Here is a 288358-nt window from a genome sequence, read left to right on the forward strand (position 1 = left end):
TATATGTATACACACACACACACACACACACACACACACACACACATATATATTTTTCCCCCTAATTCTGTTCCCTGAGAGGGTCTGGGACTAGCGGCACCCCATAGCAGATTACACCTGGTATTGGTTTCTAAATACCATTTCCACCAAAAAACATCATTGCTCCTTGGAGAAAGGACTGATTCAAGGGCTTAAGAAGGAAAGTACAAGGTGAGCCTGAAATATCTAGTTGTGCCAGGAAAGTGTGGAATGCTCAAATAATAATGGGGACATGTCAAAAGGATACTAGAGTCAGCTTGAGGGGACTCCCACTGGCCAAATCTGGGACAATTTGAACATTAAACTAAATAATAATAACAAAATGTTAGAATCCACTGAATAAAACAGGAATCTATGAGTCATTCTGATGGTAATATGTTAATTAAATGGGGGAAAAAGACTTTCTCAGAAAACGACCCCTGATACGTGTAGAAGGAAGGCTGGAATTAGAAAATGCCAGTAAGTGGCCATCATAGAAATAACTAAGCCACAAAACATCAATGGGCACTAAACACAGTGGGTGAAAATGTGATGAGGTGTAGGATATTTTCAGTCTCAAAGTACTTCCTCGGAAAATACTCATTAATTACAAAAAGAAAAAGAATAATTTTACAGTGGAGAAACCTGACAGACATCACCAAAATCAAAGGATCAAAGTTAACATTATCATTAATGGGACAAATCAATATAATCTTTAAACTGATAGAATGCAATTAAAACATCACTTCTGTTATAATTCCTGACAAAAATATACAACCCAAATCTATCTAATCATGTGGAGTTATCAGACATACCCAATTGAGGAACATTCTATAAAGTATCTGGCCTATAACCTTTTCAGTGTTAAGATCATGAAAGTCAAGGAAAGACCAAGAAATTTTCATACTGAAGGAGAGTAAAGCAACATGAGAACTAAATGTAACATGTGACTCTGGGCTGGATTCTTTTGCTCTAAAGGATATTTTTGGGACAACTGGCAAAACTTGAACGGGTCTGTGGATTACATGGTAATGATGTATCAAATTCTAATTTTCTGATTCCAGTGTCTCTATTTGGTTATCCAGGAGAATGCCCTACTTGGTAGGAATCATACACTAAAGTATTCAGAGCTGATGAGACATTGTGTCATCAACTTACTCTCAAATGGTTGGTGGGGTTTAGAGGTAGTTATTTGTACTGTTCTCCATCTTTAAGTTTGATATGAATTAAAAAATTTTTATATGAATCATTTCGCCCTGGCTGGTGTAGCTCAATTGGTTGAATGTCATCCCATTCACTGAAAGGTTGCCAGTTGGATGCCTGGTCAGAGCACATGCCCAGGTTGTGGTCTAGATCCCCAGTAGGGGTACGTGCAGGAGGCAACTGATCTATGTTTCTCGCTCACATTGATGTTTCTCTTTCTCTCTCCCTCTCCCCTCCTCTCTCTCTAAAAAAATTTTTCCCCAATAAAAACATTTTAAAAAAATGAATCATTTTAAGCATATAGAAATGCATTAAGAATTATAGAGATGTCTGCTCTCACGACTTATATTCAACACCAGAGGCCCGGTGCACGAAATGTGTGCACGGGGGTGGTCCCCCAGCCTGGCCTGTGCCCTCTCACAGTGCGGCAGCCCCTTGATCAATTGCCCCAAAGAGTTAGGCCCCGCCCACCCATCCCGGGCTCTTTGATGGGTTGCCCCAAAGAGGTAGGCTGGAGCTGGGGCTCCCGCCTTTGCTATGAGCATGGGGCCACCTTTGCTATGGGCAAGGAGCCGCGGGAAGCCTGGCGGGAGTGGCCGCCAGGACCCACATCCTCTGCACGAGGCGGCGGGGACTCTCTGTCTTGACCCACCTCCTCCGTGTGTGCATGCGAGACGTTGAAGTTGCCGGACTGGCCTCCTCCACGCCATTTGGAGTGGTGGAACCCCCACGCCTCACCGCGCGACTGCCGGGCCCTGCCTCCACTGCGTGCGTAGCCATCTTGTGACAGCGTGAAGGCATCACGGAATCAGGGCGTGACGACCAACTAGGCCAGTGGTCGGCAAACTCATTAGTCAACAGAGCCAAATATCAATAGTACAACAATTGAAATTTCTTTTGAGAGCCAAATTTTTTAAACTTAAACTATATAGGTAGGTGCATTGTTATTAACTTAATTAGGGTACTTCCAAGCTGGCCTTTGATAAAAACGTCCTCATCTACACTAATAAAAGACAAAGATGCTAATTGACTGTCCCTTCACTGTACCCACCAGCCAATCAGAGCGACTATATGCAAATTAACCCAACCAAGATGGCAGTTAATTTGCATATACCGGCTGGGAGTGAAGACTGAAGACAACATGGAAGCGAAGTGCTGCAGAAGGGAGCAAAGTAGAGGCGGCAGAGACAGGAACAGAGCCAACGCAGCAGAGGCTGGAGGCAGGAGAGAAACTAGCCAGGCGGCGGGGCGGGGCAGGGCAGGGCGGGAGCGAAGCCCACCGAAGTGGGTTTTGCTCCCTTCTCTGCTTTGCTCCAGCCGCAGGAAGCCCTATTCTTGCAGGAATCTTCCTGCAACGGGCCTCTAGTTTTATAATAATAAAGCCACCAACACAAAATAATTACAATTCTTAAATTGATGACAAAAATACCTGTAGGATTTGCAGCTGGTTGGAAAAATACAGGTAACTTTATGCTTCGAGTAGGTATTTTTGTCACCCGCACGTGATTTACGGATGCGACTAGCACTAACCACTGCACAATGAGACTGCTGACTGACTGGCTCACTCAACTCATGCATGAACCACGCGCGCCTCCCCTGCGCTGCATATCCCGCAGCCCTCCTGTGCCGCATCTCCCGTAGCTCGACCGACCGACACCCCCCACTTTTTCTAATGCCACTTCTTCAAAATAGGCTCGCCCAGGCTGAAAACCGACTTCTGCGCATGGGCCATGAAGTTTCAATAGCACTGTATGTGCGCGCCCGTACATGGTATTTTGTGGAAGAGCCACACTCAAGGGGCCACGGTTTGCCGACCACTGAACTAGGCTATTATTAGTATAGATTATACTCAAGATTCTAGTTGGTACAATAAAGAGAAAAAAAATAAAAAACATACATTTTAGAAAGTAAGAAGTAAAACTGCTTTTTTCATAGGTAACATGAGGATTTATATAGAAAATCCTATGAAATCTACAAAAAAAAAATCACTAGAACTAACCAGTAAGTTTAGCAAGGTTACAGGATACAAGATTAACATGCAAAAATCAATTGTATTTATACATATTAGCAAGAACAATTGGGTATTGCCACCGAGCAGATTCTGTAACTGAGTCTTCAAAAAGCCATTCTACTGTTCTACTAAACTAGCCACTTCAGCATGGTGGGGAACATGGTAACACCAGTGAGTTTGATGAGCATGGGCCCACTGTTGCAATTCTTTTGCTATGAAGTGAGTTCCTTGATCAGAAGCAATGATGTGTGGAATACCATAATAGAATTCTTTAAGTCCATTGATCATAGTTTTGGCAGAAGCATTTCCTGCAGAAAAGGAAAATTCACATCCAGGGTGTCTATTCCAGTAGGACCAAAATGCTACCTTTTCCATGCTGGAAGTGGTCAATGTAATCAACCTGCCACCAAGTAGCTGGCTGATTACCCTGGGGAATGGAGCCATATTCGGCACTCGGCAGTGGCCATAGCCACATTAGCTTTGATGAATAGAAGTCCAAGTTGTGAACTCATGCATAACCTCCATCCCTGCCACTCTGGTCACTTTGTTCATGAGCCCATTGGGTGATGACAGGAGTGGCTGGGAAAAGAGGCTGACTGGTATCCACAGAATCGGTTATTCTATCCACTTGATTATTAACATCCTCTGATGAGGTCATCCTTTATTGGGCATTCACAAGTTACACAAATATCTTTATGTTTTTTGCCAATTCACAAATGTCTATATACATCTTCCCCAAGTTTCCTTGTCACCAGTTTTCCACTCATGTTTGTGCCCATCCAGCCAAACTGTTGATCATAAACAAATGGAAAACCAGATATTTCTCCAGCAAAATGAGTGTATTTGGGAACAACAAAGAATTGCAATTCAGGTCATGAGGTGTAATGGCAAATCATGTGCAAGTCCAGAGAACCAAAGGAGAGGAATGCTTTTTTATGGGCTTGGGAGGAGCTGTTGTTAACAAAGAGTCTATTAGAGGAAACTTAAACTCATCCAGAAACACCCTTATAGACATGATTAACTAAATATCTGGGTACTCTATGTCCCAGGCAAGTTAACACATAAAATAAACCACAACAAAAATCAACAAATCGTGTTTCATCAAAATAAAAACCTGTTTTTCAAAAGGCAAGCCACCAAATGAGGGAAAATACCAGATATCTGAAAGTATGTAAACTATTGTAAATAACTCCTAAAACTCAATAAAAAGACAACCCAATTTTTAAAAATCAGTAAGAGGTTTGAGCAAACAATTCATGGAGAAGATGTGTGGATGGCAAATAAACTCTTTTTTAAAATAAATAAATAAATAAATAATGTGCTGCGTAATTAGCATACCTTTTTAAAAAATTCTTTATTTTTTAAAGTTGGGAGAAACCAAGATGGCGGCATAGGTAAACACCAGAAATTGCTGCCTTGCACAACTACTTCAAAAATACAACTAAAAGACAAAACGGACATCATCCAGAACCACAGGAAGGCTGGCTGAGTGGAAATTCTACAACTAGAAGGAAAGAGAAAAGCACACTGAGATTCAGAGGAGGTGCGGTGTGGAAGTAAAGCGCAGAAGTACAGAGGCGCTCGTGGAAAGGGCTGGCAACTGAGGACGTGGTTGTCTTTTTCAATCGGGAAAGAGTCACAAGCTCCCAGCTGCTCTGAACTCCAGTTCCAGGCGAGTCTCTGGGGACCCAGACTCATACAGGGAGAAACTGGACTGTCTGGCAGTGGGCAGAACTTGGAACTCCAGGGTGGCTTTCTCTCAGAGGTGCTTGCAGCAATTACTGAAACACTGAGACTCAGGGCCTCTTAGGGTAGGACTGAGGATCAGTCATAGCTGTTTGCTCCACCCTATTGATCCCCTGAGACCCCGCCCCACCCAAGCTGTGCACAGAGGCTTTTGCATATAAAAGGTCTGGCCCTTTGCAATCTGAAAATTACTTAACAAACTGCAGCTGGGTCAGAGAGACCCAGAACTTCCAAAAGAAGGCCCAGGGCCCCACAGCAGCTTGCATTGCTTCACAGCTGGGCTTCATCTGGGCATCTCCAAACGCCAAACAAAGAAGAGGAATCTGCAGATCTCTCCATAGCTCCTGCTGGGTAGCCTCAGGCAGAGGCTAAATTAGCACCTCCTTAGAGATCCAAGAGCCAGTGTACCCAGTGGTCAGAGTGGGACCATCCAGATTACAACTCCTCAGATCCATAAGGGACACACTCAGGGAACAGACTCAATGAGCACCAAAGCTCCACTGAAGCAAGTCTTGCCTCATAAGGGTGTCTCCAGCACAGAAGTTCTCCCACTGTAGACACAGCTGATTCTCACAGCCAGTTGGCCTGGAGGTCAATTCCTCCCAGTGATACCTAAAACAATCAAGGCTTAACTACAAGACTGTGCACAAAGCCCACAAAGGGGTGCACCAAGAGTGTCCACCTCAGGTAATTGGGGAGGCTGAGCCACTGGGCCCTATAGGACACCTAGCACGCAAAGCCACTCTACCAACACAGGGAAGCATAAAAAATGCAGAGACAAAGAAACAGGTCACAAATTACAGAAATGGAGGAAAGCAAACTACCGGATATAGAGTTCAAACACCACACTTTTAAGGTTTTTCAAGAATTTTCTAGAAACTGCCGATAAATTTAGTAAGACCCTCAATAAGTCTAGTGAGACCACCGATAAATTTAGTGAGACCCTCAAGAAATCTAGTGAGACCCTCGAGGTTATGAAAAAGAACCAACTAGAAATTAAGCATACACTGACTGAAATAAAGACTATTATACAGAGTTCCAACAGCAGACTAGAGGATCGCAAGAATCAAGTCAAAGATTTTAAATACGAAGAAGCAAAAAATACCCAACCGGAAAAACAAAATGAAAAAAGAATCCAAAAATATGAAGATAGTGTAAGGAACTTCTGGGACAACTTCAAAAGTACCAACATCCAAATTATGGGGGTGCCAGAAGAAGAGAGAGAGCAAGATATTGAAAACCTATTTGAAGAAATAATGACAGAAAACTTCCCCTACCTGGTGAAAGAAGTAGACTTACAAGTCCAGGAAGCACAGAGAACACCAAACAAAAGGAATCCAAAGAGGACCACACCAAGACACATCATAATTAAAATGCCAAGAGCAAAAGACAAAGAGAGAATCTTAAAAGCAGCAAGAGAAAGAAAGTCAGTTACCTACAAGGGAGTACCCATACGACTGTCAGCTGACTTCTCAACAGAAACTATGCAGGCCAGAAGGGAGTGGCAAGAAATATTCAAAGTGATGAATGCCAAGAACCTACAACCAAGATTACTTTATCCAGCAAAGCTATCATTCAGAATTGAAGGTCAGATAAAGAGCTTCACAGATAAGAAAAAGCTAAAGGAGTTCATCACCACCAAACCACTATTATATGAAATGCTGAAAGGTATCCTTTAAGAAGAGGAAGAAGAAGAAAAAGGTAAAGATACAAATTATGAACAACAAATACACATTTATCAACAAGTGAATCTGAAAATCAAGTGAATAAATAATCTGATGAACAGAATAAACTGGTGAATATAATAGAATCAGGGGCATAGAAAGGGAGTGGACTGACTATTCTTAGGGTGGAAGGCGGTGTCGGGGGTGCGGGAAGAGACTGGACAAAAATCGTACACCTATGGATGAGGACAGTGGTGGGGTAAGGGCAGAGGGTGGGGTGGGAACCGGGTGGAGGGGAGCTATGGGGGGAAAAAAGAGGAACAACTGTAATAATCTGAACAATAAAGATTTAATTAAAAAAAATAAAGTATTACATATGTCTCCTTTTTCCCCCATTGACCTCTCCCTGGCCCCTCCCACCCCCCACTCCTCCCCCTGGCAAATAAACTCTCGAACAGATGATGAACATCATTAGTCTTTAGAGAAATGAAAATTAAAACTGCATACCTATCAGAGCCAGTGGAACTTTCATACTCTCCTGGTGGAAATGCAAAATGATATATTCACTTTGGGAAACAGTTTGGAAGTTGATTTCAGAGAGGAAGGGAGAGAGAGAGGGAGAGAGAGAGAGAAACATCAGTGATGAGAGAATCATTGATCAGCTGCCTCCTGCACACCCGCTACTGGGGATCTAGCCTGCAACCCGGGCAAACCATGACCTTCTGGTTCATAGGTCAAAGCTCAACCACTTAGCCACACCAGCTGGGCTAGAAGTTTCTTTTTTAAAAAACATTTTTAAAATATATCTTTATTGATTTTAGAGAAGAAGGGAGAGGGAGAGGGAGAGAGAGATAGAAACATCAATGATGAGAGAGAATCTGATTGGTTGCCTCCTGCATGTCTCACAATGAGGATCAAGCACACAACCTGGGCATGTGCCATGACCAGGAATTGAACTGTGACCTCCTGGTTCATAGGTCAACGCTCAACCACTGAGCTATGCTGGTTGGGCTATAAGTTTCTTAATAAAATAAATATAGTAGTTCTTCCCTCATCCACAGGGAAAATGTGTTCCAAGACCACCAGTGGATGCTGAAACTATGGATAGTATCAAACCCTATATTTGGTACTAAGTGACTAATGGTCAGGTAGCATATACAACAAGGATATGCTGGATATATCCTCATGAGTGAACGGAGTGGGACCCCTCAGGATTTCATCATGCTACTCAGGACAGCGCACAATTTAAAACTTATGAATTGTTTATTTCTGGAATTTTCCATTTAATATTTTTGGGCTGCCGGTAAATGAAACCACAGAAAGCAAAACTGTGGATCATGGGGGACAACTATACACATGTAATATATTCAGCAAGTCCACTCCTAGGTATTTCCCAAATGAAAGCATATGTATATAGAAAGATTTATATATAATCTGTGGTAGACCCAAACAATGGAGATCCACTCAGCAGTAAAAAGGAATGAACTACTGATAAATGCACTAATATGAATGAATCTCAAAATAATTATGCTGAGTGAAAGAAGCCAGATTAAAAATAGATGCAAGCCATGGCCTGCTTTCAGCTAGAAGGTTTTAATTTCAACCCATCCTCTGTAGTTGCTTTAGGTGTCTGAGTTTGTAAGGACACTGTGCAGGCCTCCCCTGAGCTTGTCAGGTTTAGTATGTGGCCCCTTTCCCTCCACAATCAGTTTTGAGCAAAACTGACAATTGCCAGGAAGCAAAATCTCAATGAATTGAGAAAATGCTCCAGAGAAGGAGATGTTAGGAGGGTTACATGAAATCCATTGGTAATAGATTAAGGGGGCGGGAGAAAGCAAAGTGAGGAAATCTCTGGGATTGGATAAAAAGGCAAAATAGAGAAGGGCATCCTTCTTTTACATTGGTGGGAATATGATAGTTAATAACACAGAGAGAGGATATTTGGGGAAGAAGATATGAGGGATTCTATCATGTGCAGTTGTACCCTGAAGGGTCTGGAAAAGATTACTCTGACATTTCAAAAGTATGTTACCTTAGATGCAAAAAGACAATAGACAGGTTCTGGCCAGGTAGCTCAGTTGATTAGAGCATCATCCCAATGCACCAAGGTTGCGGGTTTGATCCCCCGTCAGGGCACATACAAGAGTCAACCAATGAGTGCATGAACAAGTGGAACAATAATAAATTGACATGTTTTTTTTCTCTCTCTCTCTCAAGTCAATTTTTTAAAAAAGACAATAGACAGACTTGCTTAGGTAAAGATTGACTTTGTCAAGGAAGCTATAGGCCTAGAATGTGACTACCCACCATGACCTGCTTTTAGTTAGGAAGGTCTGGGGAGCGAGGCTGAACGAGTTCGGGACACACAGATCATACGTGTCCGGTTGCGAAACGTAGGGGGAAAGGAAAAGAAAAAGGAATCCTTACAGGTGCCTGGAGTAGTGGAGACCCAAAAAGTGAAGTAAATATTCTAGGGAATGAGATTATTCCAAAGGAACGCATTTTAAAAACCAAGACAAGATTATACCTGAGTAAAGCTGTTCAAAAGAAAAAAGTGGAGGAAGAACCTGAGGCAGGGTTCTGTCCCTGGTTGTAGTGCCCGTAGGAGGCAGCCTATCTTTCTCTCTCTCTCTCTCTCTCTCTCTCTCTCTCTCTCTCTCTCTCTCGCTTTCAAAATAAACAAATAAATAAATAAATTTTAAAAAGTCAATTAAAAAAGAAAAATGTATTCAGAAAAAGTGTTCCAGAAAGTTCCAAAAGGCATTACACTGAATCCACATGAATGAAGTGATGTGTAGACATACCTTACTGTAACCTATATGCAAATACTATACCATTTTATATAAAGGACTTGAGCATCAGCAAGTCCTTTATATGTATAATTTATTTTGATATCTGCAGGGATCCTGGGACCAATCACCGCTAGAAAATGAGGAATGACTGTATATGTGTCTTTAGCTTTATGATGTATTGTCAAATTGTTCTCCAAAGTAGCTGTTCCAAACATTCCCACTAGCTTTATCCTTGCTAACACTTACTGCACTTACTAGTTTTCATCTGCCAAATGGTGTGAAATGGGATCTCATTATTTTAATTTCCACTTCCTTAATTACTAAAGAGATGGAGCATCTTTTATATGCTTATTATCTGTCTGAGTTTCTTCCTCTATGAATTCCTTTGCACAGCCTTTTTGTTTCTATTATGTTGTTTGTGCTTTATTACTGATTTCTATGAGTTTCTTATAAATTCTACACACTAATCTTTTATGTAGATTGCATATATTTTCTAGTCAGTGGCTTGTCTCTTCACTTTGATTATGGTATCTTTTGATCTATCGGGTTTCAGTATTCTCGGTCTTTTCCTTTATAGCTATGCTTTCTTAGTTTTGTTTAGCAATTCTTCCCTATCCTGTTGTCATAAAAATATTCTCCCACATTTTTTTCTAAAGTAAATTCTGGCTCTGTTACTAACTAGCTATGTAATCTTAGGCAAGTTTCTTAATCTTTCTGGGCCTCAGAGTTCTCATCTGTAAAATGGGGGTGGTAATAATGTCTACTTCATAGAGTTGTTCTTAGAATTATTCATCTGTATCAGGCAGGAACGAAAGGAAATAGATGTCACTCTTAGGATGATCTGAGATGGTTTATTTACAAAGATATAATTGGGTAGAGGGAAGGCACAAGGGATAGTATAATACCCTGAGGGTAATAAGAGCAAAGAAGCTATGGCCAAAGGGAGGAGGAGGGTAGGCAGTAGTTATTGGACAGACTCCACATACAGAGGGTCACCTTGGAGAGATAGTGATCTTAGATCCAGGGACAGGGTAAACCTGAGGCAATTTGGCAGGGAGGAATAAATGCTCCGACTTCACTGTCCTTTTTTCCTCCAGACTTCTACTGGGGTTCTGGATAGGCTGAAACCAGAGGGCAAAGAAGTCCCACTGATGTTGTCCATACTGGATACTGGGAAGAAGGGGAAGAGTGGATCTGGAGGAACAAATGAAAGATATTAGCCATACATTCAACCGGAATTTATTGAGTGCCAACATGATCCAGGTACTGTTCTAGGCACTGAAGATGCAACAATGAACACAGTGGACTAAGTCCTTGACTTTATGAGCTTACATTCTAATGGGAAGAAACAGCAATAATACTAGTAAATATAACATATTAGGTAGTGATGAGTGCTAGTAAAAAAAAAATAAAGCAAGCCCTAACCAGTTTGGATCAATGATTAGAGCATCCACCCTCAGACTGACGGGTCCTGGGTTCTATTCTAGTCAAGGACATGTAGTACTTCTGTTGTAGGCTCAACCAATCAATGTGTCTGACATCGATGTTTCTCTCTCTCTGTCTCTCCCCTCACTTCCACTCCCTCTAAAAAAGAAAATTAATGGAAAAAATATCCTCGGGTGAGGATTAAGAAAAACAAAAAACCCAAAAAGGAAGCAAGCTGTAGCCGGTTTGGCTCAGTGGATAGAGTGTCGGCCTTCGGACTGAAGGGTCCCGGGTTCGATTCCGGTCAAGGGCATGTACCTTGGTTGCGGGCACATCCCCAGTGGAAGGTGTGCAGGAGGCAGCTGATCGATGTTTCTCTCTCATCGATGTTTCTAACTCTCTATCTCTCTTCCTTCCTCTCTGTAACAAATCAATAAAATATATTAAAAAAAAAAAGGAAGCAAGATGAGGAGAGAGTGATGGGACATGAAGTGTAGAGTGGTCAAGGGAGCATGTCAGAGGAGGTGTCCATTGAGCAATGATTTGAAGGAAATAAGAGAATAAGCCATGTGTATACCTGATAGAAAAATGCAAAGGTTTTGAAATAGGACCATGCTTGGCAGTCTGAGAAAAGGAGGTATTAGAAAACAATAAGTGAGGGGAGAGGAGTGGCTTACATCAGGGTGGTAGTATCGAAGGCTGTGATGTGTGGTGGGATCCTGGATATATTTTGAAGGTAGAGGATTTGCTGCCTTTATAGGATTTGCTGATGTGGGATGTTTCAGAAAGACAGACATCAAGGATGACTCTAAAGGATTTGGCTGAAAAACAATTAGAAGGAATGAAATAAGCAAAAAATGATGTAGTAAGAACCCCTCAAAATCCACTTCCATAAAAGAAAGGAGAACAGTGGCAAAATTGTCAGAATCAACCATTTAAAATTTTTGGAACTTAACCAAAGGTTTGCAATAATGAAAAGAGTATGTATGCAAGAAAAAGGACTGAGTCAGGCGGGTGTGGCTCAGTGGTTAAGTGTCAACCTATGAACCAGGAGGTCACAGGTGGGGCACACGCTCGCATTGTAGGCTCGATCCCCCATAGGGGGCATGGAGGAGGCAGCCAATCAATGATTTTCATCATTGATGTTTCTATCTCTTCCTCTCCCTTCCTCTCTCCGAAATAAATAAAAAACATTTTTAAAAAAGAAAGAAAAAGAACTGAATCTCAGTAAGAACAATGAATCATGTGGCATTTTAATTTTCTCCATTCCCATCTTTCCTTCTCCTCAGCTCTATGGTAATCTTGAAAACCCAAACCCTTTAATCATGATGAAAACCAGCAGCGTGACAGCCACTAGAGGGAATAGATTCAGGCTGGAGCTCCTCCAAAGCCCCATTCTCAGAAAATTATCTTTATTTGACCTGTCTGGTGGTTCCCTGGAAGATCCCACTTGTGGCTATCTTTATTTGACCAGACACAGAGCTTGCCTCATGCAAACAGCCTTTTCCCTGAGGGCATTTGTTTAAAACCATGAGAGGCATTTTTTTCAACATTGTAGCTGCCAGTAATGGTAGATAACAGTTGGGGTGAAAAACAGGTTAATAAAAGAAATTTTAAAGGAAAATCTGGGGATTGTGATGTCCATAAGGAACTTTGGAATGTTCTGACATTCCTGAGAACCTAGAAGGCCATGCACATTCATAAAGACCTAAGAAACCCTCTCACCATTGACTAAACTTGAAGCTCTGTACAAGCAGGAAGTTAAGCCTAAAGAAGAGTTATAAACTGTCAGGCTGAGTGTTTAAGGCATGTCCCAATATGTATTCAGAGTCCCTTGGCAAAGACTTATTGGTTTCAGACATTTAAGGAAATATCTGTCCAATAATTAGCCAACCACGAGGCTAATTGAGCAGAGAGTTCAGTGGACACACATGACAATACAGAACTATTTCAGAAAAGCCATTAAATAAACAATCCTTACCAACAATAAACAGCACCAAAATTAAGCCTTAGAGAGGAAGGAGAATCTGATTTTATTCTTGCCACACTATATTATTTTAAATGTCCAATTTTCAATAACAATTTATGAGATATTCAATGAAACAAGAAAATATGGATCGTATCCAGGAAAAAAAAATAGTCAATAGAAACTGTCCCTGAAAAAGGCCAGTTAATGTACTTTTTAGACAAAGAGTTTGAATTAACTACTTAAAATATATTCAAAGGACTAAAAGAAACCAGGTCTAGCCCTAGCTGGTTTGGCTCAGTGAATAGAGCGTCGGCCTGCAGACTGAAGGGTTTCGGGTTTGATTCCTGTCAAGGGCACATGCCCAGGTTTTGGGCTCAATCCCCAGTGGGGGGCATGCAGGAGGCAGCTGATTAATGATTCTCTCTCATTAATGATGTTTCTATCTCTCTCTCTTTCTCCCTTCCTCTCTGAAATTAATAAAAATAAAATATTAAAAAAGGAAACCATGTCTAAAAAACTACATGAAAGAGAATAATGTCTGACCAAATAGAGAAATATTTATTCCTCACATTTATGTTTCTCACTCTCTCCCCTCCTTCCTCTCTCTCAAAAAAAAAAGAAAATCAATAACAAAAAATGAACGGAGCCTCAGAGACCTGTGATATGCCCTCAAGTGTACCACAAAAAGAGAGGAAAAAGATAAATAATATTTGAAGAAATATGGCCTAAAATCTCCAAATTTGATGAAAAACATGAATCTACATATTCAAGAAGAAATTCAAACAGATCCACACTTGCACACATCATAACTTCACTGCCAAATGACAGTGAATCTTGAAAGCAATGAAAGAGAAGTGACTTGTCATGAGTGAGGTATCCTCCATGATTTCTCATTAGAAAAACCATGGAGGCCAAGAGCAGTATGGTAACACATTCAAAGTACTGGAAGAAAGAGATTGTCAACCAAAAATTCTATGTCCAGCAAGCTATTCTTCAAAAATGAAGGCAAGCCCAGCCAGTGTTGCTCAGTGGTTGAGCATTGGCCCATGAACCAGGAGGTTATGGTTCAATTCCTGGTCAGGGCACATGCCTGGGGTATGGACACAATCCCCAGTGTGGGGCATGCAGGAGGCAGCTGATCCATGTTTCTCTCTCATCGTTGTTTGTCTCTCTATCCTTCTACCTTCCTCTCTCTAAAATCAATAAAAATATGTGTTGTTGTTGTTTTTTAAATGAAGGCAAAATAAAGACATTCCCAGATAAACAAAATTGAAAAGAATTCATCACTAACTAACCTGCCCTACAAGAAATACTAAAAAGAGTTCTTCAGGCCACTATAGAAGGACACCAGACAGTAACTATAATCTACATAAGCAAATAAAGAACACCAAAAAAGGTACCTACATAGGTAAATATAAAAGAGAATACAGCCCTAGCCGGTTTGGCTCAGTGGATAGAGTGTCGGCCTACAGACTCAAGGGTCCCAGGTTTGATTCCGGTGAAGGGCATGTACCTTGGTTGCGGGCACATCCCCAGTAAGGAGTGTGCAGGAGGTAGCTGACCGATGTTTCTCTCTCATCGATGTTTTTAACTCTCTATCCCTCTCCCTTCCTCTCTGTAAAAAATCAATAAAATATATTTTTTTTAAAAAGAGAATACAAATGTAATTTTTGTTTGCAACTCTCTTTTTCTCTTAATGTATGTATAAGGACAATTGTATAAAAAAAATTACAAATTTATGTAGATGGGCATGCAGTGTAGAAAGATGTAATATGAATGACAATAACAGCACAAAAGATGAAGGAAATAAAGCTGTATAGGAATAAAGTTTTTTATGCTATTGAAGTTAAGTTGGTATTAATGCAAACTAGATTAACAAAACAAAAAAAGAAAAGAAAAAAATTATCTCACAAACAGGTGCACTCTTGGTGGGATTGCAAATTGATGCAGCAAAAACAGTATGGAGATTCCTCAGAAAATTAAAATTAAAAATGGAACTACAATATGACCCAGCAATCCCACTTCTGGTTATTTATCCAAAAGAAATTCAGAACATTAATGTTCATTGAAGCATTCTTTACAATAGCAAAGATATGGAAGCAGCCTAAGTGTCCACCAATAGATTATTGGATAAAGATTTGATACAGCCCTAACCATTTGGCTCAATAGTTAGAGCCTCGTCCCAAGGACTGACAGGTCGAAGGTTTGATTCCAACCAAGGACACATACCTTGATTGCAGGCTCGATCCTCTCTCTCACATCGATGTTTTCTCTCTGTCTCACCCCCTTCCTTTCACTCTCTCTAAAATTCAATGGAAAAAAAAAATCCTTGGGTGAAGATTAAAAAAAAAATAAATAAAGATGTGGCATATATATGCAACAGAATATTACTCGGCCATGAAAAAAGAATGAAATCTTACCATTTGCAACAGTATAGATGGAGCTAGAGGGTATTGTGCTAAGTGAAATAAGCCAGTGAGAGAAAAACAAATACATGATTTCACATACATGTGGAATCTAAAAAACAGTAAATGAACAAACAAAACAGAAACAAACTCATAGAAACAGAGAATAAACTGATGGTTGCCAGATGGGAGGAGGGTTGTGGGACTGGGTGAAAAAAGAGGAGGGATTAAAAAGTACAAATTGGCAGTTACAAAATAGTCACAGGGATGTAAAGTACAGCATAGCTGATACTGTCAAAAATGTATATATTTAAAAGCCTAACTGTCCATTCAACCGGTAGCTATGATGCACACTGACCACCAGGGATCAGACTGTCTGACCGATAGGTTAGGTTGCTGGCCGTGGGTTAGCTTGCTGCTGGGGCCCTGTTGCCCCGAATCTGGTTCACCCGCACGCTGGACCCAGAGAGGAGGGAGGAAGGAGCCTGATTCCTCGCGGAATTGGCCATGGGCTAGCTTGCTGCAATATTAAAATATTTCTTCTAATTAATTTCCTTTAGATGTGCATGAATCCATGCACTGGGCCACTAGTATTTTAATAATTATGTATGGTGTCAGTTGGGTATTAGACTTACGGGGGATCACTTTGTAAGTTACATAAATGTCTAACCACTATACTGGAACTAATATATTGAATGTCAACTGCAATTGAAAAAATATTTAAGTATCTCATGAGGATCAAAGGCCTAATTATAGGAGCTAAAACTATACAAATCTTAGAAAAAAATCATACCGGTAGGTGTAGATCTTTGTGACCTTGAATTAGGCTGTGGTTTCTTAGATACAACACCAACAACACAAAGGAGAAAAGATAACTTGGATCTTACCAAAATTAAAAATGTTTGTGTTTGGAAATACACTACTAGAAAGTAAAAGGACAACAAACAGAATAGGAGAAAACAGATACAAATCATATATCTGTTAAGAGTCTAGACTATATAAAGGACTCTCACAACTCATTAATAGAAATATAAGTAACCCAGTTACAAAATGAGCAAAGTAATCGAAAGATGTATAAATGACGAATAAGGACATGAAGTGATGTACAACATTATTAGTCACTAGGGAAATATAAATTAAAACTACTGCCCTAGCTGGTTTGCTTAGTAAATAGAGTGTCAAACCTTGATCATTGATTCTGGTCAAGGGCATGTACCTCTGTTGTAGGCTCCATCCCTAGCACTGGCCTTGGTCGGGGCACTGCGGGAGGCAACCAATATATGTGTCTCTTTCACATCGATGTTTCTCTCTCTGTGTGTGTGTGTCTCTCCCCCTCCCTTCCACTCTCTCTGAAAATCAATCGGAAAATATCCTCGGGTGAGGATTAACAAATATAAGTAAATAAATAAATAAAATAAAATAAAATAAAAATAAAAGTTCCCAGCTCAAATAAAGAACTAAAAATTCAACAAAACAAGCAACTCAATAAAAAATGGGGGAAATTAAAAAGAAAAAAAAAACACTAAGATACCATTTCACACCCACTTGAATGGCTAAAATCAGAAAGATGGACAATAAAGTGTTGGTGTGAGGATGTGGAGAAACTGGAACCTTCTAACACTGCTAGTAGTGTCGTAAAATGATGCAGTTGCTTTGAGAAGCAGTTTGGCAGTTTCTCAAAAAGTTAAACATAAACTTACCATATGACTCAGCAATTCCATTCCTCAGTATATACCATGAGAATTGAAAACAATGTTTATATAAAAACTTGTACATGAACGTTCAAAGCAACATTATTCAGAACAGCCCAAAAGTGGGAACAATCCAAATGTCCATCAACTGAGGCCCAAAATTCATGCACTTGGAGAAGGGGGGGTACCTCAGCCAGACCTGCACCCCCTTACAGTCTGGGACCCCTTGGCGGACATCCCTCTCGAAATCAGGGATCCCTCACTCCTTACAGCTCAGCTCGCTGCTCCTTAGCACTGCTGCCGCTGCGCCATCCCTGAGGCCGGCTTCTGGTTGAGAGGCTGCTCCGCCTGTGGGAGTGCACTGACCATCAGGGGGCAGCTCCTGTGTTGAGCATCTGCCCCTGGTGGTCAGTGCACATCATAGCGACCGGTTGTTCTGCCATAAAGGTCGCTTAGGCTTTTGTTATATAGACTAGAGACCTGGTGCACGAGATTCGTGCACTTGCGGGGGTTGTCTCCTCAGCCCAGCCTGTGCCTTCTCATAGTCTGGCACCCCCTCACTCCTTACTGCCTGCCTGCAGCGGAGGTGGGAGAGGCTCATGCCACCACTGCTGTGCTCACCAGCTGTGAGCCTGGCTTCTGGCTGAGCAACACTCCCTCTATGGGAGCACACTGACCACCAGGGGGCAGCTCCTGCATTGAGCATCTGCCCCCTGGTGGTCAGTGCACAACATAGCAACCAGTTGTTCTGCTGTTCAGTCGATTTGCATATTAGGGTTTTATTATATAAGACTAGAGGCCTGGTGCACAAAAATTTGTGCACTGGGGGGGGGGGGGTCCCTCAGCCCGGCCTGTGCCCTCTTGCAGTCTGGGACCCCTCGGGAGATAACGACCTGCTGGCTTAGGCCTGCTCCCGGGTGGCAGAGGGCAGGCCCAATCTCTAGGTGCAGCCCCTGGTCGGGCTCAGAGCAGGGCTGATTAGGGAATTGGGGCGCCACCCCCTGTCATGCTCAGAGCAGGGCGGATTGGGAGGTTGCGATGCCACCCTCAGTCACGCTCAGGGTAGGGCCGATTCGGGGTTTAGGGCACCGCCCCCTGTCACACTCAAGGCAGGGTTGATGGGGAGGTTGCGGCGCCACCCCTTGTCATGCACAGAGCAGGGCCGATCAGGGGGTTGAGGAGCTCCCCGCCCCCCCCCACACCCCCCCACCCCCGTCACACACAGAGTAGGGCCGATAGGGGAGTTGGGGCACCGCCCCCTGTCACATACAGAGCAGGGCCGATGGGGAGGTTATGGCTCTACCCTGTCACACACAGAGCAGGGCTCGTGGGGGGGGGCGGGGGTTGGGGCGCCGCCCCCTGTCACACACAGAGCAGGGCGGATCAGGGGGTTGGGGTGCCACCCCGTCACACACAGACCAGGGCGGATCAGGGGGTTGGGGCACTGTCCCCTGTCACGCTGATCCCGGTGCCGGGAGGCCTCGCGGCTCCGCTGATCCTGGTGTTGGGAGGCATATTACCCTTTTACTATATAGGATAGAGGCCTGGTGCACGGGTGGGGGCCGGCTGGTTTGCCCTGAAGGGTGTCCTGGATCAGGGTGGGGGTCCCCACTGGGGTGCCTGGCCAGCCTGGATGAGGGGATGATGGTTGTTTGCAGCTGGTCACACCCCCTTCAGGGTGGGGGTCCCCACTGGGCTGCCTGGCCAGTCTGGGTGAGGGGCTGAAGGCTGTTTTCAGGCTGGCAGGTGACTGAAGCTCCCAACCACTCCTTTTTTTCTTTTTTTTTAATTCTGGGCCAGCTTTAGCTCTGAGGCTCCAGCTCTTAGGCCTCAGCTGCTGAAAGCAGGTATCTAGTTTGTTTGAGTTCTATAATCGAAACACTGTTTCAACTCCAGCTCTGAGATCCTGGCTGGCTGAAAGCAGGTTTCTGGGGTTTTGTTTAGCTTCTATATTTGTAACAATGTTTCAAACTGCAAGCTCAGAGGCTGGCAGCGGCAGGCGGGGAATGTTGGAGTCCTCTATCACTGAAGCAAGCAAGCCTCATGTTCGCTTCAAGCTGCCTGGCTGCTGGCTGCCATCTTGGCTGGCAGTTAATTTGCATATCACCCTGATTAGCCAATGGGAAGGGTAGCGGATGTATGGCTAATTACCATGTTTCTCTTTTATTAGATAGGATATCTATAACAGACAAATCCACAGAGATAGAAAGTAGACTTGTAGTTGTTAGGAATTGGTGGGGAGTAAATGGAGAGTGACTACTTGTGAGTATCTTCTTTTGGGAGAGATATTCTGGAATTAGATATTGATTTTAGTTTCTTAACTTTGTGAATATACTAAAAATCAATGAATGATCCACTTTTTTTTTTATATTTTATTGATTTTTTACAGAGAGGAAGGGAGAGAGAGATAGAGAGTTAGAAACATCGATGAGAGAGAAACATCGATCAGCTGCCTCCTGCACATCTCCCACTGGGGATATGCCCGCAACCCAGGTACATGCCCTTGACCGGAATCGAACCTGGGACCTTTCAGTCCGCAAGCCGACGCTCCATCCACTGAGCCAAACCGGTTTCGGCAATGATCCACTTTTAAAAGGTGCATTTTATGTTATGTAAATTATATCTCAATTTAAAAAATATAGCTGGAACAATGGAGGTACCTTTTACTAAGATAGGAAAGACTAGGGAACTGTCACATATGGAAGAGAGGAAGAATTTGTTTGGAAATAGTAAGTTGGAAATACTGATTAGACATCCAAGCGGATTTATTAAGTAGGCAGTTGGAGATATTAGTCTGAAGTTTAGGGGACAGATATGGATTGGAGATATAAATTTGGAAAAAAATAATTAATACCTATAAAACAGAATGCTGCCTGGAGCAAGGTAGGACCTATGAACATTAGCTATTATATTTATTTTGTATGTGTAAGAGCCATTTTTCTAACACAACTGTAGAATTCCTTCCTCTCTGATTTGTAATGCCACCTCTGTTATATACAAATCTCTCATTTATACTGAGGGTCTTTTTCTATAATTGCATTCTTTTTAGGAGTAATTGTTTTATGGGAGAGTTAGATTGGAAGCTAAGAGTCCTCTCAACTTTTCTCAGTTCACTTTAAAAGAACATAAATGATTCTATGCTTCTGTGTCACCTTTGCTACCTAGAGAGAAATCACCTGGATTCTTTCTACCTTTCAGAGGGTGCTATGAGGATAGTTGAGATCCTAGGCAGGAGGTTCAGGAAGCTGAGTAGTACTACAAAGCTGCAGAAAGGAAAAGAGATTCTATCCAGTGGTTCTCAACCTTCTGGCCCTTTAAATACAGTTCGTCATGTTGTGATCCAAGCATAAAATTATTTTCGTTGCTACGTCATAACTGTAATGTTGCTACTGTTATGAATCGTCATGTAAATATCTGATATGCAGGATGGTCTTAGGCGATCCCTGTGAAAGGGTCGTTCGACCGCCAAAGGGGTTACTACCTACAGGTTGAGAACCGTTGCATAGGCAATATTTTGAGTCAACTCTCCTTATAATTATAAATAATTTTTTAATTTATTTTTTAAAAAAATATATTTTATTGATTTTTTACAGAGAGGAAGGGAGAGGGATAGAGAGCCAGAAACATCGATGAGAGAGAAGCATCGATCAGCTGCCTCCTGCACGCCCCCCATTGGGGATGTGCCCACAAACAAGGTACATGTCCTTGACCGGAATTGAACCCGGGACCCTTGAGCCCGCAGGCCGACGCTCTATCCACTGAGCCAAAATGGTTCTGGCAATTATAAATATTTTAGAAGTTTTATTTTAAGTTGTGGGAAAAAATACACAACATAAAAATTATCATCTTGGTAACCATATGAGAATCATTTTAATACAGTCTTTGCATTTGATGTCTCACCCAAAATCTCCCCAAGGCTGTCTCCGCATGGTTCAATTCCAACTCCTGGTTCAAACATTTCTTCAAAGAGGCCTTTTCTCAACACCAGGAGTAAAGTTGCTCCCCCACTCCTGGTCTCTTTCTGTCTCATTACCCTGAATCACTCTCCACTAACTGAAATATTTGTATTCTTTTAATATATGTTTTTATTGATTTTTTTTTTTTTGAGAGAGAGGGAGAGAGGGGTTGAGAGAAACATTGATTGGTTGCTTCCATGCATCCCAACAGGGAATCGAACCAGTGTATATGTGACCCTTCAGTGCACAAGAGGATGCTCCAACCAACCGAGCCACACCAGGAAGGGCTTACCTCTTTGTGTTTATTGGCTTATTAACTGTCTCCTCCTCCCCACTAAAATATAAAATATACCAGAGCAGGGACCTGGTCTGTCAGGCTCTTCTCCCCATGCCTAGAACATATGTCCTGTTCTGTATTTGTTATAATACTTGCTGAGTAATAAACAGTGCTTTTCAATTCTCAAACAGTTTCAAATATATTATCTCATTTGATCATTACAACTCTGAGTAAAATGGGATTGCTAACTCAATTGTAAGGAAACTCAGAGATGCACCTCAGCCAAAGGCAGAGGGCTCAATGAGATCGGATCGCTGTGCTGGGGCTTGCTTTTTTCAATATCTTCACTCCAGCTCTAGGGCTAAGGGTATTTTAAACTTCCTTGCCAGTAAGGAAATGAGGACCCTGGAGGATAGTGGGAACAACGTGCACATGTTTTAAAAGTTGCCAGTTCCTGCAGTTGAACCCTTCCCACTGCAACCCGCTCTCCCGGCCCCCCCCCCCCCCCCCCCACACACACACACAGCAGATTATGGCCACAGTCACGCTACTCTACGTGCAAAGAAGAAAATGCAACTCTACCCGACTGTTTGGAACCCCGAATCCCTGTGTACCTGCCTCAGGTTTTTGCTCCACTTTTTTCTTTTGAACAGCTTTATTCAGGTATAATCTTGTCTCGGTTTTTAAAATGCGTTCCTTTGGAATAATCTCATTCCCTAGAATATTTACTTCACTTTTTGGGTCTCCACTACTCCAGGCACCTGCAAGGATTCCTTTTTCTTTTCCTTTCCCCCTACGTTTCGCAACCCGACACGTATGATCTGTGTGTCCCGAACTCGTTCAGCCTCGCTCCCCAGACCTGCCCACTAGAAGCCTGGCCCCTACATCTTCCCGGAGCCCCGCCCCTCGGCCCCTCTCCAATTCAGGCCCTTCGGATCTCGCCCTTCCTCCACCCCCCCACCCCCCCTCTATCTCGCGAGAGATGAGCGCGCCTGGCCGGACGAGAGGAAAGTATCAGCTCCGCTGAGGGGGGGAAGAAGGAGCTGGAGGCAGATTGTGGGACCGAGCGCGGGCGGGCGGGAGGCGCCGGAGCTGCCAGCGGGTGAGTCCTGTTAACATTAACTAGCCCATGATGGGACGAGAGTCTCCCCTTCAACCCTGACCAGTCGCAGTCTCCCAGGCAGGGGTCTCCCCTCCTAGGTGTGTTGGACGGGGGCGCTGAGGCGGTGGCCGGGCCCTGTCTGAGGAAGAGGGTGGGGCATGGGCTAACGCTGGCCAATAAGAGAGAAGGAAGTAAGATTGGCGGCGATAAGCACTAATGGCAGATCCTCTTTACCTTGCGGAGTGCCGCCCCTCTTTCCCTCCTCCCGCCTCCTTCCTTTGGGGGGGAAGGCGGGGCCAGAGGCCTGAAGTGTGGGGAGAACTTGGGGGTAAGTAGCCCCGGGGGGCACAGGGCGTGGCAAGAAGAGGGGAGTTGAATCCCGAGGGATTGGAAGTGTAGTAGTGTAGCCTACGGGAAGGATCCTGGGGTTGGGGTGGAATGGGAGAAAGGGGAGGGGTGCTAAACTGGCTTCTGAAAGAGTGGGGTTAGGGACTTGGCATTGGAAGAAGCTGGAGGTAATAGGCAGAAGGTAGGGATGAGTAGGTGAAAACATGGCAGTAAGTGAGCCTGGAAAGAGAGATAGGGTTTAGTCATTGGAAATGAGAAGCATGGCATTTCGACTGAATTATAAAGAAGAATATCAGGGACATGTATCAGGAAAAGTATAGATTTGGAAAACATTAAGTGAATGAGTTTACGAAGACTTGCATGGTGGTGGGCTTGGTCGCCAAAAGACTGCACTTTGAGAAGGGTATGGGGGACTCCAGAGGTGAAAGGGAGGTGTTTGGAAAGGAGACGGCTGATGTATGCAGGTTCTGAATGTAGGTATCAGAAAAGACTTGGGTACTGTGTTAGGGCTTTTGGTGGGTATGACATCCAGTCTGGTGATCAGCCTGCAAGAACGCTGGATAGGGGTTGAGAAGGATAAGAAGAAAACACTTTCATCACTTCTACTCTGATTTCCTTTTTCCCTCTCTAACTGTTCCCACATTTAATCTCTTCCTAACTCGGGGGTGGGGGCCTGGGACGGAAGCAGTCCAAGTCGGAGTCCCAGAAGGAGTTACTGTTGCTCGAATTGCTTGTTTATGTTCTCTGACGAGGGTGTTTACTACCCAGAGCACCTCCTACCCAAATTCCCATGTTGCTACTTTCCTAACTTTAAAAGTTTGTTTTCCGCCTAGTGGGTGTTTTAGTATTTCTGAAGGTTGTGCCATAAGTGAAGGTTTGTGGGAGTGTGCACAGTTTTCTCCGCAAGCCCACTTGATCCCTATGTTTAAAAACTTTGCAATAAATAGTGTAAGTAATTTCTGTAGAGACATCAGTCTTTATAGGTTTTCTAAGCACAGAGAAATATACTAAACTGAAGTTTGTTTTGTTAAGTATGTCTCACCTACTCATATTCTTTAAGAATTGCTAAATGGATGGTTGCAGTTTTAATTAGCTTATGTGATATATTTTTAAATGGTGTAAATAAAATGGACACATATTTCCGGAAAGTGAAGAATTTCAGTTTCTTCCTTTGTGTCCAGACTCAGAAGCTAAATATATGTCATTATATCTTAGGGCAAGGGTTGGGGAAATCAAACACAATTTATACTTAAACATGGAGGATGTAAGGAAAGTGGAGACTATTACGAAATGTAACATGTCTGTAAGGAAAGAAACTGAAAAGTTTGGCAGCTATACTAAGTAGTCTTACCAGTTCTTAATTCTGTACACAATAATGACAAGCCTTTGCTCTTTGTTTGATAGTTGTGTATTATTTAATGATGAATTGGACTAATATAGCCAATTGGACTAATAACTACTTTATTAATACATATAATTATCTTTTACATTCCTTCTCTTCTCCTTTTACTTTTTTAAAAAAAATATTTTTATTGATTTCAGCGAGGAGGGGAGAGGGAGAGAGAGTTAGAAACATCAGTGATGAGAAAATCATTGATCGGCTGCCTCCTCCTAGGGATTGAGCCCACAACCTGGGCATGTGCCCTTGACTGGAATCGAACCTGAGACTCTTCAGTCCCCAGGCCTACACTCTATCCACTGAGCTAAACCAGCTAAGGTGTCATCTTTTACTTTTAAGAAGCAAATTAATAGCTGAAATACTGTTAAAGCTGTTATGTGAAGAGAAATCAGAGTATGTTGTTTTGTATTAACCTTTGGTTTTCAGCTACCATTTGGAGCTTTTTCTCTTGGCCAGGAAGTCGCCCATACAGCACAGTGAGACCAGTTGATTACTAATCCTTCAGCATTACTTAACAGAATTTGGTTCCAGTATTTCGCATTCAGAACATTACTATTAGAGATTCAGACATTTTCACAGTTTGCCTGGCGATAGCACACAAAAATATCCAACAAAACAGCAAAGCCCCTTGTTTTAGTCTTCCATCCTAGAATTTGTGATGGCTTTGAGTTGGGCACTGTTAAATGCAAGATTTGTTTTTCCCATTTCCCATTAGTGTTAGCAGAAAGTTAGAGAGTGCTCATCCTTAAATTTGTGAATCAAAGGTACCATCCCATGATAGTTCCAGTGTTGTAATTAGTAAGCATTTTTCTTTATTATGGATTTTAAATATTAATGGATATCATTACTGTATCTCCTTTCTTTTTCCTCTCCCTACTTTCAACCCAAAATGGAAATCGTTTTTTTAACAAATTCTTAAGCTACTACTTTGCCTCAAGTAAAGTCCCTGGCTCTGCCTGAACACAGCTGCTCTGAAGTTCTCACAAGTTATTGTTTTGTACATGTCAAGACTGAGTTTTTCCTAGGCTGCAGTAGGAGGGAGTCAATGTCACAGCAGCCTCCTATCCACGTCTGATAAGGAGGAGCCTTCTCCTTGTGAGGAAGTTTGGGGTGGAGCAAATAGCATTGCCATATAAATATCTAATAAAGACAACTCTCTTTGTGGGACTAGTTGGCAGGCTGGAGTATAATTGTCCCTTATTTCTTGATAAACTGAAGTTAAGGTGCAGATGTTTCTTTAAGAAAAACAAATGCAGTATTCATTTAAAAAGAAGCATTAATTTCTTTTGTTGTTGGTTTCTCTGAAAATGGTACTGATTTTAGAGTTCATGAAAAGTTTTCCATTTCTTTAGAAACATGTGAAAGAAAGCAGTTTTAAGTTTCTCATTTTTCAACGGTGCCTTCCTTCCTCTTAACAGACTTATTTTGGGATTAAGTATATTCATGAAATGTGAAAAGGCATCATATTTGGAATGCCTGCAGCATAGTCTTTTACCTTCCGAATGCTATAGGACAAAGATCCCCACTTCACAGATTCCCTGTTCCATTTTGGAACTCTATTTTTAGAACATTCTTTACATTGTGCTGAAGCTCTTTAATTCTGCCATCTCAAGCTACAATAAATAAACCTAATTCTTTGTCAGCATGGCAGTCCTTCAAATATTTGATGACAGTTATGTCTTGTTAGGCTTTTGTTACTGGGATAAATATCCCAAGGTCTTTCAGCTATTCCTTAAATGACATTTTTAATAAAGTTCAGGCTCCTCATGAACTTAGTTGCCTAAGTTTTTAGGGCTTCTTGTCTAGGTCTGAATATAACATCTAAGATATATGATCAGGAAAAGTACAGGGGAGAGTGGCCTCTTTTTAAAATTGAACTCTATACCTCTATTTTTAAAGCCTAAGATCACATTAATTTGTATAATTGATTTTAAAACATATATATATATATATATATATATATATATATATATATATTTATTGATTTCAGAGAGGAAGGGAGAGGGAGAAAGAAATAGAAACATCAATGATGAGAGAGAATCATTGATTGGCTGCCTCCTACATGCTCCCAACTGGGGATTGAGCCAGCAACCTGGGCATATGCTCTGATCTGGAATCAAACCGTGACCTTCTGGTTCATAGGTCGATGCTCAACCACTGAGCCACGCCACCTGAGTGTGTAATTGATTTTTTAAATGTAATTGAAGACTTTACATTGATCCCAGTAACTGTCATCTTGTTGGTTTTGGTTTATTGTTTTAGCTTGATAATGTTATTTAGCCTCTTGGGCATTCCTCATATTTTTGTATCGATAGATAAATGTGATAAACATGACTCCTATGGTATGTGTTTTCTTAATTTATTTTATTTTATTTTTTAAAAATATATTTTATTGATTTTTTACAGAGAGGAAGGGAGAGGGATAGAGAGTCAGAAACATCGATGAGAGAGAAACATTGACCAGCCGCCTCCTGCACACCTCATACTGGGGATGTGCCCGCAACCAAGGCACATGCCCTTGACCAGAATCGAACCTGGGACCTTTCAGTCCGCAGGCCGACGCTCTATCCACTGAGCCAACCGGCTACGGCGTTAATTTATTTTTTATTGTCGACAGTATTACAGATGTCCTAACACCTAAGTTTTTGTTTTAGGGCACTGGTAAAATATATAAGGGTGAAGCAATGCTTTAACATCAGCATACTATCAATAGTTTGATATTAATCCATTAATCAGTCTTTTGGATAAAATTCATTTATGAATCCACCTACTGTTTTATCACCTAACCTGTATTTCTTCTGAAGTAGTAAGAGTTGTCCTGTTGTAATCTAAATATATTCTATTTCTGGGCATATACCTGAGCTTCTTGGCTAGAGACCCTGTTAAAAAAAGAAAATGAAGTTAGACATGAGTTACTATTTTGCCATCTTATGCTAGTGTTTATAGATCACTGCATTACTTGCCAGTTGTTTAAAGCCATCTACTTAATAATTCATTTTATAATCTTCTTGGTAAACAGTATTTCATCAGTCTATAATTTCTGGACTCTACCTTCCCTGCCCCCTATTTTTTTCAAGTATGTTTTCCCCCAATTTCCAAGACTTCTGGTTCTGCTTCCTTTTTTTGTTTAAATTAATATAGAATAATTAGCAGTGTTTCTTTATAATTGTATGCTTTTTGTCATCAGATGAAATTCTGTTTTAGAAACTATTTTAGGACAAAATGCTATTCCCTGAACATTTTAAGTTACATATTAAAGAATTAAACTATTGTCCACATAACAGTTGTATTATGGTTTTCCATAATGTTGACATCTCCAATTTAGACCTAACTTTTCATTTTCTGTTTGGAATAAAAACTTGTACCACCTGTAAAAAATACACATATATACACATACATGTAATTGCCATTTATAATTATATAATTTATTGGTGTGGTGGTCTGTATTTGTCACAGTATGTGCTGTAGGTGAAATGGTACTACAAATAAAATAGCACATCAGAAGACATCTCTAGGGACTAAGACTTTATGTTGGCAGCCATCAACTTTTCTGTGTGTTAATTTTAGACCTGATAGTTGAATTTATGTTTGAGTAATTTAGCTGATAAATGCATTGTTAAAGCACCTTCCTCTTTGGGGGTTTTAATTTTTACTTTCGTTTTTAGAAAATTGCAAATTGTGAGTGTAAGTGTTCATGTGGAATAAAGTAACATGCTGTTAGGGAATGCTTTACATTTTCTTTTGATACCTTCTCATCCATCTGAGATTGTTCAGTTATGAAGACTCCTGGAAAGTAGAGGGATGGACATGATGACCTCTGAAGGTCCTTTCCAGTCCAAACATTCATAAATAGAAGCTCATCTCAGGGAACTTACTATTGAAGAATCAGGAAGAAAAATGGACTGTAAAGAATATAAAATTAAAATGGTTCTACTGACCCAGTGGGAATGGATAAACAAAAAGTAAGGAACATAAATAGCAATAAATAATAACTCTTAAGCCAAAAAACAAAACAAAAAGTCAACACCAACAACAAATATTTTGCATTGGATCGTTTCATGTCTTAAAATATTTTATTATGACATTTTCTCTTTAGAATTTCCCTGGTGGACACTTTCTGTTGAAAGAATGTTGTTTTTCTGTTAAATCATAGTATTTGGCTTCCTTTCCTTCGCTTGTTTGTCCTTTTGTTTAGAAACCTTTAAAATCTGAATATACTCACTGTATGTAATGAAAGAAAATTCAGTTCAGTTTGAAAGTAAACATACTGTATGGTTTCTTTGGAAAGGAAGGATGAAGTGTTACAATTCAGGAAAGGTTTTATGAAAAGATAAATTTACCTAATTTCTAAAACCTTGTAGGCAGACATCTAGGAAAGAGTCCCAACTAAACCAAAGGTGAGTTACTGCATTAGTCTTATGAGGAATATAAGGACACTTATTAGGAAACAAAACTCATTACAAACACATGAATTTAACTTTGTTAGTTTTTTTTCATCTTTGGGTAATTTTAATCCTAAGTGTTCTCATACATTTGAAACCCAACTGTGCAAAAAGTTTCTCTTTTCTATTCAATACTGCACTTATCCTTAATAAATATCAATTTATGAAAGTCTAACAGGAACCAAGATTTAGCTTAAAAAGTCACTTTTGAGCTTGTGGCTTGGGCCTCTGTGGGAACAGTACTGTTTTATCGTAGTCCTACCTTCCCAAAAAATCTAACTTGCTTTCTTTGAGTAGAATTACTTACTAATACCTTATTATATGGTATAGTGCTTCTTTCTGACATAGTGGACAAAGGAATCTTATATGCTAAATTAGCCAAATTTTATTTGGGGCTTAAAATTCATGCAGTAGAAAAATTACTTTTTTTTTTTCCAGATGAAAATAGAACATAACCATTCTTTTTGAAATAGGAATAACCCTGACTATATTATAAAAAGAGGATGATTTATTGACTATAACATATAATTGCTGTAAATGATTTGTGTTGGCATCAAATTTCTTGCTAGTAATGTTTATTTAAGCTTTATCAAACTTGGGTAATACCATGTTGGTTTTCTTTAGCATGGTATTTCTGGTACTAACGTCTTTTTGAGCGCCATTTCCTCTTATTTTTTATATGTTTTAATTTATTTTAAAGAGAGAGGAAGGGAGAGAGAGAGATAGGGAAAAAGAACATTGATGTGAAAAACATTGATCTGCTGCCTCCTGCATCCCTCCCTATTGGGGATCAAACCCACAACTCAGGCATGTGCTCTGACCAGGAATGGAACTGGTGACCTTTTGGTACATGGGACGATGTTCAACCAAATGAGCCACATCAGCCAGGGCTAGCACCATTTTCTTTTCCTTTTTTTTAAGTTTTTTGTTGTTGTTGCTGTTAATCCTCACCCAAGGATATATTTTCCATTTATTTTTAGAGAAAGTGGAAGGGAGGGTAGGGGGGAGAGAAAGTGTGAGAGAGAGAAATATTGTTGTGAGAGACACATTGATTGGTTGCCTTCTACATGTGCCCTGACTGGGCCAGGGATTGAACTTGCATGACACATGACCTTGACTGGGAATTGAACCCATGGCCCTTTGGTGTGTGGCCCCATGCTCTAACCAGAGAGCCACACTGGCCAGGGCTTTTTTTTTTTTAGTTTTGGTCAAGCAGTAGTTTGCTAATATTTATGCATCTGTGTTTGGGACTGTTGAAAGTTAATCAGTGAGCATAGGAATACCTACGTTGCCAGTATGTGGACAGTCTTAGAAAAGATTTTGTTAAATTGATTTTAGAGAGAGAGGAAGGGAAAGGGAGAGAAACATTGATATGAGAGAGAAGCATCAATCAGCTGCCTCCTGCACACTCCTTACTGGGGATCCAGCCCACAACCTGGGCATGTGCCCTGACCAGGAATTGAATCAGCAATCTTTTGGTGCACAGATGATGCCCAACCAACTGAGCCACACTGGCCTGGGCAAGTCCATGAAGATTTCTAGCCTGTCTTTAAAGATTGGTATTTTAAGGTTGATTAGTATTGGTTTATTGCTTTAGGGATCCTACTTTATCTGAAAATGGATAGGAAAAAAACTGAAACACAACATTAGATTTTGACAGCTTACCAATTTCCAGGAATTTTTCTGTTTTTAAAATGCATATTGAGGCCAAACATAGGTATGATGTTCTCTATTTCTAACTCTGCTTTCTGCTGTCACTTTAGCAAGTGGTTGCTTCTTTGTTTTTGCTTTATTAACTTTTCTGAGGATAGTTCAAAAATAGTTCCTTGAATCCTCTAAAAGCCTAGAGAGATAAAAACTACTCAAGTAGTTGGCTGTATGAAGCTGCTTCCAGATAGGTTCTAAACTTTGGCCATGTGTTGCCTAAGTTATGACTCAGCCTAATTCTCACTTCCATCTGCTTTTTGTCATTTGCTACAAAACTATTTGGTCTAGTTAATCTGGGTCCTTTCTTTGAAACCTGTTCCTGCATGTCTGAGCCTGAAATTCAAAATTAATTTCAACCTGCTCTTCGATTGATCAATCCAGGGTACTCTACTGTTTATGTATTTCTTAAAGCAGTGGGTTTCCAACTTCTTTTGGTCCTAGAATCCACCCCTTTTTCTTCTTAAAAATTAATTGAAGACTCCAAAGAATTTTTGTTTATCTTGGTTATATCTATTGATATTTAGTATATCAGAAGTTAAAGTGGACAAATTTTAAAAATAGAAATTTATTTTAAAATAACATAAACAACAATAGTTTCCAAAAGATTTAAGGGAAGAGCTTTAAATCTCTTTAATGTCTGACTTAATAGAAAACAGCAGGATTCTCATATCTGCTTCTGCATTCAGTTTATGATATGTTGTTTTGGTTGAAGTATATGAAGAAACCGTGGGCTCAGACAGATATGTAATAGGAAAAGAAAAGGTTCTTTTCCAGATAATTATAGATAGTCTTTATTTTTTGATACTACACCAAAACTTGAAAAGTGATAATTTGTTAAAGGTTAGATGTGTAAAATGAAAAACTGTATCTGTGAACTTTTGATACTGTGTTAAAGTAAAATGCATTGGACATGCCTGGGTTGCGGATCAATCCCCAGTAGGGGATGTGCAGGAGGCAGCCAATCAGTGATTCTCTCTCATCATTGATGTTTCTATCTCTTTCCTCTCTGAGATCAATAAAAATATATAAAATGTATTGGGCCCGGCAGATGTGGCTCAGTTGATTGAGCATGGACCCATGCACCAAGAGGTCCCAGCTTTGATTCTCAGTCAGGGCACATGCCTGGGTTGCAGATTTGATCCCCAGTAGAGGGATTGGCTGTGCAGGAGGCGGCTGATCTATGTTTTTATCTCTCCCTTCCTCTCTTTCTAAAATCAACAACAACAATAATAAAACATTTAAAATGCATTGGCCTGCCTTGCCCTTTAAGTAGATCTTTAGCCATGTATGATTTAAACACCATGAACGTTCTGAAAGGGATCAACAGGGATCCCTGGAGCTCACTTTGAGAATTATCTTATAGTACCAAACTTGAAAAATACAGCTTCTTACCATACAGAAGGAATATAAGCTCTCTATTTTAGTGCTTCTCAAAGGGTGTCTTGGAAGCCAAAGCCCAGTGAATATAGGAGGCCTAGGAATCTGTTTTTTAATGAGGTGCTAGGTGAATATGCTAAATATTCAGAGCTAGGGTTAATTTTTTAAAAACATCTTTATTTTTTAAAACATATTTTTATTGATTTCAGAGAGGAGGAGAGAGTTAGAAACATCAATGATGGAAGAGAATCATTGATTGGCTGCCTCCTGCACTCTCCTCAGTGGGGATTGAGCTTGCAACCTGGGCATGTACTCTTGACTGGAATTGGACTGGTGACTCTTCAGTCTACAGACCGATGCTCTAGCCACTGAGCCAAACTGGCCAGGGCTAGGGTTAATTTAAATTAACCACATTTTAAGAAAACCTAATTTCTAAATTTTGAAAAATTAAATAATTTAGTAATTGTCACATTATCAAAGTTTTTATTGCCCAACCAGTGTGGCTCAGTGGTTGAGTGTTGACCTGTGAACCAGGAGGTAACTATTCTATTCACAGTCAGGGCTCATGCCTGGATGCTGTTAATAAAAATCCTTATTAACAAAATATACACTCTAACATTTGTCATAATTGGGATATCTTAATTAACCATGTATTTTAATTAATAACAGTATAAATACCAGTAGTTGGCAACTAAGGCCAGATAGTAAATATGTTAGGCTTTGTAGGCATGAGGTCCCTGTTTAAAACTACTAAACTCTGCCACTGTAGCACAAAAGTAGTCATAGACAGCATGCAAAGAATAAATGTGGCTGTATTCCCATAAAATTGTATTTATGAACTCTAAAATTTGAATTTCATGTAATTTCTACATCACAAAATATTCTTTTGATTTTTTTTATGGATATTTATCTTTATTTCTCTAGGTAAATATCCAGTATTTTCTTTTTTTATTGTTTTATTGCTTAAAGTATTACAAAGAGTATTACATATGTCTCCCTTCCCCCACCCCCCCTTGACATTCCCCCGGCCTCCCCTACCCCTCAGTGTCTTGTGTCCATTGGTTATTCTTATATGCATGCATACAAGTCCTTTGGTTGATCTCTTACCACCCCCCCCCAACCCTCCCCAGGCTTCCCACTATAGTTTGACAGTCTGTTCAATGCTGCTCTGCCTCTGTATCTATTTTTGTTCATCAGTTTATAATGGTCTTTATTATCCATAAATGAGTGAGATCATGTAGTATTTTTCCTGGCTTCCAAGGGGCTGTCTCAGCCTCACAGGGGCCGGTGCAGCCTCACAGGGGCCGTCACAGCCTCACAGGGGCCGTCTCAGCCTCTCAGGGGCCGTCTCAGCCTCACAGGGGCCGTCGCAGCCTCACAGCAGCCGTCCCAGCCTCGCAGGAGACGTCTCAGCCTTGCAGGGGCCGTCGCAGCCTCACAGGGGGTGCCGCATCCCACGTTGGGGGTGAAGGTGCGAGTCAGAAGCTCCTCTCGCTGTCTCTCCTGCTGCTCCCTTGTGTATCGCTGATGCTGGAAGTTTCTGAGAGCAGTCTGTAGGTGCTGGGCATCATACTTTAACTGGTCAACACGAAGTTTGGCATTCTGTCTTTTGTTGGGCGGCTCCTTGCTGGACAAAATCTCCAGGCGTTCTTGGTGGCTGAATATCTGGTATGCTTGCTTGGATTTCGTTTTCTACTAAGTGCACAGACTACTTGTCTGCCGTCTCCCAGCGTCCCATTTGAGACTGGATCTGATGGACCTGCTTGTGCGTTTGTTGGTACAGCGGTTCCATGTCGCCGGCCCAGCCGGGTCGGCTCCGGCTTCCTCCGAACCTGATTCTGCTTCTGGAGTGTGTCCCTTATGTATGTGAGGAGTTGACATCTACAGTTTGTTGGGTTAGGCTGCAGAAGCGCAGGTGGTTCCTTATGTGCCACTGGCACAGCTTGGGCGGGGATGTAAATTGAGTAGGGCGGGGTCTCCAGGAATCACCAGGGTGGAGCAAAGAGCAATGGCGTCTCCGCGACTCCTCACCTCTCCGTGACTCTGCATGTCCGTGTCCCCGAGTGCCAGCAAGCAGCTCCACGAGAAAGCCATCCTCGCTCTCCGACCCGCTGCAAGGCCGTCCCACCTCTTCCCGTAGGGGTCTGGGACCTCAGAATCCTGCCCCAAACAAGCTCAGTGGATTCGAGAGTTTGTAACCCCTTCCGATTGAAAAAAAAACCACGCATCCAGTTGCAGTCCGCTTGGCGCGTGACTCCGTACCTCTGTTCTTGGTGCCTCTGTTCATTCTACTCAGTCTCAGTGCTCTTTTTTCTTTCCTTCCAGTTGTAGAGCTTCCACTGGGCCAGCTTTCCCATGGTGCTGAATGATAGCTGTTTGTCTTATACTTGGTAGTTTCAATGTTGTTGTGGGAGGCAGCACGCACAGGTCTGTACCTTACGCCGCCATCTTGGTTCTCCCCTGCCAATCCTTTATTTAGATGATAACTGGATTATTAATTTCCCAGTTATAGTCTAAATCAGTGGTTGCCAACCTTTCGGACCTCATGGACCACAGTGGTCCATGGGCCACCGGTTGGCGACCGCTGGTCTAAATAGAGGGAGCCAGACACAGAACCTAGACACAGAACCTACACAGAACCTAGAGACAAGAACTTCGCTGGAGAGAACATGGCAAAAGATCCTGGACAGAAACTGGCCACAGAACCTAGAGACAGAACCTAGCAAGAGAACCTGGCTACAGAACCTGGATAGAACATGGCAAGAGAACCTGACTAGAACCTGGTGACTGAACCTGGCAAAAGATCCTGGACAGAAACTGGCCACAGAACCTAGAGACAGAACCTAGCGAGAGAACCTGGCTGAAGAACCTAGAGACAGAACCTGGCTACAGAACCTGGCTAGAACATGGCAAGAGAACCTGACTAGAACCTGGTGACTGAACCTGGCTGGAGAACCTTGACAAAACCTGGCTGGAGAACCTAGCAAGAGAACATGGACACAGAACCTGGCTGGAGATCCTAACCAGAACTTTGCCGGAGATCCTGACCAGAACTTGGCTAGAGATCCTGGCTGGGCTGCTGATCAACTGAACGCTGCCTCTGTGTCGTTCCTTCTTCGCTGACTCCGTCCACACCTTTGGGAACCCCTGGACCTGCTGGGGTTGGACCCCAGCATCCCCTAACTTCAGGGGAAAATCCCTACCTGGGGAAACAACCTTTCTCAGAGAGGTGACCTTGGTTAAAACACATAGTGCCAAGAAGGTGTACAACTTTATAGCACGACATCTATATACTCTGTTGTGTGCTCACCACCCAAAGTATAGCCTCCAGCCCTTCATCTTTGAAACAAAAAAATTCAGCTATTCTCTTTCAAACTTCTGAATGGCTTAGACTGAGGAACATCTTCAACTATTTACAAATGTTAGAAAGACTTCTAGGAGTAGATTAGACTTTTCTAAAAAAAAAAAGATAGAGGGAGCCAACCTATCAGTGTTTTTCAATGTTTATTATAGTGAAATGGACTTAATTTTAAAACTATGGGCATTATTTCATTTTCCTAGACCAGTAGTCAACAGAGCCAAATATCAACAGTACAACGATTGAAATTTCTTTTGAGAGCCAAATTTTTTAAACTTAAACTACATAGGTAGGTACATTGTTATTAACTTAACTAGGGTACTCCTAAGCTGGCCTTTGCTAAAAACGTCCTCAATCTGATTGAGGTATGTTCGCTGAGGTCGACCCCTTCCAACTCTCCCATCCACACTCACCGTGTATACTTGTTTTGTCTATCTTTTGTCACCCGCGCACGATTTGCGGACGCGACTAGCACTAACCACTGCACAATGAAACTGCTGACTGGCTCACTCAACTTGTGCATGAATCGCGCGCGCCTACCCCATGCTGCGTATTCCGCAGCCTGCCTGCGTCGCGTCTCCCGTCACGTCACCCGACCGACCGACACTCCCCACTTCTTCTAACGCCACTTCTTCAAAATAGACTTGCCCAGGCCGAAAACCGACTTCTGCGCATGGGCCACGAAGTTTCAATGGCACTGTACATGCGTGCCCGCACGTGGTATTTTGTGGAAGAGCCACACTCAAGGGGGCAAAGAGCCGTGGTTTGCCGACCACTGTCCTAGACAAATGACACTCCAAGAACTTGTAGTCCCTCAAATTAATGTTTCTGACATTCGTTTATATTATAAACATATAGGAGACACCTGTTGTATGTAAACTTTTGGAAATACACAATTCAGTTAGTAGTCAGTCTACAATATGCAAATTGTCATCCAACTTTAAAGAGTTATAAAAAAATGTGGTGTCCATTTTTATATCTTATTTGGGGTATGTGAGAACAGGTAATTTAGGACTCAGGCCAACCTCAACTTCTTGACACATCTTTTGCCTGTTTTTTGTAGCTCTCTGCCTCAGTTTTCAAGTCTTAGCAAAATGCTTTAGCAAAACCCGATATAAAACAATAAGGCTAATTAGTATAAGGTTATAGTAATATATATGCTTTCTGTATAATACTTTTGGTACCATTGATTTACCTACTAATGAAATAATATATGTAAACTGATGTTATGCTAAATAATACAGTGGAAAATGGACCCAGAATTTAGGAACAGATTTCAATTACTAAATAAACTACTCCTAGTAAAACATGAGCTTCCTTTGTTTTCTGGGAGTTCACATAACCTGCATTATGGTCTAACAGTTCTTATGTTTATTGGATTCTTAAGTCAGTTTTTTAAAAAAAACAACACATTGATTTCAGAGAGGAAGGGAGAGAGAGTTATAAACATCAATGATGAGACAAAATCATTGATTGGCTGCCTTCTGCACGCCCCACACTGGGGATTGAGCCCACAACCTGAGCATGTGCCCTTGACCAGAATCAAACCCAGGATCCTTCAGTCCGCAGCCTGATGCTCTATCCACTGAGCCAAACTAGCTAGGGCAGTTTAAGTCAGTTTTCTAGCGGCACTGAGTATTCTATGGTGAATAAGATGTTGAGTTGGCTGAGGTATAGAGAGATAGTTGTTTGTACTCTGCTTAGCAGCAGCTATATTATCTTAGACTTTGAAACTTGGTATCCAAAGTTGTGTTCTTGGAAGAGATTTGTTTGTGTATCATTTCTTTTTAATATCATAAGGTAATGGAGCCCCTAGAGCTTTGATTGGGTGCCTGTCTAAATTTTTTAGGTTGTTTATAGCTGAGCTGAAAGGCATTCAGTACCTGGTAAGCTTGGTAATCAGCTCTCTTTATTCCCTTTGTGGTAGATGGTTGAAGAAATCTCTGTGTTTATAAGTAATACTCGTTGTTAGGGAGCATTCATGGGATTCTGAAAATGGGTCCTTGAAGGCAACAAAGGAATTATCTTGAACTGCTTAATTTACCTTGTGTATCGATACGTTTACATTTCCACCATGTCTATTTCTATATGAAGCTATTCGCTTATAATTTTAGAAAGTTTTTTTTGTAGTCAATTTTGAACTTAATTTGTCATTTGGTTCTGTTACTTTGTAATAGAGAATGAACAACTTTGTACGATTTGTAAATATACTGTTTAGTGCTTTGAAATAGTCTAGCAGAACCCTGGCTGTTGTGTCTACGTTGGTTGGAGTGTCCCCCTGTACACCAAGAGGCGGTGGTTCTATTGGGGCCAGGGCACATTCCCAGGTTGCAGGTGCCCCGGTGAGGAGCATGGTTGGGGTGCCTTCAGGGTACAAACAGGAGTCAACCTATCATTGTTTTACTTTTCCATTATGTTTCTCTTTCTCTCCCTCTCAAAAAAACATATAACAAAAAAAAATTTTAAATGTTATTTAAAACAGTGTAGGAGATATGGGCCTTTTAAAAAAACATATAGACATATGTTTTTAAGTCATGCAGATTGACATTCCTTTTTATTATTAGATTACATTATAATTTTAAAAATTTATTAAAAGCAACCTGTGATCATTGTAGAGACTTTGAAAATACTGAAGTACAAAGAAGAAAATAAAATAATCTGGAATACCATTACCCATTCATAACCATTATTAACATTTAATATTAGTATTCTCTCTTTCTGTGTTTATTATTTTGTTTGCTTTTTTATAGATTTGAAATTTTGGTGCATATGTAATTTTATATCCTGCTTTCTCCTCACTTAGTATATAGCATTTTCTAATGCCATTAAATAGCTTTCAGAAACATTCTTAATTTAAATATAGTCTGTTGTAAGGGAGTATCTTAATTTATATTTATCCCTTCTTAAACATTTAATTTGTTTTATTTTTGTTACAAATATGACTATGATGAACATTTTAATATATAAATAGTCTATGTTTCTGGTTTTAGCTTCAGAATAAAGTCCTGAAAGAAGAATGATTTGTTCAAAGGATATGAGGCATTTTAAGACACTTAATATAAATATTGTCAGATTGCTTTCTAGAATTACTGTCCCAATTTGTACTCCCAAAAGTTGTATATTAAGCTGCCCTTTCTGCTGCATCCTAAATTCGCATTTTTTTACTTGAAAAGATAGTTTAACAACTCTGGACTAGGTTTTGTTTTCAAGGGGCAATTAAGGGTTAACTTTACAGATACCTCCTCCCCATTTTTAACATTCTAACCAAAATTTATAGAGCTTTCTCCATGGTATTTGTATTATAAGAAAAGCACAGAATTGGTTGAATATCTATATATAAAAAGCCAGCCACTGTAATGGCCATAACAACAACCGTAACGACCGGTCGCTATGACGTCCACTGTGGCCAGCGAACCGCCAGATCAGGGGCTGGGGCTGGCTGGCCAACCTTGCAGCCCCTCCCCCTGCTGGCCTGCCCCCGATCGGACTCTCCCATCCTGATCAAGAGCGGGCTGCCAGCCAAACGCCCCTCCCTGCCCCCCAGCCAGCCCTGGCCCCAATCAGCCCACCCCACCACAATAGGCCCGTAGCCCCACCCCATGGCCGGCCCACCCCTGATTGCACCCCCCCCCCCAATAGGGGGTGGGGCTGGGCAGCCAACCTCCTGCAAAACCCCCCCATCCCCCCCCCCTCCCCGCTGGCCATGCCACCAATGGGCCCCCACCACCCTGATTGGCCTGCAGCCCCTCCCCCTGGCCAGCCCCACCCTTGATTGCTCACTCCCACCCCTATAGGGGGCGTGGCCGGCCCACCAACCTCCTGCAGCCGCTCCCCCAACCCGGCCCCACCCCAGATCAGCCCCTCCACCCCATCAAGGGCAGGGCCGACTGGTCAACCACCCATGGCCCCTCCCCCAGGCCGCTGGCCCCCAATCGGCACCCCCCACTCCATTCATGGGTGGGGCTGGCTGGCCCACTGCCCACAGCCCCTCCCCATGGCCAGCCCCACCCCCAATCAGCCTCCCAACCCCAATCAGTGGCAGGGACCTCTGGCCAATCGCCCACAGCCCCTTCCTCCAGCCAGCCCAGCCCTGATAGGGCCCAATCGGGCCAGGCCGGCTGGCCAACTTCCCACCAACTCCTCCTCCTGACAGGCCCAGCCTCGATCTACCCCGATTGGGGCCGGGCTGGCCGGACCCCACCCATGCACGAATTCGTGCACTGGGCCTCTAGTAACATAACATAAAACTTCCTTAGGCACAAAGTAGTTGTAAATATGTTTAAAATGTCTTCTCTATGAATAGCTTTAAATACATAAATACCTGCATAGCAGTTGTATTGTGGTCCCAACAGCTTTCTGCAAAAACTCAAAGTATACTTGAGCAAAGTATACTTGAATATCACTGTTCGAGTAAATAAATAAATATTTATTGAACGTCAACTGTGTTGTAAGAGGAAAGGCTTCCAGGAATTTTAACCTAGATTTCTGTATTCTGTCCCATTCCCCTTTGGTCACAAATAATATAGCCATTTCCTTTTTATTCATGAAACAAAGTAGCCCACTTCTAGTCACTAACATACCACTATTTCATTTCTTTCATAGAATTATTTGTTAGTAATCTAAAATTATTTTATTTGCTTAATATTTGTTTTTTCCTTTTAGACCATAAGCACTATGAGGGTAAAAACCTTGTCTGTCTCATTCACTGTTGAATTCTGGGGCCTAGAGCATATGGCAGGCACTGAAGAAAATATTTAGAGAATTAATGAATTTTAAGCTGAGTTAATTTACTTTTTGGCCTAAAAAGTAAATTGTGGTTATTAGTTTCAAACTTTTTCCTTGTCAGATTTTTTACCAAGACTGTTAACCCCTCTTTTTTGTGCTCTAGTCTATACTCTAGAATTGCTAGCAAAACAATTTGATGAATGACTACAAAGAATCGGAGAAATAGCAAGGGGTCTAATATGTGCACTGATCACCTCTGACTAATTGAACTTATAAATTAAGCCATCATTCTTACTACTTACCTGGCATCTTTCCTGTTAGATGACAACGATTCTTTGCCTGTCCAAATTTTAATGAGGCTCCTAAACCTTCTTTTAGGCCCATCTGTGTATACACTTCCTTGTAAAATCCAGTGGTTTCCTTTGTTTGTTTGTTTTTTAAGTATATTTTTATTGATTTCAGAGAGGAAGGGAGAAGGAGAGAGAGATAGACACATCAGTGATGAGAGAGAATCATTGATCGGCTGCCTCCTACACGCCCCCTACTGGGGATTGAGCTCACAAGCTGGGCATGTGCTCTTGACTGGAATGGAACCTTCAGTTCACAGGCTGAGGCTCTATCCACTGAGCCAAACTGGCTAGGGCGTAAAATCCAGTTTTAGTAAAAACTGCTTCCTCCACCTGGATATCTGATCACCCTCATATCTGATCAGGTTCTTCATCCTCCACCACCCACCAGGTGATGTCTGATCACTCTGGCCTGTCTTCAGCAAGAATCCTGTTAGGTCAATTTAGCCAGAATCTCCCTTCTCCTCTTAGTAATTTTCTATCCATCGACCCCTCGCCCTGGTGCTTGGCTATGCATTCCCACTTGCCCATGCTGTATTTGGAATTGAGGCCAGTTCTTATACTGAGATGTCTTTTCCCCTACTGCAATAATCCTGAATAAAATCTGTTTTACCACATTACTATCCAGTTATGGTTTTCTTTGACATAGATGAGTGATTTTTTTTTTTTTTTTGCAGAGGTCTATTGCCTTTTTATTTTTATGTCCACTTTCCCTTGCACTTAGTAGTTCCTTAGTAATGTTTTCTGAATGAATGAGTGATAGCTAGTCTGAACCCCTTCTAGATTTTCATGAATCTTTGATATTTATGGTACATGTGCCCTTCTCATTTTTTGTACCTAGCAACAGCTGCTTTTTGTTATTAGGAACCTAAGAACAGACCCTTGGGTGTGATTGTATATGGCTTTTATTCCTTACTTAAAGTTGGACCATCTTATTAACATTAGTTGGTTACTAAAGAAATAATCGCCAAAACCGGTTTGGCTCAGTGGATAGAGCGTCGGCCTGCGGACTCAGGGGTCCCGGGTTCGATTCCGGTGAAGGGCATGTACCTGGGTTGCGGGCACATCCCCAGTGGGAGATGTGCAGGAGGCAGCTGATCGATGTTTCTCTCTCATCGATGTTTCTAACTCTCTATCTCTCTCCCTTCCTCTCTGTAAAAAATCAATAAAATATATTTAAAAAAAAAAAAAAGAAAGAAAGAAATAATCACATTATAACCAGGTCCAGAGAACTGACTCTTTGGACCTCAGTGACAGATTCCATTTTTATTTTATTTTTTCATTTTATTATTACTATTTTTTAATCCTCATTCAAGGATATTTTTGCATTGATTTTTAGAGAGAATGGGAGAGAGAGGAAAAGACAAAACTATTGATGTGAGAGAAACACATCGATTGGTTGCCTCCTGTACGAGTCCTGACCAGGGCCCGACCAGGGCCTGCGTGGGGAAGGAGCCTGCAACGCAGATACATGCCCTTGACTGGAATCGAACCCAGTACCCTTCAGTCCTCAGGCGGATGCTGTATCCACTGAGCCAAACCAGCTAGGGCTCCATATTTAATTTATTTTATTTTAAAAATATAAAGGTAGAGAGAGAGATACACATATGCACAATAGAGAGATAATTTTTTAATTTGTACATTGACCATTTTAGGTTATACTTCTGGCTGTGACAAAACTATTTAACATAGATTTTATGAAATTACCCCAGTTATTAAAAATCATTTTCTAAATCTTGGAAATTCTTCAGTTCCCTCCCAGCATTTAGATAACTTTCTATCTTTTGAGCAAATACTAATTTTTATTATTTATGCATTCTGCTGATTCTTGAGTACTTGAGCCTTTTCCTTGGCAGACTTGGCCTCAAGGACAGCCTTTTTATGCATCCTTTTTCCCCCTGTTCCAAGATCTCCACTTCCCTTTGGAGATATCTCTAAATATAGGATGTTCCCCCCAAAATGAATGCACACACTTTGAATAATTATAAAGGCAGCGTTTATTAAAATATATTTCATTTTCAAAATTGAGCTATCAGCTGTTAAAGTGTATATACATTTTTGGGAGGGACACCCTATATATTTCCTTTACCTGCTATTTATTGCTTAGTTCTATAAAGTGCTTGAGTTTCATCCTGAAGATCAAGAAGCATACTATGGATGTGAGTGCCATGGCCAGACACGTGACCTACTTGTCAAACAGTGCAGTTACAAATGAACTGAGTTAAATTCTAGTGAATGGCAACATCATTATTGAATCACCTTTTCTCTCAGTCGGTTTATACTACAGAAATGTGTTGCTTTTTGTTTTTGAGAGGGCATCAGTTTGACCTCGTAACTAGAGGTTTTTTAAAAGTATGAAGTAGAAATAAGCAATGGCATTCATTGTATATAGCAATTGATGCAACAGACTGGGAATGAAGGAGAAATTATTTTTGTTTTGTTATTTAAAAATTTTGTTTTTATTTATTCGTTTTATCACTAATTTTTAATCCTCACCTGAAGACATGCTTTTACTGATTTTAGAAAGAAAGGAAGGGGGAGAGAGAGAGAAACATCAATCAGATGCCTCCTATTCACGCCCCGACTAGGAATGGAACCTACAGCCTAGGCATGTGCTCTGACTAGGAATCAAACCCTTGACCTTTTGGTGTACAAGGTGATGTTCCAACCAACCGAGCCACACTAGCCAAGGCAAAAAAGTAAGTCTTTGTTGATTTGAGAGAGAGAGAGGGAGAGAGAGAAACATTGATGTGAGAGAAATTTGAGAGAGAAACATCGACCCATTGACCATACTGAACCTGCAACCTGGGCATATGCCTTGACAGGGAATCTAACTGATCTACATGGGCCAGGAAAAATTTTTTTTGTTAGCTAGAAATTTCTTAAAGTGGTGAGACATCATTATTGTTGCTAAATATTTAATATTTTTAAAAGACAAATCATTTTAAAGTGAAAAGCAAGAATGATGAAAAAGAAAAGGGGCAAGAGATTGAGAGAATGATTTAAGAGTAATTGTGGGTACTTAAGAAAGAGGGCCTCCTTCCTCCCATTGTGATCGCCCTTTGGTGAAAATGGCAAACAAAAGCCAGCAAATAGGGAAGGAAGCCGGAAATCCTAGTTAGTGACTGTCAGATTAGAATATTTAAGTCATGAAAATGCATGCTTCTGTTACATTTTAATGCTTTCCCTCCCCCCAACTTGTTTTTGCTCCCCTTTAAATTGCTTTAAAAAGTTATGATTTTTCATCTCTATTTCCTAGTAAAGATTCAATTAAATAAAATTTGGAAGGCGTATATTATAATGTGATTGTGCAAAACCAGGTAAATTTTTGAATTTTGTGATTTGGGGGAAACCATTCCAGAATTTATTTCGTTACTTCCTATGCCAATATTGCCTCACTCCTCAGCCAGGACCCTTTTCCTCCTCTAGGTTGAAAACTGAAAAAAACTTAGCCTCAAATAACAAAACTAAGATAAAAATAAGGAAGCTTGTCTGGTCTTTGTATCTCCTCTATTCCTTGTAGTTTTTTACTTCTTGGCTGAAAATATGTTAGAGAACCTTGTTGAAATAAAATCTCATTTTGTGATTATATTCAGAAAGCAGTTTCTGGGATTAGGAAGGGAAATTATCTCCAGCACAGCAGTTGTAGGATTTTTTCCGGAGATAAATTGCTTTTCATAAATACTCTAAATTTTCAGTCATAATGCCCTTGGTCTTTGCATTTATTTACTTTTATTTAGTTGTATTTATTTTTTGTACTATGTTGTAGTTCCAGAAAGTGCTAAAAAATCATCATGTATTTAAAACAAACAGATAAACCAGAAAAATCCCCTTGTCCTGAGGCTGTGTGAAGAAAAATAAAGCTCTCATTTTCCCAGTACCCAATCATCAGCTTGAGCTGGCCTCTCAGGAACACAATTTATTGAAGCAATTTATCCTGGCTAAATGCGATATAAATCTGTGTACACCTACGTACATGCAGGCTCTCTTCCATTACAGCAATAATGCCGCAGCACCAGTTTCTTCATAGTTAGACCCTGTTCCTGTCACACTGAAAGGTGACTAAGAAGCCCTCTCTCTATTTTACGGGCACCCCACAATTTTAAACACTGATTGGTTGTGGAATTACTGATCAGACTACCAGAAATACTGTTTTCCAACCCCAGAGTGAGTCTTCGAGAGTTGAAGAAGCATTGTTACCTAGCTACTCTCTGAGTTTTAAGCATGGTATTCTGATTACCAGATCTAGTCTAGCACTTTCATATTTTATTTTAACGCAGGCCTGACGGAGGTTAACCTGACATTTTGGTTTGTCTCCAAGATAAAAATGTGAAATTTGGTTATAATTCTGAAGGCATATTCAGATTTTAGTTCTTTCTCTTTCACCTTCTTTTGTTCATATTCCTTCATATATCTTTCTCTCTTATAGAAGGATGTTTGAAAATGTCCTTTAAGAGTTTATCCTATAAAGACTGTTTTTATATCCCCACTCCTTTTCCCCCCACCCTTTCAAAGTACGTTTTATCTATTTTTTGTATTTCTAATTTTATTCCTAGGAGAGAGATGAAAAATTTCCCCAGCACATTCATGTTGGAATTATTGTTCTTTGACAAATAATTTCTATCAGCATTGCAAGAGTTAGCTTCAATAATTAAAAAACAACAACAATATAAACCCTGTTAAATTCTTTAGAGAAATAGAGAGGATGGATGGTGATGCCTTTTAGTGCCATTTCTTTATCCCCTGCAGCAGCACACATCTGTTGGCTGCAACCGATCAGCCCAAGAACTCTGACCGAGAGCAGCACAAACAGCCGGAACATATTCACCCAGTAAACCCCCAAAGAGTCGACATTTGTTTTATTGCTGCTTTTAAAAACCTAGCCATAAATAGAATCAGAGGGGGAAGGGCACCGATATTTCTCCATTTGCCACAGACTATTGGTGGGGGGGGGAAGGAGGCTCCCAGTGGGGAAGAAGGTTTTTATTTTTATTTTTTATTAATGAAAATTATTTCCCGTGTAGCCCAATAGGATGGGTGCTTTGTTTTCTTTGGCAATAATCTGGGATAAACGGCCCTTGCCAACCGTCTCCTAGTTTATACACCAGGGAGCCAGATTATAGCCCTGTAAAATGGAGCACCCCTCCTATAATCCCTTAATTAATTAAATGACAAATTTTGGTCTTCTCTAGTTCAGAAATATGGCTTCCGCATCGAGCGTTCAGTGGATTTATTGACATAGGGAACTGCATTGGTTGTAATTCAGCACACTGGAGAAGTGTATTATATACTGTAGCAGAAAGAGGGAAAATCCAGCAAAAGGTTTGAAATTCCTTGACTATTTAGGTCTAAATTTTTCTAATTAAAAGTTTCAATTGAGGCACAGTAAGTAGATCATATGCCACCTGTCTAATGTGTCTCCCCAAAGTAGCCTGTGTTTACAGCTTTGATAGATGGCATTCTTGGAACACCTGTTTCTAGGGTTGATATTTTTGAAGCACTTTTTTTTAAAACTCCAGCATATTTAACATAACTTTTCCCCCTACCTCCTCCTCCTCAGCTCCGCTCTGCTACATGAAATATGGGAGACGACAGACCGTTTGTGTGCAATGCCCCGGGCTGTGGACAGGTACGTTTACAATATACTTTATTGTGAATGTCTCGTTGTGAATCAAAGTGGCTGTTTTATCACTAAGGCAAAGAGTTTAAAGCCGGTATTTTACGTGATCACTGGAGGTAATCAGATCAGAGGATTTGCAGTGTGTAAATTCAAGTTATGAGGAAGTGTAGGCACTCTACTGTAATGAAATCTGCCTTTCTCTCTCTCATATTGTTATTCTACTGGTGTTTGTTTTCCACGGTGTTGAGGAGTACACGTTGCTCTCTCTCCTTTCTAAACCTATCTATCTAAATACAAAGCCAAGTTTTGAAATATCTTCTCCTCAACGTTCATGGATATGAAAGTCAGCTTAATATATTTGGATAGGCAGCTGAGAACGCACCCATTCATTGTTAACCCCAATTTGCCAGAGTCTATTTGGATTTTTTAAATACGAAAAAAAGTTTCTTTTGACTGTTGATTCAGAAAATCATTGTTAGCTGCTATGGCAGATATCTAAGAAAGACAAATCCAACATAGAACCTGAGATTGCATAGCAGTATATAAGCTGCAAGACTTCTCAGCATTTTCCCTGCTGCCATGTTATTGTTTGTGGATGTGTATATCATGTGTCAGATATTTTTCATCATATACTTTTTTAATAAAGTAATTTTTTGAAACTGCCTTTTTCCCCCCATTTTGTACTTTCTTGATTCTTCATCTTATACCTTCCCCTATTTCTGTGTTCCACAAAGGATGAATAAAGGAATACAAAGAAAGTTTTCTCTGTCTTCATAAATTGATTTTATGGACCCTGAAGGGTTGAATTTCTGTTCAGTTAGAAATATGTCATGTGACTGTCCAGTGACACTTACTGGTGGTGTGTGAGATTGCAGAATAGTTCTATTAAACATTGTAAATACTTAGACAAAAAGAAGAGAGAGTTACGTTCCAGAGATTCCTAAGAATTGGAATTTGAGAGGTGGATGAGATGGGGATGGTGACAAGGAATAGGCAGAGGATGATTTCAAATTCCAGTAAATGCTGAAATTTTCAGAAAAGACTGAAAACGCATTGTATTCTGAAGTATTCAGCATTGTAGGGTGTATTTCCTTCCTTGTCAAAGTTTTCAGCTTTATTGTTGACTGCACGTTTTCTCCATGTGGTTTATACTTTTTTTTTTTTTTTTTTCACAATAGAGGCCACTTGGGAATATAGAGTAAGTTTGTTTTACTTTTCAGACATCTGTATTGGAGTACATATCTGAACCTGATTCCTCCAAAATTTTGTGTGAATTTATTGATAAAAGTATTTAATTTGATTCCCATAATTGATACCTGGTACCTTTTCCACTTTTCTTCTTTACTTTAAAAACCTGCATTTTTGGTGAAAATATATATTTTTCTCATACTTACATTTATTTTTCTTCACTTATTATTTAAGCCACTCTACACCTATAATCTCTCTTATATGTAGTGTGCCTAAAACCACCCAGACAAGGACTTAAAGAAATAAAAATGGATGATAAAAATAAAGGAATACATGGGAAAAGCATCTCTTAAGCTCTCTGAGGATGAGAGATCTGAATACTGTTTCTTTAAGCTGTCTCATCAGAAAAGAGTAGCTTTCACTGAAATTTGAGAGCCGGGAGAGGGTTTTTTGTTGTTGTTGTTGTTGTTTTGTGGGGTTGTATTTTTGTTGTTGTTGTTTTTCATTTTGGACTAGAGGTAGGAAATCAGTAGGTACTTTTCACTTTGGTTTCTTATATTGTAGAGTTGTTTACCATAAGCCTTTTTTCTTCCCCTACTTCTCCTTCCTATTTCTGAATTGTTCGTTGGTATTTTGGTTGTTAGGATTAATGATAAACTCTGGCGTAAGTCTTGAAGACTTTCTCCCCTCAGTGGGTGCAGAACTTCGGGAGACTGCTGCCTTCTTTTGGAAGTTGTATGTTTCATAGAAAAAGGATAGAAAGCTGCAACTTAAGACTTTGAAGGTAGCCAGATTTTTTTTACCTTCTTGCATACTAAAACTTTATGGTCAGGTGAAATTGTAGATCTTATATTTTAGTCTTCTTCCAAGTTTTTCCCAATATCTGGTAACAAATACCAGTAACTCTAGAGTGGGATCCCTGCAAGATTTGCTGTTATGTGAAAATCTAGCAGGGAAGATAAATTTGGTACAGTGAACTACCCTTGACCTGTCATCCAACTTCCTTATATACTTTGAAAATGGTTTCATTCTGGAGACACCTGGAGGCCTTTAAGCTATTTATAGATCTCTGTCATTGATTCAAATTCTTTATTCCAGAAATAGTAAAATAATAAAAAGGCTAAGTCCCAGGAAGGATAATAAGGACCATGATAATTTTTGTTAGGGATGGTTTAGAACTTAATGCTATAGAAGTCTCAAAAACCAGTGGCTTTTATCAGACTCTAACTGGTGGTTCTCAACCTTCAGGGGTGGGCAAACTTTTTGACTCGAGGGCCACAATGGGTTCTTAAACTGGACCGGAGGGCCAGAACAAAAGCATGGATGGAGTGTTTGTGTGAACTAATATAAATTCAAAGTAAATATCATTACATAAAAGGGTACGCTCTTTTTTTTTTTTTAGTTTTATTCATTTCAAATGGGCCGGATCCTGCCCGTGGGCCGTAGTTTGCCCACGGCTGTGCCTTTTAAGTACAGTTCCTCATGTTGTGACCCAACCATAAAATTACTTTCATTGCTACTTCATAACTGTAATGTTGCTACTGTTATGAATCGTAATGTAAATATCTGATATGCAGGATGGTCTTAGGCAACCCCTGTGAAAGGGTCGTTCCACCTCCAAAGGGGTCGCGACCCACAGGTTGAGAACCGCTTAGAGGAGAAAAGAATGAAAGCAAATTATAATTCAAGAGACTGGTCCTTAAAAACCAACCAACAAACAAAAACTATAGGAATTTTGCATTATTTTAATATCTGTTGCCTGCCCAGGCTTTACCCCAGGTACCCCCAAACTCAGAAAACATCTTACACTTTAATATTAAGTTAGGAAGGTGAAAGGAAAATTCACCTAAAATAGACTAGTGGATTATACTCTCCACCATATAATCAAAACCACCAGGCTTTCAATGGATACATAAACATGTTTTGGTTGCTAGGTCTTTAATGGCTGTTATTTTTGGATTCTGTTCATGATCCACTTCCCAACAGTAAGTCTGATGTGACACAGCTGAGTTCTAAATATGCTGCCTGTACTTTTTTTTAGAGATGGCTGCTAAAGGTTGTGTTCTCTGCATTCTTATCTGAAAAGACAGGTGATACGGCTTTTCTCTGTTGAGACTCTCTTTCTCTTGAGCCTCATCACCTTCATGAAGAGGAATTCAGGGAAAGCAATATTCCTACTAATACCTCTCTGTGGAATGTGGCAGCAGAGGTAGTTAACAGAGCTGCCTCCAGAGAATGGGTTAGTGTTGTTGAGGCAGCCATGCCCCAGATTCCCTGTGACAAAGGGCTGGTTAAATTTGAGTTGTATGGGTTTATGATGTGATGGTTAAAAGATAGCATATACAGGGTGGGGCAAAAGTAGATTTATAGTTGTTTGTATGGAAAATAATACAATAATAAATTATAATACAAGAATAACCTCTGTGTTTTGCATATCACAACTATAAACCTACTTTTGCCAACCTTTTATTTTAAAAACATTGTGACTATAAAATGGCTTTGCCTGTATGTGACTGTTAAATAATAGAAATATAGTTGGTGGCTGAATCCAGCAAATCTTGTGATTTTTTTAATGCTTTAGGAGGCACTTTTACTTGAAGGTGGATTATAAAGTAGGAAAAATTACTATGTATTGGTCAGAAATCTTGAATTAGAGATATTATTTCATGAGGATGCAATTAGATAACATACCTTTTGGATGCTTTTTGCACAGTTTTTATTTTCAATAGTCAACCAATTCCGTATTTCTATACCTCCTCTCAAGCATAGATAGATACTGTATTACAGTACAAATTATTCATATTTAAGTAGTCTTTCTGGTTATCGTAATCAAGTCACTGAGCAGAAGCTGGTCATATAAGCTTATTACTTAAAATGTCTATTTCCTTAAAAACAGGAACACATTTCCTATGAAGAGATACTGCTTAACGGATAGTATCATCCTATTATTAGTCGTTGAGAAAGGTTTCTGTAATAACTACTCTGTATCAATGCTGTCCTTTTAAGGAAAAATCTTTTGATTGTTTCTCTGTCCAGTGTGACCTTAGGGGCTGTTACTCTTTTTTTTTTTTTTCCCTTCTGAGGATATCTGCTACTAGAGCTTTTCTTCTCCCAGAGGACATTTAGGTACAAGTTGGGGTTCTGTTCATACCTTTCTGAGACATGAAATGTAACTTGCTCATGGAACTCCTGTTTTTCCTTTCTAAGGCCAACAATAGCAGTAGAGCCCTAGTTGTGGTGGGATTGAGGGCAGTTTCTTGTACCTCCTTATCTTGTCATATAGTAGGAATAATGTTTATGATGTTGTAGTCCTGGCTTCACTTGGCATTTAACCAACCTCCAATGCTGTTTATTGCTTCGTATCCTCTGCCTCCATGAACATTATCCCTTAAATCTCTATTGCCTTGTAATATATGAGGCAACAAATAGTTTCTATGATTGGTTAAATGCTGGCATGCTACAAAGGTATATGTTTTACTGCCTGTATAACACAAATCTGTAGAGATTATTCCTATTATCCCAGCCTTCCTATTAAATGGGCCATACAGATACTATGGGACTCTGGATTTTTAATTCTATCCCTTTGGCAAGTTTCCCTATTAACTGGCATTAGCACAAAAGAAAAGCAAGGAAGAATGGGTTGGTGCTGATTACTGAATTTTTTTATATCAAGGGAGCATCGTGAATTGGAGAATAACAAGGGAAGAAATGGCTCTGGTAGGTGAATGCCATTTATGGTGGTATATGCTATCTTTACATGCTTCAACAGGTGAGGGCAGTTTCAGGCAAACAAATAGCCTTTCTTCCTCACCCTCTGCCAAGAGTTTAAAAAAATTCAGAGTTTTATTTAATAATTCATATTTCATTCAATAATTCATCCAGTTCCCATCTGGTAAGAGTGCCTGCATGCTGTCAGGCAGCTGAAAATACACTGCATTATGCACAATTAGGCCAAATGCTAACCTTGTTTTTTGTAATAATATGTTGATTTTGCAATAGCTTTCAGTTCACTCTGAAAATGCTGCAGTTTTATGTAACCTTGTGATGGAAGTAGACCACTGTTATGCATTGTGTTGATAAAATTGGGACTGGGGTAAAAAGAAGTGTAGAGGTTTTACGAACTAGGAATTAAATCCAAGTTTTTAAACGTCAGATCTGGCGCTCTTGACACTTAGTTTTAGAAACATTTAGGTGATTATTTTAGTTTTCCATGTTATATTTTTTATTATATTACTAAAAGCATAGTAGATTAAAAGTATTCTTGTTCCAGTCTGACTCAAAAAAAGCTGTATAAACCTAATTTGAGCTGTACCCAAAAAATTAAGGTAAACTTTTTTCATTTATTCACTTATTTTTCTTGGATATGACTTAATATTTGGAATGAGAGCCCAGAAACTGTTTTCAGAGCATTGCTGTTAGGAAAAAAAATCCTGTATGTTTATATCTCAGTTCTTCCTAAATTAGGAGAGGGATGCTTTCCGACTCCCTTTTTTTACAAACTGCCAAGTTTATAAAGTGCCTTCTGGATCTGAGATCCTGTCCTTTATTAATTCTCATTTGCCACCCCTGAAAAACAACATATGGTTAGGTTGTTGACTTACAAGATATTGTCATTATTGTATAGAATTCTTCATTCTTTTATCAAATACTCTTCCAGCTAATGTGGCAGATAGAATAACAGCCAGTGTGCTCCCACTCTCTGGTTAGTGTGTTTCTTTAATGCAGATTGACTTGCTCAGCAGTTGCATTTTGTCTGTAGCCCTTGTTAGGGCCTGCTCTGTATGTGGATTCATAACACATCTGTGTGTACATCTACAGTGCTGTATAAATAATAATAAGTAATCACCAGATGGCCTATAACTGCTCCTCTGGACCCACTGGGTCTCTTGAAGCCGTTAGGAAAGTCTTCTGGCGTTTTGCTGGGGAAAACTTGTCATAGATTTATTTCAAAAAAAAATTCAAACATACAACTGGTGTTTAGGACCAGATATTGCTGTCTGTGTTGTAAATATTTAACAGGCTTTGTACAATGACAAGTAAAAGCGCCATTACTAACCACACACAGTGGCTGTGGAGCTCTTCTTCCCCCCCGGCCATTTAGAAAGGAAACGGAACGCCGATAAATTGTGCATTATGAATTAAGGTGCAAGAGCTGCTCTTTGGAAGCTCTTTCATAGGAGAAGAAAGAGAGCTTACACATTCTGCTCAAAGGATGTAACTGGGCAAATTTAAGCTTTTTAACCATATGCCAGTGATTTAAAACACGATGCCTCTTTTAAATTAGACTTTTTAATATAAGAAAAGCCCCTTGAGCTGGAGTTTGGTCAGAGCCTGGTTTTTATCTTAATTGAGTCTTTACAACCAAATCATAAAACCCTTTGAAAGGGTTACAGTTGTGTTAGTAAACACTTAGCTAAATTTTTAGACTTGGTTATATCTAAAAATTTCACGTATATTGTTTGCCAATATTGCTTATAAAGCAAAACATCTTTATTTTGTCCTCTTTTTATTCATTTTTTTTGTTAAAAGGGTTGTATATTTTGGGGTTTTGGGGGGGAAAATTTTTTATTCTGGTTTTCGGCTTATGCTTTTCTGTGTTATATTTTGCTATTACTAACCCTTTTGCTCCAGTACCTATTCCAGGGTACTTGGTCACGGTAGTAATGCATGTTTTTAAAAATCAAAATGGAGGTGATTACCTTTAAATTTTAGTGTTTTTAAATCTTTGTTTATCATGACAAAAAGGTTTTAAACAGAAATTGGATATCTTAGGTTTCTAGCCTCGCTTCCTTTTGTATTTTTGAGGGCTGAATCTATTTAACCACAGAGGAACTGTTCTATAAATCATAGCACATGGCTGTTACTTTTGAGTTAGGATGTGTAGAAAGCTTTTCTCTTTCAAAAGCTCATCTTGAAGAAATGACATAAAAATTGTGAGGGATAAATGCTGTTGTTAATAGATTGTTGTAGATAGGTTTCACTTTTTAAATTTTCTCTAACAAAATTATCAAGTTAAGTATAGGGTTTCAAAAAAGAAAGAATTACAGAGAAAAGATGGAAGTGTTGGAGTTTATCTCTTTGTAATAGTGCTTTCGTGTTTTTACTTTGAAATTTCTCTGTGCAGTGAACTGCGTAAGATTATGCTTTGGTAAGAATCTGAACTGTTTGCAATTGTCGTGTGAAAGTACATAGAGAATGAGGACGACTTTGTGAAATTAGCCATTCCCAGTCTGGCACACTATGTGCCCTGTGTGGCTCCTGATTCTGCTGGCAGATTGAAGAGCTGAACCAACTTCTGCTCTAAAGACTAAAATTGCCAGCTATCATTCCAGCATTTAAATCTTGTAGCTCACATAGATGATGTCAGATTTTGAGCAAACATAGTTCTGTCTTTCGATCCCAGGTGGAATTTGCAATTCCCTAGGCTGGAAAGAAAAAGTTCTCCCTTTTTGCCTTTGAAAAACTGGAGTAGCTCTGCAGGGAAAGTCTGCAGAATAAATCTGCAGCCTTGCCGTGTCCTTTGAGTCATTGTTGAACGCTTGAGTGCTCTGTTTGGCATTCAGCAGATTGGCTGTCAGAACCAGAGCTCTGCTTATCAAAGACATGTCTCTGGAAGAACCATTTATGTTATTCCAGAGAGAATCATCCTGTGGCAAAAGGGATGCCCCTCTTTCTTCCCAAGGGTCTAATCTTCTTTTGATACTGGGCAATTATCCCTTGATTTTCCTGAAAAAAATACTTAAGTCTACCATAAAGATTGGCACCAGCACAGGTTGCAGACTTGGTTACAATGACAAACTGATTTCTTGGCCGCAGGGAGGGGCATCAGGGTGACACTCATAATTATAAGTGAGGCTTAGTGGTGATTTTTCTGCTGAGTATCTCAGTGCCTCTTCTAAGTTTGGTTTCTCTTTCTCTAAGGAAGATAGCATTTGCTTTAGTTTTTGCACACCAGTCACTATAAAAATGCTGTGAGAATTGTCCCCCCCCCCCTCACTTCCTCAAGCCTCTTTCTTTGTCTTTAGTTACTGTCTTCTTCAGTTTGTGATCAAATGCTATAATCTAATTTTTTACTTTTTGCCTTCCTCTTGCACAGCTTGCCTTGGCTTGTATTTGCTGCTATTGTACCTGGTAGGGATTATTCACCAGAATTTTCTCTAACTTAAAAAAAAAAAATAGATTCTTTTTAAGATTAATTTTATATTTACAAGAAAAAAAAAGAGTGGGAAGTAAATACTACAGAGTTCCCATATATCCCTATCACTCCACTCCCCCTACCACCAAATCGGGTTTTTTTTGTTTTTTTAAAAATATATTTTATTGATATTTTACAGAGGGGAAGGGAGAGAGATAGAGAGTTAGAAACATCGATGAGAGAGAAACATCGATCAGCTGCCTCCTGCACATCTCCTACTGGGGATGTGCCCGCAACCCAGGTACATGCCCTTGACCAGAATCGAACCTGGGACCTTTCAGTCCACAGGCCAACGCTCTATCCACTGAGCCAAACCGGTTTCGGCCACCAAATCGTTTTTTTACTGTGATACATTTGTTACAACTGATGAGCCAGTATTGATACATTATTATTAACTAAAGCTTACATTAGGGTTCACTGTTTGTATTGTGCATTCTGTGGGTTTGGGCAAATGTATAATAGCATGTATCCATTATTACAGTATGGTACAGAATGGTTTAAGAATTCTTATCTTTTTTCTCCCTCTCCCCAGACCGTGGTAACTCTTGATCTTTTTGCTATCTCTATAGTTAGTCATGCAGTCCTTTAATTTTTTAAAGTTTTAAGCAGATAATCATGTGATTGAGAATAGCTGGAGAAAGAGGGAGAAAAAAATTAGACATGTGAGATCACAGTTCCACAGTCAGTCCCTCTAAAAGTCCAAGAATCTATCCAGAGATTTAGATGGCCACCCTTTCTATCTCTCTGATGTTAAAAGATTTGGCTTGCCTAGTGACAGTTCTTCTGGTTCTAGGTATTCAAAGGACAGGATGAACACTTAATTGGCTGTATTTGGGGTGTCAAGGTATTAGGGCTGGGAAAAGCAAGGGGAAGTAGAGCCCTTTTCATTTGTTAAGTTAAGGACAGTAAAGTCTCTCCTCTGCCATCCCATAGGCAGCCTTATATGTGATTGAAAAAAATCAGTGCAATTTGAAAGTAAACAGGAAAGATTCCCTATCCAGAAATAAACCCTTTTCCTTTTTTTTTTTTTTTTTTTTTTTGCTTACATTTATTTTATACTAGTGTCTCAGTGCATGGATTCGTGCATATTAAAAGGAAATTAATTAGAAGGTGGCTGGCAGGCCGGACAGGCCCTGGAACCAACCTCCTGGGGTCTCTCCGCAGCGGGCCACACCTGGGGCAGTGCTGTGGCTTGAAGGGCATCTGTAGAGTGAGCAGAGTCCCTCTGGAAAGTGGGGTCCCTCTGCCTGGCCTGTGGGGATCGGCAGCTACCAGTCGGAGCGTCTGCCCCCTGGTGGTCATTGTGGTGTCATAGCTACCAGTCGGACTGTCGCTTAGCATTTTATATATAAACTAGAGGCTCGGTGCACAAAAATTTGTGCACTCGGGGCGGGAGGGGGGGTCCCTCAGCCCGGCCTGTGCCCTCTCGCAGTCTGGGACCCCTCAGGGGATGGCCACCTGCTGGCTTAGGCCCACTCCCCGGGTGGTTGGGCCTAAGATGGCAATCAGACATCCCTCTGGCAGCCTGGCAGCCCTTGGGGGATGTCCATTGCCAGCGGGGAGCAGGCCTAAACTGCAGTCGGACATCCTTTGCGCTGCTGAGGAGGCAGGAGAGGCTCCCACCACCAACGCTGTACTGGCAGCCATCAGCCTGGCTTGTGGCTGAGCAGAGCTCCTCCCATGTGAGAGCGCCCTGACCACCAGAGGGCAGCTCCTGCATTGAGCGTCTACCCCCTGGTTGTCTGTGTGTCATAGTGACCAGTCATTCCCAGTCCTTCTGCTGTTAGGGTCAGTTTGCATATTACCCTTTTACTATGTAGGATAGAGGCTTGGTGCATGGCTGGGGGCCGGCTGGTTTGCCTTGAAGGGTGTCCCGGTGGGGGTCCCGCTGGGGTGCCTGGCCAGCCTGGATGAAGGGCTGATGGCTGTTTGCAGCTGGTCACACCCCCTTCAGGGTGGGGGTCCCCACTGGGGTGCCTGCCCAGTCTGGGTGAGGGGCCAAGGGCCGTTTTCAGGCTGGTGAGTGACTAAAGCTCCCAACCTCTCCTTTTTTCCTTTTTTTTTTATTCTGGGATTTATTTACCTTCTATGGCTGTCACTGGAGCTGAGAGCCAGCTTTAGCTCTGAGGCTCGGCTCCAGCTCTGAGACCTCGGCTGCTGAAAGCAGGTATCTGGGTTTGTTTGGCTTCTATAATTGAAACACTGTTGCAGCTCCAGCTCTGAGGCCCGGCTGGCTGAAAGCAGGTTTCGGGGGTTTGTTTAGCTTCTATAATTGCAACATTGTTTCTTAGAGTGCAGCTCAGAGGCCGGCAGCAGCAGGCAGGGAACCTTGGATTCCTCCATCACTGGAGCAAGCAAGCCTCCTGTTTGCTTCAGCTGCCTGGCTGCCGGCCGCCATCTTGGTTGGCAGTTAATTTGCATATTGCCCTGATCAGCCAATGGGAAGCGTGTCAGAGGTATGGTTAATTACCATATTTGTCTATTATTATATAGGACTAGAGGCCTGTTGCACGAAGAGATTCGTGCAATAGGCCTTCCTTTCCCCTGGCTGCTGGCACGGGTTTTCCTCCAGCACCCGGCACCCAGACCTTTGCTCTGGCCAGGCTCCCGCCGGGTCTGGCCCCAGAGCCGTGAGGCTTTGCTGCTCTGCCGGCTTTCATTGCTCTGCTGGTCCGGAGGCCGTGAGGCTTCACTGCTCCGCCAGCCCCGGGGACGGGAGGCTTTCCTGCTCTGCCGGCCCCAGGGCCATGAGGCTTCCCTGCTCCGCTGGCCCCGGGCTGTCAGGCTTCACTCCACCACTTGGAGCCTACGTATGCAAATTAACTGCCATCTTTGTTAGATTAATTTGCATACTCTCCTGATTGGCTGGTTAGTGTAGTGAAGGTATGGTCAATTTACATGTTTGTCTATTATTAGGTAAGATTTTAATTTTTTTATAAATCTTTGTCGTTGAATAAACCCTTGTACTTCTACATTAAATAAAAATTCATGTAAATTAATGTTATTTAGCCCTGGCTAGTTTTGCTCAGTTGATTGGGCATTGTCCTGTGCACCAGAAGGTCACCAGTTCGATTCCTGGTCAGGGCACATTCCCAGGTTGTGGGATTGATCCTCAGTGGGGGCTGTGCAGGAGTCAGCCGATCGATGTTGCTCTCTCACATCGATGATTCCCTCTCTCTCTCTCTCTCTCTTTCTCTCCCTCTCTCTCTCTCTCCCTTTCCCTTCCTTTTTCTCTAAAATCAATAAAAACATTTTTTTTTAAAGTATGGGAGCTATAATTCACTCTTTAGTATAAATTAGTTTAACCACAGATGTAATATTGGCTACATAAAGTTTTCCTTTGGGGTTAGGAGATAATAGATGAGAACTGGCTTAGGTGGAATGGCCCCAAAGCAAAAGACACATGGCAACTTAAGAGAATGTTTTGGGCTATCTCAGCTTCCTTCTACTATAAGCTAGGTGAGAAGTATAAATCTTAAGAGCTTAAGAGCCCCAATAAACACTAGAAGCAACTTAATTCCCTTTGGACAGAAAGAGAGACATTTTCTCCTTTTCTTGCTCTGGAAAATTTAAATTGATAAAATATGGGGAAATGAGAGTGACCTGATTTCTCTAGTTTTAGGATTCAAGTTTCCTATCTACTTAGAATTCAAACTACCTGGTATTGGGTATGGTCTCTTTTCATAGAGATATTGACTCTTTACCTACTAGATTTGGCTACATATGAGAATTTTCTAGTCTTGGCCTTAATACTAATATAATTTTCTTTTTTTTTTAATATATTTTATTGATTTTTCACAGAGAGGAAGGGAGAGAGATAGAGAGTTAGAAACATCGATGAGAGAGGAACATCGATCAGCTGCCTCCTGCACATCTCCCACTGGGGGATGTGCCCGCAACCCAGGTACATGCCCTTGATCGGAATCGAACCTGGGACCTTTCAGTCCGCAAGCCGACGCTCCATCCACTGAGCCAAACCGGTCCCGGCTATAATTTTCTTATTTATTGAATCTAACTGACTCTGAGGTAAGATGAACATTGGCCTAGGAAAGCTCTATACCATGATGTTCAAGATTAACATAATTAGTGCAGACCAACAGCTCATGTATACATACATACGCATACAACTTAGAGGAAATGTTGTGTTTATATAAAGTGCAGGAAAATTATATTCCATCCGGGGATCATATGGGGGGATATGAGAAAGAATAAATTACAAAGAAAATTGTTTAACTTTATCAATGCGATAACAATAACAACAGCAACAATAACAGAAGCTAACTGAGCTCTTATTCTGAACTGTGGAAAAGTGCTTTACTGGTATTGTTTAATCCTAGAAATTCATTGAGGGAGGATAAAATATTATCCCAATTTTGCAGATGAGAAAAGAGGCTCAGGTTAAATAACTTGTACAAGGTCACATAATATTTTGTGATGGAACTGCAGTGCAAACCCAGACAGACTAGTTTCAACTGCTTTCTTATTCTCCATATACACGTAAATATATATATCTAGTATAGAAAAATATGGGTAAGTAGTGGTTTTTTGGTAAATGGGACAAATGCAGTTAGTTAAGATTTGGCTTGCTGCTGATAGAAACCTATAGTTTGCTGCTGATCTAGGCCTGAATGCCATACCAGAGAGAGCTGGATTGACTGCTGAGCTCTGCCTGTACAAAAAGATAAGAATTCTTAAAAGATCTCTCTGCAACAGCCTCAGCCTTAATCTATAATGTTGTTGTTTTTTATCTGCCTGGGAGTGCTACTGAAATGTGAGATAAACAACCATTGTTTTGCAGCAGGGATATGATTTTAAGATGGGAAAGAAAACTAATTCTTTTTAATCCTCACCCATTGATTTTTAGAGTGGAAGGGACGAAGGAAGGAAGAGAGGCGGGTGGGGGGAGGGAGCGAGGGAGGGAGAGAGAGAGAGAGAGAGAGAGAGAGAGAGAGAGAAACATCTATGTGAGAGAGAGACATCAATAGTTTGCCTCCCACATGCATCTGGGACCTGGACTGGAGATCGAACCGATGACCCAGGTACATGCCCTTGACTGGGAATCGAATCTGGGACCCTTCAATTTGTGGGCTGATACTCTAACCACTGAACCACATCAGCCAGGGCAAGGGCAAGGAAACTAATTTTTGGCCAACCAGAAATGTAGAAAACTGGAACCTAAAAATCAGAGTTTCAGCATCCTCCACTAATAGGCCCAAAGAAGCATTGTGGAGTCATCTTTGTGAATTCTAGACTGGGTCACTTCCTGATTCATATTCCCTTCTTCTCCATATTAGTTTTATGCCTGTAAGTTCCCAAATGCAAAGGATGGGATCTGGGTATCTTGCTTTGTGTAGTGCCATGTAGTAGTGCAGCTTTTGTTATAGTGGCTGCTATACTAATTGGTAACAAGAGGAAATATGACTAAAGTGGAATTAGGGTATGATTTGAAGTACTTTAACAGTGTGATGAGATGTATGTTTTACCCAGTGATTGCTAGCTTGTTTATTCGCTGATGTTCTTGACATATGATAGATACATGAAGGGTTTTACTTGTTGAATAATAAAATTATTCTCTACTCACATTTCATATCCTTCCCTTCTTTGACTTCATAGCACTGCCATATATCTGCTCTTTCCTTACAAACTGTGGTGTGCTAATGCAGTGGACATATAGTTTATTATTGGAAGTGAAAGTTTACAACTAAATAGATACATGAAAATATTTATATGAAATGACTTGTGATAAAAATATGTTGAACTACACATAAAGGACCAAAAGAGATTGGAGTCTCATAGTTGATATTTATAGTAAAGGAATTCTTTGTTTGTTTTGTTTGAATGTATTTATCTTTTACTGGAAAGTTGCATATATATATATATATATATATATATATATATATATTCCTTCTTGATTCTGATAATGATTCATTGTATAACTGTGGACTATGTGAAACTAATTCTTCATTCAACTGCAGAAAATATCTGACTATTATCTTTTTTTTTTTACCTCTGACGGTGAAGTCAAATTCTTGGCTTCAGAGCTGAGAATGCTTTTTTGGGCAAGGTCACAAACTACAAAAATAATGACTATAGGTATCCAAAAATCTCATTTGTTTATTTTACTGGATGCTTTGGACAGGCCAGTTAGTTGTATGTATGCATATACTTCTGTGTGTGTGTGTGTGTGTGTGCGTGTGTCCCCTGACAAGAGTTCCTATAAAACTATAAATGCAAAGGGAAAAGGAATTCAAGGCAGCAACCTATCAAACATAGACTACAAACTTGCCTCCTATGAGGTTATTGGACAGACAGTGACAGCTCAATAGGATGGATTATTATTTTTATTTTTTGGTTAATCCTCACCCCAGGATATTTTTTCATTGATTTTTAAGGAGAGTGGAAGAGAGAGGGAAAGACAGAGAGAAACATCAATGTGAGAGAAACATATCGTTTGGTTGCCTCCTGCACAAGCCCTGGCCAGGGCCCGGGGAGGAGCCTGCAACCAAGGTACATGCCTTTGACCTGAATTGAACCCAGGACCCTTTGGTCCACAGGCCAACACTCTTATCCACTGAGCCAAACCGGCTAGGGCTGGATGATTTTTTTTTAAAAGGTCTCTGTTTTGTGTTTTTTTAAAAAAATATATTTTTATTGGTTTCAGAGAGGAAGGGAGAAGGAGAGAGAGAGAGAGAGAGAGGGAGAGAGAGAGAGAGAGAGAGAGAGAGAGAGAGAGAGAGAGAAACATCAATGAGAGAGAATCATAGATTGCTGCCTCCTGCACGCCCCCCCCCCCCCCGCCCCATTGACCGGAATTGAACCTGGAACCCAGGTTCCAGGCCAATGCTCTATCCACTGAGTCAAACCGGCTAGTGCTTAAGGTCTATTTTTTAATACTAAGCCTCAGTTACCTCCGTTTTGTGTCTCTGTTATCAAGCTTGATGACCCTCTCCCCACACAAAAAACCCTTTAACAGGCATCAGTTATATTTGAATCAAGTGAAAAGAGTTGCTAAAATAGTTTTAAAGATCTCAGTTGTGTTGTTTAGGTGGAGTTAGCTGTATATTACCAGAATGGGCAGATAGTATTAGACATCTGTCACTTCTCTGAGCATCACTTTTTTACACAGTGGTAATCTGTGTGCATTCATTTTTTCACTGTATTGTGTTTATAACTTCAGACATTTTAGTTCAGTTCCAAGGTAGTTCTTAGGACTAAGGAAGAGACTATAGTCCACTTAGGCTGAATTGGGAGGGGACAATAAAAGTGGTTACTCTAAAATGTTCTAGGGCCTAGGTTCTAAATATGTGTTTATAAGGCACTATATTAGATTTTTTTTTTAAATTTAGCAATTCCCTCTTAAGTCTTTCCTTTTCTTCTAAGTTTTATGCATAGGTAATTGCAAAAGTGGAAAGGGGAGACTTTATTTCAGCATTCTTGTACTTTATATGCATTTGAAACTACAGCCAGATAGGGCCTTAGGAGGCTTTTACTTTCAGTCATTCACATGGGACAAGAGAGAGAGAGAGAGAGAGAGAGAGAGAGAGAGAGAGAGAGAGGGAAGGGGGAGAGGAGAGAGGGGAGAGGGGAGAGGAGAGAAGAGAGAAGAGAGAAAGAGAGAGAATGAATGTGCATCTTTAGCATCTCTTGGTAGAGCAGTGGTTAAAGGTTCAAACATATTGTACCTTGTTGGCTATTCCCTAGTCCTATGGGAGGCATTTTGCTCCTCCACAGACAGTAATCAGCTTGTCAGAGTCTAATGGCTTTTTGTTTTTTCTTTATCTAGAAAAATGCAGTGGGCTAAGCCTTTCTGGGAAGCAATTTCTTCCTTACCGCATGAACAGAAGGTCATGGATGCTGTCTCAGAAACAAAGGGGAAATGGTGATAGAAAAATCAGCAGCTGGGGCATAATTGGATTGGAGTCTGTCAAAGAGACTCTTGACAATTCTTGCTTGGAAGCTGGACTTTCTGCTATGCTGTGCTTTTCTGTCTTAACATCCTATATAATAAAGAGGTGATATGCAAATTGACCATCACATCCCCACACAAGATGGCTGCCACCCGTGGTCAAAAAATGGCTGCCTCCATTTGGCCACAAGATGGCCAGCAGGGGAGGGCAGTTGTGGGCGATCAGGCCTGCAGGGGAGGGCAGTTGTGGGCGATCAGGCCTGCAGGGGAGGGCAGTAGTGGGCGATTGGGCCTGCAAGGGAGGACAGTTGGGGGCGACCAGGCTGTCAGGGGAGGGCAGTTAGGGGTGACCAGGCCTGCAGGGGAGGGCAGTTGGGGGCAACCAGGCCGGCAGGGGAGGGCAGTTGGGGGCAACCAGGCCAACAGGGGAGGGCAGTTGGGGGCGACCAGGCCTGCAGGGGAGGGCCATTGGGGATGATCAGGCCGGCAGGGGAGGGCTGTTGGGGGCGACCAGGCCAGCAAGGGAAGGCAGTTAGGGGTGACCAGGCCTTCAGGGGAGGGCAGTTGGGGGCGACCAGGCCGGCAGAGAAGGGCAGTTGGGGGCGACCTGGCCGGCAGGGAGGGCAGTTGGGGGCAATTGGGCCAGCAGGGGAGCAGTTAGGCGTTGATCAGGCTGGCAGGGGAGTGGTTAGGGGGTGATCAGGCTGGCAGGCAGAAGCGTTAGGGGCAATCAGGTAGGCAGGCAGGCGAGTGGTTGGGAGCCAGCAATCCCGGATTGTTAGAGGGATGTCCAACTGCCGGTTTAGGCCTGATCCCTGTGGGGTCCCAGATTGGAGAGGGTGCAGGCTGGGCTGAGGGACAAACCCCCCTCCCCCCCCTCCACACACACACACACAGTACACGAATTTCGTGCACCGGGCCTCTAGTTAGATTAATAAGCAGTGAGTACTCTACTTCAGGCTTAATTTTTCAGACTCTTTTTTCTGAGCACTCTATGAACATAAACATACAACAAGTTATTTATTTTTACTTAGTGGTTTTCAATTTTTTAAGAGTATGTTTTCGGAGCTATTTTAGATTCACAGCAAAATTGAAGGGGAAGTACAGATTCCCCATATACACATTCCTTTCTCCCACACATAACATAGCCTCCCCCATTATCAACATCCCCCACCAGAGTGGTATTTGTGTTACAGCCAATGAACCTACACTTATAGGTACATCACAATCACCCAAAGTCCATAGTTTCCCTTAGGGTTTGCTCATGATGTTGCACATTTGATGAGTTTGGACAAAAGTATAATGATATGTATCTTTTATTATATTATCATACAGAGTATTTTAACTGCTCTCAAAATCCTCTGTGCTCCACCTGTTCACCCTGTCCCATTCCTCCCCCGACCCCAGGTAATCTATTGATTGTTTTACTGTCTCCATAGTTTTACCTTTTTCAGAAAGCCATATAGTTGGGGTGATATAGTAAGTAGTCTTTTCAGATTGGCATCTTTCACTTAGTACTATGCACTTAGGGTTCTTCTGTGTCTTTTCATGGCTTGATACCTCTTTTTTTCTTCTTCTTTTTCTTCCTTTTTTCTTAGCACTGAATACTACTTCATTGTCTGGATGTACCACAGTTTATCCATTCACCTACTGAAAGATATCTTGTTTTCTTCCAAGTTTTGGCAATTATGAACAAAACTGCTGTAAATATCCATGTGCAGGTTTTTGTGTCGACATAGTTTTCAACTCCTTGGATAAATACTAAAGAGAACGATTGCTAGATTGTATGGTAAGAGTATGTTTAGTCTGGTAAGAAACTGCCAAACTGTCTTCCGAAGTGACTTTACCATTTTCTATTCCCACCAGCAATTAATGAAAGTTTCTATTGCATCACACCCTCACAAGCATTTGGTGTTGTCAGGGATCTGGATTTTAGTCATTTGAATAGGTGTGTAGTGGTTATGTCGTTTTTGTTTTAATTTGCAGTTCCCTGAGGACATATGATGTGGAGCATCTTTTCATATGCTTAGCTGCCATCTGTATATCTTCTTTGGTGAGGTCTGTCAAAATCTTTGGCCCATTTTTTTTTTCTTATTGTTGAGTTTTAAGAGTTCTTTGTATATTTGATATAACAGCCCTTTATCGATTTATCTTTTGCAAAGATTTTCTCTTGGTGTGTGACTTGCCTTCTCATTCTCTTGACGTTGTCTTTCACAGAGAGGTTTTCGATATATATATTTTTAATTTCTTTATTGGTTAAGGTATTACAAATGTGTCCTCATCCCTCCCATTAACCCCCAACCTCTCCCCGAGGTTTTTAATATTAATAAACTTTAGCATATCAATTATTGCTTTCATGGAGTCAATGCCTTTGGTATTTTTCTCTAAAAAGTCACTGCCAAACCCAAGATTATCTAGGTGTTCTCCTGTGTTATCTTTTAGGAGTTTATAGTTTTGTATTTTAAATGTATGTCTATGACTCATTTAGAATTAATTTTTGTGAAGGTTGTAGGTTAATATCTATATTTAATATTTTTCATGTGGATGTCCAATTGTCCCAGTACTGTTTGTGTGAAAAGATCATGTTTGCTCCTTTGTATTACCTTTCCTCCTTTGTTAAAAATAATTATGTGGGTCTATTTCTGGGCTCTCTTTTCTGTTGCATTAATATTTTTGTTTGTTGTTTCACTAATGCTATCTTGTCTTGATCACTATAGTTTTATGTCTTGAATTGGATAGTGTCAGTCTATCAGCATTATTCTCCTTCAATATTGTGTTGGATATTCTGAGTCTTTGACCTTTCCACATAAAGTTTAGGATCAGTTTGTTAACACCCACAATATTACTTGCTGGGTTTTTTATAGAGATTGCATTGAATCTATAGATCAAGTTAGGGAAGAATTAATATCTTGACAATAAATATTTATTTAGTTCTTTGATTTTGTTCATTAGAGTTTTATAATTTTCTTTGTATAGGTCTTATACATATTTTGTTAGATTTATACCTATGTCTTTCATTTTGGGAGGTGCTAATATAAATGATATATTATTTTTAATTTCATATTCCACTTGTTCATTGCTGGTATACAAGAAAACAGTTGACTTTCGTATATTAACCTTGTACTCTGCAACTTTACTATAATTGCTTATTAATTCCAGGAGTATTTTTTGGGTGGTTTTTTGTTTTGTTTTGTTTTGTTTTCATCTGGATTTTCTAGACAGACAATCACATGATCTGTGAACAAAGTTTTATTTCTTCCTTCCCAAGTTATATACTTTTTATTTCCTTTTTTGTCTTACTGTATTAGCTAGGACATCTAGTACAATGTTGAAAGGGAATAGTGAGAGGGGGAATGGATCATCCTTGCCTTGTTCTTGCTCTTAGTAGGGAAGCTTCAAGTTTCTCATTATTAAGTGTGATGTTAGCTGTAGGTTTTTTGTAGATGTTCTTTATCAAGTTGAGGAAATTCTCCTATATTCTTAGTTTGCTGAGAATTTTTATCATGAGTAGGTATAGGATTTTGTCAAATGCTTTTTTGCATCTGTTGATATGGTGATGTGATTTTTCTTCTTTAGCCTGTTGATGCAATGGATTACATTAATTAATTTTCAAATGTTGAATCAGCCTTGCATACCTAGGATAAATCTCACTTGGTTGTGGTGTATAATTCTTTTTATACATTTTTGGATTTTATTTACTAATATTTTGTTGAGGATTTTCACATCTATGTACATGAGAGATGTTGGTCTGTAGTTCTCTTTTTTGTAATGCCTTTCTCTGTTTTGGTATTGGGGTAATGCTGGCCTCATCCTATATAATAAAGAGGTAATATGCAAATTGACCATCATGCCCTCGCACAAGATGGCCACCCCATGTGGTCATAAGATGGCCACCACAAGATGGCCAGCAGGGGAGGGCAGTTGTGGGCGATCAGGCCTGCAGGGGAGGACAGTTAGGGGCAACCAGGCCAGCAGGGGAGGCAGTTAGGGGCGGCCAGGCTGGCAGGGGAGGGCAGTTGGGGGGGACCAGGCCTGCAGGGGAGGGCAGTTGGGGGCAACCAGGCTGGCAGGGGAGGGCAGTTAGGGGCAACAAGGTCAGCAGCAGAGGGCAGTTGGGGGGGGACCAGGCCTGCAGGGGAGGGCAGTTGGAGGGGACCAGGCCTGCAGGGGAGGGTAGTTGGGGGTGACCAGGCTGGCAGGGGAGGGCAGTTGAGGGCAGTTCGGGGTGAGATCAGGCCAGCAGGGGAGGGCAGTTGGGAACAATTGGGCTGGCAGGGAAGTAGTTAGGAGTTGATCAGGCTGGCAGGAGAGTGGTTAGGGGGTGATCAGGCTGGCAGGCAGAGTAATAAGTAAGAAAGTATTCCCTCTGCTTCTAATCCTTTGGAAGAGATTGTAGAGAATAGGTATAATTTTTTCCTTAAATGTTTGGTATAATTCACCAACCCATTTGGGCCTGGTGCTTTCTGTTTTGGAAGTTGTTTATTGATTCAGTTAATTTACTAGATAGAGGTGTATTCCTCAGAATGTGACCTCATTTGGAAATAGGATCATTGTAGCTGTAATTAGTTATTATGAGGTCATACTGGAGTAAGGTGGGCACCTATGCAATATAACTGGTATCCTTATAAAAACAGGAAATTGAACCATATAAAGATTGGAGTTATTCTGCCACAGCCAAGGAACACCAAAGATTATCAACAAACCACCAGAAACTAGGAGAGAAGCATAGAATACGTCCTTCTGAGGGAACCAGCCCTGCTGATGCCTTGATTTTAGACTTCTAGCCTTCAGAGTTGTGAGACAATAAATTTCTGTTGTGTTTAAGGCACCAGATTTGTGGTACTTTGTCAGGGCAGCTCTAGCAACTAATATAGGAGCCATTATATGTCAGGGCAGCTCTAGCAACTAATATAGGAACCACAGCCTGCCACACTGTGGTTGAAATCTACAACTTGCTGTAGTGAGTTGTTACCAAGAAGTGAAGACTAAGAGTTATCAGAGTCTTAGTTCTTCCCTGATACCCATCAGTCTGCTTAATGGCTTTTATATTTATCCTTGCTCCTTTCCCATATTAACAGATGGGGCTGTTGTAATGTGATATGAAGGTTAATAGGATCCCATTAGTACCTCCTGGTTTGTCTGCATTCTGATGTAATAGGGTGGGAGGTTGTATACAATAAGGATTTTTTATCATTTTAGACCACAATCAAAAATTGAATATGACTCTATTGAAATAATAAAATGGCATTTTTCCCCTTTGTGTATTTTGCCAAATATCTCCAATTTTGAATAAGTCTGGGGGCTGGTTTCCAGAAACTAGCTCATGAATAATTTTCTCAATTCAGTCAGACCTTTATTAGCCTTTGTGAGTTCAATTTAATTTTTAAAAACTTGAGTATCTATAATGTACTAGACATCATACTAGATACTAGTGATAAAAAGATATATAAGACATCAAAGTTATTCCCTGTCTTGTATGGGAGTCAGACACATAACTGCAATTAAATTATAATATGATAAATGTAATAATATAAGTACAGTATTTTCAAATACTGAGAGGGTAGACATAGGGAAACTTTCATGGAGGAAATTATGTTTTAACTGGTTTTGAAAGATAAGGAAAAATTTGCAAGACAGAGAAGGTGGAGAACATTCCACACATAAGAGAATGTCAGACATGAAGAAAGAAACAGCATGGTACATTCAGAGAAATTCTAGGTAGCTTGCTGTAGATGGAGCACAAATTGTGATGGAGAGCAGCAGGAGATGAGGCTGGATTGATTAGCAGGGGCAGTTTCTAGGGAAACTGATGCATCGCTTTAGTATTGGATCACTATGACAGTAAAGAAGCATGTGGATAAGCATTACTGCTAGGCAGCATAGATTCCATTCTTTTCCCCTGCCTACCTGTTGTCCTCTTCAGTGGCCAATATTCTAAAAAATATCTCTTATGACTATAAAGCAAACATCCAAAATTTAAGAAGTTTCCCATTTGCCTGGTTTTATTTCAAAACCTTGCAAGTTAGACACGAAGATAATCAATAAGCTAAATATATCAACAAGTAATGGTAAAAATTTTTTCTGCATTAAATTAAGGTGGCAAGATAGCCATGCCTCTTTTTCTATTTTGTTTGTCAGTTTATTTTGTGCATTAAATTCCACATATAAGAGAGATCACATGATACTTGCCTTTCTCCGACTGGCTTATTTCACTTAGCATAATACGCTCCAGGTCTATTCATGCTGTTGCAAAAGATAAGATTTCCTTCTTTTTAATGACTGAGTAGTATTCCATTGTGTAAATGTACCACTGCTTTTTTATCTACTCATCTACTTGGGCTGTTTCCATATCTTGGCTATTGTAAATAAAGCTGCTATGAGCATACGGTTGCATATATTCTTTCTGATTGATGTTTTGGAATTATTAGGGCATATTCCCACAAGTTGGGTTGCTGGGTCCAAAGGCAATTCTATTTTTAATTTTTTGAGGAAACTTTATACTGTGTCCGCAGTGGCTGCACCAGTCTGTATTCCCATCAAGGGTGCACTAAGTTTCCCTTTTCTCCACATCCTCACCAGCATTTTTTGTTCATTTATTTATTGATGGTAGACATCCTGGCAGGTGTGAGGTGATAACTCATTGTGGTATTGATTTGCATCTCTCTGATGGTTAGTGATATTGAACATTTTTTCATGTGCCTATTGGCCATTTGTATGTCCTCTTTGGAGAAGTGTCTGTTTGGATCCTTTGCACGTTTTTAATTGGTTGTTTGTCTTATTGGTGTTGAGTTGTATAGGTCTTTGTATATTTTGGAAATTGAGCCCTTGTTAGATGTATCATTGGAAAACATGTTCTCCCATACAGTGAGTTCCCTTTCCATTTTGTTGATGGTTTGTTTTGCTGTGCAGAGGCTTTTTAGTTTGATATAGCCCCATTTGCTTGTTTTTTGTTTTTTTCATTTATTTCATTTGCCCTAGGAGACATATAGGCAAGAATATTGCTCTGAGAGATGTCTGAGCACAATGGAATATTATTCAGCCATAAGAAAGAAAGGAAATCCTTCCATTTGCAACAACATGTATGGATCTTGAGGGCATTATGCTAAATGAAATATGGCAGACCCAGATAGATAAATAATGTATGATCTCACTTACACATAAACTCTAAAATAGCCAAAGTCATAGAACCAGAGAACAGAATCATCATTACCAGTGGTTGTGGGTAAGGGAAACATGAACATGTTGGTCAAAGGGTATTGTATTGCATTATATAACTGCCTTTGTTTTATTGTAGTCACTACTAAGTTGGCCTGACTTTTTCTTTCATGAGTCTATCATTTTCAGTTTTTCCTTCTGCATTCCATATTAACATATACTCTGTTAATATAAGAATAGGAACATGTCCATTTTTGTAAAATTTAGCATTTAGTGTGTGAAATGCACTGAACTAAGTGTTTGAGACTTATAATTGAATTGGTTTTGCTAATGATCATATGAAGAGAATACATTTCTTCTTACAACTTGACGAATAAAATAAGCTTTGTGTGTTTAGGCAAATTGCCTAGATTACAGTTCATAATGAAAGTATAGAGATGTAAACTATGTTTAGTCTGAATCAAACACCTATGCACATTAAAATTAAGTAATCATTAAAATAAAGATATTTAATAACCTTTACTAATTTTATTCCCTGGCCCCTAGAAATTATACCATTTTACCACTGAGGTCTCTGACATGAGGGAAAATTAGCTAGCTCCTTGTAGTTACTACTTACGTTTTTCACATGAGGGAAAAACTACATTAGGTAAAGAAAGTGGCGGGGGGGGAGGTCAATTGGGGAAAAAGGGGACATGTAATACTTTAAACAATAAAATAAATAAATACATACATACATACATACATACATACATACATACTGGAAAAAATTAAGGTGGCAAGCCAAATTCAGTACACCCTACCTACAAGCTTCTGGTTTATTTAAGAGACCTGCCAAACCATTTGAGTCTTTTTCTATTTCTTTACCACCCTATAACCTCTTGCTAAGGCTCTGGGCACTTAAGCTTAGATAGCTTGTTTAAAACAACATATTGCTGCAGTTTGGAATTATTTGTGAGTGAGTGAGTGAGTGAGTTTGAAGACTGAGAAATAGATCTTTTTTTTCTTCCCTCCCTCTCTTTTCTTCTCTGCTTCCCTCACTCCAGCCTTTCCAGCTTCAATTTTTATTTTGGCTTAACTATTACAGTACTAAATTGTATAAGCCCTTAAAGTCATTAATAGGCTCTATACTGTGACTTGTGTATGCTCTGCTCTGCTCAGCTCATTGTAAGCATTCAGAATCTCCTGTATTATCAAGAAGTGTTTAGAGCAGAAATGGGGAACCGTTTTTCTGCCAAGGGCCATTTAGATATTTATAATATAACTAGAGGCCCGGTGCACAAAAATCTGTTCACTCGTGGGGGGGCGGCCCCTCAGCCCGGCCTGTGCCCTCTCGCAGTCTGGGACCCCTCTGGGGATGGCCACCTGCTGGCTTAGGCCTGCTCCCCGGAGGATTGGGCCTAAGATGGCAGTAAGACATCCCTCTGGCAGCCCGGCAGCCCTCAGGGGATGTCCACTTGCTAGCAGGGAGCAGACCTAAACTGCAGTCAGACATCCTTAGCGCTGCTGAGGAGGCAGGAGAGGCTCCCACCACCAACGCTGTACTGGCAGCCATCAGCCTGGCTTGTGGCTGAGCAGAGCTCCCCCATGTGGGAGCGACTGACCACCAGAGGGCAGCTCCTGCATTGAGCGTCTGCCCCCTGGTGGTCAGTGTGTGTCATAGTGACCAGTCATTCCCAGTCTTTCTGCTGTTAGGGTCAGTTTGCATATTACCCTTTTACTATATAGGATAGAGGCCTGGTGCATGGGTGGGGGCCGGCTGGTTTGCCTTGAAGGGTGTCCCGGATCAGGGTGGGGTTCCCGCTTGGGTGCCTGGCCAGCCTGGATGAGGGGCTGATGACTGTTTGCAGCTGGTCACACCCCCTTCAGTGTGGGGGTCCCCACTGGGGTGCCTGGCCAGCCTGGATAATGGGCTGATGGCTGTTTTCATGCTGGCCACACCCCCTTTAGGGTGGGGGTCCCCACTGGGGTGCCTGGCCAGTCTGAGTGAGGGGCTGAGGGCCGTTTTCAGGCTGGCCGGGACTGAAGCTCCCAGCCTCCCCTTTTTTTCTTTTCTTTTTTTTTCTGGAATTTATTTACCTTCTGTAATTGAAACATTGTTGCCGTCACTGGTGCTCCCAGCTCTGAGGCCACAGCCTGCTGAAAGCAGGTATCTGGGGTTTGTTTAGCTTCTGTAATTGAAACATTGTTATTTTCGGGCTCAGAGCCAGGCCGCAGCAGGTGGGGAACCTTGGCTTCCTCCATCACTGGAGCAAGCAAGCCTCATGTTCACTTCAGCTGCATGGCTGCCAGCCGCCATCTTTGTTGGCAGTTAATTTGCATATCGCCCTGATTAGCCAATGGGAAGCATAGTGGAGGTATGGTTAATTACCCTTTTTGTCTTTTATTAGATAGGATTTGTGGGCCATACAAAATTATCAACTTAAAAATTAGCCTGCTATATTTGGCCAAACATTTAATTAATTCACCCCAATGCCTTGGCAGGGCTAGACCAAATGATTGTGGCCTGCGGGCTGGACATTCCCCACCCTGGATTAGAGAGTTCTTTGTCCATAATGAAATTTTTAGCAGCCCAATTGAAGAAAACACTGTGTAGTAGATTTGCCTAAATCTAATGGTTAAGGTCCACAGTGTTCACACTGTATCTTTGGCCTTCCCAACCCATATGTGAGATCCAGGGATGGCTTCACTTACTGTGTAGCAAATTAGAAGATAAAAGTGAGTGATATGTTTTTGAAAGGTCTATACCTCATAATCCTATCTAATAAAAGGGTGATATGCAAATTAACCATCCCTCTGTCACAAAGATGGTGGCGCCCATAGGCACAAGATGGCAGCACCTAGTCCTCTCAGCCCCACAGGAGTCCCTCAGTTGCAGGGGGGGGGGGCGGGCGGCCACTGAGAGCGGGCAGCGTGAGCAGCCTTCATCGCCACAACAACACAAGCGTTCCGCCCTGGCCACGGAGGGCCTGGGGGAGTGGGGGGAACACTTGCCTCCTCACCCCAGTGATGAGGCAAGCATTCCACACCCCGCCGCAGATGGGCCTCTGGCCAGGCTGGGGCGTGGAACGCTTGTGTTGTCGCCCCGGCAACAAGGCAAGCTTTCCACGCCTGGCCGTGAGTGAGCCTCTGGGCTGCGGAGAGCCTCTGGGCAGTGGGCGCGGAGGCCTCGCAGAGAGCTACTGGTGCACGGATTTGTGTGCAGGGCTACTAGTATTCTAATAATAGTTTGAAAAGAGAGATGATATTGAAAAATATAAATGGGTAATGTCGGAACTTTTACTGAGTGATAATCACTTTGACCCAAAAAGAATCTTTCCTTGCTTTGTTAAAAACTAGTTATTCCTTTGGGAACTTTAATGGTACCTCAACTAAGTGGCTACATCTGGAAAGCAGAATACTAAAAAATCTACCATTAGAGCAAAAGCAATTAGCTATGTAACTGACCCAGAATCAAGCCCTGCTGAATTGCTATTGGAATCTCTGCTCCAAGGCACTGGTCCTTTAAAGTTTGCTGAGCATTTAATCCATTCAAGAAAGTAGCTGCCATTTTAGGAAAGATAATGAATATTGTTGTTAATTCTTAAGCATAATTCCCAAAGTGGCCTGGAGTTTAACAAAGAGCCAGCCATTCTGTATTGAGGTAGGGGATCAGCCAAAACTAAGGAAAGATGTGGCTCAAACTAAAACTCCGAACCTTAGTGAAGAGTGATCTTTAACTACCTCAGTCTCAAGAGCAACATCATAAGTTGCTTCTCTTTTACTATTTTGGCCTTCCAAAACCCACCAAATAGTATATAACCATTGTTTTTAAGGAACCCTGGGGCAATAGGAAATGAGATAGAGTAATTTATTTGGTATACTATGTGAAAATGAAAATGGAAGTCTGCATTAGGGTACAATTGATAAATACTCATGAAGATATAGAATGAGATACTTCCTTGCATATTTCAGCTTCTGAGTTTCTTAAATAGAAAAAGAGGAAAAATCTATATATCTTGAAAATCATCATTTATTGGTTAGGAATGGTTGCAGCTGCAAGTACCTAACAGTAGCTTTAAACTTTGTGAACTTTATAACAAAAGAAGTCTAGAATTAGGACTCTTTTCCAGAGTTAAGCAAGAGGACCTAGGTTCTTTCTACCTCTCTGCTTCACCACTTTTAACTTTTACCTTTTAGTTTCAAGTTTGTCACCTCACAATCAGAGGGTGAGGAAGAAAAGAGAACGAGTAGCACCAGAGACTTTTCTGCTTTTCCCTTTTCTTTAAAAAATATATTTTTAGTTTATTGATTTTTTGTTTTTTAGAGTGAGGAGAGAGAGTGAAAGAGAAACATCCATTTGTTGTTGCACTTACTTATGCATTCATTGGTTGATTAATGATGTGCCCTGACCAGGGATCAAACCTGCAACCTTGGTGTATCTGGACAACTGAGTAGCTCTACCCAACTGAGCTAATAGGCTAGCACTCTACCTTTCTCTTTTATAAGGAAACAAAAGCTTTTCCAGAGTTACAGTCTTCTACTGCCATTGGATTTCTGTGTCTCATTGACCTGAACTTTTTGAGAGGTTTAGTCTTAGCAGCGTGGGAGGCTGGGAAACGAATATCTGGCTTTTTTTTTTTTTTTTTTTTTTGCCTTTATAGTAGAAGACAAACAAGGGAGAAGAGTTGGGAATGAGGATGGGTTCAGAAACCAATGGTGCCTTCATCAAACCTATTGCCTCTTCCCTTTCTCTGTCCTTCCCCCAAGTAATCTAGCAAGTAAGACAACAGTCTTCAGGACCAGAGAGGCCTGATAAGCCAAGCCATACAGATTTCCAGTTTCAAAGTAATTGGACACAGAATTTAGTTTATGGCCTTACTGAAAAAAGTCACAAGAGAATATTATTAAAAAGAAATAAACGGATTCTGGGAAGATGGTAGAATAGGAGGTACAAGGAATCTGTCTTCCCATCAGACAATAATTGCACTGGCAGGATCTGTCTGATATAACTGTTGTGGGACCGTGGAGTCTATTGAAAGCTTGTAACTTTCAGGGTAAGAATTAGAGGAAAATTGTGGCTAATTTTAGTAGATTTCAGGAGAAGTTAGACATCCCCATTCTCTGTCAGGCCATTGTGTATATGTTCTTGGAGCAACTTGGAGGATGGGGTCATTTTTGCCTTTCCTCTGAATATCAGAGATCTGTGTTCTGATTGCTGATTGTTGCTTTTTTTTTTTTTAATTAAATCTTTATTGTTCAGATTATTACATTTGTTCCTCTTTTTTCCCCCCATAACTCCCCTCCTCCCAGTTCCCGCCCCACCATCCGCCCTCACTCCCCACCCACTGTCCTCATCCATAGGTGCACGATTTTTGTCCAGTCTCTTCCCGCATCTCCCACACCCCTTTCCCCCCCAAGAATAGTCAGTCCATTCCCTTTCTATGTCCCTGATTCTATTATAATCACCAGTTCATTCTGTTCATCGGATTATTTATTCACTTGATTCTTAGATTCACTTGTTGATAGATGCATATTTGTTGTTCATAATTTGCATCTTTACCTTTTTCTTCCTCTTCCTCTTCTTAAAGGATACCTTTCAGCATTTCATATAATCCTGGTTTGGTGGTGATGAACTCCTTTAGCTTTTCCTTATCTGTGAAGCTCTTTATCTGACCTTCAATTCTGAATGATAGCTTTGCTGGATAAAGTAATCTTGGTTGTAGGTTCTTGGTATTCATCACTTTGAATATTTCTTGCCACTCCCTTCTGGCCTGCAAAGTTTCTGTTGAGAAATCAGCTGACAGTCGTCGTATGGGTATTCCCTTGTAGGTAACTGAGTTTCTTTCTCTTGCTGTTTTTAAGATCCTCTCTTTATCTTTTGCTCTTGGCATTTTAATTATGATGTGTCTTGGTGTGGTCCTCTTTGGATTTCTTTTGTTTGGGGTTCTCTGCGCTTCTTGGACCTGTAAGTCCATTTCTTTCACCAGGTGAGGGAAGTTTTCTGTCATTATTTCTTCAAATAGGTTTTCAATATCTTGCTCTCTCTCATCTTCTGGCACCCCTATAATTCTGATGTTGGTACGCCTGAAGCTGTCCCAGAGGCTCCTTACACTATCCTCGCATTTTTGGATTCTTTTTTCATTTTGCTTTTCCGGTTGGGTGTTTTTTGCTTCCTCGCATTTCAAATCATTGACTTGATTCTTGCGCTCCTCTGTTCTGCTGTCGGGAGTCTGTATAATATTCTTTATTTCAGTCAGTGTATGCTTAATTTCTAGTTGGTTCCCCAATATAACATCGAGGGTCTCATTAGTTTTCTTGTAGATCTCATTAAGTTTATCGGCGGCTTCTAAACAGTTCTTGAGAGACCTTAAAAGTGTGGTTCTGAACTCTAGATCTTCCATTGACAATTTTGTCCTGTTTCTTTGTCTCCGCATTTTGTTATGCTTCCTTGGTGCACCCCCTAGTGGTCTTTGTTCGTGGTCTTATAGTTAAATCTTGATTGTTGTAGCTAATTCCAGGGAGGGTTTGACCTCCAGGCCAAGTGGCTATGAGAATCAGCTGTGTCTGCAGTGAGAGAACTTCTGTCCTCTAGGGAGGTGCTAATCTAGCCTTTGCCTGAGGCTATCCGGGAAATGCCTCTGTGCAGGGCTTGGGCGGGGTGGGTCGCACAGGATCAATAGGGTGGGCCGGAGAGAGCAGTTATGGCGGCTCTCAGTCCTGTCCCCAGGGGCTCTGCCTCTCTGAGTCCCAGCAATGGCTGCAAACCTTGGAGAGAAAGCTGCACTCGCTCTGACTGAAGCCAGACAGTCCGGCTTCTCCCGTTTGAGTCTGGGTCCCTAAAGACTCGCCTGTATCTGGAGCTCAGAGTCTGCGACTCCCTCCCGATTGAAAACGCCAACCGCGCCCTCCGCCGCCAGCCCGCTCCACGCACTCCGCACCTCAGAATTTGACTTCAGCACTGCGCCTCCTCTGAGTGTCCGTATGCGTTTCTCTTTCCTCCTAGTTGTAGGACTTCCACTCAGCCAGCGTTCCAGTGGTTTTGGGTGATGTCCGTTCCGTCTTTTAGTTTCACTTTTGAAGTAGTTGTTCAAAGCAGCAAACTCCTGCGTTAACCTATGCCGCCATCTTGGTTCTCCTGATTGTTGCTTCTGATCACAGAGGTGTAGACAAAGAGGTTGTTAGCCATTTTGTGGCACCTCCCTGCATTGTTATAAGCCCCTCTGGCTGATGTGACTTCTAGGACATTTAAAGCACCTTTACCCTTTTTCCCCTTTATTTTTAACTATTTCTCCTTTTAGGAGCCAGACATTAAAGACTAGGATATTAAAAAACAATTGCAGCCCTAACCGGTTTGGCTCAGTTGATAGCGCGTCGGCCTGCGGACTGAGCAGTCCCAGGTTCGATTCTGGCTAAGGGCATGTACCTTGGTGGTGGGCACATTCCCAGTGGAAGGTGTGCAGGAGGCAGCTGATCGATGTTTCTCTCTCATCGATGTTTCTAACTCTCTATCATTCTCCCTTCCTCTCTGTAAAAAAATCAATAAAATATATTTAAAAAAAAACAAAACAATTGCATATCTGGGGAAAATTAGAAAGTGACTGTGCATGCCTAGGGAAAGGCTCAGTAAAGACCTTATAAGACATTGAGTGTACACATCAGGCTGAACCTTGGCACACAGGTTACCCTAAACAATGAAAAAACACAAAAACAATTACAAAAACCAGCAAACCCTGGGAAAGGGGTGGAATCTGATTTTCAGAGTTACAACTTTATTAGAGTCAAATGTCCAGTGTTCAGCAAAAAAATCACAAGGCATATAAAGAAAGAGCAAAGTATGACCCATTCAAAGGAAAAAAATAAACTGTTGTGCAAAAGACCTGATGGCAGATCTATTAGACAAAGACTTTAAAAAAACTGTCTTAAAGATGCTCAAAGAACTAAAGGAAGATGTGCAGAAAGTCAAGAAAACAGTATGTAAACAAAACAGAAATATCAAGGAAATAGAAAACCGAAAAAGAAATCCTGCAGCTGAAAAGCACAATAACTAAAATAAGAAATTCACTAGAAAGATTCAGAGCAGATTTGATCAGGGAGAAGAAAGAATCAGTGAACTTGAAGGTAGGAGAATGGAAATAATTGAGAGCAAGAAACAGAAAATAAAAATCATTGGAGGCCAGAAGACTGAGGGCCAATATATGCAGTCCTAAAAGAAAAAACTGTCAACCAAGAATCCTCTATCCAGCTCAACTGGCACGGCTCAGTGGTTGAGCATCGACTTATGAACCAGGTCACAGTTTGATTCCTGATCAGAGCACATGCCTGGGTTGTGGGCTTAATCCTTAGTGTGGGGCATGTAGGAGGCAGCCGATCAGTGCTTCTCTCTCATCATTGATGTTTCTCTTTCTCCCTCTCCCTTCCTCTCAAATCAGTTAAATATATCTTATATAATAAAGAGGTAATATGCAAATTGACCATCACTCCAACACACAAGATGGCCGCCCCCATGTGGACACAAGATGGCCACCACAAGATGGCCGGCAGGGGAGGGCAGTTGTGGGTGATCAGGCCAGCAGGGGGGGGTAGTTGGGAGGGACCAGGCCTGCAGGGGAAGGGCAGTTATGGGCAACCGGGCCAGCAGAGGAGGGCAGTTGGGGGTGATCGGGCCTGCAGGGGAGGGCAGTTGGGGGCGACCAGGCCTGCAGGGGAGGGCAGTTGGGCGGGCCCAGGCTGGCAGGGGAGGGCAGTTAGAGGTGACCAGGCCAGCAAGGGAGGGCAGTTAGGGGCAATCAGGCTGGCGGGGGAGCAGTTAGGCATTGATCAGGCTGGCAGGGGAGTGGTTAGAGGTTGATCAGGATGGCAGGCAGAAGCGGTTAGGGCAGCGGTTCTCAACCTGTGGGTCACGACCCCTTTGGCAGTCAAATGACCCTTTCACAGGGGTCGCCTAAGACCATCCTGCATATTCAGATATTTACATTACGATTCATAACAGTAGCAACATTACAGTTATGAAGTAGCAACGAAAATAATTTTATGGTTGGGTTCAACATAAGGAACTGTATTTAAAGGGCCAGAAGGTTGAGAACCACTGGGTTAGGGGCAATCATGCAGGCAGGCAGGTGAGCAGTTGGGAGCCAGCAGTCCTGGATTGTGAGAAGGATATCCGACTGCCCATTTAGGCTTGATCCCACTGCCTAAACGGGCAGTCAGACATCCCTCAAGGGGTCCCAAATTGGAGAGGGTGCAAGCTGGGCTGAGGGACACACCCCCTACCCCCATGGATGAATTTCGTGCACTGGGCCGCTAATATATATATATATTTTAAAAAGAATCCTCTATCCAGCAAAACTGCCCTTCAAACGTGAGGGAGTAATTAGGACATTCCTAGGTATACAGAGGCTGAAAGAGTTTATGATCACTAGACCTGCCCTGCAAGAATTGCTCGAGGGAGTCCTGAAAGGTAAAATGAAAGGATACTAGGAAGTAAACTCAGAGCTATAGGGAGAAATCAAAATCTCAAGAAAGGTAAATATGTGGGAAATTATAAAGCTAGAATTATTGTAATAATGGTTTGTAACTGCACTTTCTGCTTTTTACAGGATTTAAAAGACTAATACTTTTTTGTTGTTTTTAATCCTCACCTGAGGATATTTTTCCATTGATCTTTTAGAGAGAGTGGAAGAGAGAGGGAAAGACAGAGAGAAACATCAATGTGAGTGAAGCACATTGATTGGTTGCCTCCTGCACACACCCCTACCAGGGCCTGGGAAGGAGCCAGCAACCAAAATAACTTGCCCTTGACCGGAATCGAACCCGGGGACCCTTTGGTCCACAGGCCGACACTACCCACTAAGTTAAACTGGCTAGGGCAAAAGACTAATACTTTTAAAGAAAAAAATTATTAATGCATAAACTAATATTATTGTAACTTTATTTCTTCTTTTTTTTTTTTTTTGTTAATCCTCACCCAAGGATATATTTTTCCATTGATTTTATTTTTAGAGAGAGTGGAAGGGAGGGGAGAGACAGAGAGAGAAACATCAATGTGAGAGAGACACATCAATTGGTTGCCTCCCGCATATACTCTGACCAGTGCCAGCGATCGAGCCTGCAACCGAGGTACATGCCCTTGACCAGAATCGAACCTGTGGCCCTTCAGTCTGCAGGTCAACACTCTAACCACTGAACCTAGTTACAGCTAGGGCTAATATTACTGTAACTTTAATTTGTAACTCCAAATCTTTTCTTCATAATTTAAGAGCCTAATGTATTTAAAAGAATTATTAGTTAATATTTTGGGGCCTACAGTGTATAAAGATGTAATTTTGTGACATTAGCAACCAAAAGGAATGGGTTGAGAACTGTAAAGGAGCACTTTTTGCATTTATTGAAGTTAAACTGGTATAAAGTCAAATTAGAGTATTATAACTTTAGGTTGTTAAATGTAATTCCATGGGTAATCACAAAGAAAGCAACTATAGAATATACACAAAAGGAAATGAGAAATTTAAGCATTTCTTTAAAAAAATCAACTAAAAAGGAAGACAGTAATGAGAGACAAAAAAGCTATAGATCATATAGAAGACAAAGAGCACAATGACAGTCGTCCTCCTTATTAGTACTTACTTTATTTTTTTTAAATATATTTTATTGATTTTTAGAGAGGAAGGGAGAGGGAGAGAGAGATAGAAACATCAATGATGAGAGAGAATCATTGATTGGCTGCCTCCTGCACACCCCCTACCAAGGATCGAGCCCGCAACCCAGGCATGTGCCCTTGGCCGGAATGGAACCTGGGACCCTTCAGTCCGCAGGCCGACGCTCTATCCATTGAGCCAAACCAGCCAGGGCAGTACTTACTTTAAAAGCAAATGGGGGGGTGCACCAAGGAAGCATAACAAAATGCGGAGACAAAGAAACAGGACAAAATTGTCAATGGAAGATATAGAGTTCAGAACCACACTTTTAAGGTCTCTCAAGAACTGTTTAGAAGCCGCCGATAAACTTAATGAGATCTACAAGAAAACTAATGAGACCCTCGATCGTATATTGGGGAACCAACTAGAAATTAAACATACACGGACTGAAATAACGAATATTATACAGACTCCCGACAGCAGACCAGAGGAGCGCAAGAATCAAGTCAATGATTTGAAATGCGAGGAAGCAAAAAACACCCAACCGGAAAAGCAAAATGAAAAAAGAATCCAAAAATGCGAGGATAGTGTAAGGAGCCTCTGGGACAGCTTCAAGCGAACCAACATCAGAATTATAGGGGTGCCAGAAGATGAGAGAGAGCAAGATATTGAAAACCTATTTGAAGAAATAATGACAGAAAACTTCCCCCACCTGGTGAAAGAAATGGACTTACAGGTCCAAGAAGCGCGGAGAACCCCAAACAAAAGGAATCCAAAGAGGACCACACCAAGACACATCATAATTAAAATGCCAAGAGCAAAAGATAAAGAGAGGATCTTAAAAACAGCAAGAGAAAGAAACTCAGTTACCTACAAGGGAATACCCATACGACGACTGTCAGCTGATTTCTCAACAGAAACTTTGCAGGCCAGAAGGGAGTGGCAAGAAATATTCAAAGTGATGAATACCAAGAACCTACAACCAAGATTACTTTATCCAGCAAAGCTATCATTAAGAATTGAAGGTCAGATAAAGTGCTTCACAGATAAGGAAAAGCTAAAGGAGTTCATCACCACCAAACCAGGATTATATGAAATGCTGAAAGGTATCCTTTAAGAAGAGGAAGAGGAAGAAAAAGGTAAAGATGCAAATTATGAACAACAAATATGCATCTATCAACAAGTGAATCTAAGAATCAAGTGAATAAATAATCTGATGAACAGAATGAACTGTTGATTATAATAGAATCAGGGACATAGAAAGGGAATGGACTGACTATTCTTGGGGGGGAAAGGGGTGTGGGAGATGCAGGAAGAGACTGGACAAAAATCGTGCACCTATGGATGAGGACAGTGGGTGGGGAGTGAGGGCGGAGGGTGGGGTGGGAACTGGGAGGAGGGGAGTTATGGGGGAAAAAAAGAGGAACAAATGTAATAATCTGAACAATAAAGATTTAATTAAAAGAAAAAAAAAAAAAAGCAAATGGATTAAACTCTTCCATCAAAAGACAGAGATTGGTGAAATGGATAAAAACGTTATCTAACTATATGATGTCTCCAAGAGACTCACTTGAGATCCAAACACACAAACAGGTTGAAAGTGAACAGATGCCAAAGATGTCCCATGCAAATGGTTACCAAAAGAGAGCAGTGGTAGGTATAATTATAGCAGAATAAATAGATCTTTGATCAAAATAAGTTATAAGAGACAAAGAGGACATTATCCTATACCAGTGGTCAGCAAACTCATTAGTCAACAGAGCCAAATATCAACAGTACAACAATTGAAATTTCTTTTGAGAGCCAAATTTTTTAAACTTAAACTATATAGGTAGGTACATTGTTAAGAACTTAGTTAGGGTACTCCTAAGGCAGTGATGGCGAACCTTTTGAGCTTGGTGTGTCAGCATTTTGAAAAACCCTAACTTAACTCTGGTGCCGTGTCACATATAGAAATTTTTTGATATTTGCAACCATAGTAAAACAAAGATTTATATTTTTGATATTTATTTGATATATTTAAATGCCATTTAACAAAGAAAAATCAACCAAAAAAATGAGTTCGCCTGTCACCTCTGACACACATGTCATATGTTCGCCATCACTGTCCTAAGGCTTAGGAAGAGCTACACTCAAGGGGCCAAAGAGCTGCATGTGGCTCGCGAGCCGCAGTTTGCCGACCACAGTTCTATACAATAAAAGGCTAATATGCAAATCAACCGAACAGCTGAACAACCAGTTGCTATGATGCACACTGACCACCACCAGGGGGCAGGCACTCAACGCAGGAGCTGCCCCCTGATGATCAGTGCGCTCCCACAGGGGGAGCGCCACTCAGCCAGAAGCCCTGAGCCGGGCTCATGGCTGGTGAGTGCGGTAGTGGCAGGAGCCTCTCTGCCTCCATGGCAGCACTAAGGATGTTGGACATCTTCCGAGGGCTCCCAGACTGTGAGAGGGCACAGGCCGGGCTGAGTGACGCCCCCACCCTGAGTGCACAAATTTTGTGCAACAGGCCTCTAGTATATTAATAAAAGTTTCAATATAGCTAAAGGATATAACAATTATACACATTTACATACCTGATGATAAACTGTCAAAATATATGAAGCAGAAACTGACAGAATTGAAGGGAGAAATAGACATTAATAGTTGAAGAATTCAATACTTTGCTCACAATAATGGATAGAAAGACCAGACAGAAAATAAGGAAATAGAAGACTTAACACAATAAACCAACTTGATCTGACAGGCATATATAGAACACTGTGACCAACAACAATAGCATACACTTTCTTCTCAAGTGCACAGGGGACATTTTCAGGAGTACATCATATTCTAGGCCATAAATTAAGTCTTAATAGGTTTTATTTTTATTTCTTTAATGATAGCATTTTTTATTATTTTTTAATACTAAGTCTTTATTGTTGAGAGTATTACAGATGTCCCTCTTTTTTCCCTCTAGTCCCTCCCCCCACCCAGTTCCCACCCCACCCCAGGCCTTCACCACCCTATTGTCTGTGTCCATAGGTAATGTATACATGCATATAAGATATGTGGTTAATCTCTTCCCGCTCCCCCTCCCCCTTCCCTCTCAGAGTCGTCAGTCTGTGCCATGTTTCTGTGCCTCTGATTCTATTTTATTCAGTATATTTTGTTCATTAGATTTCTTGTTCATTTATTTTGATTTTTAGACTCAATTGATAGATATATATTTATTGCCATTTTATTGTTCATCTTCTCCTCCCCCTCCTCCTCCTTCTTCCTCTTCCTCTTCTTAAAGAATACCCTTCAACATTTCATGTAATACTAGTTTGGTGGTGATGAACTCATTTATTTTTTTCTTGTCTGTGAAGCTCTTTATCTGACCTTCAATTCTAAATAATAGCTTTGCTGGGTAGAGTAATCTTGGTTGTAGGTCCTTGCTATTCATCACTTTGAATGGAGAAAGGACAGTTTTTTCAACAAATGGGAAAACTGGATTTCCACATGCAAAAGAATGAAGTTGGACTCTTCTTAACAGCATATATAAAAATTAATTCAAAATGAATCAAGAATTTAAATGTAAGACCTAAAACAATAAAACTCTTAGAAGAAAACGTAGAACAAAGCTTCATGACATTGGATTTGGCAGTGATTTCTTGAATATGACACCAAAGGTGCAGGTAAGAAAAGAAAAAATAGACCAATTGAACTTCATTAAAATTTTAAAATTTTTTGCATTAAAAGACAGAGTAAAAAGACAGCCCAGAGAATGAGAAAAAATATTTGGAAGTCTATATCTGATAAGTCATTAGCATCCAGAATATATGGAGAACATTTAAAACTCAACAACAAAAAAACAACCTAATTCAAAAATTGGCAAAGTATACATTTCTTCAAAGAAAAATATACAGATGTCCAATAAGTATATGAAAAGATGCTCAACCTCACTAATCATTAGGGAAATGCACATCAGAATACAATGAGATATCACTTTACACCGATTATGATTACTATCTATGATAATATGCAAATCGACCGCACAGCCAAACAGCGGAACAGCTGTCCAGACGACCACGCTATGACACCCACTGGCACCAGGCCAGCCAAGGTGGGTGCAATGCGATTAGTCAGGGGTCCGGCCATTGCCCCATGATCGCCCCAAAGAGGGAGGCCCAGGCCACTGACCAGTGGGCTGTAGTGGGTGGACAGGGCCTCACTCTGCGAGGGCGATCCATCACGGAGCCCCGGCCGGGGGGGCAGGGCCTACCTCTTTGGGGCGATGGATCGCAGACTCCCAAGATCCATCGCCCCAAAGAGGGAGGCCCAGGCTACCCAGCAGCGGTGCTGCAGCAGGTGGGTGGGGCCTCCCTCTGTGGGGCAGTTGATCACGGGGCTCCCGGATTGTGAGAGGGTACAGGCCAGGCTGAGGGACACCACCCCCCACACCCGTGCACAAATTTCGTGTACTGGGCCTCTAGTTATTAAGAAAAGAAAATAAGTGGTGCGCTTGCACCCTGACGGGGGGCGCCGTCACCCTTCAGCTCCTCGCTCCCTCGCTGAGCTGTTGGAAGGGGCCCAAGTGGGCGCTTGAAGGTGTCAAGGTAGAGGACCACCTTGACCTCATTGTCTCAAAGCCACAGGGAAAATGTTGGAAAATTCACCGTTGACATTGCCAGAAAGAGCGATTTATGGCTTTGTTCTTTTCTTAAGCTTCCAATTTGGCTTCATCCTGTATCTTGTGTGGACTTTTGTTCCTAAATTTTGGCTTAATGCTTTAATGTTGACTTATTGGCCTCAAAAGTATTGGGCAGTTGCATTGCCTGTCTACCTCCTCATTACTATAGTAATCAGGTATGTACTCTTATTTGGAGTAAACATGATGAGGTACCTCGCTACTCACCTCCATTCATATAGTCACATATAACTATGCTAAAAATCAGCAGCAAAAGAAATACCAGGAAGAGGCCATGCTAACATTAAGAGATATTCCGAGGAGAAACCAACATGGCGTCATAGGTAATCACCTATACTTGCTGCCTCTCACAACCACATCGAAATTACAACTAAAGGGCAAAACAACTACCACCCAGAACCACAGGAAAGCTGGCTGAGTGGAAGTTCCACAACTAGAGAGGTGAAGAAAGGTCATTGAGACTAGTAAGAGGTGTGGAGGCGCAGAAAGTACTGGCACCTGGATGTGCTGTTCTTTAAACCGGGAGGAAGATACAAGCTCCCACTTGCTCTGAACTTCAGTTCCGGGTGAGACTCTGGGGGACCCAGACACATATGGGTAGAAACTGGACTGTCTGGCATCAGGACAGGAACGCGAAGGCGGCTTACTCTTAGAGGTGCTCCCAGCGAGCATTGTTCCTGCACGGGTACTCAGGACGTGGAGAACCAGGGACTTCTCCAGTTCAGGGCAGCCATTGCTGTTTGCTCTGCCCTGGTGATTCCCAGAGACCCCGCTCCACCCAATTTACAACCCCACCCAAGCTGTGCGCATCAGCTTTTGCATATGAATGGCCTGTCCTTTCACCTAAAACAAATGGCAGCAGGCTCTTGTATCTCTAAGGAGGTGCTATTATTTTTTAATACTAAGTCTTTATTGTTGAGAGGGGGACATTTGTAATGTAAAATGTATACTTTGCCAATTTTTTAATGAGGTTTTTTTTTGTTGTTGAGTTTTAAATGTTCTCCATATATTCTGGATGCTAATGCCTTATCAGATATAGACTTCCAAATATTTTTTCTCATTCTCTGGGCTGTCTTTTTACTTTGTCTTTTAATGCAAAAAATTTTAAAATTTTAATTCCAAAAAAGGGCCACTACCTGGCAGCAGCAGCGGCCTTGCTTCACAGCTGGGCCTCGTCTGGGCACTTCCAAACCCATACAAAGAGGAGGAATCTGCAGATATCTCTGTAGCTCTTGCTGGGTGGCCCCAGACAGTGGCTGACCTTGCACCTCCTTGGAGATCCAAGAGCCAGTGTACCGAGTGGTCAGAGTGAGACCATAATGGATTACAACTCTTCTCATCCATAAGAGACACACTCAAGGGGCAGACTCAGTGAGCACCAAAGCCCTACTGAAGCAAGTCCTGCCCCATAAGGATGTCTCCTGCGCAATAGATCTTACAGTGTAGACACAGCTGGTCATCACAGCCAATTGGCCTGGAGGTCAAATCCTCCCAGTGATACCAACAGCAATCAAGGATTAACTACAACAAGACTGTGCAAACAGCCCACAAAGGGGTGCACCAAGAGTATCCACCTCAGGTGACTGGGGAGGCTGAGCCATTGGGTCCTATAGGACACCAACCATACAAGGCCACTCTATCAACTCAAGGAGACTTAGCAGCTACCCAGTACATAGAAACAAACACAGGGAAGCAGCCAAAATACGGAGACAAAGAAACAAGTCACAAATGAAAGAAATGGATGAAAGCAGAATACTGGATATAGAGTTCAAAACCACAGTTATAAGGTTACTCAAGAATCTTCTAGAAACCTCCGAGAAATTTAGTGAGACCCTCAAGGATATGAAAAAGGACCAATCAGAAATTAAGCATACTCTGACAGAAATAAAGAATAATATACAGGGAGAAAACCAAGATGGCGGCATAGGTAAACACCAGAAATTGCTGCCTCACACGACCACTTGAAAAATACAACTAAAAGACAAAACGGACATCATCCAGAACCACAGGAAGGCTGGCTGAGTGGAAATTCTACAACTAGAAGGAAAGAGAAAAGCACACTGAGACTCAGAGAGGTGAGGAAGTAAAGTGCAGAGGTACGGAAGCACACATGGAAAGGGCTGGCAGCTGAGGACAGGGTTGTCTTTTTCAATCGGGAGGGAGTCTCAAGCTCCCGACTGCTCTGACCTCCAGTTCCAGGTGAGTCTCTGGGGACCCAGACTCATACGGGAAGAAACTGGACTGTCTGGCATCGGTTGGAACTCGAGGGCAGCTTTCTCTCAGAGGTGCTTGCAGTGATTACTGGTACACTGAGACTCGGGGCCTTTTAGGGTAGGACTGAGGATCAGCCATAGCTGTTTGCTCCACCCTGTTGATTCCCTGAGACCCTGCCCCACCCAAGCTGTGTGCAGAGGCTTTTGCATATGAAAGGCCTGGCCCTTTGCAATCTGAAAATTACTTAACAAACTGCAGCTGGGTCAGAGAGACCCAGAACTTCCAAAAGAAGGCCCAGGGCCCCACAGCAGCTTGCATTGCTTCACAGCTGGGCCTCATCTGGGCACCTCCAAACCCCAAACAAAGAAGAGGAATCTGCAGATCTCTCCATCACTCGTGCTGGGTAGCCTCAGGCAGAGGCTAAATTAGCACCTCCTTAGAGATCCAAGAGCCAGTGTACCCAGTGGTCAGAGTGGGACCATCCAGATTACAACTCCTCAGATCCATAAGGGACACACTCAGGGGGCAGACTCAGTGAGCACCAAAGCCCCACTGAAGCAAGTCTTGCCCCACAAGGGTGTCTCCAGCACAGAAGTTCTCCCACTGTAGACACAGCTGATTCTCACAGCCAATTGGCCTGGAGGTCAATTCCTCCCAGTGATACCTAAAACAATCAAGACTTAACTACAACAAGACTGTGCACAAAGCCCACAAAGGGGTTCACCAAGAGTGTCCACCTCAGTTAATTGGGGAGGCTGAGCCACTGGGCCCTATCGGACACCTAGTACAGAAAGCCACTCTGTCAACACAGGGAAGCAGCCAAACTGCAGAGACAAAGAAACAGGTCACAAATGACAGAAATGGAGGAAAGCAAACTACTGGATATAGAGTTCAAAACCACACTTATAAGATTTTTCAAGAATTTTCTAGAAACTGCCGATAAACTTAATGAGACCTACAAGAAATCTAATGAGACCCTCGAAGTTGTGATAAAGGACCAACTAGAAATTAAGCATACACTGACTGAAATAAAGAATATTATACAGAGTTCCAACAGCAGACTAGAGGATCCCAAGAATCAAATCAAAGATTTTAAATACGAAGAAGCAAAAAACACCCAAACGGAAAAACAAAAAGAAAAAAGAATCCAAAAATGTGAAGATAGTGTAAGGAGCCTCTGGGACAACTTCAAGCATACCAACATCTGAATTATGAGGGTGCCAGAAGAAGAGAGAGAGCAAGATATTGAAAACCTATTTGAAGAAATAATGACAGGAAACTTCCCCTACCTGGTGAAAGACATAGACTTACAAGTCTAGGAAGCGCAGAGAACCCCAAACAAAAGGAATCCAAAGAGGACCACACCAAGACACATCATAATTAAAATGCCAAGAGCAAAAGACAAAGAGAGAATCTTAAGAGCAGCAAGAGAAAAACAGTTAGTTACCTACAAGGGAGTACCCATATGACTGTCAGCTGATTTCTCAACAGAAACTATGCAGGCCAGAGGGAGTGGCAAGAAATATACAAAGTGATGAATAGCAAGAACCTACAACCAAGATTACTCTACCCAGCAAAGCTATCATTCAAAATTGAAGGTCAGATAAAGAGCTTCACAGACAAGAAAAAAATAAATGAGTTCATCACCACCAAACCAGTATTATATGAAATGCTGAAGGGTATTCTCTAAGAAGAGGAAGAAAAAGGTAAAGATAAAAATTATGAACAAAGTGACAAATACATATCTATCAACAAGTGAATCTAAAAATTAAGTGAATAAAAAATCTGAAGAACAGAATAAACTGGTGAATATAATAAAATCAGAGGCATAGAAAGGGAGTCGACTGACAGTTCTCGGTGGGGGGATGAGGGTGTAGGGGGTGCGGGAAGAGATTGGACAAAAATCTTACACCTATTCATGAGGACAATGGCGGGGGGGGGGTGTAAGGGCATGGGACAGGGTGGGAACCAGGTGGAGGGGAGCTATGGGGGAGAAAAAGAGGAACAGCTGTAATAATCTGAACATTAAAGATTTTTTTTTAAAAAAGAGAGATATTCCTATTAGCGAAGTAAATCAGATGTTCTTTCTGACTGCCAGAGAACCTTACACCAAAAACTGAATTGCATATACAGTACCATCAAACATTTATTACAAGTTTTGGCATAATAATTTTGAACATAATTATCTCTCTTGTTAATACCCAGTATGAAATATTTTTGAAAAATGTAAGTTGAACTTCTCTTAGATTAAGCTTCATTAATATTATAACAGTTCTCAAATATTAGTTACTAGTGGACAGAATACTTATCAAATATTTTTAGAAAAAGAAAAGAAAAGTTTAGTGAGGATGTAGAGAAATTGGAACCTTTACATGCTGTTGGTGGTAGTATAAAATGGTACAACCAATGTGGAAAACAGTATGGCAGCTCCTCAAAAAATTAAAAATAGAATTGCCATATGATCCAGCAATTTCACTTCTGAGTATACAATATATGGAACCAAAAGTATTGAAAGCAGGGTCTCAAGAGATATTTGTACACCCATATTTATAGCAGCATTATTGACAATATCTAAAACCTGAGTGTCCATTGACTAATGAATAAATAAACAAAATGTTGTAAATATATACAAGACATAGTGTTCATACTTTAAAAGGGTTGGGAATTCTGCCCTAGCCGGTTTGGCTCAGTGGATAGAGTGTCAGCCTGTGGACCAAAGGGTCCCAGGTTCAATTCTGGTCAAGGACACGTACCTCGGTTGCAGGCTTCTCTCCAACCCGGGTCTTGGTTGGGGCTCATGCAGGAGGCAACCAATTGATGTGTTTCTCTCACATCAATATTTCTCTCTGTCTTTCCCTCTCTCTTCCACTCTCTCTAAAAATCAATGGAAAAATATCCTCGGGTGCGGATTAAAAAAATGAATATAAAAAGGTTGGAAATTCTTCTGTATTCTACAACAGGGTGACCCTTGAAGACATGCAAAGTGAAATAAGTCACAAAAGACAAATACATTATGACTTCACGTATTTGAGGTACTTAGAGTAGTCAGAATTATTAGCTCAGAAAGTATAGGCCTTGGCTAAGTTGGTTAGAGCATTGTCCTGATAAGCCAAAGTTGCGGGTTTGATCCTGGTCAAGGCACATGCAAGAATCAACCAATGAATACATAAATAAATGGAACAACAATTCAATGTGTTTCTCTCTGTCTACCTTTCCCAGCACCGCCCTCCCCCTTTCCCTTCCTCCTTCTAAAAAATCAATTAAAAATAAAAAAGAAAGTATAATGGTGGCTGCCAGGGGGATCGGGGTTATTGTTTAATGGCTGTAGAGTTTTAGTTTTACAAGATGAACATTGTTATGGGAATGGATGGTGGTGATGGTTACACAATGTAAATGTATTTAATACCACTGACCTGTACACTTAAAAATGATTATGATGGTGCCCGGCCGGTATGGCTCAGTGTTTGAATTTGACCTATGAACCAAGAGGTCATGGTTCGATTCCCAGTCAGGGCACATGCCAGGATTTCGGGCTCAATTCGCAGTGGGGGATATGTGGGAGGCAGCCGATCAATGATTCTCTCTCATCATTGATGTTTCTTCCCTTCCTCTCTGAAATCAGTAAAAAAATATTTTTAAATGGTTATGATAGTAAATTTCTGTTTTGTGTATTCTTCCCCAATAAAAAATTAAAAGAGAAAGAGAAGAGAAGAAAGATTTGTACTTACTGCTTTACTATGATACTAGGCAATCCCATAGAGGAAATTTAGATGACCAGGACTTTGGCTAATTGCATTGAAACCTAAAGTAAGATTGTATTTCTCAGTCCCATCAAGTAATAAGCAAGATTTAAAAACAAAATACCTAACCTTTCCCAACTTAAACTGATAAGAAATTATATTTTCTATCCTTTTTCCTACACTTCCCAATTTCTTAGAGTTGGCCTATATTACCTTTGGAGTTCAGTTGCCTGTTTGCTGTAATTTATTGGGCACCTGCAATTTACTTGGCACTACCTGTGGGGCTCATGATTTTTCACATTTGTCATAAATAAGAGGAGGGAACAAGGAACCAAAATAAAAATGAGTGATCAGGTGCGACTGGGTGTTTAATACTTCTGCTACTTAGAATAGTCGTATCATTGGTCTGAATGATGTAGAATAATGCATTGATATTAATCTCAGGTTATAATGATGAAGAACCAGCAATTCAAGGTTGCCTATGGTTCTATTATTCTTTTCTTACCCCTTTCTCCATGTTTATTGACATGATTGTAATAAACCTTTTTCCCTTGTCAGGTACTGTGGAGTAAGCTTTTTAAAATGAGGACTCAATTCTTGACACAGCTTGACTCCTGTGGGTTGCTGATATTCTGCCCTATAAAATTCAAGTAATTTGGATCCTAAAAGAAAATGTTTAAAATTATGTAGTTAAAATTACTACTAGTAGTTTGGGGAGTGAAGAAGGAAAAGGTTGCTATTTATGAATTGACATTTTTTATACAGAGTATTTTAGTTTGTAAGAGAATAAAGTTCAATGATGGAATCAGATACCCGAAGAAAATAAATTGACCCACAAGACATGGCACGGGTGTCCTTTCACGCACAACGGTATAACGCCAGCATACAGAAATTGTCCTTGGTGCCTTTCTTTAATAAAGGAAATCTGCTATCTAATCAAAAAGGAGGAAGGATATACTAATTCTCACTTACTAGTACTTACATAATGAAATACACTTTAGAAATGGAGATGTGCCCTGGCTGGTTTGGCTCAGTGGATAAAGTGTTGGCCTTCAGACTGAAGGGTCCTGGGTTCGATTCCAGTGAAGGGCACATGCCCAGGTCATGGGCTCAATCTCCAGTAGGGGTGTGCAGGGGGCAGCCAATCAGTTATTCTCTCTCATCATTGATGTTTCTATCTCTCTCACCCTCTCCCTTCCTCTCTGAAATTAATAAAAAATCATTTTTAAAAAGCAGTTGGATTTCAGCGGGGCCTTGGATTTGGATAAACTGAGGGAGATGGGAAGACATGTATGAGAATAGGGAGATTGTGTGGAGGCACAAAATTGAAAATAAGTAGACTTTGCATATCAGTAGAGATCCTGACTTGAATAGAAAGCATTAGTGGAAAAATAGGAGAAAATAAAGTCACAAAAATAAAAGAAGACCAGAAAATTATGTATTTTACATTCCTTTAAAATCTTTGGTAATGATTTTTTGGGGGTATTTTATTTGTTTCATTGAGATATTGTAGACATAAAACATGTAAGTTTATTGTGAAATGATTACCACAGTAAGTTAGTTAAACCTCCAATCTGAAGCATAATTACTATTTGTGTGTGTGTGTGTGTGGTAATAACATTTAAAAATTTCTTTTAACAACTTTCAAGCATATAATACAGTATTACTAATTTTAGATACCATGCTGTACATTAGATCCCCAAACTTATTCATCATATAGCTGGAAGTTGGTGCCCTTTGATCATCTACCTGTTTTCCCAACCCCAAGCCCCTGTCTTTGGGAATGATTTTAAACCTCTCCTACTCAGATTCAAGAAATTCTTCCTATTGATTTCATTTCATTTCGTTTTGTTTTTAATTTATCTTTATTGTTGAAAGTATTGCAGATGGCCCCTTTTTATCCCCCCTTAACACCCTCCACCCTTCTCTAGCTCCCTCCAAAGCCCCTCCCTGCACTATTGTCTTCCCCTTGATTTTAAATTCTCATTGCTGCCTTTTCCCCCCTTTCTTTTTAAAATTTTTATTTAATTTAGTTTTTTTTTTTTAAATATATTTTATTGATTTTTTACAGAGAGGAAGGGAGAGAGATAGAGAGCCAGAAACATCGATGAGAGAGAAACATCGTTCAGCTGCCTCCTGCACATCTCCCACTGGGGATGTGCCCACAACCCAGGTACATGCCCTTGACCGGAATCGAACCTGGGACCCTTGAGTCCGCAGGCCGACACTCCATCCACTGAGCCAAACCGGCTTCGGCTTAATTTAGTTTTTAAAAGATTTTAAATTGATTTTTAGAGAGAAGGAGGGAGAGAGAGAGAAAAATCTCCATGCGAGAGTGGACATCAATTGACTGCTTCCTGCACATCTCCTACTGGGGATTGAGCCTGAAACTTGGGCAAGTGCCCTGACTGGGAATCGAACCAGCAACCTTTCAGTGTATGGGATGACACCCAAACAACTGAACCACACCAGCCATGGCTATTTTTAATTTTTTTCAATTACCGTTTACATTCAGTATTATTTTGTATTAGTTTCAGGTGTATAGTATAGTGGTTAGACAATTACATACTTCACAATGTGTTCCTTCTGGTATTTCCAGTACCTACCTGACACGATGCAGTTATTATAATACTAGAGGCCCTGCTCACAAAATTCATGTGTGGGTACGGTCCCTAGGCCTGGCCTGCGATCAGGGCCATCTTCCCCAGCTGCCCACAGCTGGCCCCACCACCCACCCCCAGTTCCCCATTCGCCATTGGTTGATCAGTGCCTAGCAGCCAGAAGAAGTGGCCAAGAGGTTAGCTGTACCACCCGCTCGCCGCCCCCACTGCAGGTGGCCATCAGGTGATCGGAGCCTGGCAGCTGGGGAAAGGGACCAAGAGATGGTCAGTGCACCTCATAGTGACTGATCCAGCGGTCGTTCTAGTCCAGCCGTGGGCAAACTACGGCCTGCGGGCCGGATCTGGCCCGTTTGAAATGAATAAAACTAAAAAAAAAAAAGACCATACCCTTTTATGTAATGATGTTTACTTTGAATTTATATTAGTTCACACAAACATTCCATCCATGCTTTTGATCCAGCCCTCCAGTCCAGTTTAAGAACCCATTGTGGCCCTCGAGTCAAAAAGTTTGCCCACCCCTGTTCTAGTCGTTCTGCCGTTAGAGTCAATTTGCATATTATCCTTTTATTATATAGGATAGAGGCCAGGTGCACAGGTGGGGGCTGGCTGGCCTGCCCTGAAGAGGGCCCCAGATGGGGGTGGGGGAGTCTCCACTGAGGGGTAGGGCCGCCTGGGGCAAGAGGCCCTGGGGTTTGCAGGCTGGCCCTGCCCCTAATCAGGGTGGGGGTCCCTGCTGGGGGTGGGGCCAGCCTGGGCAAGGGCCCATGGGTGGTTTGCAGGCTGGCCACACCCCCGGCTTTGTCAGGAAGGATGTCCAGTCTATCTGGTCTAATTAGTATATTACCCTTTTATTAGTATAGATTATGTACTATATTTCCTATGCTGTATTTTACATCCCTGATGACTGTTTTGTAACTATTTTTTTAAATAGATTTCTTTATTGATTTCAGAGAGGAAGGGAGAAGGAGAGAGATAGAAACATCAATGATGAGAGAGAATCATTGATTGGCTGCCTCCTGCACACCCCACACTGGGGATGGAGCCTGCAACCCAGGCATGTGCCCTTGGCCAGAATCGAACCTGGGCCCCTTCAGTCACAGGCCGATGCTCTATCCACTGAGCCAAGCCAGCTAGAGCTGTTTTGTAACTGTTAATTTGTACTTCTTGACCCCTTCAACTTTATTTGAATACCCAGCCCTGCAATCCACCTCCCCTTTGGCAGCCATCAGTCTGTTCTCTGTAGCAAGTCTATTTCTGTTTTGTTTGTTGTATAGTGTTGTTTAGATTCCACTATAAGTGAAATCATATGGTATTTGTCTTTTTCTAACTGATATTTCACTCACCATAATACCCTCTATGTCTATCATGCTCTCACAAATGGTAAGGTTTTATTCTTTTTCTGGCCGAATAATATTCCTCATATATATGTACCACAGGTTTTTTTATCCACTCATCCATTTATGGGCATTTGGGTTGCTTCCATAGCTTGCCTATTGTAAGTAATGCTGCAGTGAATATAGGGGTGCCTATATTATTTTAAATTGGTGTTTTAGGTTTCTTCATGTATAAAAACTCAGAAGTGGAATTGCTGGGTCATAAGGCAGTTCCATTTCTTTTTTCTTTGTTTTGTTTTTTTGTTTTGTTTTGTTTTTCTTTTTTAAGGCAGTTTCATTTTTAATTTTTTGAGGAGTAATGGTGGCACCAATCTGCATTCCCACCAACAATGCTCAGGGGTTCCCTTTTCATAACATTCTGCCAACACTTGTTGATTTATTGATAATAGCCATTCTGATAGTTGTGAATTGATATCTCATTGTGGTTTTCATTTGCATTTCTCTGATGATTAGTGACGTTGAGCATCCTTTTATATGTCCGTTGGCCATCTGTATGTCCCCTTTGGAGAAGTGTCTATCCAGGTCCTTTGTCCATTTTTTAATTGAATTGTATTTTTGATGTTGAGTTATGTGAGTTCTTTATAAATTTTGGGTATTAACCCCTTATCAGATGTATCATTGGCAAATATGTTCTCCCATTCAATGGGTTGTCTTTTCATTCTGTTGATGGGTTTCTTTTGCTGTGAAAAAACTTTTTAGTTTGATGTTGTCCCGTTTATTTTTTTCTTTTGCTTTCCTTGCCCAGGATATATATTACTAAGAGAAATGTCAGAGTTTATACTCCCTATTAGAGGCCTGGTGCACGAATTCATGCACCAGTGTGGTCCCTCGGCCTGGCCTGTGGGATTGGGCCAAAACCGGCTCTCTGACATCCCCTGAGGGGTCCCAGATTGCGAGAGGGCACAGGTCAGGCCAAGGGGCCCCACCAGTGCACGATCGGGGCCGGGGAGGGACATGGGAAGTTGGCCAGCCAGGGAGGGTTTACGGGAAGGCTCCAGGGTATGTCTGGCCTGTCTCGCTCAGTCCCAATTGGCCGGACCCCAGCAGCAAGCTAACCTACCGGTTGGAGCATCTTCCCCCTGGTGGTCAGTGCACGTCATAGCGAGCAGTTGAGCTGCCTTAACATATCATTAGCATATTACACTTTGATTGGTTGAACGGACAACCAGACACTTAGCATATTAGGCTTTTATTATATAGGATGTTTTCTTGTAGGAGTTTTATGGTTTTGAGTCTTAACATTTAAGTCTTTTATCCATTTTGAGTTTATTCTTTGTGTGTGTTTTTGTGTGTTTTTTTTGCTAATCCTCACCCAAGGATATTTTTTCCATTGATCTTTTTTAGAGAGAGTGGATGGGAAGGGATAGAGGGGAAAAGAGAGACATTGATGTGAGAGAGACACATAGATTGATTGCAACCAAGGTACCCACCCTTGACCAGGAATTGAACCCATGACCCTTTGGTGTGCAGGCTGATGCTCTGACCACTGAGCCATGCCAACCAGGGCAGGCTCGCTATTCTGTTCCATTGATCTATATGTCTGTTTTTGTGTGTATGTTTTTAATATGTTTTTATTTATTGTGGTGAGAGAGGAATGGAGAGGGAGAGATAGAAACATCAATGAGAGAGAAACATCAACATTGATCAGCTGCTTGATCAGCTGCCTCCTGCACGCTCCCTACTAGGCATGGAGCCCACAACTTGGGCATGAGCCCTGACTGGAAATTGAACCCATGACGACCTCTTTCTTGGTACATGGATCAAGCTCAACTACTGAGCCACACTGGCCAGGCTTATATGTCTGTTTTTATGCCAGTACCATGCTGGGTATTGTTTTTTTAAAGAATCAGATTCATACTTAACTAACATTTATTGAGTAATTACTAGGTGCCTGCTATGTGTTATGTCTTATCACATGCCATTAGTTTTTTAAAAGTATATTTTTATTGATTTCAGAAAGGAAGGGAGATTAAGAGAGAGATAGAAACATCAATGATAAGAGAAAATCATTGATCGGCTGCCTCCTGCACATCCCCTACTGGGGATTGAGCCCACAACCTGGGCATGTGTCCTGACCAGGAATCAAACCATGACCTCCTGGTTCATAGTTCAACATTCAGCCACTGAGCTACCCTATGCTGTTTTGATTACTATGGCCTTGTTAGCAAGATTATTCCAACTTTGTTCTTATTAAGATTGCTGTTAAGTGAGTTATGCTAGTTGACATTTACTTATTCAGCAAATATTCATCAGGGTCTTTTGTGGTTCTGTATAAGTGTTTGGATTATTTGTTCTAGTTCTGTGAAGTATGCCATTGGTATTTTGATAGGAATTTTGTTGAATCTATAGATTGCTTTGGGTAGTGTGGACATTTTAATAATGTTAATTCTTTCCGTTCATGAGCATGGTATATGCTTCCATTTATTTGTGTCTTCAGTTTCTTTCTTCAGTTTCTTATAATTGTCAGAGTATAGGTCTTTTACATCCTTGGTTAAATTTATTCCTAGGTATTTTATTTTACTTAACTTTTTATACAGTTTTAAATGGATTTTTTTTTTTTTTTTTTTTAGTTTTCCTTTCTGATAGTTAACCTTTTGCTGCCATTTTGACCTTTTCTTATTGTCTTAATTTTTGAAACTCTATTTGTTTCTTATTCTAAACTCCTTTTATTAGGGCATTCTTGGTCTTAACTGGGCCTAGCCTTTAATTCCATAGGAAAGAGCTGGTAATTAAAATTAACCAACTCTCCTTTTGGATATGGACGATGAAAATTCTCCCACCTTTGTGCACATGGACAATGGCTTTTTAAGTTGAGGGTACTTGGTAGCACTTTAGTGAGTTATGCTAGTTGACATTTACTTATTCAGCAAATATTTATTAAGCACCTCCTGTTCTAGGTGCTTGGGATCTTCTACGAATAAACAAATGAGGATCCTTGCTCTTGGGGAGCGTATATGCTACCAGATGACTTTGCTCTTAGACCAACTACCATATAATGTCTCTGCTCTCAAACTTCCTTCCTTTTACAGTGGATTAATTTAGTCCGCTACTGGAATCTTCTCTTTAAGATACTCAAACAGTCACCCCAAACAGAAAGTTCCTCAATCCATAGACGAAAGAATTTACCTTAGATTCAGTGGGTGGGTTTTCCCCCTCCCTTTAGTTTGTCCTCCTTCATCCCCTGACAACATTTTCTTCAGAGTATTTTGGGAAGAAGTTTCCTGTGCTTGTTTTTCCTCTATAAATTACCTTGCTCACACATGCAGCCTATGAGCTGTTACTGCTGTGGTTGTATTTATTTGTTGAACAGTTCTGTACTTTGAAATGATTCATTCAAGAGCCATGAAGCATTCAAAGCAGGATGTGACTCATTTAATAAACAGCATCTTGAAGTAGGGAGCAGGAGCCTAGGATTGACTATGGTACAGATGAAAGTCATGTTGGCTTTGAGGTGTGGGTATTTAGCCTCTTCCCTTCTTCTCCCTTCCCCTACTTCCCCAAACATAAATGAAACCTTGCATTGGGAATAGAAGCACTGCAGTGACGGGGCAAAGCCTATCAAGACTTTTGCAGGTCTCTCAGTTTCTTCTTCAGAATTTATGATCAATTGAAGTGATTAAATAATGTTAGAGAAAGGTCGGTTATTCTTTCTGCCCTGCTCATCAACAGTATCACTATGCTAGAGCTTGCTCCCCATACTTTCTCTCCAGCTTTTTCATACTATTTTCCTTCATCAAAATGTGCCACAAAGTACTTGATACTGTAATAAAAGAAAGCTATTCTGTCCGTGAAGCCCTGCCAAACCCAGAAACTGTAGAGAAGGGGGGATAGTTAGGTTTCAGCATAAATGACTTTTCAGTCTATCACGAATGTAAGTTCAGTTCCTTGTATTGTTCCCTAATAGTTTAGGCATTCCATGCTCATTTCCTGATAGCTAAAGAGCCCTGATTTGTCTCCTTCCCCAGTCTACTCTTCTAAAACACGGAGAGGGACTTGAAGTAATCACAGGTCAGGATATAAGAGCATTTTTAAATATGAGGCAAATCCACATGGAAAATGGACGTGTGGTGGCCAAAAACAACATTTCAGGAATGAATTTGGCTAAGGGTTGAGTGCTTATTGCACAGAAATTTCATTGGTCACAATACTTTACCAAGGATTTAGCTTGAAACGGTTACATTTCTAATGTCCATATGCTTGTCCTTGGCTCAAAGTCAACAGACAAAAATTTAGCTTTAGTTTGGCCTGAGTTGTCATGTGCCCCTGAGCCTTCCCTTCAGTACTGGTTAGTGCTGCTATTTCAAAAAGCTTCTCGGAGACTAGTATTAACAGGATTAGGAAAAGAACTCTCCCTAAACATTAAATTATTTTACAAAGAAAAACTAACTTTTACTACAATACCTGTCTACCTTGAGATTAAAAAAGGGAAAACTAGCTGACTATATGCTGTATGCCAGATATTACATTAAGTGTTTAAAATAATTATTTCATTTAAAAGCTTAAAAAAGAAGGGTATGAGGGAGCCTTCTGGGGGTGCCTGAAATATTTCATATCTTCTTTTTTCTTGAAGAGACCAATAATTATTTTATTAACTTCACTTATTGTTTATATTTCTAAAACCTTGGGTTCCTGAAATATAATAAACTGTTATAACTAGTACAAATCGGAGGACATGAGAGATCTTTTTATTATTATTATTATTATTGTATAGTTGGCATACAGCATGTTAATTTCAGCTCTACAACGTAATGATTCCATATCTATAGACCTTATGAAGTGATTACCATGACAATTCTAATTACCTTCTGTCACCATACAAAGTTATCATGATACTAGAGGCCTGGTGTACAAAAATTCGTGCATTCGGGGGGGTCTCTCAGCCCAGCCTGCACCCTCTCACAGTCCGGGACCCCTCGGGGGATGTCCACCCACGGGGAGCGGGCCTAACTCATTAGTCAGACATCCTTAGCACTGCCATGGAGGCAGGAGAGGCTCCCGCCACTGCCACTGCCACTGCGCTGGCCAGCCATGAGCCGGCTTCTGGCTGAGCAACGCTCCCCCTGTGGAAGTGCCCTGAGCACCAGGGGGCAACTCCTGCATTGAGCATCTGCCCCCTGGTGGTCAGTGTGCATCATAGCGACTAGTCGTTCCCAGTTGTTCTGCTGTTAGGGTCAATTTGCATATTACCCTTTTATTATACAGGATTATTAACTATTCCCTGTACTGTATACTACATCCCCATGACTTACTTATTTGTACCTCTTGATCCCCTTCACTATTTTTGCCCATCCCTCTGCTCTCTTTCATATTTTGATCTGGGTTCTGATTACCCAGGAATCTATATATATAAAAGCCAAGTGACCGAATGACCGGCCACTATGATGCGCACTGCGGCCGGCCAGTCAACCTCCTGCAGCCCCTCCCCCCCCCGTCGGCCAGCCCGATTGGGGCGAGCTGGCCGGACCCCACCCGTACACGAATTCATGCACTGGACCTCTAGTATACTTATATAAAATTTTGTTGATGCCCTAACCAGTTTGACTCAGTGGATAGAGCATTGGCCTGCGGACTCAAGGGTCCCAGGTTCAATTCCAGTCAAAGGCATGTACCTTGGTTGCAGGCACATCCCCAGTAGGGAGTGTGCAGGAGGCAGCTGACCAATGTTTCTCTCTCATTGATGTTTCTAACTCTCTATTCCTCTCCCTTCCTCTCTGTAAAAAAATCAATAAAATATAAAAAAAAATTAAAAATCTTAAGACTTTATTCATTGAGATGTATTCCTGATTTACAGTTCTTACCATCCTTGTTCTTCAAGCCATTCCTAACTTTTTTAAAAAATATTTTTTTATTGATTTCAGAGAGAACGGAGAGAGATAGAAACATCAGTGATGAGAGAGAATCATTGATCAGCTGCCTTCTGCACGCCCCCAACTGGGGTTTGAGCCCACAATCTGGGCATATGCCCCTGACTGGAATCGAACCTGCAACCCTTCAGTCTGCAGTCTCATGCTCTGTCCACTGAGCCAAACCAGCTAGAGCCATTCCTAACTCTTTACTTAACTCTGTTCATTTAGTCAGTTTGCTGGTAGGTAGGATTCCAGATTCTTCTATCACAGAAGGACGAATGAAAATGAAACTTCCTAGAAATGGAAGGTGGTTTGACTAAAGATCTGCCATGGAGAGTTGTTTTTGTTGTTGTTGTTATTTGTTAATCCTCACCCAAGGATATTTCTTTCTATTGATTTTTTTTTTAATCCTAATCTGAGGATATATTTCCCATTGATTTTAAGAGAGAGTAGAAGGTGGGGGAGGTAAGGAGAGAGTGAGAGAGAGAGAAAATTGATGTGGAGAGACTCATCGATCAATTGCCTTCCACATGTGCCCCGGCCAGGGCCGGGGATCAAACATGCATGTGACATTAACCCATGTGATAATGTCACAAGCATGTAAGATTTTCTGCATAACCTCCCCCGTGACATACCAGCACTCCCATGATATGAAGGAAGACAAAATACTCATTTTGTGTAAGCTGAGAGTGATACTGTCTACTATTTTCATAGCATTTATGTTAAAATTGTGTGTTCCTGGATTTATCAGTGATCTATAAAAGTACATTTTAAACATTTTTTAAAAAATGTGCAATCCAGGTACATGCCCTTCACTGGGAATCAAACCTGTGACCCTTCAGTGCGCAGGCCAACTCTCTAACCACTGAGCACACTGGCCAGGGCATGCCATGGAAAATCCTATCTAATAAAGAGGGAATATGCTAATTGACCCTCATGCTGTCGCAAAGATGGTGGCGCCCACAGCCAATAAAGAGGGAATATGCTAATTGACTACCCTGTCCTCAAAAATGGCAGCATCCACAGCCAATAAGGAGGAAATATGTTAATTGACTGCCCCGTCCTCAAAGATGGCAGCGCCCACAGCCAATAAGGAGGAAATATGTTAATTGAATGCCCCGCCCCCAAATATGGCAGCACCACAGCCACAAGATGGTGGCACCCAGTCCGCTCAGCCCTGCCAGGGCGGCAGGTGCACAGCAAGGCCAGGCCTGCCTCCGGGGACCCCCAGTCCCCTCAGCGCCCCAGCCACCCAGGGCCATCCCAAGGCGCAGGCAAGCCTTGGATGGCATCTGCGCAGCCGCCCAGGGCCGCCCGAGGCTCAGGTAAGCAGGGCCAGCCAAGGCTTGTGCTGCCGGCAATGGCAACAGCAGAGGTGTGATGGGGCATCGCCGTCCCCTGATCATCGAGTCACCTCCCGCCCCTGAGGGTTCCCGGACTGTGAGAGGGGGCAGGCCAGGCTGAGGGACCCCAACTCCAGTGCATGAATTTTCATGCACCGGGACTCTAGTTGTTAATAAGAAACTATACTTTCCCTGCTCTGGCTCAGTTGGTTGGGTGTCATCCTATGCAGCAAGAGGTTGTTGGTTCAATTCCCTGACAGCAGTTTAATTTCCTGTTGGTGCATGTCTGTGTTGTGGTCTCAATCCTCAGTGTGGGGCATGCAGGAGGCAGCCTATGGTCTTGCACTCTCGCTTTGATGTTTCTCTCTCCCCCTCTCCCTTCCTCTCTCTCCAAAAATAAATAAACTGTTTTTTTAAAAAAATATATACTTTCCCTGTCCATTCTGCAACTAACACCAAGTTTTCAGATTGACTTTCTCATAGTCCTGATATTTTATTTTATGCTTAACATTTCTTAAACTAAGAAAATCTCTTTTCTCACTAATTTTTTTCTCCATTGGGGTGTGAAAATCTGAAGTAGCCAAAGTTGTTTTGATTTACTTCTTCTGTTTTATCTCTTTGTTACTAACAAGGCAGTACATGAGAATTTCATTTACTCTGTTCTTCTCCCACTTATAGTGCCTTCTGTCTCCATCTTCCTAATTTCCCTAAGTATTTGCAGATCTTGTAATACATCAGCCATTTTATAAAGTGAGGTTGGAAGTTTTCTGCCTGTTTTTTTCTTTCCAAGATTCAGATCCAAAAACATGTGTTGGCAGTTTGGCGAGGATAACGAAAAAACAGCCTTTTTTGTTGTTGTTTCTTTCTTCCTTTCCCTGTTACCCTGTAGTAGGGTTTCTCAACAGAGACACAATTGATATTTTGAGTCAGATAATTTGTTTTGGTGAGCTGTCCTATGCATTGTAGAATATTTATCAGTATCCCAGGCCTCTACCCTCTAGAAATCAGTAGTATCTCCCTACTTGTGACAAGCAAAAATGTCCCCAACCATTGCCAAATGTCCCCTGGGGGTGAAGTTGCCCCTGGTTGAGAGCTAGTGCCATCCTATATAATAAAAGGCTAATATGCAAATCGACCGAACGGCAGAACGACCAGTTGCTGTGATGCGCACTGACCACCAGGGGGCAGGTGCTCAACGCAGGAGCTGCCCCCTGGTGATCAGTGTGCTCCCACAGGGGGAGCGCTGCTCAGCCAGAAGCCAGGCTCGCCAGTGGTCTCACAGCTGGCGAGCTCAGTGGCGGTGGAGGGAACCTCTCCCATTTCCACAGCAGCGCTTAGGACCCCTCAGGAGATTTCTGCTAAGGGGCCCGGACTGCAAGAGGTCACAGGTTTCGTCTGTGGGACACCCACTCCCCCCCCCTCCAAGAGCACGGATGTCGTGCACCGGGCCTCTAGTATAATATAAATAGCATTTAGGGAAAATGAGATTAGGGGGAAAGATTCAAGATTGGCATAAAATTAAAATTCCTATCAGATCTCTGAGCATATTATTTAGATCAGAGCTGTTCAAAAGAAGTAAAATGCAAGCCACATATGCAATTTTAAATTTTCTAGAAGCCACATTAAAAAGTAGAAGTAAGCCCTAGCCGGTTTGGCTCAGTGGATAGAGCATTGGCAGGTGGACCCAAAGGGTCCCAGGTTCGATTCCAATCAAGGGCACATACCTTGGTAGCAGGCTCCTCCCTGGCCTGGGCCCTGTTCGGGGCCCATGCAAAGCAACCAATCTATGTGTTTCTCTCACATCAATATTTCTCTCTATCTTCCCCTCTCTCTTCCACTCCCTCTAAAAATCAATGGAAACATATCCTCAGGTGAGGATTAACAAACAAAAAATTCTATTCTTGTGTTACTATATAAATCTTCTCTCAAGGCATATAAACTGCCTTCTCCTGATTCTGTGTGACTCAAATTCTTCAGTCCTCATTTTGAATGATGCCCATCTTCTGTGTCTTGGAAATTTCTACACATTTACTGAAAATTATCATTGTTTGCTCTACAACCAGAATTCCCTGAGTGGTTCTTTGCCAAAACCTTAGTCATAGGTAAAACCAAACAACAAAGGAAGACCCATTAACAAGGGTATTAACAAATGGGACAGCTAGATTTTTAAATAGCCAATAATTCAAAAAGGAAATTTTGGGGAGAGGTCCTCCACTCATTTTAATTCAACAGAATAATCTATATTTTAAAAAACCAAAATTTTCATCACCTAATAATTTTAGGTATTTTGAGAATTTGCTTACAGAGGGATAGTTTCCTAGGCATGCAGTTCAAGACTAATCTAGAGAATAATTAAGAATGAACTCTTAATACATGAGAGGGAATATAAGGAACAATGGAATAATGGCCAAATTGACATTCACTTTGATAAAAAGCTTTATTTTATATATGTGTGTGTGTGTGTGTGTGTGTGTGTGTGTGTGTGTATACATATATATATAGAGAGAGAGAGAGAGATTTTAGAGAGGAAGGGAGAGGGATTGAGAGATAGCAACATCAATGATGAGAGAGAATCATTGATTGGCTGCCTCTCGCATGTTCCCCACTGGGGATCGAGTCCGCAACCCAGGCATGTGCCCTTGGTCAGAATCGAACCTGGGACCCTTCAGTCCACAGGCCAATGCTCTATCCACTGAGCCAAACCGGATAGGGCGATAAAAAGCTTAAGTAAGCTTTTATTCTCCACCTCCTATTCTAGCCATACAAGAATTGTGTTAGAAATATCAGAGAGCCCTGGCAGAATAGCTCAACCGGTTAGAGCAACATCCAGATACCCCAAGATTGTAGGTTCGATTCCCAGTCAGGGCACATACAAGAATGAACCAATAAATGCATAAATAAGTGTAACAACACATCAGTGTTTCTCTTTCTCTCTATTTCTGTCTCTCTAAAGTAGATTTTTTAAAAAATTAAATAGAAAGAAATAGAGAGAGAGATGACTGAAGCCCTGCCTTGTAAAATTCAGCCCATTTGGCTCCTCTTCCTCTGAAGTACACCACCTGCTATAATCAGGGATTCTTAACTTCTCCGGTGTCATGACCCCCTTTGGGAGTTTGGTGAAGCCCATGAACCCCTTCTCAAAATCATGTTTTAAAATTAATAAAGTATAATACATAGGATTACAAAGGAAACCAATTATTTTGAAATACAGTTGTCAAAAAAGTTTTTTTTAATATTTTATAATGTAATATATATGCTTTTTTATTAATCCATTACAGTAAATAGCAAGTTCTAATGGTAGTTCTGGTGACTATCATAATTTCAAAGTGTTAAAGGACATTTTGAGATTTTTAATAGCTGTAATGTGATATGAAAATATGTGTGATTGCTATTATGACTTAGGCATGTTGGATTTCAGTTACAGTTTAGTGAGAATTAAGATGGAATTTTTTTTCCTATCCATTTTCAGTTATCAAACCCTCTGAGATTCTAATGGTGGGAGTTCTCTTCGGCCACTTTTAGTTCTCTTCAGCCCCAACTTTTGATTTGGGAAAAAATAAATAGCTCATTAGGGAAAAGGATGTCATAGAAGGGAGCGAGAGTGCAGCAAAGAGGAACAAGAGCTCGAGGACAAACAAAACGAGTCAGGACTGTGCAGCAAAGTTGTAACAGAAGGGGAGTTGCTTTTTTAAATATTAAACAATCCTAACCAGAGCAAAGCCTGATGGAGGTTTAAAATCTTTCTCTCGGCTCAGTTTTGAGCAAACTATGTTTCTGATAATAGAAAAATACTTTCTGTTTGAAAGTTAGTCTTCTAGATTCTAGAACATTGTGCAGAATTTTCCAAGCTACCTACATGAAATTTTCTTGAAGAATTTATAAACATACTTTTGAAAAAGATTGTTGCAACATTTCCAGTGCATTTTGAAAATTTATACCCCTGTCTAATTCACTACTATTCTTTTCCCTCCAAAATGATGCTTTTTCTCCATTGTAGACTAGATTCTCCTCATTTCCTTTTACCAACCACTTGGCAGTCTCAGTGACTTGTTTAACCAACAAATATCATACTCCTGGGTAACAGACTGTTATGCCTTCCCTTCTCACCCTACCCCATCCTTTCTTCCTTAAGGAAAAAGCTGTGCTGGAAAAAGTTCTTGCCTAGGGTTAACCAACTAGTAGAGAACATGAAAGCTCTTGGCTAAATTTCCCCACACTTGATTCACTGGAAACCACTAAGACATTCTTCTTTTGACTATTTTACTTCTTAGTTCTTCATCCTTTTATTTTTTTTTATTTTTTTTTGTAGAGAGAGAGGAAGGGGAAGGGAGGGAGTGAGGGAGGGAGAGAGAGAGAGAGAGAGAGAGAGAGAGAGAGAGAGAGAGAGAGAGAGAGAGAGACACCAATGTTAGAGAGAAACATTGATCGGCTGCCTCCTGCACATCCCCTACTGGGGATTGAGCCTGAAACCAGGCACGTGCCCTGACTGGGAATCGAACCAGTGACCTCTTGGTGCATGGGACAATGCTCAACCAACTGAGCCACACCGGCCTGGGCCTTCATACTTTTAATTGAAATTTCCCTTTGTCCTTCAGGCCTGTGGACTTTAGGTCTTAAGCTGGCTTTAGTTGTGACAGGGGCTCAGAGAAAATTTGGGGTAAGCTACTTTCAGGTAAAATAAAGGAACTTAAACAGTTTAGTAATGCTTACTTGACTTGATAGTAGCCGGAATGGGGCCAACTCCTCTCTGTTTAGTTTACAAGCAAGAAGAGCTGTGAGGGCTCTGGTCGAGTAGCTCAGTTGGTTAGGGTCCTGATATGCCAAGATTGCAGGTTTGATCCCTAGTCAGGGCACATACAAGAATCAACCAATGAATGCATTCATAAGTGGAACAACAAAAATTGATATTTCTCCCTATATAGTTATCCTTTCCTCTCTTTCTCTAAAATCAATTTAAAGAAGAAGAGCTGTGGAAAAGAGGGCTAAAGGTATAGTGTTTGGTGGGAAATAATATTTCATGAAGCGAGTAAAAAGAGGGAACTAACCAATCGTTTTTTTTAGAAACAAAAAGATAAGTAGAAGCATTTTTCAGAGCCTAGCTGGTGAAGGAACTGTGAAAAACTGCAGTGTCCACGCTGTTATGTGTTGTAGGTGTGTTTTAATGAAGGGACATGGCCAGCCAGCCTCAACAGGAATGTTGAGGGTATCAGTCTTTTGAATTACTGCTGTTCATCTGTTCTCTTCACCTCCCCCTTTTAAAGAACAGGTCCGAGCATAAATTATTGTCCAGTAACCCTGTCTTATTTAGTCATAAACTGAGGCAGACCTAGCCTCACCTTTTCATTGTCCTTTCACCCAAACCCCTAAATAAATAAAATCTCTACACCATCTTCTTTTCCCTTCCCCTCATCTTGCCTGCTGGCTTCTCCCTACCCTAACAAAAAAAATTCTGCTTGCATTTTTATTCTGCCATTCCATAGCCAGCAGCACAGTACTGGCCCCTTTATGGCTCATGGAGCCCAGGCGGGCTGCCCAACGAGGGGAGACAGCATTTGGCCAATGGGGCTGGTGTGTGCCATTACCGCTGGCCATTGGGCCTCCGTCCTCTACAGCTCCATCCTGACTCATTAAAACCCTGAGCCAAATAGCTGGGCAGGCTCCTGCTGCAGCATTGTGGGGGCCAGGAAGTTAAATGGTTCTCCTAATCCTGCATAATTTATCTCCCTGTTAGCCCCCGCATAAATAGTCCATTTCAGCCCTACCATGGAGAGCTTAATTCTGAACTTCCTATTTTTGTGATGACCAGTGAGTGCCCAGCCTTTCCCTTCTCTCTTTATTATTATTATTAAAAATTATTTTCCCCTTGTTCACTATGAGTTTGCCTTAATGTGTGGGTTTTTTTTTTTTTTTTCATTTGAAGCCTCCTGCCTGGATCCCACTTTAGCAACAATCTGTCCATTTCTCTCATTTGGACCTAATATTACAGAGCAGTTGGTGCTACACTCTTCCCCTTCCTCTCTCCTCCCAGCTTATAGTGCCTCTTTTTCTCCTCCCTATTTTCTCTTTTTAAATCTATCACCTCTCCTTTCCTATCACTTCCAGTTTTTTCCTCCTTCCCATTCCCTGTTCAAATCCCTCTTTCCAGCAACCAACCTTATCACAGGATGTTTGGTAGGACGTTTTAAAAGGGCACTGAAGTGTTGTTTTTTTTACACATCTCCATTTCTGTTTCGTTTCAGAGATTTACAAACGAGGACCACCTGGCAGTTCATAAACACAAGCATGAGATGACATTGAAATTTGGCCCGGCCCGAACTGACTCAGTCATCATTGCAGGTACTTTTTACCCCAGAAGCCGCGTGCCTTGGTATCACCAGACAGTTAAGATTAATACCAGGGACCAGATGTACTGGGAGCTGTACGCCCCTTCTCCCATTAAGAACCCTATGTGATCTGCATTAATCAGGAAAAAGGAACACTAAAAGCTCCCAAGTTTCTGTTGTGCCCTCTGCTCTCTATTTTTAATACAAGATTGGGTTCTTTGGTTTTTGAGGGTAGGTGTGTTAAGGTTTTATCTTAGCTTTTTTCAGTCTATTTCCTCCTTGCCTTCTTTTTATTAAGACTTTGGAAGATTTATCGATAGAAGGCGCCTTTGACACTTCTCCCTACCCTATGAAGGGGTGAACAGGCAGGGAAGCCGCCTCGCCTGGCTGCTTCTCATCCACTGGGTGTCAAGTTTTCCCCAAGCAGGCAGATTGTCAGTTCGTAAATTCAGCTTCCCTTGTGAACCCAGACACCACTGAGGGCACATTTCCAAAGTTCAAACAAGACATTTGTCAGTGGGACTTTTCTGTGCCAGTTTGGGTGACCTGGAACCTCTCACTGGTTGTTTCAGTTTGTCTTGCTTACATATGCCATCTCTAGGGACCGTTCTCAGCAACCTCTCTCAAACCCTGCAGCAGCAGTTCTGTCGTGCCGTTTTCAACTAGTGGGCTTTTTCTTTCAATACCATGAGGGGGTTCTGAGTTAGCCTGAGGTAAGCAAGCTTACCTCAGTGTTTAACCTCTCTCCATGCTTCTATACATGAAGAAAGGGATTTGCCCTTACAGATCTCCTATTTTTTATTGACTGAATATCTACTTTGCTAGGAGCTTGTAATTCCTGAAAAAGGACATGAGTGGATATCATTAATGATCCTTAAGAAAGCTCAGGGGAGCCCTGGCTGGATAGCTCAGTTGGTTAGAACGTTGTCCCAATATGCCAAAGTTTCGGGTTTGATCCCCAGTCAGGGCACTTACAAGAAGCAACCAATGAATGCATACATAAGTGGAACAACAAATTGATGTTTCTCTCTCTCTCTCTCTCATCAATAAATAAAAATGTAAATTTAGCCGAAACCGGTTTGGCTCAGTGGATAGAGCATCGGCCTGTGGACTGAAAGGTTCCAGGTTCGATTCCGGTCTAGGGTATGTACCCGGGTTGCGGGCACATCCCCAGTGGGAGATGTGCAGGAGGCAGCTGATCGATGTTTCTCTCTCATTGATGTTTCTGACTCTCTGTCTCTCTTCCTTCCTCTCTGTAAAAAATCAATGAGGAATATTTGAAAAAAAAAATGTAAATTTAAAAAAGAAGAAAGCTAGTGGAGGTTTTAGAGGAAAGAGTAACTATAGGATTTAACATATGTTCAGGTAACATATTTAAATTTATTAAGTCAGGTCATGTATTCACGAAAATAATTTTAGTATTTGTAGTCTAATATAAGTGAATAATACAAACAATAAAAATACTAAGAGAATTAATATTAAATGGAATTAATCATAGACAGATTATGAAAGAGGTGAATTTGAGGCAAGGCTATCAGGGTGGAGAGGTTATTAGGAATGGTGTAAAGGCTATGCTGAGTCTCTAGGAGTGGTGAGAAATTGATACTGGACAGTCCCAAGGAGAGAAAGGGATTTCTGTTATTTTTTGCATGCTGTTCTGGAATGCTCATCCCATTGCACATAACTTCAGCTGTCCTTTCTAGGCTGCTAATTCTCATATCTGTCCATTATGACCTGGTGTCTCACATGTATTCCAACCCCTGATTGAACACTTGACCGGCTGGCTTTCTGTCATTCAAATCTTCATGTCAACGACCAAATTTATCTTTGTCCCCTAAACCAACTTCTTTTCCTTTGTTATTCAGTGATGATATTCTCAAAATTTTGAGTCGTTTCATTTTTCTCTTCAGATTCTCTCTGTTCTGTTCCGTCCTGCTCTCCCTGCCACCACCCTCATTATGCTTGAATTCCTCCATAGTCTCCAACTGGTCTCTCTCTCCTTGACTACTCTCTTTTTATAATCTATCTTCATTCTATTGAAAAGCCAATCTTCCTTAAATTCTTCTCCTCCATGCAAAATCTATCATTATTTTCCCATTTTCTCTTACTTGAAGGCTATTCATACTTGGATTTTCAGACCTTCTATAACCTAGCCCCATGGTACCTGCCCAACTTTATATACAACTTATGTACCTAACATGATTATCCTTTGACCTAGACCTACCTTTTTCTCCTCATCTATACATGGTGCCCGTGTCCTGCCTCTCTCTCTGCCTTCATCCACCTTACCATCTAAAGCCATTCTTTAAGGCCCAACTCAAGTTGTGCTTCTAGAAACCTCCTAACTACTCTCTCATTAATTTATCTTTATTTAATTTCTGCAATAATTTTATTCTCTACTGCACATGATTTTTGTATACTATGATGTTATTTATGTATAATTGTTTTATTTCCTCATCTAGAAAGCATTCTCTTATTCTCTAGGGCAAGAGCCATGTTTTATATTTGGGCAAAACTCCTATGTTCCTATTTCTCTTCACCCCCAGATTTCTACACAAATGTATGCATGTAGCACCAAAAGTGAAAAAGTATTCAGTAAACACTTGTTGATTGCTTCAGAATTATCAGAGCAGGTTAAGGGTTTTCTTATACATTTTCTTATACATTGTTCAGAAATGGAAGAAGTTTGTATGAGCCTCAGATCAGAGATCCAAAGGCCCTCTTCTGCCATAGCCATACCCTTAGCTGCCCCATCCTGGTTCACTTGAGTGGTAATTTTTTGTGTGTCCTTACTGAAGTGCTCTCTGAGCCTAAAGGATGATATTACCTCTACTCACCCGGGGATGGAGGGAAAGTGGCTTTATCGTTGGCCAACCAAAGCTGCCAGAGAAGCTTTTAAAACTATTTTGGGAGGTAGTGGTAACTTTCCCAAACACTCTGATTCAGAAGAGGTTTTGTTTAAAATTTTTTAAAATTATGTTGTTTCCATGGAATATCCCACTGGATTATTCCCAATTGATCATGCTAGAAGGAGCAATTTTAATACCAGGTGTCACTCCTTAAAATATTATTTAAACATTGTTCTATTTCTATCATTCAACCTAGTGGTTTGGGGTCTGAGATGAATCCATGAGGTAACTATCATGTCAAGGAAAACCATCTAAAAGAGTTAGGATCAGGGAACAAGATTCAGCTGACCTACGAGAAAAACTAGAAAAACAGAATGGGGAGAGAGAAGTTCAGATCTAAAATTCATGTTGCTTGGCCCTAGCTGGTTTTGCTCAGTGGATAGAGCGTTGGCCTGCGGACTGAAGGGTTCGGGATCGATTCTGGTCAAAGGCACATGCCTGGGTTGCAGGCTCGATCCCTAGTAGGGAGTTTGCAGGAGGCAGCCGATCAATAATTCTCTCATCATTGATATTTCTATCTCTCTCTCCCTCTCCCTTCCTCTTTGAAATCAATAAAAATATATTTTTAAAAAAAACAGTAGGTTTAAACATTTTTTTAAAATAAAAAATAAAACTCAGGTTGCTGGAAAAGTTGCCATGGGTTACGGAGAGCCTTCCTCTTCGTAGAGAGGGTTAGAGAGGCACTGTGTTGAGGAAAGATTTGTGCAGCCCCTAGGAGGATATTTTGGCTGGCAAATCTAAATCCAAATATCCTGGTTTCTGGAATTTGCTCTGGGCCGAGGTTTCTGTTCTATTGTTTGCAGTTTCCTTTTCTAGCTCATGATCTTGCTGTCTTGTTCCCTAGCCCCTAGATCTGCCTAGAATGCCTTCAGAACATAGCAGACCCTTACCTCAGTGACCACTGAAAGGCAGTGCACCATTTCTAATTTTGTAGCGTTAGCAAACAAACTCAACCACCTGAGCCTCGGTTTCTCCTCCTCATCAGATGTTAACATTCATCTGCTTATAACTGCTCAGTTCAGACCTCGCAGGGAGTAAGTTTAAAGAGAAAATGTCGCTTAGCTATACTTGATTTTCAAATCTGGAGGTTTCACAAACTCCACCTGGGTGGGTGGTTTGGTTTTGTTTGCGGGTGAGGGAGGTAAAACCAGCCTCTGGGAGAAAGGTGGTTACAGGGATAGTCACACAACCAAACATTGTTCTGTCTTCCCTCTGCTGGCCTTGAGGCAACACAGCACAGACACCCTCTGCTGGCCTAGCACCAGCCTTCACCTACTGGAGATCCATAAAAGCAGATTTGCCCTAACACCGAGACTCTCTCCAAATAGAAGAATAAAACGTGCTCTCTACATACTCTCAAGTTTTAATTTTAGGTCAGAACTAAAATTGAATTTCCTTTCTTTTCATGTCTACAGATCAAACTCCTACTCCAACTAGATTCCTGAAGAACTGTGAGGAGGTGGGGCTTTTCAATGAACTAGCTAGCTCCTTTGAACATGAATTCAAGAAAGCTGCAGATGAGGATGAGAAAAAGGTAAGAGGCGGGACTTATACTGAAAAACTGGTGGTGTTTGAATCTAGGCTATTCTCATTGTGCCCTGGGATAATTTGTTTAATTGGTTAAAGCACAAAATTACAGGTTTGGTTCTATAGAAACGGAGAATACCCACTAATCCTAGTCAGCCACCCACGTCTTTTGGGGGTCCAGACAATGGATCAATGCAAGTCTGTCTTCATGCCAGTTTCAGGGGCCTCCAACCTGCTCAAGTTGGTTATGTGGTCACCCAGTTATTTGATGGATTTTACCTGCTTATTCAGGTAGTGAATCTCAATGAAGTCAAACAAATGAAGGTCATTTTTTGTCAGTGGCCAGTTTGTGCAATTCCAGTAGTGACTAATTCACTCTTTTTTCCCAGTGTAATGCACACACCATTGCATTCTGCCCAAACTTCCAGTCACCGAGATCTGGTTTCTTGATACCCTGAAGGACGATTCGGCCACCTAGTTGATTCTGCAACTTCATCAGTTTCTCAGCATGTTCCCTCTCCTCGTGAGATTGGTGAAGAAAATATTTGGCAAAGTTCTCCAAAGCCACATCATCACAGTCAAAGTAGAAAGACGTGGACAGATGGGTTTAGGAAGCATAGAGCTGCAGGCTGATCTGGCAGTCGATGGAGGCCTCCAAGTCCAGGTGGCAGTTCTAGCGCCTGGAAGGTGGGCAGGGTCCTCATGGTGGGTGGCTGAGGAAAGGCAGATGTGTGGCATTGGAGCAGTGGGGGGGGGGGCCTTGGGGCAGTCACAGGGCGCTGTGAGGAGGTAGTGGAACGCTGGATCTGGGCGGCTGGCTGGGTTGGGGGTCAGTACAGGTTCTGTCCAAGCACTGTTGAAGCAGGAGCCACAGCAAGTCTCGGCGAAGACTGTTCTGCCTGTTTTCCTTTTTATGTATGGGTTGATTTGAGAAAGAGAGAGGGGTGAGAGAGAGAGAGAGACAGAGAGACAGAGAGACATCGATTTGTTGTCCCACTTTTTTATGTATTCATTGGTTGATTCTTATATGTGCCCTAACTGGTGTCAAACCTGCAACCTTGGCTATCAGGATGACACTCTAACCAACTGTTTTCTTTTCTTTTCTTTTTTAAACTTTTTTTTAAAATATATTTTATTGATTTTTTACAGAGAGGAAGGGAGAGAGATAGAGAGTTAGAAACATCGATGAGAGAGAATCATCGATCAGCTGCCTCCTGCACATCTCCTACTGGGGATATGCCCGCAACCCAGGTACATGCCCTTGACCGGAATCGAACCTGGGACCTCTCAGTCCGCAGGCCGACGCTCTATCCACTGAGCCAAACCGGTTTCGGCCCAACTGTTTTCTTAAAGAAGGATGTTCTTACTGCTTTCCAGAGGAGATCAACCAGAATGGTTGAAAGAACTAGAAATTATGTCACTTTGGGAATATTTACAGTAATAGAGGAAGTTTTGCTTGGAAAGAGAAGACAATGTGAACAAAAGTTCAGTCTTAAATATTTGAAGAGTTTTCATGTAAAAGGGTTAAATTCATTTTGTATGGCTCAGAGGTAGAAGTATGGCCAGCAGGTGGAAGCTGTCACTGAGTGCATTGAATTATATGTAGATCGTTTAGTGTAGATAACTGTGGAAAGGATTAAAATGCTGGAATACCATCGCATCTTCAGGTGCTGTGATTCTGATTTTAGACTTTATATTCCAAATCTCTAGAGAATCCTTCAATTTGGAAGACCAGAGGAAATAGTTCAGGAAACTGAGTCAAATAAAAATACTTCCCATGGTATAGGGATTTCAGGGAAAAGGTCAAAATTTATTCTACTTTAGAATTGAAATTCTGGATTATTGGTCACTTTAAAATCAGGTATGTGTTCCCTAATAATTCAGAAAAATCCAATATATGATCTCAGAACATGTACACATTAACCACATGTATGCTCCACAATTGCATGACAAAGAAAGACATGAAATCCCATCAGAATACAGCAAAGCCAGAATATAAGAAAAAATGTCCAGGAAAGCTGTTGTCTTCTGAGAGGGAATTGTACATGATTTTTCCATTCAGCTTAAATTGTACCAGTAAGAATGCAAGATAAAGTGTCCATATCACTGGAAGTCTTTATAAATTCCATACCTTTCTATGAGTTTCTTCTCATGCTGACTCCCTCAAACTAAAAGAAGGCAGGGCAATTCAGTGGCATGTATTTGTAGTTCTACTTTCAAAAGGCAGAACTAACCTTCTCATTATTCTTTTTCTTTGGAGACACAGGTCTCTCTTTTTAAAAAAATATGTTTTTATTGACTTTAGAGAGAGGAAGGAAGAGGGAGAGAGAGATAGAAACATTGATGAGAAAGAAACATCGATTGGCTGCCTCCTACACGCCCTCTACTGGAGATCGACCCCACAACCTGGGCATGTGCCCTGATCAGGAATCGAATCTGCAACCTCGTGGTGCATGGACGACGCTCAACCAACTGAGCCACACTGACAGGGCAGTCTCTCATTTTTCAGTTGTTTCATCCTGTGTGGTATAATTTCTCCCTCTCCCAAAACAAAGAAATCAATCAATTGAGCAAGCTGAATTACAAAAAAGAAAGAAAGAAAAAGGAAATACGTCAAATTTTTTCCTCCAGGATGTGAGGGATTTTAAACCAAACTCATTATAGGCAAATTCAAGAAAATTAGCCTCCCATGAAAAGTTTAAGGTCTTTTCCATTGCCATTTTTGCTCTGTTGACACTTCTGAGAAGCCTTTCATAGTTGGTCAGGCCTTTACTCATTATCTCTCGGTGTTTCTTCCTGCCTGTCTTCACCTCGCCTTGATGAGAAGCACAGATTCAATGTAAGATTATCTCCAGGGAAAAAAAAAAGATTATCTCCAGGAGTGTTTTATGAGCCCACAACTTTCCTGAACCACAGCTTTTCTAGGATGTGCCCCAGAGGGATTTTAAACCTGTGGTTGAGAGGCCTCTCCTTCCCACCACCCTCTGGTTTCAGGGATCCCAGGATTAGCTCAGTGGGCCTGATAACTTAGAAATGTAGAAAAAATTAAGGCAGAAGTGAAACCATCTTTGCTATTGCTCACCTCCATCATATTGGAGAAAAAGAACCATTATCACCTTCTCTAATGTGGTAGACACAAGACTATCTTCATTTTGCTCAACTACCAAGAACATTTTTAGGGATTAAGGTAGCAAAGGAAGAGTTAGAAACAAACTCCTCTTTCGCCAAGAATTCTAGGATTTAGGAAGACTAGAACAAAGGATTGACGTAGTCATAAAACTGAACTGCAGTGCCATCGGGTCATGCCCCTGTCATGGTGCAGTGTCAGGGCCATCATCTCGGAATGTTTCTTTTCCCTGCAAAGCCACTTATGGCTCCACAGTTCTGTGAGGTGGTGGCGCCAATGCTAGGAATGTACTCTCTTTTATTTCCGGTTTTCTCCAGTCCTACTCCTAGGACCAACCTCCCATTTCTTTCTCGGATCAAGTGATCAGCTTTTCCTTTCCCCGTTACCCTGAAGTTCTGTCTTCCTAACTTTCAGCTTCTAGCACCAGACTTGGGGGTAAAATCACCATCAAACATGGGGCATACCCTAGGAAAGGTCTTTCTTATGTTGTTTTCAGTACTTTAATCATCAATTTGTCTTTATTTGCTTTTGATAATTGGGTAATCTATCATCTGGTTGGCAGAAAAAGTGTTCACAATTCTCCAGTGGCCAATTGAGCTGGTTGGGAAAAGGCAGGCACTGGATTCAGGAATCATTTTACTTTCCTGAAAAATAATATCATAATACTTGGATGGATTTAAATCACATCTTTTTTTTCCTTTCAGGGTCTTTATAAGCATTGTGAGTATTTTTTTCCCTTTCAGAATCTTTCTAAGTATTCACCCATGGTGAAGCAGGTGTTATTTCCATTTCATAGTTAGGGAAGCAGAAGCCCTGAGAAGTTGAATGGATTTGGCCAAAGTTGTACATAAAACCTTGGCTTCACATTTCTTTGACTTGCAGTTTGGCATTTTGACCAAGGACTAAACTTCTTAGAAGTTTATTCCCTCATCTTTTAACTGGGAAGATACAGCTTCAACTTGAAGGGAATCGTGGGGTTAAACTCTGCGCATTTCTCTCTTAGCAGGCGGCTGCGGGGCCCCTTGACATGTCTCTGCCTTCCACACCGGACGTTAAAATCAAAGAAGAGGGGCCAGTAGAGGTGGACTCATCCCCACCTGACAGCCCCGCCTCCAGCCCCTGCTCCCCGGTGCTCAAGGACAAGGTGAAATTCCCTATCGGAAGTCATCCCATATGTTAACTAATAGATTACATTTTGATTCATAGTTGTATAGTGTGTGATACAGGAAGATGGGATATATTCAAATAAATGTTAATTGTTCAGAAGATTTATATAAATTACACCTACTCTGTGACCCAGCAGTTCTACTTTTAAGTCAGTGTGGAAAAGAAATTAGTGTGTATGTCCACCCAAAGAAGTGTATGAGAAGGTTCATAACAGTTTTATTGATAATAGTAAAAAAGCTAGAAGAAGTCCATCAACAAGAAAATGAACAAAGTGTAGTATGTTTATAAAATGGAATACTACATGGCATTAAAAAAGAATAAGCTAATGATATACACAGCAATAAGGATGAATTTCACAAATGTTATATTGAACAATAGCAAAAAAAATCATACACAGAAGCACATACTATAATTTTATTTACATCAGATTCAAGAAAAGGCAAAATTATTTGATGGTGATAGAACTCAGAATAATGTTTAACCTCTTGTGGGGAAAGGTATGGATTGGGAAGGGATGCATGAGAACCTTCCAGGGTGCTAGAAATGGGCTCTGTCTTGGTTTTACATATGTAAAAAGTCATTTAGTTGTACCTTAGTCAGTGCACTTTACTGTATTTATGTAGTACTTTAATTAATAAGTGAAAAAGAAAATCACTTAGTTTATAAACTGGACATTAAACAATTTTTTAAAAAGTCTTCCCAGAGGTAAGTCTTCTAGTGACTTACAGGGAGTGTCTACTAAGATTCTGAATATTTTTTAAAGGAAACATTTTAAGAAGAAGTATTTTTTATACATTTATTGAAATATAGTACATGTACAGAAAAGTACATAAATTGTAAGTATACAGCTCACTGAATTTTCACAAAGTTTACAGACTTTGTAACTAGTGCCCAGGTATTATCAGAACCTCAGAAGCCCCCTCATGCCTCCTTCCAATCTCTATTGTTCTACCAGCAGTTATTAATTTTAATATCCACTTTGAATAATGCATCTATAGCTCATTTTACTTCCCTCCAAACTTGGTTTGATAACTTCTAAAACCGTTCCCTCCATAAACATTACAACGCCACTTCCTCCATCCCAGCTCCCCCGCCCGCAAAAAAAAAATTACAACCTTCCCCTCTCTCCTTTTCATCAGCAGCCAGGTCCTAGAAGCTGTCTGGAGATGTTTTATAGCCAGTGTGGCCACTGGTAACCCAAGATCCTAACAGTGGGAAGCAGTTTGTTTTATTACAATCTGATCATTATTTAAACTTCCATAGCCCTTTTTTAAAGAAGATAATTGGGTTGCCTTATCACCAGTCTTATACCTGTACCTGCCTTTTCCTGTTAGAGATCACAGGACATAAAGTTTAGAGTGACAGTATCAAGTTTAGAAATAACAGTATCTAGATTGTGAAAAGTTATAAAAATTTTTAGAATTTATATGATACTACAATGCTTCTACAGAGATTTCGAGTGATTTTTCAACTCTCATCTCATTCATATGGGCATCATCCCTGATGAAAGGGGGATAGCCAAAAGGTCTTAACAGCATTTTTACTGAATGGGTGAGTGAGGTATGGTCCATGACCCTGGAACAACATGACATGCTCTAATGCTCTTTCCAATAAATTTGTGCTAGATTTTACCAGCTACTTATTTCTCTATAAACGGCCCCTGGAAGCACTTTGTGATCTGTTGGTCTCTTCCCCCCCAGGAAATTGCCCCCAAGCCTATTGTGATATCTACCCCAACGCCTACCATTGTACGCCCTGGCTCCCTGCCTCTCCACCTGGGCTATGATCCACTTCACCCGACCCTTCCCTCCCCAACCTCTGTCATCACACAGGCTCCACCATCCAACAGGCAACTGGGGTAAGTAAAGAGCAGAGAGAAATCATGAAGCCTGAATTTTTTTCTACTTTGTAAAATTATTTGATAAAACAGGGACTGTTTGAACACTCAAAGAAAATGAGTCACTATGATTGTCTCTCAAAATAAATAGATTCCTCTCCCTTTGAGTAGACCAGCAAGTATTTATTTGAGGATAATACTTCATTAGTTTGGAGGCTTAATACTTCTTTGATCTAAAAGGAGAATCCTTAAAACTTTAGGAAGTTCATCATAATGATGGAGGTCGCACAGGAAACTATATAAGTTCTTGACCTGACTCAGTAGATGTTTACTGAATGAGGGACTGAAACACATTGTCATCTTTTTTTTAGTGTTTTTTAGTGTTTCCCTCAGTTCCAGTTAGGATTCTTGGTCTTTGCTACCTCTAATTTTGTTTGTCTATTTATCTTCACTCATGGCACAGCCTGTACAGATTTCATAGTAGGATGACTTGACATCCTATCCCTAGGTACCCATTGAGTTAAGAGGTTACTGTCAGAATTCAGCCTTCTGAAGCTTTATTGTTCTGTGGACCCACTAGGAAAAATACAAAGAGACATCTTTTTGGATCGGGTAAAGCAAAATGTGGAAAGGAACAAGAGAAACTCATTCATATTTGGCTATCATATGGCATAATTCACCTTTGCAAAATAACTTTGGTCCAAGTCTCCCTCATCTAAGGCAAGACAGAATTTATACATGGCAGTGATAGGGAGTTTATTTAATTATTCAAAACTCTTTTTAAAAAATTATTTTTATTGATTTCAGAGAGGGAGAGAGAAATAGAAACATCAATGATGAGAGAGAATTGATCTGCTGCCTCCTGCACAACCCCCACTGGAGTTGGAGCCTGCAACCCAGGCATGTGCCCTGACCGGGAATTGAACCATGACCTCCGGGTTCATAAGTCAGTGCTCAACCACTGAGCCACACTGGTTGGGCAAGACTCTTTTTTTCAAATATGCTTTTGTTGATTTTAGAGAGAGAAGAAGGGAGAGGGAAAGAGAGAGAAACATCAATTTGAGAGGAACATCGATTGTTTGCCTCCCATATGCACTCCAACCAGGATTGAACCCACAACTTGGGCATGTGCCCTGATCAGGAATCAAACCAGCGACCTTTCAGTGCCCAGGATGATGCAACCAACTGAGCCACACTGGCCAGGGCAGTTAGTTGTTCAAAACTCTTAATAGGATTTGCTTCCCATCTATTTGAGTTCAGTGGTATTTGCATAATTTGCAAAGTGTAAAGATCTTGTAGCATTCCCTGCTTTTTCCACCTTCATGAGGGTGTCAAGATTATACAATGTTGCCGTTTAGCTTCCCTAACTAGAGAAGACTGGAAAATCTGCCATAATATAGAATAAAGATCCATAGGCAAAAAGGTCTGTATTATGAGCATTTCACTTCATGTGTCCTCTAGGTCTCCCACTGGCTCCCTTCCTCTCGTCATGCATCTTGCTAACGGGCAGACCATGCCTGTGCTGCCAGGGCCTCCAGTACAGATGCCTTCTGTTATATCGGTAAGCTCTGCAGTTGGGACAGCCAGCCCTACCAACACACAAACCCTCCCTTCCACCTGAATGCTCTTAAACACATGAGCCCCAGGGAAAAGTGGGCTCTGGTCTGTATTAGTGGAGCACAGAAGCCTGCCCAAACGCTTCACTAACCTATGCCAATCCAGTACTATGGAACACTAGACAAAGACTCATCTGGACAATTGGCTCCTCGTCTAGGAATTGATCTTGCCAGCCTGCTGATTGGTTGCTTTCACTTGGCTCTTAGCACCTTCCAAATTGCCCACCACTTTCCTCAATATAGCCCCAGCCCTTCCCATAGAAGTTGTCATAGCATTGGAAGATTAGATTCAGTGCGATGGGGGGAGGTATTTCCCAGGAGCCCTGTATCCCTGTATGCCCTATGGGCAGGTTGCACAGAACAGGCCCTAATGTGCCAATCTAAAAATCACTGCATTTTGGGAAGCTGTTGCCCCACCAATACTATTATGTTCCCTTCTGGTTTTTCTTCCTTCTCTTGATCCAGCTGGCCAGACCTGTGTCTATGGTGCCCAACATTCCTGGTATCCCTGGCCCACCAGTTAACAGCAGTGGCTCCATTTCTCCCTCTGGCCACCCCATGCCATCAGAAGCCAAGATGGTGAGTATATTCCAGCCTGGGGCAACATTGGCTCTTTCTAAGAGAAGTGGTATCAGCCTAGGTTTTTCAAGTGAGCCAAGCAAGGGAACCTTCTGGGACTTGGCAAAGCTAAAGATACCCTGTTGTGAGGTCTGTAGGAAAAGAGACCCTGATTTAGGACTTCCATCTCCTCCCTTCCACCTTTAGAGCCTGGTACGTAGACCATGGCAGTGAAGAGGCAGCACAGATTGTTTGGAGAGGAACAGTTGCAGTTTCAGTTCCAGGGTGACAGATGGAGAGTGGATGAGTGGGCAGGAGAGCTGGCCAAGAGGTGAATAGCTGTGTAACCAGCACCTGGCCAGGTTCCAGGAGAGAGCTTTCATCTGGACTCTATTGCTTCAGCCACCCCCACCCTCCAACTGTGCCCAGGATGATAGCCAGGGAATAGAGAGGCATTTTAGGGATCCAGGTGCACACTCTCTCCCCCCCCCCCCGCCCCATTTTCTTTTATTTCCTCTGCTAAGGGAAAATTGTTGCGGAAATTTTAACTATCTGTAAGTCAGTAATAAAATCCAAGCCCATTCTTCCCACCCTCGATAGAATCTCACCCTTGACAACCTTTTTTTTTTCTTATCTTTTTCCACAGAGACTAAAAGCCACCCTAACCAACCAAGTCTCCTCAATCAATGGTGGTTGTGGAATGGTGGTGGGTACTGCCAGCACCATGGTGACAGCCCGCCCTGAGCAGAGCCAGATCCTCATCCAGCACCCTGATGCCCCTTCCCCTGCCCAGCCACAGGTCAGTTGGGCCCTTAGCTGGGGGAACCAGCTATGTCACCATTGCTTTTTATGTCCTATGTTTTTCAATGAGCAGAAAATTTAGAGAAGAAGAGATTTCAGCTTTCTGGGCACCTTCCTGTGCTTTGATTCTTGTTGACAATTTGACAGCAGTAAAAAGCACCATTCTTTATTCACTCTTGTGTTATACTTACATGTAAGCAAACAAGATAATGCAGAACTGTCACAGAGGAGGTCTTAATTTTTGGTGTTATCTATATGAGAATGGTGTATGTGTATCAGACAAAGGAGATTCTCCTAATCTCTTTCCCATCTATTGTCTTTAAAAACAAATCTACCTGAGCAATGACGAAGTGGCTCGAGAGTTTGTGAAGCTCAAATCAGAGCCTCTTTCCATGGAGGAGGGGACCTGAGCACCTGAGCTCCTGTGCCAACCAGATGGCACCAGTTCCACAAATCAGGGCCAGTGAGAGTTACTATGTAGCCAGCTCAGGGCCTCATAGTTAAGAGATTGACTCCTTCAGTTAAAGAAATTTAAAGAAAATTTTGGGGTGGTGGGAGTTTGGTTTCCCACAGAAAGGGTCATGAATCCCTGACCAGTAGGTCTGTGGTGCTAGGGTGTTACTGCATAGGGAGATTTTCCATAAAGAGAGAGAGACAGACATTTCTGAGAGTGTCAGCCATTCTTGGTAGACATACCTCCAACCCACACCCCATGCCTCCCCCTCTCCATACTACACCTTATCCAGTTGGACCAGCCATTAGAAGGTACTCCCCCATGTACCAGCCATTAGAAGGTACTCCCCCATGTGCCAGTCATTAGAAGGTACTCCCCCATGTACCAGCCATTAGAAGGTACTCCCCCATGTGCCAGTCATTAGAAGGTTCTCCCCCATGTGCCAGTCATTAGAACATACCCCCCCCATGTACCAGTCATTAGAAGGTACTCTCCCATGTACCAGTCATTAGAAGGTACTCTCCCATGTACCAGTCATTAGAAGGTACTCCCCGGTGTACCAGTCATTAGAAGGTACTCCCCTGGATTGAAGTATAGTCAGGGCAGGAGCACACAGAATAGAAGTCACACTGTCCCTTGAGCAGAATCCACTGATTTTGTGTGCCTCCAGTGAGAAAAAGGCCTTGGAACTGAACAAGATACCTCTAAAAATGAGCTCTGTTAATCCCTTACCCAGTTTATATCTGTCATGAGCAGAAGCAGGCTCATATGGTGCTTCAGAGCCTTGAGCAGAATATTCTTTGGAACCCAAGTACCAGAGGTAGGAAGGGAAGTGATGCTTCAGGACATGAGGGGCTGTTCTTATGTGTATGCATCTGAGGGCTAGTTGAAGGATCTGGGAGAGAGGACTATATTTTCTTCTTGGCTAGGCTCCGAACAGAGCCAAAATTTTTTGGAAATTAGTCTAGAAGGAATCCTCCTCACTTACGGCCACTGCCTTCTGGCTGTCCTCTCCTTGTAGCATGAATCTAGCCTTTGACCTCACTCCCTTTCATTCAGTCAGTTATGTCCCCCTCGCAGATGTTCAGCCCCCTGGAAGAAACTTGGTCTATGATCCCTCTATACAGGCTGGATGGAGGAGGGCCTCAACACTCCCTGGGCGGTTAGAGACAAACTCTTTCGAGGGGTCACGTAGACTTCCCAGGCCTTTGCTCAGAGAATTGACATGGTCCTTTAATATCCTTGGTAGCAGCTTCCTGGACTTTCTGAGGACTCTGCGTTGTCCACATCTCTGTTGGTCATTATATTAAACAAGAAACTAAGCATATTTGCTGTTAATTATTGTATGTGCCATTGTTATAGGAGATTGTTGGCTAGTCTGCGATAAATTATCTTATAGCAAAAAAAAACAAACAAAAAAACAAACCCCACCTTACTTGATTATATTTTATAGCAAAAATCAAATAGTAATATATTAATATGTGATGTCACAGTATTAAGATGGCTCAGTAAACAAACACAAAAATTCAACTTTTCCTTATCAATTTAATCCCTTAAGACAGGGCAGTCCCATTTAGATGCCCCGTTCTTTTCTCAAGGAGGCCTCAGTTTTAGTAAATTTCTTTGAAAACCAAATAGGCCTCAATTTAGTATTATCTGTACTAGACAGGTGACAACAATCTGAGATCGGTTTCTACAGTTGCATTCTTTGCCCAGCCCCTTTTCCTGATGTCACCACCTGCTTCATCATTTACCACCACATGTCCTAACATGTAATGTAGGATATTTCATTACAATGTAATATATTCACATACATACACACAAAGAGGTAGAACCTGGTATAGCTAACACCAGGTTTAATTCCTTTCATATGCTGCTTTAAAGCTTCATTGGAGTTTTCCTGTTGGAAGCTAAGCCTGCCCACCCTCATGTACCCGCTTCCGATGCCAGTCCTTGGAGATGGCAGAGCAGTAACCTCTTGCCTGAGTTGTGCTGCTTTGCCTCTTGAGGAAATTATACGACCTCCTTTTTAGTCACCACGGATTCCTTTCCTTCTCGTTCTTCCCTCTCTCTTGGGCTGTTGTTTCACATCCATTCCCTGCATGAGCTATGAGTTGCCTGTGAGAGAATAGGAACCTATCCTTTCCTTTTCCCCATCCTTGGTAAAGCGTCAACCTTTACATGTGGTTCAGTGAGCTCAGGGCAGAGAAGAAATTTTGAATTTCAAAAGAATTAGTGTAAATTTCCCTAGGTGTAGTGAGAAGCATTGATCTAAGGCTTCTAGCTCATTAAATTAAATTTGAAATTTCCTCCCCATTTTTTCTTTTGGGAGCGATATTAGTCTGAATAAATAAAATTATCTCTCGATTATCTTAATGAAGAACATGATTCAGTAGGGCCTGAAGTGGAGTTAAGATTCTATTTTTTTATAAGTTCATGCTTATTCTCATACAACGAATGTAAGCTCTAGTATTGGGAAACTAATATAGATATTCTTTAATAGCAACAGATCTAGAACATATTTACTTTTGGTGGCGTTTTACATTATATAGTTTGTTTTATGCAGATGGTTTACCTCTCTACATTTTTATTTTTGCCGCTGTTATAAAATTGGTCTTAACAGAAAGGAAGATGATCCAAAAGTCAAGGGACATCAGCCTGAAGTTTGAAGACAAAAGACAATCCTATATCACCAATTTATAAAGGGATTAAAAATGCTCTTATGTTTAAAAAAGAACGAACAGGATGGGGGGAGGGTTGATGAGGATTGTGAATAAAAAGAATATACTAATCCATAGTTCTCCATAATAGTCTAATTCTCACTAGGAGTAAAATCTTGTCTTCTTTTCTGAAACTTGTAGCATTCAGTAGTTTGTATATATTGCTTGTCCAAATCAGTGATTTGCAAACTTTTTATTCCAGTCTTGCTAAAAGTTCCCGATATCCTCCTTTATGCTTTCCTTCCCTAACAGATTCCCTATTCCTAAGAAACAAAAAGTGATCCTAGTTTCATTTTGTCTGTCTGTCTCAGAAATAATCAGTTTCCAACTGAACTCTGGTTGTCTACGTATGGGACTTGAGAAGACTGGAAGGAAATGGGAGACAGAATGAGGAACAATTACAAAAGAGAAGCTAAGGGTATACATAGTGATGAGACTTGCTGTGGTTACAGAGATTGATACATCCCTTTACCGGGTCTTACTAATATACCCAACACCAGGTTCAATTCCTTTCAAGTAACTCCTCTTCCTTCTTGGGCAACAGGTTTCACCAGCCCAGCCCACGCCTAGTACAGGAGGGCGCCGGCGGCGCACAGTGGATGAAGATCCGGATGAGCGGCGGCAGCGCTTTCTGGAGCGCAACCGGGCTGCTGCCTCGCGCTGCCGTCAGAAGCGGAAGCTGTGGGTGTCCTCCCTAGAGAAGAAGGCAGAGGAACTCACTTCTCAGAACATTCAGCTGAGTGTGAGTGGGTCCTCGGTGGTTGTTGAGATTGTTGAGCCTTGAAAGTGGTGTTGAATCAGAAAAAAGTGGGACAATATAACAGAAGATGGTAATTATTTAAGTTAGGACAGATACAGAAGCTGTTCCAGGAAGAATGCAGAAAGAATTCTTACTGTCAGAGTTGAAATCTCTTCCCCAGGGAGTGGAAAAGACATCATCAATGGCCAAATCTGCTACTGGAATGATTTATTCATAGACCCATTTGGATGAAGGGAATTAGATTAAGCACCCCAGGATGCTCTTTTAAGTCATCAGTAAACTCTGACTGGGGTCACGGAATACCCAAAGGGAAATGCATTTGCCCCAGATAATGCAGCTTAATAAAAGAAAGAAAAAGCCACACAAGCAAAAATAGAACAATTATAATCCATACGTTTTCTTGAATATTATTTTTCCTTCTTCTGGTTATTTAAAGTATTTCCTTACAATGTAATATATTCACATACATACACACAAACGGGTAGAATGAAAACACAGAGTCAAGCCCTGGCTGGTGTCCTCAATGGTTAGAGCATCACCCCTACTCCACCCCACCTCTGAGCACCTAAGGGTCACGGGTTCAACTCCCAGTCAAGAGAACATACCTGGATCATAGGTTCGATCTCTGGCCCCCACAGTTGGGGTGCTGCTGGAGGCAACCAATTGATGTGTCTCTATTTCACACAGATGTTTCTCTCTTTCTCCTCCTCCCCCTCCCTTCTACTTTCTCTGAAAATCAATGGAAAAAATCCTCGGGTGAGGATTAACAACAACAAAAAAACCCCACAAAATCCCTCTTCAGCATGCCTTTCCAGACTCATTCTTTTCCCTGTAGGTAAGTTTGATGTGCACCTACCAGACACTTTTTTTAGAGAGAATGAGAGAAAGAAAGAAACATCAATTTGTTATTCCACTTATTTATGCATTCGCTGGTTGATTCTTGTATGTGTTCTGACCAGGAATTGAACCCACAACCTTGGTGTATCGCGATAATGCTCTAACCAACTGAGCTACCCAACCATGGTCCAGACATATATGTATTTCTAAATATTGTCTTCATTTATAGTTTTGTAGGGGAGTCAGGGAGGGATTGTGTGTGGTTTTTTTGTTGTTTTTTTAAATATATTTTCTTGATATTTTACAGAGAGGAAAGGAGAGGGATAGAGAGTTAGAAACATCCATGAGAGAGAAACACGAATCAGCTGCCTCCTGCACCCCCCTACTGGGGATGTGCCCACAACCAAGGTATATGCCCCTGACCGGAATCGAACCTGGGACCCTTCAGCCCACAGGCCGACGCTCTAGCCACTGAGCCAAACTGGTCAGGGCATATGTTTTTTAAAATAGCTGTATAGTAGTACACTCTATAGTGTGGTTACATTACAAGGTGTGGATATTTGTAATGTTTCTAACTTTTTTTTTTTTTTAATATTTTTTATTGATTTCAGAGAGGGAGAGAGAGAGAGGGAGAGAGATAGAAACATCCATGATGAGAGAGAATCATGGATGGGCTGCCTCCTGCACGCCCCACACTGGGGATCGAGCCTGCAACCCAGGCATGTGCCCTGACCGGGAATCGAACCCTGACCTCCTGGTTCCTAGGTCGACGCTCAAGCACTGAGCCACGCCGGCCGGGCAATGTTTCTAACTTTTTGCTAGAACAGCAGTGCTGCAGTGAACACTGTATGCACTTGAGTAGGTAGTTCTGTTAAATAGATTCATGGAAGTCGGCTTTCTTAGTCAAAGGACATATGCATTATTAGTTTTGGTATAATCATGTTTATCCTGTATAGGTGTAATTTTTCTATTGTAAATCCCTACCTTACACTGTAAGCAGCTCCTGTCATTGAACTCATGATTCTACTGGCCCTGGGCTAGCTGAAGCCTTGCTGGGTCAGAAGTCTCCAGATTTGGAAGAGAAAATCAAGGCAGCATTCTGTCGTCACTTTGAGAGATGGTCACTGGGGGTTAAAGAGTGAAGGATGGATTTTCTTGATACTGTTTTCTTCCCTCCCTCCTCAGAATGAAGTCACATTACTACGCAATGAGGTGGCTCAGTTGAAACAGCTGCTGTTAGCTCATAAAGATTGTCCAGTCACTGCACTACAGAAAAAGACCCAAGGCTATTTAGGTGAGTGGCTTACAACCTAAGCAAGGTCAGAATGTACTGAGTGTCTCAAATGTTTATAATTTTACTAGAGGCCCAGTGCACGAATTCATGCACCAGTGGGGTCCCTTGGCCTGGCCTGCAGGACTGGGCGGAAACCAGCTCTCCAACATCCCCTGAGGGGTCCCAGATTGCATGAAGGGTCAGGCCAGGATGAGGGACCCCACCGGTGCACAATCAGGGCTGGGAGGGACGCAGGAGGTTAGCCAGCTGGGGAAGGACTGCAGGAGGCTCCAGGGCATGTCTGGCCCCTCTCGCTCAGTCCCAATCGTCCAGACCCCAGCAGCAAGCTAACCTACTGATTAGAGCAGGGGTCCTCAAACTTTTAAAACAGGGGCCAGTTTACTGTCCCTCAGACCGTTGGAGGGCTGGACTATAGTTTAAAAAAAAACTATGAACAAATTCCTATGCACACTGCACATATCTTATTTTGAAGTAAAAAAACAAAACGGGAACAAATACAATATTTGTATTTGCATGTGGCCCGCGGGCCGTAGTTTGAGGACCCCTGGATTACAGTGTCTGCCCCTTGGTGGTCAGTGCACATCATAGCGAGTGGTTGAGCAGCCTTAGAATATCATTAGCATATTATGCTTTGATTGGTTGAATGGACGACTGGACACTTTGCACATTAGGCTTTTATTATATAGGATAACTCTATTCTCAATGTTCTGGGGGGTCCAGACTGATGAGGGAGCAGCCTTTGTGGAGCAACCAGTATTGTGGGGGGAAAATTTTTTTTAGAACGTAGAACTTTCCTAATTAACCATCACAGATAAAGGGTGACTATGTTTATTGGGAACCTAATTTGTGTTAGGCACTCTATCTTTCTAGTTATCTCTTTTTTCTTTTTTTTATTTCAGAGAGGAAGGGAGAGGGAGAGAGAGAGAGAAAGATCAATGATGAGAGAGAATCATTGATTGGCTACCTCCTGCACCCCCCCTAGTGGGGATCAAGCCTGTAACCCAGGCCTGTGCCCTTGACCAGAATCAAACCCTTTAGTCCCCAGGCTGACGCTCTATTCACTGAGCCAAACCGGCTAGGACATCATTGATGTTTCTATCTCTCCCTCTCCCTTCCTCTCTCTGAAATCAATAAAAACGTATTTTTAAAAATTTTTAAATAGTAAATGCTTGGAAGAAAAAAATAAACATGACGAGAAATACGCAGTGTTGGCAGCAGGGTTGAAATTTTAGATAAGGTGGCTTTTAGGGTTTTTTTTGTTTGGTTGGTTTTGTTTTTTTGTTTTTTATGAAGTAGCTTTTGAATGAAGACCTTAAGGAAGTGAGGGAGCTAGCCATGCACTTATGTGGGAGAAAAGTACTGCAGGAAGAAGAGCAAAGACAACGATCCAAAGTGGGAGCTTGCCTGGCACATTGTAGGAACATCAAGGAGGCTGTGTGGCTGTATTGGAGAGAATGGGCCAGGAGACTAGTTGGAGATGAGATAGGGAAGGTAAAGGGAGTATCTTTGTGTGGGGCCTTGTCAGACATGGTGAGGACCTCAGCCTTTACCCTGCACTGGGACCATCAGAGGGTTCTCAGCAGAGCTGTGAAATGACTGATCTGACTCACATTTGGACAGGATCACTCTGTCAGTGCAGGGGTGCAAGGGCAGAAGCAGGCAGTCCACTCGGGAGGCTATTGCAATTTGCACAAGAGTTGTTGGAGCCTTGGACCAAGATGGTGGAAGTGAAAGTGGTGAGAAGGAGTTGAATTCAGGATATTTTGAATTTAGAGTGACAGGGTTTGATGATGGGCCAAATGGGACAGTATATATGAGAACAAGAAGAATAAAAATTACACCAAAGTTTTTGGCCCAAGCAACTGCAAGAATGTATTTGCCATTAATTGAAATAGGGGAAAGTGTAGGAGGAAATGAATTGGGAAGTATATTTGGAGCTCAGTTTTGGACAAGGTGAGTTTAAGAAGCCTGTCAGTCTTTTTGTTTGTTTGTTTTTGTTAATATTCACCAAGGATATTTTTCCCATTGATTTTTTTTTTTTTTTTTTTTTAGAGAAAATGGAAAGGAGGGAGAGAGGGAAGAAGAGAGAGAGAAAGAGAGAAACATCAGTGTGAGAGAGACACATCGATTGGTTGCCTCCTGCACACACCCCGATCAAGCCCACAACATGGGCATGTGCTCTAATTGGGAATCAAACCACCACCTCCCAGTACATGGGACGAGGCTCAACCAGCTGAGCCACACGAGCTGGGCAGAAGCCTATTTGTTTTGAAGGTGGAGTCAAGCAGACAGCTGGTTACATGGGCCTGCAGTGCAGAGGAAAGTCTGCAGGATATGACGATGGGAGTCAGCAGCGTATAGTTAGGTTTTTTTAAAATACATTTTTATTGATTTTAGAGAGGAAAGGGAGAGAGAGATGGAAACATCAGTGATGAGATAGAATCATTGATTGGCTGCCTCCTGCGTGATTGGGGATCAAGCCTCCCACCTGGGCATGTGCCCTGACCAGGAATCAAACCGTAACCTCCTGATTCATAGGTCGATGCTCAACCCCTGAGCCGCCGTGGCCGGGCTAGTCAGTGTTTAATGCCATGAAACTGGATGAAATCCTGTTGTCAAGGGAGAGCCCGTAGGTAGGAAAAGAGAAGTCCCAGGGCTCAGCCCCGGCTACTACAACATCTGAGGTCAGAGAGATGAGAAGGAGCCCGCAGAAGTGACAGAATGAGCAGCTTAGAAGGCAGGAGGGAAACCAGCTGAGTAGCCGAGTGTAGTGTTCTGTAAACCGAGCTTAAGTGTTTTACAGTGTGTGATCAACCATTTCAGAAACTTCATGAGCTAAAGCAGGGTGGGGAATGTCGGGCCCACAAAATCATTTGGTCTGGCCCTGCCAAGGCATTACAGGTAAGTTAATTAAGTGTTTGGGACCAACGATAGCAGACTAATTTTTTTGTTATTGTTGTTGTTAATCCTCACCCGAGAATATTTTTCCGTTGATTCTTAGAGAGATGGAGGGGAGGGGGAGAGACAGAAAGAGAGAAACATCAATGTGAGAGACACATCAATTGATTGCCTCCTCCATGCACCCCGACCAGGGCCAGGGATCCTGCAACCAAGGTACGTGCCCTTGACCTGACTCGAACCCGGGACCCTTCGGTCCACAGGCCAACACTCTATTCACTGAGCCAAACCAGCTAGGGCAGCAGACTAATAAAATAAGTTGCATAGGCCCTGACTGGTTTGGCTCAGTGGCTAGAGCGTCGGCCTGCGGACTGAAGGGTCCCAGGTTCGATTCCAGTCAGGGGCATGTACCTTGGTTGTGGGCACATCCCCGGTGGGGGGTGTGCTGGAGGCAGCTGATAGATGTTTCTCTCTCATCTGTGTTTCTAGCTCTCTATCCCTCTCCTTTCCTCTCTGTAAAAATCAATAAAAATATATTTTTAAAAAAAAAAGTTGCATAGGAACAATTTTAAAGTCCAAAGAGACACCAACTTTGTTTTAAGGCTGCAGTAGCTGATACAGCATCTCTTTGCTACCTTCAGCCTTCTCTGTGGACCACAGCGATACATTCAGAAGCCCGTTAGCCAACACAGGAGTTTTTGAACACTTTCCCATTGTTTCTTCACCTGCTCATTGCCTGTCATGCCTGTGGCCTGCAGTATAACATTTAAGATGCAAAGTAAAAATCCACAGGGTTTAATGAAAAACCCCACCCCAAACAAACACGGGCAGCAGACTGATTTTTAAGCTGATAACTTTGTATGGCTCTCGAATGATGTTATAAATATCCAGGTGGCCCTTGGCAGAAAGGAAGACGGGGGCTGAGTATCTATCGGTGTGAAATCTATATACAGTAAGTTTTCTACTCAGTCCCTACAAGAACTCTGACATGTAGTCATTCCATTAAACTACTTATTTGTTACAACAAAAAGGAATGTAGTTCCTGCTTTATGATGTAGACATTATAGTAGGTATTTAACACAATACAAATGAGACACTGTCTCTACCTCTGAGAGATTCAGGGCTATGAGGAGATAAACATGTCAACCTGTTAGTAGGGTAAGCACAGATATCCCTGTTAAGAAAGCCCTTAGACTGGGAGCTTCCTAAGGACAGGGCTACCGTTTTATTCTTTATGTACCCCAGTGCCTGGCATGGACGATGCTCAGTAAATATGTGATGAATAAATGAATGTGTGCTCTGACAGCACAAGCAGTGAGATAGTTACTTTCCTGAGTGCAACAAAGAAGGCTTCACAGATTCTAAAAGAAGACTCAGGCATTCTTCAGGTCAAAAGTAGACTGACTATTGGAAGTTTTCCCTCATTCCATACATCTCTATTTAAGCAGCCGTCGAGGCTGTCTGCCATTTAAGAAAGCTCCTTGACTGAGGAGCAACATGGAGTTATCAGTATGCAGTTCAGATATTTGTGTTTAGTGAAATGTTATTGTTACATTAGGTGGAGTGGCGTAACTCATCGTAAATATTTTAAATCGGTAATACCTAGCTAAGTAATAGCTTGGAGGGTAAACTCTTTGGGGTTTGTTGTATTAAGTGAACCTTGGCCAAGGACTAATTATTTATGACATTATTTGATTGTAGTTTGATATTTATTAGGCTTACCTATAGTGCAATACATGCTAAAGGAATATAAAAAAGAACGGAATGATTCAGTTCCTGTGCGAATTAATCAGAAAGGATACCTAAAAATAAAGCTATTTTAAATCACCTTTAATCCTGGCTGGGTTGTTCAGTGGTTAGAGCATTAACCCATGCACAAAGCATCCCAGCTTCAGCTCCTGGTCAAGGGCACGTACCTGGTCCTGGTGTGTGCAGGAGACAACCAATTAATGTGTCTCTCTCGCATCAATGTTTCACTCTCTCTCCCTTCCACTCTCTCTAAAAAAAACCAATGGAAAAAGTATCCTCGGGTGAGAAATAACAACAACAACAAAAATCACCTTTAAAAACATGACTAAGAAGACTGTTCCAGTAGGGCCGTGGTCAGCAAACCGAGGCTCGCGAGCCACATGCGGCTCTTTGGCCCCTTGAGCGTGGCTCTTCCACAAAATACCACGTGCGGGCGCGTGCGGACAGTGCGACTGAAACTTCGTGGCCCATGCGCAGAAGTTGGTATTTTGTGGAAGAGCCGCACTCAAGGGGCCAAAGAGCCGCATCTGGCTTGCGAGCCATGGTTTGCCCAGCCGCAGTTTGCCGACCACTGCGGTAGGGTAATGAACTGCATACAGAGACCTAGAAGCCAGACAGTGTAATTAGCATGTTGGGGATTCGCTTTATTGGAACAGGTAGGTTAGCTTGTTTAGTTTTTATTTCCCCTCTCACGGCTTACTGCTTCCTAGCTCATTCATAGCTTAGAAGCCAAGATTCTGGGAAGTTTCTCCCCAATCAAAAAAAAGATAGGCTTCCTTTTCCTTTGGCCTGCTTTAGAATTGTGGCAAAAGGTAGTCTCGCCTGTTTCCCCATTCTGTCTTCTAACCACTTGCTCTCTGCTGTTTGCCCTCCTTCCCTGCAGAAAGCCCCAAGGAAAGCTCGGAGCCGACGGGTTCTCCAGCCCCCGTGATCCAGCACAGCTCAGCCACCGCGCCCAGCAACGGTCTCAGCGTTCGCTCTGCAGCTGAGGCCGTGGCCACCTCAGTCCTCACGCAGATGGCCAGCCAAAGGACAGACCTGAGCATGCCGATGCAGTCGCATGTGATTATGACTCCACAGTCCCAGTCTGCGGGCAGATGATGCCTCCCCTGGTGGAGAGGCCCCCAGCCAGAGCTCGCCCATTCAAGAGCCAAGAAATGTCATCTTATCCCCTCCCAGCTGTCCTGGACATGGCAGTATGGGGAGGGGACTGTGTGTTGTGAGTAAAGGACAGATGTGGGGCTTTTCTCTTCAGCCACATGGTTGTGTACGTTGACACCTGTACTAGGAGCCTCCCAGCCCCAGAGCCACATAGATCATCCCCTAAGCGGGGGTTTCTGATGTCCTCACAGCCAAAGGCCCTTCCAGATGGTCTGAACAGTCAGTCGCCCTGCCCACGCACCTGTGCTTCTCTCTGTTAACACTAACCCTTGCACTTCCAGGTTTCAGGTTTCCCAGTTTCCTCTCTTCCCAATAAGCCATAACTGTTACCTTCTTGTTCCTTAGCAGCATGTCACTACCTGCTAGAGAGAGCCAGAATTGATGGAGTATCACCTGCTAACCCATCTCCAGCGCCCTCATGGACTCAGGACATTGTGTCCCAGTAGCTGCTTATATCCCTTTTTACTCATCCAAAAGTCTAGTCAAAATACTCACTTAAGGAGATTGTAAAGTTACCTTTGATGTATGAAGTAGCAATATTTTTTCCAGCTCTTCCATAAACTTTAGCCCTTCTCCCTGTCTTCTACCAAAACAAACAAAAACCAAAAAAAGGAAAAAGAAACAAAACCCCAAGAGTTCTAGTCCTTTTTAATCTACTCCCAGAGCCATTTGGATGCCACATTTTGTCTCTTGAGCTTTCCCAGTCTAGTGGTGGGCTCTTTTCTACTTCCCACTAAGCCTTGCAGTCTCACCTGGTGGCCTTATTAGATATGGCTTGGTAGTGAAAAGGGGAAGAGCCAGGATCTGACTGGCTGACTCCTCCCCTCCCTGCTCCATCCTTCAGTCTAATCATCAGGTCAGGCAGGAAATCTTGTTCCCTCAGGTCAATGGAGGGATTCTTTGTGTTGTACAAGAGTTGTCTGACCAAAGCATACATATTCCTTTTGGTCAGCTTTCCGCTTCTGCCTCTCCCTCTTCGTTCTCCTGTCCACGTTAATGCCTCTCTCTTCCACGGCTGGTTCAGGTGCAGCCCAGGGAGGCTGTCCCTCACTTTCCCCCGTCCCAGCCTCACACGTCTGTCTTCTTCTCCGAGCTAGGGTTCACAAGTGTCCCACGCCCCCTGGACCTCCCGTCTTTCTCTTTCAGCTCGTAGCCTGGCCACTAGTCTCTCTTCGGCTCTTTTCTGCTTTTTGCCCCCTGGATGCAGTGCTTCTCCATAGGCCAACCCCAGCACTCAGGCATCATAGCCAGGGTCCTGGGAGGGCTTCTGAGTACAAGGTTGGATGGGGGAGGTTGGGGGGGGGGGGGCGGAGGCAGGCGCAGGTACAGTACTGATCTCAGCACAAGAACCCTGCTTGTTGAAAGGTCCAGCCTGCCTGGGAAATTGGTGACTATTGCTCTCAGCCGTTCTCACTTTGAAAAGTTGGGTTACAGAGGAAGAAATTCATCCCTCTGGTCTCTCTTTCTTCCCCATGAAGACTTCTCATCTTCCTTTGGCTCTGAACTATGCAATTTCTACCAGGGCCATAGGAAGCAATCCAAAGCCAGGGGCCTGTGGATAGGTATGTCAGCTTTAGTAGCTCTTCAGTATGAAACCCTTCCAATTGTCCCAGAGCCACCTTCTGCCATCTGCCAAAGCCAAGAATGTCCTTTTCTCCATCTCTCTACCTCCATCTTAAACACACATACAGATAACTCCCAACTTCCTTTGTTATTTTGTCTTCCAAAATTGGCTGGCATAGGGGAACGAGGAAATGTTCTAAGCTACAAGATTGCCATCTCCTCAGTGATAAACTGGTGAGCCAGTCAGGTGACATGTTCTGCTGCATTGTTTTTAATTTCCCCTTTCAGAGCCGGTGCTGAACAAGCCACACCTGGTGAAGAGAAAGGAGAGAAACGTGGTTTTCTCACCCTCTACCACCCGGGACCCAGCAGGAACAGCCCCTGAGGTGACTCAGATTAGCAAATGGCATGGCAGATGGTCAGGATGCAGGTTTCCGCCTCCGGGGACTCCACTCGCCTGTAAAATTCACAGCCGTAACTCGTGCTCAGGGCTCTCAGACGCTGCTCCCAGACTCGTCTGCTTTAGTTTGTTTCAGTTTTTTATTCTATTGATTTCCCACCAGCAGCCTTGCCCTTAAGCTTGACTGAGTTTATGGCTCCTAAGGAGCCTTCGTAAGACCTTTCACTATTTTCTTCCCCTTCAGTCAAGTGTGTTTCAAGTGAAGAATCTCACACAGGCCCTGCCTCGCTGCTGGGCGCTGGAGGAGGCTGTCCTGCCATCTGCCCCTGCGTAGGATGGCTCATTTACGTAGAGGGTCTCAGCTCGTTCCTTAATTAACCCCATGTCTAATCTCATTTTCATCGGTGGGAAGTTAGCACTGGGGACTCATAGGAGGGGCACTGACAGACCCTCAGCAGAAAAGCAGCAGTGACGAGGAAGGGGCAGGACAAGCCTCCAGACAGCTCTTCGGTTGGTCCTCGGTCTCACTACGGAGACAGAGCAATTGCTTACCGGGAAGCCTCTCTTACATCAAGGGGAATGTTACCGGCCTTGTCCTTGCTGCCAGCCATGTGGCCACTCTTCCCTGCTCTTTGCCTTCCAGACTCATCTGGACCAGAACCAAACATCATGGAGGGTGTTACTTAGCCCTTTTTGGTTGCCTAGGGAGCCAAGGGGAGACACTCCTGAAAGGAGCTGGGGTGTGGGCCCTAGGACTCTTCCACGAGAACGCAGACCAGGCCTCTTACTTTACTCCAGAGACATAGCTGCTAGACACGCAAGGCCAGAAGCAGGGGTGGGGGCGTCCGGCACGCAGGCCATTGAAGGCCCATGGAATCGTTTGGTCTGGACTTGGCAAGGCATTAGGGGTGAGTTAATTAAATGTTTAACCAGATATAGATGGCTAAGTTAATAATTTTTATCACCCTTGAATGATGTTATACATATCCAAATGGCCCTTGGTAGGAAAAAGGTTCCCCACCCCTGACCTAGAGCAAGGGGCCAGAACCGGGTGTGGTGTGCAGGCTTCTGCCCATTTCCTTGAAAGCATGCTTAGAGCTGAAAAGCCTGAGAAGCTTCCCCACAGCTAGGCGAGACGGAAAGGGCAGGCACTTCTTTACTGACTCTCCCCCTGTTGGTTGTGTAACCCAGATCTGGCTTCCTTCAGCTTCTACTCCTCTTCTTGGCCCTAAGACTAGACCATCTACTCTCAGTGGTGGTAAAAGAGGTGACCTAACCGAACCTCATCTTGTTGCCATCCTGTGCCTGTTGTGCTGTTCTTGGCTCCTTTCCTGATTCCCTGCCCTCCAGCACCACTCCTAGGCGGGGTGCTGCGTCATAGCCAGGCCTGTTTACAGCCTGCCCACCAGGCAGACACAAGGTATTCTCCTCCGGCTTCTGAGGCCCGTGTCCCACACTGAGAGGCTCCATTAAAGGTGCTACCCTGAGACAGCTCTCCCCCCAAAAGCTCTCCCTTTCAGAACTTCCTTTCCATCCCCACGTCATTATTTCCCGTTAGTATTGTACATTGTATACACAGGAAGGAAAAGTATTGTTTTTTATTTCATAACCAGTCTGTTTAGAATCCAGTCCTTCTAGCTATATCACATATGCCTTTGTTGATGTGCTCTTTATGCTTTCTGTAGACTTTTGTTTGACAGGGGCGGAGGGAGGAATAAGATAAGTGAGGATCCTCAACCTCCCACACCTTAATCTCCCCTCAGCGTACAGAACTGATTCTGTTTCTGTTTACAACACACACGTGCACACAGACACAAATCCCCTCCCAGGGTGCTGACCCAGCTGGAATGAGCATAGGTGGCTGCTGGCCACCATTCCCACTTTGTACCACTTCATCTCTTTTTGGGAAAAGAATGAGGAAAGGCTGGGAGAGTAGGGAAGGTTAAGGCAGCTTATGTCCTTTGTAGAGGCAGGTTTGTGTTGTAGCTGGTAGGGCTGGCTTTAATGGGGGCTGGTAGCACAGAGATCTCACCGGCATCAGCTGCTGCTGGAGAGTGAGGTTGTAGCTGTAAGAAATGGCTATGAGCACTGGTTTCACTGCCTTTCCCTCCGGGCGATGGTTCTCAGCACATGGGCCAGGGCAAGCAGCACCAGCGTCTGGGAACTTGTGAGAAATGCACATTTGGGCCCCACCCCTGACCTGCTGAATCAGAAACCCTGGGGATGGGCTCTAACAAGCACTCCGAGTGGTTCTTATCACACTGAAGTCTGAGAACCGCCCCCAGAGCAAGCTCGGAAGTTCTTGGAGGAGGTCAAGACTATGAGTACCATCCTCTGCCTTAGCACGAACATTTCCTCCAGTCCTCCTCTTCACCCCCATTAAAACAACAACCACATCATTCATCTTGAAATCCAGGTTTGTCTTCATCCTACTTATCCCTAAACCCTGTCCTGCATCGGTCTGGGCAGGTGTTGTCCCATATTCCCTTGCAGACTGGTCACTCCACACTCTGTTACAGGAAGGACCAGCTGGAATTTAGCTGTTCAGTTCTCACACACACATACCCCTTCAGGCAGGGAGACGAGCCTCCGGCCCCAGCAGCAGATGCTGCAGCCTCCTGCTATAGTATCTGTTGAAAAGAAAGCAGTGTGTATCTATGGTTATATCTCTGCTCATCTGTATATCTTTGACATGTAGCAAAACCTCTCCATCTCATCAAGGAACTCCACTGGGGGTCTGAGGCTCCCCAGTGGTGGTCTTTGACAGGTGGGAGCATGCAGTGCTACAGGCTATTTTGTTACAAAACCATGGTCTCCCTTTCCCCTCCACCCCATCCAGCATGACCCCTGTGAGCAGGCTCACAATCCCCCGGGACGGGCTGAGACAGAGTCTTCGCTCCGTTCTCCCTCCCCGTCCCTTCTTCCCTTCCCCTTGCCACTCCGCAGCTACCCCAGCCAGGCCTCCCCCTCTCCCTTGCCCTGACATATATTGTGCCTTATTTATGCTGCAAATATAACATTAAACTCTCGAGAGAACCACTGTTATGTCTGATGTTTCGATCCTCTGATCTACAAGTCCCACTCACTTCCTGGGGACTCATTGGGCTTTCACGTCTGATCTTCCTCACTTTCCCATTTCTTAAAACAGAAGGAGCTGGGATTCTTACCCTTCCTTTTTACGCAGTGAAAACACAGTCTAGAGAAGGTGGTGGCTTATATAAATACATAACACAACCGAAGGCAGGGCTCAGATCTGTGCACTGCCCTGGGGGCAAGGGCCCAGAGCATCATGGGAGCACTCACTAGAGGAGGTGTGTGCTTTATGTGGATGGAGGATGAGATGGTGTTTGAAAAGCAAGTGTCCTCTCACCTTTCAGTGTTTTGTACCCACCCCCCACCCCCAACAATTTTTTTAAAACAACAAAAATAAGCCCTATCTTCAAGAAGTTTACAACATGACGGTGGAATGCACAGAGACCAGAAGAGAACCTTTCTATGATTGTATAAATTCTATGGGCACTGGAGGGGCCGGCGTTGGTTAGAGAGCAGGTAAGAGAGTTCTCAAGAAAAACAGGTAGCACTGGCCAGTGTGGCTCAGTTGGTTGAGTATCTTCTCATGCACCAAGAGGTCGCCGGTTCGATTCCTGGTCAGGGCACATGCCCGGGTTGTGGGTGTGGGCTTGCAGTGAGGGGGGTGCAGGAGACAGCCGATCAGCGTTTTCTCTCTCTAAAATCAGTAAAAACATATTAAAGAAAAAGAAAAGAAAGAACAAGAGATAATGCCTAGGAACCATATGGAGTATGGAGGTGTAGGGCAGTCACTACTAATTGGATCGGTGTATTCCTTAGTAACTATCACAAGCGCGGAGAGTGAGCCAGGCTGAAGAACTTGACCAGGAGATGGCAGGTGTCTCTGGGTTTCCCAATAGGAGAGAAATTTTCTAAGAAACTGTGGCTGATGTCGGGATTAATTGACACAAACAGGGAGACTGAGTCTCCTAACTTACAAGTAGGAAAGGCAGTCGTGGTCTTCATTGTGTTGTGATCAGGAACACATGGAGGGCCAGAGAAGGGTCAGAGAGGAAGTTGCCGAAAGCCAGATCCTGAAGCCAAGATGAAGAGGTTTGGGAGGGTTGGGATGAGACTCTGAAGGCAGGGCAGTTTCCCATGAGAGCAGAATCAACCCATTCCAACTACTAACCACAGGAGACCAGTCACCTCCATCCTGAACATCGGAAGCCAGCTAGATCAGCTCATTTCTTGTAGCCTCAGCTCAGATAGTGGTGTGCTTGGTGATCAGAGAACTAGAGGGGACGCAGCAGGGTGGTAAACATTGAGTGCCTGCTCTGTGCTAAATGGAGAGCTAGATGCTTTGCATCACTTATTGTTCATAGCAATCTCTTGATAATAGGAGTAGTCGCCTCATTTTATTGATGATGAAGTGAGGTTAAGGTTAAGACACTTCCCCAAGGCACACAGTGAAGTGCCAAGAGCTGGGATTAAAATTGAATTCCGTCGGACCCCAGACCTGCTCTTTGTAGTGCTCCCCACACTCTGCTCTGGACTTCTTTGGGGCCAGATCCATTTCCCACAGAAGAACCATCTACCTATGGTCTTAATTCTCCCCTTTAAGAAGTGGTGGAACTGCAAGATGCAGTGCTGAATGCCAGGTTCCGTGCTTGGGACCAGCGTGAGACAAGCTCACAGAAAGGTCCCCTAGCTTAGGCTGCGTTCATAGAAACGTAGTGTCTAGAGCATCCAGATCAAAACCTGATCTAATCTACCTGCCCAAAGGACATGTTGGTTTACAAATGCCTTACTTAAAGAGAGACGCCTCCCCTTGAACAAAAAAAGACTATAGAGTAGAAGAATGAAATGTCTTCAAACCTGTGAAAGGCTTGCATACGTGAAAGAATGGAGAGATGATCTGTGAGAATTAAGAGGCAAAACTAAGACCCTCTGGTGGAGGCCACAAGGAGACGGAAACCAGCTCAGTGCAAGGACACAGCTGCGAAGACCCAGGAGATGGTAAGTTCCCGGGACTCGGGTGTGTCAGCTCCTCACAGCCAGCGTTCTGAGGACGCTTGCTCTGTCAGATCCTCTACTGGATGGACGACCAGAAGTGGCTCAGATAATGCTCGTCCTAGGAAGCAGTTCTTCATGTCGCCGTGTTCTGGGTGAAGAAACTGCCGGTCAGAGGTAGACAGCTGCCAAGGCCGGGCACAGGCTCCTTACATCATGGCACCTCTCCAGGATGGGACATTACTATTAGGGGGGAGGTGGGGGGGATCCTAGGATCGGAAGGGAAAGGGCACCAGGTGACTTGAAGGACCCCTTCCTGAGAAGCAGGTATTTCCCAAGGCTGGATTCTAGTCTCGCGCCCCAGTAGGTCAGAGCCAGGCGGAGGCGGGGTGACTAGAGCGAAGTGGACAAAATCATAGTCCAGCCCCTGGATTCTGCCCCTGCCTGTCTGGAACTCCACAGAATCAGGGCCCTAGGCACCTCCATCCACCTGGTCCTTCAAAGAGCTCTAGTCCAGAAAAGGAAATGGCTGGGCCTGACAATGTGGAGCTGTGGCCACAGGGTGGCAGCAGTGCCTCAGCTGCGGGGATGGCTCCCGAGCGCCAGGTGAGGCAGGTCCTAAGCAAGCAGTTGCCCTCTAGTGAGGAGGGGGTCCATCTACAAAGATTTGAAGCAATCCCCACTCTGTGAGCTCCCCACTTTCGTTTTGTTCCCTTCTGCATCTCATTTTCCTATCCACAGGCAAATCTCAGAGTAGTGGCTCTAAGAGGCACATATGCAGGGGTGTGGATGGGCTGGGTGACCCTGGCTGCAGCCATGAGGGGAGGGACCCTGGCTGGGTCATCCCGGCCACCTCTGACCCTAACTCTTCTCCCCACTCCCTCTGTTCCAGGACACAATACCTAGCCCTTCCTGACAGGGCTTTATTTATGCTTTTATTCTACAAGTTAGAAGAGAGGAGGAGGTGATCAATTGGAGCTCTCCAACCTGTTGAGGGATTGGGGGTTCTTAAAGGCCCCCCAGGGCCTGGCGCTGACAAAGCATCTGCAATTAATGATGCTTCTCAAGCTCTGGAGACAGGATTTATGCATCTAATAAAGTCTGTAATTCCAGGCTTAGGGGCTAGGGCCGGAGGCTGAGAGCAGGAAGTCCCGGAGGGGCCATGGGAGGGGATCTCAGGGGCTCTTAATGGAGCCGTGCATTTCCATTGCCTGCTCTAGATTCCCCCTCCAGCTGCGGTGGGGGTGGCGGGCAGGGGGACAGCAGGTATAAGAGGCAGATGTGGCCGGAGGAAGGCAGATGACAGCATGGATTCCAGGCAGGCAGCAGTGCTTCTGCTGGTGCTGCTTTTAATAACAGACTGGGGCCACGCTGAAGGACCAGGGGGCCAGGGTGGAGATCACGTCTTCGTGGTAAGTTAGCTCCCCTCCCCACGTCACTTTTCCTCTCTACCTCAGCATGGGACTTGTGGCCAGGGTCTTCCTTTGAAGAAATGGCTACTCAGCCTCCTACAACTTGTCACTGGAAGCCACTCCTTCCCCTACTGACCTGAATGTCCAGTCTTTGCCCGTATTCCCTGCTGGATGTGCCTGTGCCACAGGAGGAAGACACCGGACCCCGCACGCCACAGGATGCCGAGGCCCCTGCGTCACTCTTACTCTCCCTGCTCCAGGCCATGCAGAGACCCGGCCGGAGCCCCGCTTTCCCGTTTCAGCCCCAAAGGTGAGTCTGAGAGGGACACAGGCAAGGCAGGGGCCAGGGGAGGGTCAAGGGAGGGGGCTAGAGAAGGGACTGGAAGGACCTACAGCTGAAGACGGATCTCTCCTAAGGTTTGGCAGAAATACCCAGGGCTCCAGGAGCAACGACCGGCTGATTACCCGAGCTGGGGAGGGGCTGAGCGCCCCGTTCTGGAGTCTGGCTGCCCCTCAGCGCTTTGGGAAGAAGTGACATTCATCTCTTGATCCATCTGCATGCAAAGCCCACACCCAAAGTGCCATGTATCCCCCCCCCCTCCCCAAATAAAGCTGCCTGGCTTCTAAATCAGGTGTCTGTGTCTAAGACTTGATGGGGCTGGGCGGGAGCCCATGGCAAGAACCACAGTCCATCTCCACCAAACTCTCCAGAAACACAGGTGATGGGGTTCCCAGAAGTCACTGCCCCCAGCCTCCCGCCACCAGAAAAGCAAGCACGGGGACATGTGCGGAACAAGGTGGGGAGGCAAAGGGGAGGTGATCTGGCACGAAACTGCCATCAACCACTCAGGGAAACAGGAAGATCAGGGTGTAAGGTTCCGAGGAGCAGCACATTTATTCTGGGCTCTAGGGGGCAGTCCGGTGTCATTCCCCTCCATCACCACCAGTAGCATGAGGACGGATCCTGGGCCACTGAGGCACTGTGGTCCCTGGCTCCTGGGCCCATGCCCTCCTCGGCCTGCGGGGAGGCAGTCTGTGTCAGAGGTAGAGATGGCACCTCCAGAGGGTACCCGAGCTGGGCAGAGGCCTGGGCCGAGAGCAAGAAGAGCAGGGAGCGAGGCTGTATGTCCATGAGTCCAGCTGGAGCTTTACTTGCTGCCCGCCATGATCTTGAGGTACTGCAGGGCACGGCGAGCAGCCTCGCCACGAGCTGCCTCCCTGGTGGCTGCAGAGCCGTGACACACGGTGATCGGCTGTGTGGACAGCTCCACCAGGCACTGGCAGAGCCCACTCAGGCTCAACTCCTCTGGAGACCAAGAGAGAGGAGGAGGCAGTGTTGGGTGGCGAGGCAGCACCGGGGGTGGGGGGCTGTGATCCGTGCCACCATCATGCCCTCCCCCCACTCCTTATACCCATGTGTACTTGCTCTGGTCCAGTCCCCACCATCCCCCGGCCCCCCAACTAGCCATACCAATATCCAGGTAGCTGACATGGAAGGCCTGCTCCTCAGACAGCTCGCTGAGGACACTGCAGCAGGCAGGGCCCAGGGCACCTAAGGAGCCCAGGGAGCAGCTGCGGAGGGACAGGATCTTCTCTCCCACTGAATTGCGCAGAGAATCCCAGGTGCAGCCTGGGCCCCGGTTCCGAAGTCCATCCAGGCGGGAGCCCACACCCTGATGAGATGAAAACAGTGAGAAAGATGCAGCACTGGACTGGGAGGCCCTGGCATTTAAGAGACATTTAATGTCCCAGGAGAGAATAGCCCAAAGAATGGTACCTCCAGCCTGCCTCCCCTCAGTCAATTCCCGTTTGACCCCCTCTCCCTATCAGACCCTGGACTGGACGGCCAAGCTGCCTTCCTCATCGCAGGAACAAAAGCCTACAGGCCCCTGGCCTGCACCAGCTCCCCTAGGGCACTCACCAGGTGGGCCTACCGCTGAAGCTGAACGGGAACCCCAAGAATCCTGGCTCCCGTAGGAAAATGGACAGAAGCAGGCCTGGGACCCAGAAGGCTCACTCCCAGTCACAGAGCTGAGTCCCCAGGGCCCTGGCCTGGCAGGGGGCCCCCAGCCACTCACAATGGAGAAGTGATCGTCGTCAGGCTCTGCCTCAGTCCCGTCCCGGGCGTCCAGAGGCACCGTGTGCACGCGCAGCAGCATTTTGGCGGCCGCGTTCCGCTTTGCCAGCTTCTTGGAAGTGCCACTGCCTGCGTGTGGGGAGAGGGTTACGGATGACAACTCCCAACAGACTCAGTGCTTCCACCAGGCTCAAATCTGGGTGGAGGGTCCCCTAAAGAGATACCGATTAGAAAGGGGAGCTCAGGACCTGCCTGGCACCTAAGAATCTGGTTGGCCAGAGAGGGGGGAAGACAGGGCGCAAGGAAGAAGCTCAGGGGAAGGAGCTAAGCTGGGGTCTCAGCCAAAAGCGCGGGGCTGTAGCAGAGAGAAGCCAGGCGCCGCCTGTGGCCAGGACTGGAGTGTTGGGGGACAGGAGCTGCAAGAACGCCCTTCTGCCCAGTTACCAATCTCAACGAAGCGCTCCACTCTGCAGGTCATGGTGAACTCTTTGCGGTGGGCTGGCCCGGACTCCTGAGTCACCGTGTACTCAGGCAACCGCCAGCCCTTCTGCACCACCAGCTCCTTGGAAGGGAGAAATATGGGTGGACAGGCCGAGTGAGAAGAGTCCAAACATCCTTTCCCTCCTACCCTAGGAGCCTCAGATTACAGACTAGAAGAGGAATAAATGGGGTGAAAAAAAGCCCTCAGGAAGGGCAAACGCCCCCCAAAACCTTCCCTCAGGGCCCCTGGTGCAAGGGAGGACGGGCATGCACAGGAAATGAGGAGGGGGCACACCTGCAGAGCACCAACAGGGTTGCACTCAGACTGCTGAGGGGAGACAGCGGGCTGCACCTCCATGGGGGGGCTCCTGAAGGAAAAGGGGTCCAGGGCCAAAGCTGAGGGGCTAGTTTCTCCTGCTGCAGCCCAGGAGTCCTCAGCCTCGTTTCGGTTCCCCCCACTCCAACTTCCAGCCTCCTTCCTCCCCGCTCCCCTGCAAGTGAGGCCTCCTCCAGGTCCCAGGCCCACTTCAATTTCCTGGAACATGCGATCATCACCTCGCCAGGACAGTGGGAGAGGGGCTGTCTATCCAGACCCTGGAGGCACCGGATGGGGCTCAAACACAGGATGATCATGGGGCCTGCAAGACCCTTAACATGGGTCAAACATCACCCACAGGGCCATTTCAAATCACTGGTGACCGCCTGTCCCAAGAGCTGACCAGCTGGTGCAAATTCTTCGAACTCTGGTCCCCAACTACTCCAGCCTGTTTACTCTCAGACTTCCTCAGGCCTGACCAGCCGGGGCCAAGGGCTGGGGGCCAGGGGCCAGGGGCCAGGACCCATTCCTCCCCCCTCAGGCAGTCAGAAGACACAAGATACCTGGCTGGGAGAGCAGATGGAACAGGAGTAGCAGCCGCTGCAGCAGTGAAAACCGGACCGTCCTCAGGCAGTGAAGAGTCTAAGGGAGAAAAAGAACTTCCCGAGGGGAAGGGAGCCTCTGCTTCACACCCTTGTGGGGCGGGGACAGGGAAAGGGCGGGGGACCCAGGTCCTCCTGACCCGCTCATCCCCTAAGAAACTCCTTCCCGTTCGAGTCAAAGACTCAGGGAAGCTCAACCACCAGCTCTTCCTCCTGGGATCCTTTGCTTGCCAAACACGGGATCAAAAAGACTGAGGAAAGGAGAAAGAGGGTCTCTCTACCCAAGAACGACAGGAGCAAAAAAATCCAACCTCAGTGCAGAAGAGGGAAGGATATCTTGCTAGACAGAGAAGGCAACTCCCTCCAGCCTCAGCCTCCCCCCCTCTCCCTCCTTAGCCTGAACCCCAAACCACAGCCACAATCCCTCAGTGGAGCTGGCCATTCCCCCCTGGAAGCGCCCTGCTCAGGTCCAGAGGAAACTCAGGAAGAGAAGGTCAAGGTGGCTGAGTGTCACCAGGTCAGGCCTGCTGGGCAAAGGGGCTGACGCAGGGGCCTGGGTTCCTGGCAGGGCCTCTAGGATGCCTCAGCTGTTCCTCCCTCACCTGCTGTCCTCCAGGGCCGGCTCCAGCATGCTCCCCCCTTTGAGGTGTTTGAGGGCCACCTCAGCTGCCTTGTGCTTGGCTGCCTTCTTGCTGGGGCCCTGACCTGAGAGAGGGGGCGTGGGCAATACTGGAGGTCACTGGAAGAGAAACCAGCATCCCACAGCCTCTCTCCTCACAGCTACAGCGAGGCAACCAAGCTCCTTCTCACTGACCTCCCCCTGTCCAAGGCTGGAAGTGTTCTGGGAGCTCCCCAAATCAAGCCATGCCAGGCAGAGTGGTCCTGAGCTCAGACACCCTGGTGGAGATTCTTTCTCTGCCTTACTTTCCTTTGGGAAGCACTTTCTCTCAGTAAATAGAAATGGCTGGGAAAATAGAAATAAGGTAGGTTCTAGCGTCAAAGCCTGGCTCTGACTTCCTAAGAATGGGACCTTGCACCAGTCACTGAATCCCTCTGAGCCTCTCTCCTCCTAGTCAACACGAGGGAATTACCACCTACATCACTGGATTAGACTAAACAGGAATGGAATTAAGCACCTGCTGCAGAGCCCAGCACAGCTGACACTCACTCCCCAAACTTCGCTGAGATTTCGGTCTATCTCCTTTTCCTCTGGGATGCTGACGACCGGCCAGATCACTGTGGCAATCTTGCTTGCTCCTCTAACTCTCCCAAGTCCTACCCACCTCCTCACAGACCTGTGCGCCCCATCCAGTCAGTGGCTTTTCCCCCTGCAACCGCCCCCTCCCTCACTGCTCTTGGAGGACTGTGAAGAGACTCCAAGAAATAAAGCCAGTGGGGCCCGTGAATGAACACCCCAGCGAGGCTGGCCCACGCCGTCCTCACCAGTGCAGCTGGTGTCGCCAACGGTGACCCGAAAGGTGAAATTAGGCTGGTGGGCTTGGCCCTCGGCTTTGAGAAGGTCGTACACGGGCGTCTTCCCTATTCTGGTCCCATACTCCTGCAGAAGGCTGATCGGGGTCTTGCCTGGGTTGGCTGCCAGCATTTGCTCTATACTGGGGGGAGGGGCACAGACCCTCATCACACCTCCCCTCTCTGCACCCACCTGGCCAAGCACGGCTATATCAGACCCAGGCACACTATGGGGGTCACAAGGTCCAGGGGACCCCAGGCAGTACAGCAGTCACAGGCTAGGTTCAGTGTGTAGAGGTGCAGGCTGGGAAAGCAGGGTCCACTGCCCTAGGGCAAGCGGGGAATGCACTGTTCCTGTCTCAGTTAAGGCGGGGGGATCCTGTACCCGAGTGCAGGTTAGAAGTGCATGTCCCCTAACACAGTGCGGCCAAGACCCCAGTTACCCACCAAATGCACTGAATGTCGGGGGCATGAAGCCCAATGCCCCAGTGCAGTCTGGGAACCGGACCAGCCCCAAACTATTTGGAGCTGGAGGCAGTGGCCACCGCTCGGGTGAATGCCGGGAACCACGGCCCACTACCCCAGTGCTTGCCGGGAACAACCCTCAGGCCAGGTGCATGCTGGGGCCGCGCCGCTACCCCTCCGCACAGCGCCACGCTCTTCGCCCTGCAGTGATGGATGCAAGGCCGCTCACCTGAGCAGCCCGCAGCCCGTGGTAGTGCCGGAGCCCTGCTCCTCTTCACTCATTCCCTCCTCCGTCCCCGCGGGCGCCACCGTGACTTCTGCCTCCACGCGCCCCAATACACCGCCGACAGGCTAGGGCCGGGGCCAAGCCCGGAGTCGCGGCCGGTCGGGCCCGCCGTGGGGCATTCTGGGATATGGAGTCCCCCCGCCCACCCGACTCTATGAGTCTCCATCAGCAGGGGAGCTATCCGTCCCACAACCCTCCGCGTGGTCCGCCCTCGCAGGCAGCACCGCCTTCTGGGAGGAGCGGACCCCTACACCGCCGCTCCCCGGGATGAGGGTGGGTTGTTTGTTTTAAATACTATCCCGCCTCCTTCCTTCCGCGCCTCCTCTCCCCTGGCTGCGGGCGGGGGTGGGAGGGAGGCTCTGGGCATGCGCAGTAGCCCCGTGGAAGCGGCGGGGCGGGCGGTAGGGCTGACTCCAGCGGGGGCGGTGCGGGGGGCAAGGCTTCGAGCGCTCAGAAAACTACCGAACCCAGGAGCTCGCGTGTCACGTTTGTCGCAGCTGGAGGGGCAGGGTCCAGCCTGCAGGAGAAGCTTCCGGCGCAATTGGTTATTCCCGACTGCGCTTACTTGCTCTTGGTGTGTTGCGATTGGTTACTTCCCCCGAGGGGCAGGGACAAGGAAAAAGTCGGTCCCCTTGACCCCGCCTCTTTCTGGAAGAAAGGTTGTGATTGGCTCGTGGTGAGACTGCTGTCGGGTCTGACTGTCCGCGGTCGGCGACGGGAGGCCTGACCTGGGCGCGGAGAGCACCGTCCTCTGCCTCCGAGTGCAAGTTCGGCTCAGACAGTTCGCCCTGGGCGCTCAGCCCAGGCCCCTGGCGTCCGGGCCTTCGTCTCACAGAACCTGCTTCCTTCCCCGGTTGTCCTTTACCTCTCTCCCCATTGAACTCTGCCCCGCAGCCTGTCGGTGTCCGTTTCTCTTCTAAAGCTCTTTTAGAGTGAACCTTTCTGTGGCTGTGCCCGAGTTCACCCTAGTGAGCCTTGCTGTGGCGGCCAGGAGACCCCTCCGGAGCCTGAGAATCAAGGGCACGACGGGATTGGAAGGACGAAAGCACGTGCTGGTCTCGTCTCCTCGGCCGTGGGTCTCGGGTCTCAGTTGAGAGCAAGAGAAAATTTTGGCCTCTTAAAACCGACTGATCTGGCTTTCCGAGGTCCAGTCCCTCCTTCCCAAAGTCTCACAACCACTGAACTGAAAGGTGAAGGAAAACCTTGTGACCTTGCAGAGAAAGAGATCACGAAAAATACCCGATTCTAATGAGTGTTCTGAGCAGGGGTCAGGGAAGAGAAGACTGAGCCCGGGGGGGGGGGGGGGCGGGGGTCCAGGAGAATCTGGGAATATTGGGGGGTCATCCAGGAACACGGAAGGGGGAGGGAACTGAGCTGCGTGGATTCCCATTGGCTGGAGCTGGAGTGACAATTAGGGGAAGGAAAGCTGGCAAAATTGGTATGACTGGGGGAGCAACGCTAGTGTGCAGGGTGGGGTGCTGTCCCCTCAGGGGCTGCAGCCTCAGGGTACAGGAGGGAGTTTATGACTAGTCTTGGGGGGCGCCTATGGGATCGGCATAAGGCCCGCGGTGGGAGCGCCCGCGGGAGGCGAGGGGCCCAGACAGACCGGGGACGGGCCTGGAGCGCGCCGGTGGCGGCAGCGGGCGCCTTTAAGAGGCCGGCGGCTCCAGCGTAGCATCCCCCGCTCAGGGCGTGTCCGTCCCGGGGGGCCCGGGGCCGGGGCCTGGGCAGGAGCGGGAGTTCAAGCGGAGTGGGGACGGGGCGAGGGGTTGGGGGGTGGGGGGAGAAATCTGGGGCTGACACCCGGGCACCGCGCGAGCATCGCCTCTGAAGGCGCCCCGGGTCCGGTCGAGGGCAGCGGGGGGAGGAGAGGAGGAGGAGGAGGAGGAGGCGGGAGCAGCATCCGGAGCCGAGCTGCAGCAGCGCCGCCTTTTGTGCTGCGGCCGCGGAGCCCCCGAGGTGAGAGCCGGGCCGAGTCGTGGGGGGTCGGGGGAGGGGGCAGGGATGGGTCCGGGTCCTGGGGTCCGGGGAGCGAGGGAGGGTCGGGATGCAGATGTGGCGGGTGGGGGAGGGTGCCGCGCGGATGCTGAGGTTGTGGGAATGGAGGAGCCTTAGACCTGGACCCGACGCCTGTGGGGACGGGAAGGAGGGGAACGGAGCGGAGGGACGCTGCGGCCCAGCTTGGAGATGAAGGGCCTCCAAGCTTGTGTGGGGTGGGGGTGGGGTGCGGTGGGGGAACCGACTTAAGACAGCGGGCAAGAGACCATCCACCTCTCCTCCCACTCTTCCTCAAGGAGGAGGAGGAGGAGTTTTGGCCCTTGAGAGAGGAGAGGAAGGATGGACAAGGCCTCGTGCCCGCGGACCCCTACTGCCTCCCCCCAAACACACACACGCCTCGCAGGCTGCACCTGGGGGTGCAGGCAGCGAGCACCTGTTCCCGGAGGCCCAGGCAATGGTCTCCTTCCCCGTCCACGGTGAAGCCCTCAGCCCCTCCAGCTGTGGCAGTCACCTTCTCCGTCCAGCTGTTGCATCCTCCCCTCCCCCATTCATATGTGGTTTTCTCCCTCTGTCCTTCCATCTCCTCTGGTTTTCTAACCCATTTCCCAAGCCCAGGCCTTTCGTGAACCCCCTCCTCCCTTTTACCCACACACTCCTCGGCTTAAAAATACATACGAATCCTTTCCACAGAGTTGAGACTCCCCATAATCATGGCCTTGGCTGAGGGGAGGGAAGGGAAGGGGTCAGAGGCTTTCTAGATAGTGGAAGGAAATGGTGGGGCGACCCTTAGAATTTAGGGAGTAGTCCTACCTTTTCACTCCATGACCTGTTCCCTCTTGGGAGGAGAGTGAGTGCCCTGAGGTCTCCCCCACCCGAGTTATCTCAGGACAGTCAGTGCCTCCCACTAAACAACTGCAACTCCCTCCCAACTTTCAGGATCAACCCCATGGCTCTGGGAACTCTGATTTTCAGCCAGAGTGTCATTCACACCAAGGAAAGGCCAGCAGAAAGGACTCAGGAAGGAAAGGACCAGGTGTGCCCTGGGCCTTCCTACGCAGACACCAAAGTTCCTCTGAGCTGGTGGAGCCTACTCCTTTCTGTCTCACACTTAGAGTGGCAAACGCAGCTTCCCTCCCCAGCTGCCACTCACCCACTCACACTGGGGACGGGGGATTCTGGGAGACCCACCCCCGGACACGGGAAAATGCACAACTAAATATCCATCCCCTCATTAGACCCAGTTATGAGCAGAGGAGGCAAGAAGTTTAAGTAAGGAAGTGGCTCAGGACTTCCTGGGCGTCCTTACAACTGAGGGTGCCAGAACCCCTCTAAAAACCAACTGCTGTTCCCCAGTCCTTCTCAGGAAGTGATGGAAGTGATGCTGTGGTCATCGGCTTTGCCAGGAAAAAGACTCTAAATTCTAGCACCCTCCACCCAGGACTCACCTAATGGAAAAATGGCTCCCTGTGTGCAGTCCTGCCTGGGCTGGGGGGAAATCAGGGACTAGGGATCCACCCTTCAGAAGCCCCTGCTGGGGGAGCAAAGTGTGAAGACGCCAGCAGGGGACCCAGGGGCTTCGTGAGGGGTTGCCCACAGAGACTGGTCTCTCTGCTTCATCTGCTCCCAGGACTAGGGTCGTGTGTGTTGGGGGAAGGTGCTGAGGAAGCAGGGACTCTATTGCAGAAGAGACCAAAGATCTCCCAGAATAAAGAGTCCTTGTCCTTTCTTCTTTCCTTGCTCCCCTTTATCTCCCCTCCTGCTTGTCCATGTCCCTTGCCCCTTTCCATTGGCACCCTGCCTACTGCTTCTTGTTTTGTGGAAGAGAGAAAGGGAAAGAAATGATGGGAATTACATGAATAAAGCCCCTACTAATGCTTGTCAGGCACTTTTCACATGGCTAATGCTTACAGGGGGCTTGCTGGGTGCCAGGGACTGGGCCAGGAACTTTATTCAATAATACAACAGGACTAAGAGGTAGTGTTATTATCATCATCTTTATTTTAGGCATGAGGAAACTAAAACTTAAGTAATCTGTTTGAAGTGAAAAGGTTGGTTTGTGGCTAGAGCTGGGCCAGAGCCCGTGTTCTTACCCAGCGCTTAGATGTGGCATACCACTGTGTGCCAGAGGCTCCACTGCCCCATTTAGGCATGAAGGAACCGATGTCTGTTAAGAAGCCTCATATTCCAGGTTGCCCAAATGATCAGAAGCAGAGACAGGATGTCAACCCGGCCTCCCTGACTCTCAGGGCATCCACTCTCGCTCTACTGCACACCGTCCCAAGCTAGGTGACAGAAACGGACAACACTCTGTCCTTTTCATCTCCTCTTTAAAAATAGGTTTTTAAATTTCTTACTTTAAAGCAATTTAAAGTCATTACTGAAATACTAGACAATATAGATAAGCCACAAGAAGAAAAACACCCACAATTCCACCTACCTAGAAAATGGTACACTGGTACCTATCCCTCAAGCTCTTTTAAAATGCACATTCAGCCCTAGCAGGTTTGGCTCAGTGGATAGAGCGCTGGCCTGCGGACTGAAGGGTCCCAGGTTCAATTCTGGCCAAGGGCACATGCCTGGGTTGCGGGCTTGATCCCCAATAGGGGGTGTGCAGGAGGCAGCCGATCAATGATTCTCATCATTGATGTTTCTATCTCTCTATCCCTCTCCCTTCCTCTCAGCTCAGGAACTATTTGTTAAAATACTCTGAACTTCCTCCTCCACATTCCTCTGAGGTCCTGAGCAGGAAAGGCCCTCTGTGAGCCCCATGGCCCATCATATCTTGCTCCTACCCTGTCCTTCCCCTCAGACTTTAAAGGGCAGGGTTGAGGGGTGATCCTAGACCACATTGGCCAGGGGGTGAGGATGGGGTGCAGAGAATTAGCCTTCCTTCTCAGACCAGAGGAGGAAGTATGGCAGGATTTGCAGAGGAAGGACAAAGGATCTGGTAGAGACTAGCACACACTGCCGCCTGGAACCTGGAACTGAGATTTGCCTTGGGGAAGTAGAAGGGTGGAGACCAAGTCAGACAGAAAGACATGGCCTTTCCAGAATTCACAAAGAAAGACCTGGTGTCCAGCCGACCAGGAAGACAGGCCAGGGACTGTGTTCAGAGCATTCCTACACCGTTTCACTTAACCCTCCCCACCCCATGAGGTACCGTTGGGAGCCTTGGAGAGGTTACATTTCTTAAACTAACTTTTGGCAAAACTGAGGTTCTACTTCTGCTCTATCCACATCCCAAGCTGGCTTTGTTTCCCCCACTTCTCAGCACCTTCACTGCCGGAGATGTGGTGGCCACTAGGGTGCTCGGGCTTGGCCTGTACGAGGCTGAGGGCCTGGATTTCGTTTTCTCCAAGGTCTCAGGAGAAGGCACGTCCCCCTCATGAGGGCACTGAGAAAAGCTGTAGTTCTTTTTGTCTGAGAAGAACCCTGGGGCCAGGACCATGGATTCTGTAAGATACAAAACAACAAGCGGCAGCCAAATGACCAGAAGGCATGGCCAGAAGGGGTCGGTCCTCCTCTAAGGCAGTGGTTCTCAACCTTTCCCAGGGGTCGCCTAAGACCATCCTGCATATCAGATATTTACATTACGATTCATCACAGTAGCAACATTACAGTTATGAAGTAGCAACGAAAATAATTTTATGGTTGGGTCACAACATGAGGAACTGTATTTAAAGGGCCAGAAGGTTGAGAACCACTGCAAGGTTCTCAAAGCCTGCAGAGGTGAAACTAACATTCCAGTCTTGGGTCTCCTTTCCCCATGAAGGCCTCCCTTCCCACCCCGCTCAAGAAAGAAGGGGAATCTTCCTCCTCTTCCTGAGTGCCAAGTGAAGGCCAGAACAAGTGGCTCGTGCTCAGGGTGAACACCCAAGATCTAGACAGATGGCCTGGCCTCTCAACAGAGCCTCCAAGACGCCAGATAAGCAGCTTGGCGTTGAGATTATGCTGTTTGGAGGAACCAAGAAAGAATTCAAAGGGTTTCCTTGCCACAGGCCTCCAGCATCTCAGGCTGGAGAACCTCGGGGGAAAAATTAAAAGGGAAAGAGGGTATTCCCTGCCTTCACCCAACTTATACAGCCTCCTGAAGAGGAACTCTAGGAACCAGCACCAAAGCAGAGAATCTAGTAGCTGAAACTGGGTGTCAGGGTATCCAAAAAGCCTCTTACCCTGGAAGATGTATAGCTTAGGGACCACTGTCCCCTCACCCAATCTGGAACAGAGTTCTGCACAGTAAGCACTTGATAAATATTGTGGACAGGTGACTGACAGATATCTATCCACTCCTGTCACATCCCTGCCCTTTCCCAATGCTCTGCATAATTGATGTCTGGGGAGACAGCTCCCCTCCCCGAGGTGACCAAATGTCTGGGCCAGGGGTTCCTAGCCATGTCCTCCCAAAGCCCTGGCTCCAAGGCCCAGCTGGTGTGTGTGTGGGGGGCGGGGGGGTAGTGGGGCACAGCTGGCAGGTCAGAGAAAGGAAACAGAGAGGGGGGCGGTGCTGCTAGAGAGAAATCTCCCATTTACTACAGCTCCCTGGAGCTTCACCCCTTCAGGTCAATCTGGAAGAGTAGTCATTAGCCTGAGAACAGGGCGAGGGTGGATTGAGCCTGGGTAGATTCCCTCCCTTTCCCTTAGTCCCATCTTTTTCTTCAGCTGCTCCCACTGCCCTACAAGACAAACAGGTGAAATGGCTTCTCCCTCTCTCCCCAGCTGCTGGCCCTGGATACCAGCGGGTCTCTGGGGAAGTCTGGGGAACTGGAGGGAGGCTGAGCTTCATGTCACCCTCTCTCTGCCTGAACCTCTTAGTTGCCAAACGCCAAATGAAGGCTGAACATTTCCTTTTAAAAGCCAGGTGTTGTGCCTACTCAAGGCTCAGCGTCTAAACAGAAAACGAATCATCCTGTTCTTCAGTCAGTCCCTTCTGCTCTCCTTTTTCTCATTGTCTTCTCTGCTTTTCAAAATCAGTTTTTCAATCCATTCTTCTCAGGTTTGCCTCTCCCTGACTTCACGCTGTTCCGGTCTCTGGACCTCTCACCTTGTCCCTCCCGCTCTGGCTGTGCCTGCTGTCCTTTCTGTGTTGCTTCTCCCTTCCTCCCGACTTCCTGCTTTCTCTGTGACACTCACCCCCCTGCCAGACTAAGTCCACTCTCCAGCATCAGTCTCCCTCTGCTTGCGCCGAAGATCTGCATGAGGGGCAGAGGGAGGCAGGGCAGGTGAGGGGCCCCGAGGCGGCCGGCGGCTGCACGTGGGCCGGCCCGGGTCGGGGGCGGGGCGAGGCGCAGCCCCACCCCCGCGTCGCTGCTCACGTGACTCAGGGCTAATCTGGTCCCGGTGACTTCACGCGCCGCCTCGGGCCTAGTCGTCATGGTTACGCCGCAGCGCCCAGCGCTTTCCTCAACCTGCTGTGTCCCCTCCCCTTCCCGACCCGGACCCCCTCCTCCCGCTGCTGGGCCTCCGCCCGCAGCCACGCGCCACGTGACGACCGGGAAGGGGGGTGGGGGGGCTGTAACCCCTTCCTCTCCGTCTCGTTTGGGCTTCTAGCGGGCCAGCAAGTGGTCCTGGCTCCTCTCGATCGCCCACCCCGCCGTCCCGCCCTGCTGGCCTGACAGGGAGCTCCCGCCTGTCTGATCAGGGGTTCGGAAGGGAAGCCCCGCTTGTGGGCGCTGGTGGCAGCCCTCAGAGCCTCCAGGCCCAGCGGTTCTCAACCTGTGGGTCGTGACCCCTTTGGTGGTCGAACCACCCTTTCACAGGGGTCGCCTAAGACCATCCTGCATATCAGATATTTACATTACGATTCATAACAGTAGCAACATCCTATATAATAAAAGGCTAAAATGCAAATTGTCCCCTTGACTGGGAGTTCGACCACAAGTTCAACCAGTGGGCAGGGCCGGCCAGCCAGCCACCCACGGCCCCTGCCCTCGGCTGGTCCAGCCCGATCAGTCTGATCAGGGCAGGCCAGCTGGACCCCACCCATGTACAAATTCGTGCACCGGGCCTCTAGTTATAGCTATAAAGTAGCAATGAAAATAATTTTATGGTTGGGTCACAACACGAGGAACTGTATTTAAAGGGCCAGAAGGTTGAGAACCACTGCTCCAAGGGGAATTCTGCGGCGCACTGGCCTGTGTTTGTCATTTGCATTGTAGTGTACATCTAACCCGTTGAAGGCGCTCATCTCCTGGGATATGTTGGGGATTCAGAGGCTGGACCTGACTGTGATTTCAGCTCTCTGCACCTGCTTCCTCAGGAATATAAAGGGGCCAGTGGTAATATTTCCTTCGCTGGGTGGTTCTGAGGAGTGATAGGTAGTGTAGGTGCGAAGGGTAGTAAGACATTCCTCTGGGGTGAGTAGAACAGTGGCCCCATCTTACTGAGCACCTGGTGCTGTTTGAGGCCCCGGGATCGATCCCATGCGAAATCATAGCTCTCAGAGGAGCCAGGCGCCCTATCACATGCGGCCTGAGTAATGGGAGCCATGACAGAGGCACAGGGGACTGTGCACAGCAGCAGGGACAGGGAGGAAGACTTCCAGGATGAAGTGAGATGGGAGAGCAAGAGATCCGGCTCGAGAGCACACCTGGGGACCAATTCGGAGCCTCTTCCTAGCTAAGCTTCTTGGGCAGGTTAATAATACCTCTGTCAAATGGGCAAAGGATGCTACCGTAGAGCTTTGAGCATTAAGTGAGCTAATGTGTCTATGACAGAGGCTGACATATATAGTAAGCCTTCCATGAGAGTAAGCCATTCTCAACTCAGTTGTGTATGGCCTGGGTGGGTACCAATAGCAGTGGGAGATGAGGCTGGGCAGGGGCCAGAGCTCAGAGGTAAGGCAGGTGGACCAAATGCAGTGGATCATACTAAAGGCTTTGAAGCAGAAGAGGGGTTGCTAGCCAACTTTTAGTTTTGAGCATTGTCTGATACACCCAAAAACGTTTTGACTTCAGTTCCTGGTCAGGGCACATACCTGGGTTTTCAGCTCAATCCCCCATCGGGTGGGTACAGAAGGCAAACCGATCAATGTTTCTCTCTCCCTCTTCTTCCCTTCCTCTCGCTCTCTCAAATCAGTAAATATATCCTCGGGTGAGGATTTAAAAGAGAAATAAGTTATTTTAAAGGCTGGTGGAGAATGGGCGGGGGTGGGGAGGGGGCGGCGGCTTTGGAAGAACTTGGAAACCATTTAAGAGGCAGTTGTCCTGGGTCAAGTGACACAGCTAATAAAGCCTGAATTAAGTAGTAAAGTGGGAGTAAAGAAGAAAGAATAGAATGGCATTGGGTCAGAACTTTTTAAACGTGTCAGGTACAAGAATCATCTGAGGTGCTTATTCTATACACAGATTCTGGGCCCACCACACACCCACTGAAAAAGGCTTTGAGAGATGCCAGACGTCCATGTTGATCTGCGTCATTATCTAGTGCAGTGATGGCGAACCTATGAACTCATTTTTCTGGTTGATTTTTCTTTGTTAAATGGCATTTAAATATATAAAATAAATATCAAAAATACACATCTTTGTTTTACTATGGTTGCAAATACCAAAAAATTTCTATATGTGACACGGCACCAGAGTTAAGTTAGGGTTTTTCAAAATGCTGACACGTTCAAAAGGTTCGCCATCACTGATTCTAGTGAGCTCTCTCTCTGTGTAGATTCCTGACATCCCTCTCCTGATGGGACTCAGGTTCTGGTGCAGGGGGTTAAGGAACAATAAGAGGATTGCTGTCCTCAGGAACCCTCATATCACAGGATTTGGTACTGGATGTGGAAGGAGACGGGCGACTGGAATGACCCCCTGTGTCAAGCCCTGGACAAGTTTGGTACAGGGTGCAGAACTGGTAGCTAGTTTACCCTTTGTACAGTTGGAGAAACTGAGACTCAAATACAGCTTGCCTGAAGTCACACAGCCAGTAAGTGGCAGAAGCAAGGCCAGGATTCAGAGTTCTTAATGATTGCTTTTTAAGTCGCATCCAGCTATGGATTGGGACATATCTTCATTGTCTAGAAAGCTGGGTCTTGGTTTGGGGATCTGGGAATGAGGCCGTGGAGAAAGAGGAGACAGGGTTTACTCTAACTGACCCCTGGGGGGAGAAGCTGGACTGATGGGGGTGAGGCTAAGCAGGATGAAGCAGTAGGCGACAACTTGTCCTGACACAGCTTCTGCACCCCCATTGAATGGTCCTGCCTTGTTCCCCAACTGTGCTGGGGAGATAGTGGAGGTGATTGGCTACTGCCTTCACTTACCTGGGAGAAGCCCAGGTGTGTATCTCTGAGCACCCTCATGGGAGACCAGATGTGAGCTCTGAGCCTCAGGATACTCTCACCCGAGTTTAGTGTTCCTGCTACCGTCTCAGCTGCATCGTGTGTAAGTACATGAGCGTGAGGCCCAGAAATGTCACCTGAGAGTGCCTGAGTGGCACTGAGTGTTATTATCACTGTCACCTTTGTGTGCTTCAGTGCAAGGGCCCTAGGTGTGTTACTTTTAGGTGCCTAAGGTTGAGACTCAAAAGGTATATATATCTGAGACCCTTACATGACGTGTGTGTGTGCATGTGAGCCTCAAGTGAAAGAAATATGTGCTCCTAAGGCAAATTACAGTAATCTTACAGGGAGAAGGGACTATGTTACCATAATACTTGAACTTGAGATATATTTTACCAGGATCTGAGCAGGGCTGTTACCTGTGTCTACGTGAGAATGATACTCAGGTATGTTACCTGTATACCTGAGTATCATTCTCAGACTTGTGTTACTAATAGACACTTTAGTGGAAGCCTGTGTATCAGGTTGCCTAAGATGGGTCCCAGGTGAAACTTGTGAAGGGGGATGGGTACCTGAAGGTGAGACTCAAATGTTATTTCCAGTAGGAAGCCCAGCTCCCCAACTTGTGCCCGTGACTGGAGTGAGCATTCTGAGCGGACGCGCCTGTGCTTTGACCATTTCTCCCTCCTTTGTTCCCATAGGGCCCATCGCTCACCGCCACATTGGGGCCTAGAGGCCATGGCCTGCCTCCATGAGACCCGCACACCCTCCCCTTCCTTTGGGGGTTTCGTGTCCACCCTCAGCGAGGCGTCCATGCGCAAGCTGGACCCAGACACTTCTGACTGCACCCCTGAGAAAGACCTGACGCCTACCCAGTGTGTACTTCGAGATGTAGTGCCACTGGGCGGGCAGGGCGGGGGTGGACCCAGCCCCTCCCCAGGTGGAGAGCCACCTCCTGAGCCTTTTGCCAACAGTGTCCTGCAGCTACATGAGCAGGATGCAGGAGGCCCAGGGGGAGCCGCTGGGTCCCCTGAGAGTCGGGTGCCCAGAGTTCGAGCAGATGAGGTGCGGCTGCAGTGCCAGAGCGGCAGTGGCTTCCTGGAAGGCCTCTTTGGCTGCCTGCGCCCTGTCTGGACCATGATCGGCAAAGCCTACTCCACGGAGCACAAGCAGCAGCAGGAAGGTAGGCTTTGTCCACTTTGTCCTCCGGGGCTCTCCCCCCGTTTCCCTGAGCTTGCGATCTGTTGGACAATCCCAGCTAACTCACCTGTTGACCCTCTCTCCTGAGCTTGGCCCAAGCTCCTTATCCATCCATCAGCTACTGACTTCCCAGCTTTTTTTTAGGCCACCCATTTATGCCTTCCCTGTCCCCCCAAACCTAGTCGTCTTGACCTATTTTGGCTACTTTTTTGCCTCACCCTTCTTGAGTCATTTCAGCTAATCCAATCCTCTCCCCTGTGCCTATCACAAGGCCCTGAGGGTGGCTCTCTCTGAACCTTGTGGCACTGTGCCTCCTGTCCACAGACCTTTGGGAGGTGCCCTTTGAGGAAATCCTGGATCTGCAGTGGGTGGGCTCAGGGGCCCAGGGTGCTGTCTTCCTGGGGCGTTTCCATGGGGAAGAGGTGGCTGTGAAGAAGGTACGGGACCTGAAGGAGACTGACATCAAGCACCTGCGAAAGCTAAAGCACCCCAACATCATCACTTTCAAGTAAGGTTCAGGGCAGGGGTTGGGGATACTATGCTGAGGGCAGGGACCTACTTGGGCGGCAAGGATCTACTCCACCCTGTTTATTTACTTTTAAAAAATATTTTTATAAATTTTTTTTAATCCTCCTGAGGATATATTTTTATTGATATGAGAGGGAGAGAAATATCAATGTAAGAGAGAAACAGCTGTCGGTTGCTTCCTGGATGTGGCCTGACCGGGGATTGAACCCACAACCCAGGTATGTCTCCCAACCCAGAATCGAACCTGCGACCCTTTGGTGCACAGGACGCTCCAATCGACTGAGCTACACTGGCCGGGGCTATCCTACCCTTTTATTTATTTTTTAATGATTTTTATTGATTTCAGAGAGGAAGGGAGATAGAAACATCAATTATCAGAATCATTGATTGACTGCCACCTGCATGCCCCCTACTAGGGATCAAGCCTGCAACATGGGCATGTGCCCTGACCGGGAATCGAACCCTAACCTCCTGGTTCATGGGTTGACGCTCAACCACTGACCCCCACCAGCCGAGCTACCCTACCCTTTTTATTTATATTTTATTTTTTTAAATATATCTTTATTGATTTGAGAGAGGGAGAGGGAGAGGTAGAAACATCAATGATGAGAATCACTGATCGGCTGCCTCCTGCACGCCCCTCATTGGGAACTGAGTTGGCAACCTGGGCATGTGCCCCTGACTGGAATCAAACCTGGGACCCTTCAGTCCACAGGCTGATGCTCTTATCCACTGAACCAAACCAGCTAGGACTACCATACCCTTATTTTTTTATAAATATATTTTTATTGATTTCAGAGAGGAAGGGAGAGGGAGAAACACCAATGATGAGAATCACTGGTCGGCTGCCTCCTGCACGCCCCCTACTGAGGATCAAGCCCACAACCCAGGCATATGCCCTTGACTGGAATCGAACCCGGGACCCTTCAGTCCACAGGCTACTCTATCCACTGAGCCAAACCAGCTAGGGTTACCCTACCCTTTTTAAAGGAGACACCCAAATGACATGGGTGGGAATGGGGTTCCAGGTATACTGGGCTGGTTCACACTACTGTTTGGCCCCCAGGGGTGTGTGCACCCAGGCTCCCTGCTACTGTATCCTCATGGAGTTCTGCGCCCAGGGCCAGCTGTATGAGGTACTGCGGGCTGGCCGCCCTGTCACCCCTTCCTTGCTGGTTGACTGGTCCATGGGCATCGCTGGTGGCATGAACTACCTGCACCTGCACAAGATTATCCATAGAGACCTCAAGTCCCCCAAGTGAGTAAGCAAGCAAGCAGGGAGACACTGATGTGCATGTTCTCCTGCAGATAACCCCACCCACATCAGTGTAGCCATCTCCCTGCTTCCAGACCCTGTCCTATGTCCATGTGGCCATTTCAGAAACCCCTCCCAGGGACAGTCCTATCTCAGGAGGGTTGTGGTGAGCCCCCTACCTCTGGGTGTCCCAAATGATTTAACAGAAAAGTAGAGTTGCTGCACTGGATGAGGTGTGTGGAGGGGCCTAAACCCCAGCTGACTGCACTCTTTACCAGCATGCTAATCACATACGACGATGTGGTGAAGATCTCCGATTTTGGCACTTCCAAGGAGTTGAGTGACAAGAGCACCAAGATGTCCTTTGCAGGAACAGTAGCCTGGATGGCCCCTGAAGTAATTCGTAACGAGCCTGTGTCTGAGAAGGTCGACATCTGGTGAGGGCCAGGCTGAGGAATGAAAATAGCAGGTGGCCAAAATAGGGAGTGTGGGAGGGAGGAGGGTTTCCCGGGCCTGAGTGCAAGTGAGATGTGTTGGTAGCAAGCAGGTCCTTTGGAGGGATCACCTCCCAAGTGATGTCCCCTCTAATCCCCAGGTCCTTTGGCGTGGTGCTATGGGAACTCCTGACTGGTGAGATTCCCTACAAAGATGTAGATTCCTCAGCTATCATCTGGGGTGTGGGAAGCAACAGTCTCCATCTGCCTGTGCCCTCCAGCTGCCCAGATGGCTTCAAAATCCTGCTTCGCCAGTGCTGGTAAGAGTGGCCTGGCAAAGCTGGGAAGCTAAGGGGTATTGCTGATGGTTAGCCAGCACGTAGAATCCAGGCATTCAGGCCTAGAATCCTGAACAGGGAAAAGGGGACAGCATTGCCATAGATGGCTCTTGAAGACCCCAGGATTCAGACCATGAATCCAGGGGACTACAATGAGAGGTGGTTGATCAGTAATCTGCATGCGTGCATTCGATTCAAAGCCACACAGGCTTTCTGTGACCATGGGCAAGCACTACAATTCTTAGCACACAGAAGGGAAGAGCCCTAGTCCCTTATTTGGAACCTAGACCCCAAAGGAAGGTTGAACATTTCTAATCTTTGGTTAAACATTTCCCAAAGTGTGTTTCTTTTAATGGAGTCATTAGGGAAAAGGTTTTGACAAGCAAGTTGAAAATGAATAGGTTTGCTTACTGCAGAATTTTGATATGCTAACAGATAACAGACTAGGGAATTCTTTTATCAGAGTACATTCTAGGATTGGATTCACTAGGACACTGAGAAAGGATGCCCTAATTCCTTTCTGCTCCTCCCTCAAATTCTTTTCTCTAATGCAACTCCATTCCCTCCAGGAACAGCAAACCACGAAATCGTCCCTCATTCCGACAGATCCTGCTCCATCTAGACATTGCCTCAGCAGATGTCCTTTCCACACCCCAGGAGACTTATTTTAAGTCCCAGGTGTGCTGTGGGTAGGAAAATGAACACCTCACCTCCCTCTCTTTGAGGGGAGGCTGGGAAGGGTTGATTGGGTTGGAATAAATGTGCTTTGGGGGGCTGAGACCTGGTGTTGGTCAATCATGTACTTCACTCCCATGTTCCTCACCCCTCATTATTTCTCCACCTCCAGGCAGAGTGGCGTGAAGAGGTAAAGCTGCATTTTGAAAAAATTAAGTCAGAAGGGACATGTCTGCACCGCCTAGAAGAGGAGCTGGTGATGAGGAGGAGGGAGGAGCTCCGGTGTGTGCCTGTGTTTGGAAAGGGGATTTCAGCAACAGCAGGGACCGTGGACCAGTTCCCAGGGACTGGGATCAATTATGGCACCCGGTGAAGCCAGCTAACCTCAGGGACCCTTCTGCTCATTTCAGACATGCCTTGGACATCAGGGAACACTATGAACGGAAGCTGGAGAGAGCCAACAACCTGTACATGGAACTTAATGCCCTTATGTTGCAACTGGAACTTAAGGAGCGGGAGCTCCTCAGGTAACCATACGGCCCTTATGCAACCCTAATCCCACTTTCATGAAGCTGTGCCTGACTCAGATGCTACTAAGCCTGGGTCCCCCTTCCTGGTCACATGCCCAACTCAAGTGGTGTGTGTCTTTAGGAGGGAACAAGCTTTAGAGCGGAGGTGCCCAGGTCTGCTGAAGTCACACCCTTCGCGGGGCCTCCTGCATGGGAACACAATGGAGAAGCTCATCAAGAAGAGGAATGTTCCACAGAAGCTGTCACCCCACAGCAAAAGGTAAGACCAGAGTTAAGTGCTGAGGTTCAAAATTGGCAAGAGGGATGCAGAAGCAGGGAGTAGGAGTCAAGGACGCCAGGAAGACTGGTACTGTACTTAGAAAGGGGAGAGAAGTGCTTTGTGTACTGCCCAAGGTTAGGGCAGGCTTTCAGTTGATAAATTTGTTAATCTCAAACTTGTCCTTCCCCTCTCCCACCAGGCCAGATATCCTCAAGACTGAGTCTTTGCTACCAAAACTAGATGCAGCCCTGAGTGGGGTGGGTCTTCCTGGGTGTCCTAAGGGTCCCCCCTCACCAGGACGGAATCGCCGTGGCAAGACCCGTCATCGCAAAGCCAGCGCCAAGGGCAGCTGTGGGGACCTGCCTGGGCTTCGTGCAGCTGTGCCACCCCATGAACCTGGGGGACCAGGAAGCCCAGGGGTGCTAGGAGGGGGACCCTCAGCTTGGGAAGCCTGCCCTCCAGCCCTCCGTGGGCTCCATCATGACCTCCTGCTACGAAAGATGTCCTCTTCATCCCCAGATCTGCTGTCAGCAGCACTGGGAGCCCGAGGCCGGGGGGCCACAGGGGGAACTGGGGATCCTGGCTCACCACCTCCAGCCCGGGGTGACACCCCCCCAAGTGAGGGCTCAGCACCTGGCTCCACCAGCCCGGATTCACCTGGGGGAGCCAAAGGGGAGCCACCTCCACCAGTAGGGCCTGGTGATGGCGTGGGGCTGCTGGGAACTGGAAGGGAAGGGACAGCGGGACGGGGAGGAAGCCGGGCTGGGTCCCAGCACTTGACCCCAGCTGCACTACTGTACAGGGCTGCTGTCACCAGAAGTCAGGTAAAGTATGAGGGTTCTTAAGTTCGTTTTCTCCCTGGGGTCCAAATCCATGAACTCACCTCCCACACTAGGCTCTTGATCGTAAGCCATTCCCTCCTTAATGCTTTATAATTATGTTCCCCTTCCCTGGGCCCATTACCTCTTCCCACTTTTGACCAGTCTATTTGTCTCTCCTACAGAAACGTGGCATATCATCAGAGGAAGAGGAAGGGGAAGTAGACAGTGAAGTAGAGCTGACATCAAGCCACAGGTAAGTGATGGAGCACAAGTAATGACATTCTTTTGCTTCCTGAGCTGCAAGAAGTGCAGTCAAACTATAGGTGTCTTGCTGACCTATAGGTGGCCTCAGGGCCTGAACATGCGCCAGTCACTATCTACCTTCAGCTCAGAGAATCCATCAGATGGGGAGGAAGGCACAGCTAGTGAGCCGTCCCCCAGTGGCACACCTGATGTTGGCAGTACCAACACTGATGAGCGGCCAGATGAACGGTCTGATGACATGTGCTCCCAGGGATCAGAAATCCCACTAGACCAACCTGCTTCAGAGGTGGTTACAGGCCCTGAACCCTCCTTGCCCATCCAGCACCAGGACCTACTCAGGGGAGAGCAGGTGAGTAACAGAAACAGCCAGTACTGGGCAGGGAAGAGATACCTGGTCATTTGAGAGCTATTGGGGAGATAGATGCAGAGGCCACAAGATAGGTTTTTTGCATTTTAGTCACTCTAACTGAACCTGTTTTCACCAATATTAAAGAGCAGTATCCACATGGTGGAATGAAGCCTATAGTGTGGCAATAGGCTTGCTTACACAGTAACTAGAAATTGCAGCCAGGGAGGAATCCTGAAATTAGGAGTCTCATGCCTTGCCGAATGGCCTGAGCAACAAAATCTGGGGGCAGTGAAAAGCAGTAAGTTGCTGGCTATTATAACAGACTTCAGTGAGGGATCCTAAAGGAATCTACAATACAAGGGATTCTGAGCCTCACACCTCCTTGCATGTCTACTTTTCACAGGGCCCTCCCAATTCCGAGGACTCGGACTGTGACAGCACTGAACTGGACAACCCCAACAGTGGCGAAGCCTTGCAGCCCCCAGCCTCCCTCCCTCCATGAAAGCCACTCTTGTTCTTGTACATAGGAATATTTATATAAATAATATATATATGCGCCACATAATCAACAGAGAAAGACAGGGCTATCCCAGCCTTAAGTCAGGCTCAAGAGACTGACCCCCTGACCAATTCACCTAACTGGCAGCTGTGGAAATGAAGAACAAGGACTGCCCTAGATCTGTGGCTCAGGGCAAACCGGCCCCTCCCTGCTTGGCCCGGTTATGTTCAACAAGCAGTCAGGCAGCAGCAAAGCCCAACTTGCCTCCTATGGTCCTCTACCCCCCCCCCACCCCACCCCCCCCATACCAGGGAGAAGGAAAGGGAGCCACTTAACTGCACTTTTTTGTTTTCCATTTACTGTTTACACATTTTGCACCTGGGAGGAGGGAGGCTAAGGCTGGGTCCTCCCTCCTGAGGTTTCTCAGGTGCAATGTAACCAATTTCTTTGTCTCTTCATTTCTCTGCCCAAGCCCTGGCTTAGGGTCTAGGGGGGAGGTTAGAAGATTGTACAAGCATGTGATGGCTCAGGCTGAAGAACTGGGGTTTTAAGTCCCTGCTTTTATCTTGGTGCCTGATTGGGGTGGAAACTGTCCTATTGTAACCCCTGTGAAAAACCTTGAAATATAACCACTCCATGCAGGCCCAGCTGTCGAGGGTTTTCTTGGTGAATGAACGAGGTAGCATACATGATCAAGTAGGAGCCTTGGGCTCCAGACATTATCTGAGGACTGTGGATAAATTACTTCCTCCTTTTATGCTCTTCTCTCTAAATGAACATCACTTAAAGCTCCAACCTTCTAAACTTGTCTGCATAAATGGGAGCAGCTAACTCTAAAGGATGTTAGAAGGCAGATCTTAAAATACTCCATCTGAATATGGAGAAGGACTGTAAATGAACAGTTATTAAAAACAAGGTACTGATGTTTTTTATCTTGGACAAAGGAATAGACATTCCTAGCAACCTGAATCCGAGTCAGACACACTTCCAACTGCTTCCAGGTGTATGCATGTGCATCCTTTCCCACACCCCAACCCCTAGTTGACTGCCTATTTTTTACAGATAAATCCTAGGAAAATGTAACCCCCAACCTTTGAAATCAAGGGCACAGCCAGCTTGCTATTGCTACTAGGTCACCTTTCAACGCAGGCTCAAGAGAATATCCAATGAAGGGCTACTGAAATAAGAATGGAGTGGTAAAACAGAAGGAAACATCTTAACTGGAATAAAGGCTTATATTCAAAACCCAAGCAGGGTCCTTGTCCTTTGAGGGATAAAAGGTGCAAAAATAACAGCAAGACAACAGGAATAAAACCCACATGAATCACTGTGGCATCCAGTTTCTATTCACAAAGAAAAAACTCCAGTCCATCTTTTAATTTTTTTGAAAAATTCCTGACATTACAGAACTAAACTGAAATGTATTAATATTCCACTCTTACATTTCCATGACAAACAAACAAAAATTCATGAGCCAAAAAAAAACACCAAAAAAAAAAAAAAAACAGGGAGAAGCTTATAAAACTAAATATGGATCTCAGCATTAACAGCTGAACAGAGAAAGGAATTAAAACGCTTTAATTAAAAAATCACGAGTGGATGATAAAGTGTGTAGAAACTGAAAATTTACAAACTATTTAAAACCTGGAATCGCTGACTGTTCAGAAACTACACAGATGGATCATGGGTGGTGGTGAACAGCAGAAAGGGATTATGGATGAATCTGCATTGTTCTAGCTGCTCCCCATGCCACCCGTCTCCGAAGAAAGCCTGTAACACAAAACAAGAACTCAAAGTTAGTTTTTTTAATGCCCAGCTGCACCTCAACTCCAAATGTTTCAACCTGATTGGTTGGTGAACTGTGAAGTAGAGTTTACGTGAAACAATCAGTGGTTCAGTAGCAAGGTTTTTTGAATCAGCAAGTACCATGTGCCTGTAACCCCTGCAATCGAAGAAACTTCATGAGGGGAAATTACCTCAGAATCAAACGAAACTGAGAAGGCTGGGTTACCAAGGGTGGGCGTCCCTCAAACTATGTTCCCCCGGAACCTTTGTAGGAGATGTTAACCACTTTATAGAAGTACACCGTGACAGTAGGTGTATCTTCTTCAAGTCACAAATCACGGAAGCAATGGTTCTTTACTGCCGAGCTTATTTCCAATCCTCCTAAAATACTGACAGAATTTAGGAAACATTTACCTGAAAGTAGCCTCACAAAGCTAGTCTGAAACAGCTTTTTAATCTAGAACAGTCCTGGGTTTCTCTACAATAAAGGCCATTATTAACTATTAAGAGATAATGAAGTTTCAAATGCTAAGAGATGTCAAACAGGTAACAAGTATAGTAAGGACCAAGAATTATACTCAAGCTATAGTTTTTATGGTTTTCAGAACTTAAAGGTAGAAGCCAAAATAATTTGTTTCAGCAACTCCCTAGAAGCTCCCAAATCTGTGGTCTTAAGATAAACATACCGGGCTATAATGCCTGTTTGAAAACATCATTTGAAGCCCTGGAGTCCAATTTTGAGCTTTGAAGGAAAGGTATGTAGGCATTTGGCCTGCTTCACTGTTATTAGGTAGCCAGCAAGACTTAGTTTCCATTTAAAAGAGAACTAAATCTTACAACTGAAATTTCAGTTCATAAATTTATTTCACAGACTTTAAAATGACTTGTTTAAGTCAAGGGAGCATGAATATTTTCCCATCTGTATCTCTTCTACCACAATGAAAGCCCAACAAGCTGGCCAGCTGGCTAGAGAGGCAAGAAAAACCAAGGCCAAGATAAATGGGTCTTTCAACTACGAATTAGTATTTTAGTCAGAAATTGTTATTTCTACCTGGGTATAAAGGAGAATATTGTGTTCTTAAAGAGAGTAGATCCTTGACAATGCCAAAATGGGATATCTAGAATAATGTAAACAAAAGGCCCTGAATGAAAATTTAGGGGGGGAATTGCTGGAAACAGTTTAGATCTAGGACCTAAAAGAAATTAAATTGGTGCAAGAAGGTGGTGGCACTATGTCACCAAAGAGTTTAAAAAGAACTGTTCATGCACACAGCCTGAGCAGGATTGGAAGAGGGAGCAGGTATAATGGAGAAAAGGAATAGGAAAACCCAACAAAAATATTGTTAAGGACTCTATGTGACGGTAGTCAGCCCCTTAAAACATCTGGATTCCTTCCTAGCAATCTTTCTTTAGGAAGAACTCATTAGGTGAAGAGGCCTTCTAATCAAGAACTAGATAAAATAAAACCAGGTACCTGGGTGGAGATGATTATCAGCAAGATTAAGTCCAAACTACAGAAAGAGCTTACCTAAGGGAGAACTGGACTACATGATAAAGGAGCAGCTATACCAACCAACAAGAAAAAGTCTATGTGGACAATTAACTAATGTTTGCCCCTCCCATCCCATGCAGACTTGGGGGACATGTAAAATGAATTCATAGGCCCAATCTGGGATTGAGGGCCACACCACTAATGTAATATATTGCAATACTCATGAGCAATTTGTTTTAACACTATAACATAAACCAAAGGACCCTGCCCGGTATGCCTGAAAGGTTAGAGCAGTGGTTCTCAACCTTCCTAATGCCTCGACCCTTTAATACAGTTCCTCATGTTGTGGTGACCCCCAATTTCACTTTTACAAATTGAACATAATTAAAGCATAGTGATTAATCACAAAAACAATATGTAATTATATGTGTTTCCCGATGGTCTTAGGCGACCCCTGTGAAAGGGTCGTTCGACCCCCAAAGTGGTCGCAACCCACAGGTTGAGAACCGCTGGTTAAGAGCATCAGCCTACACACCAGAGGGTCTCAGGTTCAATTCCTGGTCAAGAGCATGTACCTGGGTTGCAGGTACGATTCCTGCCCCCAGTCAGGCACTTGTGGGAGGCAACTAAGCAATGTCACATCAATGCTTCTCTCTACCCCCTTCCTTCCATTCTCTAGAATCAATGGGAAAAGTCTAATCCCCGAGGAGTGAGGATTAAAGCAAAAACAAAGGGAATGTGGGAAAAGGTCATTAGGGAAAAAAACCTCTACACTAGTGCTTTGGGAAGAGCATTATACTTTCATTAGCCCTGCGATTTGTAATCAGGTAGAATGTAATCCTAACAGATGGCTTAAGCCACTATACCCACATTATTTCTACCCTTTTATGGAGAGAGAACTATGGTCCTGGGTAAGAAAAATAATAAGGCTTCAGGGAGATTAAGTGCATTTTTAGTTGTTAGTTTAGTCATCCCTGTGATTTGCAGATTTAAGTTTTCTTAGGGCCTCTATTTTTTTTAACCTGATAAATGAGTAGATTGATGAATTACAACTGATATTAATGGTTCCTTCCAAATTTAAGTCTATAATTCTCTACACATGATAAATTAAGGAGGTTGGTGGGGAGACAGAAGGGTATAAGCAAGGAATAGAAAAAAAGATAAAGTCTAGTAAATTAGGGGCGATTTAGGATGACTGGACACAATCCTATCAAATTTGGGGAGATGTCACAGGTTGGTTGTTTAAGATTTACCCAATGTCATAGGAAGAGGACTAATGCTAATTCAGAGGAATGCAGACATGCTGGCAAACTTTTGAGACTTAAACTTGCCTCCCCATTCTTGGTAAAGAAATAACTTCTTTGAGTAACCACTTATCAGCAGAAACAAGCCTGGGATGGACACCCCTGTTACTTGCTGCTTTGGGCAAGGTAAGGGATCTGAGAAATCAGAGAAAATAATCTTCACTAAGTAAACTTTTTGTCAATTATGGAAGACCCTCTGGATTTAATCTGCCACAGGCCCATCTCCCTTTGTGAGGAATGACAAAGGATTACAAAATTAACCAGGGATACAAAGAGGTCCGGTCAGTTTTATAGACTCCCTAGTCAAGCCACAACTCACAAATTCCCACCCCTTTACACTTCACAGCACACAGTCAACTAAGGTTCTTACTGTGGCAACTTTATTATAGCTAGAAACACAAATCTGGCCAAGGCCAGCTGGTAACTTAACCATTAAATAATAATAATAAAAAGATTAACGGAGAAGCTTTTATTCATTAACACAGAGCCTAACACATTGTTATATTGCAAGGCAGAATAAAGCTACAAAAAAGTAACAGAATGAGAAAGCAAGAACTGTGGCTCTAGATAAAATATTCAACAAATCAGACTCAGAAACAGGCACTCAGCTGAAATGGCCTAAACCTACACACCGTTACCATTGCCCCCACCCCCACCCAGTTATCCCCCAAATAGTAAAAAGGAAATGTCACAAGCTCACAATTGTTTGATTCTCACCAATGTTAACAAAGGAAAACAAAGTGAACCAAGAATTACTTGAGGGAGTGCCTCAAGATATGCAATCAGTAGGGGGAGAATCTCTGTTTCTCGCCTTTCAGTTTGTTAGTTACACATGGCACGGCAGAGGTGGTGGTGGTGGTAGCTGAAGCCCCGGTACCCTTAGCAGCAGACACAACATTTAGAGCCAGGAGAGGGATGGGTTTCATGCCAAGCAGACTGGAGACACAAGGGGCGGTCGGAAGAGGGTTGGGGAGGCTGGAGGGTGCGTCGGAGGTCCCCGCTGTGGCGAGCGAGGGGGTGGTGGTGGAGGAGGAAGAAGAAGAAGGGGTGGAGGGTTGAGAGAGGTTGATGCTGAGGTGATCAGGGATCGTGACGGAGGCTGCCTGGGAGGAGGGTTTAGCGTTTTCTAAACTGTAACAGAGGAAAAAAGGAACAAAAAAAACCGGGTGGGTGGAAGGGAAGACCACAAAAGGGAAAAAGTACAGGACAAAAACCGCTTCAGTTATCAGTGTTTCTGGTTGCAAATTAGGAAGACCTAACACCAACTTGTGACAAGCTGTCTCCCTTTTACCTTGTATCCCACCCTCTAAAACTGTATACCTGCCAAATTTCATTCCACAGTGCTATTTAAAATTGCTATGGTGAAGAAAACGCTCATAGACTGAAAAAAGAAATACATTTCCATGTATGACATATTGATCCAACCCAGGTCAGAAAGGAATGACTTCAAGTAGAAAATGAAAGCACTCTATCTCTAAACAAGAAACAAATGTTTCAGCCACCAATCACTTGTGAAGCCTTGGGATATTTACACACAGAATTAAAAAAAAAAATTACCCTGTAATTAATATGAAATTTTGCTTCCATCTCCATTGCAAACTAACCAATATATTAGGATGGACAGGGGAAAGAGACCAAAGTAGGTCAATGACTAATTTCAAACCTGAAAGAATGTAGCATTTTCAAAGAAAAATGCTGAGAACAGAAGCATAGATAAGAACTAAGGAAGCTTCATTTCTGGTGAGGGGTTATGATGGTGGTGGGGGGAGCTATTTGTTTTGTGATTGACCATATTTGCAATACAGACCTTACAGAACTGGAAGAAATTCAAGCACTGCCAAAAAATTTATGTTCAGAAAGTAAAAATACTGTTTCTATTCCTAAAATAACTCCAAATGACAGTAATGACCTGCAATTCCCAAATGACTACACATGTCTAAGTCAGAACTTCTTCAGTCTGTCTGGAAAACCCAATCCAAAGGATGAACTCTTCAAGGGCAAGGAGGCTCCTCTTAAGACTCCATTTTGTCTATGCAAGTCCAGGACAGCTGCAATCCATAAAGGAGGGGATAAAGGAACCCAGATTGCCAGAATCAGGCCAGAAACGCTCACAAACCATTACTGAAAGCATAGAAATATTTCTTGCCTAGTATTAACAAACACCAGTGTGTTTTTTGCATTCAATTGGGCTAAGATGAGAAAATGAAGACTGAACGTTGTGCACACAGAGTCCTTGCTTTGATGTTAACTCAAGCTTCAAGAGGTTTTGACCGAAATCCATAGCCTAAACGGTTTTATTAAATAGGATGATCATGAAGAGGAACTAAACCAGGAAACTAAGTTCTGCTTCCTTACAATGTAGCCACTGACCTAATATAGGGGGTCAAGCAAGAAGGTTGCATTTCAACACTATCTGACAATATTCATGGCAAGCCTACCAAAAGAAAATAACTTCCAGCTTCCAAGAACAGCTTCCACTTAACCATCCCCAAGTAAAAACAAGAGGACAAAACCTTTGTCAACAGCTTCTGTGAAAAGCTTACTACCATTTGAGTCTGAACATTAAGAATTTGATGTGCTTGGTAGCTGAAGAAAAAAGCAGACCCTAACATAGAGAAGTCTTTTCCACCTGAAGATTAGTAAATACCTCACGACATAAAAAGACTAAAGGGGGGCGGGCGGGGGACCAGAACCACTACTGAGGAACTGATGAATTCTTAACCAGGGAATAAAGACCATGGAATAATACATGTTAGTGTAAGCATGACAACAATATAAAATTCATACTTATGAATCCCTTTGTCTTGCACTAAGATTCAAAATTAGAATGCACAGAGACCAAATAGTTATAGAGGTAAAAGCAACTAGACAAAGGCTACATAAAATGGATGGCTAAGCTTCTTGGGAAATGGGCTAACACTGGTTTGAAAATGTTAGTAAGCGATGAAAATGTGACATAAGCACTAATGCTGAAAAAGCAAGAAATATTTTTTTAATGCCTTGTAGGATGCCCACTGAACTATAAACAGTCCTGCTACAATCACGTATTTAGTAACATTAGCTAGCTTTGGATAAGGAAACTACAATCTTGGGAAGTCATTATTGAATGAGATGGTGGGGGAAATTATTTCTGAAATATTCCAAAACCTGTGCCTCCGCTTTCCCACAAGCTCTGAACAATGAAACTCATTTGTGATTTGAGAAAAATTCATGTTTTCAGAATAAAAGGTAATAGCTACCCCCAAGAAACTGCCTTGCTGTCACATTACCTCATTATCCTTATTTCAATTAAGGGTACTTTGAAGCCTAAACCCAATCAGTGAAAGAAACATTGGGCTATATGACATGTACAGCAAAGTCCCACATTTGAGTCTAAGTATGGGTGGCTCCAGCCAGAGCACCTGACCTATTGCTAAAGACACAGTCCCCAACCTTTCCACTCCCCAAACCATGAAGTCAAATCCGAGCATTCTATCCTCCCCCCTTCAACCTCATGCAAACTTACTACAATCTGATTCCTTTTTCTGCTACACTAAAAATGGATGAAAACAGGGCTAGACTTAAACTTCTCCCCCATCTCCATCTATCCCCACTCCCATCCCCCAATTAATCCCTCATTTAATAATACATTTTAGCTTTCCCCAACACACACATTACTTGTGTGTTGACATCACTAAGACAAAAAAGGCAGGGAGCTCTTACCTGACATTGATTAGATATTGAGCCAGGCTAATGCTGGCAGCAGATCCAGTGATGGTAACCTGCCTATCAGTAGATCCTTCCACTGGGTTCGCAATTTTGATCTGCGCCCCAGACATCTGACGGATCTCATTGATTTTGGCGCCTTGACGCCCGATTATGCAGCCAATCAGCTTTAGGGAGAAAAACAAGAATGCACACCAAATTAGGAATAGCATGGCTAGGTCCAAGAATTTCATCCCACCCCTCCAGCCTTCTATAACTTGGGTCCATGAACAAGGCAATGGAAACTACTACTATCTGCATCCTACACACTCCACTCATATACTCCAGACTGAGTTACAGATTGTGCTCAACTCTTGCCTATTCTTTTTGTCAGAGCCAACTGAGCCTCCTGACTCCAACATAACCAACTGAGCATAGCTCATTTTCTGAGTAAATCCAAAGACAAAATAAAACAGAGCCAAAATAACAAACCTAATTTATCAAAATAAACCTGGAAATAAAGGTAAAGGTATCTTTGGGTTTTTGGGCAACATAGATATCTAAAACTCATCCTGCCAGGATTAACCACTTTACTATGGATTTTGGCTAATTTCTAATGTTTTTACCTTGAGAAAAAGTAAAAAATTGGTCTATATTTGCATTGTCCAGTACTGTAGATACCAATAAAATGTGATTATTGAACACATCAAGTGTGGTGTGGCTAGCGAGATTGAAAAATTGAATTTGTTTTGTTATTCTTAATTTAAATAGCCACATGTGGTTAGTGAGTACCATATTAAATAGCACAGATAAAACATCCAAAGACCACTGCTTTAAGAATAAGGCTTCAGATTCTACAAGAAACAAAGGCAAACAAGAATTTCTACTTGAGATAAGAAGGTTCTCTCTGCTTCATGAATACCCAACAAGTGTTACCAATTTTCTCCATCTATTTTTATTCAGAATTCTAGATACTATAAACTTTTTAATTTGGTATCTAAAGCAATTTTCTTTCCCTAGGCCTTGAAAGTGGCTAAGACTTCTATTCTTTAAAGCCAATTCTCTTATTTTCATCCCATGCAACCAAACTAACTATACTTACATCATTTGGAATGGTGAGTTCATGAGAAGTAGTCTGAGCAGATGCATCCAAACCTGCTAAAAGACAGAAGAGAGCAAGAAAATTCAATGTGCAGCATATAAACCCCAACTGATTTGCACATTAACCTAACAGAAGGAAACAAACTGGAAACCCAGCATTGGCTGTTGGGATTCATCACTAACTTAGAAACCTCAAAGAGTAAAGAGGGGTAGATGGGTATAGAAATAATTCTGGAAAGATTCCTCTGTACACTCAGGAGAGCTGATTTCATACCATTTCCTGCAAAGCCCAGCCTATTAGGGTGTAAGGGGATGGAAGCAAGGGGAAAGTGAGTGTGGTATCCTTAAACAGGACCAAAATCTAACCAAGTCAGTCCTTCTGCACTTCTCCCTTTTTCTTAGAATTTCCTGCTGTTGTGTTCCAATTTTATCTCACCTGATGCTCACTAGCACCAGTGCCAATATCATGCCTGTTATTGGTACCATGGACTCTTGGCACACATGCAGAGTTGCTTTAAATATACCTGTATCAGATTAACAGTGCCTCCCCCCACCAACCACACACAATCTTAACCTACATTTGAAGGTCAGAGAGAATGGCAGTCAGGTGAGGGAAGTTCATTTCTCCAGATTTATTCCCTGTCTTTTGCTCAATTGCTCATTAATTTTTTCTGGTTTTTATTGTTTTCCAAAGAAAAAGAAAAAGAATCTAATCAGCAAACACTCTTAACCATCTATAATGGCACCTGGACTGGACCAGGGCAGCTAGCTAAGTCTCAAGGCTAGCCCTACTCTCAACTGTGGTTGCTAAATTCAATACTTTTAGAAGGGGGTTGGCCAGATCCATCAAGGGACCCTCAGGGGCACCAGGCCCACCCTTTTGCTCTCTCAAGTTCTTTCTGCCATGTGTATGTTGCTGGTATGTCATGGGCAGTGAAACAAGACTCCCACCAGTTTATTAATATAACAGTAGAATACTACAGATTTTTTTTTTAATCATTACCCCAATAGCCTTTCACCTCTGGAGAGCTGGATTCAATGCCTGTTAAGATACAAGTGAAAATGAGTTTGGTGGTCTCATCCTAACCCTATCGGACAAGTTATTCCTTATACAAAAAAAAAGCCCAAAACAAAACAAAACAAAAACAAAAAAACACTACACAATTTGGCACAAATGGTTTGTTGTCTCTACCCAGGTCTGTGAAAGCTGGTGGAAAGAAAGGGGGTGCCAATCAGATCAAAAGGGCAGCAACGAGAATGGGTTAGAGGAAACGTCAGCCTACCCTTTGCCTGACAAGCATCCCCTGACTTCACCCCAAACCTTCCAGGGCCTTTTTTTTTTCTTTTAGAATAACTCATCCCATACGAAAACCAAGTTAAACACATTACCTCCTTTGGTTTAGCCACAGAAGATAGTCAAGTTTAAACCAGCAGGATGCTGGGTAACGAAGTTTGTCTTAAACAGATGTCAAACTGAGACCTTGGGGCTGGCCTCTGTCTTGCACTACACCTTACAAAAATAAACACTGAGGTATCCATACCACTGAATCCGGTGTTGCCATGCGTCATGGGAAAATGAGACTGTTGCATTGCCAACTGGTGCAGCTTGGTCAACTGCAGGGAGGAAACAGGAGAGGTTGGCATTAGAAGAGTAACAGAGCCAGGGTTCAAGAGCATTCAAATTTGAAAAAGCAGAGCTCCTGATGATCCCCCAAAGTTGTCTCTACTACTCCAATTACAACAGAGGGTAAAGATGGGGCTTACCCTCTGGGGATAGACAGAATATGAAGGGTTAGAACAGGAATCAGTACAAGAAAATGAATGCCATTCTGGGTGTGTGAAAAGAAAAGCAGCAGCACCCACCCAACAACCATCCCCTTGTAGGCTATTTAATGAAGGTGTTTGCAGCCATTGCCAAAGTTGCCTCAGGGACAAGCACAGACAGGCTGGGTAAATAAACTGTGCAGTGGTGCTAGGGAAAACACACCATGCAGGGTTCTGTCAGTATTGGGTAAAGGGAAGGAGATGGGGGGTAGGGGGGAGGAAAGAGACTGAAGGAGGAGAGAGATTAAAGATGATACCAAATGGGTTTTAGTCCCTCCCCGACTATTAGTTTTTATAGCTATTTTTCTTCATGTATATAAACTGTCTTGGTTGTTGTAAAATAATCCCTCTTCAAGTATACTTCCTCTTCTGGGCCCTAACACTAACCAAGAGCCAAACTCGAACTTCCCTAGCCTAATGCTCAGCACCTAAAAGGGTTAGTAAGGATAAAGGAAAAGTGCAGAAAGAAATATCTTTAAACAAAAGTCTGATTATCAACACTTTTTAAATAGGAATTTTTAGTGGCAAGGAAGGTTCCATTGAGCTGAATACTCAAATATTCAGCTTCCTATCCCTCCCTGTATAAATAAGCCCCTTTCCCACCCCTCCGGATGCTTTTAAAATTACTATCTCAAATTGAGGAATATCCAAAGACAAAACCATCTCCCACCCCAACCCCAATTGAAGGCTCCATACAGAGATGCACAGTCCACTGTTAATTTAAATTATGCCCAGAAATAGACAGAATACCATGGAACATTTCCCTTTTAGACAGAGTAATCTGGAACAGGCAGGAAAGTAGAAACTAATATTCTGCTAATCATAATTTCCAGGGATTAAATGTCAAAAGTGCGGCAAACAGGGTGCCATTATACCCTGATTAAGGATTATTTAAGGGTTGAAATATGGGATTCATCTTATGAGGAAAACAACTTAATATTGCAATTTTTTTAAGACCCAACTCACTTCTGCCTACATGGAGAAGAAAGGAATGAGACAATTTTGGATGGGAGAGGGAGCTTTTCAAAAGAAGAAGTGAAAACAAAACTTACATCTGGCTGTGGAATGGCATACTGTCCTTGAATGGTATAGGCCTACAAAAGGAGGAAAACAGTTCCTATTAAAAAACCAATCACGGACAGCCACCCAGTTGGGAGAAAAAGACATTTCAACTAGCCAGGAAGCCAGAGTTGAACTAGAGAATGGGGAGGCCAAGATTGAGGCAGTAAATGGTATCTCACAAATACAGTCAGACCCAAGTTGGCCTTCTTTGAACCCTAAATATGACTTATTCTGGGAAGCCTTTAAAGGGAGCCATAGCCATGTTCCCTGCAATCAAAGGCAAAATACACATCAGTTCCTAAATGAAAATATGAGGAGTGGGATTAAGCAATGCCTGGATTGACAAGCCCCCCTTTTTCTCCCTATGTACAAGACAGCCTGGGAGGAAAATGATCTCTTCCCTCAAACCACCCACCCCCTCTACCAACCACGGTGTTGTGAATGATTTGTTTGCACAAACCTACATGGCATGTTTTGAAACACTTCCCTTTCCCTATTTTATTTTTCTCTACATCTGCCTAAAGACCTTTAAATGCACTGGAAGCTAGCTTAGTCCCTAAGTACTAGGGAGCTGACCACAGAACACACACACACAAAAAATCACTGTGTTCTAAGTCCTGCCTTCTCCCACCTCCCCTCAATAAAAGGCACTTGCAGCTCCCACTACACCCTCCTCCCCCCACACCATAACCTCAGAAAAAGGAGCTGGGACTTCAGGGCAATGGGGTTGGGAACAAGGAGTAGGAAGGGCAGGGAAGGAAGGAGTGGCTGGCTAAAAGGATATGAGATTTCTCACATCAGTGGCCAGTACCCCCAAAAGTGCACCCAGGTAGGGGTGGGAAGGTGAAAACGGGGAAGGAGTGGGATATAGGGAAGAGGGGTTGAACAAAAAGAAAAAAAAAAGAGAGTTGGTGTTACCATCTGGTGGGCTACGCGGCCTGTGTGAAATGAGGTGTGGGGGGGGTCAGTCCAGGTCCCCGTGGACAGGTGGTGTCCACAGCACAAAAATCACCAGCGTCACTGGCCCCCCGCGTGTTGGCAGTCTCGGCTGAGGCGGAAGGATTGAGTGAGCCTTGGAGACTGAACATCCCCTCTCACCTCTAGAGGTGGTCCCTCCAGGTCAGGGTTGAGGCACATGGACGGGGTGGTGTGGGGAAAGCTCGCACTGTCGCTGCCTGTGCTGTACCTGTCCTGTGGATAAATAGAGGATTTCAGTCTCCAGGGCTGTCAATCCGGCACCTTGTCACCAGCATGAAATTCACATAAAAAAAGTTGTTTAATTTTTTTCCTTTTCCTTTAAAAAGTAGCTCACAACACAATTTGAAACGAGCTGCAATCAGTCGATTAAAAAAAAAAAGTTACCTAGAGGCAGGTTTCACACTGCACAATTGGGCTATTTTCAGTAAGAATAAAGGGGTAAGGCAACAGAGCTGATGCCAGCTCCTGGTCAGTGAGGGATTAAGTTAAACCCCTATAGAGCCCACTTTATCACAAAGGAACAAAAGACACAGGTCCATCTGTGGGACATTGCATGAACTGGTCCATTAAAAAAACTCATGGGAATAATCCATGACAGGGCCACTTGTGGGAGAAACTGCAAGCTTTTAGAGGGTGGTCAACTGAATAAAGGAGGAGGGAGGGGAAGCAAATAGGAAAGAAAGGGAAAGTGGGTAAGGAAGGGAAGAAAAGGGAAATGAAGTAAGAATTGTAAACAGAAAGGATTGCTGTGGCACAGCATGGGACTCTTTATAAAGGGGAGTAGTAGAATCCAGAAGAGTAGGAACCTGGAGTTCCTGGGGAGAAGGGAAAAAACTCCTAAAGCTAAAACTTGCTACACTGACTCTGGCTGGGCCTTTGCTTATCCTGCCCCTAACCAAACTGACTGAAAGCCCTTTGATCAAACCAGTTTGTACAAGGCTAGTGCTAAAAGCAAGGTACTAAATTGTTTCAAGTAACACTGTGACATGATTAACTTGTGAAAAAAAATCCAGAACTACATGACAAACTAAGTTCCCCAAAACTTGGTCAATTTTATGCCAACTCAACAGAATATGAACGAGACAGATTTCAAGTTTATGCTTCCCCAGTTTAAATACAAGATGGGACTAAATAATTGTGCTTGCAAACAGGACAGCCCCAAGGGGGTAAAGATATTTTGAGTAAAGCACTTGTTTAAGGCAGGTACCAAAATGAAGATCACTATTCCAACCTGAATCCCAGTATTTTAAAAACTGACCTACCTACTCCTCAAATACTAACCAACAAAGCATGAAACTACCATGGTGATCACTGCTTGTGTCATAAAAATCTAACTTCATAATAAACCATCCATGTGCCAAGGATCAAGTGTTTAGGTGAGTGAAGGAGTAGAAGCCCAAGGGGCTGCTTTAGTGTTCTTACTCAAACACCAAAGGTCAACATCACCACTGCCCAACATGCTCTCCCCCTTCTATTCTTGCACACTGAATCATTACCCCAGCTGATTGTTATATGCCATGTGGGTTCAAACCAGTGTTTATGAGGTTAAGAACCTGGGGGACAATACACTGGAGTTTGGGAGTGAAGGGATAGGAGTAGGGGAGGTGAGGTGGGGGGAAGGGAAGTTTGTAGGACACTCAAGTTCTGGACCCCCAATTTTGAGAATACCATCCAGAATCTCCTTCAGAGGTCCAACTCTTTGCTACCTTTATTCAGACCTCTGAAGAATACCCCATACATAAAATAAATATGGACGGGCTGGGGATAGGTAGGATAGTGATATTGAAGCAATTTAACCCTTTCTTCTAAGCCAACCCACCTTAAATTACCAAGTAAATGACCTCTTCGAGTGCCTACAAAACTCCCATTGCCTACTAAAAATTAAATAGGGCTTGGCATTCACAGCTTTCTCCAGTACAAAAATACAAATAAATAAAACTAAAAGCAGGTCAAACTATGGCCAGAGTACAGGTTTCAGCAAGCATGCAGAGTGGCCTGATGTGCTGCTGGCAAAGTTGACATTTCAAATATAAACCTAATTCTCATCTAGCCCAGCAATAAGAATTTTCTTACCTGACCACCTGCAAAGATGACTGGTGAACTGGACGGCTTGGGCCGGTACGGGATGGTCACGCCCTTCGGGGGGGACTGGGAGAGAGTCAGAGGGGAAAAAAACAAAAAGAGATAAGGTTTCAAAGCTGCTTCAGCTGTGTGGCTTAAGCTCACACAGGTTAGTTAAATAGAAAACTGTATTTCCATCCCCTCACCTACCAACGTTGTCTTTGGCTAGATCTAATCTGAAATCATCTGCAGTTATTTGCCTTTAAAGTAGTAAGATGGTCCGTGGACTACACAGCTCACACTAATTCTCATCAAGGCAGATTCCCCCTGTAATAATTTAGGCATTATTTCCATGTTTTCAAATAAGCCTAACGAATATGAAAAACCTCTATGTGTACATATGTACATTTTAGTTGGAGACTTTTTAGTATAATACAGACATGGTCCAGAAATAGTCCAAAGGCTCAATATTTTTCTACTTGGAAATTCTACTTTCCTTTGTTGCCAAGATGGGTCCAACTCCACATAACAATTCTAAAAAGGCTCACTGTCTCGTAATTTTGCTATTCTTGCTTTAATCAAATAACACATACCAGGACCTTATGTCAGTCATAAGCACTATTTTATTTTTTCTATACAACTACCACTTTGAATATAATCCTGCCACAAAACACAGAAATTTAAATGTTTCAAAGTTGAATGTAGCAAAAATTCTGTAATCCAAGAGGCAGCTTAAATTAGAATCTCAGAAACCCAGATCCATCTTTTATCCACTCAGTCCAAGTAGTGAATCTTCCCCTACCAACCCCACTAGAATTGCTATAACCCGAAAGATCACAGCTACTTAGCAGTTTCTATTTTTTGCTCAGACTATAAGAAAAGCCAAAGCTGGGGAAAGGAAAATATGAACTCAGGGATCTTCTTCCCCACCCCCATTGGAGGCTTCTAAGAGCCTCACCTAATTCTAGTCTTACTAAATATAAATTAGGCTGTCTCCCCTAGAATCACCCTCCCCCCATCCTCAGCATGAGCCTGAGGGCTTACCTCCAACATGACCACGCAGATCTGTTTCACACACTCAATGATGGATTGCGGAATGCCAGCAATAGTGATGGCCCGCTCAGTTGAGTTGGGGAGCATATCCCCTGCCACCTGGACTTGAGCTCCTGTACTCTGGGGTAAAAAGAAATTTAAAAATCAGAGAAAAACAGTTCATACTTACTCTTCCAATACCTCCCAGTAGCAACTTTAGAATCTAAAGATCAATAGACACTTACCCCACCCTTACCCTTTTTGACTTCCCTTTCCACTCCTCCCTTATTCCAGTTAGGACTGTTTAATCAGTTATAAATAAATTAGCCTTTGAAAGCCAAGAATAAACCTGAATAACAGTCTAAATTTAACCTGCTCTCAAGAAAAAGGCCCTTCTAGACAGTTTCCTTTCAGCTAATGTTAACTGTGGGCCATCAAACAAAATCCCTACAAATCTCACCCATCTTTCATTCGTATTAATCAAATATTTATATTAAGCCCATTTTATGTGCCAGGCACCGTTCCAGGTGCTAAGAATACATGAATGAACAAAAGCAAAATCCCAGCTTTCTCCTGTTATTTACAATATTGAGGCTCCCAAAAACTCCAACTAGTTTTCTTTTAGGAGTCATTCAAATTTCATTCCAACATACAATTTGGTAATTCCCAGATATAGTTAAAAGCTTCCATAATTCAGTGTAACTTCCACAATTTAAGAGAGCAAGATTACCACTACATCCCAATATACCTTCCAATATACTTTCCCATTTTCCCCTCCCTATTTAGAAATTTGGCCAAGGAAAATATTTGCTACTATTATATATCAAATTGTAAACTCTTTAGACATAAAAGAATTATGCAGATTCATGGAAAAGTTGTCAAATTAATAGAAAGATCAATTGTACAATACTTTTCAACCCAATATAATCAAACTATAATCTTCTAGGACTATTTCTTTAATAATAATCTTCACCTCAACAAATGCTAACTTTTCCTAGTCATACTTAAAGCTAATAGGAAAAGCCGCATTTAGAATACTTAACAATTCAAAAAGGAGCACAAAAGCTACCAACCTCTCTTATTTCCTTGATCTTGCAACCACCTTTCCCAATGAGAGAGCCACACTGACTAGCAGGCACCACCAGCCGCAGGGTGACTGGGGGTCTACTGGCAGCTGTGCTATTGGTCATAGAGCTGCTGATGTCCTACAAGAAGAAATTAGTCAGAACACCAAAATATAACAAGTTTCTTTTTTAAGGAAGTTTTTAAAAATGTGTTTTTATTGATTTCAGAGAGGGAGGGGGAGATAGAAACACTAATGATGAATCAATCAATCATTTGCCTCCTGCACACCCCCTATTGGGGATCAAGCCTGCAACCTGGGCACATGCCCTGACCCCCTGACCAGGAATAGAACTGTGACCTCCTAATTCAAACTGAGCCACACCAGCCGGACAGAATATAACAAGTTTTAAGCAGATCCCTTGGAACCCATAAATGCCATAAAAGAACCACTTACCCTTAAATAAAGGACATATTATATATATCACGATCCACCATCAACAAATGCCCAAAAATGTCCCTTCAAAATAACTATTTCTGAAAAGATAAAAACACCTACAAACTTCCTCAGAATTAGCCCTATATTTATTCATTCACCCTGGGGAAAGGAAATGTTCTTGGTAGAGGAAGAAAAACAATTATTAGTTTTGGAAATTAAAGAGTTATTAGAGGCCAAAGGAAATCAAGATTGACGTCACGTTAAATAAAATATTGAAGTGAAGTCTTAATCGGTTTGGCTCAGTGGATAGAGCATCGGTCTGCGGACTGAAATGTCCCAGGTTCGTTTCCAGCCAAGGGCATGTACCTTGGTTGCGGGCACATCCCCAGTAGGAGGTGTGCAGGAGGCAGCTGATCGATGTTTCTCTCTCATCGATGTTTCTAACTCTCTATCCCTCGCCCTTCCTCTCTGTAAAAAAATCAATAAAAAATATATATATTTTTAAAAATATTAAGGTGAAACAATGCAACCCCAAATTCAAATAACCAATTCTGTCCTCTTAGAAACCTAGAAAGATTAAATAGTATACTTCTATATACCATTGTTTTAATTTCTTGGTAATGTTACCATTGTACAAGTAATGAAATTGAGCTTGAGTACTTGTCCCAATCACATCTATAAAGCTGTAGATTTAAAATTATAAAATCTATTGGCCCCAAAGCCCAGTTTTCCCCATAACAATGCTGCATTCAAAAATTCATGGTTTTAATCTATTTAGCCTTTTGAAAATTAACTAGTTTAAATATCACTACCCAGCCCTAACCTTTATATAGTAGCTAGACCTGGGAATTGCTTAAATATAAATATTAAAGTCAAGGACATGTTTCTTAGTTGGTTCAATTACGAACAGATTTTCTGAATGTTTTTTAAGCCACAAGTTCTGGATTAGCAGGGTCTTGTAGGTCAAAAGGTTAACATTTCTGATCTTGGCAAGGATAAGATTTCAGCCACCATTAAGTATCCAAGGACCAATCAAGCAGCAGCCAGAAGCTCTCCTCTGCCTGTGGTGTCAATTAGAGATTAGCAGTATTACGGCAGAAGGGAGAGGAAGCCAAGACTTAAGACCTAAGGTGGCCGAAACCGGTTTGGCTCAGTGGATAGAGCGTCGGCCTGCGGACTGAAGGGTCCCGGGTTCGATTCCGGTCAAGGGCATGTACCTGGGTTGCGCGCATATCCCCAGTGGGAGATGTGCAGGAGGCAGCTGATCGATGTTTCTCTCTCATCGATGTTTCTAGCTCTCTATTTCTCTCCCTTCCTCTCTGTGAAAAATCAATAAAATATATTAAAAAAAAAAAAAAGACCTAAGGTGATGGTTAATGGCTGCTCAGTGAGGTGGCTTGGTGAACAACAAAAAACTTCCTTCTGCCAAAAAGCTTGAAATCAATATTTTGCTTCTGATAACCTATAAAACATTCCCTCCCTCCTAGCTCCGACACAAATTATCAGATTATACTTTTTTTTAAAAGTATAACTAAACCCCGTGCTGGAAGATATTCGTATTTATAAGGTATATTAGTGTTCAGCAGGACCATTAATTAAAAGCACATTAATCTAATTCACTCAACTATGAATTGAGGACAAAGTTTACCAGTGCAGTGGTGGCATACCTTAAAAACCATTGGTCAATAAGTAAAAATAAAAGATGCTTTTTTAACACAATTATTTTACAGGGAGTCCCTGGTAATAGTCTAACTATTTGTTTTAATACTCAAGTGACTTATTTTCTAAACAACCAAATTTTGGGAATGCTGAAGGGGAGCAAAGAGCCCATCTACAGATTTTTATCATCGTCTGTCCTGAAAATTAAAAACTCCTTTGAAAATCAATAAGGTATCTAGAAGCAATTATAAATGAAAAAAAATGAGAATGAGGGAGGCGGGAGAACAACAAACCTCTTCCAGTTTGTCAATGATCATAGCGAAGGCTTTGAAGATGGCATTAGTGGGTCCAGCCAAAGTGATAATTCTCTCAGGACAATTCCCTTCTGAGATGTTGATACGTGCACCACTCTGGATAAGAAACAGAAACATGAGGTTAAATAGACAAAATATCTAGCATATGTAGATACAGAGACCTCCTAAATAAGATGGGCAAGGAGCTGCCTATATACATGATCCTGATACTAGGTAACGTCAGCATCACTGCAAATACTGTTCTATGTTTGTCCTCAAACAGACTATAGAAATTGCCTTAAGCTCTCGCCCTTGTAGCTCAGTTGGTTAGAGCGCCAAAGTTGTGGGTTTGATCCCCGGTCAGGGCACATACAAGAAGCAACCAATGAATGCATAAATAAGTGAAACAACAAATCAATGTTTCTCTCTAAAAATTAATAAATTTAAAGAAAAGTTGCCTTAAGTCATGAATGAATTAAGACGTGCTAGAAATACATTTCCCAGCATACTATCTGTGACCACAAAGCCAAAAAAATATTAACTTCTTGCGACCTTCCTCCTCCTAAGCTCTCCTTAAACAGAATTTTTGCTTTTAAGTTTTTAACTTCCCAAGGTAACAATTCCCCAAATCCCCCCCATAACTCACCTCCTCACGCATCTTCTTAACTGATTCTCCTTTCTGTAAGAGGAAAAATCAAGAGTGACTTAAACTGCTATTTCAACCCAGACTGACTAAATAGTAATTAGAGTGGAAGTGAAACTATCTTACCTTTCCGATGATACTGCCAACTTCCTGCAATGGAGAAAACTAGTGTCAAATACAAGGAAACTCGAAGTGCTCGTTATCATGAAAAGAAATTTTTAACTGTCCAAAGTAATGAAAAAACTAAGAATTATTGGAAAGGGGAGTGGGTGGGATTATTCTTTTCTTTGCTCAAAATGTTAAGTGAAGCTCTCAATAAGGAATAATACTGCAGGAGTGATTAAGTGCTGTGTGTTAAATATAAGTTATTTTAAAATAAACAAAAAACACATCATCCACCCTTAAAGTTTCCCAAAATTGCAGGGACAATCTACCTATCACAAGCTATAGCAATCTCTATGAGAAAAATCTTATCCAGGTATGACATAGTCTTTGGCTCTAGGCTCTAGTTAAGCCTTTCCTGCTCAGTGAAGCTTCCCAGAGAAGTCTGTCCATTTTCCCACTACACTCTCATCTACTCTGCTAGAGAAGAGTGCTTAAAGCCAGACACCCTACAGTGCTAATCTGATGAGCTCCAAGACACATGCCCTCTCTTCCTGGCCCCTCCCCTAGCAGTTACTAGGGCCCAATTTCCCAAGCTGGTGCATACCTTTCCATGCATAAGTAGCCGGATGGTGAGAGTGACGTTTAATCCACCTTCAATCACACCGGTGTCCATGTCGAGCAGTATTCTGGGGAGCTGGACTTTGAGTGGTCAAGTCTTTGGTCACTGGTGGGGGGGAGGGAGGGTGAAAGCCAAGAACTGAAATACAAACATGACCAAATGAGAGGAGGAAAACAATAGAATATTTCCCTGTTATTTTCACCACTATTAATGTTTTCAAACTGACTCTTCTTTAAATGACAGCCTTTCATTTGGCAGGTTTGTATATACCCAGCAAAACTGCAGTAACGACCCCCATTAACAGCTCAGGTTCTATTAAATATGGAAAGCGACTTTGTCATCTCTCACTAATGGTCGGGTTTCTGCTGACTCTCAGGATGAGGAAGATTCCTTCAATTGGCAATGGTTCTAAGGGGAACTGCTGAACGTGCACCAGTCGTCCTTCACCAGAATTAAACTTCAATAGGATACAAAAACACTTGGAAATTATGAGGGCAAACCTCAAACTAACCAACTACAACAGAGAGGGCAAGTGACCTTCTGCTACCCTGTTAGGGAGCAGCTCAGGCTAAAGGCTAAAGAGGACACATGTAAATTTTCTTATTAGTAGCAATTTCTAGGTAAATTGAAATGAATCTATCATTAAAAGTTTGTGTTGATAAATGACACCAAATAATTTTCAAAGATTTACATGAACAACCTCACTGAAAAAGGCATCATCTGAAACGCTCTCCATGTAGGCTGATGTTCCACATTCCCCCCTATAGAAAATGGCTCAATACATTAAGTATAGCCTTCTCCCAACCCAAGTTGATAGTCATTCACATCTGAAAATTTCTTTGTTTTTGTGTATTAACCTTTGTTACCATTCAGTCTTTATTCAAGTCTCTCAAATTTTCTTGCAATCAATCAAAATAAAACTGGTACTGCTAAAAATTTATTGTGTAGTTGTTTTGAACAACAATGAGCCTTTCCTACTGAGGAAGCCCTTTCCCCATCTATCCTCTATTTCTTAGCATTTGTTTTAGAACATTGACTATGTGAAGATTTGTTTTGGATATACCTTTGCCTACAATACTGCCTTAGGACCTAAAATTAAAGTGGCAACTTTAAAAAGACTCTCTCCAAAGTTGTTAAATTTCTCCAATGACATTTCTAGTACCCCTCCCTTCAAAACTGAACAAGGATCTCTTACAATTAGTTTTTTCTTCACAAAACTAGCCACCGTTTTAACTTTGCTCTACACAAAGCCCTTACCCTAGTACTTGTGTTTAAGTGGCTGCCAGACCATTCTGTATATGGCAAGCTGCCCCAGAGTGTGCCTGCCCCAGAGTGTGATTATTTAAAAGATGGGCTTTGCATCCCCAAAGCACTCTTCACCCATTTTCAGAATAATTAATTGCTGGCAAAATCCCAGAGTTCAACAATTTTTAATCATGGAAAAACAAAAGTGCGGGGGGGGGGGGGGGGGAGAGACGACGGGGGACGGACGGGCCAGACTTCGGTCCACAGGAATGACTTTTTTTTAAATAAAGCTATTTTAACAAATTGACGGTTTAATTCCTTATCCCCACTCAAAGGGAGCACTTTACAAAAACAATAAAGCAAGTTTGAAAGGGCAAGAAAACTGAAAACCTATTTGAAGCCATTTCTTGAGGTAAGGCACAAAGGTGCATTTCTAATTCCAAATCATCCAAAAAAATCTCTCCTGACTAGGTCAATAGAAGTACACAATCCCAGCAATCCAGCTGTTAATCCGGCAGTCCATTACCCCTTCTATAAATAGCTCGGTCTGGGTCTATATCGACAGGCATTTTGTAATTTCAAAATTCGTTACCCCGAGAGAACGTCCTGAATAACTCGGTAACTGGGAGGGCCCGTCTACCCTTTCTTTAACTCCGCAGCCCCCCTCCCCTTGGCCATCCTAGCATTTTCCACTTAAAAAATGCCCCCCCTCCCATCCCTCGACTAGACTAAGAGGAAAAAATAAACGGTTCTGTCGTGGGGGGGCGCTGCGACCCAGGGGGAGGGGCCGAACTAGCAGCGCTTCTTCGCGTGGCTGCGCCAGCGCCTGACCCCCGCGGGGAGCCGCGCTCACCCGCCCGGCCAGCAAGCCGGCCATCGCCTCCCCTCACCCCCCTCAACCAACAAATCCACCGCTGCCCCCCCAACCGCGCGCGCGCCCTCCTTAACTCCTGCGCAGCCGTCACCGGGAAAAGGCGGGGGGAGGGGGGCAGGCCTTCACGAGGCCTACTAGGCCGCGCAGGAGCCAGGACCTCGCGTGAATGGCCGACCTGGCTGAGTGAGGGAGTAGGCGCTCACGCGAGACTACGCGAGGCCGGGGCTCGTGACGAGGACTGGAGCCCGCTAAGAAAGATGGCAAGAAGTGAAATAGTGCTATAGCCGGGGGCGGAGGGAGAATTTTGAAGCTTACCTGCAGGCGCGAGGCGACTGAGGGGAAAAGGGGAGCGGGCGGGAAGGGGAAGGGCGGGAGGCCGGGGGCGGAACAATAGGGGCGGGCGGGAAGGCGAGGGGGGCCCCGCGGGCGGGCGGAGGAGGAAGGGGGGGGTGGAGGAGGAAGGGGGAAAGAGACCCCGGGGCGGGTGGAGGGCGGCGGAGGGCGGGCGGGCGGGCGGAGGGCGGGCGGGCGGGAGAGGGCGCAGGCTGCGGCTGCTCCGGCTGCTGCCTCTGCTGGTCTGGGAGGGGGACGGGGCGGAGCGGCCCGCTTTCAACCCCGCGCACCCTCCGACCCCGGAAGCGCTAACCGCCCGGGGGCCGGCGAGGCGACTGCGTCGTCCAAACCTTCCCCACGCAACATGGGAAGGCCTCCCAATATCCTAGAGCGGCTCCGTGGACAGCGTCAGCACCAGAGAGACAACAGCTGATAGTACATGGCGAAGTCTACGATAGAGCGGCAGCATAGGGGCAAGGAGGAAACTAGTGTAGTGGCCTCTAGTGGCCTAATTGGAAAGTCCAGGCGTAAATGCGGAGAGTTGACAGTGGACGTGGATAAAGGGAAAAAGAGATGGCTGAGGACATCCATCCGAGATGAGAAGAATTGGGGAAAACTCGGTAATCTAGAATAACACTCAAAAACAGAAAGAGAAAAAAACGAATTTGCCACATTGGAGGTAACTTTTACACCACCTCCTTATTCTGAAAATTGCTAACTGAAAGGAAAGATTTAAGCATTTACCCTCTCTTCTTAGAACTGTAGCCCTAGCTGGTTTGGCTCAGTAGATAGAGCGTTGGCCTGCGGATTGAAGGGTCCCAGGTTTGATTCCTGTCAAAGGCACATGCCCAGGTTGCCAGCTCAATCCCCAGTAGGGGTTGTGCAGGAGGCATCCAATCTGTGATTCTCTCTCATTGATGTTTCTATCACTCTCTCCCTCCCTTTCTGAAATCAATAAAAAATAATTATTTTTTAAAAAACTGTAATTCATTCTTAGTCAATAAGGGAAAACTTTTTTTTTTTAATATATTTTATTGATTTTTTACAGAGAGGAAGGAAGAGGGATAGGGAGTTAGAAACATCGATGAGAGAGAAACATCTATCAGCTGCCTCCTGCACACTCCCCACTGGGGATGTGCCCACAACCAACGTACATGCCCTTGACTGGAATCGAACCCGGGACCCTTGAGTCCGCAGGCCGACGCTCTATCCACTGAGCCAAACCGGTCAGGGCAAGGGAAAACTTTTAAAAAAGACATCTACCTAATAAATGTAGAAGAAATAAAAGGCTTAGAAAATCACCATTCATTCTGCAACCCAAAATGAAATAATTGATTCAGGCAAGTGTTATAAATCACCAAAACTTTAAGCAAAATGTTGTTAGGGAACAGGATATTATCACGGTGCCAAATATCACCACACAAATTATTTGCAAATCGTACAGGGGAAAAAAAAAAAGATAACTTAAAATGGAGTGACCTGCCTGGCCAGTGTGGCTCAGTGGTTGAGCATCAACCCATGAACCAGGTCATGGGTTCTATTCCTAGTCAGGGGTGTACAGGAGGCAGCCAATCAATGATTCTCTCTCATCGTTGATGTTTCTATCCCTCTCTCCGAAATCAATTAAAAAAAAATTTTAAAAAAAGAATGAACTGATAGTCAACATCTTACCCAAGTGATCAAACATTGCATCACTTATAACAGGACAATTTTGACATTATTTGGTCTATTAAGTATTTTTCTCAAAGTGTTTAATCTTTTTTTATTTTATTTTTATTTAATTGTTTTAATATATTTTATTGATTTTTTACAGAGAGGAAGGGAGATAGAGAGCCAGAAACATCGATGAGAGAGAAACATCCATCAGTTGCCTCCTGCACATCTCCTACTGGAGATGTGCTCGCAAGCAAGGCACATGCCCTTGACCGGAATTGAATCTGAGACCCCTCAGTCCGCAGGCCGACGCTCTATCCACTGAGCCAAACCGGTTTCGGCAAGTGTTTAATCTTAATCTCATCAAGCCTTTACACCTAACTTACAGTTTATAGGATATTTACATGGGCTAAAGAAACAGGTTAAACATATCACACTATAAAGAGGTAACCAGCCAATCCAGAATGCTGGACATTCTCTAAGACAACTAGCCTGGTTTCTTCAAAAAGGCATTACAATAGAACAACGGAGGAGCAAAAGGAGGGGAGAAGAATGAAAAAATTAAAAGGCAATAATAATCTAATGTAATGTGTAGTCTTGTTTGGATTCTGGTTTTTAAAAAATTCCTATCTAGGATATTTTGGAGACAATTGAGGAAATTCAAACATGAACTGAATATTTGCTAATATAAGGAAGTATTGTTAACTTTCTTAAGTGCAATAATGGAATTTTGGTTATGTAGGAGAAATACTAGTTAAGAGGTACATGATGAAATATTTAAGGGTGAAGAGTCATGGTGGATGCAACAGATTTTCAAGTGCTTCACATAGTATATCCATAAAGAAAATATGGTAAAATGTTAGCAATTGTTGAGTGTAGGTGGTAGGTTATGGGTGATCATTGTACTGTTTAAACTTTTTTATATTTTCTTTATTTCAGAGAAGAAGGGAGAGGGAGAGAGCTAGAAACATCAATCATGAGAGAGAATCATTGATTGGCTGCCTCCTGCATGCCCCAACTGAGGACTGGGCCCACAACCCAGGCATGTACCCTGACCAAGAATCGAACTGTGACCTCCTGGTTCATAGGTTGATGCTCAACCACTGACACATGCTGGCCGGGCTGTTTTAAACTTTTAAAAAATAATTTTCATTGATAAAAATTGGGAAAAATACGATGTGGAATGGAACAAGATTGGCTAAACATTGATAATTACTGAAGGGAAATTATATATAGGAGTCCATTAAACTGCTTTCTCTACCCTTGTAAATTTCCACATTAAAACTTTTTTTTAGCCCTAGCTGGTTTGGCTCAGTGAACAGAGTATTGGCCTGCAGAATCAGGGGTTCCGGGTTCAATTCACATGCCCAGGTTTCAGGCTCGATCCCCAGTGGGGGGCGTGTAGGAGGCAGCCGATCAATGATTCTCTCTCATCATTGATGTTTCTATCTCTCTCCTCCCTCTCCCTTCCTCTCTGAAATCAATAAAAATATATTTTAAAAAAACAAAAAACTTTGTTTAAAAAAACAGGAGCCCTGAAAGGAAATAAGACAATATAAGGAGAAATGAAAGAGACATCACATACAAGGTTATTATTGAACCTTGTTCAATTCCTTTGGGTGTTGGTTCTGGCCTTAATATTAGTCAAGTTTTATTGGGCAAACCCAATTCAGTAGAGTCATCTGAAAAAGGGATAGTTTCCTGAAATGGAAATAAGGCTTGGGGACGCCAGTGCCTTTCCTCCCACCCACTCCACTCCCACCTCCCACCCCCAAATGAGGGAGTGGACATTAGGATCAAAGTGAAATAGAATTAAAGAAGTCTAAAAGAAAAACAGCAATAAAGTTTTTTTGGCAAAGGTGCCAGCAGACCCTGGACGACGGTTGAATGATTACTCAGACACAACAGTTGCTGTGAAAAAGAGGGCTAAGGGACGGCCTGGCTAAAGGAACCAGGCAGCCTCAATTGCCTGCCTCGTTAGGCTTTTATTGCAGTTTGATATAAAGTTTATCTTTTAGATACAATCGGTAGGATGAGTAATCTTGGGAAGACACATGTGTTTGCATTGTCCTCTAGGCAAGGGCACCCAAAGATTGGGCATAAGGATTCCAGTAAACACCTGGGGATCTGCACGTGCACAGACTTGTTTGGAAAGGTCAAGGAATAATTAGGGGTGCCGCTTTCAACACTCCCCTAAGTTGGAGTTCCAATAAACAGAGCAGGCGGCTTTCCGCACACTTCCCTTTTCTCAGAATGTCCTCCTTACAAACTTTCCAACCAAATCTCATGCTCCCCCAAATCTCATGCTCCCCCACATCTCCCCCTTTTTTGTTTTGCTGGGTATAGAAGACGGAGGGCTGTGGTGAACTTGACGCCTGGGAATGTTGGGTTCTACGAGGCTTGTTCACTGTTGAGTTCTGATTCTACAGACTATAAGAAAAACAAAAAGAATTACAATGAAGGCAATAGTTAGTCCGATCAGGTGCCAATTGATTCCAGGAAACCATTTGGTAGGGTCTATCCAGTTTAAATGCCCCTTTACTGCATTCCAAGCAGTAGTTTGTTGTTTGTACTCATTAATAGCAAGTAGGGAGTCTTTATTTGTTTTTGTAAAGCATTCACTTCTTCAGTAAGATTGTCATGAAATACTCCCCACAAATGCTCTTAATGTCAACCTACTGATGGTGACTGCTGTTCCATTTTAAGAGGGTGACACATATGTGCTTATGTTCCCAACTGCAATTAAGTATTTGTCTGTATGCTAAGGTGTCCTGTCTTTTCCCCAAATATTCAATGGCTGCTTCTACAGCCTGTAACCTAGCCAAAATTTTTCTACCTATGTGCTGCTGCATAGTAAATTCTTTAGTTACATTCTTGGCCATACTGTCTACAAACGTGGCAGTCTACACAGACTCAGAAAGGCCCACCACAGCTACGCTGGCAGTAGTAAGAATAACAATAGCCAAGATAATGGCTGTTATGAGCATCCCCAAAAATCTTTTAAGCCTCAAATGACTTAATGCTTCCTAAAATTTCAATGGATGATGAACCTTGCCACTCCCTAGTAAGGTTAATGGGTATTAAGACCTCAGCCTGTCTCCTTAATATTATAATGGTGTTTATATTCAATGAGGTGACATTTTGATTGGTAATACTGGATGAATAGTAGGCCCTTTTTCCTACCTGTATTAGAAAATAATTATTGTTAAGTAATTTGTAAGCTGGGACCCATGAGAGATACATAAGGATGTGTGGTACATACCAAACTACTATCTGAATGATATTTTGAAAAGGTCCTAGTATAATTATTGGACTTCTGTTGATAATCCCTGTCCCATAAGTTCAGTGGATGGAAAACATGTCCTAATCTCCATAAGGTTTCCTGAACCAGAAAATCTTGTAGTTGAGGGCGAGGGGAACCAAACCTCCTTCTGTCCATGCAAGGGGGGGATTCTAGCTGACCCCACCAAAGTGCCATTGGAGGTACGGTTGGACTAAAATATTAGTATGATTAGCTTGCAGGTGACCATGTGGGCCCCAGTCTACAATACAATGGTCTCCTAGCTGATAATAATGAGGCTGTTCCCCTCAGCAGACTTCCCAATGTAAGGCCTCCAAGGAGGGATCCCACTTCTTATTTTGCTTACATGGAGGCAGTGGTGGAGCTGTAGCACAGGTATGCCTGCCCTTGGCTAGACTTCCTGCTGAGAGGAAGATAAACTGGGCCCTTGCTTGTCCTTCCTTGGGGATAATATGTAACCAGATCTGATTATGAGCCTTTAAACAATATTGGGGTGTAGAGGAAGTAGTAACACAAAGGGATAAGAGGTTAGAGTGGAAGGTAGTATTAGGGGGCACTGGGGTCCAATGTGTCCCATTTTCAAGACTGCCTATAGGTGACAAGTCCACGCTCCTAGGAAGGAGACAGGGAAAGGGGTGTCTCCCAGTGAGGGATATAAAGAAAGGTAGGTCTATAACATGGACCCAATACATGGTGGCTGATGCTGGTCCAAAGCCAAATAAGAATACTAAACCATACCGCACAAGAGTTGAGATGAATCAAAGCAGTCATAGCAAGAAAGAGGTTATCTGGCGTGAGTGGAAAGGAAGTACGCTGCAACAGGTCCTCAGCCTCTTTCATCAGCTTCTTTATCATTCCCCAGGATATTTCGGGGACCGTCCGGGTTCGGCGAATGCGCAACGTTCGGTTCTGTGGAGTCCCTGAGCCAGAATTCTTCATTTCTGGAAGAGTATTGGCCCCGTGCAATGCCACGGCAGGGTTTGATCCAGCGTGCTGTAATCCACAGCAGCCCTGTGGGGGTAGAAATACATGCATATCCCTCCCCATGTTAATAATTCATTGGGTCCCATTCAGTTATTAGTGTCCACATCTCGCCACAAGACTTGTGGTTTCTAAGGTGGGGCTATTGAGGGTTAAAAATGATTATTCAGATTCAAAAACATTAAAGGTAAGGACTGCTTTAGATAGTAGTATAGCAGGTTCCTTGAGTCCCATATTCCCTCTTTATTGTTTTACTAGCATAACCTTCAGGGTAGCATGGGCGCGTTCAATGACGGCCTGCCCTTGTGGATTGTAAGGAATTCCTATAGAATGCTGGATGAACCAAGTTCTGCAAAAAGCAGTGAAGCCCTGGCTGCTATAAGCAGGCCCATTATCTTGATTAATATAGCTACAATTGGAAACAGGTCTTATTGAATTCATGCAAAGAAACGTATTGCCACTTATTAAGAATTGCCAAATACTGGAGGGACAGGTAGGGCTTAAAATGCAAACCCTGAAAAAAAAAAAAAAAATGCAAACCCTGGAAGGATTGTCAAATTTATTTTGCCAAAAAATCATATTTCAAAGTGTATTAGACACAAACATAGGCTAGCAAACTTCAATTCCCATGGTTAATAGATGGCCTTTAAAAAAAAATTTACCTGATTAATATAACATATAACAATTTCAATAATTTATAGAACTTTTGCTTCCTGGGTAAAAAAAACAGGACAGATCTTTTTCCTTTTAACAGACTAGAAAAGGACTCTCCAAAATAAGGTTTATTTTCTAATTTCATTTGTCCTTGGGTGAGGTCAGCAAATGACACTAAGTGGATTTCTGCTGTCTCCCTGAGTATATTGATATAAGCTATTTACCCTCTGGTTAGGGAGGCAAAATGCAAATCATTTACTCTTAGGTGTCCTTGGTTTAGGGAAGGTAGGATTTACTAGATAGCTTCAAATTGCTGTTTAACCATTTCAATTCCCTTATTCTACTTGTCCTGGCTTACTGGTCTGTGTTATTTATATAATTTCCTTTCAACATTTCTCTTTATAAACAGTCTACTTTCACAAACCTTTCTACAACTTCCACAAACCTTTCTTCAGAAACCTTACAACTTTCAGAAATAACCAGCTCTAGAAACCACTTTCTTTCTCCTTCAAAATGCATCTCCATGCCTCATCCTTCTATTACATCAAAAACATACCTTCTTTCCAATTAGTTAGAATTCTTAACCCTTAAAAAACTTCATTTTTAGGTGACATATAAGTAATTAACATTCCACAGATTAGCAATACATTCACATTTTAATAGATATTTCAAATAAAAAACAACTTATTAACAGATTCAAATCCATCCTCTAGATTCTCCATACGAAGCAAATTCAGATTAATATTTCAAAATACCTCGATATTTAATAATTTTTACTATTTAATCCAGCAAACTCCAAAGTTTTAAGTTACCAAACACTTTGGAAAACTATGTTTAGGCATATATAATTACCACTGAAAAAGCTTTATCATATACCCTTCATTTCAGTTATATTTATTTTGCCTTAACAACTTTGAGATTTTAAAGCCAATTATTATTAGCCAAGGCATTTTCTTGGCAAATTTTGTAACAGGGATAACTCAGTGGCTTTAATGTTAAAGTAATAATTTTTTTTTTTTACAAAAATCGGAGTGGCCCCCAAACTGCTATTTCTGCAGCCTGCTGGAGGGCACTTCTACAGGTCTAATCATCTTAGGAAAAAGACTTGGGGGGTTTAAATGATTATTGCCCATACTTTTTCTCTCTGAGTAGACTAACAACATGAAATCTTATAAGAAGAGATCTTAAAAACAGGAACAGCCAAAACCGGTTTGGCTCAGTGGATAGAGCGTTGGCCTGCGGACTGAAGGGTCCCAGGTTCGATTCCGGTCAAGGGCATGTACCTGGGTTGCAGGCATATCCCCAGTAGGAGATGTGCAGGAGGCAGCTGATCGATGTTTCTCTCTCATCGATGTTTCTGACTCTCTATCTCTCTCCCTTCCTCTCTGTAAAAAATCAATAAAATATATTTAAAAAAATAAAAATAAAAAATAAAAACAGGAACAAACAAAAAAAAAACCCCTATAGTAAATAGATGAGTACTCATAAAAGGGTGGATTGGGACATTAGCCTTAGAATCTTCAAACTAAGTCCCTCAATGATAAGAAAGCAAGCAAAGAACATCAATCAGTAACCAAGTTACATTACAGATAGACAAGAACTTCTACTAAGAGTTTCTAGTGGCTGATGCCTTGAGAGGGAGAGCAAGAAGAATCCCCAAGATTAAGAATTCTTGGCAGCTGCTGGGAAGTTCCTGCAATCCCTGCCATGTGTTCAGCCTGCCACAAGTAGCTGGGGCCCCTAGCAAAGTGAAATATGCCCCATCTTTAAACAAATTAAACCAAACAACAAAGACACATAAAGCAACAATTAACAGATGCTTATATGATATTTAGAGGCATGCATAACACACAGACAAGACTTAATAAGTCAGAATTCTTTTCATAGATCTTTCAGAAGATATTTTAAAGTACCTGGGACTCACAGCCTGAATGAGGCCCAGAGGGCTCCCAGGTGAGGTCGCCAGTGAACACCCATAAACAGCCTGTTGTTCACAGATCTCATCATATTCTGTTCTGTGTAATAAATACTGACTGGCATCCAGAGTTGTTTTAGCCAAATCTGCCAGTCCCAAGGTGTCTATGGTAATTTTCTGACAAGGCATTAAGGAGTCCTTTTGTAAATGGACTGCTAGCCTCATTTTCTCTAATACTTTTCCTTATTTCTTTAAAAGTATTAAAGAAGAGTGGTTTGCCGTAACCGGTTTGGGTCAGTGGATAGAGCATCGGCCTGCAGACTGAAAGGTCCCAGGTTTGATTCCGGTCAAGGACATGTACCTTGGTTGCGGGCACATCTCTAGTGGGAGGTGTGCAGGAGGCAGCTGATCGATGTTTCTCTCTCATCGATGTTTCTAGCTCTCTATCTCGCTCCCTTCCTCTCTGTAAAAAATCAATAAAATATATATTAAAAAAAAAAAAAAGAAGAAGAGTGGTTCATGTATCTGATTACCTAGCTGATCTTGTATAACTGGGCAGGCCAAAGCTCTTCTTCTAACATAGCTTGCCTGACACATGATCCCTTAACTGAGGATCTAGTTGATGAGCCTTCTCACACCAGAGGCAGAGGATTGGGGGCCTTAGGTATTACAGGCTTGACAGGCTCTACTTCAGGAGGAGGGGGCAGTGATAAATCCTCCTGGCGTTCTGTAGGCTTTTGATCCTCAATATGAAGTGGGCATAGTGCAGCTCGAACAAGAGCCCACATAGTTAAAGATGACAAGGGCACTCGTTTTCCCTGGGCCTGATTTCTCTTTAAATTCCTACCTACTTGTTCCCAGAGATCAAGGTCTAATGTTCCAGCATTAGGAAAACAAGGACTATAAATTATAACAGTTTGCAACAGGCTCTTTAATTGTTCTTCTATAAATGAGGCACCATTTGCTTTTAATTACTTTTTAAATTTTTTGTATGTGATGAAATTTTCACTTCTACTTTTTTTTAAAAAATAACTTTTTAGGTAACAAAGAGATCTGTTATTCGGTGGACAGTCGTTGTCCTATTGTGAAACCTTAGCTGAAAAACATTTCCCTCAAACTTAGATATCCCAAGTGGGCTCCAATTACTTACTGCGCAGTTACTTTCGTTTCCTTCCTCTTTGTTTTCAAGGGCTCCGCACATCTCGTTGCATTCCTTCATCTTCACACCGGGTACCACATTACCAGGGCTGGTCAGCAGACCCTGAACGACGGATGAATGATTACTCCGACACAACAGTTGCTGTGAAAAAGAGGGCTAAGGGACAGCCTGGCTAAAGGAACCAAGCAGCTTCGATTGCCTGCCTTGTTAGGATTTTATTGCAGTTTGATATAGAGTTTATCTTTAGTTACAATCAGTAGGGTGAGTAATCTTGGAAGGACACATGTTTGCAGTGTCCTCTAGGCAAGGGCACCCGAAGATTAGGCATAAGGATTCCAGTAAACGCCTGGGGGTCTGCACATGCACAGACTTGTTTGGAAAGGTCAAGGAAAAATTAGGGGTGCCGCCTTCGACACTCCCCTAAGTCTCCCTTAAGTCAGAATTCCGATAAACAGGGTAGGTGGCCTTCCACATACTTCCCTTTTCTCAGAATGTCCTCCTTACAAACTTTCCAAGTCTCATGCTTCCCCACACAAAGGCAAGAGGCAGACCAAATATTGAAAGGGAGGAAACAAATTAGAACAATGTTAAGACACCCAGAAAAAGACAAAATAAGGAGCAGGCTTGCTGTAAGGCCTGGGCTAAAGGTCAGATTAATCTCAAGACTTTACAATTGGGTCATTTATAACCCAGGGGTTCTGAGAGCCAGTGTGACAGGGAGTGGCTAGCCATCAAATTCTAATGTACAGGACAAAACAGATAAGATTAAAAATTGATAAAATGGCCGAAGCCGGTTTGGCTCAGTGGACAGAGGGTCGGCCTGCGGACTGAAAGGTCCCAGGTTCGATTCCGGTCAAGGGCATGTGCCTGGGTTGCGGGCACATCCCCAGTAGGAGATGTGCAGGAGGCGGCTGATCGATGTTTCTCTCCCATCAATGTTTCTGACTCTCTATCTCTCTCCCTTCCTCTCTGTAAAAAATCAATGAAATATATTTTTTAAAAAAATCAATAAAATGATACCATCCTCTAACCGTAACATGGCTACTATTGGGACTGGCCGACAATTGTAACCAGCTTTGAAAGAGAAAGATGGGATGCACCTAGTCATAATAGCTAATAATTTCATGAATCACCAAATTCTTCTCAGAAGAGGAACCAAGTTAGTCAAGAGAATGAACCTGCCTTAGGGCCACAAAGCAACCTGATATAGGGAGATGATTCCAAAGGCAGCAAAATAAAGATTCATCCCAAAGCTGAAGTGTCAATTTGTATTTTAGATCTCAAGGATTTCCTATCCTTTCCCATTCTCAAATGTGTGAAATCTTGCTATAGCTTCTAGTAAGAGAAGAATGGCATGGACACAGGGTAGTAAGGGCATACAATAAAAACATTTGAGAACTATCATCTTGAGAGTCTTTTTTTTTTTTTTAATTGATTTCTTACAGAGAGGAAGGGAGAGAGATAGAGAGTTAGAAACATCGATGAGAGAGAAACATCGATCAGCTGCCTCCTGCACATCTCCTACTGGGGATGTGCCCGCAACCCAGGTACATGCCCTTGACTGGAATCGAACCTGAGACCTTTCAGTCCGCAGGCCGATGCTCTATCCACTGAGCCAAACCGGTTTTGGCAAGAGAGTCTTAAACTGATGTACAAAACAGAGGGCACAAACCAATGCTCTCAGGAGCCAGCCAAGTATTGTAATTGGGAGAAGCTGGCCTAAAAAAAAAGGTAACAAGAAGCTGAAAAGGCAATGAGAAGACTGAAAAGTACAAGACCTATCTATAAGGAATCACCACTACTCAGGGCCATATTTGTCTTTAGAAATGTGGGCCCAGCTCCCTCGGACGGAGTGTCCCTTCCAGCTCGCTCCCGGCTCGCCAGGCCCCCGAACGCTCCCCGCCTCACACGCACCCTCGTCCTCCCGCATTTGTGCACTGGTGCAGCGGGCCGTGGGAGCATCGGGGCATTTCCGCCGCCGAGCTGCGACCCGCGCAGCGTCGGCAGTTGAGGAGGTACCATGGCCCATGGCCCATGGCCCATGGCCGGGACGACGCAGCGGGGAGGCGAACGGGAGTGAGGCGATAAGCCAGAGGGGGCGGTGCGGGGCTGGTGTAGCCTCTTGTGCATTCCCTGGCCAGCCCGGCTCCGGACATGCATCTGCATCAGGTCCTCACCGGTGCTGTCGACCTTGGAGACAACTGCTACTCCGTGGGCAGCGTCCGGGATGTCCCTTTCACGGATTTGGGATATTTGAAAGATGACTTAAGAAATTATAATCAGGAGAGGAGAACCAAGATGGCGGCATAAGGTACAGACCTGTGTGTGATGCCGCCCACAACATCATCGAGACTACCAACTATAAAACAAACAGTTATCATTCAGAACCATGGGAAAGCTGGCCCAGTGGAAGCTCTACAACTGGAAGGAAAGAAAGGAGAGCATTGAGACTGAGTAGGTTGTGTGGAGGCTCCAAGAACAGAGGTACGGAGTCGCGCGCCAGGTGGGCTGCAACTTGATGCACGTTTTTTTTCAATCGGAAGGGGATGCAGACTCTCAAATCCACTGAGCTTGTTTGGGGCAGGACCTGAGGTCCCAGACCCCTATGGGGAGAGGCAGGACAGCCTTGCAACAGGCCGGGGAGCAAGAGTGGCTGTCTCGCGGAGCTGCTCGCTGGCACTCGGGTACGTGAGACGCTGAGTCTCGGAGAGGTGAGGAGACTCGGAGACGCCATTGCCCTTGGCCCCGCCCTGGTGATTTGCCAAGAACAGTGGTGCGGAGTTGCGCGCCAGGCTGGCTGCAACTGGATGCGTGTTTTTTTTCAATCAGAAGGGGATGCAGACTCTCAAAATCCACTGAGCTTGTTTGGGGAGGGTTCCTGAGATTCCAGACCCCTACGGGGAGAGGCGGGACGGCCTTGCAACAGGCCGGAGAGCTAGAGTGGCTGTCTCGCGGAGCTGCTCGCTGGCACTCGGGGACGCGAGATGCGGAGTTGCGGAGAGGCGAGGAGTGGCGGAGATGCCATTGCCCCTTGCTCTGGTGATTCCCGGGGACCCTGCCCTACTCAATTTACATCCCCACCCAAGCTGTGCTAGTGGCACAAAGAGAACCACCAGCGCTTTTGCAGCCCAGCCCAGCCCAGCAGAAAGCAGATTTCAACTCCTCGCATACATAAGGAATACACTCAAGAAGCAGAATCAGGTTCAGAGGAAGCCAGAGTCGGACCCGCCTGGGCCGGCGACGTGGAACCGCTGTACCAGCAAACGCACAGGCAGGTCCTCCAGATCCAGTCTCACATGGGACACGGGAAGACGGCAGACAGGCAGTCTGTGCAGTTGGTAGAAAACGAAATCCAAGCAGGCATACCAGATATTCAGCCACCAGGAACGCCTGGAGATTTTGTCCAGCAAGAAGCCACCCAATAAAGGACAGAATGCCAAACTTCATGTTGCTGAGACAGCCCATGTGAGGCCGAGGCGGCCCCCGAGGGGCTGGGACGGCCCCTGTGAGGCTGGGACGGCCCCGGTGGGGGTGGGACGGCCCCGGTGGGGTTGAGACAGCCCCAGTGAGGCTGAAACAGCCCTGGTGAGGTTGAAAATGGGGCCGGTGAGGCTGAGACAGCCCCGGTGAGGCTGAGACGGCCTCGGTGGGGTTGAAACGGCCCCAGTGAGGTTGAAACGGCCCCGGTGAGGTTGAGACAGCCCTGGTGAGGCTGGGACGGCCCCGGTGAGGTTGAGACAGCCCTGGTGAGGTTGAATCAGACCCGGTGAGGCTGAAACAGCCCCAGTGAGGTTGAGAGGTCGAGGCGGCCCCTGTGAAGCTGAGGCGGCCCTTGTGAGGCTGAGATGGCCCCTTGAGGCTGGGACGGCCCCTGTGAGACTGAGACGGCCCCTGGGAAGTTGAGAAAAATACCACATGAGCTCACTCATTTATGGATAATAAGGACCATTATAGACTGATGAACAAAAATGGATACAGAGGCAGAGCAGCATTGAGCAGACCGTCAAACTACAGTGGGAACCCTGGGGAGTGTTGGTGGGGGTAGGAGATCAACTGAAGGACTTATATGCATGCATATGAGAATAACTAATGGACACAAGACACTGGGGGGTGGGGGAAGCCGGGGGAATGTTGGGGGGGGGGGGCGGAGGAGACATGTGTAATACTCTTGGTAATACTTTAAGAAATAAAAAAAGAAATTAAAAAGAAAAAAAAAAAGAAATGTGGGCCCACAAGCTAGTTTCCAGCTTGAAATCTGAGCCTTTGTTGAAAATGGCTGATATTTAATGCAGAGTGGTCCCTCAAAAAAAAAGGAGTCTCATAGTCAGATATAGCCATGGGCATCCAATTCTGAATCTCTGGCAAAGATACATGTACCAAAATGTTCACTGCAGCAGATTAAGTGTATAGTAACACTAGAAACAATAAAACATTCCAGCAATAAAAGAGTGGTTGAATAAATTAAATGCTGTTAAAACAATCAATGTTATCTACATAAAATATACACACACATACATAGACACCGAAATGGAATAAACTCCTAGATATGTAATTAAATGAGAAAATGTTAGGTTCAAAAAAGGACCTGTACTATGCTCCCATCCTACATAATAAGGGAAACATGCAAATTAGCCATCCCTCTGCTACGCTCAAGCCATGCCCACCAGCCCATCAGAGTGACTATGCAAATTAACCCAACAAAGATGGCAGTTAACTTGCATACGCAGGTGTCAGGTGGCCCAGGAAGTGATGGCGCCTGCGGCCGCGGGCTCCCAAGGCTTTTGCCAGTTGGGGAGGCGAGGCGCCCACGCCTAGCCACGCCTGTGGGCTCCCCAGACTTTCGCCGGTTGGGGAGGCGAGGCCGCCTGCACCTAGCTACACCCGCGGGCTGCCAGGACCTTCGCCAGCCCCAGGAGGCGAGGCCATAGCCACGCCCACAGGCTCCCGGGACTTTCACCAGTTGGGGAGGTGAGGCGCCCACGTCTAGCCATGCCTGTGGGCTCCCCGAGACTTTCGCCGGTCGGGGAGGTGAGGTGCCTGAGCCTAGCCACGCCTGTGGGCTCCCGAGACTTTTGCCAGTCAGGGAGGCAAGGTGGCCCCTGCCTAGCCACACCCGCGGGCTCCCAGGACCTTCACCAGCCCCAGGAGGCGAGGCCATAGCCATGCCTACAGGCTGCGGGGGACTTTTGCCGGGTTGGGGAGGCAAGACTGCCTGCGCCTAGCCACGCCCATGGGCTCCCGGGACCTTGCCAGCGGAGAGCAGGAGGTTTGGAGGACTTGGCAGAGCAGGAGACCGCTGGACATAGAACAGAGCGAGAGAGAGGGCGGCTTAGAAGGTGCAGCTCCGTCACCCCAGCTTCCTCATCACAGCTGTGGAAACTGACAGCAGGGAGGAGGAAGTCCCACCCCCACAGAATCAGCCAGAATCAGCCATTGGTCAGATAGCCAGGACTCTCATTCACCTGCATCTCAGATCGTGACAGTAGAGAGGTGGGACTATGTCTAAAGAACAACTGTTGATACAACGTCGCTCTGCAGCCGAAAGATGCTGCCGTTATCGACAGAAAGTGTCTGCAGAGCAGTGTGCGTCTGATCTTGAAAGAAGGCGGCGCCTGCGACAGGATGTATCTGAACACCAGCTACTAGAAAAACGTCGCTCTGATGCTGAAAAACACCGGTGTTATCGACAGAAAATGTCTAAAGACCAACGTGCATTTCAAGTTGAAAGAGGGTGGTGGCAATAACAGAATATGTCTAGAGAACTGTCATCAACAAGTACTACCAATACCGGTAAGAACTGCCTTCTCACCGAAAATGGAGTACATGAGGATGCAATCCTCAAACATAGTTGTGGTGGGATGACTGTTCGATGTGAATTTTACCTATCACTAAATTTCTCTGATGAAAAACCATCCAATGGGAAATTTACTCGATGCTGTAGCAAAGGGAAAGTCTGTCCAAATGATATACATTTTCCATATTACCTGGCGTATTTAAAAAGATTAATGACAAATGAAGATTCTGACAGGAAAAATTTCATGGAAAATATTTGTTCCCTAAATAGTTCTTTTGCTTTTGCTTCCATGGGTGCAAATATTGCATCGCCATCAGGATATGGGTCATACTGTTTTAGAATACACGGACAAGTTTATTACCGTACTGGAACTTTACATCCTTCGGATGGTGTTTCTCAGAAGTTTGCTCAACTCTCTATTTTGGATACAGCCGAAGCTACAAGTAAAGGATTAGCAATGCCAGAAAACCAGGGCTGCTCAGAAAGACTCATGATCAACATCAACAACCTCATGCATGAAGTAAGTGAATTAACAAAAGCATACAAGATGCTACATGAGGTAGAAAAGGAAGCCCAATCTGAAGTAGCAGCAAAAGGTATTGCTCCCACAGAAGTAACAATGACAATTAAATATGATCATAACAGTGATCCGGGTAAATATAATTCTCCCCGTGTAACCGAGGTTGCTGTCATATTCAGAAATGAAGATGGAGAACCTCCTTTTGAAAGGGACTTGCTCATTCATTGTAAACCAGATCCCAATAATCCAAATGCCACTAAAATGAAACAAATCAATATCCTGTTTCCTACATTAGATGTAATGACATATCCTATTCTTTTCCCACATGGTGAAAAAAGCTGGGGAACAGATATTGCATTAAGACTCAGAGACAACAGTGTAATCGACAATAATACTAGACAAAATGTAAGGACACGAGTCACACAAATGCAGTATTATGGATTTCATCTCTCTGTGCGGGATACGTTCAATCCTATTTTAACTGCAGGAAAATTAACAGTTTATCGTGGATTCATATTCAAAAATGGAGGCCAATCGGATAAATTTCATCAAAGCAAACCAATTTAAGTTGAGAGTTGAAAAATATAGTGGTTTGATGGATTATCTCAAATCTAGATCTGAAAATGACAATGTGCCGATTGGTAAAATGATAATACTTCATCATCTTCTGAGGGTAGTCCCAGAAATATGCAGCAGCAATATCAGCATGCTATGGCAATTGTAACGAAGTATGGCAAACCCAATTTATTCGTAACCGTGACATGCAACCCCAAATGGGCAGATATTACAAACAATTTAAAAAGCTGGCAAAAAGTTGTAAACAGACCTGACTTGGTACCCAGAGTTTTTAGTATTAAGCTGAATGCTCTTTTAAATGATATCTGTAAATTCCATTTATTTGGCAAAGTAATAGCTAAAATTCATGTCATTGAATTTAGAAACACAGACTGCCTCACGCTCACATACTATTGATATTAGTGAGTCCCAATTACATTCCTCTAATTAATTCCCTTTCAATGTGCATAAATTTCGTGCACTGGGCTACTAGTTTATATATATAAAAGCCTAAGTGACCAAATGACAGAACAACAGAACAACCAGTCGCTATGATGCGCACTGACCACCAGGGGGCAGACGCTCAATGCAAGAGGCTCCCTCTGGTGGTCAGTGCGCTCCCACAGCCAACCTCCCATGGTCCCTGCCCCAGCTGGCCGGCCCCAATCTGGGCAAGAAGGCCCTGATGGCCCTGATCACCAGTCAGGCCTAGGAACCCCACCCATGCATGAATTCGTGCACCGGGCCTCTAGTGTGATATAAACTGGGAGAGGGGCAATAGAAACAAAATAAAAATGGTGGGGTTGGGGTGGGGATTTAACTATTCAGAATAGCTCTGGAAGTTTACAAAAGAATCTGGTAGTCCTGGTTACCTTTACTGAGGAAGCTGAGAATCTGAGATGAGAAGAACTTTACTTTTTATTAAACATCCTATTAAAAAGGTTACAATTTTCTCCCAAGTACATGTATTATTTCAGCTCTTAAGAAGTTAATAAATTTTTGAGAAACAATAGTAACAAAACAACAGCAGCAAGGTGCTCTGTATATGGCCTAGAAGGGCCAGGAAGGGGAGATGTGTTCTCCACAATTAGAAGTAAAGAAAATCAGCCCTGGCTGGGTAGCTCAGTTGGCTGGAGCATTGTTTCATACACCAAAAGGTTACAGGTTCGATTCCCAGTCAGAGTACATACCTAGGTTGCATGTTCAATCCCTGGTGGGGGCATATATGGGAGGTACAATATTTCTCTCTCACATCAATATTTCTCTCTCTCTGAAATCAATAAAAATATATCCTCAAGTGCGTATTAAAAAGAAAGGAAGTGGAAAAAATCAGATTTTCTCACTCATTTCTTTGTATTTCCCCCTCTTGCCCTTCTCATTGTCTGTCCTTATTTCTGATTTGTCAACATATTTCTCTTCACCTCATAATGCTCCTATGACCACATCTCCCTTTGCCTCAAAAAAGAACTGATGAGCCAAAACTGGTCTGGCTCAGTGGATAGAGCGTCGGCCTGCGGACTGGGGGGTCCCGGGTTCGATTCCGGTTGGGGGCATGTGCCTGGGTTGCGGGCACACCCCCACTGTGCAGGAGGCGGCTGGTCGATGTTTCTCTCTCATCGATGTTTCTGACTCTCTATCTCTCTCTCTTCCTCTCTGTAAAAAATCAATAAAATATATTTTAAAAAAAAAAGAAAAAAGAAAAAAAAGAACTGATGAATAAATGAAAATAGAGAGTGAATGGAAAGAAACATTTGAATGGTCCCCAAATCCAAGACACTTGAAAAGCAGGTCTTGGCCTAGTATTTCCTAATAAAATTAGAATTTAGCTCTAAAATATAGGAAGACCTCAGGAATTTATTTCATACTAGAGGCCCAATTCACAAAATTCGTGAATGGGTAGGGTCCCTAGGCCTGGCCGGCGATCAGGGCCGATCTGTAGGGTGACTGGTGGGGTGATTGGGACTCCCCTCCCCCGCAGCTGGCACCCACCTTGGCTGGCCTGGGGCCTGCAGGCTGGGGGCAGCTCCTGCATTGAGCATGTGTCCCCTAGTGGTCAGTGCATGTCATAGCGACCAGTCAGTCCAATGGTCATTCTGCCGTTCAGTCCATTTGCATATTAGGCTTTTATTATATAGGATAACCTGCCCCAGGGACAAGTCATAGATGTAATACTGCCAACTAAAAACAATCCCTCCCTGTTCTTCAAACCCCTCACTCAATCCCAAAACCCTGTGGACCACACCTCAGAAACATCACTCAAGTCCACTCCCTTCTCTAGCCCTACCTCCCCCATTCCGGGCTCTTGAATGGGAACTCAGCCTCAGGAACTTCTGAGCTTTCATCCTATACCTTTTTACAACTCTGGCCTCTGTAAAGCTTTTTCTTCTGCCATTGGGTTAAGAGCACAGACTTGAGCCGCTCTGCCTGATTTTGAATCCTGACAAATTTTCTTCATCTACAAAATGGGAATAATATTACTTAACTTACAGAGTCACTGTGAAGATCACACATTATAAATGTAAAGCACTCAGTGCGTGGCATATACTAGTAATAAGTAATCAGCGTTAGTTGATATTACTTACCAACTGAAAAACTATCATCCTGAGGCCCAGGCCAGACCTAGCTCGTTTTCCCAGTGGCCCTGTTACTCCTTCCTTTCTTCCCCCACTGTTTGATCCCTGTCTCCGTTGTGGTCATTTTTACTGTGCTATAACCTATTCACATACTCACGTCTGTCTGCTCCATTAGGTCTTGCAGGTTATAAAGGGGAGGGACTCTTATCCACCTCTGTAGCTTCAGCACCCAGAATACAATATTTCCTCAATAAACAATTTTCCAGAAAATCATTCTGGGATACCTGATTCCAAAATATACTATGGAGCTTTCTGAATATGCATCTAAGCACATTCCCTTCCCAGCTCCTCTCTGCCATTCACCTGGTAAATCTCATTTTTCCCACTTATATTTTTCACACTCAAGGCGCAAGAGGGATTTGAAAAGTTGTAATGTCACTTTTCCTGTGAAGTCTTCTTTTTATCACAATCACTTTTTTTATTTTATGGTAAGTATATTAGTTTTCTATTGCTACTGTAACATATTACCACACATTTTGTGGCTTACACCACCACAAATTTATTCACTTACAATTCTGGAAGTTAGAAGTCTGAAATGAGTGTTATGGGAATAAAATCAAAGTTAGAAGGGTCAGTTCCTTCTGGAGACTAGAATAGAATCTGTTTCCCTGCCTTTTCCATCTTTGCATTTCTTTGCTGTCAGCATTCCTTTGCTGTTGGCCTCATTCCATCTTCAAAGCCAGCAATGGCCTATCTAGTCTCTCTCACATCATATCCCTCTGATCCGTGAAGTCATCCTTGATCCCTCCTTCTCTTCCTAGTTATTTCTAGGTTTATTTCCTTCTGGCATTTTGTAGCATCTGTCTTTATTAATGAACTAGAGGCCCAGTGAATGAATTTGTGCATGGGGGGGTCTGGCCGGCCTGGCCGGTAGGCGTAGAATGAGGAATGAGGAGTACAGGCCGCAGGCGGAAGGCTGACTACCCCCAGATGGGGTGAGGGGGCCTATCAGGGGCTGGGCTTGCCAGGGGAGGGGCCAAGGGCGTTCGCCATCTGGCCCCGCCCCCACCAGGGTGTTGGGGGCTAACAGGGGCCTGGATCAGGCTGATTGACTGCTGCACATCATAGCCACCCCTCATTTCACCGTTCTGGTCGCTGGGCTTTTATATATAGAGATTATCTTAGATGTCTTTTTCCTCTACTCAACAGATCTTTGAGAACCTGATGTGTAGTACTGTGCATGGCACAGAGTGAACCAGTGGCCCTCAATTCTAGCTGCGCATCAGAATCAAACAGTTTCTTTAAAATACTGACTTATAGAATCCCATCCTTAAAGAGTCATATTCAATAGATTTGGGGCAAAGTCCTAAATTACTTTCTGATAGGTAATGGGCAACCAGGGCTGAGAACCTCTGTAGCAGATACGAAAACTTATGCCAAAGACCTATACCCATTCATTAAAAAGAAGACATAAATATTCATTCCACCAAGCCTGAACCAATTTTGAAGGTTCCTCCCACTTAAGAAACATAGAGATAGTATGGTCTCTTGTTCACTAATGCTCTGGTTCCTTACTATAAAACTGATACACTTTATTTTTTTTAAATATATTTTTATTGATTTCCGAAAAGAAGGGAGAGGGAGAGATAGAAACATCAATGAGAGAGAATCACTGATTGGAAGCTTCCTGCACACCCCCCACTGAGGATTGAGCCCGAAACCTGGCATGTGCCCTTAACTGGAATCAAACAGAGGACCCTTCAGTCCATAGGCTGACACTCTATCCACTGAGCCAAACCAGCCAGGGCAAACTGATAACACTTTAAAGCGACTGTGGAAGGGCAGCAAAAGTAGTGGAATGTACTAGGCCCAACCAAGGTAATGGCACAGGTGTGCAGAGACCAGGACAAACAGCTTTATTTGGATTGAGAGTTGGAGAATGTGGGGAGGACCTGAAAATAGCATACTGAACTAAAGAATAGAGATTAAATTCCAAAATGGCAGTCAGAACTCATCAACAAATGGACTCTACTTCCCAGCAGCCTTGCAGTTAGTGCAATCAATTAAAGGTCTGCAGGGAAATGTATTTGCCATTAAATTGGCCGAGCATGCCACAAGTAAAAAAAAAAAAAAAAAAAAGTAGTTTGTTTTCTCCCACAATTGAGTTTCCACAAAACCTCCCCAACTACAAATATTACAAAAGAAAGTTAAAAATCACATTTTCTAGATCTTTATTCTTATTTTCAGCATTTAGCTCAAAGGTTTCACCGTCTTCAAAAAATAGTTCTTAAACCTCTTCAGTTAAAAGTTCTATCCAAGCACTGTGAAGATGGCCTTTGCTAGCCCATGGCAATTCTTTTACCATTTCCCCTAAGCAGTTAGGGCTGAACAGCAGAGTGAGTCTCGGATTGGGGTGGAGGGGTAGGGGGGCACAGTGGCTAATTTTCCCCAGTGCAAGATGGCATTGAAGCTTGATGGGAGAGCAGAACTGCAGAGACTTGAAGGTAGGGTCCAGACCCTGTATTCAGTCAGAGTCACTGCTGGAAGAGGAGGAGGAGGAGTGCTGCAAGGGGAAAGGGGAAAGGAGATAGCATCCAATCCAAATGACATTTGATCACTCCATGGGACATTCTTTGAGTCCTTACCCTGCCACTCAGGTACATAAGAAGGTCAGGAGTTTTAAACTAGATTGCCCCTTAAATCGCAAAAGCAAGGATTTCCTTAAGCAGTGAGGATATAGGAATGGATTAAACCATCCTAATTCATTGTACAGAATTTAACATACTTCATATAGAGCAAGTTTTCCAACCTTCTTTACCAAAGCCAATGCAAGGAATAAATTATAGGCACAAGCTAGGGAATAGCTGCTTCCTTATAAATGCTCATTGATTAGCTGCATGGAAAGTTCCTAGAGCAGTGGTTCTCAACCTTCCTAATGTCGCGACCCTTTAATACAGTTCCTCATGCTGTGGTGACCCCCCAACCATAAAATTATTTTTGTTGCTACTTCATAACTGTAATTTTGCTACTGTTATGAATCATAATGTAAATATCTGATATGCAGGATGTATTTTCATTGTTACAAATTGAACATAATTAAAGCATAGTGATTAATCACAAAAACAATATGTAATTATATATGTTTTCCGATGGTCTTAGGCGACCTCTGTGAAAGGGTCGTTCGACCCCCAAAGGGGTCGCAACCTGCAGGTTGGCGACACACAGGTTGAGAACCACTGTTCTAGAGACTATGAATCTAAGAAAAGTGAATAGAAACAACAGCTGTGTGTGCATTTATATCTCTACTTTTTCCTAATTGGGAGAAAGTGAAGAAAGTGGGATTGAAAGTCGGGAGACTCCTAGTCGAGGTACTTTACACTCATACTCCCATCAACAACTGTCATTGAAAACATTTTGAACCCTGGCCGGCTAACTCAGTTGGTTAGAGCATCATCCCAATATGCCAAAGTTACAGGCTCAATCCCCCGCCTTGGTTGGGGCATGTGTGGGAGGCAACCAATCGATATCTCTCTCTAACATCAATGCTTCTCTCTGTCTCTCCCCCTCCCTTCCACTCTCTCTAAAAATCAATGGAAAAATATCCTCAGGTGAGAATTAACAAAAAAGTATATACACACACACATATTGATTTCAGAGAGAGAGAGAGAGAAGCATCAATAATAAGAGAATCATTGATTGCATGGCCAAAGTGGGGACTGAGCCCACAACCCAGGCATGGGCCTAGGCCCCCTGCCAGGGAATCAAACCATGACCTCCTGGTTCATAGATCGATGCTCAACCACTGAGCAATACTGGCCAGGCTAAAAGATTTTGTTGTTGTTAGTCCTCACCCAAGGGTATCTTTGGTGAAGGGAGCAGGAGAGACAGGGAGAAAGAGAAACATCTATATGAGAGAGACACATCGATTGGTTCCCCCAAACAGGGCTGCGAATCAAGCCGGCACCTGAGATATGTGCCCTATACTGGAATCAAACCCACGATCCTTCAGTCCGAGGGCCAACACTCAATCCACTGAGCCAAACAGGCTAGGGCTAAAAGATTATTTTTTAAAAAAACACAATTTTGGAGTCTCTCCAGGGTAATTTATTCCCCATTCAATCTCACCTTTTCTTCTCCTCAAACTTCTACAAAAAATCCAGAACCAGGAATTAGTGCCCAAAGCCATAAGGAAATAAATACTAAGCAGTAAAATGTTAATTAAGGCCTCCTCAAGATCCAGGTTGATTCAATCCTTGCAGAGTTGTCCAGAGAACTATTTTTACCCTTGCTAATTAACACTCCTCTAGAGCAGTGGTTCTCAACCTTGGCTGCACATTAGAATCACCTGGGAATCTTTTTAAAATCCTTATTTCTGGGCCTCATCCTCCGGAAATTCTGTTTCTTTGTTACTAATGTTGTGGCCCCACCCCATAACAAAGAAACAGAATTTCCGGAGGATAAGGCCCAGAAATCAGGATTTTAAAAAGATTCCCAGGTGATTCTAATGTGCAGCCAAGGTTGAGAACCACTGGTCTAGAATGAGGATACTTACTTAGCCTTAGGGCTGAGCATAAAACTTAGGTTTTGAGGCTGAGAATCACTAGTCCTCAATTTCCCCACTGTGTGGGCAGGGCAAAAAGGCCTATGTAATTAACACAACACCCTGAAGGAGAGAAAGGAACTCCAGGAACTAGGGCCAGATTATTATTTATTAATTATAATATAAGACTGTTTTGTCAAAAGACTGACCCTACTGCCCTGGTGGGTGTGCTCAATTGGTTGGAGTGTTGTCCCGTATACGGAAAAGGTTGTGGGTTTGATTCCCCGGTCGGTCAGGGCACGTATGGAAGGCAATACTCTCTCTCACCACCACCCCTCTCAAATCAGTAAGCATATCCTCCGGTGAGGATTTAAAAAAAAAGCTCACCCTGTTAACGGACATTTGACCACCTCAGTGGGTATGTACAATTAAAATCGCATCGGGGAGTGAGGGAGGGGTTCAAAAATTCAGGGAGAGAGAAAAGCAGACAAGAAAGGCTTTTGATTCTGAGATCCATTCTAAGGCTCAGCCTAGCCCAGCGATGGCGAACCTTTTGAGCTCAGCCTGTCAGCATTTTGAAAAACCCTAACTTAACTCTGGTCACATATAGAAATTTTTTTGATATTTGCAACCATAGGAAACAAAGATTTATATTTTTGATATTTATTTTATATATTTAAATGCCATTTAACAAAGAAAAATCAACCAAAAAAATGAGTTCGCATGTCACCTCTGACACGCATGTCATAGGTTCGCCATCACTGGCCTAGCCCCTCACCTGTAGAAAGCCCAATTGGCTTAATATTTCTTTTCAAAATTATCAGATTCTTCCCAGTGGGAATCCTATTTAATAAAAGGCTAATATGCAAATATCCCCTGGACTGGGAGTTCAACCAGGGGGCGGGGCCAGTGGGGGGGGGGCAACCACTCGCGGCCCCTTCCCTGGCAGGCCCTACCCCACCCCCTACCGCCCCTCCACCCCATGGGGCAGGCTGGCCAGACCCCACCCATGCACGAAGTCGTGCACTGGGCCTCTAGTCCTTTATAAAAAGGAAGAACCATCACCAGAGCAACACAATCACTGCCCCATGTCCTCAGACTGTGAATCCCCCTCAGTCACCCCTTTACTTGCCTAGTCTCTCTGAGGGGGCAACCCTTCCTAGCCAAGCTCCAGAGGGCACTGACCTTGCCATGCTTATGGTGCGCCTGCGACTTTTTTTGAGCTTTCTTCATTTTCTTCCGAATCTTCTTGTCCGTCACCATTCCTGGTGCTACCATGCCAGGAGCCAAGGGATTAATAGGAGGCATGCCAGGGGCAGGTGGTGGATATGGAGGGGGATAGGGGCCTGATGGTTGGTATCCTGGATATGCTGGTGGTGGCACAGGATAAGGGGGTCCGACTGGGGGGAAAGCTGGATTCCCCTGGGGAGCTCCTGGGGGAGTGGGAAAGGGGCCAAGGGGAGTAGGAAACGGGCCCGGAGGAAAGGCAGGATTGACAGGCGGTGGATGGGCAGGATTGGAACCTCCAGGGTACCCGACATTAGGGGGATATGGATTTGGCCCTGGCTGCCCTGGTGGAAGAAGCAAAGAAGAAATTAAGATTAGGATTACCCGATCAACCAAAGGATTTGTATACATGCATATATGCCTAACCAATGGACACAGACAACAGGGGGTGTGAGGGTATGAGTGGGGGGATAGGGGGCAATGGGGGAAAAAGGACACATATGTAATACCTGAATCAATAAAGCAAAAAAATTAAAAATAAAAGATTTGGATTACCCAGGGCCTCCGACAACAAATAACAAAAAGGCAGGAATTCAGTTTCCCACTCAATACTTACAGGGAAATGGAAAAGTGAGGAAGGAGAACGGAAGGTAAGGAAAACAAATCCAAGTAGAAGAGATAAAAGGTCACGTCCCTCTCCCGCTGGGAAGAGAGGGGGGTGGAGAACCCGAAGGAAAGACAAGGGCATGGGTCAGCCATAGTCTAGGGGGACTTGGCCTTTGCAGATGAGGGGAGAGGTGGAAGGAAAACACAGAGACGTCCTGTTGTGGGGCCCATTTGGAAAGGGGTTGGGGTGGGGAAGAGAGCACCCCAAACACCTACCGGCACTGGGATTCCACATGGTCAGGTGTTCGCTACAGCCTGAGGAGAAAGAAGGCAAAAAGCTGACCGCCCGGAGGCGGGAGGGGATTTAGGGACCGCGCCCCACCCCAAAGCCTCCAGCTCTCCAGTGGGCTCCGACAACCACCATGACCCCCACCTAACACGTGTTTCTTCCACTGTTCCTTCGCCCTCAACACCCATTTTATTCCTAGTCCCCCAACCACGGGAAGCCAGCTCCCAGGGCAGCTCCGCCGTCCACTACCTCGGTCCACAGCGGGAGGTCTCCACCTCCGCGAACTTCGCAATCCCCATCACTCAGCTCCCTTTCTGTGTCCGTGACTTTAACCACCCACAGATTCAAGAAGTATTTTAAACAACTTCACCACCATCCCCCCCGCGGGGACAGGGACAGCACCCCCACCCAGGCTAAGAGAAGGACCCTCCTCCAGGCCAAACCTGGAAGGGGTAAGCGAAACCAGGAAGGTGGCTCAGAAAAGATCCTCCAATGCTTACATATGTAGACCCACACCCTTGCCCATTAAGGAGAGCACATGGAGACCCTGGCTCCCAGCTGCGAAGGGACCCCTGACCCAGGAGCGGGAAAGGGAGAAAACCGGGGAACCCAGAGGCGCCGTCACCTTCCCAACACCTGGGCTCGGCTGGTCCTTCTCAGGCTCCGCTCTCACTTCCTCTCTCACTTCCTGGTCACGCCCCCGCCGCTTCCGCTCCGGCACCCGCCTCTGCTACCACCTAATTGGTAATTATGTGGTCGTTCGGCGTTGTGATTGGAGAATGTGCCCGTCAATTACTCTAGTCCCCGCCAGGCTAGACGGCTGCGGTTGCAATAGGGGCGGAGCCGGGCACTCTCAGGGCGAGGCGGGCGGGGCGGACATTCCTAGGTGTGGGGCTGGGAGAGGTTGGTCCCGAGGGGGAGAAGCCGGTTTCTGGGCACAGCCCCTAAGATACGAAGAAGAAATTCAGCACCTGCCCCCTGAGCTTCTCGTCCGGGGGGTGCAACACCTTATAATGTGAATGCGGTACCCTGTGGTATATGCAGAGCGCTTAGGGACGAGGGGGAAGCGCTGAGTCTCAGCGCCAGCCTCAATATTGCCACCTCCCTCTTAGTTGCCGTGGGAAGTAAAGAAACGTTGTTGCCGGAAATAGTGAGATGTCCTCATCTCTCCTAGGATGCCCCATCTCCATTGCATAGCTCCGCCATCTGTCAAATTGCAGAAACTAGAAGCCACCCAGGCTAAGTGAAGGACCCTCTTCCAGGTGAAATCAGGAAAGTGGCTCAGGAAAGATCCTCAAATACTTTATGTGTACACACCCACTCCCAGCTCTCTAGGTAAACACTAGATTTGGTGAAATATTCCCATTTTATCATAGAATCATAGAATTACAGGGTTGAAAATGACAGAGAATCATGCTTTCAACTTCCTGAGAATATTAAATAAATAAACTTTCGAAGAGTTCATAGTTAGGAGAGCCAAGATGATAATCTCGGTTTTTTGGCTTCTATGTTAGTGATGCCTTCAATGCAACACATTACAATACACCCACTCAAAAATACTGCAAATAAACATTGTAATGCTTACCACAACCCTCCCCTTGTTCCTTGTATTTATGGCCTCTCTGACGTTTTGGAGATGGACATAGTTGTTGTTTTGGGTTTTTTTTAATAAGCTTTATTTTTTTAGAACAGTTTTAGGTTAATAGAAAAATTGATACAGAGCTTTTATATTCCCCACACCCAGTTCTCCTATTATTAACATCTTACATTCGTATGTTATGTTTGTTACCAGAATGAATCAACATTGACTTATGATTGTTAACTTTATTCAGATCTCTTATGTTTTTACCCAAAGTCCTTTTTCTGTTCCAGGATATCACATTCCATTTAGTCACCATGTCTCCTTAGGCTCCTCATCATTGTGATAGTTTCTCAGGTTTTCTTTACTTATGATGATCTTGATACTTTTGAGGAGTGCTGAATGGGTATTTTATAAAATGTCCCTCTATTGGGATTTGTTTGTTTTTCTTGTGATTGTAGGTTTATTTTTATTTAACATAACCCTATGCTTGCCAGCATAGATCTATATATTCTTTTCATATGACATTACCATTTCTAATAATTTATGGCATTTTCATAAACATCTTTTTTTTATGTTATTGATTTTTCACAGAGAGGAAGGGAGAGAGATAGAGAGAGTTAGAAACATTGATGAGAGAGAAACATCGATCAGCTGCCTCCTGCACATCCCCCACCGGGGATGTGCCCGCAACCCAGGTACATGCCCTTGACCGGAATTGAACCCGGGACCTCTCAGTCCGCAGGCTGACGCTCTATCCACTGAGCCAAACCGGTTTCGGCCATAAACATCGTATTTAATGATGAAAATTCCTGCTCTGTTACTTAAGGTCTGTGTGACCTTAGACATATTCCTAAACTTCTCTGAATCCTTGGTTTCCTCCTTTGTAAATGATGCTCATAGGATTGTCACGAAACAAGCAAGTAGACTATTGTGCAGAGGCAAAATACAATGCAGTTATGTTTAAAGATTGTTTACAGTGGTGTTTAACCTAGATTGGGAGAAAAAGAGGCAGCCAAGCGGTAATTTCAGTAGTTGAGGCTGCCAGACCTAGGAGGGAGGAAAGGGGGATGGTAGCCAGCAGCTGGCCCTGCCCATACAACCTCAATGGGTAAGATGAGCTGGGGCCTCAGGAAGGGACAAAAATATCTTCCTTATTGGGATCTTCTAGGACCAAGAGAAACTTGGCGTCCTTGAGAGTCAAGGAAGAAGAAAAGGCAGCCCTGTTGTTGAGGGGAAGGCAGGAGCTTGGATTTTGATGTGTTTAGTTTCATGTGGTGGCTGCCTATCCAAGAGGTGATGTCTTGGAGAGATTTAGAGACCTGGGTTTGAAGGAAGGTGAAATCTCAGGGCCTGAGAGTAGATGGGCTCTCCAGAGGCTAATCCTGGAACTCTAGAACAACCAAGCTAGAAAGGGGCTAGAATAATCTCAATGCTCAATCACAACTGCTACCATTTACAAAGTGTTTACTAAGGCCAGGAGCTGTGTAAGATGTGTCACCTTTTTTTCACCCTGAATTGACCCTGAAAAGCAGGGTTAAGTGTTTTTCTCCACACTTCACACAAGATAAAACTGAGATTCCAAGGGTGAAGAAACTTGCCCGAGGGCATAGAGTTAGTTGGTCACTGAGCAGGAAGCAATCCTGTGGGAGTGAAATCAGGACTCCCGCACTGTCCTGGGATTGGACAGAAAGGCTTCCAACCCCTTACAGAGCAAAGAAGGAACCTGAGCCCTAGAAAGAGGAAGTAACTTGCCCAAGGGCACTTGGAGAGTTAGAAACCGGGCCAGGGTTATACACTAGACAGGCACTTGTAACTGGACTGGCCTTGAGGGGTACCCATTATTAAAGATGCCCGGGTTGGAAAAGAAAAGCCAGTAGAGAAAACATAAAAAAAGAAATGAAGGAAGAAGTTCTCAGCATGGCTCCCAAAGCCTTGCCTACAGTTCTCCACGTCACCTTTTCTCTTTTCCCCCCACCCCCTCCCCCCACCACACACACACACACACACACACACACACACACACACACACACACTTTTGCTACTCAGGTTACCTGTAGTTTCGTTCTGCACCTCATGATACACCTCACTGGGCAGGAATGTCTTACTGCCCCCAACACTCCTGGAAAATTCCTGCTCATTCAAGACCCAGCTCAAGCATCCTGTGCTGTGAGGCCTTCCTACTCAGGCCTCACCAGAGAACACCCCCTCCCAGGACACTGTACAGGATCCCAACAGAGTGAGTTGTGGATCTCCGAGCACCTTCCGAGCAGCAAGTTCATGGCTTCATCCCTCTTTCCCCAGTGCCCTTCATGGTATCCCACCAAATAAAGGCTTGTTGAGGAGAAGGAAAAGAAGAGCGCCAGGAGGAGCCCAGGATCATAAGAAGGGAGGATGCCCTAAGGGTGTGGAGTCAGGAAAGCTGACTTTATCTCTTTCCTGTGCACACCTACCCTCCGTCACTGGTCAGAATTATAGTGGACTGGATACCCACAGAAGGGTCCAAGCATTTGGCAAGCGGGAAAGGCAGTAGTGAGGGAGAGCAAACAGGCATATGATCACCGTGTCTAGTTTGCGCATACATCGATTACACATAAACTGCATAGTTACACATGAGAAATAGTATTGGTAGGTTGAGAATCCTGAAACAAGGGCCTTGCTCAACGCTGAAGTGACAGATTCTCAGCCGAGGCCTACAAGGGAGAAGGGTGGGGAGGAGTCGAGAGACAGTCTTCTGCGCAGAGAGGCGGGAAGCTATGTGAACAGCGCTCTGGGAAGAGGTGGGCCTCCTGAGGATGGGCCAGGGCAGCCAGGCGCTGCTGTACACACTCAGCTGTCAGCCGTGCTTCCGGGTCTGCATCCCAACAGTCCTCTAGGATCTCTCTAAGAACACCAGGGTCCTGGGAATAAGGACCAAGAGGCAGGCTTGACCCCAGGACCCTGAGTCGGTCATTAAAAGATGTCCACCACCCTCCCTTGCCCCTCCCTGAAATCCAGCCCTCTGCATCTTGTTGCCTGAGACAGGTTCTCTGGGTGCCTTCCAAAGGGCCCACCTTTTCCTCTGAGGAGCTAATTCTGGTTATGGCTTAACATGTTGATGAGAAACTGCTCTCCTTCCTTTCAGGCAAACAGGGGCTTCTGCAAACAGTCTCCGGGCCTCTGTTATCTAACACAGCAAATACTTGGGCAGTGGAAATTTTAGGCCAGGTATTTCAGACCAGGTAGCAGGAAAGGGGTTTCCTGTTAAAACTCTTTGTGCAGACCACTAACATTTCATTCTTAGGCTACTGCTTTAACCTTTTATACCCAGAACTGGCTTTATCGGGTCATGTTAGAAACACAGATGTGTAGGACAGAACGAGGAATGATTGGATTGAAGGTTGGACGCCAGTGTACCGGGAGAGAAGCCATCTTGGGGACAGTGCTCAGGGCAGGAGCAAAGCCAAGGAGGACTTCCTGAAGCAGGGGGCTGCAGAACAAGGCTAACGGATGGGGAGAAGAGAGACAGACTGAGCAAGGGGGAGGTGTGAGCCTCAGGAGTGAGCTGTGTGAGACGTATGGTGGGAGAGGATGAACTGAAATACAGAGAAAGTTTGCCCAGCTTCAGCTGAACATGGCGCAGGAGTGGTGGAGAAGAAAGGATGGAAGGAGTAGAGGGACTGGTCCTGGCAGACAAGCCCTTGAAGCCTGTGCCCAGACTCTCCAGGTCCCGAGCCCACCAGCCAGTGGCTTCTTACTGTGGCAAAGCAGCACCAAGTGGGTGGGATGTAAGGGCGCCTTCTCTCCGCCACTGCCAAGGTCCATAGCTCACAGGTGGTGGGGGTGCTGCCCAGTTCTGCCTCATAGGCCAGTTGGAAGGGTGGTGGTCTGCTGTCTGCGGGAAAGCACAAAGGATTACGTGTCAGCTAGCGCTGGGCGTGCCTTCCTTGTGGAAAGACCAAGGGGGAGAAGGCCAGGGCTTCCTGGGTCAGGAGGCAGGTGGATCTGGAATGGATGGGTCCACTGGGGACGGGAGGGGACTGTTGCACCCATCCTTACCAGGCCACAGATCCGGGCAGCGGCTCAGGATCTCCCACAGGAGCAGAGCCAGAGAATAAACATCGGCACGCCGGAGGGCCGTGCCCCAGTCCTGTAGGTCCAGAGTCTTGTCCAGGAGCTCCGGGGCCATGTACCTCTGGGTACCAGCCTGGAGAGAAAGGCGTGGAGGACCAAGAATCATCTCCTTGATAGCCTTCACCACAACACTGGTCCATGCAACATCCCCCAACTACAGACTCAGCAATGTCCCAAACGCTGCAGGCGCTGCTGCACTGTTGCTATAGCAATGGGCACATCTTCAGCAGCAGCAGCACCATTATCATAGGCCTCATCCTTATCCAGGGTACTTACCTCCATGATGGCAGCTGGGCCTTGGGGTCGAGTAGGGACCCAGGTGGGGGGCGGAGTGAGGCCAGGTAGCACCAAGGCGAGGCCCAGGTCTCCAATGGCACATGACCCATCCTCCCTAATGAGCACATTCTGGCTGCTCAGATCTCGGTGGGCAATACCTGGTTTATATTGGCCTGTGGGAGAAGCCAAGGTTGAAGGGGCATGGATCTTCTTCCTTCCCCTTTTGGCCCAATCCTTCCCCTCCAAGCTAAGGGAGAATCAGAAACAGTAGTGTGGCTCCTGATTCCCATGGCTTCTTGCTCGCAGCTCACCCACCATCCTGCCAGCGCTCCTCATGGAGAAATGCCAAGCCCTGTGCCAGGGACAGTGCCATCCGCAGGGAACGTCCCCAGTCACTGGTGTGCTGGGTCAAGTAGTGGCACAGGGAACCCTGGGAGAAGTACAGAGAAGAGGGGGACACACAAAGCTGGAGGTGGCTGACCCACCCCAGAAGAGAGGTCAATTGACAGACATCCCCCTGCATCTCTCAGCAGACCAACACACTGACACATTTAGGGCAAGATAACAGGCAATAGAGGAGTGAGAATGCGCATAGTCAGACTGACAGGAAAAATAGTAACTCTAGTCCAAGGGTCCTGAGCACTAACTGTGGGCCAGGGAATCCTCACAACAACTCTAGGAGGAAGGTACTCCTGTCACTCCTGTTTTTCAGATGAGGAGCTTGACAGAGAGCTGACTAAGCTTGCTGGAAGTCACTTGGTGAAAGAGAAGTGGAGCTTGAACCCAAGCAGTCTGACTCTAGTGTCACTCACAATTAACCACCTTAGACTGCCTCAGAGGACTTTGGACAAAGGCAGAAAAAGGAGAGACAGGATGAGCTAGGCCCAGGCACCCCTCATGAACCACCTGGCTTGAGGTGTCAAGCCTGTGTGGTAGAACTGACCAGTGAATAGATCTGTTGGGTAGGAGAGTGGCAGTTGGGAAGCAAGGGAAAATTGTTGGGAAGGAGCAAGAGTCCTGCATTTGAGCCCGGCCAGCGTTGCTCAGTGGTTGAGCATCTTCCCATGCACTAAGAGGTCACCAGTTTGATCCCTGCTGGGTGGCAGGCAGGAGGCAGCTGATGGATGCTTCTCTCTCATCAATGTTTCTATCTCTCTCTCTAAAATCAATAAAAACTTATTTTAAAAAAGGAGTTCTGCATTTGACCAACATTGAGCACTTTCAGTGTGCCAGGAAAGTTAAACAAATAAACAAAACCAAAACAGCAGTGATTTTTGAGCTGAGCAGTGAGGCACATGGTGAAAAAGGAGACTTTCCAGAATTCAAGATTTCAGAGGTGGAGGAGCTATGGGTGCTGATAAACTCTCAAGTCCTTAGTTAGGCCCACAAGGCCAAGTATGGTCTGGTCCTTGCTACCTCTCCCTCTTCATCCTTATTGCTCATGGTCTGCCCCTTGAGTCACGTCTCCTTATTCTTCTCTTGTAAGTAGCATGGCCCTGTCTTTCAACACCTAATACAGTTGACATTTTAAACTTATTTTTGTGTTTATTTGACCCACTTCTGTCTCCCCTACTACTCCATAAAATCTGTAAAGGCAGGGAGGGACTCGGAGTGTTTGTCCTAGCTCTCAGGACAGTGCCTGACACACAATTCATAAATATTTATTGAATGAATATATGAATAAATTTAAAGGGCTATGCCTCAAGGTATTTCTTTTAAAAAATATATGTTTTTTAACCGATTTCAGAGAAGAAAGGGGAGGGAGAGAGGGATAGAAATATCAATGATGAAAGAGAATCACTGATGGGCTGCCTCCTGCAATACCCCTACTGGGGATCGAGCCCACTACCTGCACATCTGCACATATGCCCTGACCAGGAATTGAACTGTGACCTCCTGGTTCATGGGCTGATGTTCAACCACTGAGCAATACAGGCCGGGCGTGTGTGTGTGTGTGTGTGTGTGTGTGTGTGTGTGTTGTTTGTTCGTTTGTTTATTTTGGTTTTTTAATTGATTTCAGAGAGGAAGGGAGAGGGAAAGATAGAAACATCAATGATGAGAGAGAATCACCTCCTGCACACCCCCTACTGGAGATCAAGCCTGTAACCCGGGCATGTGCCCTTGACTGGAATCGAACCAGGGACCCTTCAATCCTCAGGCCAACACTCTATCCACTGAGCCAAACCAGCTAGGGCTTTTGTGTGTTTTTTTAATTACTCACCCAAGGATATTCCTTCCATTGATTTTCAGAGAGAGTGGAAGAGAGGGAGGGAGGGAGGGAGGGAGGGAGTGAGGGAGGGAGAGAGAGAGAGAGAGGGAACCATCGATGTGAAAGAGACACATTGTTTGCTTTCCACATGTGCCCCAATGGCGCAGGAATCCAACCTGCAACCCAGATATGTGCCCTTGACTGGGAATCAAACCCGAGACCTTTCAGTTTGCAGATTGACATTCTAACCACTGAGAAACACTGGCCAGGGCTCAAGATATTTTAAAAATATATATTTTTATTGATTTTAGAGAGGAAGGGAGAGGGAGAGAGAGATAGAAACATCAATGATGAGAGAGAATCCTTAATTGACTGCCTCCTGCACACCTCATACTGGGGATTGAGACCACAACCAGGGTATATGCCCTTGACTGGAATTGAACATGGTGTTCTATCCACTGAGCAAAACCAGTAGGGCTCAAGATATTTATTTATTTATTTATTTATTTATTTATTTATTTATTCTTTATTTTTGGTTAATTCTCACCCAAGGATATTTTCCAATGATTTTTTTAGAGAGTGGAAGGGAGGGGGAGAGACACAGAGAGAGAAACATTGATGTGAGAGATACACATTGATTAGTTGCTTCCCGCAAGTGCCCCAACCCTGGGCCAGGATTGAGCCTACAACCGAAGTACATGCCCTTGATCAGAATTGAACCTGAGACCCTTCTGTCCATGAGCCGATGCTCTAAATACTGAGCCAGACCAGCTAGAGCTCAAGGTCTTTCTTTAACAATGATTTTCTTTAAGGTACAGAATATAGCCAGTACCGGTTTAGCTCAGTGGATAAAGCTTCGGCCTGCGGACTCAAGGGTCCCGGGTTCGATTCCGGTCAAGGGCATGTACCTTGGTTGCGGGCACATCCCCAGTGGGGGGCGTGCAGGAGGCAGCTGATCCATGTTTCTCTCTCATGGATGTTTCTGGCTCTCTATCCCTCTCCCTTCCTCTCTGTAAGAAATCAATAAAATATATATATATTTTTTTAAAAAAGGTACAGAATATAAATTATTTTGATTTTTCCCTTTCCTTAGCTATTTTATGGGTTAAAAGTATTAGCAGGTATTTCATGTGTGATAGAAAAAAAAATATGAAAAATAATTTTTAATGTTTTAGAGAACAGGAAATCTAAAGCAGAAGAAGAAGCATGGACAGGGCCCAGCTGACATCCAGCTCCCCCCACCCCCATCTCCATCCCCATTCACACAGGCAAACACGCACATGTACATTTCTTGGTCCTCACCTTGGGGTGCAGTTCCAATACCAGCAGGGGCCCACAGAGCAGGGGCCCAGGTCCCCCCCTGCTGGCAGTGATAAAGCGGACAATGTGGTCGTGCTGCAGGCCTGGCAGTTCATACAATGCTCTCTCAGCTCGGAACTGGGCCATAGCCCTCAGGGGGAAGGTCTTGATGGCTACCAACTCGCCTTGCAGCTGCCCAGCCCACACCACTGCGTGACCTCCTTCCCGGATTACCTGGTGGGATACGGTGTTGGGTGTGGACGAGGCTTCCCCCCCAGCACACCCTCTGGGAGTACTTAGAGGACACCTTCCTCCCGCCCTGGGCACCTGGGAGAAGCACAGCTCAGGCAGCTCAGGCAGCTCCGCACTCCAGTCCCTGCCTGCGTCTGGCTCTGGCTCTGGCTCTGGCGCTGGCCCACCTCTCACTCTGCAGGCCTTTCTCTGTAGCAGGGCTGGGGTAGAAAGAGCCTTAGAGTCAGAGAGCATGGGAATGGAGACTGGGAAGGGGGCTTTGTGGGAGGTAGTGGGAGTCAGGCTGTAGAGATCTCAGAACCAGAGGGTCAAGGAAGCCTGGAGAAGGGTCAGAGCTTTGGGGCAGTGTCTTGGGGTCACAAGTGAGGGATGGGGCAGATTAATACCCAAGATGATGCTGCCCAGCAGCAGCAGGAGGAGAAACAGCCCCAGCAGCACCAGCGCCATCCAGATGGACTCGCCTAGGCATTAAGGCAAGAATGCAGGCTGGATAACCCCTGCCCCAAATCTACTCTCTGCTCCTCTCCCCTCCTCAGAAATCTTGTTTCTCCACCCACCCTCACCCTGGTCACAAGCCCTGTTATCTCACAGTCACCAGGGCAACCAATTTTCAAGGCCAGAAGGAGTGAAGCTTGGGACGGGGGTAGGGTGAGAACTGGCCCTGGTTCTACCTCTCCTAACCTGGGCCCCAGCCTCCACCCAGGTTCAGCACCCCAGGGGTTACCTGAGATGGCCGGGGGACCCTGGGAACCAGGAGTCCCAGGGCTCCCCAGAGGAGGCAGGTGGCTGTAATTGGCATTGCAGAAGTCAGTGCCACAGGAGCAGGTGAAGAGAGTGGAGCTGGGACTGGGCTGAGCTCGGGGGCTTGGGTCACATCGCGGGGACTCACAGCCTGGCTCATCACTGTCTCGGCATCCTGATAGGGTAGGATTAGGAAAAGAGGAGAGAAAGGGATTAAGAAAGAGAAGAAGAAAAAGAAAGAGAGATGGAGAGCGAGAGAAAGAGCATAATGAAGTCTGGGGAGAGAGAGGATAAATCCCTTCTCAGAGGCATCCCTTCCATCTGATAAGGGCTTTTCTTTTCCCGCCACACATTCCATTTTTCCTCCTCTCCCTCAGTTGCCACCCCCACCGCAGGATGTACCTGTCTCCCGCCCTACCTATCACCTGCCATATATTTTGCCATTCACCTTGCATCTCCACCTGTGCCTGGTCTTGGGTCAGGTTCCAGATCCCAAAGCAGCAGTGGCTGTAGAGGCAGCGGATAACCCTGGGGGGCCCTGGTCCTGCATCTAGCAGCTTCCCCAGTGTCTTTGTGCTTCCCCGCACTCCAGGGGCCTCAAAGAACACACAGGTCCGCCTGCTTGGGGGTGCTGTGGCCCAGGGTGGGAGGGGAGGTTTAAGAGAGTGAATGCAGGGGCAAAAACAGCAGCCAAAAGGAGAGACAAAACATGTTTCCTATCCCAGGGCCAGCATGGTAAAGCCATAGGAGGAAACAGTGTCAGCAGAGGCCTGGAACCTGACCCCCACCATGGGGACACATGGCTCTACCCGTCACCCTCACTCACCCACCCCACTCACCACTCTTCCAAAGGGGTGGCTGCTGCTTCAAATGCTCCTTTCCTCAGTGGGTGAATGGAAGGATCCTGCCCCTCCCCATAGACACTTACCTTGCACAGCTTTGGGAAGCAGTGCCCAAAGCCCCAGAGTACCCAGCATCATTTTGAAGGAGGCAGCAGACCTGCCCCTGGCCAGAGCTTCCTTCAGATACAGGGCCCTGGGGCTTCTGATCCCTCAGTCCCCTACTCCGCCCTCCTCCCTCTTTCCAGTCTCTGTGGGGGAGATGGCTGCTGTGGGGGAGAGGATGGATGTGGGGAAAAGCAAGGAGAGGGAGGAGCAGAGAACCAATCCCATATCCTCCTCTATTCAGCCACCTCCTCTTTTCTCTGCAAGTGGGAGGAGGGGGCCTTGGAGGCCCAGCTGAGAACCCAGTGATGCTTAACTTCAAACCTCTGCCCTTTGCTGACCCTGGGAAAAAATTACAGGATCCTGTTAGCTAAGAAACCAAAGTGAGGTCAAGTGCACAAAGCCGTTCAGCTATGCCCAAGATCCCTTCTAACCCTTATCTAACCCTTTTTAGGTCTAAGTCCATAACTCCCTGAGCAGAGAGAGACTTCACAGCCCATACTAGAGTTTACCTCATTTTCCAAATTCAAGAATCAGAAATCAGTTATATAAAATTTCTTGGATTTAAAAAAAATCACATTGAAAATGGTATCATGGTAAACTTTATGTTGCCAGAATTTTAAAAATCACTTTGAGTCACACACTGAACCAATCACTATTAATGAGAACGTAACAAACTTCTATTGAGCACCTATGTGCTAGGACACAGGTAGGGTTATGCATTTATAATCACCTCATCTAATTCTCCCATTAAATTATTTGTTATTATTTTTTAAAATTATTATTATCTTCACTTTATAGGTAAGAAAGCTGAATTCAGGTAACTTGCCCAAGATGATTTGAACCTAGGTAAGTCTGACTCCAAAGCCCAGGCCCAAAAGAAGAAGAAAGAAAAAAGAGCCCAGGTCCTAGTCTTTGCATTATGCCTGAAAACAAGTACAAAACACAGCAATAAAAATATTTCCATTTAGTACAGCACTTGAATATTTGAATTTGGATGGTTGAGAGAAAAATACACCACTACCTGCCAGCAGGCCACTAACTAGAAAGGGAAGGTACAGTTCAAACTATAACCACCAGAGGTCAGCAGATATAGGAGAAACGTGGGTGCAGGGAGGGGCCAGCAACAGCCTCTTCTGATGATTGATGCCCATGGTACACTTCTATATCAATTTTTTTAAAAGTATTTATTGATTTGAGAGAGGGAGAGAAACATCAATTTGTTGTTCCACTTATTTATGCATTCCTTGGTTGATATTTTTTAAATGTTTTTATTTTTTAGTATATATATATATGTCTTTAAATGATATATTTATACATACATACATAGGGTTATTACACAAATACACATATATATGCATAATATATATATAAACACAAAATTGTCTTTTTTTTTGGAGTTGTCATTTTATTTGATGGCATCTAGAAACATCCTTATCGTGCACATAGACTTCAAATTTTGTTTTTTGTCAATTATGTTTGCAATTTATGTTTTTTGTGCTTATGTTCATGTTTTAAGTAGGCAATTTATTTTCTACTCTTTATTGATTAAAGCATTACATATGTCTCCCTTTTCCTCCATTGACCTCTCCCCAGCCACTCCTAACCCCCAGCAAATGCTCTCACCCCCCTAGTGTCTGTGTCCATTGGTTATGCTTATATGCATGCATACACATCCTTTAGTTGATCTCTTACCTCCCACCCCCACCCCTGCCTTTCCTCTGAAATATGATCGTCTGTTGGAAGTATTTCTGTCTCTGGATCTATTTTTGTTCATCAGTTTATGTTGTTCATTATATTCCATAAATGAGTGAGCTCATGTGATATTTATCTTTCTCCGACTGGCTTATTTCGCTTAGCATAATGCTCTCCATGTCATCCATGCTGTTACAAATGGTAAGAGTTCCTTCTTTTTATAGCAGCATAGTATTCCACTGTGTAGATGTACCAGTTTTTTAATCCACTCATCTGCTGATGGGCACTTAGACTGTTTCCAAATCTCAGCTACTGTAAGTTGTGCTGCTATGAACATAGGGGTGCATATATCCTTTCTGATTGGTATTTCTGATTTCTTGGGATATATTCCTAGAAGTGGGATCACTGGGTCAAATGGGAGTTCCATTTTTAATTTTTTGAGGAAACTCCATACTGTTTTCCACAGTGGCTTCACCAGACTGCATTCCCAGCAGCAGTGCACGAGGGTTTCTTTTTCTCCACATCCTTTCTTTATTGATTTTTTAGAGAGAAAAGAAGTGAGAAGGTTAGAGAGATAGAAACTTCAATGAGAGAGAAATATCATCAATGGGTTGCCTCCTGCATGCCCCCCATAGGGGATCGAGCCCACAACCTGGGCATATGCCCTGATCAGAAATCAAATTGGTGGCCTCTGGGTTCCTGGGTGGATGCCCAACCACTGAGCTACACCAGCTGGGCTGATTCTTTGTGTCCTGACCTTGGTGTATCAGAACGATGCTCTATCCAACTGAACTACCCACCCAGGGCCATCTCCTATATCTGTTAAGCTGCAGGGACTGTAAAAATATGAAAGGAGAGCACAGGGTGTGTAGAGGGAATGTCAGCATGGAGATGGAAGGGAAAAACTATAGCTTGTGCTGCAACAGCAAGACAATGGCTCAGAAACAGCAGTAATCATTTCCACAGGTGTGAGTAGCTGGCTCCCACAGGAATTAGAGAGAGAGGGGATCAGTTCCCTTCTTCTCTAGCTACTAGCCTTCTGTCCCCCTGGTGGCTGTCTAGAAACACTTTCTGCCTTAGACAAGGGGGGAAGGTCTGAGTATTGATTCTTTGATTCTTGAACCTTTCTTTGGGAACCTGAATGAAAGGAGAGTAAAAGCTCCAGTAGTTGTGAAGCCAAAGCTAGAGTAATGATGAGGGCTGGAGGTAGATGGACAGTTGCCCATCCCTTTTTGGGAGTTTGCAGGACCCTGTCTGTGAGATGACTAGACTGTACTTAGTTACAGCTATCTTCCTTCACCAGCTTCCAGATCAGATAAGTCCTGGGTAGGAGGGATGATGGGGAGGAGTTGAAGGTCAAATAACTTCTTGTTTCTGGAGTGTCTCATGAGACTATCTCTGCCAGAGGGGAGTGAGGTAAGGATCAGGCAGGAAGATGGAATCTCCTCACCCAAAGCCTTGGATAACTACTTGTCTCAAAGACAAACATTCCAGTGGGGTTTATGGGAAATATACCTGCTCTGGGCAGAGTTTAGAGTTGAGATGGTGATAGAAGGAGTGAAAATCTGAGAGGTAAGGGATTAGGAAGGTCCTGAGAAAGGATCTCAGCATAGGAACAAAGGCTTCCTGGATAAACATAATCAGAATCCCCTGATTAAAGTCTGCAGAGGCCCAATAATTGACCTTTGACCCCACTGACTACAAGGCTAAAGCACGTTTATTCATTCAACTCAGAAAATATATATTAGGTCCCAGTCTTAAGGTATTTCATTAGGTGCTGGGCCTGCAATGATATGTGATTCCTGCCTTTCAAGAACTCATAGTCTAGCCTGGTCAGTCATTGAGCTTGGACCCATGAACCAAGAGGTCACTGGTTTGATTCCTGGCCAGGGCCACATGATAGATGTTTCTCTCTTATCAATGTTTCTACCTCTCTCTCCCTCTCCCTTCCTCTCTCTCTAAAATAAATAAATAAATAAATAAATAAATAAATAAATAAATAAATAAATACACATTTTAAAAATCTTCTTAAACAAACAAAAAATTAAATAATAAGATTCTAAATAAGCAGAAAGATCAAATAAGCTAATTCTGTCCAGGGCATAAAAGACAGGGGAAGAAAGGTGCCCAGAGGGTTTCACAGAAAAAGAAATCTTTAAATTGTCTCAAAAGTAAACACACTGAAAATAACTAAAAGGAAGGTGATTGCTATAGGCAAAGGGAATTACAAGAATGCACACAAAGAAAAAACAGGAAAAAAGCCCTAACTGGTTTGGCTCAGTGGATAGAGTGTCAGCCTGCGGACTGAAAGGTCCCAGGTTCGATTTTGGTCAAAGGGCATGTACGTTGGTTGTGGGCACATCCCCAGTAGGAGATGTGCAGGAGGCAGCTGATCGATGTTTCTCCCATCGATGTTTCTAACTCTCTATCCCTCTCCCTTCCTCTCTGTAAAAAATTAATAAAATATATTTTTTTAAAAAACAGGTTAAAAAAAAGGATACACACAAAGAGGTATGAACACAAAGTGTATGCATTGGGGGAAGAGGGTGTGAGCAGGAGAAAGGTATAAGAGATATAAAATCACCCTAGAGATAGACTGAGACCAGATTGGAAAGGTTTTCTATTCTGTATCAAGGAGCTTAGACTTTTCCATGCCCTAACCGGTTTGGCTCAGTGGATAGAGCTTTGGCCTGTGGACTCAAGGGTCCCAGGTTCGATTCCGGTCAAGGGCATGTACCTTGGTTGGGGGCACATCCCAGTGGGGAGTGTGCAGGAGGCGGCTGATCGATGTTTCTCTCTCATCGATGTTTCTAGCTCTCTATCCCTCTCCCTTCCTCTCTGTAAAAAATCAATAAAACATATTTAAAAAATAAATAAATAAAAGGAGCTTAGACTTTTCCTGAGAGCAAAGGATTTTAGGCAAGGGTCTGGTAGCAATGTGGAAGATGGATGACTGGGGTTCAGGGAAACTACAAGCAAGGTCAGATACAAGACCTAAGAGTAGCCACAGTAAGTACCAGGACAGTGGAAATTTAAAAAAAAGAGAGAGAGAGAGAGAGATGCATTGTATTGGACAGGATTGGTAATGAAATGAATGCTGGGAGATAAGATGATCCTGAGAGTTCAAGTATAAAGGCTCAAGGGGTAGTAATACTGTTAAGTGAGATAGAGAACACAAGGGTTATTTCCCCTTCTTACACGTTGAATTTGAGTTCTCTCTGGATCCAGATGAGTATGTTCAGTAAGCAGGCTGACAGGTTGAGGGAAAATTTAGGGCTTAAGATTTGGGAGTCACCAACCTAGATTTAATAACTAAAGAGTAGCCCTAGCCGGTTTGCCTCAGTGGATAGAGCGTCAGCCTATGGACTAAAGGGCCCCTGTTTGATTCTGGTCAGGGACGTAGGCCCAGGTTGCAGGCTCAATCCCCAGTAGTGGGCGTGCAGGAGGCAGCTGATCAATGAGTCTCCCTCATCATTGATGTTTCTCTCTCTCTCTCTCCCCCTTCCTCTCTGAAATTAAAAAAAAAAAAAAAAAAAAGAGTGGATGTAACTTGCTTATGGGGGTGAAAGTAGAGTACAGAAAAGACACATGAGAGGGAAACACCAACATTCAAGGGACAGACGAAATGCCTATGAAGGAGACTAAAAATAGTCAGAAAGGCTAATGGAGAACCAGGAGAGTATCAGTTTCACATTCCATGGGAAGAAAGCTCTAAGATGCATGTAGCTGCAGCGAGGTCTGAGGCTAATGACTGAAAGACCACTGGAGCTGCAACCAGGTAGAGGATGCTTGTAAGAAAGAATTTGGTAAACGATGGGTACTGAACTAAGTGCCCTGAGGGGTGAATAAGAGGAAAATTGAGTATAAAGTATTTTCAATAACTTTGGAAATGAAAAGAACTAGATCAGTAGTAGCTTGAAGAGGAAGTAGAGGTTTACAAAATGGAGGGAGGGAAGGGATTTTAACATGCTGATAGGCTGACAAAAGAGAACCCAGACAAGACGGAAAACAAAGAAAAATTTAAGAAAATGAGCACAGGTGACAGGGTTGAGCTTGCAAAGGAAAAATATTTTTCCTAAGAAATTGGTGAATACATCAATGTTTATAGGGAGGGATAGGAGAGAGAAGTTTGAGGAAATTCATGCTTCTGTTTTCTCCATGAAATAGGAAGCAAATCATCTGCTGAAAAACAGGGTCAGGCTTGGGAAACTTGAAATTAATAGCATGTCTCCCTCACCAGGCTACGAAGTACTTGGTGGCCTGTCTTATTTCATTTATATTCAGCCTAACTTAATGTAAAGCACATAGTAAGGGCTCAATGTTTATTGAATCAATAGGTGGCACTATTATTATAGGTCCATTTAAGGCTGCAAAACCAAAACCAAAACAAACAAAAAACAACCTCCCCTCACCCACCCCCCCCCCCCCATAAAGTCAAATGTTAAAATGTCATATTGCTGTTATATTTCCATAAGAAAATCAAATGGCTGAGTTTACCCATGGCTAAGTGATTGACAAAGCAGATAGAGTCAAATGCACCAGATAATTGAGAATGTTGGTAGTCATAGTATAAACAATTGATCAAGGATTCTTACATAGGAAGGAAAGTGAAGCTGTAGGCTGATGGAAAACTGGAAAGGCTGTCAAAATAATGTCAATTTCAGTTTCAGATGGGTTCACAATCCAGATTCAATTATGTTAGAAACAGGCTGGTATTAACTGAATGTAAAATATGTTAAGGCTAGACCTCGGTTCCCAAACACAATTCTACGATAAAAAGAACCTGGCTGGTGTGGCTGTTGGTTGAGTGATGATATCCTATGCAGCAATTAAAGGTTGCTGGTTAGGGCACATACCCATGTTGTGGGTTTGATTCCTGGTTGGGGTGCCTATCGGAGGCAACTGATCTCATATTGATGTGTTTGTTTGTTTTCCCTCTCTCTCTCTCTCTCTCTCCCTCCCTCCCTCCCTCCCTCTCTAAAATCAATAAAAACGTGTTTTAAAAAATGTTTAAAAGAAAAAGGCTCCTTGGATAAATGGCTGATTCTAGGGCTGGGACAGGGAGAAGACAAAATGAGCCTGAAGCATTGTATCAGAAAGCAAGAAAGGGCTCAAAAAAAATATAAATAAATAAAAGGATGTAGACATATCCAAGGGACATAGGAGCCAACCTGAAAGAGCTGGCAATGGCCAAAGCTGGGACAATTTTAGCAACAAAATAATGTAGTGTTGGACTATAACAAACTATAAATTTACCCAATATTTCATTAAACCCAAGTATAAAAAAATGAGTGCATATAATAGAGGAGACAGTTTCCTCACAGAATCCCAAAAACGCTATGTAGATAGTACATAGAGGAAGCTTAATTCCCATTAAAGGTGGGGTAGACTTATTGACTTGCCTACAAATAGGGACACTAGATAAATCTTGTCAAACACTACCTTAACAAGTGATGAAGGTTAGCATTAGTAATGTCATGTGGTTATCACATACCCCTTGACAAGATGTGATGAGAAGGGCATTTCACCTTATGGTATTTTTTCCAAAAACCCATAAGCTCAGTCAAATAATGAGAAAAACATCAAATTCAAATTTGGGGATATTCTACAGGACACCTGGGCAATAATCCCAAAGACTGTCCTGGTTATGAAAAACAAAAACTGTGACAGACTAGAGATTAGGTAAATATATCAACTAAATCCAGTGTGGTATCCTGGAATGGGTCCTGAAACAGAAAGAGGACATTAATGGAAAAACTAGTGAAATCTAGAGGTTTAGCTAATGTAATGTATCAATGTCAGCTTCTTAGTTTTAACAATGTTCCATGATGTTAACAATGGGAACTCTTTGTATATCTCTGCAACCTTCTTTTAAATTTAAAAGTATTCCAGCCAAAACCGGTTTGGCTCAGTGGATAGAGCGTCGGCCTGCGGACTGAAAGGTCCCAGGTTCGATTCAGATCAAGGGCATGTACCTGGGTTGCGGGCACATTTCCAGTGGGGGGTGTGCAGGAGGCAGCTGATCGATGTTTCTCTCTCATCGATGTTTCTGACTCTCTATCTCTCTCCCTTCCTCTTTGTAAAAAATCAATAAAATATATTAAAAAAAATAAAAAAGTATTCCAAAATAAAGAACTTATTAAACAAGAGTTGGTGCTGCCTGTTCCTTGTGGACCTCCACATTTCTATTAAGTCATGGCATACTGACCTGCTCATGACAGTTTACCTGGAAGTTAAGTGCAGGGCAACTGTGCATGTATGGGAATACAAAAGTGTAGCTGGAAGTCTTCGTTGGGTTCAGTATATTAAGTTATGGCTACATACTCCCCATTCCCAACCCTCTTAACACACCAGAGACATGCCTTTTTTATTAAAAAAAAACCAAAACTTTTAATTGGTTTACAAAGGAGCTACAGACTACATTGAAACTAATCTTTGTACAAAAAGGCCAAAAAAAAAAAAAAAAAAAAAAGCCCCCAAAACACCCAGAGACAAAAGGTAGGAGACACAAGATAGATACAAAAGAGCAGGAAGAAACTGAAAGACAAGAGATTAGCATCATACATACCGAATGGGTGGGGGTTGGGAGAGAACAAGATGAAAGAGCATTTAAAAGTATTTCCCCACACAGCTCTGGTGATAATCTAATTAGAACCAACAACCAACACAACATGAAATCATTAGGTTTAAAAAGGCAACAGTGGTAGGAAGACTGGTTATCACCAGTGTTGAAACTTGTTTTAGGCACCAGAGACTGGAGCAACGCCCCTCTCCTCCCCCGCCCCCGCCCCACTCCCCCAAGGATGGCAGATTCAGGAAGAGGAGGCAGGCTCTCAGGCAGCTGCCATTGGTGTGTGTAGAAGGGGAATCCTCAGGTCAATCTCAGCGTATTTTCCCCAAGTCTTTGAACCCTGGATTTCAGATGAGAGCTATGGGATGCCATTGGGAGAAAGGGGTGATCAGAAATATGAGGACCTGTCCTTGTCCCCACTGTTCAAGAGCAATCCTGGGAAAGTGGAGGACTGAGCAGACAAAGTCCATTCCCCTGTGGAAAAGGCACAGTGTCATTCCTGAAGGTGAGGCAGAGAAAAACACACCCCAGGGGAGATAGCAACAGTTGTCACTACCTGCAGTCCCAGCTTAATCCCACTTATGTATTTTTTTCCTGATACTGAAGGAGTTGAGGGACAATCACACCTCTTCTCCCTTAGCAGACACAAGGAAAGGCTGGAATTGATGAGGAAAGGGGAAAATGGGACAAAAACACTAATTTCTCTCAAATGAACTTTGTGGAGGAAACCTTTTTGAGTTTGGGAAGTCAAAGTGGAGAAGACCTCGGAAGGAACGAATCCAGGGACGGCCCTTTTTTTCCTTTCCCAGCCTTCAAATTGAGGCAAGCAAGCCAAATCTAAGAGAGGGAGTAGGAATTTAAGCTTAAGGCTGCTTTATGTCCTCCTGGGGGCTGGTGTTTAGGGAAGGCAGACAAAGAAAAGAAACAGGTCAACCTCAAAGCTGGTCTGCTCATCCTCCTAGAAGAGGTCTGTAGCCCAGGAGGAGAGCCAAGAGAGGCACCAGAGAGCAAAGGCTCCCAAACAAAAGTAAAGCAACCTGCCCATATTTTATCAGCAGTTTTCCAGGATTGGAGAAGTGCCATGTCCTCCTCCCTTTCCCCAAATCTACTGCTACCACCTTTCATCCTTGCACATAAGTTACTGGCTCTCTTCTAAGGGAGATGAAACTCTGAGATTTCACATTTCTCCCTCCCAACTCCAATAACCTACCCAGCTTTGAATAGGGGTAAGGAGAGGTATGCAAAGGGCACCTCATTTGAGGCAGCTAGACTATCCTCATTTCCTTGGTACCTAGATCTCCAAAACTCGTTTGATCTGATCCCAAGGTCCAAAAGGCATCAGGGTACTTACAATTGAATGAAAACTTTAAGCAAGTAGCACCAGGGCTCCCCCAAAGCATAACAGGGGCTTGATTAATACCCTCAGAAGAACCCCTCAAAAAGTATATAAATTTATTGCGTCCTAGCAAAGATCTGCAGCTTCCAGTATTCACACAATGTGAAGATATTAATACAAAATATATTCTGAAAGTCAAACATCTGCAGTTCATAGTGCTTTCTCAGATTTGTTAAAAAAATACAATGCTGTTTCCTATATAGGATATACAAAAGCAAAAAATATATATATGTATATAGTAGAAATAAACCAATCAGCCATAGTAATTTACAGCTTTTGTCTCTAACCCTCCCCCAATCATAATCTTTACCCCACACTGCAGTCTATACTTTCTGGGATAAAAGGTTCTATTTATCCTGAACCAGGCTGAGAAATATCCATTTAATTTCATGCTGTACAGCACCTACAAACATGGTGCCAGCTGGGAGGTCCCTGCAGGAAGATGGGTTGTCACTGCTCTGGGTAAAAAGTGAGACAAATAAATGATAAGCAGATGAAAGTGAATGGGCAACCTGAAAGGACAAGGGAATGAGTGCTACAATGTTTCCGCTCCTTTGGGTACGCCCTACCCTGCACAGTTTGGTCATTTAAAAAAAATAAAAAAGAAACTCATGTAAAATTTTTAGAATCAATATGCCTGTCAGTCACATTTATTTCTGCTGGCCAAAAGTTCAGGGAAAGGGATTTTCAACAATAAGCTCCTGACTCAAGGAATGTAGGCTCCCAATTTCCTGTGGAAAAGACTGAGTGGCTCACTGCTGCTGGGCGACAAAAGCAGAAGCTGCTCCAGTTGTGGGGCCACACAAGATACTGGATCTGGAGCTTCCTTGGTGAGAATAGGGCAATTGGAAAGAACTGGATGTAAATTCACTCATAGTAATGCTAACGAAAGTGGGGAGGGTAAACCAACATTCTATTCCAGAGAGAAACTTCATCAAAATAATGTTCTGAAAGCTTGTATTTCTCAGCTTCATTAAGCTAGTTTGTCTCTAATAATGTCTTACTGGGGAAGATTCCATTTCTTGAAATGCTCTAGTAAAATACTGCAAACTCCAGTGAGTTGTCCTGCCCCTTTCCTCCAAAAGATGCCTATGTACATGATTACAGACATAAAATAACAGGTTCTGAGTTCTACCTTTCAAGGAATAAAGGGTAGGACATGTGGTTGGGCATGGATAACTTTTACTTTAGTATTAACAAAATCTGACCTGGGGAAAGTTCCTTGCAATGGTTCCTGAGTGTTAATAACAGTATTAAGTCTTCAGAAAAAGAACCAAATGGAGTGAACTATTGTTTACAATATTAACAGTTATTGTATTTCAGGTTAAACAATAACACAAACTTACCCAAACCCTAATTCAGATAGATTTTATAAAAATATATAGTGGAATCATAGCATCATCTATTTGTAGTCAAGGTAAAAATATTTATGAAAGGAACTAAGATTCTGCTATAGATGGTTTCTCTTTCAAACACAAAAAATAGTATCTTCTTTTTTAAAAGTGCAGTAGAATATCCCCCATTCATAATTGTAACTAATTTATTAGCATAAGCAAAGAAATGACCTCAGGAACATACCCAGGTTTTAAAATAGATTTCTAGGTAATGGGCCTGAAAGGCATTTTGATCTGAATTTGATTTATTTTCCAACAATTTTAAATATAATTTCTCATCTGTGTGTAGATATATACAGGCACAAACACACATTCACACATGGTCATACATAAACATTTCACTATCAGATCAGGGTAATTTTTATTGCCGGTCTCTTAGTAATGGCGAACAGAAAACCTATCCCCAACCTAACAGATTACACACATACACACAGCCATTTCCACACTTCCTCACAGTGAAAAGCCCTCTGACAAGATACCAGAAGGTCAAGAGAGACGATGTTTTAATGGCTGGGCCTTGAGGACAACTCTGGTTGCATTTAAATCTCAGTACCAAATGCACTGAGTTCCCTGCCGCTATAATTTTTGGATCAGTCTCTTCAGGAATCAGGCCATGAAGAAAACAGGATAATTTCTCCCAATCTCTCCTATAAACCACAGTGGTAAGACAAGATTTATTTTTGTTCTGGGCTATCATTCCCATGATCATGTGCTTCCTTTTCCCTTAGGAACCACCCAAGGAAGAGTTAAGGGAAAAGATCAAAGAACCACTGCCTTGCCACTAGTACATGCTCTGGAGTTCTGCAGAATGGAAACCTGGAACAGATTCATTGCCTGATGCTCCTTAATAACATAATGAAAAAGAAACTACTGGGGATGTTCAAATGAGGAAGTATACTTCCTTTCAGAATGTGAACTCAGAAGTTTATGTGAAATCAAAGCTTAGAGCCACCTTGGAAGACAGCTATACAAAGTCCAAATACTCCCCTAACTTCTGAACTGGACTACTATGAGTCACTTCCAACTTCTGAGCACATCATTTTCCTATTAAAATCCCCCACCTATTATCTGACCATCTTTTGATAGTTTATATAAACTAATCCCAAATTATAACCCTCAAAGGGTCTCTTGAACAATTACATAGAAATACTTCTGATTCTTGATGCTGAGAGCAGCTGATAGAGAGGTGCCTTTGACTCTTCAGCACCAAGAGGGTACCTGCGTCAGTAGTATTTTGAACACTCTCTCCACAGTTACTTCAAGCATCATCCTGGGCTTCAAGGTTTCTCTATTCTGCTGCTGGGACTAATGACTTTAAAAGATTCACAGAAGTGCCTCATCCAGGAATCACTACCAAAAACATGAAATGATCAGGTGAGAGAAAGGGAGACAGAAAGGATTGAGCCCAGAAAGGAGTGCAAGAAGCTGATCCCAAATAAAAAAACAAAATTAAGGAAAAACATTATGTATGTATATATAAACTAAAAGCAGAGCATATGGATGCTTCATCTACATGGGAAGCCAAGACAACATCTATAAAAGCTTAATGTGTCACAAGGCTCAGCCATAAGAAATAAGGCAATATAAAAAAAATGACCAAGGTATTTTGGTCACAGAATGGTCTCTTTCCTCCTCCCAGCCAACCCCTGCAAATGCTTCTCTATATATCTTTTATATATATATATATATAATATAGAATCTGCTTTTTTGTTAAAAAGTATTTCAATGATCATATATATTTATCAAGGCATGATGGCTTTAGGAAAGGGGGGAAATCCATCATGAGGGAGTTGAGAAGGGAAACACAGGACAGGGAGGTTGGGGTAAGAAATGTAAGAAACTGGGGTCAAACAAATGCTCATCAAACGGTGGCACCCACAGAATTTTCACTGTTTCCCACTTCAAGGAGGTCCTGATGATATAGGTGAGTGCCAGGACCCCATCTCTTCTCTTGTATCCCCTCCCCCAATTCTTCCCACCACCATGCATTTTAATGCCTCATGGCTCTCTCTCCCACATGTCTCTTGGACCCATGCTACCTTGCATCCCAGGGTTAATGGGTATAGCCCATATGTCTCTGGCCCTGGGTGCCTGATCTCAGAAGCCATTGCCACTGATATTAATGGACTGAAGATCTGCCACCTGCATGACATTGATGCCACTGTTGGCAAGACGGGCAATACCCTCTGGACAGATGGCCTCCATAGCTACCATATTGGTGGTAATAAGGGCCGAAGAAGTGGCAGCACCACTGCCTTCTGAACCAGCCCCACTGTCCAGGGGCAAAGTGCCCACACTCAGGGCTACGCCTGTGCCTCCCTTCTTATTCTGATGGGTCTTGATATGCTTTGACAGGTGGTCACTCCTCATGAAGCGCTTGGGACACTCAGGGCAGGCAAATTTCTTCTCACCTAAGTAAAAAAGAGAAAGAATATCAGAAATGAACATCTCAGGATGTAGGGGGTACCTTGTCCAATTACTGCTTTCAAACTTTATAAGCCATACTATTAGGCCAATTTTAGAAGGTGAAAAAAGAAAGAAAAATCTAATGAGTATCTTTTGCTTTTTGGAGGAAGAAAAACAGGTAAGGGTTGGGGAATAGCAGTTCCTGGCCATACATTTTCTTCACACCACAAACCCAAGAAGGAGAAAGTGTCTATGCCCTGAATTCCCAGCGTAAGTCCCAAATTTCATTTTTCCTGGACAAACTCAATTGCCCATCCCCTGAACCTGCCCTGTGGGGAAGCGATACAGTGACTGGCTTAAGCCAATCATGGCCCATTCCTGGAGGTGGGAGTAGGATTAATCCTGCCCAAACCAGGTAATTACGAATAGAGACAGAGGGATTGTTTTCAAAGGAAACTTGGCTTTCTGGTACCAAGGAAGAGAGGAATAAATGAAAAACAAAAAAAGAAGAAAGGGATGGAGAGAGGGAAGGAGGTTGATATTCAGAAAGGAAGGATTGAGCAAAAATGTCTGGCAGGACTGAGACTAAAAAGAGTAATTGGATCCTCCGAAATTCCACTCAACTAGCTCCTTCCTTCTCTTTAAAAAAATTTTATTATTTTTAAAATGTGTGGGTTTTTTATTGATTTCAGAGAGGAAGACAGAAACATCAATGAGAGCAATCATGTAGTCATCATAGAGATGACTACACACCCCACCACCAGGGATTCAGGAATGCAACCCAGCCCTGGCCACTGTTTCTCTGTGGTTAGAGCGTCAGCCCCTGCACTGAAGGGTCACAGGTTTGATTCCTGGTCAAGGGCATGTACCTGTGTTTCAGATTCCTCCCTGCTCCCAGTCAGGACGAGTACAAGAGGCAATTAGTCAATGTGTCTCTATCAACATTGGTGTTTTGTTTTTTTTTTGCTCCCTCTCTCCCTCCCGCTCTCTCTGAAAGCAATGGGGAAAAAAAATCCTCAGGTGAGAATTAAAAAAAAAAAAGGAAGAAAGAGACTGCAACCCAGGCATGTACCCTGATGGGGAATCGAACTGGCAACTTCTTGGTGCTAGGGATGAGATGCTCAACCAACTGAGCCACACCAGCTGGGCAGCTCCTTCCTTCCTTCCTTTTTTTATAATATATTTTTATCAACTTCAGAGAGGAAAGGAGAGGGAGAGAAAGAGAGAAACATCAATGATGAGAGAGAAGCAACGATCAGCTGCCTCCTGCATGCCCCCCACTGGGGATCGAGCCCACAACCGAGGCATGTGCCCTTGACCAGAATCAAACCGGGGACTTTTCAGTCCACAGGCCAATGCTCCATCCACTGAGCCAAACTAGCCAGGGCTCCTTCCTTCTTAAAGGTTTTCCAGATTAACTCCAATTCCATTTGTGATCCATACATTTAGTTTCAATCGTAAATTGCTCAGTATTTTTAGTTATTTCATAGGTACATTTTGTGCCTTTCCATTCTGGTCTATTACTATTTCTTTCTTCTCCAGGCTCCTACTCACCTGTGTGTGTGCGTTTGTGCCTCTGCAGCTCATCCGAACGCGTGAAGCGTTTCCCACAGTATGACCAGGTACACATGAATGGCCTCTCGCCTGTGTGCCAGCGCAAGTGTGCCCGTAGGTGTGAGGTCTTGCCATATACTTTGCCACAGCCTTGAATGTGGCAAATGTGCTGTTTCTTTTTGCCAGGATCCCCAGAGCCCCTGTAAGTGAGAACACAAAGTATTCATCATTCATTCTAGAGATAAAAATGAAAGCACCACAAAGTGTCAACAATAATTACCCAACCCATTCAAAACTAACTAGAACTTTTTTTTAAAATGGCTTCTCTTTAGTATCAAAATATAAATCTTTAGTTGATTCTGGTTCTTAATACCCAAAATTCAAGCTGTAGGTTTCCTCTCTACCAGACATTTGCTCTTTTCTGCTTTCCTGTTCCTTAATCCAATTTTGTTGTTTGAAGAAATAATCATTCTCACAGTGATTTGTGAAGTCTGTGGGGCATTTTTTTTTTTTTTTTTGAAAGAAGTTTAAATCTCAATACGAGCATTTTCCACAGGAACTACTGTGAATGTGGGGGTATTTTTTGCTAGGAATGTATTTATAAGCAAAGGGTTTCTCCATTTAAGCACCTGGTTAAGGAAAATATTTTACACCTGTAGAGCTTTTTCCTAAAATAAAGAACCAAATGGTGAAGATTAACAGCTGAAAAGCTGAAGCAATATCAGGGAGTTCAGTGGAAGAGAAAGATGGACTGAATAGAAGTTAAAGAGGGGAATAAGAATCCTAACTAATTCAAGGCTTGTAAAAAAAATTATTCCCTGTATGGAGCAGATCCTAAGCTCCTCTAAGGAATCAGCTCTGAAATGTTTTTGCAAACCAATTTGTTCCATGTGTAATCCATTAGTGGGCATTGGGGAGATTTCCAAGAGGGACTTTTCTTTGGTTTTAACAACACATATTAGCAGAAGGGGGAAAAAAACGTAATAAAAACTAGAGGCCCAGTGCATGAAATTCGTGCACAGGTAGGGTTCCTAGGCCTGGCTGGCAATCAGGGCCTTCTGGCTGCTGGCCAGGGCCTCCCTTTGTTTCACACCGCCCCCTGGTGGTCAGCGCACATCATAGTGAGTGATTGAACTCCCGGTCGAACTCCCAAGGGGACAATGTGCATATTAGGCCTTTATATATATAATACATAAGAGAAGATAAAGTTACTCTTAGGTGGAAATCTGAGAGGTTCCTTCAAAAATTTAAATCCACTTTAAGCTTTGTTAAAGGCAAACACTATTGTACTCAGTGCTTTTTTTTTTTTTAGTAATCCTCACCAGTGGATTTTTTCCCCCATTGTTTCTAAAGGGGGGGGAGGGAGGACAAACATCAATGTGAGAGAGACACATCGATTGGTTGCCTCTCAAACACACCCCAACTGGGACCCAGGTACATGCCCTTGACTGGGAATCAAACCCACAACCTTATGGTGTGCAGACTAACATTCTAACCACTGAGAAACATCAGTGTGGGCATACTCAGTGCTTTAATTCAGGTTTTTCCTGTAATGTAGTGTTAACCTACAAATAACTCAGATTATTTTTGTTTTGGTACTTTTCTTACTTTTGTGCTTATTTTTATTGGGACAAAACTTTTGGGTTTTTTTGTTAATCCTCTCCCAAGGGTATTTTTTTCATCACTGATTTTTTAGAGACAGTGGAAGGGAGGGGGAGAGACAGAGAAACACTGCTTGGTTGCCTCCCGCCCCCACCCCAACCAAGGCTGGGATTGAGAGCCTGCAACTGAGGTACATGCCCTTGACTGGAACTGAACCTGCGACCATTCAGTCCGCAGAATGATGCTCTAACCACTGAGCAACTAGCTAGGCTGGGACAAAATTTTAACAGATTTTCTTTTTCAAAGGCATTTATTTTTTCTTAAATATATTTTATTGATTTTTTACAGAGAGGAAGAGAGAGAGATAGTTAGAAACATTGATGAGAGAGAAACACCAATCAGCTGCCTCCTGCACACCCCCTACTGGGGATGTGCCTGCAACCAAGGTACATGCCCTTGACTAGAATTGAACCTGGGACCCTTCAGTCTGCAGGCTGAAGCTCTATCCACTGAGTCAAACTGGTCAGGGCTCAAAGGCATTTAATCAGCTATGTAACTTTCTATTCTCTCAAAAGTAGTGACTTGCCCAGCTGGAGTGGCTCAGTTGGTCGAGTGTCATCTCACGAACCAAAAGATCACCAGTTCGATTCCTGGTCAGGGCACACGCCCAGGCTGGGGATGAAGCCTGCAGCCTGGGCGTGTGTAAGAGGCAGAGGAACCATGTTTCTCTCATGGATGTTTCTCTCTCTCTCCCCCCTCCTTCCTCTCTCTCTAAAATCAATAAAACATATATATATATAAAAAAAGCAATGACTTGAAAGAAAAAAATAGAACTTGGAACTCTCCAGAGATAATACTGAACAGTATTACTAATGAGAAAACCGTCAGCACTTTATTCTGCAGAACATGTTAGGGTCCCTGATGGAAGAATTTTCTATCTGGACTAAGCCATTTTTGTTTATTTTGAAGGAAAATAAGACTCTGGAAAACTCTTATTCTCACAAGCCATTGTAAAAACACATTAGTGTAGCTTTTTCATTTCTTTGCAAGGCTCTTTTACAAAGCAACCTTGTTAAAACCATCTCAATATAGACATATGGTAACAATCATTAGACCAGCTGGCTCCATCTGATTTCCTTATCTCTAAGAGAAAGCAGGCGCCTATTAAGGCCCAAGGTCTTAGAGTCAATAAAAGGATCAGAGCTGGAAACAAGATCTATAATATGACCTAATCAAATGTATTGTGTTATCTCTCATCCCTCTGCAACACTGCCAAGTCTTAAACGTTTAAAAAAAAAAAAATCAACCTCTTATCTCCAAATCCATTCACTACTCTTAAGATACTGGCTTAGTCAGCTTACCTTCCTTCACTATCTTTACAGTAGGGGCAGGTGCATGCTTCCCGCCGGGTCCTCCGACCAGCTTGGGGTTGGGGATCTGGGCTATTCTCTCCTTCCTCTCCTCCTGCTGTGTCATCATGTATTCCATCACCACCGGCCCCATGGAGGCCAAGCTGAGCTCCATGATCACCTGAAATTAAGAGTAAGAAAGGGTCAAAGTGGGAAATAGGTCATCACAGCTGCAAGCATCTCAGTGACTACATTTTTTATAGCACCATTTCTTCACAGCTTTGAAGTCACATTCACTGACATCACCCATATTTGAAATCTCAAGAGTTACTGAAAATACAAAGAGCCACCTTGGCCGGCAATGGTTAGAGCACTGGGCCTCATACCAGAGGGTCTCAAGTTCGATTCCTAGTCAAGGGCATATACCTAGGTTGCAGGTTTGATCCCTGGCCCGAGTTGGAATATGTGTGGGAGGCAACCAATCGATGTTTCTTTCTCTCTCCCTACCATCCTCCTTCCCTCCTTCCACTCTCTCTAAAAATCAATGGAAAAAATATCCTTGGGTGAGGATTAAAAACAAAAACAAAAAAAGAAAGAAAGAAAGAAAATACAAAGGGCCAATTAAATTTATGAAAGCATAGTCAATCTCACTCAATTTTTAAAATGCAACTCTATACTGGACTTTTGTAAATTTTCACCAGATTACAAATAGTTAAAACTCTAATAATGCACAGCATCAGCAAGGGTATGGGGAAATAGGCATTTTTATATATAGGTAGTGAAAAATAGAACAACCTTTTTGAAGGCCAACTTGGCAATATTAAAATTTTAAATGCACACCATCAAAGTAATTCCACTTTGAACCAGCAATGTCCTATGGAATACAAATATATGACAATAGGGTTTTGTGTAACAGGAAAAAACTGGAAACAATCAAAATGTACATCACTGAGGCACTAAATAAATTATAACCTTATGCAATGGACTACTATACATTCATTAAAAGAATGAGATAAAGGTATATACTGTTACAGAAAGATGTCCAATAAATCTCTTATTCATTCCCTGAGTTAAACTACTATGGAGGCAATCAAATAGTACTGACTAAAAATAAGACTTTAAGGTATTCCAAACTAGAAATCATACAAAACCTAAGAGGCAAAACTTCCTCAAATGAGCAGAAAATTGTGCTGAATATTCAGCATGGAATAGTAGCTATATATTGTAAGTTTTGACACAATGGGGAGAAGGAAGAGCTAGCTATACCCTCAGGAAAGTTTTTTAAAAAATATATATTTTATTGATCTTTTACAGAGAGGAAGAGAGAGGGATAGTTAGAAACATCTATGAGAGAGAAACATCAATCAGCTGCCTCCTGCACCCCCCCCCACTGGGGATGTGCCCGCAACCAAGGTACATGCCCTTGACCGGAATTGAACCTGGGACCTTTCAGTCCGCAGGCCAATGCCATATCCACTGAGCCAAACAGGAAAGTTCTGATGTGAGATTGGATCCTTTTCAGAATGCTAGAAAAAGGAAGAAAATATAAAGCATACATACATTCTATTATGTCTTTTGATGTCATTTGCTTTTAAAGATAAAAAGTGAATGAAATCACTAATTTTTGTCCTCAATAAATTAAAATAGATAATCACAAAGCTCTAGGCCAGTGTTTTTCAAACTTGTAAAACCTGAAACCCAGCTCGGCCAGCATGGAGCATCAACCTATGAAACAGGAGGTCACCATTCAATTCCCAGTCAGGGCATATGCCAGCGTGGGGCATGCAGGAGGCAGCCCATCAATGATTCTCTCTCATCATTGATATTTCTATCTCTTTCTCCTTCTCCCTTCCTCTTTGAAATCAATAAAAATATATTTTCAAAAACAAAACAAACCTGCAACCCAAAGTAAAAAATACATTTTACACTGTGACCTAGTACATATAACTGAAACAAAAGTTTCACACACAATGCTTACCTTTATGATAAACAATGTAAAATTTTCTAGACTCTACTTCGTTTTTTTCCCCCCTTAGTACTGTTGATTTTATGGGTTGATTACAATTGACATTTTCAAAAACTGCTCTAGGCCAGTGGATAAACATAAGGTTTTAGAGGAGCAGATAGCATTCTTCTCAGGTTTTCTTTTTTTAAATATATTTTATTGATTTTTTACAGAGAGGAAGGGAGAGAGATAGAGAGTTAGAAACATCGATGAGAGAGAAACATCGATCAGCTGCCTCCTGCACATCTCCTACTGGGGATGTGCCTGCAACTCAGGTACATGTCCTTGACCGGAATCGAACCTGGGACCTTTCAGTCCGCAGGCCGACACTCTATCCACTGAGCCAAACCGGTTTCGGCTCTTCTCAGGTTTTCAAACATCTACTATGAATAAGTAAGTATTCACCTACGAAAGCACCTTGTAAGTTAATGACTCTATCCATATTTAAGATTTCTATAAATGGAGTGTTGAATTAGCCTGCTTTGTTTTACCTATTCTATAAAGAAGGGAGTAAGTGTGGTAGATCAAACTCACCATCTAAAATCTAGGCTCTTGACTGTATTCCTGTACCTAATCTCTACTCTTCCCAGTTCATAAACTTACTTTTGAGTTACTATGCCTAATAACAAGCTCTTTTTGTGCTTTCCTGCTCACTCTACCACTTCTAAGTACTAGCCTATGGTATCAAAATAAATTTAACTAAAATGTTTTGAGAATTTCATAATATTGGTAGAGCTAAAACTAGATATTACTAGAATACAGGGTTAAGAACAGGTTCTGAAGTAAATATGAGTTCCTGCACCACGATTTGATTAGCTTTTAACAGTGAACAAGTGACTTCTCATATTATTAATCTCAAAGTTATCATGAAAAAGAAATGAAATAAATATAAGGTGCTTAGTGTAATATCTGTCACATAACAAACATTCAACACATTGTAGTTAACATTAGCAAAATGTCTTGTGGGAAAATCATACCATGAGAAATCATGGAATAAAATATATAGAGCCCTTTGAGACAACATGGATGGACCCAGAGATTATTATGCTAAGTGAAATAAGCCAGTCAAAGAAAGACAAATATTGCATGATGTCACTTATCTGTAGAATCTAATGAACAGAATAAACTGACCAACAAAATAAGTCTAGAGGCATGAAGGCATGGAACAAACTGACATATTGGGGCGTGGGGGGTGGGAAGAGATAAACCAAAGAACTTACAGCCCATGGACACAGACAATAGTGTGGTGAAGGCCTGTGTGTGTGTGTGTGTGTGTGTGTGTGTGCAAGGGCTGGGTGGAGAGGGGCAAAGCGGGTGGGGACATCTGTAATACTGTCAACAATAGAAAAAAATTTTTTTTAAAGGAAAAGATATACAACAGTATTTTTTTAATCAACCTGCTTTAAAAACTGTGTTACTGATTAGAAACTGTCCCTAGTGGGGATGGAGAATTTATCCTTTGACATTAGCTCAAATAGCTCAGCAGATAAGGCTAGTTAGCAGCTAGTTAGTATCACCAAAAATTATCTACCAAAATTTACCTTCAGAAGAGAAATTTATGAAACTGTAGATCCAGCTATCTATCTACAACAGGTCTTTAGAATCAAGATAAGACAAAACTGTGGTTAGACCTGAAACTAATACAAAATAATACTGAATGTAAACTATAATTTAATTTTAAAACAAACAAGAAAAAGCATGGTGCTGATAAATCATTTTCTTGATCTATTTTCCAAACTAACCTAAGTCCATTAAATTTAGAGATGCAATTCATTAACCCCCAAAGGTTTCCCCTGTCCAAATCAACTGGGAAGAGGCAAACCTTTCTCCATTTTATTGAAACACTAGAGGCCCGGTGCACAAAATTCATGCAGAGGGGTGGGGGTGGGGAGGGGTCCCTCAGCCTGGGCTGTGTTCTCTCAGTCTGGGAGCCCTCGGGGGATGTCCGACTGCCACAGAGGCAAGAAAGGCTCCTGCCACTGCTGCTGCGCTCGCCAGCTGTGAGCCCACCTTCTGGCTGAGCGGCACTCCTCCTGTGGGAGCATATTGACCACCAGGGGGGCAGCTCCTGTGTTGAGCATCTGCCCCCTGGTGGTCAGTGCACATCATAGCAACCAGTCGTTCCGCCATTTGGTCTATTTGCATATTAGGGTTTTATTATCCTAGCTAATAATAGACAAACATGGTAACTGACCGTGCCTTCACTAAGCCTACCATGGGCTAATCAGGGCAATATGCAAATTAACCGCCAGCAAAGATGGCGGCTAATTTGCATACATAGGCGTGAAGAGGCGGAGTGAAGACTGAAGGCGGCTCCAGCCGGACCAGCGAAGAAGACTGAAGGCGGCTCTGGCCAGAGCGAAGGTCTGGGTCCCGGGTGCCAGAGGAAAACCGGTGCAGGCAGCCAGAAGGGAAAGCCTACTGCACGAATCTCTTCGTGCAACAGGCCTCTAGTATAGGATAAGAATGTTAACTCAGAACAGGGCATAATTAAATAAAGAGAGAAACAAAGAAATACTTAAGAGATATTAGGATTCCTTAAAACCATTATGTTTAACGGTAATCAGTTTGGCTCAGTGGATACAGCATCAGCCTGGGGACTGACAGGTCCCGGGTCCAATTCTGGTCAAGGGCACATGTCCAAATTGTGGGCTCAATCCCCTGTAGGGGGCAGCCAATCAATGATTTTCTCTCATCATTGATGTTTCTCTCTCTCCCTCTCCCTCTCCCAAATCGATAAAAATATATTTAAAAAGCCCCAAAACCCCATGTTTAACCCTTTTTCAACAGTGGTTGAGTATTGACCCATGAACCAAGAGGTCACAGGTTCAATTGCTGGTCAGGACACATGCCCAGGTTGCGGACTCGATCCCCTAGGGCAAGCATGTCAAACTCTTGGATCACAAGGAATATTTTTGCAGCCCAGCCAATATAACCGTATGTAAGAAACGTTTTAATAAAAATTTCGTAACTTGCCCAGCTGGCGAGGCTCAGTAGTTGAGCATCGACCTAGGAACCAGGAGGTCATGGTTCATCCTGGTCAGGGCACATGTCTGGTTGCTGGCTCGATCTCCAGTAGGGGGCGTGCAGGAGGCAGCCCATTAATGATTCTCTCTCATCACTGATGTTTCCATCTCTCCCTTTCTCTCTGAAATCAATAAAATATATTCTAAAAAAATTTCATAACTTAATTTTTACACTATCCTGTTATACGTAATTATTATTAACAAACTACAACGCTCACTAATGACTGATTACTATAATCGTGTTGCATTCATTTCCCTTACATGCCTTATGCACAGGTGCACCATTTCTCTCCACTAATACTAGAAGCAAGTATTTTAGCAGCCAATTGCCACATGTTAGTCTTGTACTGACTTGTTTGGTGTGCACAACAGGAAATATTTTGCTTTTGGAGAACAAGAAAAATGTGTTTATTTGCATTACACGTATTAATCTGTGCAGTTATTCAGTGTCTGGTAAGTTCATGCTCAAGAAAAAATATTAATTTTTATTAAAATGTTCTATTATTTTATGTTAATGATTACTCATTTATTTCAGCCCTTTGTATTTAGCATGTCTCTATAGAAATAAATCTACTTTTCTATGAAAACTGAAGCTTTTGTTTTTTTGCGGCCCACAGAAACTTAAACCTTGTTTATTTGGCCTGTGTTAGCCTTTGAGTTTGACATGCTTGTTCTAGACCAGCCGTGGGCAAACTACGGCCCACGGGCCGGATCCGGCCCGTTTGAAATGAATAAAACTAAAAAAAAAAAGACCGTACCCTTTTATGTAATGATGTTTACTTTGAATTTATATTAGTTCACACAAACACTCCATCCATGCTTTTGTTCCGGCCCTCCGGTCCAGTTTAAGAACCCATTGTGGCCCTCGAGTCAAAAAGTTTGCCCACCCCTGTATCTAGACAATGTTATCTGTAGTACTAAGACTTTAAGGGAGCTAAATAAAATGAAGTTTGCTAAAAGTTTGACACTTCACATTTTGATACGTGGGACAAATTTCCTGACTGTTAACACTTACAAACAGCATCAAATTCCTTTGCAAGCAAACCAATGATTAAAACCAAAATAGTCCATGGAATAAACATTTTCAATACCAAAAAGTACAGGAAGTAAAGATTCCTATTTTATGCAACCCCTATTTCATATGCCTATTTTTTAAGTTGAAATGCCTACTTCTTAAGTTTGTATGATAAGGCACAAGTAGATTTTATTGCAATAAAATTTTTTTAAACTTAAGCCCAAGCTGGTATGGCTCAGTTGGTTGAGCGTCATCCCTTGGACCAAGAAGTTGCTGGTTTGCTTCCCAGTCAGGGCACATGCGCTGGTTGTGGGCACGATCCCCAGTAGGGGCATGCAGGAGGCAGTTAATCAATATTTCTCTCTCACATCTATGTGTGTGTCTCTCTCCCTCTCCCTTCCTCTCTCTCTTTCTCCCTCTATAATTAATAAAAACATTTGTTTTTTTAAATTTAAGACTTAAGTCAATTAGTTGTCAGAATGTTTTCAGGAATAAATCAAAGAACCATCAGTAATTAAGTCTAGACATGATGCTATGTGAGTGCTTTTATTAAGACAGCTATGGGGGAAGAAAAAAAAGACAGCTCTGACCAGGCATTTGACTAAAAGTTTAATTACCACTACACCAAGATGCTTTTGAATAAGCTAGAGATAAGAATATCCACTGTCTGGGATGACAAGACAACTGTCATTTTCTAAGGCTCAAAGGTGTCATTTAATTAATTTCAAAATGGGAAATGCTTGCCGGCAACAAGCCATCTTTGCTTTCATTGGTCTTTTACGTATGAATAATTAAAACAAGGAGATAAGCAATTACCAGTCACTAAGAATGATTTACCTTTAAAAAGCATGTTCAAACACACTGTAAATTTCAACAATTTTCCTTGTGCAATCCTAAGCAGCAATAATTCCTGTTTCAAGTCTCAACCCTTGAGGTCTATTTTAAGCATCTTACTTTACAAATATTCAAGATTTAAATCAGGGGTCCTCAAACTTTTTAAGCAGGGGGCCAGTTCACTGTCCCTCAGACCGTTGGAGGGCTGGACTATAGTTTTAAAAAAAAACTATGAACAAATTTCTATGCACACTGCACATATCTTATTTTGAAGTAAAAAAACAAAACGGGAACAAATACAATATTTGTATTTGCATGTGGCCCACGGGCCGTAGTTTGAGGACCCCTGATTTAAATAATATAAAAGCAGCTGGATCAGCTACAATAGTATTAATAATCTTGCACCACTAGGTTCAGAAGTTTGGAAATATTGTAAGAAAACTAATCAGAAAAGCTTAAAATGTAATTCTGACTAAAAACATAGTATGAAATGTGACTTTTAAAATATATATATATATGTATTTTTATTGATTTCAGAGAGGAAAGGTGAAGGAGAGACAGAAACATCAATGATGAGAGAGAATCATTGATCAGCTGCCTCCTGCACTCCCCACGCTGGGGATTGAGCCCATGCCCTGACTGGGAATGGACCATGACCTCTTGGTTCACAGGTTGATGCTCAACCACTGAGCCACAACGGTTGGGCTAAAAATGTGAATATAAAAAATATATTTGTTTATAGAAACTAAAAGCAAAGTTTCAAAAAATTACTGTATCTCCTCAAAAAATTAAAAAGAGCCCTAGCTGGTTTGGCTTAGTAGATAGATCATCAGCCTAGGGACTGAAGAGGTCCGGGTTCAATTCTGGTCAAAGGCACATACCCAGGTTGTGGGCTCGATCCCCAGTAGGGGGTGTGCAGGAGGCAGCTGATCAATGATTCTCTCTCATCACTGATGTTTCTATCTCTCTCTCCCTCTCCCTTCCTCTCTGAAATCAATAAAAAATATATTTAAAAAAATTAAAAACAGAATTGGCATAAAATCCAGCAATTCTATTTCTGGTTATATATCCAAAATAATTGAAAGTGGTATCTCAAAGGGATATTCATACCTAGGTTCACAGCAGCGCTATCCATAATAAACAAGAGGTTCGAGAAACAGCCCAAATGTGGACAGGTGGGTAAAGAAAATATTGTAAATGCATACAATGGGATATTATTCAGCCTTGAAAAGGAAGAAAATCCTGTCACATGCTTTAATATGTATGAACTTTGAGGACATTATGCTCAGTTGAATAAGCTAGTCACAATATTCTGTGATTCTACTTATATGACATACGTAGTCAAATCCATAGAACAGAAAGTAGAGTAACAGTAGCAAAAGTTGAGGAGAAGAAAATGAGGACTTTAATGGGTATAGCATTTCCATTTTGTTTTGTTACTCCTTACTTGAGAATATTTTTTCCATTGATTTTTAAAGAGAGAGGAAGGGAGGGGTAGAGTCAGAAACATTGATGTGAGAGAGAGATATCAATTGGCTGCCTCCCACATGCGTCCCGACCAGGGTCGGGAATCAAGCCTGCAACAGAAGTACATGCCCTTAACTGGAATCAAACCTGAGATCCTGCAGTTGGCAGGCTGACACTCTAACCACTGAGCAAACTGGCCAGGGAGCATTTCAGTTTTGTAAGATGAAAAAGTTCTGGAAATCTATTGCATAACAATGTGAGTGTACACTACTTACCACCAAGAAACTGTACACTTGAAATGGTTACAGTGTGTTTTTTACCACAATCCTATCTAATAAAGAGGGAATATGCTAATTGACCCTCATGTTGTCACAAAGATGGCGGCTCCCACAACCAATAAGGAGAGAATATGCTAATTGACTGCCACGCCCTCAAAGATGGCAGGACCCACAGCCACAAGATGGCAGCACCCAGTCCCCTCAGCCCCACCGGGGCGCCTGCCTCCGGAGTCCCCCAGTCCTCTCAGCCCCCCAGTCACCCAGGGCCGGCCAGCCCAAGGCACAGACAAGCCTTGGATAGCGAATGCCCAACCACCCAGGGCCGCCTGAGGCTCAGGTAACCAGAGCTGGCTGAGGCTTGCGCTGCCAGCAGTGGCAGCAGCAGAGGTGTGATGGGGGCGTTGCCTTCCCCTGATCACTGGGTTGCCTCCCACCCCTGAGGACTCCCGGGCTGTGAGAGGTGGCCACTGGAATGAGGGACCCCCCTCCAGTGCATGAATTTTCATGTACCAGGCCTCTGATTATTTAGCCCAGCTGGTGTGGCTGTGATTAAGCGTCGACCTATAAACCAGGAAGTCACAGTTTGATTCCAGTCAGGGCACATGCCTAGGTTGCAAGCTTGATCCCAGTGCAGGGTGTGCAGGAGGCAGCCAACCAATGATTCTCTGTCATCATTAATGTTTCTATCTCTCTCTCCCTCTCCCTTCCTGTCTGAAATCAATAAAAATATTTTTTTTTAAAGTAATCCTAGCCCTAACTGGTTTGGCTCAGTGGATAGAGTGTCAGCCTGTGGACTCAAGGGTCCCCGGTTCAATTCTGGTCAAGGGCATGTACCTTGGTTGCAGGCACATCCCCAGTAGGGAGTGTGCAGGAGGCAGCTGATCGATGTTTCTCTCTCATCGATGTTTCTAACTCTCTCTCTCTCTCCCTTCCTCTCTGTAAAAAATCAATAAAATATATTTTTTAAAAAAGTAATCCTAATAAAACCCTAATATGCAAATCAACTGAACGGTGAAACGACTGGTGGAACAACCAGTTGCTATGACACACAATGATCACCAAGAGACAGATGCTCAACGCAGTAGCTGCCTCCAGCCTGTAGGTCCTGACCCGTGGCGGCATGCCCCCCAAAGGGAGGTGACCGACAGCGGTGGCAGAGGGCGGTGCCAGGGCCAGGCCAGCCAAGGCAGGTGCGAGCAGGGGCCCCAACTAGCCCCACCAGTCACCCAAGAGATCAGCCCTGATCTTTGACCAGGCCTAAGGACCCTGCCCATTCACGAATTTTGTGCACCGGGCCTCTAGTCTACACTAATAAAAGAGAAACATGCAAACAGATGTCACTCCACTATGCCCACCAGCCAATCGGATGAGTATGCAAATGAACCCAACAAAGATGGCGGTTAATTTGCACATGCAGGTGCGGAGTGAAGGCTGAAGGCTCTGGCTGGACTGAAGACTGAAGACTGAAAAGGCTTGGCTTCTCCGCTGCGGCCAGACCAAAGGCCTGGGTCCCGGGTGCCAGAAGAAAACCGGTGCCGGCAGCCAGGGGAAGACCTATTTCATGAATCACTTCATGCATCGGGCCTCTAGTCTATATATAAAAGCCTAAAAGACCCTAAGACCAGAACCTATGACATGCACTGGCCACCAGGGGGCAGATGCTCAGCACAGGAGCTGCCCTCTGGTAGTCAGTGCGCTCCCACAGTGGAAGCACCGCTCAGCTGACAGACCCGTGCTGGCAGTCCACTGGCCCAGTGGCTGCCACTCCCTCAGTAGTCCTACACCTACAGACCAGCGACACCAGCACGATCCTAACAGTGCCTCTGGCATCCTGGAAGTTGGCCTCAGGCACTGCGGCCGCTTCCCTTCCCTAGACACTCCACAAGGAAGAAAGGATATAAAAGCGGCCACCAGGTGGCTCCCGACAACCGGCGCAAATATCACCTGGACAGATCTGGATCCCGGTCCAGGCCAGCAAGGTTGTCCCATCGCCCACCAGGAGAGCCGATTGCATCCCGGTCACCCTCCCTCAGGACCCCACTTGTGCACGAATTCGTGCACCAGGCCTGTAGTAATTTAATAACTAAAATTCTTCATATTTGTTCATTTTAAACAATCTCCCCCCCAATATGTAAATGCTAGGGATTTAACAGAACAAAACACCATTAAGTAAATCATAATATTTATGTAATTTTCTTCCCTCTTTCCCATGCATCTACTTTTACAAACATGAGCCAAAATTTTAAGTAAAAGGATAAACAGTTAAAAAAAAAATTTAAAGACCCTGGCCGGTTAGGCTTAGTGAATAGAGCATTGGCCTACAGACTGGAGGGTCCTGGGTTCGATTCCAGTCGAGGGGACATTGCTCAGGTTGCTGGCTCAATCCCCAGTAGGGAGCATGCAGGAGGCGGCCAATCAATGATTCTCTCTCATTGCTGATGTTTCTATCTCTCCCTTCCTCTCTGAAATCAATAAAAATATATATTTAAATATATGTATATTAAAAAAAACCATACCAGCCCTAACCGGTTTGGCTCAGTGGATAGAGCGTCAGCCTGCGGACTCAAGGGTCCCAGGTTCGATGCCGGTCAAGGGCATGTACCTTGGTTGCGGGCACATCCCCGGAAGCAGCTGATCGATGTTTCTCTCTCTCATCGATGTTTCTAACTCTCTATCCCTCTCCCTTCCTCTCTGTAAAAAATCAATAAAATATATTAAAAACAAAACAAACACCAAACCAAAGAAATTTCTTCATAATTTGGAAAATTAGGTTTCAGGGTTATGGGCTTTTTACTTTTCTTTTTAAAATATATTTTTATTTATTTCAGAGAGGAAGGGGAAGGAAGAGAGAGACAAACATTAATGATGAGAGGGAATCATTGATTGGCTGCCTCCTGCATGCCCCACACTGGAGTTCGAACCTGCAATCCAGGTTATGTGCCCCTGATCAGAATCAAACCTGGGACCCTTCAGTACGCAGGCCAATGCTCTATCCACTGAGCCAAACCAACTAGGGCATGGGCTTTTTACTTTTACCTTCTTTAAGACAAATGGTCTGTATAAAATTAATACTCTTTCTTTCTTGAGTGCAAGAAACTGCCAAAGAATTCTAAGCAGAGTACTTTCAGATACATCATCAGTAACCATATAGAACCTGGACAAAACTGGGCCCTACAATAGTCTTTTTTTTTTTTTATAGATTTCAGAGAGGAAGGGAAAAGAGAGAGAAACATCAATGTGAGAGAGAGTCATTGATTGGCTGCCTTTTGCACAGCCCCTACCAGGGATCAAGCCTGCAACCAGAGCATGTACCCTGACCAGGAATCGAAAGGTGGTGACCTCCTGGTTAATAGGCCAACACTCAAAAACTGAACAGGGCATAGATTTTAAAAGGGTTGTTAAACCATATCCACAACAGAAATGAAGGAGGTAAGGAAAGGAAGGTCCTGACAGGGAAGTTACAGAATAACATGAAAAAACAATAGATGGAGAGCAATAAGGAGATCAGATTTGCTATAAAAATGTTTCAAGCAGGTGGGTGGGGAAAAAAAAATGTTTCAAGCATATCAGGGAGGAAAATAAGAACTGTCAAAAAAATCTTTCTAATTGTCAAAAGGGGGGGAGGATAATTCCCACACTCCCAATATGACACGCTGACCCTTATGTGTTCAAAGACTGATTATGTCTTTGATTTCTCTTTTGCCATTTTGTTCCTCCCTTCATTATCATTGATTATTTATACTTTACTTAGAGATTAAATAAATTCAAATTAATTCATCTGGTTAAAACAAATTCAAACTCATAACAAAGTTTATAAAGAAGTTGTTGATTAACCATGCCTTTTGCTTCTTTTTTTCCAATTATCTGTCTTAGGCTATAAATGTCAATAACACCTCAAAACTGAAAGAAGGGGGGGGGGATCAAGTCTATTCTTCTACTTGATAGAAGTGGAGTAGAAAGGATCTTGAAGTAAACAAAAAAATGTGTCACTAAATTTTGTCAGTAGCCTTTGGCAAGTCATTGAATCTTTCTACACCATTAACATGTTAAGCGCCCAGCCTGTGTTTTTTTTAATATATATATATATATTTTTATTGATTTTTTACAGAGAGGAAGGGAGAGGGATAGAGTTAGAAACATCGATGGGAGAGAAACATCAATCAGCTGCCTCCTGGACACCTCCCTGGGGATGTGCCCGCAACCAAGGTACATGCCCTTGACCTGAATTGAACCTGGGACCTTTCAGTCCGCAGGCCGACGCTATCCACTGAGCAAAACCAGCTAGGGCAATGCCCAGCCTGTTTTGTCTTCCGGATGGAAAGTATAGTGTCAGTCACCACTGACTGGGCACTTAACATGTTAAGTCTGAATGAAGGTACTGGAAGGGATGAAGGTTTCCAGATCTAGCAACTGTCAGTTTAACTGCTATTACCATGGCTAGTCTGGTTTAATTTTATTAGGTTTGCAAAGAGCTGTAATTTTTAAGCAATCAAAACAGGGTCAATTCAATGAAGAACTTACTGAATAATTTTAAAAGATCTAGCTCAATAGCATTTAACCTTAGGTTATTAGCAACAAACATTTGCTTGCCTATGAAAACCATTTAAAATAATTTTCCAGAGATGTATACACTTCTAACTTAATTCTCTCATTTCTTAAAGGGCAAGTCTTTGTCGTGACCTAGTTATATTTTAACTCCTTCTTGAAATTGTTAAATTATTTTTTATTTCATACACAGATACATCATGAGAAGGAGGATTCTGTGTAAATTAGATAGGCACATCCAAACTTGCTGAACAAGAAATACTGCCTAGTTCCCATAAACCATTCAGAGTTTTAAAAACATTAGAGCAAAAGTACAAATTCAAATTACAGCTCAGATTTGCAACCAATTCTGAAAAATACTCTTTCTACAGAAAATTTTTCAGGTCTTTTAAGGAGAACAACTCTAAAAAACCTAGGATAGTATTAACAATACAGTCATAGTTGAGCAAATAAGTTTTAAAATAATCCTTCTACACAACGGGGCCTGTATGTTAAATGCTAGAGAAAGGAACAGTACTATTGTGACACACCTTCTGCAAGAAATATGAAAAATATGCTTGTTTTTCAATTAAATAGTAAAGTGAAAAATTTCAACTATTATGTAGTGTTTACACACACAATACAAAGCATTAGTTACAAAAAGCATTACTTATATAAAGCTTTTCTACAGATGTTCATCTTACATTTTACAACATTTTCAAAGCCAACAAAACAATTAAAAGCAAGAAATGACCAGAACTAATTATTAGTGGTAACATTTACATACTACTTTACAAAGTGGAACAATTAAAAGGAAAGGGCGATTGAGAATTGAACAGATACTAAAGTTTTCTCAAACACTAGGCACTCTTGTGCTCTTGTTATTTAATTAAGATCTAAAATGGCCACATTACACAACGCAGTATGATTTAACAATGACGTCATTTACTGAAAGCCACTGGAATAAATAAATAGGAGCAACAGAAAAGGTCTGAAGACGGTCTTCTCAGTCTTTTCAGATCAAGAACCTAAGTTTTAAGGACCTTTTCTACTTAAAATCATTTAAAAAGTACTAACATCACCATAAGAAACAAATATATTTGATAAAGAAAGCAAATGAGCAAATGATGCAGAAACATTTGGTATATTTGATAAAGTGTATTATTTTAAAATAGAAAATTCTCTTGTATGACCTTTTGCACTAGAACAATTCTCAACACATTTAAATCATCTAAATCTACTTATCACTAATGTTCAGATGCACCAGGCTAAAATACAGGTTTTTAACAAATTAGGTCTCAGCAATCTGACCCCAAGCTTAGTGACACTATTGGCAAACCAATTCTAGTATCACGTTCAACTTAACTTCTAAGAGAAGACATTTTCCTGACCCCGATAAAACCGAACAGATGTGAATTTTTTTTATTTTTAGTGCTTGAAATTTGCTTCTTCAGTGAATTATAGCCATCAAAGAAGAATGTTCTATTCTCCTGCCAAAGCCCTGCACTCTTTATTAGGCAGAACTCCCACGAAGTCACCCAAACTCAGTCTTTCAAAGCCAGCCCCTACTCAACCTGGGGTAAGAGTTTTCAGGTCTCAGCAGTTATTGGGGGAAAAAACCTGAAGCTTTAAACTGGGGAAAAAAAAAAAAAAAAAAGATCTATGAGTATGACTACAAAATGAGAGGAAAGAGTGTTGAGGAAAAAAAGAAAAAGCTGCTAACTTTTAAAATAAAACAAAAACTAAGCCCATCAATCATTTCACTGTCTGGAAACTAAACTTAGTTTACTGGGTGGTCCCTTCCTCACTACCACTCACCAGGGGCAGGGCCATGAAAAACACAGAAATAAAGAAGTGGCTGGTTTGTTTCTAAGTTTGTGCCTTTGCCTGTGTATTCAGCAAACAGAAGTAAACAAGAGTAGAAGTCAACAGGAGAGCTTAGAAATGTTTTAAAAGATTCTTTTATTTTTTAATAATAAATGTAAACAGACCAAGGGAACACCATGGAAGCTTTAGTCTTTCACAACCATGCTGTCTATCTACCTATTCTATTCTACTACATCACACTGCCAAGAGCTTGAGTTTTTCTAGTAAAATAACTATATACCAGAAAAGGTAAAATGAGACACTGCAGCTTCTAGGCAACAGCTGAACAGCACTAAGCTTCAAGGAAGTAATTTTATTATCTTTCATTAAGAACGAAGTCAGATCAGTTGAAGAGAAAAAAATGTTGCACAAGTATGACTAACCAGAAAGGAGGAAACTGTATCTTCAGAAACCACTATTAATGAAGCAAAGAACTTCGATTCTCACAAAATGGCCTTTCAGTGCCTCATCTCATTAGTGAATGTCAAGCTCTGCTATCTTACAAAAAGGCATGCATTTTCTTGAGCTCAAAGAACATCTATAACAGCTAGGTAGCCCTATCCTATGACATATTAAATGGCAGACTTCCCCAGAGCATGATTTAGCAATGAGTGCCTCATAACTACTCCTTAGAGCTTAAGTTATAAACCTTTAAGAAATTGCAGGGATCCAAATTATTATTAATGGGAACAATCCTACAGCTTTGCTTTCCTTTGAAGAGTAAACTACTGGATACAACGTCAGAACAAAGAGAAAACAAACGTGCTAATGTAGATTATCCAGAAAGTATCTAATTTTCCAGGCTGTTAGTTTCAGTTTTTTATTAAACTTTCCTCATAATTTTTAGCCTACAAAACACTTGCCAACTCTAGAGCATTAAATTCCAAAGAAGCAAAGCTACACATTTTTAACAATCTAAAGGATTTCTCAAGTCCAGACTTAAAACTAACAGATAATGAAATGCCTAGGAGAACTAACCACAAGCCCAACCTCTGGCTGTAGTCTCATCACTTAAAAGAGCTTTTTAGTATCTCAATGTCCTCATCGAGAAAATAAAGTAATTTACAGATGATTTCTTAGGTCCCTTCCAACTGTAACTTTCTAGTGTAAGATCACTAAGAAAATTACTGTCTTGATAATGCTCAAAATGTAGTCATTGTAAATACACCATAAGAATGTAAAAAAGTTAGGGAACTTGACCCCCCAACCCAGATTTTCCAAACCTTCAGAAGGCAGGAAATATGGCTGGCTGCCTATTCGTTATTCTCACTTATATAAAAACCAGTCTAAATGGTATAACCTGCTATAATAGAAGTAAGCATTTCATATACCTACATATATTCCAATAGAACTAGGAGTTCAATGGCAATAAACAATTCCCCATAATTTTTATATATCGTGCCAGAATGTATATGTATCCTTTTATCATGCTTTAGTAAAGATTAGCTACCTTGTGATGGAATTTAAAATGATACATTCTAAGTAGACTGTAAACTTTTTAAATAGATATGATTTAAATTTCAAAATTAACCAATTTGAAATTCACTTAGTTCAAAGTAAATGACTGAATATTGTGGTCAACTGATTCAATACACATTCCAATATATATACCTCTTCTCTAAAAGACTATATATATACCTCTTCCCTAAAGACTATTTTTCCCTTCAATATTCTCCTTATTCCTGATTCCTCTCCACCTCCCCACTTCATTCCAGGCCTCACTCCCTTTCTCTCCCACACACTATTCCTTCCTCAATCACATACTATTTTCATAGCAGTCTTAAGAAGTGGTTCTCTTATCTAGGAAGTATCAGAATCATCTACGAAGCTTATTAAAAATATACATTAGTGCAAGGGCAAGTGGATGGCCTCTACTTTTAAGGCAACTAGGAGTTAAAAAATAATTAAACCTTGAGTAACCAGCTTGCTCAGGGCAGAACATCCTGATTAACTAAAGATTAACCAGAGAACTTATTGTGTTGAAAAAAATCCTTCTGGAACCCATTAGGTCACTTTTCCCCTCACTTAGGAGTTACAGTTCTTCATGAGAAATATCTGATGATTTAATAACTGTCCTATAAATAAGTCGAGTTTATAATCAATTTTTATCCTACACAAGAGTGGACCCCAAAAGCTAAATAAAACCATCAAGCTAAGAATGATTTTATATTTTTTTAAAGGGTTGTAAAAAACAAACCAAAAAAATGTGATAGTAGATAGAGCACCGGCCTGTGGACTGAAGCGTTTGGGGTTCAATTCTGGTCAAGGACATATGCCCAGGTTGCGGGCTCGATCCCCACTAGGGGGCTTGCATGAGGCAGCTGATCAATGGTTCTCTCTCATCACTGACATTTCTAGCTCTCTCTCCTTCTCCCTTCCTCTCTGAAATCAATAAAAATATTTTTTTAAAAAAAGACCATATAGAGCCCTAAAATAAACACTATTACTAGGTCTAAAATAAGTACTATCAAGCCCTTTACAGAAAATGTTTGCAGATCCTTGTTCTGTAGTACTAAAGGCACTGGAGGTACAGATTCCAGGGTCATTGCCCAGAAATGCTCCTTTCTCATCAGATTAACTGGGGGGAAAATTTTCCGTTAAATCAGTTCCAAATAGAATCATTGCTATTTCTCTGACTTGCCTAAATGATTAGCCCTTAAGAAAGTTACTCCCTTCTTTGGAATCAACAGTTTCAGCTGAGGTGCTAGTTAAATGTGCAACTAAATGCAAAAAATTAGAAGCCTTACCTGGGGCATTTGCTATAGTCAAGGGCAGGCTTGGAAGCTGGTGCACCTGGATTCCCGAAGCACCCAAAGCACTGAGGTTAATAGTCTGGAGACCAGGCATGGAGGATAGTTGAGCAGCATTCACAGTGACTGTGCCCGCAGGAATAGAGGCAGCTGAGGCTATGGGTGTAAGGGTGGTATTGCTGCTGCTGGTCTGCCCCAGGGAAACACCCTGCATTGGGGCCAAGGTGATTGTCTGGGCCTGTGGGTTTTGAACTTGGAGGTTCTGCAGCTGAAGAGTCTGCCAACTGACCTGTCCATTGGGCCCCACTGTTGGTGTCCGGATGATGATGGGGCCAGAGTTTGGAACAGCCTGAAGCTGGAGGTTCTGGAGGGTTTCCTGGGAGATAGCTTGAGTTGTAAAGGTCTGCCCTGACAATGGTGCTGCTTGAAGAGCCTGGAGGGTCTGTCCCCCTTGAACTAACTGAGGCTGGATAAGAATCTGTTGTTGCTGTGACTGCTGGTTTTGTTCTCCCTCTTTTTGCTGACTTGTTTGCAGTGAACCTCCAGATGTCTGGTTCTGCTGAATGTTCAGAGCATCAGATCCCTGGAGCCCACTAACCCTCTGGGATGTCTGTCCCTGAGAGTTGGTCCCTGCTGATCCGCTGGTGGTAAAGTTCATAATTCCCATGTTGCTGGTGGTAGTAGTTGTTGAATAGCTATTGGCATTGGTGAAAAAGGAGCTGGAACTGGCTTGTGACGATACCAAACTGGCAGAACTAATGGCAGTCCCTGAGGTGACGGGCTGTGAGCCACTCTCCTGGGACCCAGAGCTGCTGATCGTGACTGCCTGAGAGCTAGGAGTCAAAGTAGCTGCAGAAACACTGTTAACAGGTAGCAAAGTGATATTCCCATTCAGGGCCACCGGCACATTGGTCACATACTGAGTCTGTCCTGAGAGGACATTATTAGCCAGGCCTTGGAGGGGGACAGCCTGCTGGAGTAGATTTGGCATAGCAGCAATGATGTTGCCTCCACTTCCTCGATTTGTGATGATCTGTTGGTTTGCACCTGGTATAATCTGTATTTGACCAGAACCATCCTGCTGCACTTGGGCCCCAGTAGCAGCAAATTGCAGCTGTTGCCCATCAACGGTCTGGAACTGTGGAATTACCTGATACTGAATATTAGGCATCACACCAGGTAGTCCTGTCAGGACTTGCTGGTTCTGTAAGTTGGAGGTGGCAGCCACAACATACTGCCCACCAGAGACGGTACGATTCTTGGAAGACTCACTGCCATTGCTGCCATTGGTACTGCTGCCACTCTGTTCCTTTGAGGTAGGAGTAGCCCCAGAGGAGGAAGAGATGATCTGCCAGCCATTGGCACCCTGTGAGAGTTGTGTAGCTGTGAGGTCAAGCTCACTGGTGCCCCCTGACTGGCTTGGGCCCTGGGAGTTGTTGCTGTTTTCATTGGGTGATTCAATTCGGCTGCAAGTTGCTGCCAACAGAGCCAAAGGGGATGGCTGGGATTCCTACCCAAAAAAATGAGGGAAAGAATTAGTTTAATGACATCCAGCTGCCAGCCTAGGGGGCAGTATACAACAAATAAACAACAAACAGTGCAGAAAAACTAAGAGCAAAAAACCCCCAAAAAACAGCCTACGGACTGAAGGGTCCCAGGTTCAATTCTAGTCAAGGGCACATGCCTGCCTGAGTTGCCAGCTTGATCCCCAGTGTGGTGTGGGCAGGAGGCAGCGACCAATGAATCTCTCTCATCATTGATGTTTCAACTTCTCTCTCTCTCCCCCTTCCTCTCTGAAGTCAATTAAAAAAATATGTATTAAGCACTACCTGGTTTGGCTCAGTGGATAGAGTGTCAGCCTATGGACTGAAAGGTCCTGGGTTCGATTCCAGTCAAGGACACATGCCCGGGTTGTGGGCTCGATCCCCAATAGGGGGGATGTAGGAGGCAGCCAATCAATGATTCTTTCATCATTGATGTTTCTGTCTCTCCCTCTTCCTTCCTCTCTGAAATCAATAAAAAATATATTTAAAAAATTTATATACACATATTTTTAAAAAACAACAAACATATGAAAAAAATCTGTTGCTGAAATTCTCATCTTTGGGGAATCATCTCCAAGTCACCTATCTCTCTGTACTTACTTCCCTATCTATAAAGTGGTTAGCCCCTTCCTAAAACTTATTCTGTGAAAAAAAACATCTAAGACTATACATCCTCTCTCAACACTTTCTCCTCTCTGTCCTGATCGTTCCTTACCTGTCCTCCTCCTCCTCCTCCTCCACTGCTGCTGCTACTGCCTGTGCTGCTGCTTCGAGCCTGAGAAAAGGCACCACCACCATTACCATTGCCCCCATTATTGCCACCAACTCCTTTCTCAATCTTCACCACGGCTGTCATTTCATCCATGGAGTGATCTTGGTCTAAAAAGAATTAAAAGATAAACAACTTAAAGTTGGGGGAAGGAAAAGGGTAAGGTGAGGAAGGGTAGAGGAGGTTATGAGGAAACAGACATGACTAAAAGGTGAAAGGCGGGGGGTGGGGGGGGGGGTGGATGGGAGAGAAAGGACCGTAGTAGGACATGTAGGATGTGAACTAGGCTCACTGATGCCAAACTGGGTCTCAACTCTCCTTTTCACAAACTAAACTCAGAAAACATTGAAAAGATGCTTTTGGTATAGGAAATGTGAAAGGCCGTGGGCATGTTGAAAGAGTTTCAAAAGAAAAAGTATGGGGGGGAGGGGGATAGGTTAAGGCAAAAAACAACATGTGAATGTATAGAAAGCTTGATAAAATTAGGATCAAAGGAGAATGAGGAAAATTCAAATACAAAAAGTAACAAAAGGAAAGAAGGGGAAAAAAGAAAAGAGATAAAAGGTGTGAGTAGGGAAACATTTGTGAATTCTGTTTAAGGGACTAAAGGGGTCCAGGGATTAGAAATCTGGAGGTTTCCGGGCGGACTGAGGGCGGACCCTAGAGGGAAAGGGCGGTTTCGGGGTGAGGGGCGTGGAAAGGGCGGGACGGTAGGGGGGGAGGGGGAACCTACGGAGGGGGGGGAGGGCCCTGGGGCAGGCGGTGACCAGAAGGCGGACCAGGGAGGCGGTTGGCCCGGGCGGGGCCTGCACTGCTCGGGCCACCCCCGCAACTCCAGCCCCCGACGGGAGGAGCCTCAGGCAGGCGGCCGAGTTGTGGGGGGTAAGGCCCGTCCCCCCGCGGCCGGGGCGGGCAGGGGGCGGGCGAGGCCATTCTGCCCCCTCCCCCGGGGCGGGTGGCCCATCCCCCTCCTCCTCGGAGGCCCCGCCACTGCCCCTTCTCCCTCCCTTCCCTCCGCCCCGGGCGGGACCAAGGCCGCCGCCGCCGCCTCCCGCCCGCCCCCCCTCACGGCGGGGACCGCCCGGTCGGCCCTCGCGCGCGCCCCCTCATTCCCTACCACCCCTAAGCTTTGAGTGGACTCATCCTTACCGCTCATGGTGGCAGCTGAGGGACGAGCTCAAGGGGTCCTGTCCGGGGGGGTTGGGGGGGGCCGGGAAAAACGCGGACGCTGACGAGGCAAGCGAACCCGGACCGGACAGGGAGGGGGGGGTAAGGAGGAGGGAGCAGCGCGCCACAAGCCCAGCCTAGGCCCCACCTCTTCGCTACTGCCCCGCCCAATGAGGGAGGGAGAAAGGAGGGACTTGCAGAAGAAAGGCGGTCAGGTAACCCAATGGCAAGACTCGCTTGCTCTCTAAGGCGTGTAAGACAAAGTTGCGTGCCGGGTGTCCGCCCTAAAAGGCCGCCTCCTCAATTTTAAAACCCAATGAAAGACGCAGGAAGTGAAAATGGGCGGGAACCATAAATGATAGGCTTGGAAAGCAACCAGTCAACTGCCAGGCGGGCTCCCTGAGAGGTAGGGATAGGAAGAGCTTTGATCGGAGTGACAAAACAACGACCAACCAAAACCCTGGACGTGCCTGAGCAAAGTTCTGGTGGGAGGAGAGATAAAAAGTAGGCAGGAATGGGATAGGATGAAGCTGATCGAAACCAATTAAGAATCAGGCGGGCATCCAGGAAAGTTATGATTGGATTAACGCTGAAAAAAGACACGATAAGACGCGAATTGACGGAACTAAAAGCCAATTAAATGCCGAATGAACTCTGAGGGCGGCAACTTAGAGTAAGCAGAGGAGAATTAGCGTCTCCGTCAGTCACTCGGTCCAATGAGGAAGCGAAGAGAGCTAGGGCACCGCCTCCATCTTGGCCAATGGGCGTTACTAAAACTGCCTGTTGCGGGGGAGGGAACAGGGCTGTGCCAGGAGGGGTTCGTCGCCATATTGGCCCTTCTCAGGGGACGTCTTTACAGTCACTAGGTGGTATCTTCAACGGCTCAGCAAGTGTCAGGGCCAAGAAACTCGAGGCGCAGTTATCACTCGCCACAACGCTCGTTTGAGTCTTCCTTTAAGGACCCGTAAAAGCACTTCTCAAATCTGACGGCTCCCAGGCGAGCCCAGAGGCAGGCGGATGCCTCTGAACGTGGGTGTAAACCCTGACGGCGCGGGCGCTCACCCCGTCAGCCAATACTGAACTGACCAATTTGCAAGGTCTTTATGAGGCTCTAGCAAAAGCCATTTTTTTTTTTTTATCATTTTCCCTAAAGGTGTAGACCCTGTAACGTATAGCGGGTTAACTTTTCAAGAGCTTGTCTTAAAGCCGGGGTAGGGAATCTTTTTTTCTGCCAAGGGCCGTTTGGATATTTATAACATCATTCAAGGGCCATACAAGATTATCAACTTAAAAATTAGCCTCCTATATTTTGGGCAAACATTCCATGAACTCACCCCCGAATGCCTTGGCAGAAGCCAAACCAAATGATTTTGGGGGGGCTTTATATGAGCTACTTACTCCCCCCACACACAATTGTAAATACCCTTTGTGCATAAAACAAGATAGTAAGAGTTCCTGCTTTTTGTGACTACAAAGATGAAAGAAGATTTTTCCCCAGGCACCTGAGTTTCTGGCCTCCTGTTCTGCCTCTCCTTTATCCTAGTTTTGGTGGAGGCGGCCTGGGTGGTTTGTCAATGATATGATGAGGTCATTTTCTTTAGCACTTGTATATTATGTGTTGTCACTTTATTATCTACAATTTCAGCACTTGATGATAGATTGTCATGTTTTAAAGTATGGATTCCCCTGAAACAGACGTTTGCTGCTTTGGGCAGAGGCTAAAGAAGGGGAAGTGATTGTGGAATGTTAGGTGCCTGGGTCATGTAGGTGTTTTTTTATTCTTTATGTCATCCTCATAAGGAAGATATTAGTAAGAGATATTATGTATTTTATAAGTGAAGAAATTAAGGCTGGGAAGTAACTTGCCCAAGGTCACAAAGCTAATGAGTTGTAGTTCCAGATTCCAACCCAGAATGGTCCCATAAAAACTCTTCCATTAATTCTTTAGTGAATAAAGTAATGCCTTGTGTAACCATCTATAAAAATGGGCTTAATTGGGAGCAGGGTGGATGGGGGGAGGGGAAATCAGTACTTTCAACAATAAAGATAAATTTAAAAAATAAAAGCTGTGAATGATGAAAAAAAAAGGCTTAATTAAAAAACAAAACACTATTTTTTTCCTGCCTCTTTCCCTCCTCTGGCTTTTTCCTCCCAACTCAAGGAAGTCCTTCTCCATGGCCTCCCAGAAGGAGTCTGAGCCTTTATTGTTTTTGTTTTTAATGTTTTTTGCTGTTACCTTCTAGCTACTGGGGAAAAACAACCTGCCCATACTTCCAGTTCAAATGGCATCATTCTCTTATATAGTTTTATTTTTTTATCCATATAGTTTTATTATAAAACATCACATTACATTAATATTAGCATCTTTCCCTAGATCAAAGCTTCTCAAAATATAATGTCAGACAGTATCAGAATCCTGTGGACTGCTATTTTTTTTTTAATATATTTTATTGATTTTTTACAGAGAGGAAGGGAGAGAGATAGAGAGCCAGAAACATCGATGAGAGAGAAACACCGACCAGCCGCCTCCTGCACATCCCCCACCGGGGATATGCCCGCAACCCAGGCACATGCCCCCGACCGGAATCGAACCTGGGACCCCTCAGTCCGCAGGCCGGCGCTCTATCCACTGAGCCAAACCGGCCTAGGCATGGACTGCTATTTTAAAAGGTAGATTCCTAGACCCCGTCTCATACCTAATAAATCTGATTATCTGAGGTGGGGCTTGAAGGTATGCATTTTTAAGTAGCTCTTTCAAAGTGATTAGTCCCTAAGCCAGTTTTAAGAAACACTAAGGGAAGAAGCTTCCAGAAGGGAAGAAAATTCCCAGAGGGAAGAAACTGCATTAGTCATCTTTGTAAACCAAGCTCTGGGGATTCTAACAGCTGTTTAATGCATTCAGCAAAAGACCACACCTAAACTTGGGGGCAGGGTGGGGTGGAGGGTGGGAGGGTGTGCTGTCTAACATTGTGGAGCAGTCCTGTGAACATTTCACATATCTTGTCTAACTTAATCCTTTCAACCAATTTAAGAAACTGCCATCTCTTTTACAGATGAGAAAACAGGCTCAAATTCTTCAATTAAATGATAACAGTTCTGTTCGTTCCGAAGCATGTGTTTTTTCCCCCCGTGGTTCTAAGCTCTTCTATGTCTGAAATGGGAACTCGGGTTTTATTTTACTCCAGGTATTGAGAAAAAGGCTTAGATTTTGACTCAGGAATTCAAGAGTCATCATCCTTTTCACAATACTCTCTCTTTGCTTCTCCAGCACAAGACAGAATTCAGAACCTGGCCAGTGAAGGATGTCCTCAACATATGCTTATTGATGGTCCCCAAAAGCAAGTGGACATGATCCATCTGTCTATTTCACCTGTGAAAACCTGAACAAATTTTGTTTAGACTAAACACAAAATACAAAACCAAAAATGAATAAACTTATTTCAAGACCTCTAAATTACTTAAATAACTTCTACAGACTGTGTTTAAAAAGCAATGTGAGGCCCTAACAGATTTGGCTCAGTGGATAGAGCGTTGGCCTGCAGACTGAAAGGTCCCAGGTTCAATTCCAGTCAAGGGCATTTACCTTGGTTGCGGGCACATCCCCCAGTAGGAGGTGTGCATAGGGCAGCTGATTGATGTTTCTCTCTCTTCGATGTTTCTAACTCTATCCCTCTCCCTTCCTCTCTGTAAAAAATCAATAAAATATATTTATAAAAAGAATAAAAAGCAATGTGAGAAAAAGTTGGAGAAATCACAATACCAGATTCCAAGTTATACTACAAAACCACCGTAATCAAAACAGCCTGGTACTGGCACAAGAACAGGCAAATAGATAAATGGAATGGAACAGAGAACCCAGAAATTGACCCAAGTCATTATGCTCAATTAATATTTGACAAAAGAGGCAAGAGCATACAATGGAGTCAAGACAGGCTCTTCAATAAATGGTGTTGGGAAAAGTGGACAGATACATGTAAAAAAATGAAACTAGACCACAAACTTACACATACACAAGAATAATCTTAAAATGGACAAAAGACTTAAATGTAAGTCACAAAACCATAAATACCCTAGAAGAAACCATAGACAGCAAAATCTCAGACATTTCTCGTAGCAATATGTTTATAGATACATCTCCTAAGACAAAGGAAACTAAGGAGAAAATAAACAAATGGGACTACATCAAAATAAAAAGCTGCACAGCAAAAGAAACCACCAACAAAACGAAAAGAGAGCCCACTGTATGGAAGAACATATTTGGCAATGTTCTTCCGTGGGGTGGGGTGAGGTGGGGTGGGGGTCAATGGGGAAAAAATAGGTGACATATCTAATACTTTCAACAATAATTTTTTTTTTAAAGCAATGTGGCCTGACCAGTGTGGTTCAGTGATTGAGCATCAATCCATGAACCAAGAGCTCACCAGTTGATTCCAGGTCAGGGCACATGCCTAGCTTGAAGTCTTGATCCCTGGTGAGGGGGTGTGCAGGAGGCAGCCAATCTATGTTTCTCTCTCATTAATGATTCCCTATCTCTTTCCCTTCCTCTCTCTCTAAAGATAAAACATTTTTAAAAAATCAATGTGGATTATTTGTGTCACAATAAAACCACTCAGAAAAACATGAATTATGCCTGGCTGTATAATATGAAACTTCACATGTAGTAAGTGGTAATATTCCAGTGTGGCAGTCAAGGCTTAGTGGTCTGACCTTTTATTCAGGCTCATCTTCCATTTCTGTCCACTGCATTCTCTTACTCTTCACTTTGTTGATATTTTTTTCCAAACCCATGCTTTCTTGGGTCTCCAAAGACCAGAATCACAGTTCACTCAGCTTGTCCTTCTGGGCTTCTAAAATTTTACTCTTATGTTTTATAAGAACAATTTCTATGAAGTCTTTCTGACCTCTCCCAGGAATTAAATACTCTGTCCACTGTCTTCTTTGTATATACCTCCATTAGAGGTATATAAAGATCTTCAAGTAGACAAAGCAATCTGAAAACCCATACAATGCCTTTTCACTTTGTATCCTCAGGGCCTGGCCTATAGTTGACACTCAGTAAGAGGAAGGGGAAGATGTAGTTCCTGAACATCCTGTATAGGTCTCCAGATATTGCAATGCTAAGGATTGATTGTCAGCCTTCAGTTGGTTGCCTTTTGCCAGTTAAATCATGGGGATGTTCATGGTGAACATTAAGGTGCCTCGCGCCTAGGTGCCTAACAGGCTCCTCTCTTAGCTCACCCAGTAGCGGTGCAGGCCACTGCCCAGCCCACCAACTACATCATGGTGCATGTGATTCCAGACCAGCACTTTCGCTGTACAAGTGAGCCATGTGTATGTACTCTGCAGCCTGCACAGTATGGGCAAGATTGGTGGCGCGCAGAACAGAACCATTCCTACAGTCAGCTGCTGTGTGACCTGCTGGCCTAGAGCCCAGACATAAACTACTGGGACAAGAACAGCTCCACCTTTCCCTGAGGGCCACACCAACCCAACCCACCTGCAGCAGGCCCTGCAGCCCTCCACATTTTCCCACCCTGCTCCCAGGGACCCTCAGCGCTTGCTCCGAAGAAGTAAATGGTTTAAAGACTAATAATAATAATAATAATAAATCATTCTTCCTGATTTTGAAAACACTCTTTAGCTTTCATCAACTTCCCACAAAGCAATCTGGTAACTGGGAACAGTTTACAAATTAAAATACAGATGATTCAAAACCTTTTTATACCATCTTTGTAACATTCCCTCTCAGTAAGCTTTCAACTACAGCTAAGTGCAAAATAGACTGACTAACGTTTCTTTTACTTGTCCTGTCTAAGATAAAGGAGCTTGGAAAAAAAAGCAAGAGTCTCTGACAAGTTAAGTCCTAACAGCCTCAACAGATAATGTTCTAAACCTTTATTCTAGCTCTCCAAACAAGAAAATAAAGTGTTTATGTTTTTATTGATTTTATTTAATATATTTTTATTGATTTCATTTTTTAAAAATATACTTTCATTGACTCGAGAGACGGAGAGAGACATAGAAACATCAATGCTGAGAGAGAGAATCATTGATTGGCTGCCTTCTGCACACAACCCACTGGGGATCAAGCCCTTAACTTGGGCCTGTGCCCTGACTGGGAATTGAACCTTGACCTCCTGGCTCATAGGTCGACATTCAACCACTGAGCCATCGCTGCCTGGCAAGCCTAGGTTTTTCACACATGCAGTCTAAAGTAATTTCCCCATGCTATGGTGTCTGTAGAAGCTGAATGGATCATCATACGCTTTCCTGTCTTTTTAGGGTCCTGGGAAGACAAGAAACAACAACAAAACTGTAACAAATCAGGTTATTTTCTGTTTGGGAAGCCCAGAACCTGTTCATGAGAAATCTGGGACTGGCTGTAGGTCTTATTATTATTATTATTATTATCATCATCATCATCATCATCATCATCATCATCATTAGTTTAAATGACTCATTCTGTACCTGTGCTGTCTTTGTTTCCTTATCTGATCATCATCATCATCATCATCATCATCATTAGTTTAAATGACTCATTCTGTACCTGTGCTGTCTTTGTTTCCTTATCTGAGAAGCACTGTGGCTCATCCCTGCCTAGACTGTACCTTATACTAGGAAGGCCTTTGTTCAGTGTGGCAACCAGTCTGTGGCTCTGATGGTTTTCTGGAGGAGGAGGAAAGTCTGAGGGGGAAAAATGAGTTTTTATCTTAAGAGTTGGGAAGCATTTTAGTTATTGTTGGAACTGAACTCTGGCCCAATCTTCTAGAATACTTTCTTTTCTGAAGAGGCCTGTAAAAAGACAGGCCTGACTGTGCACCTTGCTGATGGTCTCTGGAGCTTGAAGATCCTTTGGCAAATCAAAGCAGAGGTGATTTGAGGCACGGTGGGGAAGAGGAAGAGAAATTGCTGAATGACTAGGAATTCCACAATCTATCTGCATCTTGACAGCTAAAGAAGCAGGCTCACTACCCCACCCTGCATTCCATCCAGCTCAGAGAGGAACCTGGTCCCCAAACTGAGCAACTAGAGGGCTTTTCTGAACATTTAAATCTGATCCCTAGGGACTCCAGCTTGAAACAAAGACATAATCAAAACATTTCCCTTACCCCAAATATCCAAACCCCTCAGGCTCCTCGGGGATCCAAAGCTCAGCAGACCTGGCAGAAAGCTTGTGCTTAATGCCAATTTACTGTTACCAGCTACCCCACCCCAACCAGATCTCGGCATCCCAAGGATGACTGGGGTGCAGTAAAGAATTTTATAGTCTTTAACCAAAAATGAAGCAGTTTCCCTTTCTCTTTCCTCTCGTGAGACAATTAGCCCTGTGTCCCCTCCAGAGTCCAAAGTTGAGGAGAGGGTTACAGTATTCCCAGCTTCCTGTATCCAGAAAAGAGGATGACCCCCAACAGGCTCAACAGATCTGGAAAAAGGGACCCGCCCTTAGCCGACATCCACAGTAGAAGCTGGAGGAAAGGTTTCCCCCTCCCACGCAACTGGAACCTGGGCTACCCTGGAGGCCTGAGGGCCGGGCTCGGGGAGGAGGAAGGTGGATTCATAAACAAACCCGCCTGGGCCACGAGGTGCCCAGAAGGGAATGGGGTGGGGTTTGTTGGCCTCTTAGACCCAACTAGATCTGGAAAACTGCTGTGGGCTGGGCTGGGCCTCTTATTTCCGGGGCTAGGGTGGACCATCTGGCTCTCCTCAACCACAAACCCCTCCTTCCTGCTTTGCCCTCCCTCGAGAAGCCAGCTGAGGTTCGTTGAGGCCTGACACCTGACTTTTCTTCAGGGAGTTTTCTTTGTCCCCAGGGTGAGGGGGTGGTTCATGTGGGGGAAAGGCCCTGGAACGTCATCATGTTAATTCCTTCTTGGGGTGACTTGGGAAAGGACAGGAGCTTCACAGACTTCTGCCTCCAAGAGGGGTTTTCCCTCCGCTTCCCTAACGCGGATGCCTAACTTAGGGGTAACTTTTACCGAGGCCTTCCTTCGTTCTGCTCTCCCCGCCCTCCCCCACCGCCTCGGGCGATCAGAGGTGCCTGCACAAAGGTCCCTGGAAGTCTTCCAGGAAGAGCTTACCTTCGTCACTCACTAGACTAGTAACGAACATCTGTAGATTTTATAGCCTATCTTCCTAACTGATTTAGGAAATAAATTAAGCGCTTGAGAAGTGTGCCCAATCAAGGTCTCAAGGCAGCGTTGGCGGGGCTCCCTGACACCAGTTCTACTCCAGCATTTCCCAAAGTGTGAGGCACTTACCACTCCTGGAATTTGAACATTTCTGTATGTTCTTGTTAATCCTCACCCAAGGATATGTTTTCATTGATTTTTAGGGAGAGTGGAAGAGAGGGGGAAGGACAGAAACAATGATGTGAGAGAAACACATCAATTGGTTGCCTCCTGCACGAGCCCCAACCAGGGCTGGCCAGGTAGGACCCTGCAACCAAGTTACCTGCCCTTGATCAGAATCGAACCCAGGTCCCTTTGGCCCGCAGGCCAACACTCGATTCACTGAGCCAATCTGGCTAAGGCTCTGTGTGTTCTTTTAATGAATTTTAGAAGGAATTTGAACTACATATCAAACCTATCATTTCACAGATGTTATTGTTAGGATAAAAAAAATTAATACTATGGAACACGGAAAACCTGATAACAGTAAAAATTATGAAGGTGGAGCCCTGGTCAGTGTGGCTCAGTTGGTTAGGCTTTATCCCATGCATTGAAAGTTTGCTGGTTCGATTCCCAGGTTTCCAGCTGGATCCTGGGCAGGGGGATTCTCTCTCATCATTTGATGTTTCTATCTCTCTCTTCCTCTCCGTTCCTCTCTGAAATCAATAAAATTGTATTTAAAAAAATAAAACTGCCGAAACCGGTTTGGCTCAGTGGATAGAGCGTCGGCCTGCGGACTGAAGGGTCCCAGGTTCGATTCCGGTCAAGGGCATGTACCTGGGTTGCGGGCACGTCCCCAGTGGGGGATGTGCAGGAGGCGGCTGATCGATGTTTCTCTCTCATCGATGTTTCTGGCTCTCTATCTCTCTCCCTTCCTCTCTGTAAAAAATCAATAAAATATATTTTTAAAAAAATAAAATAAAACAGAAGAGGCAAAACAGCATGAAGAGTCATATGCAGCGTAATCTTATTTTGAACAAACCAACTGTAAAAAGATATTTTGGGGACAGATGGGAAAATTCGCATATAGACTGGGTATTAGATGATATTAGGAATGATTATTAATTTGGAGGGGATGAAAATACTAGGGGATTATATAAGAACTTTTTTAAAAATCCTCACCTACGGATGTTTTTATTGATTAAAGAGAGAGAGAGAGAGAAGATCGAACTCAAAAGCTAGGTATGGGCTCTGACTGGGAATCCAACTAGCAGCCTTTTGGTGTTTGGGAAGACGGTCCAACCAACTGAACCACCTAGCCAGAGCAGAACATTTTTTAAAATTTCAGTCGCTCAGAGGTTGAGCATCGACCTATGAACCAGGAGGTCACAGTTAGATTCCTAGTCAGGGCACATGCTTGGGTTATGGGCTCAGCCCCCGGTGGGGGGGTGCAGGAGGCAGCCGATTGATATTCTCTCTCATCATTGATGTTTGATATTCTCTCTCTCCCTCTCTCTTCCTTTCTGAAATCAATAAAAATAAACTTATTATTCATTTCAGGTGTACAGTATAGTGATTAGACATTTATATACCTTATGAAATGATTATCCAGATAAGAATAGTACTCATCTGACACCATACACAGTATGAACAAAAAAGGAATTCTAAGAAAGTAATCTCACAGGGTGATCTGATCATAAATTCCTAACTGGACAAGTCATGATGGGTAGTCACGCCCCAAGCATATAACTTTTTTAGTAAAAGGCTTATCTTTGCCTTAAGCAAGCCCTGTTCATTGTTTTTGTGCATCTATCAGGGGTGGGCAAACTTTTTGACTCGAGGGCCACAATGGGTTCTTAAACTGGACCGGAGGGCCAGAACAAAAGCATGGATGGAGTGTTTGTGTGAACTAATATAAATTCAAAGTAAACATCATTACATAAAAGGGTATGGTCTTTTTTTTTTTTTTTTTTTAGTTTTATTCATTTCAAACTGGCGGATCCGGCCCTCGGGCTGTAGTTTGCCCACGGCTGACTAGGATAATACGTTTTTGATCAAGCAAACCACCCTCAAGATAGCAATAATGGGGCACACTCCCTCCCAGGAGCACTTCTGTGTCTTGCCCTTCCCATTCTCCTTCCCTTTCCCTTTTCCTCCTCTCCTCTCCCCTCACTCCTCCCCCTCTACCTCAGGGCCCCAGGCTCATTACCATTAGCTTCCTCACTCCCAAGCTCCAAAGGCCCTTCCTTTGTCTCTAGAACTTACTTGCTAAATCCATTTCTTCTAGGAATTACTTTTTCTACCTCTGCAATTTACCCAATAATTATTCTCTTAACAACAGCAACAAAAAGAGACAGCAATAATGGTACATTTACACAATGAAATACTACTCAGCCACAAAAAAGAAGGAAATCTTATCTTTTGTGTCAGCATGGATGGACCTGGAGAGTATTATGATAAGTGAAATAAGGCAGAGAAAGACAAGTACCATATGATTTCATTTATATGTGGAATCTAATAAAGAAAATAAACAAACAAGATAGAAAAACTCATAGATACAGAGAACAGACTGACAGCTGTCACAAGAGAGGGAGTTGGGAGGCTGGGTGAAAAAGGTGAAGGGATTAAGCAAAGGGGAAAAAAGATCAGAGACAGACAACAGGATGATGATTATCAGAGAGAAAGGGAGGTAGGACTTGGTAGAAGAAGGTAAAGGGAAGGTAGATGGTGATGGAAAAATACTTGACTTGAAGTGGTGAACACACAATACAATATACAAGTGATATATTGCAGAATTGTATACCTGAGACATATATAAGTTTATTAACCAACTAGAGGCCCAGTGCACAAATTTGTGCACAGGTGGGGTCTGGCCAGCTCACCCAGATGGAGGCCAATTGGGGCTGGGCTGGCAGGAGGGAGGGGATGCGAGTGGTTGGCCAGCTCCACCCCCAATCAGGGTGGGGGGCCCGATCAGGGGCAGGGCCAGCCAGGGGGAGGGATTGATTGGGGTCCCCATCGGGCCGGTTGGCCACCACAGTGCATGTCATAGAGACCAGTCATTCTGGTTGTTCCACCGTTCAGGTCGCTTGGCTTTTATATATATAGATGCCACCTCAATAAAGTCAACAAAATTTTTAAAATTTCTCTACAGGTCTGGATGTTTCTTACATTGACAGTAGTTATTACAGTATTAGTTTTTAAATTTTCATTTGTTGATTTTTAGAAAGAGAGAGAGCCTGGGCAGCATGGTTCAGTGGTTGAGCGTCAACCTATGAACAAAGAGGTCATGGTTCGATTCCCAGACAGAGCACATCCCAGGCTCCAGGCTCCCAGTAGGGGACATTCAGGAGGCAGCCAATCAATGATTCTCTCTCATCATTGATGTTTCTATCTCTCTCCCTCTCCCTTCCTCTCTGAAATCCGTAACAATATATTTAAAAAAAGAAAGGAAGGAAGGAAGGAAAAGAAACATCCATTTGTTGTTCTACTTATTTATGCATTCATTGCTTGATTCTTGTATGTGCCCTGACTGGGGATTGAACCCACAACCTTGGCATATTGGGACAACACTCTAACCAACTGAGCTACCCAGCCAGGGCAGTTATTAGAATATTATTAACTTTATTTCCTATTCATAACTGCTTTTTTATTAGCAATGCATATTGAAATATTTAAGAGTTTAATGCCATTATGTCTGTAAATTATCTTAAATACTTTCCAAAACACTGACCTAAATATGGTAAACATTAATAATTGTTAATGCCAAATGATAGTTATATTACATTCACTTTCCTTTCTATTCTGATTTAAATGATTTTTAATAAAATGATTACAATATTTTAATTAAATAATAATAATGATGAAAATGCCCACTAGCTCCTTTCTCCTTTCACATCCCCAGTATCCGGCCCCTTTCCTTCCTGTCTGCCGAAGTTCACACCTTCTTGGCTGTTCTCCCTGTTTTCCCCTTGCCACATCAGCCTGTGACATCCTGCCAAAGACATGCTACCTCTTGCCATACATCTCAAGGTTTGGTTGTTTAGAGAAAGGAAGTAGAAATCTGGGGCTTCTCCTACAGTGCCTTTTTAGAATCAGGTTTTGGGTGGTGGTACTGAAGCCACCTGTGTCTCAGCCAGTCGATACTATCATACTGTATGGCTAACCCAGAGAAGGAAAGGACTGAGAAAAAATTGAGCACTCTCCCCTGGGACAGGCTTCTGACCTACGCTAAGAAGGAGGCAGGAGGCTGAAGAACTTCCTGCCTAGGCCTTTATGATTATTTGATTTGGGGTGGTGAATACACAATATAATATACAGATGCTATATTGCAGAATTATGTACCTGAGACCTATATGCCTGTAAATAAGCAGTGAAGGAGACACATATATAAATGATGCCTTTTGAAGGAACTTTGTGCCCAGTTTTCTCCCCAACAAACTTCTCCCTCTTTAAGCCCTTATCATCCCCCCTCACAGTAGTAATCAGTCATCAAGTCCCATCAATCTTATTCCACAAATGTCTTTCAGATTCATCCCCTCCTCTCACTATCCCTCATCACTACCTGAATTAGGCATAGTCATCATTGCTTACTTGGTAATGTTAATGTTAATGTATAGAATGGATTCCTTGTCTCCAGCTTGATCCTCTTCAAAAGAGGCTGCACACTTTGGCCCCTGGGAGTCTTACCTTATTGAATACGGATCTCAGTATCTGGTACAAATCAAATCAAATCTTTGCAGGCCCTACCTTTCACCTAGAAATGTAACTAAAGTTCCATCCATACTCACTCAACTACTTATTATTCACTATTTAGGCCAAGTGGTTTCCTCTGTGACATCCATTGATACACACATAGGTATGTGCCTGGAGTGCCTTTCCCCCATAGTAGTTCAACAACTCACCTTTCAGAGTTTTTGTGCACTGCTGGTGGGAATGTAAATTGGTGCAGCCACTATGGAAAACAGTATGGAGGTACCTCCAAATATAAAAAATAGAATTACCATATGATGTAGTAATTATACTTCTGGATATTTATCTGAAAACAAAAACACTAACTCAAAAAGATATATGTACCCCCATGCTCATTGCAGCATTATTTACAATTTAAGGTATGGAAACAATTTAAGTGTCCATTGGTGGATGAATGGATAAAGAAAATATATAAGTGGATAAAGTACATATATAAAATGGGATATTATTCAGTCATAAAAAAACAATGAAACCTTGCCATTTGCAACTACATGGATGGACCTTGAGGGCATTATGCTAAATGAAAAAAGTCAAACAGAGAGACAAATACCCTATGATCTCACTTATATGTGGAACCAGAAAATAGACAAAAAACACTCAGCTGGATGACTCAATTGATTGGGGCATTCTCCCATACACCAAAAGGGTTGTGGGTCAGATCCTCGATCCGGGGGTGTATGAGAGGCAACTGGTTGATATTTATCTCTCACATCAATGTTTCTCTCTCAAATCAATCAATGCAATCAATAAATTGAAAATATTTTAAAATCAGTAACTATGTATGGTGATGGGTGTTAGCTAGACCTAAATATTAAATTATTGTGTTGTACACCTGAAACTAATGTAATGTTGTATACCAATTATACCTCAATTTAAACATTTTTTTTAACTGTTTTTTTTTTGTTTGGTTTTTTTTGTTGTTTTTTTTTTCACAGAGAGGAAGGGAGAGAGATAGAGTTAGAAACATTGCCGAAACCGGTTTGGCTCAGTGGATAGAGCGTAGTCCTGCGGACTGAAAGGTCCCAGGTTCGATTCCGGTCAAGGGCATGTACCTGGGTTGCGGGCACGACCCCAGTAGGAGATGTGCAGGAGGCAGCTGATCGATGTTTCTCTCTCATTGATGTTTCTAACTCTCTATCTCTCTCCCTTCCTCTCTGTAAAAAATCAATAAAATATATTAAAAAAAAAAAAAACATTGATGAGAGAGAAACATCGATCAGCTGCCCCGCTGCCTCCTGCACATCTCCTACTGGCACATCTCCTACTGGGGATGTGTCCGCAACCCAGGTATATGCCCTTGACTGGAATCGAACCTGGGACCCTTCAGTCTGCAGGCCGACACTCTATCCACTGAGCCAAACCGGTTTCGGCCAATTTAAAAAATTTTAATAATAATAAAGGTACCAAAAGGAGAAAAGAAAACTCATCTTTTATTTCTTTTTTTTCTTAATTAAATCTTTATTGTTCAGATTATTACATTTTTTCCTCTTTCCCCCCCCCCATAACTCCCCTCCTCCCAGTTCCCGCCCCACCATCCGCCCTCATTCCCCACCCACTGTCCTCATCCATAGGTGCACGATTTTTGTCCAGTCTCTTCCCGCATCTCCCACACCCCTTTACCCCCCAAGAATAGTCAATCCATTCCCTTTCTATGTCTCTGATTCTATTATGATCACCAGATTATTTATTCACTTGATTCTTAGATTCACTTGTTGATAGATGCATGTTTGTTGTTCATAATTTGTATCTTTACCTTTTTCTTCTTCTTCCTCTTCTTAAAGGATACCTTTCAGCATTTCATATAATACTGGTTTGGTGGTGATGAACTCCTTTAGCTTTTCCTTATCTGTGAAGCTCTTTATCTGACCTTCAGTTCTGAATGATAGCTTTGCTGGATAAAGTAATCTTGGTTGTAGGTTCTTGGTATTCATCACTTTGAATATTTCTTGCCATTCCCTTCTGGCCTGCATAGTTTCTGTTGAGAAATCAGCTGACAGTCGTATGGGTACTCCCTTGTAGGTAACTGACTGTCTTTCTCTTGCTGCTCTTAAGATTCTCTCTTTGTCTTTTGCTCTTGGCATTTTAATTATGATGTGTCTTGGTGTGGTCCTCTTTGGATTCCTTTTGTTTGGGGTTCTCTGCCCTTCCTGGAGTTGTAAGTCTATTTCTTTCACCAGGTAGGGGAAGTTTTCTGTCATTATTTCTTCAAATAGGTTTTCAATATCTTGCTCTCTCTCATCTTCTGGCACCCCTATAATTCTGATGTTGGTACGTTTGAAGCTGTCCCAGAGGCTCCTTACACTATCTTCTTATTTTCGGATTCTTTTTTCATTTTGCTTTTCCGGTTGGGTGTTTTTAGCTTCTTCGCATTTCAAATCTTTGCCTTGAGTCTTGCGGTCCTCTGGTCTGCTGTTGGGAGTCTGTATACTATTTGTTATTTCAGTCCGTGTATGTTTAATTTCTAGTTGGTTCTTTATCATAGCATCGAGGGTCTCATTAGATTTGTTGAGGATCTCATTAAGTTTATCAGCGGCTTCTAGACAGTTCTTGAGAGACCTTAAAAGTGTGGTTCTGAACTGAATATCCTCCATTGACAGTTTTGTCCTGTTTCTTTGTCTCCGCATTTTTTATGCTTTCTTGGTGCACCCCCTAGTGGTCTTTGTGTGCAGTCCTCCTGTAGTTAAGCCTTGATTGTTGTAGTTAATACTGGGGGGATTTGACATCCAGGCCAGCTGGCTGTGAGAATCAGCTGTGTCTGCAGTGGGAAAACTTTTGTCCTCTAGGGAGGTGCTAATCTAGCCTTTGCCTGAGGCTATCTGGCAAATGGCTCTGCGCAGAGCTTGGGCGGGGCAGGTGGGTCGCTCAGGCTCGGGATCTACAGGGGGGGCCAGAGAGAGCAGTTATGGCAGCTCTCAGTTCCATCCCTAGGGGCTCTGCCTCACAGAGTCCCAGCAACCGCTGCAAACCTCGGAGAGAAAGCTGCCTTCGAGTTCCGACTGAAGCCAGACAGTCCCGCTTCTCCCGTTTGAGTCTGGGTCCCTAGAGACTCGCCCGGATCTGGAGCTCAGAATCTGAGACTCCCTCCTGATTGAAAGCACCAACCGCGCCCTCCGCCGCCAGCCCGCTCGGCGCACACTCCGTACCTGAATATTTCACTTCAGCACTGCGCCTCCTCTGAGTCTGGGTATGATATTCTCTTTCCTCCTAGTTGTAGAATTTCCACTCAGCCAGCCTTCTGTGGTTCTGGATGATGTCCGTTCCGTCTTTTAGGTGTGTTTTGATTTGGTTGTTCAAGGCAGCAATCTCCGGCGTTAACCTATGCCGCCATCTTGGTTCTCCCCTCATCTTTTATTTCTTAGACCAGTGGTTCCCAACCTTCCTAATGCCGTGACCCTTTAATACAGTTCCTCATGTTGTGGTGACCCCCCAAGCATAAAATTATTTTCGTTGCTACTTCATAACTGTAATTTTGCTACTGTTATGAATCGTAATGTAAATATCTGATATGCAGGATGTATTTTCATTGTTACAAATTGAACATAATTAAAGCATAGTGCTTAATCACAAAAACAATATGTAATTATATATCCAATATGTGTTTTCCGATGGTCTTAGGCGACCCCTGTGAAAGGGTTGTTTGACCCCCAAAGAGGTCGCGACCCACAGGTTGAGAACCACTGTCTTAGACTGTTGTAGGCAGTTAGACAGATATGAGCAGGGCAAGAACCATGGCCCAGGTACAGACACGCCAATGCCTTTCCCTTTCCCTACCTTTTCACCTTCTTCCTTTCCTCTCCCTGCTTCCCCTTCCTGCCCCAGGCACCTTACCATTAGCTATCTTACTCCCAAGCTCCAAGGGCCCTTCCTTTATCTCCATAACTTGTTTTTTTTTGTTTTTTGTTTTGTTTTGTTTTTAAAATATATTTTATTGATTTTTTTACAGAGAGGAAGGGAGAGAGATAGAGAGTTAGAAATATCAATGAGAGAGAAACATCGATTAGCTACCTCCTGCACATCTCCTACTGGGGATGTGCCCACAACCCAGGTACATGCCCTTGACCAGAATCGAACCCGGGACCTTTCAGTCCGCAGGCCGACGCTCTATCCACTGAGCCAAACCGGTTTCGGCCATAACTTGTTTTTTAAGCCCATTTCCTGTAGAAATTACTTCTTCTACTTCTGTAATTTACCAAATAGATGTTCTCTTACAGTTTGGGTCTTGGCTCTGAATTCTTTCCTAGCCAGAACCCCAGTACCAAGGTTGCTGAACCCAGGTTTGGTCTGATCCCACAAGGTCCATCCATGTAGATGCCTTTCTGCAGTCTAAACAAGACCAAGCTTCATCTCTGCTCTTTTAAGCATACTTGCAATGTTGGGCTTTTTTTTATGTAAATAGATGTGGGGACCCCATTCAGAGTACGCTGAATGCTCAAGGCCACTCTGAGTGTAGGAATCTTAATCAAAATGTTCAAGATTACTTTGCTATACGCAGGCGCAAGGACACAGCAATCTATGCACTGCAGAAGTGTGCCCTTTAATAACCCAAATGATTGATGTCACTATTTGGAAAGAAGCCTCTTTTGTCTAAGTAGTATAAAGTTGTTACTGACCAGCCAGAACAACTGCTCGGAGGGGACTGCTCCTATGTAAGGCTAGACTACTTCATGTGGGACTATATTATGGGGAAGATCTATTACTGCTCAGATAATGGCTGTGGGTACAGAAGCTACTGCTACTATATAGGAAAGATGTATTGTTACCTAGCCATGTGTAGCTACTTAGCTTTGAAGAACTGTTTTGTCTAGTGGCTCCCTGTTAGCAATGGCTACATGACCACTGGCTTCTACAATAAAGACTCTCTTATATACCTACAATTTCCCTTGGCTTCTTTGTCGAATACCCAGGGTCCCAGGAAGTCTAGCCCCTGGCAGAGGCACTCAGACCTGACAGTTGGCTTACAGAGCAGGATCAGGAACTGAGTTCCAACAATTCTATCTACAAAAGAGGGAATATGCTAATTGACCCTCACACTGTCACAAAGATGGTGGGCCCACAGCCAATAAGGAAGGAATATGCTAATTGACTGCCCCGCCCTCAAAGATGGTGGTGCCCACAGCCACAAGATGGGGGCACCCAGTTCCCTCACTCCCACCCAGGGTGGCAGGCTCACAGCAAGGCCGGCCCGCTGCCGGAGACCATTCATCATCTTCACTAGCTGAGTTTAGACAGAGACCCCCAAAAGCTAGTAGCCCTTCAAAGTCCTAGTAAAGGTCAGGGCTTGAAAGTCCTAGCAAAGTTCAGGGCTGTGCACCACCCAGTTAATCTAGGAACCACTCAGTTAATTTAGGTAATAATAGTTGAAGCATCCCCACCTTAGTTCCCTTAATTCCTTAGATACTTATGTAGATTCTTGTTGATTATTGTTAATCAGATACCCTGCCTTCTCCCAGAAACCTATTGATGAGCTAATCAGATACTTAATCTATTCCTGGAATTTGTCTGCTGATCCCTGTGTCATTGAAACCTCCTTACCCTAGGGCTACCCCAAACAAACCTCCTTACCCTAGGGCTACCCCAAACAAACCTCCTCACCCTAGGGCTACCCTAGACCAAATAAAAGGTTGGAACAGCCTGAGCATCAGTGGAAGTCTTTCGGGACTTGCCCGCCTGGTCCCCCAATATTGCAAAATTATCTCGTGTCTTTTTCTCTCATTTGTTGTGCGGTTCCTCTTTCAGATACCGAACCCTACTCCACACAGAATGTGGAGGGAGTCATACTCGACAGTCCACCCCCAGGCAGGCCCGGCTGCTCCATGTGCTTGCCTCCAGAGACCCCCAGCCCCCTCAGCACCCCAGCCGCCCAGGGCCAGCATGAGGCACAGGCAAGCCTTAAATGGCAGCTGCCCAGCTGCCCAGGGCCGCCTGAGGCTCAGATAACCAGGGCCAGCTGAGGCTTGAGCTGCCAGCAGTGGCATCAGCAGAGGTGTGATGGGGTGTCACCTTCCTCTGATCGCCGGTCACCTCCTGTCCCTGAGGGCTCCTGGGCTGTGAGAGGGGGCAGGCTGGGCTGAGGAACCGCCCCCTCCAGTGCATGAATTTTCATGCACCAGGCCTCTAGTAAGTATTATAAGCATTATTCTATAGTTTGCTATTTTTTTAACTTAACAAACTATGTTAAAGATCTTTTAATATTAGTTTTATTCTTTCTTAATATTTTAAACTCAACTGCAGCAAACATCATTCTATATATATATATTAGTGCCCATGTATGGCATTTGGGAGAGAGTGGAGAGCTACATAGCAGAGTGGTTAAGAACACAAGTTCTGGAGACAAATTATAGGTGTATATCTTGTATCAATTACTTACTAGGGGTATGACCTTAGGCAACTTACTTAACCTCTATGTCTCACTCATCTCATCTATAAAATTAGGAAATAAGAATATTTACTCCATAGAATCACTGCATACATACCAGTGTTATCAGTATAGATTCCTGGAAGTAGAATTGCTGAGTCAAGATTGTGCACATTTAAAATTTTTATACACTGACAAATGATCTTCTAAAAATATTCCCAGTTACATATACCCACACTGTGAAAGTGATAGCTTCCTTGAATTCTCACCAATTTTAAAAATTGTCAATCTGACAATTCCATTATTGAAGTTTGTTTTTTCCTCATTTATTGAAATTTATAAGGACAAATGTCTTTTCTTTGTTATTGCCCACTTGCATTTTGTCCTTTGTGAATTGTCCTTTCATGTCCTATGTCCATTTTTCTATTGAATTGTTTGACTTAAAGAAGCTCTTTATGTGTATTAGACATTAATTCTTTGTTAAAACATGTCAAATATGCCCTGACCGGTTTGGCTCAGTAGATAGAGCATCGGCCTCTGGACTGAAGGGTCCCAGGTTCAATTCCGAACAAGGGCATGTACCTTGGTTGCGGGTACATCCCCAGTAGGGGGTGTGCAGGAGGCAGCTGATCGATATTTCTCTCTCATCAATGTTTCTGGCTCTCTATCTCTCTCCCTTCCTCTCTGTAAAAAATCAATTAAAAAACCATGTCAAATATTTATCTGTCAATTGTCTTTCCTTCTTTTTTTTTTTTAGTTTTACCTTGTGTTTTTTGAAATGTAAAAAAAAAGAACTTTAAAAAAATCAACTTTAGTGAAATATAATTTTTACACAATAAAGTGCACCCATTTTAAATGTACATTTTGATGAGTTTAGATAAATGTATACAGCTGTGTAACTATCACAACAATCAAGGTATGGAATATTGCACTAAAAAAAGAGTTCCCTGTGCTTCATTCTCCTAGACCAGTGGTTCTCAACCTGTGGGTCGCCAACGTGTGGGTCGCGATCCCTTTGGGGGTCGAACGACCCTTTCACAGGGGTCGTGTAAGACCATTTGAAAACACATATATAAACAGTGGTTCTCAACCTTCCTAATGCCACGACCCTTTAATACAGTTTCTCATGTTGTGGTGACCCCCAACCATAAAATTATTTTCGTTGCTACTTCATAACTGTGATTTTGCTACTGTTATGAATCATAATGTAAATATCTGATATGCAGGATATATTTTCATTGTTACAAATTGAACATAATTAAAGCGTAGTGCTTAATCACAAAAACAATATGTAATTATATATGTGTTTTCCGATGGTCTTAGGCGACCCCTGTGAAAGGGTCATTCAACCCTCAAAGGAGTCATGACCCACAGGTTGAGAACCGCTGTCCTAGACAATCCCTGCCAACACTTCCCCCACCTCAGCACCCACATAGCCACTGATCCACTTTCTGATTAGATTTTATGCTAGATTCAATTATAGAAAACAATTAGATTTGTCTTTTGTAGACTTCCGCAGAAATAGAATCAGACAGTATGTACTAAAAAAAAAAAAAAAAAAAAAAAAATTGGGGGGTGTGTTATGTTAACTCAATTGGTTAGAGCATTGTCTTGATAGCCAAGGTTGCACATTGGCTTCCCCAGTCAGGATACACACAAGAATCCACCAGTGGATGTATAAATAAGTGAAAAAAAACAAATGGATTTTTTCTCTCTCTCTCCCTCCCTTCCTCTCTCTCTAAAATCAATAAAGAAATTTAAAAAAATATTTGTTCTAGTTTCTTTCTCTCATAATAGTTTCAAGAGTCTTCCATATTGTTGGCTATATTGGTAGCTTGTTCCCTATTATTACTTAGTAGTATTCCATTGTATGAATATACCACAATTTGTTTATCCATTTGCCTGTTGAGGGACATTTGGGTGTTCCCAATATTTTGACTATTATATAGTAAAAAAGCTGCTGTGAATTCTATAAGTCTTTGTATGGATATGTTTTTATTTCTCTTGATTAAATACCTAGGAGTAAAATGGCTGGGTCTTATGTAAATGTATGTTTAACTTTATAAGAAACTGCCAAACTGTTTTCCAAAATTGCTGTGCTATTTTACACTTTTAAATATACATAAATACTACATACTAATCCTTTAGAAAATTTATTGAAAAGATTTTCTCTCTGTCAGCTGCTCTTTAACTTTTTTTCTCTTTTAATTTTGCTATTATCTATGCAATAGAACTTATTTTTTTAAAGATCAAATCTATTTTTCTTTTTGTATCCCCAGTGTCTGGACCTGTGCCCCGCACAAAACAGCCCCGATTGAGTGTTTACTGAATGACCCAACAACTGTGAGGAATTCCACTGCTATTCCCAGGACTTTGTAAGAAGGGTCACATTCTGATCATTTAGCTAACACAACAAGTCACAGGAGATGAATTTAACCATTAGTAAGACTCCAAAATACTATCTGCAAAGGAAAGGAAGATGATTGGGAACACCCAAATCCAATTGAAGTTCCACTCTATACGCAGATCTTAAAAACCTCATTTGGTTATATTACACTCCTCTACTTAAATCTTTTCAAGACTTCCCGGCACTCTTGGGATCAAGTCCTCAACCTTAACTTGGCCTATAAAGCTCTGAGTCATCCTGTCTTCAAGTTTGGCCACAGTTTCCTCCTTCCTGTCCTTACATGTTTTCAGTTCTTTGAACGTGCCACGATCTTCCCCAAGCCAGGGTTCTTGCTCATGCTGTTACTTCTGCCTGTAACACTCCTTTTTCCTTCTTTCTTTCTTTCTTTCTTTCTTTCTTTCTTTCTTTCTTTCTTTCTTTCTTCTTTCTTTCTTTCCCAAGGAGACACTTTGCATATTAGCCTTTTATATATATAACTAGAGGCCTGTTGCACAAAGATTCGTGCAATAGGCCTTCTTTCCCCTGGCTGCCAGCACCGGTTTTCCTCTGGCACCCGGGACCCAGACTCTGGCTACCACCTTCCATCTTCGTTCTGGACACAGTCTTCGCTGGGGCTGGAGCCTCAGTCTTTGCTCCTCACTCCAGCCGGAGTCTTCAATCTCCGGCCAGAGCTGCTCCTATAGCTCCTTCCACCCCCCACCCTCCCCCTTATAGCTTGACCGCTGCTTCGCCTGCAGACCTCGCTGACCGGCTCCTGGGTCCCAGGGGGCCGCCTTGCCTGTGGCCTGGCTTGGGGTCGGGTCGCACAGGGAGGCCTGGATGGTGGCTCCCGGTGTCCCGCCCTGCCTGCAGTATACAAATTAGCCACCATCTTTGTTGGTGGTTAATTTGTGTATCGCACTGATCAGCCCATGGCAATGGTAGTGAAGGTACGGTTAATTACCATGTTTGTCTATTATGTCTATTATTAGATAGGACTAGAGGCCCGGTGCACAAAAATTTGTGCACTCGGGGGGGAGGGGGGTCCCTCAGCCCGGCCTGTGCCCTCTCACAGTCTGGGACCCCTCGGGAGATAACAACCTGCTGGCTTAGGCCTGCTCCCGGGTGGCAGAGGGCAAGCCCAATCCCTAGGTGCAGCCCCTGGTCGGGCTCAGAGCAGGGCCAATTGGGGAGTTGGGGCGCCGCCCCCTGTCATGCACAGAGCAGGGCGGAGCGGGAGGTTGCGATGCCATCCTCAGTCATGCTCAGGGTAGGGCCAATTTGGGGGTTGGGGCACCGCCCCCTGTCACACTCAAGGCAGGGTCGATGGGGAGGTTGTGGCACCACCCCCTGTCATGCACAGAGCAGGGCCCATCAGGGGGTTGGGGCTCCGTACTGTGTCACGCACAGAGCAGGGCCCATCAGGGGATTGGGGCACTGCCCCCTGTCACGCACAGAGCAGGGCCCATCAGGGGGTTGGGGAGTTCCCCCCTGTCACGCACAGAGCAGGGTCGATCAGGGGGTTGAGGAGCTCCCCCCTGTCACTCACAGAGTAGGGCCGATAGGGGAGTTGGGGCACCACCCCCTGTCACACACAGAGCAGGGCGTATTTGGGAGTTGGGGCGCCGCCCTCTATCACCCACAGAGCAGGGCCAATCGGGGGGTTGGGGCACTGCTCCCTGTCACACACAGAGCCGCAGGGCAATCAGGGGGTTGGGGAGCTCCCCCTATCAGGCACAGAGCAGGGCTGATCAGGGGGTTGGCGCACCTTCCCCTGTCACGAACAGAGCAGGGTGGATAGGGAGGTTGTGGCCCCGCCCCCTGTCACACACAGAGCCACAGGGAGATCAGGGGGTTTGGGCACTGTCCCCTGTCACACTGATCCCGGTGCTGGGAGGCATATTACCCTTTTACTAGATAGGATAGAGGCCTGGTGCACGGGTGGGGGCCGGCTGGTTTGCCCTGAAAGGTGTCCTGGATCAGAGTGGGTGGTCCCCACTGGGGTGCCTGGCCAGTCTGGGTGAGGGGATGAGGGCTGTTTTCAGGCT

At 43.7% G+C, this 288358-nt stretch overlaps 8 protein-coding genes and 1 pseudogene across 48 annotated transcripts; 4 read left to right on the plus strand and 5 right to left on the minus strand.

The window, feature by feature from the left end:
• The first annotated feature begins 22151 nt into the window (after positions 1-22151).
• On the plus strand, positions 22152-133306 carry LOC308514616 (cyclic AMP-dependent transcription factor ATF-7). 6 transcript variants are annotated; one of them, XM_081084834.1, is made up of 13 exons: positions 22157-22259; positions 45523-45591; positions 63858-63929; positions 107715-107811; positions 112123-112241; positions 116368-116505; positions 118229-118386; positions 119827-119926; positions 120447-120560; positions 121186-121338; positions 125059-125256; positions 127297-127405; positions 132936-133306. In XM_081084834.1, exons 3-13 carry the CDS (start codon positions 63894-63896, stop codon positions 133151-133153), a joined length of 1440 nt encoding a protein of 479 aa, XP_080940960.1. In that variant the 5' UTR covers positions 22157-22259; positions 45523-45591; positions 63858-63893; the 3' UTR covers positions 133154-133306. The 6 variants fall into 6 exon arrangements, with proteins under 6 accessions (XP_080940956.1, XP_080940960.1, XP_080940959.1 ...); XM_081084833.1 differs by having other exon boundaries at positions 22177-22259; positions 116365-116505; XM_081084830.1 differs by lacking the exon at positions 63858-63929 and having other exon boundaries at positions 22152-22259; positions 116365-116505.
• Positions 84270-88651, plus strand: LOC308514617 (phosphatidylinositol N-acetylglucosaminyltransferase subunit P-like; annotated as a pseudogene). Its single transcript has 2 exons — positions 84270-84607; positions 88584-88651. The product of its transcript is annotated as a phosphatidylinositol N-acetylglucosaminyltransferase subunit P-like (transcript).
• An 8384-nt stretch (positions 133307-141690) lies between the features above and the next one.
• On the plus strand, positions 141691-142145 carry NPFF (neuropeptide FF-amide peptide precursor; the record flags this gene model as incomplete). The annotated part of the gene is given in 4 exon segments (XM_081084836.1): positions 141691-141727; positions 141730-141757; positions 141759-141920; positions 142028-142145. Coding segments are annotated over 4 exon segments (345 nt in total).
• Positions 142146-142471: 326 nt separating this feature from the next.
• On the minus strand, positions 142472-147570 carry TARBP2 (TARBP2 subunit of RISC loading complex). 7 transcript variants are annotated; one of them, XM_081084837.1, is made up of 9 exons: positions 147250-147523; positions 146529-146698; positions 145688-145790; positions 145047-145142; positions 144463-144535; positions 144132-144249; positions 143689-143816; positions 143082-143283; positions 142472-142916 (listed from the first exon to the last, which is right to left on the minus strand). In XM_081084837.1, exons 1-9 carry the CDS (start codon positions 147300-147302, stop codon positions 142759-142761), a joined length of 1101 nt encoding a protein of 366 aa, XP_080940963.1. In that variant the 5' UTR covers positions 147303-147523; the 3' UTR covers positions 142472-142758. The 7 variants fall into 7 exon arrangements, with proteins under 7 accessions (XP_080940963.1, XP_080940968.1, XP_080940967.1 ...); XM_081084842.1 differs by having other exon boundaries at positions 145047-145125; positions 147250-147370; XM_081084841.1 differs by lacking the exon at positions 145688-145790 and having other exon boundaries at positions 147250-147570.
• A 1632-nt stretch (positions 147571-149202) lies between these two features.
• On the plus strand, positions 149203-165364 carry MAP3K12 (mitogen-activated protein kinase kinase kinase 12). Its single transcript, XM_081084844.1, has 14 exons — positions 149203-149265; positions 158272-158753; positions 159095-159278; positions 160365-160556; positions 160832-160990; positions 161149-161307; positions 161895-162003; positions 162173-162282; positions 162411-162527; positions 162652-162789; positions 162989-163613; positions 163793-163863; positions 163953-164223; positions 164627-165364. The coding sequence occupies exons 2-14, from the start codon at positions 158309-158311 to the stop codon at positions 164723-164725; spliced, it is 2679 nt and encodes an 892-aa protein (XP_080940970.1). The 5' UTR covers positions 149203-149265; positions 158272-158308; the 3' UTR covers positions 164726-165364.
• Positions 165365-166084: 720 nt separating this feature from the next.
• Positions 166085-188618, minus strand: PCBP2 (poly(rC) binding protein 2). Of its 28 annotated transcripts, none has more exons than XM_081084872.1 (15): positions 188300-188612; positions 185851-185970; positions 185268-185291; positions 185145-185177; positions 184499-184615; positions 182119-182250; positions 181058-181186; positions 180026-180100; positions 178073-178165; positions 176965-177006; positions 175630-175702; positions 175092-175130; positions 174090-174145; positions 173006-173175; positions 166085-166492 (listed from the first exon to the last, which is right to left on the minus strand). In XM_081084872.1, exons 2-15 carry the CDS (start codon positions 185917-185919, stop codon positions 166456-166458), a joined length of 1089 nt encoding a protein of 362 aa, XP_080940998.1. In that variant the 5' UTR covers positions 185920-185970; positions 188300-188612; the 3' UTR covers positions 166085-166455. The 28 variants fall into 28 exon arrangements, with proteins under 28 accessions (XP_080940998.1, XP_080940973.1, XP_080940972.1 ...); XM_081084847.1 differs by having other exon boundaries at positions 174090-174142; positions 185851-186003; positions 188300-188568; XM_081084846.1 differs by having other exon boundaries at positions 185851-186003; positions 188300-188568.
• A 3262-nt stretch (positions 188619-191880) lies between these two features.
• On the minus strand, positions 191881-214775 carry PRR13 (proline rich 13). 2 transcript variants are annotated; one of them, XM_081084874.1, is made up of 6 exons: positions 214710-214775; positions 214072-214110; positions 213148-213533; positions 197972-198082; positions 194010-194282; positions 191881-192400 (listed from the first exon to the last, which is right to left on the minus strand). In XM_081084874.1, the coding sequence occupies exons 2-6, from the start codon at positions 214088-214090 to the stop codon at positions 192362-192364; spliced, it is 828 nt and encodes a 275-aa protein (XP_080941000.1). In that variant the 5' UTR covers positions 214091-214110; positions 214710-214775; the 3' UTR covers positions 191881-192361. The 2 variants fall into 2 exon arrangements, with proteins under 2 accessions (XP_080941000.1, XP_080941001.1); XM_081084875.1 differs by lacking the exons at positions 191881-192400; positions 194010-194282; positions 197972-198082 and adding an exon at positions 209637-209985.
• Positions 214776-218267: 3492 nt separating this feature from the next.
• On the minus strand, positions 218268-225725 carry AMHR2 (anti-Mullerian hormone receptor type 2; the record flags this gene model as incomplete). Its single annotated transcript, XM_081084311.1, is given in 13 exon segments — positions 218268-218563; positions 219401-219537; positions 219702-219849; positions 220053-220225; positions 220368-220482; positions 223564-223794; positions 223888-224012; positions 224199-224273; positions 224537-224728; positions 225002-225184; positions 225482-225588; positions 225590-225698; positions 225701-225725. Coding segments are annotated over 13 exon segments (1827 nt in total). The 3' UTR covers positions 218268-218356.
• Positions 225726-238265: 12540 nt separating this feature from the next.
• SP1 (Sp1 transcription factor) lies at positions 238266-263879 on the minus strand. The gene is made up of 5 exons (XM_081084700.1): positions 263489-263879; positions 261227-262739; positions 243477-243645; positions 240514-240713; positions 238266-238964 (listed from the first exon to the last, which is right to left on the minus strand). Exons 1-5 carry the CDS (start codon positions 263636-263638, stop codon positions 238651-238653), a joined length of 2346 nt encoding a protein of 781 aa, XP_080940826.1. The 5' UTR covers positions 263639-263879; the 3' UTR covers positions 238266-238650.
• Positions 263880-288358: the final 24479 nt, after the last annotated feature.

The sequence above is a fragment of the Myotis nattereri genome, assembly GCF_964212035.1.
Source record: "Myotis nattereri genome assembly, chromosome: 2".
In the NCBI taxonomy this organism is placed as follows: domain Eukaryota; kingdom Metazoa; phylum Chordata; class Mammalia; order Chiroptera; family Vespertilionidae; genus Myotis; species Myotis nattereri.

Bases quoted from the DNA above. Each gene is read 5' to 3' on its own strand.
- LOC308514616 (XM_081084830.1), top strand. From the start codon at position 45,544: ATGGGAGACGACAGACCGTTTGTGTGCAATGCCCCGGGCTGTGGACAG. The intron at 45,592-107,714 runs GTACGTTTACAA...GTTTCGTTTCAG, and splicing joins ATGCCCCGGGCTGTGGACAG to AGATTTACAAACGAGGACCA. The intron at 120,561-121,185 runs GTGAGTATATTC...CTTTTTCCACAG, and splicing joins TGCCATCAGAAGCCAAGATG to AGACTAAAAGCCACCCTAAC.
- TARBP2 (XM_081084837.1), bottom strand. From the start codon at position 147,302: ATGAGTGAAGAGGAGCAGGGCTCCGGCACTACCACGGGCTGCGGGCTG. The intron at 145,791-146,528 runs GTGAGGACGGCG...CCCCTCTCTCAG, and splicing joins TGGCGACACCAGCTGCACTG to GTCAGGGCCCCAGCAAGAAG. The intron at 144,250-144,462 runs GTGTGCCCCCTC...CTCCCTTCCAAG, and splicing joins ACCCTGTTGGTGCTCTGCAG to GAGCTGGTGGTGCAGAAGGG.
- MAP3K12 (XM_081084844.1), top strand. From the start codon at position 158,309: ATGGCCTGCCTCCATGAGACCCGCACACCCTCCCCTTCCTTTGGGGGT. The intron at 158,754-159,094 runs GTAGGCTTTGTC...TCCTGTCCACAG, and splicing joins GCACAAGCAGCAGCAGGAAG to ACCTTTGGGAGGTGCCCTTT. The intron at 161,308-161,894 runs GTAAGAGTGGCC...CATTCCCTCCAG, and splicing joins ATCCTGCTTCGCCAGTGCTG to GAACAGCAAACCACGAAATC.
- PCBP2 (XM_081084856.1), bottom strand. From the start codon at position 185,919: ATGGACACCGGTGTGATTGAAGGTGGATTAAACGTCACTCTCACCATC. The intron at 185,292-185,850 runs GTATGCACCAGC...TCTCCATTGCAG, and splicing joins GGCTACTTATGCATGGAAAG to GAAGTTGGCAGTATCATCGG. The intron at 170,435-173,005 runs GTAAGAGCTCCC...CCTCTGTTACAG, and splicing joins CAATATCTAATCAATGTCAG to TTTAGAAAACGCTAAACCCT.
- PRR13 (XM_081084874.1), bottom strand. The intron at 198,083-213,147 runs GTCAGTGCCCTC...TCCGTCGTTCAG, and splicing joins CGCACCATAAGCATGGCAAG to GGTCTGCTGACCAGCCCTGG. The intron at 192,401-194,009 runs GTATGGTTTAGT...TTTTTCTTATAG, and splicing joins TTCATCTCAACTCTTGTGCG to TCTGTAGAATCAGAACTCAA.
- SP1 (XM_081084700.1), bottom strand. From the start codon at position 263,638: ATGGATGAAATGACAGCCGTGGTGAAGATTGAGAAAGGAGTTGGTGGC. The intron at 240,714-243,476 runs GTAAGCTGACTA...TCTCACTTACAG, and splicing joins TGTAAAGATAGTGAAGGAAG to GGGCTCTGGGGATCCTGGCA. The intron at 238,965-240,513 runs GTGAGTAGGAGC...TTTTTTACTTAG, and splicing joins GCACAAACGCACACACACAG to GTGAGAAGAAATTTGCCTGC.